The sequence below is a fragment of the Callorhinchus milii genome, unplaced genomic scaffold (assembly GCF_018977255.1).
Source record: "Callorhinchus milii isolate IMCB2004 unplaced genomic scaffold, IMCB_Cmil_1.0 Scaffold24, whole genome shotgun sequence".
In the NCBI taxonomy this organism is placed as follows: domain Eukaryota; kingdom Metazoa; phylum Chordata; class Chondrichthyes; order Chimaeriformes; family Callorhinchidae; genus Callorhinchus; species Callorhinchus milii.
In genome coordinates this window covers 3,478,341-3,766,698 of record NW_024704765.1, presented here as the reverse complement: position 1 = coordinate 3,766,698, position 288,358 = coordinate 3,478,341, and the positions used below count along the sequence as shown (strand labels likewise).

At 45.2% G+C, this 288,358-nt stretch overlaps 6 protein-coding genes across 12 annotated transcripts; 3 read left to right on the top strand and 3 right to left on the bottom strand.

The window, feature by feature from the left end:
• The first annotated feature begins 358 nt into the window (after positions 1–358).
• On the top strand, positions 359–4,334 carry aurkaip1 (aurora kinase A interacting protein 1). Its single transcript, XM_042343666.1, has 4 exons — positions 359–442; positions 1,426–1,521; positions 2,699–3,153; positions 4,148–4,334. The coding sequence occupies exons 2-4, from the start codon at positions 1,470–1,472 to the stop codon at positions 4,262–4,264; spliced, it is 624 nt and encodes a 207-aa protein (XP_042199600.1). The 5' UTR covers positions 359–442; positions 1,426–1,469; the 3' UTR covers positions 4,265–4,334.
• A 5,771-nt stretch (positions 4,335–10,105) lies between these two features.
• LOC103181440 (zinc finger protein 497-like) lies at positions 10,106–11,991 on the bottom strand. The gene is made up of 2 exons (XM_042343776.1): positions 11,925–11,991; positions 10,106–11,497 (listed from the first exon to the last, which is right to left on the bottom strand). Exons 1-2 carry the CDS (start codon positions 11,954–11,956, stop codon positions 10,216–10,218), a joined length of 1,314 nt encoding a protein of 437 aa, XP_042199710.1. The 5' UTR covers positions 11,957–11,991; the 3' UTR covers positions 10,106–10,215.
• Positions 11,992–22,070: 10,079 nt separating this feature from the next.
• Positions 22,071–28,628, top strand: micos10 (mitochondrial contact site and cristae organizing system subunit 10). Its single transcript, XM_007897833.2, has 4 exons — positions 22,071–22,233; positions 26,311–26,358; positions 27,378–27,487; positions 28,411–28,628. The coding sequence occupies exons 1-4, from the start codon at positions 22,116–22,118 to the stop codon at positions 28,423–28,425; spliced, it is 291 nt and encodes a 96-aa protein (XP_007896024.1). The 5' UTR covers positions 22,071–22,115; the 3' UTR covers positions 28,426–28,628.
• Positions 28,629–38,900: 10,272 nt separating this feature from the next.
• nbl1 (NBL1, DAN family BMP antagonist) lies at positions 38,901–56,377 on the top strand. 4 transcript variants are annotated; one of them, XM_042343685.1, is made up of 5 exons: positions 38,901–39,013; positions 39,178–39,292; positions 54,075–54,263; positions 54,906–55,017; positions 55,913–56,377. In XM_042343685.1, the coding sequence occupies exons 3-5, from the start codon at positions 54,076–54,078 to the stop codon at positions 56,144–56,146; spliced, it is 534 nt and encodes a 177-aa protein (XP_042199619.1). In that variant the 5' UTR covers positions 38,901–39,013; positions 39,178–39,292; position 54,075; the 3' UTR covers positions 56,147–56,377. The 4 variants fall into 4 exon arrangements, with proteins under 4 accessions (XP_042199619.1, XP_042199621.1, XP_042199620.1 ...); XM_042343687.1 differs by lacking the exon at positions 39,178–39,292; XM_042343686.1 differs by having other exon boundaries at positions 38,901–39,292.
• Positions 56,378–68,120: 11,743 nt separating this feature from the next.
• On the bottom strand, positions 68,121–190,360 carry LOC103181383 (eukaryotic translation initiation factor 4 gamma 3). 2 transcript variants are annotated; one of them, XM_007897827.2, is made up of 37 exons: positions 190,310–190,360; positions 190,105–190,172; positions 175,098–175,179; positions 158,161–158,286; positions 144,972–145,058; positions 142,360–142,392; positions 135,899–135,919; positions 134,684–134,869; positions 133,642–133,750; positions 126,101–126,198; positions 122,401–122,526; positions 118,398–118,479; positions 116,308–116,346; positions 111,882–112,523; positions 105,284–105,372; positions 99,827–100,082; positions 97,724–97,857; positions 95,791–95,913; positions 95,129–95,305; positions 93,172–93,369; positions 91,285–91,428; positions 89,629–89,865; positions 86,390–86,494; positions 85,112–85,250; positions 83,937–84,031; positions 83,528–83,621; positions 83,290–83,380; positions 82,217–82,401; positions 81,117–81,232; positions 80,323–80,495; positions 77,377–77,502; positions 75,021–75,102; positions 73,762–73,860; positions 72,895–73,041; positions 71,327–71,408; positions 69,483–69,629; positions 68,121–68,980 (listed from the first exon to the last, which is right to left on the bottom strand). In XM_007897827.2, the coding sequence occupies exons 2-37, from the start codon at positions 190,164–190,166 to the stop codon at positions 68,799–68,801; spliced, it is 4,914 nt and encodes a 1,637-aa protein (XP_007896018.1). In that variant the 5' UTR covers positions 190,167–190,172; positions 190,310–190,360; the 3' UTR covers positions 68,121–68,798. The 2 variants fall into 2 exon arrangements, with proteins under 2 accessions (XP_007896018.1, XP_007896021.1); XM_007897830.2 differs by lacking the exon at positions 158,161–158,286 and having other exon boundaries at positions 118,398–118,530.
• Positions 190,361–206,081: 15,721 nt separating this feature from the next.
• Positions 206,082–260,180, bottom strand: ece1 (endothelin converting enzyme 1). 3 transcript variants are annotated; one of them, XM_007897825.2, is made up of 19 exons: positions 260,109–260,180; positions 244,460–244,546; positions 237,645–237,783; positions 234,644–234,856; positions 226,325–226,449; positions 225,539–225,685; positions 224,689–224,754; positions 223,876–224,058; positions 222,433–222,575; positions 220,818–220,932; positions 219,281–219,391; positions 217,650–217,748; positions 217,075–217,152; positions 216,405–216,508; positions 213,743–213,853; positions 212,609–212,676; positions 208,206–208,396; positions 207,429–207,524; positions 206,082–206,412 (listed from the first exon to the last, which is right to left on the bottom strand). In XM_007897825.2, the coding sequence occupies exons 1-19, from the start codon at positions 260,109–260,111 to the stop codon at positions 206,236–206,238; spliced, it is 2,256 nt and encodes a 751-aa protein (XP_007896016.1). In that variant the 5' UTR covers positions 260,112–260,180; the 3' UTR covers positions 206,082–206,235. The 3 variants fall into 3 exon arrangements, with proteins under 3 accessions (XP_007896016.1, XP_007896015.2, XP_007896017.1); XM_007897824.2 differs by lacking the exon at positions 260,109–260,180 and having other exon boundaries at positions 244,460–244,818; XM_007897826.2 differs by lacking the exons at positions 237,645–237,783; positions 244,460–244,546; positions 260,109–260,180 and adding an exon at positions 236,597–236,768.
• Between the last annotated feature and the right edge of the window lie 28,178 nt (positions 260,181–288,358).

The window sequence follows — 288,358 nt, the reverse complement described above, 5'->3', positions numbered from 1 at the left end:
GGGAAACGGATTTGTGCGGCCGACCCAAAAACTTCGGGTCCAGATCGGCGACGTCCGACTGGCGCGTCACGGCACGGACAGCGGCAACGACACCGGTCAGTGCTGCGGGTCAGTCAGGAGGGCAAGTGCGCCTCCCCTCCCCCAACCCTCCCCCCCCCCCTCTCCCCCAACCCTCTCCCCCCCCCTCTCCCCCAAACCTCCCCCCTCTCCCCCAACCCTCCCCCTCTCTCCCCCCTCTCCCCTCTCCCCCCCTCCCCCTCTCTCCCCCAACCCTCCCCCCCCTCTACTCTCTGCCCCCATTTCTCTCCCCCCTCTCCCCCTCTGATCAATAATCGCTTCCAATGTCGGACTTCTCCGGTGTCGGAACCTTTCTCGGCGGCGCTGTGAGAGAGAGGGGACGGTTTGTCGGTGGGACAGGAAGTGCGGAATCGTTCCGGAGGCGGTGAGTTTTATTCCGACTGCGGCCCCTCCGACCCCCGACCCCCGGCACAGCCCCGACCCCCGACCCCCGGCACAGCCCCCCCCCCCCTCCCCCGGCACAGCCCCCGCCCCCCTCCCCCGGCACAGCCCCGACCCCCGGCACAGCCCCGACCCCCCCCCCGGCACAGCCCCGACCCCCCCCCCGGCACAGCCCCGACCCCCCCCCCGCACAGCCCCCCCCCCCCCGCACAGCCCCGACCCCCCCCCCCCGGCACAGCCCCGACCCCCCCCCCACAGCCCCGACCCCCCCCGGCACAGCCCCGACCCCCCGCACAGCCCCCCCCCCCCCGGCACAGCCCCGACCCCCCCCGCACAGCCCCGACCCCCCCCCGGCACAGCCCCGACCCCCCCCCCCCGCACAGCCCCGACCCCCCCCCCGGCACAGCCCCGACCCCCCCCCCCGGCACAGCCCCGACCCCCCCCCGCACAGCCCCCGACCCCCGGCACAGCCCCGACCCCCCCCCCCGCCCCGACCCCCGCCCCCCGGCACAGCCCCGACCCCCCCCCCCCCCCGCTCCAACTTCATGTCGGATGTCAGACACTGAATTACCTTATTTCTGGGGGAGGAGGGGGTGTGTGGGGGGGAGTGAGGAGGGGGTAACAGCGGCATCACCTGGAGCCCTGGAGCCCAGTGGTTAGAGCACTCGCTTTGCAAGCGAGAGACCTGAGTTCAATTCCAGGCAGAGGGCCAAACCTTGGGCAAGTTTCCTTACTCCACACAGAGCCTAATAATAATCCCTCCAAAAACAAAAACAATAATTAAATTGGTCATTTTCAACCTACGACTGTTTGTGGGACATTGCTGTGCGCAATTGGCTGCTGCGTTCGCCCACAAATATACAGTCAATTCACTTTACAGTGTGTTCTGTGAAGCGCTTTGGGACGTCCTCCCGACGTGAAAGGCGCTATACAAATGTCATTTTGTTGTTGTTGTTGTTTCTGCAGAGGTTCGGGGAGTATGACCTTCTATTGCTGAATGAATCCGTAACATGTTTCTTTCACGACTGACGTTGAAACTGGTGAGAATATCCGCACTACCAGGTAAACGGGGCCTTCACATCCGATGTCAAGAAATGGTTCAGATGAGACGGTTGTTGAAATGGTTGAGACGACCATTTCCCCCCAATGCTCGGGTCCCGACCCAACTGTCCAGCGCCTCGGGACGTCCTCCCGACGTGAAAGGCGCTCTATAAATTGAATCTTGTTGTTTTGTTGTTGTTGTTGAGTGACTGTAGTGCTGCGCCGTGTGAGACTGATACGTGTTGTGGTTTGTAAATAAATAAAACATGAAATTCTGCCCTCAATTTGATTTAACAGCTGTTTAATGGGAGGGAAATATCTGCAAACTGGTGCTCCTAATTCTGACAAAATCTATTTTACTTAAAGGCTTAGTTTCTTAATTTCCCAGATACCACAACAATATTATTACTATTATTCATAATTTCATAAAAATGCATCATATTTATTATTCCTAATAATATTTGATTTGGTGTCACATCTTTCACGAGGATGTTTCAAAGTGCTTCACAGGAGTTACTGTGAAGCGATGTGACTGCCTTGCCTCCTCTCTCACCTCTTTCAAGTCCTTTCCTCGCTGTGAGACTCTGCCCCTGGGTGGAGGGCGCTATATAAGTGCAAGTTGTTGTTGTTTATATTTGTGGGTGAATGCAGCACCCCATTTATGCGCAGGCACAAACAACCATGAAACCAATTTTCTTTTAATTATTTTGGGGGGAATTGTCAGCCGGGAGAAACTCCCGGCTCTCATTTCTAGCGCCGTGGTAAATTTAATGTTTCATCCAGTGGACACTTCCAACAATTCAACCCCCCCCCCCCCCCCACCCTCCCACAGCATTGCATTGAAGTGTCGCTAGACTATATGAGCTCAAATCCCAACATGGCACTTTGAACCCGAAACCTTCTGACTGAGGTGAGAGTGCTACTAACTGAGCCATGCTGGCACAATAGAAATTGGTTTGGCCTAACAGATATGATATTGAAGTGCTGCAGCATGGTTTTAAGCATCAGAAGGAGCTTTTAAGCAGTTTAGGAGGGAAATCCTCTTAATCAGTTCCCAGTTTTCCTCTTTATGTGGCTGTCAGCCAAGACTGAGATTTGAAATTATTTCCTCTAAATTGGGTCCAGTGCTGTAGAGATGTTTAAGATTTGTTTTGTAATGGATGCTCGATTTACACGGGCATTGTTATTTTCTTCACAGGAACACAGTTTTCCTTTCTGCCTATTCAGCTTTGTAGGGCATTATCCAGAAATCACTATGTACTGGCCGGTCAAAAGGAGGTGAAACCACAGCGTTGGCATGTATTGAATCACGAACTAGAAGAGTTTCTGGTTCCACGAAAACTGTCCATCAGTCCAATAGAAAGCTGGTTAACAATTAGATACCATGTGCCCAAATTTGAACCAAAGGATGAGCAGAGCCTTGGGATCAAACTGTGGCCCCATTTCCAGCAGTATGACTGCCCTCCCAGAGCAGGATTACAAGAGATTGGAGAGAATGAAGGAGAAATAAATATCAGTGGAGATGAGATACATTGTAAAAACGTACTGAAGATTCGAAGGAGAAAAATGAACCGGCATAAGTACAAAAAGTTCCTAAAGCGGACAAAGTTTTTACGTAGACGGATCAAGGAGGGCCGCAGACAGAGGCGGCAAGTAAGTAAAGCTAAGTAACTTCCATTGAAATGCAATCCATCTCTACTTAACTGCTCTTCTGATCAGGTGAATGAAAAGAGAAGGGAATTTCCTGGTTGAGAATACCCTCAAATAATGTGGTCATTCACTTCACAGTCTTCTTGCGGTTAAGAGTATTTACAAACACATGATAGTTATGGAATATCCCAGGGATAAGCTGGCAGCAGAATCCATACTGCCCTTCGAGAAAGAACTAGATAAATACCTTAAAAAGAGTCAACTACAGGAGTCTGGAGAAAGAGCAGGTAAATGGAACTGAAAGGATTGCTCTTCAGGGAGCTGGCGCAATCACTAAGGACCCAATTGCTGCTTTCTTTGCTGTAATTTTTTATGGGTGCTCATCTAGTTATGAGGCACGCACCTCTACATTTGAATTACTACAAGGAATTTTCTGTATCTTACCTTCAGAAGGACATAGATGCTCTGGAGAACATTCAGTTGTATGGAGACACTGGCAGAATTCATCTTATTTATTGGGTGATGGGGGAATATAGCTTAGTTTTGAAAGTGCTAAAAGTCATAGGTGACACATCGCTAAGCAGATGACTTGAAATGGAACATGAAAGTAGAACTGGAGAAGGTAAGTTTAAAGTTAACTAACCTCAAGACAGATTTGGGGATAGTGACATTGGTGACATCTGGAGTTGAAGCAGCTAAACCTGCAGTTTGTCCAGGTAGAACAACCACGTGTGTTAAGGTAATACCTCATGGGAATAAGAGACCATTTGGAAGGTAATTTACCACGTGCAAGTCGCACTAAAATACTAGAGGTTCCAGGACAATGTTCCATTTAAGAATTGTGTGAAAAGAGGATTTTTTTTTTGTCTTTCATCTCTTTCCAATCAAAGTCCTAATACAGGTTCAATTAATATGTGAAGTGAATGAGAAATTACACTTATGAGTCTTTCCTGGCTCAGGATTTACAATCTAATTGTATGTTTCTTCATTTTTAAAGGCAAAGTTTGAGAGAGATTTGAAGAAAATTTGGAAGAAGGCTGGGCTGAAGAAAGCACCTGATGGATGGCATGCCCCAAAGATATACGTGAAGCGTTACCATGGAAAAGCTGAATAGTGTTCCACTGCGTTGCAGTATTACAGAGCAGCCTGGAATCTAACAAATTAAATAAATTGTTTTAATAGCCTGCAGTGATTTTTTTTATAAAAGATAATCTAATGTTTCGCCCACAATCTATACAGTCAATTCACTTTACAGTGAATCCCGTGAAGCGCTTTGAGATGTCTCAAAGACATGATAAGGCACTGTATCAAATACAAGGATTATTATTATAATGCTTGATGTTGTGTACAGAGACACGAGTGAGCCAGTCTACAAGTTTCTTTTTTGGCCAAGTTTGCAAGTAATTCAACCAGGTCAAACTGCATAGCTTGCAATCAAGAGCATTGTCTCGCAAGCTTCTTGCTGCTTTTCCAGCTACAGTCACCGCCCCTCTCTCCCTGTCTCAAATTTACTGTTAAGTGCTCTGAGACACAACGCTGTGCAAAGGATGCTATCTATCTAAATGCCTGATCTGCAGCGATCCTTTTATTTTGTGTTTCAAATTCTCCTAGCCCAGGGCACAGCCATATTAGAGGCATCATCCCAGCGGTCAATCCATTATCTTACAGACTTGGGACATAAGGTGGGGGGGGGAGGATATGTATTTTTTGTCTTGAGTTAGGGTTAGGTTTGGGGTTCAAATTTAGGGGTTAGGGTTAAGATTAATTAGGGTTAGGCTGCCTGCTGTGTGTGGGCAGAGGCTGTAATGTGGCTCTTGTACAGAGGCACTCTGCAACAATATCTCCATCCCTCCCTAGCTCTCTATCTCTGTATTTCTCTATCACTATCACTCACTCACTCACTCACACTCACTCACTCCACTGCCTGTTTATCAATGTCTCACTCTCAAGTCGTGTCAGTTCACTGTTTGCATGGAGCGTCACTGCCCCTCCGTGGCCATCCTGTGGTGGTAATAACACTTGCATTTGCCTTCTGTCTCCGAGACGTCTCAAAGCGCTTTTCAGAATATACTGTAAAGTTAATTTTTTATATTTTGTGGGTGAAATGCGGCAGCCAATATCCCACAGCAGTGTCCCGCAAACAGTCGTGGATTGAGTAACCAAATTATTATTGTTTTTATTGAGATTATGATAGTATTGCAATCAGATAAAACAATACATTTGCAGGAATAATCGCCGGTGGTGGAAATGGGTACTCAATATAAAGCATGATGATAATAATCCTTGCATTTGATATAGCACCTTATTACGTCTTCGAGATGTTTCAGTGGCTAAATATTACTTTTATAAAGAAATTTCTTTAAATATTAAAGTACTATCCTTTGTGGCTGAATATAATTACTTCAAAATGTAGAGAAACTTCTGTGTTTCTGCGGCTAAACTTCTTGAGGGTAAAATGCAACACTTGAAAGCACACAATCTTATCTTCTGGCCACAGTCATGATTCCTGTAGCTTAGCGCTCAGAGCGCTCGCCTCACAAGCAAGAGAACCTGGGTTTGATTCCTGGGCAAGTTTCGCTACTCCACACGCCTCTGTTTATCCAGCAGTAAGTAGGAACCCGATTATAAAGTTGAGTAAAACGGATCCTTTCATAATCCCTTCAAAAAAAAATTAAAAATACGTGGTCACAAAACCCATGACTGTTTGTGGAACACTGTTGTGCGCTATTGGCTGCCATGTTTCGCCCACAAAATATAGTCAATTCAATTTACAGTACATCCTATATGCTATACAAATTGCAAGAAGATCTCAAATCCCGTGAAGCGCTTTGAGACGTAGCGAAGACACAATAGGGCCTATATCAAATTCAAGCCCCTTTAAGGTCCCCATAAGACTGTTTAACGCCAAACCACTTTATGATAATAATAATCCTTGCATTTGATACCGCGCCTTATCACGTCGTCGAGACATCTCAAAGCGCTTCACCGAATAAGAATAAAAAAATTTTGCCCACAAAATATAGTCAAGTCACTGGACAGCATATTCTGTGAAGTGCTTTGATTCGTCTTGAAGACGTGACAAGGCGCGGTATCAAATACCAGGATTATTAGAGAATAATTCACATTTAATTTGGGACGTCCTTCCGACGTGAAAAGCGCTATATCAAATGCAAGGATTATTATTATTATTATTATTAATCTATTAATGCAATCAGTGTCTTCCCTTCACTCAGTCTCTCTGAGCAACAGGTGAGATAGTCCTCCCAGCAACGCCTCAGCAAATCAGCCCATTCCCGAGACGTCATGAGAGTTGGATAAATTCGCAAACCCAGCCCAGCTGCTTCCCTTGCAGGTGGTTTAGGGATGTGTTCATTACAGAAAGTATTTCAGTAAGTTCCTCTGCTCTTCTATTATAATATTTAGCCACAGTATTTACAAACTTTTTGCATTTTACCCTCATCATCTTTAGCCACACACACACATGCGCACACACAACTGTTTCAATACATTCATTTACACTTGAATGTCATGATGTTTAAATAATGTTCATTTAAGCTTAAACTTCTCATATTCAGCCACAGAGAAAAAAAGATTCATAGACGTTTCTTTGCATTTTAAAGTCATAATATTTAGCAATAGAGACATTTTTGTACATTTTAATGGCTTAATCTTTAGCCGCAGAGAAAACTGTTTAAATAAGTTGCTTTAAGTTTAGACATAATTATAATGTGAGTGTGTCTCTCTCTGTCTGGATCTTGGTGTCGTGGAGTCCTGCAGTGTGTTGGTTAGAACACTCACCTCACAAGCAACGAGGACCTGGGTTCGATTACCGGGAGGGCGAAACATTAAGCAAGTTTCCTTACTCCACATGCCTGTTTATTCAGCGCCTTGGGACTTCCTCCCGACGTGAAAGGCGCTATACAAATGTAATCTTGCTGTTGTTGTTGTTTACCTAGCAGTAAGCAGGACTCTGCTTCTTAGTCGATTGGCGGATTGTTTTCCGAGGGTAATAAGCCCTTCAAAAAAAAAATTGGTCACTCACTTCATGGCTGTTTGTGAGATACCGCTGCGTGCACTATTCGCTGCCGCATTTCACCCCCAAAATACACAAGTCATGTGTGTGGAGAAAGGAAACTTGCCAATGTTTAAGCACGGTGATGGGTTTCCACATGTATCAGACACCCGGCTGACGAAAAAAAAACTCGGAATATTTAGCCACATATTTAAGTAAGTTTCTCTACATTTTAAAGTCATAATACTTAACCTGTAATACAGTTCTACAATTTGCCCAGTTTAGTTGTGTGATAGTCAACTAGTATTTGTCTACATCGGTACGTCTAGTGTTTGATAGGAGCTAATGTTAGATTTATTATGGCTGAGTTTTCTTTTTAGCATCGCTGTGAAGGACAAATATCTTGTGGAGATAGTCCATGACAATCTTGTTTTTTTTCCAGTTTTTGAGGAAGAAAGAAACCAATGAAAACCTGACCTCCTAAGGTAAGCTTTACAGGTACAAGTGGAAACCTTGCGGTGTTAACTGAAGCTTGCACCGCCTTCTCATTCGCACGTTTCACACTCAGCACTGGCATAACAGGGTGCAGACAACATACAGGTTAATCTAAAAAAAAATTGCCTTTGATATAGCACCTCACACTCTCATGCTCTCTCGCACACACTCTCTCACCCTCTCCATCTTTCACTCTCACACTCTCTCTCACACGCACTCTCTCACACGCGGCACTATCTTTCTCACACATTACAGCACAGAATGAGGCCACTCGGCCCATCGTGCCTGTACCATCTCTTTGGAAGAGCTACCGAATCAGTCCCACTCTACCGCTCTTTCCCCATATCCTTTTTTTCCTTTTTTTTTTCTTTTTCAAGTACCTATCCAATTCCCTTTTGAAAGTTGTTATTTGAATGTGTTTCCACCAGCCTTTCAGGCAGTGCATTCCAGACTATAACAACTCTCTGTGTTTAAAAAAAGAAAAAATCTCCTCCTGGTTCTTTTGATAATTATCTTAAGTCTATCTACCCTGGTTACTGAACCATCTGCCAGTGGAAACAATTTCTCCCTACCTACGCTATCAGAACCCCTCAAAATTTGGAACACCTCTATTAAATCTCCCCTTAACCTTCTCTGCTCTAAGGAGAACCATTCCAATCTCTCTAGTCTCTCCACATGACTAAAGTCCCTCATCCCTGGTGCCATTCAGGTAAATCCTGTAGAGTCGTTAATGGATTTACCATTCAGGTAAATTTACCATTCAGGTAAATCCCGTGGAGTCCTGTAGCTCAGTGGTTAGAGCACTTGCTTTGCAAGCGAGAAACCTGGGTTCAATTCCAGGCAGAGGGCGAAACTTTGGACAAGTTTCCTTACTCCACACAGAGCCTAATAATAATCCTCCAAAACCCAAACAATAATAAATTGGTAATTTTCAATCTACAACTGTTTGTGGGACATTGCTGTGCACAATTGGCTGCCGCGTTCGCCCACAAATATACAGTCAATTCACTTTACAGTATATTCTGTGAAGCGCTTTGAGACGTCGAGAGGACATGAAAAGCACTATATCAAATGCAAGGATTATTACTATTATTATAAATCTCCTCTACGCCCTCTCCAAGGCCTTAATATCCTTCCTAAAGTGTGGTGCCCAGATCGGACACAATACACCAGCTGAGGCCTAACCAATGAGTTATAAAGGTTCAGCAGAACTTCCTCGCCTTTGTACTCTATGCCTCTATTTATAAAGCCAAGGATCCCATATGCTTTTTTAACAGCTCTATCAATCTGTCCTGCCAGCTTCAAAGACCTGTGTATGTGAACCCCCAGGTCTCTCTGCTCCTGTGCCCCCTTTAAAACTGTATAATTATTGTATATTGTTTCTCTTCATTTTTCCTCCCAAAATGGATCACCTCCCACTTCTCTGCATTAAACTTCATCCGCCATGTGTCTGCCCCTTTCACTAGTCTGTCTATGCCCTCCTGCAGTCTGCTACCATCTTCCTCACTGTATACCACGTTCCCAAGTTTTGTGTCATCTGCAAACTTTAAAACTTTATAGTGCTCTCTATACCAAGTCCAAGTCCTTCACATATATCCGAAAGATCAGTTGACTTAATACCGACTCACTTTCCTCTCTCCATAGATGCTGCCTGACCTGCTGAATGTTCCCAGCGACTTCTGTTTTTGTGCAGACTTAATACCAACCCCTGGGGACGCCACTGCATACTTCCCTTCACTCTGGAAAACAACCATTCACCACGAACTTCTGCTTTCTGTCTCCCAGCCAATTTCATCTTTGATTGTTCCTTGTCCCTTTCCGTAACTACTCTACTCAAATGATAATGTGATCACGGTTATCCAGGTGATCTCCCACTAAAACCTGTTCCATTTGCCCCACTTCATTCCCCAGGACTAGATCCAGCATCACGTCTTCTTGCAACTAGATCTGCTTCCTTCCACATTGGCTGGAAACATACTGATCAAGAAAGGTTTCCTGTACACATTTTAGTAATTCTTCCCCCTCCGTAACCTTTACACGGTTTCCTTCCCAGTCTATGTTTGGATAATTAAAGTTCCCCATTATCACTACTCTATTGGTTCTACATCTTTCTGAAATCTGCTTGCAGATTTGTTCCTCTATCTCTTTCCCACTATTTGGTGGTCTATAGTAAACACCCAGCAGCGAAACAGTTCCTCTTCTGCTCCTTAACCCTAACTAAATAGATTCCGTCTTTGATCCCTCCAGTACATCATCCCTTTCCAGGACTATAAAAGTATCTTTGATCAATATTGCCATCCACCTCCCTTTTCCTTTCCTTATCCCTCCTGAATACATTCTAGCCAGGAATGTTAAGCTCCCATTCCTGCCCTTGTTTGAGCCAAGTTTTCTCTCTCTCTTGTGGTCTCTCTCGTTCTCTCTCTCTCTCGTAGCCTCTCACACTCTCTCACACACGCTCTTGCACTCTCTCTGTCTCTCACATATAGTCTCACACATCCTTTGAGTCCCCCCCTCTCTCAGCTCTCTCTCGTACGCAGAGAGGGGTTAGGGGTTGGGAGTTAGCGAGTGTGTACTCTCCCATGACCAATAAGGTTCGATTTGCTCTTGAATCCCTTCCCACACTGCGCACAGCGATAGGGTCTGTCCTGGGAGTGAGTGCGTCGGTGAACGAGTACGGCTGCAGACTGACGGAAAGCTTTCCCGCAGTCGGGACAAGCGAAGGGTCTCTCCCCTGTGTGTGTGAGCTGGTGCCTGACCAGTGTGGAGCGTTGGTTAAACCTGCGGCCACACACGGAACACAGGTGTGGTCTCTCGGCTGTGTGCGTGCGCTCGTGGATGGCCAGGTTATGCGGGAAGCGGAAGGTCTTGTGGCAGACGCCACAGAGATAGGGTGGGCGATCTGCGTGCAGGAGCCGGTGTTTGGCCAACGAGGTGTATTGTCGGAATTCCTTCCCGCATTCCCGGCAGCGGTGAGGCCGGAGACCGTCACCGTGGCGGCGGCGATGAGTTTCCAGGAACCTGCGCAGCTTGAATGCTTTCCCGCACGTCTCGCAGCGTAGGACCTCGTCCCCGCTTGGTGCCTCTCCGTGCCCCGTTTCCCGGCAATGTCGTGCCAATTCCTCGTCGCCTGTGAAGCTCTCGGCGCAACCAGGACACGAGCTGAGCCGGGCCTCGGGGTGAGAGCCCCGCAGGTGCTCCTCCAGCTCCGGTAACCGCAGGAAACGCTGCTGGCAGAGAGGGCAGGGGTGCCGAGGGACGTGCGTGCGGGTGTGAGCCGCCAGGTGATGCGAGTGGAGGAAGTCCCGGCCGCATTCGGCACAGACAAAGCGCCGCTCGGCGCCGTGGACCCGCCGGTGTTTGCAGAGGTCGGAGGAGGTCTTGAAGGTTTTACCACAGTGCGGGCAGACGTAAGGGCGGTCGGTGCCGTGCGTGCGACGGTGGACCAGCGCCGAGGAGCTCTGGCTGAACCGGCGCCCGCACACAGCACAGGGAAAGGGCTTCTCCCCGGTGTGCGTCCGCCGGTGCGTGGCCAGGTGGTGAGACTGCACGAACTCGCGGCCGCAATCCTCGCACCGGTACTGCCGGTCGCCCGTGTGCACCAGCCGATGACGGAGCAGGTTGTAGGACGTCCCGAATCCCTTCCCACAATCGGTGCACTCGAAACGTCTCTCGCCGGTGTGGACCCGGCCGTGACGCTTCAGGTCGCACGCTCGTCCGAAACTCCGGTCACACTCGCCGCAAGCAAACCTGCGGACAGGCGCAGGCTCCGTCTGTGCCGAGGGTCCGGCCGGCTCCATCGTCATCATCTCCTCTTCCTCCATCATCTTCCTCCTCCGCTCCCTGCGAGAGAGAGAGAGAGAGAGTATTTACATGATGTGGAGCGCTGCAGCGAGGTGGTTAGCGCGCTCGCCTCGCAAGCGAACTCGGGTTCGATTCCCTGGTGGGGTGAAACCGTAGGCAAAGTTTCTTTGCTCCACACACCTCTGTTTACCCCGCAAAAGTGGGAACCCGGTTTTATTTGTCAATCGGCGGATCGCTTTCCAGGGGTAATAATCCCTCGAAAAAAATAATAATAATACGGTCACTCAATCCATGACTCTTTGTGGGACGTCGCTGGGCGCTATTGGCTGCCGCGTTTCACCCACAAAAATATTATTATTACAGGCCAGTATGTTAATAGTAAATTATTATTATTATTATTACAGGATTCTACTCTCTTCCCCCCCCCCCCACTCTGTGAGGACCCACCTTGCTCTCCCTTACTTACTGGTCAGCGCTCAGCCCCTTTGGGGTCCCCATAAGACTGTTTAACGCCAAACCACTTTATAATAATAATAATCCTGGCATTTGACACAGCGCCTTATCGCGTCGTTGAGACGTCTCAAAGCGCTTCACAGAATAATAATAATAGTTATTATATACTGTAAAGTGAGTTGACTGTCTAATCGCCCCCTTTAAGGCTGTTTAACACCGGACCCCTTTAAGACTATTCAACAACAAACCCCTTTAAGACAGTTTAACAACAAAGCCCCTTTAAGGACCCTTTAAAGGGCGCCTTTAAGCTGTGGCGGCCCCCGGGCCGGGCCTTACCCTCACCTGGTGACAAGAGACGGTGGGATCCCACTGCGCACGCGCGCCAACACCCCGCCCCCCCTCCTCCGTTCCGGAAATAGGGCGCTTTCACCAGCGCGTAGCATCTCGGGTAAAGTGGCCGCCATTGCCTTGCGTCATCGCCACCGCACTTCGCCTGCGCCGGCGCCGCCATCGTTACCCACAGCGGCAGCTATTGCGACTGCGCGTCCCTGCCCTCCCCCCCCCCCCCCGTGTCTGGGAATAGGGCGCTTTCAATCGCCCGGGGCAGCCTGGGTAAATCAGCCGCCATTGATGCAGCATCCATTGGTGATGTGCCAGGATTATTATTATTATTACACACTCACCCTGGATGCTCTTCAGAACCTCCTCCCAACACGACACGCGCTCTGTCAGTGTAAAAAAATTTTGGCGGTGGGGGGTGGGGGGGGGGTAAGGAAAACGGGAATAGGGAAATAGTCGTTGAATGGCGGTGTCTTCAAAGGAGCAGCGGAGCAAAGGGACGTTGGGAGATGCCGGTCCTCACCTGCAAAGCCCTCCGTGGCCTCCCCCCACCCTACCTCTGCCGCCTCCCGCCCGCTCCCTCCGCCCAGCCGGCTCCAGCCTGCCCCACGTGCCCCGACACACCCGCCCCACCATTGGCGGGAGAGCCTTCAACCACTCTGCCCCCAACCTCTGGAACTCCATCCCCCAGTCACTCCGCCTCGCCCCCTCCTGAGCCTCCATCACGTCCCTCCTCAAGACCTTCCTCACCCCCCACCCCTTCCCCTCCCCTCCCTTCTCCCCCGCTGACCCCAACTCGGGTCTGAAATGCTGAACTCTTGTCCAGCGCCTCGGGACGTCCTCCCGACGTGAAAGGCGCTGTGCAAATGTCATCTTGTTGTTGTTGTTGTTGTTGCAGTTGCAGGTGCATTAGAGCCCTTCAAAGCAACAGCACAAGCGGAAAGGCCTGTGAGAAAAGCTAATGGTATTCTGTGTTTAATACGTAGGGTCACAGAACACATGAGCAGTGGCAGAAATGCCGCCGTTGTATAAAGCATTGGCGAGGCCGCAGCTGGAGGACTGCGCTCAGTTTTGGGGCACCTCATTTCGGGAAAGACGGTTGTGGAGGGGGAATGCAGAGGAGATTTATAAGAATCAGGGAATGGTGATCAGCAAAATAGGTTGGAGCCTTCCCTCCCAGGCTTGATCCTGGAAATTCCTCATCCACATGCCCAGGAGCTCAGAACAATACTCACGTCCTTGGAGGATAATCACTTTTGAATGAAGGATTGAGGACATCTCCTCTCACCGGGCATTCCCCCCCCCACCCCCCCAACACACACCCACAAAACTTATTACTGATCAAAGCTGGAACAATGTTGGGCTGAGATTGTGTGCATGCGAGAATTCGCCATATGATCGTAATATAAGTCTTCAAATGGAATCGTAGTACGGAAAACAGTTATTTTTAAAAAGGCACAACTTCTCATAGTAATAGAACTACCGTTTTGTGAATACACAATGAAACATACGGAATGCAGCAGCATTGCACAGATATAGAAAAATCTGTAATTCATTGAACTCTTGCAGGAAACAGCGCACCTTACATATATAATATTCAACAAAATAGCTCTGCCTTGCCAAGTGCCATATTTTGCTGAAAAAAACAATAAAAAAGTTTATTTGAATACCAAAAATTCACCAGAGGCAGAGCAATTTTGTTTTTATTGAACAAAACTTGTTCCTAGTAAAATACAAAAACTGTATATTAAAATACAAAGTGTTCTTAGTTACTTTTCAAACCCTTTTTTGTCACAAATAGATTTAGAGTTGAATAAAATGCAATGGATTGTATCAAGCTAAATTTCAGACTGCCTTGCTAACATCTTTTTCTGTTGTCTGTTTTCTAATAATAAAATAAAATAACCTTGCATTTGATAAAGTGCGTTTCACATTGGAATGACGAGTGAAAGCACTTCATAGAATTCACTATAAAGTCTAGTGACTGCATTTTGTAGATGAATGTGGCAACCAATTTGCATACAGCAATGTAACCACAAAATCAGGTGAGTAAAACACTTTTTCGTACAAGGGTTATTCAAATATGGAATAATTTGCTACAAAGTGACTTTTAAGATTGAGACCATAACATTTAAAAAAGGAAATGGATAAACATTTCAGGAGGAAGAACATGAAAGAGTAGGGAAAAGAGGAATGTTCTCAGTTCCAGTGGAAACAGACCCAATTTTTCAAACCTATCCTGAAAACCACACTTCCCTGATATCACATCTGTTTGAACTTATGTTGTACCCTTTTCGTAGCTTCGGTTTCCTTTCTGTAATGTAGCGCACGGAACTGCACATTCCAACCACGGCTTAGGAGTGAGAAAGGTCCCAGGTTCAATCCTTACTCTGTTCAATCGGATGTGAGTCATTTGATCTCAACTGAAGCAGTGGATGGGGCACTGTAATTGGCCTCAAAAAGTTCGGAGTGAAGAAAGAAAAAATCTGCCCGGGTTCTTGTCCCGGCATTGCTAAGGACACGGTGGATAAGGAGACACGCGCTTGCCTTCCTGACAGACTGGAGTGACGGCCGACATTATTTCCACTATCCGCGCTGCGTCCTCCCAACTGCCGGCTCCTTCTGCTGCCCTGGGAGGACTTTCACCGGGTGGGGGAGGGAGGGAGGGAGCAGAAGGAAGATGGAATGTTGGAAATAGTCCCGGGCCGGATAAAATCACCCACCTGGACGGATGCCACCCACGGGCCCCCTGTTAGACCCCGCTGGTCTACGCTGATACTCCACCGCAGAGCTGGGGGCTGTACTGCATTGTTGGAGCAATCTGTATCTGCATCGTATTTTATTGTGTCCCCGGCCAGAAAACCTCCAGATAAAATTGGTCATTCGCTTCTTGGCTGTTTGTTGGACGATGCTGTGGGCATATTGGCAGTCATGTTCACTTGCTTACAAAGACAGTAAATCCTATGAAATGCTTTGAGACATTTTGGAAACAATATATATATGAAATACTGCATATATAACATATATATTTCTATATGAAATGCGTTATATGGTATGGGAGTATTGTTGCTGTTGCAACAGAAAGAAATTTGTTGCAGGAGTACAACAACAATTTGCACAAATGTATCTCAGAGCACTTACCAGTGGTGGACGTTGATGCCGAGTTGGAGAGAGAGGAAGAGTGCTTTCTGAAAGATGGGCATGGAGGGGCAAGGCAGGAGAGAATCCGAAAGCTCCAGGGAGTAGTGATGATTAATCGGCGGCCATACTACAAGCAAAAATACAAGCAGTGTCGAGTTATCTGTATCTGTGTCTCTCTCTCTGTATCTGTGTGTCTCTGTGTGTCTCTCTCTGTGTGTGTCCCTGTATCTCTGTCTGTGTGTCTCTCTGTATCTCTCTGCCTGTCTCTGTGTCTCCATCTATCTGTGTCTCTCCCTGTGTCTCTCTTTCCTGTTACTAGTTTGAAAGCGATTGACAATTCTGCTGCTATCCACCGCCTCGCGCTGCTGCTTATCCCACTGGGTCAGACCGAGCCTGAGCTCTGAACACACAGTTGTGACTGTGCTCGCGGGCCGGATTAAATCATCCCCTGGGCCGGATGTGGCCCGTGGGCCACCAGTTAGACAACCCTGTAATAGACTATGAGTCTTGAACCCAAAACCTTCTAACTCAGAGGCGAGAGTGCTAGCAACTGAGATGACACACAACAGAACATTTTCCTTGGGAGGTGGGAAGGCAAACAGGTCTCCTTGGAGTTGAACTAGCTCCAAGGCAACATGCCTGGCAACAGAGAGAATTAAAAAAAAAGAAAAGTTTATTAATTTGGTTATGTAGTAGATGTTTAGTTGCAGAAAATGCTTTAATTGCTTTTAGTTTTTATTCTGAGATCTGACTTCTAAAAGTAATCGTTGTTATCATCCAGGCCAATTTATTTGGTTACGCACATTTAAAATATATATATTTTTAAAAAATTGGCTTTGAATCTACTTCTACATTGCTTGAAGCATTTTTTTTTTAAAAGGCATAATCTAAAGAACTTATAAACAAGGACAAAAGAAGAACAAGAGGCACAGATGTTACCAATCATACCAAGCAAAAGGTCCCGGACAGAAACAATCGAATGTTTGACCTGCAGAATGCACCACAAAAAAATGTTTAGATTTCTAAGAGAACATGCTGGGCTGCAGTCACATTGTGCTGCATATTTTAATTTACAAAGTGAATCAAGAGCTCCAATTTTCATGGCAGTAATGGATGCCAAGCATTCCGTGCTTAATAATTGCAGCTAGATCAACGCAGGGGAATAAATGAGCTTGGGTTTGGGTCAGACCACAGTACAGTCTATTCGCCTTGGTCTCAACACAAGCCAGACTATGGGGACAGGGCCGGCCCGATCAGGGTAAACCCAAGTTAAGCTCACCTCATATTACCATATATAAGCGACTCAAGCATTTTTTCATTTTTAGTTTTGTCATTGACTATTTCTATGTGATCACACAATCTGTGGTCGATGTGAATTGCAGCTATTCTTTTCTTCACTCTCCTCCCTGGCACACAAAAGGGGATGGGGATGGGGAAAGGGGGAGAAGGAGGAAATTAAGACTCTAGATAATGTCTTCCAGGAGCTGTTCTCCCGAACCTCAGAGGCGAGGCTTGGGATCCTCCGGATCTGTATGGCCTGTTTGAAAGAATGATGCTCTTTAATTCACATTTACCTTGCCTTGTGTGAACCTGGATTTATTAGTAACCTTTGAATGTTAGAGAAATGGGGATACAGTTCTGCAGAAGAAGCAGGTAGAGATTTGAGTCATTTGTTCTCAACTGAAGCAGTGGATGGGGCACTGTAATTGGCCTCAAAGTTCGAAATAAAGAAAGAAAAAAATCAACCTGGGTTCTTGTCCCGGCGATTGCTAAGGACATGGTGGATAGAGAGACGATTAGCCTTCCTGACAGACTGCAGTAATGGCCATTTTGTCCATTTTGATAAAGTCAGTTGTTCTGGATAATTCTATCTGGATAATTCTAATCCAGATAGATAGATATATCCTGGACTACCTCAGTTTGGCAGTTCTACCTCTAGACTATCAAGACCAATAGTGGTGGCGTAGTCCAGATTGTGTGGTTAGTGTCCTCTTATAGTGCAGGCAAATATTGAGAAAACCGTCCTTTCAAAAGAACTGAGAGGGTTGACAGACCGGACTGTCTTTAGATTAATTGTCTAGAGGTGCATTAATGTGCCAGGCTTCAGATTTTGAAAACATCACAGGGCACTGAGGACTGTTTTGGAATCTCATTAGATTATTGGATCTCATTAGATTACCGTGTTTCACCCACAAAATACACAGTCACTATACTATCCAGTATATTCAGTGAAGCGCTTTGAGATGTCTCAACGACGTGATAAGGTGCTATATCAAATGCAAGGATTATTATTATATTATGAATTTAGAGAAGATTTGGCAAAATCATAATTTCAAATTAAAATGGTTGAGAAGGCAGACACATCCATACATCAAGAGCCTTAAACTTCACACCACTGCTTCATTTCGATCTTAAATGTCCCAAATTAAGCTTATAAATTGAAGTACGCATTACAATATATTTTACATAAAGCCAGATGTACCAAACTACTCAGATGCAAAAAAAAAACTATTATTTCCTGAGAGAATGGATTTTGTTCCAATTTAATGATTTCAAACTGTGTCACTGCTACCAGCTTCCCATAAGGATTTCATTTAAAAAGAGATTTTTGACAAAATGTCTGTGAAACATAGATGAAATATGCACAGAATGTGGTGATTAGATTGGGATCAGGGCTCAAGTAAAATGCACTGTTGTTTTTTGGATTGGAAAAGTCGGTACTTTTAATAAGAGTGAGGTGAGCAAAGCCTGAACGAGGAGAGTTATATATCAGGCTAGGGCTGAGAGGGGGTTAGAAGAAGGGCTGGCAAGAGGCTGGGTTTCTCCCTGTTTTTGTTGAGTCCTGGTGGGGAAGATTAGGAAGAGGAGAGCGAGAGAGACAATGGAGAGCAGTATGGAGGAGGGGGAAGTAAATTGGGAGGGTGCATTGTATAATGGACAGAATGGCCTTCATAAAAGAGGGCATTAAAGAGAAAAGGAGATGCAAGTACCATGAATCTCGTATGAGAAGGCGATGAAGCTGAAAGAGATCGACCTCCTGGAGGAGGCCCCATGTCCCTTTGAGATCAAGGCCCTCTTTCAGGAGCGGATCAGACGGGAGAGAAAAGCCTCACTAAGGAATGAACAATCCCCGAATTCCGCAGTCTGATATCCTCCCCTTTTTGGAGAGACACTGTGAGAAGGTACTAAACGTGAGGGAGATAGCAGGCGAGGTAGGAATCTGGACATCCGAGTGGAAGGTGTGGCTTAAACTTCACAGGATAGATTAGGGGAGTGCAAGATTTAAAAAAAAGTACATTTCTTTGTTCTCCTCGGTGAAAACAAAGCTAAACACTCACTTTGCCTATGCAATGTGTTTTTAGCAAACTCCTTGAAACATTCCCCTGGTTCCCTGGAAAATCCACTAGTCTGTAAAAGCCTTGGTTAATGACAGTAGCAATCTGCTTAAATGTCAGTCATAATGACCCGAATTTTCTTTTTCTGTTTTACTTACTAAATGTGCATTTTAACTTGATTAACTAGTAATTTATCTGGTAAAAGAGGCCACGACCTCAAACAAAACACTTTAAAAAAAATCAAAAATGTTAATATATTTATACACAAAGTAAATATGGAAATCAGAATAGAGATTATTGAATTAAAGCCAAAGGACATGGATGTAGTACAGAATATTTTCAGACTAATGCTTCAATAATTAGAGAGAATTCTCCTGAAGTATGTTCTGCTATAACAAGACTGACAACATTTTTAATGAGCTATAATTGCTTCTTCAGCAGTCAAACAAGAACAGCAACAGATGTCCCAAACTCCACATTGTAAATCAGCTTCTTTAATGAAAATAGTGACCGCTTGTGGCATACACACACACGTATGCACAATAATCTCATTCCTACCCGCAAAGCAATATTTGTGCGTAAAGTGACTACACTAAAGTCTTACAATTACAATTCACTATTGTATTGACGTTTTCGCAATCGCAGTTAAAAAAATCCTGGCCCCTTTGAGTACCATATGGTGTAGATTAAATAGCTTAACCACTGAAAAGCTACAAGCAAGGTTACAATCAAGGGTCACATGGTGATGACTGGGTGGAAGATGAAAACTTACTGATCAGCTCCTGTGGAGAGCATCAGCTTGAACAGAAGAAAACAGCTGAAACGGAATCCAAATCCATTTCATTTGCAACACAACTTTGAATAGAAATCATACCTCATTCCATTTGGAATGTAATCTGCTGAACTACCCAGACAAGCGCAATCCTTGGCCAGCCCACAAGCGATAAGCGATTTTCCCACCAAAATGCAGGAGGATTTGCTGGCAGAAAGTGCAGGAAATCATAAAGGTCATTTTCATTTTAACCTTTAACCTTAAAATACCTTTTATTTTAACTGAACAACAGCAACTCGCGTTTGTGTAGCACCCGACACATGGGGTAGCATCTCGGAGCGCTTAAGCGTGGCAGAGCTTGAGCCAGAGAGAGGGGGGCAGGTAACGGTAGGCACGGTTGAAGAGGAAGGTCTTCAGGTGTGAGCTGAAGACAAGGAAGGAGGAGGCAAGGAGGGGGAATTGAGGCACATTTCGTCTCTACTCGTGGCTTCTTTTACTTCTTTTTCTTGTTTTGTTGCTTTTGCTATCTCCCAGACATTACACTCCATTTTGTTTTCTAGTTTTTTTATCTTCTTCATTCCCTTTTTGACTCACTGTTATCCACAGAGCCTTTTTCACGATGTCAGTGGGTCTCAAAGTGCTTGACACTGCCGGCTGGGCACCCAACCTGGGGTGGGAGCCGAGAGAGGTGGGGGGTCGGTGGGGAAGCGAAAAGATGCCTGAAAGCCCGGTCAAAGAGTTGGGTCTTGATGTGCCTTGAAAGAGGGGAGGGAGGGAGTCATTGGTACTCTGGTAATGGAGCTCCAGAGAGCGTGGGCAAAATGGTGATGGTGGGGCAGATGGGGTGGGGGGACATGAAGCAAGCTGGTGTTTGCTCTGCGAAGGTAACGGCCGGGTTGGGAGGTCACAGAGGTAGGGTAGGAAGGGGGAGGAGGGGGAGCGGGGTGAAGGACGTAGTGTTTCATTGGGGAAACAAGCTTGCTGTGAGGAAGCTGTACGGCATATCGTTCGGCATCTGACCCCGTGGTCGAGGGAAGCTCCGATCGTTTGTCCTGACAGTGAACCACGAAACGCTGCCCTCACGTTTTCTCTCTCTCCCTCCCTCTGTCAATCACTCTTTCTCTCCTCTCTCACGCACACTCTCACACACTCTCTCCTCCCTCTCCCTTTCTCATTCTCAATCACTCTTTCTCCATCAACTTTTCCCCCCACACCCCTCTCCTTCTCAATCACTCTCACGCTCTCTACTCCCCCCTCTCCCCGCACTCAATCACTCTCTCTCAATCAGCCATATGGCTCACTATCTGGCAGTGGGTACAGCTTATCTCCTGGCCGTGCTAATGGACATTGCCAGGGGCTAGGGGTTGGGAGGACATAGATGGGTTAGGCCTCCTTGACTGACTGCAGCAACTGGCAGTTTTATTTCCATTTCTTTCATTCATTGAGCTACTGTCACGATAGCACGCTCGTTGGGAGAGCGAGGGAGCAGTCGGCCCAAAGTTGGCCCTGTTCCAGCTGCTCCCACAACTATTGTGGAGTCCTGTAGCTCAGTGGTTAGAGCACTCGCCTGGGTTCAATTCCCAGGGCAGGCGAAACATTGGGCAAGTTTCCTTACTCCTCCTGCCTGTTTCCCCGAGTCGTAAGTAGGAACCCACTTGTTAGTCGATTGGCGGATCGCTTTTCCAGGGGGTAATAATCCCTTCAAAAGAAATAATAATAATTTGGTCACTCAATCCACGACTGTTTTTGTTTTCCTGCACCCCCACCCCTGCCCTCCACCCTCCCCGACCCCAGCTCGGGTCCGAAACTCTGCCTGTCCAGCACCTTTTGACACCTTTCCGACGTGAAAGGTGCTTTACTAATGTAATTTTGTTTTTGCTGTTGTTTGTGGGGACGTCGCTGGGCGCAATTGGCTGCCCACAAAACACACAGTCACTACACTTTACAGTATATTCTGTGAAGCACTTTGAGACGTCTGGAAGAGCTGATAAGGTGCTATATCAAATGCAAGGATTATATCACATTCAAGGATTATTATTTTTGTTATATTGTTATTGTTACTGTTATTATTACTGTTATTATTATTGTTATTATTATTGTTGTTTTTTATTGTTATTTTTATTATTGTTGTTGCTATTTGTTATTGCTGTTATTGGTATTATTATTGTTATTATTATTATTGCTATTGTTGTTATTTTTTATTATTGTTGTTGTTATTGCTGTTATTATTGGTATTATTATTGTTATTGTCATTATTGTTATTTTTTAATGTTATTTTGTATCATTATTGTTGTTATTATTATTGTTGTTATTATTGTTATTATTGTTGTTGTTATTATTATTGTTATTATTGTTGTTATTATTATTTTTAATTGTTATTTTGTATCATTATTGTTGTTATTTTTATTGCTGTTATTGTTATTATTGTTGTTATTATTATTATTGTTGTTGTTGTTGTTGCTCATGTCCAGGCCAGGGGGGGGGTGGGGGGGGAGGGGCTTCTGGGAAAGGACCGGAACGACACGTGGTCAGGTCACGTGGCCTCCGGCTGGGAAAGGGGCGGGGCTTGGGCCGCTCACGCACCCGGGCTGTGATCTCGCGAGAGCGGCGGCTGGTAATGGCGGCGGTGCAGGTGCCGGGCTCCGAGGGGCCGGGGATGGGGACGGTGACGGGGGCCGAGGCCGAGGCCGGGAGGAAGCTGGATCGGTGCTTGGCGGACACGGTGGTGAAATTAGGTGAGGCTCGGTGTCGCTCCGCTCGCCCCCTCCCCCCGGACCGGCCGCGCGGAGTGACGAGCCGCTGCCTCGGGCCTCGGGCCTCGCGGACGGACAAGGTGCCCGGTGTGACCCCGTGACCCCTGGGCCGCAGTGCGGCCACACGTCATGGCGCGGTGTTGACCCCGCAGCTCAGCCTCTGGGTTTACCCTCCCAGCCCAGCCCAGCCCAGGCTGCGGCCCCAGTGCCGGGAGCCTGACCCCCACAGGCGGGTCTGTCTCTGTCTGTCTGTCGGGCACCGTGGATTGCAGTCTCAGACCCCCCACTCGGGTGGTCTCTGAGAATAATCCTCGGATGGTATTCCTTGCGTTGGACGCGGCGCCGTATCGCGTCTTCGAGCCGCCTCGAAGCGCTCCACAGGATATCTATGAAATATCGCCTCACGGTGCAGCCGGTGAAGCGCTTTGCCACGTCTCGGAAGACGGGAGACGGCGCTGTATCAAACGCGAGGAATATTATCGTGTTAATGTACATTATTATTGTTAATATACAATGAAGAAAGGCTGGCCAAATTGGGGCTTTTCCAATAAAAACACGGTAGTTATTTTTAAGATTTTTAAGATTCTGAAGGGTATTGCAATGTAATTGAGGGACTATTTACTGTAAAGTGAATCGACTGGCCGAAACTCGATGAATTTGAGTTTGAACCCACAATTTTCTGATTTAGAGGCGAGAATGCTACCAACAGTTTTATCATGGTCTTCTTCCAGTATCTACGTCGTATGTAGCACACACTCTTCTGTCATTTATCTCCCGACAATCTCACTGGCTCACATTTGTTTCGCCTATCGTCCCATCCTCTTTCTTATCTTTCTCTCCCTTTTTTTCTCTCTCGCGCTCTCTGCTGCGCTCTCTCTTGTAGCCTCCTCTGTTTCTTGTGTTCTCTCTCTCTCTCCTCTCTCTCGCTCGGTCTGAGATTGGGGTGCAGGAGGGAATGCATTTCAGGCCATAGGACACGAGAGAGGGTGACAGCTGGACGCCGTACTGACCAGCATCCTCAACCTTCCTTAGTCTCACCCCATCTCAAAGGCCTGGTCTCTCCTTTACCTCTTGGAATGGCAATTCCTTGGGACGCAAAAAGTCTGAGATCAGCCTCTTCCTTTCCCAAGAATGTTCTCGCTCTCCAGGAAATGCATGAGATCGTCGCTTGAGTCTCCACGGGTACCGAGTAGTTGAAGGACAAATGGTGCATGTTGTGTGGCTCTGATCCTTGACGAGCACCTGCTGGCTGTGGAAGTTGGAGTGTGCTCTGCTAACCTTGTCTGGGCGAAGAAACACATTTCATCAGAGACTCAAAAGCCTGTAAGCCTGTAAGGAGTTCCTGATACCTGCTGTGAACCAAGTGAGGGCTCCAACCTGTTCATGTTGGGATGTCAAATGACCAGATAGTGATTGTGGTGGGGGGGAAGGTAAATGGGGTCTCCTTGGAGATGATTGGCGACAAAATATTGGAATCAAGACTATTAGGCATAAGTCAGCAAGAGCCAAGTCTTGGGACCCTCAGAGGGTGCTGGAGTTTAACCAGTGTGCCATTCAAAGCCCAGTCTAGCAAGCTTCCACCTTATCCATTGCAGAGTTAACGGGAGCTGACTGGGACGAATCTCTGCCCTCCTCCCCCTTACAGTGTCTGCTCCTCCAAGTCTTGCCGATGAACTGGGCTATCTTCAGCGGAGCCCTGGAGTAGTGCGGACACGCCTTGCTCAGGAACCGGATTACTGAGACCACCACAGAAGATTGACTTGACATTTGGTTTTGTTTAAGTTAAATTAAAATGAGTAACTTTCACCCCACAAAAAGGTAGTTAAGAGTTGATAGTATAATTTACCAAATTTCTTTTTGGACGTGAAATGGAGTTTGTTCCATTTGATCTGATTTTAAAATGCATTACAATTCAAATGCGAAATGTGGTTTGCAATCAACTAATTAGGAAGCTATGGGAATGTCTCTGATTAAATAACCTGGATTTGTTTTTTCTCCTGTGTTTTTGGAAAGCATAACTATTTTTCCATAGCATTCCAGAAAGATTAGCGTCTACCTTCATTCTGTATATTTAAGGAAGAAGAAATTTGTAATTCTGTATTCTTAAAACGGCTGAGTGTGTTTCAGCAAACGTACATTGCAAATTCCCTTCTTGTGGGCCTCAGCCTGAGGGTAAGGGCAACAAAAAAAAGATCTTAATGCCTGTCTGGAGGGACAGGTGGTGTGTACCAGAGACTAAGGTCAACAGGTTTCCTATTTTGTACATTTTCGTTGGCAGTTATCTTGTATTAGTTATCCCGACTGTTTATGGGATACTGCTGTGTGCAATTGGCTGCCCCGTTTCGCCCACAAAACACACAGTTACTACACTTAGTGTATCCTGTGAAGCACTTTGAGACGTCTCGACGACGTGATAAAGCTCTATATCAAATGCAAGGATTATTATTATTATTGCTTGTGTATAACTTCCATCCATGTATTTTAGGATGTTAGTAATCATGCTCCTGGAGCAATGCTGTGGGAAGTGAGTTTTAGAAATGTATAAAACAAAAATTACATGCGTGCAGACAGTGAAAAATGTGTTTGTAATTAGGAAGTTTATCATGCACTTAAAATTGTTGGCGACATTTGTTCACAACTAAGAACATTAATTTTGTTTTGTGCGCTGTCATTAAAAAGTCAAGTGATCTGGTTAATATATCTTGGTTCTAGGATTTTATTGCCTTTTTAATTCCTTCTTCAACACTAACTTTCTGGGAGTTCAGGGTAAAGTGATGGGTGGTTTCAGTTTTGTTGTGTTATATTTTCAAATACACGTCAGTAATATTTTAGCAAAGACGAAAGGGATTTCTCCTGGTATTTGGCCAACAATCCCCATATAAAATTGGTCATTTATTCCATGCCTGTTTGTGGGATATTTCTGTGTGCAGATTGGCTACTGCCTTCGCCTGCAAAATACACAGTAAGACCACTTTACAGTATATCCTGTGAAGCACTTTGAGATGTCTTAACATGATACCGATATATCTACAGTGTATGCAGAAAACCAGGTGGCTTGCTTCAAATCATGTTGGCTCGTGACTGGCAGTGACTCTGACCCAGAAAGGTGGCCATTTTTTAACATGGGAATCTGGCCATTATGCGGCATCTACTTTTAAGAGAGAAGTAGATAACTATTTGGGGAGGACAAGTTTGCAGGGCTATGGGGAGAGAGCGGGGGAGTGGGGTTGAATTGGATAGCTTTTTTCAAAGAGCCGGCATGGACACAACGGGCTGAATGGTCTTCTTCTGTGCTTTAAGATTCTGTGAGGCGGGTGGCTGGCTTTTTGTGCTCATATGCATAGAATGCCAAAGTCCTGACCAGCAGAATAATTCTAATGGTGGTTGCACGTGTGCAAATGTCTTGACACTATTTGACACCTGCACAATAAAATGTCCTCGCAGGTGAAGAATGACTTGCCAACTTTTCATTATTGAACCGTCTTCTGTGCAGAGACGATGGGAGAAATCGGCCGGGTTTGAGAAAAATGTTACACTCTCACCATCACTAATGCCAATCACCTTCTCCACTCACCCACTCGTGCAACCTCAAACCACATCTCTTCAACTGCACTTATGGTCACCTCTTCTCTCCCCAGTTCAGGGTCCAGCTCTGCCACTATTAAGCGTCCTGAGACACTCCCCTGTGTGAAGGGTGAGTTGTTTTGTCCATTTGTGAGTTTTCAGCCATTCTACCTCCACTCTGCAACTCCATCCTTGCCTCCTCCCTTCATACCTTCAAAGCCACCTTGGGATCTATCTTCGATTGCGTTCTCAGCGATCTTTCATTTCCTCCCCAAAAAACAACTCAGGCTTCCAATGGGTTGCGTGAAGCACTTTGAGATGTCCTTCTGACGTGAAAGGCTGTTTATAAATGGAAATTGTTATTGTTGTCCATTTTACGCTACTGGTTGCCTCCAGAGATAGACAAATTGCTAAACTGATCCCAAAGTTTTCATTTGTGGTTTCGATGCTTAATTTAGATCCTTTTAAACATTTGCATTTTTACTTTGTTTGCAGGTGCCGGTCTCGGATTAGGACTCGTGTTCTCAGTGCTCTTTTTTAAACGTAAGTACTGTTGTTTATAATGTACATTTACTATTTGTGAAAATAATCGGGTGGGGCGAAACCTTAGGGACGTTTCCCACGACATACACACAGTCAAACAACTTTACAGTGTATCCCACCTCCATACACCTCTGTTTACCTAGCAGTATATAGGAAACCGGTTGTTACTTGATGAAATGCAAGGATTATTATTATTATTACTACAATCCTCAATTTCTGAGGGTTGTAGTAATAATAATAATCCTTGCATTTGATATAGCGCTTTTCATGTCTTCTAGACGTCACAAAGTGCTTCACAGAATATACTGTAAAGTGAATTGACTATATTTGTGGGCTAAATGCTGCAGCTAATTGCGCACAGCAATGTCCCACAAACAGTCGTGGATTGAAATGACCATTTATTATTGTTTTGTTTCTTGAGGGATTATTATCAGGTGTGTGGAGTAAGGAAACTTGCCCAAGGTTTCACCCTGCCGGGAATCGAACCCAGGTCTCTCGCTTGCAAAGCGAGTGCTCTAACCTCTGAGCTACAGGACTCCACAATCCCTCCCCAATAAATAATAAATGAATAATAAATTGGACACCCAATCGCAAGCTGAGCCTCTTGTGAATGAGTGGAGTGCCCATCCATTTGTAAACTGGGCTGGAGTTGGGCTGTCAATCCACCTCAGCTTCACCGCTAATTGGTCCCTTTCCCGTCCAGTGGTTAAATACTTGGTGTCCTGTTTGGTTAGTTTGCCTCAAGTGAAACTCCCATTATGTAAGGATTATTACTGTTATATTTTTAGCAGGCTGCGGCAGCCCTCCTCTGCTGGGCGGAATGGTATTTTGGCTTTCCTCGGACGCCTCTTCAGTCGGACAAAATGGCTGTGTCCGGCTTAACAGGCATTCGCTGTCTTTAAATTATTCAATTGTTTTTCACCTCATGTATGTGGTGTCATTGTTCGTCGATTTTGAAATTTGGTCTTTGAAACAACATATTGACTTCTAAACCAGGAAATAATGTTTTCTCCCATCAGGGCGTATGTGGCCTGTGACCTTTGGCACGGGACTGGGATTGGGGATGGCTTACGCTAACTGTCAGCACGATTTCCAATCTCCGTATCTCCTACATGGAAAATTTATCAAAGTAAGTAAATTATTTCATTAATTAGGACAGGATATATTCCAGTTCGCAGATGTCTGATGTTTATTCTCAGGCCATGTCAATCTTTTTCTCCTGATTTTCAGTTCCAATTATTTTGAAACTGAACCAGGTGTTTTTTTTTGGGGGGGCAGCTCAATTCTTAAAAAAAAGTAATTACTTTGGTCGTGTTTGTCTGCACTTTGCATTCACGATCGTGTCAGAACCTGAATTAAGTAAAGAATTTTTTTGCCAAACCACAAGTTTTATACCAAATCGATCAACTTGTAAATGATGTCAGACAGAATTCAGGTGATATTCACAGAGCTAGCCTTAAAATATGGACAATGAGGATTCTGTTATGCTTAAATCAGACTATGCACTAGGAATCAATAGAAAGGATTTGATAATCTTGTTCATTTTGAGAGTATTTTTCATTGTGATACACAAGGACTTCTGTACCATTTTACTTCATTGGTGAATTGTGAAATTGTATACTTAAAATATCCTTTTTTTTCTTAGCACAAATATTAAATTATTTTTATAATTCACACAAGCAAGATCATGTTAGGTAAGTGTTCTGCTTTAGTTGAAATTTGAATTGCAAATTCAAGTTGCATTTCAAAAAGGAAGTCAGTTGTGTCCCCAAGAGAATTCAACTTCATTTCCCTTAGTTTGTTTCTTTGGCCTCTGCATTTAAAATAGTTTGTTTTAAAGCCTTTCTTAAAGGTCATCTTCTTGACTAGGACCAATTTCCCTGGTGGGGGAGGTCAGAGGATGAGTATCGTTATTCAGAAGCCAGTGTAGTCAGGGAAATGTTTGAATATTTTTTTTCTGTCCATAAATTGTATTGCATATTGGCACCTTAACCAGTATTATTCTATATTAAAACAATAATAATTCACTAATTTTATTTTTTAACCAAACAGGAACAAGAAATGTAGGTCTCCAGTTTGTGCTAATGTGAGATGACTTTCTTGAACATTGCATTATCTTCTCTACACCAGTGGTTTATGGATCGATTCTGTCTGATATAGTTGTGTGCATGTAATTGAATTGCCATTATTGCACTGTATTTAATTTCACGTTCAATAAATGTGCACGGCCTGCGAGACATTTTTAAGAAATAAAAATATTTGAACTGTTATGCCCTGTCTCAGATTTTTTTTGTGGGGTGAGAGGATATGAATCCAAAGAAATAGCAGCTGAAACCAACCAGGAAATCATGCAACAAAAGACAAATGGACACAAACATTCAGCTGAGTTGGGAACAGGAACTTTTTCCCCCCCCCAATCACTTTTTAAAGCATTCACATTCTTTGGCACATACAAAGAATTTGTGAAAGGAAACAAGAAATTTGGGTACAATTTCTTCATACAGCCCTCGGAAATGCGAATCACAAAATAATTTGATAATAATAGTCCTGGCATTTGATCCAACGCTTTTCACAACAGGAGGAAGTTGCAAAACATTTCACAGGATCTACAGTAGAAGCCACTTAAGCCGACCATATCTGCCATTTTGTCTCGCTTAACCAGTGTTTGACGTTTGCCGAAGTTTCCTTACCCCTCCCCACCCAGCAGAGGAGCGTCGATGACACCTCCCTCCCATTGCTGTTCACATTGGATGGGCAGTGGTGGGCACTACACCTATTCACAAGCGGTTCTAGGCTGTCAATCAATTGCAATTTAACTCCTCATTCTCACCCACATCCCCATTCCTCTGTCCCCCCCCCCACTGATTGACAGCCCGGAGACGCTCGTGAATGGCTGGAGTCCGCAGTCCATCAATCGATCATTCGGGTTCACGGGAATCTGAAAGTAGTGCAGTTGGACAAGGCCATAAAGAATGTAAACGGATTCCTTGGCTTCTATGTTGTTTTAAAAAGCTCAAATCAGATCAACCCTCAACCCGTGAACTCAAGGGATAGAGACCAAGTTTTGCAACCTGTCAAGAATAGCGATGCAGGGAAAGTCCTTTGCTTACCTCGGTTGGTTGCACTCAAGCCCCACGTCAGGTCCTGTACTTGGTTTCACAGCATGACGTTTAATGCCAAATTAACCTGGTGGATCACTGGCCATCAGAAACTGTCTCCTTTTGTCTAACCTTCTCAAGGGATATTTTACTATCCACCGGAGGACAATCCAGTAGGACCTCGGTTTCATATTTTTCCGAATAAAACCATCTCTGATAATGCAGCCCTCCTCCCAATATTGCACTGGAGCGTCCCACAATATTGAACGATAGAAGCTAAACAGCACGTGCCCAAAATAAAAGAAACATTGAGCTGGTTCCCTTGACTTTTTTGGGTAAGTAAGCAGTACGTAGCCTTCCCTCTCCATAGCCAGCATCCCTTGGGGGGCATTTTAAATCACTTTTGCATTGATAGTCAAAACCACAAGCTGACCTGGTTTGGAATGTTCGTTCCATGCTCTCTCTGAAACTGTTCAACGTTGGGGTAGTAATAAATTACAGTGTGATAATATATTGCTGCTAAATTCAGTCCAACATAGATGTAAATCAGTTCAGTTATTGCTTGAATTGAAGGGTGAACTCCCCAACGTTTTAGTCCACAGAATTTACTGCAGTCAAAACTAGCAGTTATCTTATATAGCCGGCTTGGCAGTAAGTCTTGTTGAAGGCCAGCTACAGATGCACTAGAATTAAATCATTAGAATTTTACGGCACAGAAGAAGGCTGTTTAGTGTGTCGACACTGTGCTGGATATGAAAGATTGCCAAAACATTCTATGATTTTTCATTTAGTTAAAGTAACAGTCAAGCACAGTTAAGATTTTTAAAAATCCTCCTGACATGAAAGGCGCTACACCCAAATGTAAGGATTATTATTAAATAGAACTATGTGATCCATCTTTATAGGCAAATGGGACTTCAGGTTAATTTCTCATCTAAAGGACAGCATCTCTACCAATGCATTCCAAGTCCCACTACTGCATTTGACTGAACGACCTAAACCTCTGCTGTGGGGATGGAACCCACCATCCTCTATTGGGTTGGATGCAAGGTCGTTTGCGCAGTAAGTTCCCCATATCTCAGTTACACAGCTTAAGTGCTTTTCTGAGAACAACAACACAACAAGATTTCATATATAGAGCGCCTTTCACGTCGGGAGGACGTCCCAAGGCGCTGGACAACTGTCAGGACCCGAGCAGGGGGGAAATGGTCAGGGTGAGGGGAGGGAGGGAGGGGTCGAGGAGGGGGTAGAGAGTCGAGAGGGGAGCTGAAGGCACGGTCAAAGAGAAAGGTCTTGAGACCGGCCTTGAAGGAGGAAAGGGAGGAAGCGGCGAAGGCACTGGGGGATGGAGTTCCAGAGCCTCGGGGCTGAGAGGCTGAAGGCCACCGATGGTAGGGCGGGGGATGTGGAGCAGACCGGAGCCAGAGGAACGGAGGGCACGGACAGGTAAGTAGGGGGATAGTAGGTCGGAGAGGTAGGAGGGAGCGAGGCTGTGAATGGCCTTGTAGGTGAGGATGAGGATCTTGAATTCGATCCTCTGGGGGATGGGAAACCAGTGGAGGCGGGCGAGGGTGAGGGTGGGAGTGATGTGGTGCGGGACAGTACACGAGCTGCAGAGTTCTGAATGACCTGCAGTGTGGAGGGAGGGCCGGGAAGGCCGACGAGGAGAGAGTTCCCATAGTCCGGCCTTGAGGTGATAAAGGCGTGGACCAGAGTTTCAGCCGCGTGAGGGGTGAGGTAGTGCCGTAGTCTGGCAATGTTTCAGAGGTGGGGGAGGCGGTGCCAGTTGTGGCGCAGATATGAGGGAGAAAGGACAGCTCAGGGTCGAACAGAATGCCAAGGTTCCTGATGGCTTTGAGAGGTGGAGAGTCCAGCCTTGGATGCTTATGCTGTCAGCGCCTGAGGTGCGGAGGCGCTGACGTGAGCCAATCAGGAGGGCCTCAGTTTTGCGCAGTTTTGCGTTTTGAGCTGAAGAAAGTTGTCTCTCGTCCAGGACTCAATGTCGGACAGACAGCTGTCAGGACATCGGGGGTCGTGGATTTGAGGATAGAGGAGAAAAGGTAGAGTTGGGTGTCATCCGCATACATGTGGAAGTTAACCCCATATCTGCGGATGATGTCACCACAGGGGGAGCATATAGAGGGTGAAGAGGAGGGGACTGAGGACAGAGCCCTGAGGGACACCGCACGAGACAGTGCGGGGGGTGGAGGAAAAGTCGTTTGTGGAAACAAAATGAAGACGCTGGGAGAGGCATGACCTAAACCACTCAAGGACAGGGCCTTGAAGGTTGAGGTGGGAGGACAAGCGGTGGAGGAGGATAGCGTGGTCGACCGTATCGAATGCGGCCAATAGGTCGAGGAGGCAGAGGGAGCCCTGGTCGCAGATGGTCAAGATGTCATTGGTGACCTTGACAATTTACAAAAATTGTAATCAGAACATCTACTATTTCCTCCCTGACATTCTCAGATGCTGCTATCAGGCCATGGTGACTTGTCCTCTTTGAGTTCCATCAATTTCTTTTGCACCACTTCCTTTTCGATAGCTCCCACTTCTAATTCGCCCTACATTATCCACTTGAACACTCAGCATCTGACCACCACCTCTTTGGCAGAAAATTATTTAAGAAACTACAGCAAGAATTAAATAACTATTCTTCAAGGTCAAAGAATGTTTTGTTAATTCTCTGGGCAGTGTGTAAAGTCAGAGAGCATTGAGAAGCTGGGAAGGATGCGAAAGATTGGCAATATCAAAGCAACTACAACAACTTGCATTTGTACAGCGTCCCTCACACAGGGTAGCTTCCTAGACCACTTTAGGGTCCCAGCTGAATCTAGTCCACATTCCAATGGTCAGTTGGACTGATCTCAGGCCTCGCATTTCCTCTGGGGCACATTTCCGCTCCTCACAGCTGTTCTAAGCTTAATTATCCATTCTTCCTTTAACAAATCCATTCAAGTCACACACAGTCCTCAGGCTAGTTGTCATGTTATGAGGAGGTTTGTAGGAGGGCATAGATCACGCCCAGAAAACAACACATGCGCAGTCGCAATCAAAAGAAAGGTTTGTTTTGATGAGGAAGATCAATTGAGGGAGAAGCGCTACCTTTTTACACCCATCTTCTCCAAACTCCCCTTCACCTTGCTTGAGCACCCAATTTTATACTAGTGCTCGTTAGCCTGTTTCTTGTGCCCAATTAGCACTTAGGATTCGAACGCCAAACAAGCCTGATGTGGAATCCAGCCCTTGTTAGTTCCCTTTACAACCCCATATCAACCTGTCCGCTCCCTCTTCTCAGCAGGTTCCTGACTTGGTGGTTGGGCCTTCAGCCTCTCAGCCCCCACCCTTTGGAACTCCATTCTACCTCCGCCTCGCTCGCTCACTCCCTCCCTCGCCTCCCTTAAGGTCCATCTCAAGACCCTCCTCTTTGACCTCACCTTCAGCCACCCTCCTAGCCTCTCTGCCTTCCACCCTCTCTGATCCCAACCCCCTGCTTGAATCCAAATCCCTGACTGCCCAACGTCCTCCTGATGTGAAAGGTGCTGTGTAAATGTCATTTTGTATTTTATTGTATTTACACGAAGATTGATCACCAATAACCATAAAAGGCAGTTACAAGGTTTATCTGCTGTCACATTCCTCCCGCCTAAAAAGGTAGCCAGAGGCACCCACAGCGAGAGCCCAACTGTCCATGCCCTCACAAGACAGGAAGTAAGCATGTTCCCACCCAGGCTTGTGGTGCACTGTGAAGGGCTGGAGAGCCAAATACCACCTGGGCAGCCTAGCATTGGTATCCTTCATAACCATTTTATGGCACGATCTATCACCAGGACAACCCTAACCCCTGCTAGGTAGCATCGGAGGCTCTCGATTGCCCATTTCACTGCCAAACACTCCTTTTGAATCACTGAGTCTCTCTAGGGTAAAGTTTCCTACTGAAGTATAATATTGGATGCTCCATTGAATGTTTGGGAGAGCACGGCATCCAGACTGACCTCCGACTCGTCCGTCTGTAAGATTAACTCAGTTTGGAAGTTGGTATGTAAATACAACAACAACATGAACTTATATAGCGCCCTACACACAGGGTAGCATCTCGGAGCACTTAACAGTAGTGGAGCCTGACTCTGAGCTGAGTGGGGGAGTGTGGGAAGATAGCCGTAGACATGGTTGAAGAGGAAGGTTTTCAGGCGGGACTTGAAAAAGGGGAGAGAGGGGGGAAGGCGGAGGGATTGAGGGAGAATGCTCCAGAGTTTTGGGGGCGTAGTGACTGAAAGCGCGGCCTCCGATGGTAGGGCGGAGGGTGCAAGGGACCAGCAGGAGGCCGGCACCAGCCGAGGCGAGGTGAGGCGCTGGGTTGTGGATTGGGGAGTGAGGAGGTCGGAGAGGTAGGGAGGTGCCAGGGAGTGAATGGATTCGAACACGGGTGTGAGGATCTTGAAGTCAAATACCACTGTAATATTTCCGAGGCTACTGCACAACCTTGATTCTAGGGTGAAAGACCTCCTGACACCCCATAGACCATTTCACCCTATTAGAGGCAGATTTCTTTGTCAGATCTGTTAGCGGTGCAGCCAGAATAGAAACATGGGATATAAACCTCTGGTAGTAGCCGGCCAGCCCCATGTATTTGTAGAGGGCAAGGGACATAATAATAATTTGGTCACTTCAATCCATGACTGTTTGTGGGACGCTGCTGTGCAATTGGCCACCGGGTTTCGCCAACAAACTATACACTGGACGTGTAAACCCAGTATCAAGTGGACTGCCTCAGCTCCAGTGAACAAGTTCAAGCCTCTGAAGCCCAATTAATTTTGGTTTTCTATGAAGTTAATAATTAGTCTTGGAGTGTACTTTCAACAACAGAACTTCAACTTTAATCAGCAAGGTTGACTGAATTTCAGAATATAGCCAGCATGAAACACCCCTCATAGCTAAGATTGTGCTTAATATATATTTTTTTAAAAGTTTGAGTATGTATGTCTCAAACAGACAGATTAGAAGTGGGATTATCAATGTAACTCTTTGGTTCACAAAGGCAATGGAAATTTGTGTGTAAAGTCTGTAGACGTTTGAGTTAATGAAATGCTTTAATGAAGAGCTTTCTCACTTTTGTGATGTACTTTTAGTCAGGATACTTGGGGGAGCCCCAGTCTCATCCCTTATTCAATTTCCCAGCATTGCATCCTGAACTTGGATTCATCATCACATCTGTTAATGGCTCCAGCAATAGCAAAGGAGTGACACTTTGTTCTGCACGTGCACACTTTATATTGAAAGCATAATAATAATAATAAAAGTCCTTGCATTTAACATAGGTCATAATCACATTGAACAGTTGAAAGCACTTCACAGTAATTGCTGTTAAGTGTAGTTATTAAGTGATTAGATTTGCAGGCGAATGCAGCTACCAGTTTGCACACGGCAATGTTCCACAACCAGCCATGAATTAAATGATCAATTTATCATTGTTGTACAGGACACCGAGAGAAACTCCCATCTCTTTTTGAAACAGTACGTGGGATCTTTAATGTCCACCTGAACAGGCAGACACGTTTAACTCAGTTTAACATGTTATCCGAAGGATGACACTTTTTCATTCAAAGCAATCTTGTGAGCTTGAGTGGGGGGTAGGGGTGGGGGGGAAGGAGGTGACCGTAAGGGCAGTCAAAGAGATACGTTTGAAAGTAGAATTTGAAGATAGTTAAATAATGGAGAACGATGGATTGAGAGTCAGGGAATTCCAGAGGTTAGGGGAGAAATGATTGAAGGCTCAGCCACTGATGATGGTGTGCAGGGATGAGTATAGGGGGTGAGGAGAGGTATGAGCAGGTCAGGGAGATAGGGAGTTGCTTGGGTGTGAAGGGATTTATATGTAAAGGTGAGGAGCTTTAAATCGATCTGTTTAGAACCAGTGGAGCCTGGCGATGATTGAGATGATAGGTATTTGGTGTGGGTGAGGATGGGAGCAGCAGAGGTTTGGATGAGCTGGAGCTTGTGGATGGTGAAACTGGGGAGACAACAACAAAATGACATTTGAATAGTGTCTATCACATCCGAAGAACGTCCCAAGGCGCTAGACCAACAAAGAGTGAGTTTTGAAAAGCTAGAGATAAGGGTTTGGCGGCGTTTGGTGTGAGATAAGGGCAGAGGTGAGCAATGTGGCAGAGCTAAAAATGGCTTGAACCATCATTTTCTGACTCAGAGGCTAGAATGCTACCTACTGCGATCGCCGGATCACTGGTCTGCATGTGAATGGATGTGCAATATTTGAGTCTCAGGAAATTGAAAGATAATTACATTTATTATTCCAAACATCCATGCTACTTTGGCAAGTTGGGTCCAAGCCCAAACTCTGATAAAAAGACAAATGTTTTACAGGCAGATTGCTTACCCTGGTGCGGGCTTGGGAAGAAATGAGCTGACAAAACATTTCAGTTGCCAGATGAATTTGGCTCAGCCATTTGTAAGCAACACAGCACTGGGATTTGGCACAGACCGAGTGTGTGCTTTGTGTGGGTGGGAATGGTGAGCGGATCTCCCCCACCCCCATCCCCACCACCCAGAGAAATCCCACCGGCCGCTCAGGCTGTTGAGAAAGCGAGCCTGGCGCTGCGGCAGGGACTGAGAGCCCTCAGCCTGTTAACGGGCGCAAGAACTAGCTGGACATTATGAAACTGAGATAAAAACAAGTCGCTGGGAACAGTCAGCAGGTCAGGCAGCATCTATGGAGAGAGGACAATGAGTTCATGTTTCAGGCCAATGACCTTTCTCATCATTAAACTGAGAATTCCCAACAACCTGTATTCACAATTGCGAAATGCTGTTTTCCAAATATAAGCACTAACTCTGTTATTATAGTGCGATGTTCATCTCAATAACAATAACAACAAATTGTATAATAGAGAGATAGGCCAAGCATTAGACTGACTAATATATCAAGATTATTTAACATACTTAAGTTGTCTAAGCAAACATAGCCACTATAAATGAGCTCCAAGACAAACTAGGCAGGATCAAAGCTAACTGTATTCCTGTACAAGTACCTACATTACAAACAGTTCCTCAGATCCAAGTGACTATTCGGCAAAATTACAAAAGACAAATACTCTTCTCAGTTGGAGAAACAGCTGTAAAATGTTTCAATCTGTGATGTATTTAATTATCCTTGCATTTGATATAGCGCTTTTCACGTCGGGAGGACGTCCCAAAGCGCTTCACAGAATAGACTGTAAAGTGAATTGACTGTATTTACCAAACTTTTCCAAATTTACCGCCCACCAAATTGCAACAAACAGCGACTTAACATGAGTTGTGTATAAAATCCGAGTTCACTGTTCAATCCGGTCTAACGGGTTGAAATTTGCAATTCACAACAGTTTGGATGTTATAATTATTAAATGTCATGGTCGTACAATGCAATGCAAATATTTGAAATGTTGTTTCATGTCGAATTTGCTGCATTTATATTGAAATTACCGTTGTAAAATTTTCTGCAGTACATGAGCAGATGTTGTTCAATTTGGCTGGTAACTGACTGAACGTCACTTGAATTTAAACTAAAATGTGCAAGGCAATCATGCGTTTTAAGCTGACAGCTCTATTAATAGATATTTCTGCTAATCACCAAATCAGTATCGCAAAATTGATTTGAATGAAAAAGAGCTCTTTGACCCATCTGATTTCATACTTCTAGTATACCCCGGGGAAGGAAGGTTTCACCCACAAATACACAGTCACTACACTTTACAGTATATTTTGTATTCCAATCACAGGAACAAGTTGCGTTTCAAATGATTCCGGTGCCTTGGGATGTCCTCCCGACGTGAAAGATGCTGTGTAAATGCAATTTGTTGTTGTTGTTATTGTTGTTGAGTCCACTGTCCTGGACAGGCCAGAAAAAATAGTGTCACAGGATCTTTAACATCCGTCTGTGAAGCACTTTGAGACAACAACTTGCATTTATATAGCGCCCTTCACGCTGGGTAGCGTCCTGAAGGCATCTCAACGATGTGATAAACCTAAAGTATTATTATTATCATCCACTGTGAGCAGTGTGTGTGTTTGTGGGTATGTATGTGCGTATGTGTTTGAGTGGGAATGTGTGTGTGTACGTGGGCATGTTAGTTGGTTAGTGTGTGTGCATGTGTTTGTGTATGTGTATATGTGGTGTGTGTGGGTATGTGTGTCTATGTGGGTGTGTATGTATGTGGGTATGTATGTGTGCATGTGTATATGTGGTATGTGTGTGTGTGTGTATGTGAGTGTATATGTATGTGGGTGTGTGTGCATGTGTATGTGGGTATGTGTATATGTGGGTGTGTGTGCATGTGTATGTGTGTGGGTATGTGGTGTGTGTGGGTATGTGTGTTGGTTAGTGTGTGTGTGTGTGGGGGTATATCTATGTAATGTGTGTGTGTGTCTCTCAGCTGAAAGCTCAGCCTTGCGCTCTCCTGCTCCCCCCCTCTGTGCTGTACTGCTGTTTGGCTGCTGCCCTGAGCTGGCACTGGGGTGGAGTGAGAGGGAGAGAGGGAAGGAGGCAGTGAGTGAGAGGGAGGGAGGGGAAGAGAGGGAGGGAGTGAGAGGGAGGGAGTGAGTGAGAGGGAGGGGGGAAGGGAGGGAGGGAGTGAGAGGAAGGGAGGGAGGCAGTGAGTGAGAGGGAGGGAGGGGAAGAGAGGGAGGCAGTGAGAGGGAGGGAGGGAGGCAGTGAGAGGGAGGGGGGAGGGGAAGAGAGGGAGGCAGTGAGAGGGAGGGAGGGAGGCAGTGAGAGGGAGGGGGGGAGTGAGAGGGAGGGAGGGGAAGGGAGGGAGGCAGTGAGTGAGAGGGAGGGAGGGGAAGGGAGGGAGGCAGTGAGTGAGAGGGAGGGGAAGGGAGGGAGGCAGTGAGTGAGAGGGAGGGAGGCGGTGAGAGGGAGGGAGGGAGGCAGTGAGAGGGAGGCGGTGAGAGGGAGGGAGGGGGGGAGTGAGAGGGAGGGGGGGGGGGAGTGAGAGGGAGGGAGGGGGGGGAGTGAGGGGAGGGAGGGGGAGTGAGGGAGGGAGGGAGGCAGTGAGGGGAGGGGAGTGAGAGGGAGGGAGGCAGTGCGAGGGAGGGGGAGGAGGAGTGAGAGGGAGGGAGGGAGCAGTGCGAGGGAGTGAGGGAGTGAGTGAGAGGGAGGGAGGGAGAGAGGGAGGGAGGGAGTGAGTGAGTGAGAGGGAGGGAGGGAGGGAGGCAGTGCGAGGGAGTGAGGGAGTGAGTGAGAGGGAGAGAGTGAGTGAGAGGGAGAGAGTGAGTGAGTGAGTGAGTGAGAGGGAGGGAGGGAGGGAGTGAGTGAGAGGGAGGGAGAGAGGGAGGGAGTAAGTGAGAGGGAGTGAGTGAGTGAGTGAGAGGGAGGGAGAGAGTGAGTGAGTGAGAGGGAGGGAGAGAGGGAGGGAGGGAGGGAGTGAGTGAGTGAGAGGGAGGGAGGGGGGGGGGGGGGGAGGTCTGAGCGAGTGACTGCCTGTCGCTGCTCACAGTGCTGCCCCGTCACGGGCTACAGAGGAGCGCAGAGCAGAGGAGAGGGATCGGGTTTCTGCGGAGTGAGGGTGAGAGGCTCAGAGCTCTGAGGCTTTTGTTGTCGCTTCTTCTTCTTCTTCCTCCTCCTCCTCCTCTTCCTCCTCCTCCTCATCTCAGGTCGGGGCTGTGGCCTCTCCGCCTCCTCACAGATCACAGGGAATAACCGGGAATACCCCCTCCCCTCTCCACACAGATTTCCCGACACGACTCCCCAAAGGATTTACGGTCACTCTCGTGTCCGCGAGGATTGGCGGCTCTCTCACTCTCTCTCTCTCACTGTGTGTGTGAGAGCTGTGCTGTGGCTCAGGGTAAGCTGTGTGTGGGGGGGTGTGGGGGGTGGGGGGGTGTGGGGGTGGGGGGTGTGGGGTGTGTGTGGGGGTGGGGGGGGGTGGGGTGTGTGTGTGGGTGTGGGGGGGTGTGGGGTGTGTGTGGGGTGGGGGGTGTGGGGTGTGTGTGTGGGGTGGGGGGTGTGGGGTGCGTTGGGTGGGGTTGGTGGGAAGTGGGTAAGGCCCGCGGGCCGGGTTCTGCCCTCGCGGGCCGGGTGACTGGATCTGCTTCAACTGCGGAAGGCTCCGCCTCGAACCCGCAATGTCACAGTTCCCTCTCAGCGGACAGTTAGTTAGTTAGTTGGTTGGTTGGTTGAGTAGTTGGTTTGCTAATTGGTTGGTTGGTTAGTTGTGCGCAAAGAACCCTCTCTGGGAGTGAGTGACTGAGTGAGTGAGTGTCTTGAGTGAGTGAGTGAGTGAGTGAGTGAGTGACTGACTGATTGACTGAGTGAGTAAGTGACTGACTGAGTGAGTGAGTGAGTGACTGATTGACTGAGTGAGTGACTGACTGACTGATTGACTGAGTGAGTGAGTGTCTTGAGTGAGTGAGTGAGTGACTGACTGACTGATTGACTGATTGACTGAGTGAGTGAGTGTCTTGAGTGAGTGAGTGTCTTGAGTGAGTGAGTGACTGACTGAGTGAGTGACTGACTGACTGATTGACTGAGTTAGTGACTGACTGATTGACTGAGTGAGTGAGTGACTGACTGACTGAGTGAGTGAGTGACTGAGTGAGTGACTGACTGACTGAGTGAATGAGTGACTGACTGACCGAGTGAGTGAGTGAGTGACTGGATTAAATGCCTTTCCCTGGGGACAAGGGCATCTTTGGCAGTAGTTTGAGGTGAGGCTGACACAGTTCTCTCTCACTCTCTCACTCCTGCCACCCTGAGCTATCACAATCCCCCCCCCCCCCCCCACTCTTCACCAGGCTCCCCTGCAATGCCGGGAAATACCTTGGGGATGTATGTATAAGGCAAATTTCGCCCCCAACCAACCGTTTGGCTAATAAGTGACTGTGCTTCTGAAATGTTCAGGGCGATTTATTCACGGTCCCTCTCCTCCCCACTTGTCAAAAAAAATCACTTTAAAATAGTTACTGGGTTTATGTGGCAGAAGCAGATTATATCCCACTCCCAGGGAGGTTACAGAGGGAGGGTTTACACATTTAAATATGTATTGGGAACGGCTGTACGGTAGATGTGTGTGCACAGTAGGTATATAAGTTAGTATAGATGTGTACAATGTATGTGTGCGTACTGTATATTTGTGTATCCAGGCTGTATGTACATGTGTACATAGTGTTTCTGTACTATACCGTTTGCACACAGTAGATGTGCTTGTATATATATCTATACACAATGTTTGCAGGTACTGTAGTGTATGCATGCAGTAACTGCTTGTACAAGCACATCCGCTACCGAAATGTGTACTGCGTACGTGTGTGTATTGTAGTGGGTGTGCTTGTGTAGATGAGTATGTCCTGTTGTGTGCCTTGGGACGTCCTCCTGACGTGAAAGGCGCTATACAAATATAATTTGTTGTTGTATGTGTAATAATAATAATCCTTGCATCTAATATAGGGCCTTATCTACAGGGCACTGTGTGTGTATACGTGTTCGGGTGTGTGTACTGTAGTGTGGACACTGTGTACATGGTATCTGTGCTGTACATGTGCGTACACAATGGATGGATACTGTTGTGCGTACTTATACATATGTGTGCATAGTGTGTGGGTACTGTTACATGTTTGTGTATTAGGTTATGTACACAGTACATGTACTAATATTTGCATAAGGACCATTAATGTGTTTTGTCCACAAATTGAGAACCCAAACATTTTTTCATGCTTATTGTTTAAAAGACAAGAGAAAATTGTGAAGGTAAAATTCGGCAGAAAACGGGTAAATTTAGTGAAATCAGGATTTATTCTGGAATATTGAAAACTCAAGAAAACGAGCCAGTTACTAACAAAATGGTTGCTTTATTGATGATCACAAATATTGCTACAGTAGAGAGCCAATAATCCTTACTAATTGGGACTATCTCCATAGCACCTTGGGATGTCCTCCCGACGTGACGTCAAATGTAATCTTGTTGTTGTTGTTGTTGTAGCAGTTGTAGATCAGTTGTAGATCAGCACACAACAACAAATGACATTCACACAGCGCCTTTCATGTCAGGAGGACGTCCCAAGGCCCTGGACAGTCAGGGATCCGCACCCGAGCTGGTGGTTGGGATTAGGAGGGATGGAGGGTGGGGAAGGCAGGGGTAGGAGGGCGATTGAAGGCGCGGTCAAAGAGGAGGGTCTTGAGATGGGTCTTGAAGGAGGCGAGGGAGGGGACGAGGCAGAGGGACTGTGGGATGGAGTTCCAGAGGGTGGGGGCAAAGAGGCTGAAGGCTCACCCAGCAATGGTGGGGCGGGTGGGCGGGCGAGGCGGGGGACGTGAAGCAGGCTGAAGCCCGCTGAGCAGAGGGAGCGGACAGGTTGGTAGGGGTTAGGAGGTTGCAGAGTTAGGGAGGAGCAAGGCCATGGAGGGCATTGAAGGCATGATATTGACAATATAGTACACACTGTGCAGTTCTCGTGTCTGCCTCACTGATCTTTACTCTGTACTTTGTATTATTGAAGAGTTACCAGGAAAACATCCAAATGCGAGCGGTTGCCTTGCACTATTAGCAAGTGTGAGCATGCATTTTGATTCACAATGTGTTGCTTTACAATACACGTCCCTGGATGTATATTCAACACGGAGAAAAATAGCTAATTCTTTAATTTAGTCACAAATTTGGACGGAAATTGTTTTTTTTAAACAAATAAATGTTTACTAAAACATCCATGTATTTTTGGTGAAAAAACTTGAACGGTCTCACATTATGTGCATACCTCCAGTGTGTTTGGGTGCTTTTTTGGTCAGCCAAGATATCTGACACAAGCAGAAGCCTATCGTAAGAGTTTCCAACCCAGCCTGAGAGTTCCACATATATATGTGTCATCTACACATGGAAATTTCCCCACGTCTGGAATGGACACTCCCTTCACCGTCCCACCTAAATCTGGAGAGCATTAGGTACTGGTTGGTGAGAGCCAAGGCTTTGGGACTCCAGCGTTGGGATACTTTACTGTTGGAATTTGATTAACTGAAACCACATAACTTTGCATGAGAGCGCTGTCTGGCAAGCTTTCCTGCTGCTTGTCCAGCTTAGGACCACCCTACCCATGTAATGTTGTTGTTGTTGTTGTTCTTGCAGGGTTTAACAGGAGCTGTGGGTGTTGTGTGCACACAGTAAATGGGCTGTGTTCACAGTGGCTGTGGGGAGTTTCGTGTATTTGTGTGCGTGTGTACATTTAAAAAAAACGTTGCTCGCATGTACGTGAACACAGTTGGTGAAGGGGTTGCAATTCCAGGATTTCGGTTGCACCATTACCATACTTCGAATTCCTAGGATCCCATACGGTGAACGGTGCTCCCGAAATAGCGATTGCAACCCGAGTTGTTACTTCGGTAGGTGTGGTTGCTGGTGCGGCAGCTGTCAAATATGAGTGAATACCTATGTGTCACAAGTGATCAACACCATACCGTGTATTGGTAACAAATGTGCATTTACCATGGGTTTAGTCAGGGCTGGTTCCATTTGGAACGAGGTCAGTTTGACTTTCGAGTCCAAAGATTGTGGGTTTAAGCCTCATGTTGAGACTAGTTTCTAGTTTAGGCTGATGCTCCATTGCAGTACCAGGTGAGCGCTGCATTGTAGGAGGTACTTCTGTCTTTTGGATGAGACTTCAAACTGACGCCCGTTTGACTGTTTACTGGATGTTAAATGTCCAGTGGCACATTTGTAAACTGAAGTGAGTTTCTCCGGTGGCCTGGCTGGCAATCCTTGCCATTCACCTTAGGACTGTTTGCGGGACCTTGCTGTGTGCTAAATGATTGTTATGTTTGCCTACAAAGCCAGTGACTACACATGACAGTAATTACTAGTAATGAGTTTTGAGATCTTTTGATGTGATACAGTAAAAATGCTAATTCTTTCTTCCCTCAAACAGGGATCAGCCATCGTGCCATTAATTATACAACAGCCCTCCAGTTCCATTTCCTCACCTTTTCTCAATATCCCTTCTTAATTACGATGACTGTCTCTCAGTCTGTTTTTTTTAAAAAAAGTTTCAATCAACTGCATCCATGTCCTTCAGAACTAACCTTTGATTCAAAGATTTTCAGAACTTCTATTTTACTTGTGTGGCTCCATTTCAAAAGTTTTGCCCTCTTGTCCTGTGTTCAGTTCAAGTGAAGAGTCTTCCCCTGTTTTATTCTGAACCGCTCGAACACCAGAATTCCAACTAATAACTTCAATTCTCGGGCTTTTTATCAGCGATCGAGAATGGAGAGATTTCATCTGACGCTCATTGTAGGAGGGCGTGGGTCACACATACAAAAATCAAAATATGCACAATAGTTTTAACAAAGAAAAGTTTATTTTGACAAGGAAGCTGGAAATCCGTCTTCTCCAGGCTTTCCCCTCACATGCCCAGGCCCCCAGCTTTATACTGGTGATCAATTATCCATTAGGTCTGGGGCCCGATTATCACAAATTCTAATCAAGCCTGATTGGAATCAGCCCTTGTTAGCTCGCTTTACATGTAGGTTGATCGCCAATAACCATAAAAAGCAGTAACAGGTTTTATATCCCCTGTCACACTCATTTAAACTAAATTCTAAATAGTTCTTTAAACCCGGACTTTTAAACTGATCACGTAAAAGAGACAACAGACTCTTATCAAACAACTACAGCAAATTACATTTCAATACTGCCTTTCACGTCGGAAGGGTGTCCCCAGGTGCTGGATAGTTAAGGGTTGACACCCGAGCTGGGGGATATAATCAAGACGGGCGGAGGGTAAAGGTGGGGAGGGGTGGGAGGTTGGCCGAAAGCACAGTCAAATACGAAGGTCTTGAGGGGTTGAGGCGGAGGGGCTCCAGATGGAGTTCCATATGGTGGGGGTGGAAAAGCTAAAGGCCCCAATGCCAATGGTGGAGGGAACAGGGTGGGGGGGCATGGAGTGCCTGTCAAACGGATGGACAAGACAGGTTGGTAAGGTGTTAATAGGTGGCAGAGGTAGAGAGGGACACGACTGGAAAGCTTTAAAAGTGAGAACAAAGATTTTTTGTGCACAAACCACACAGTTAATCCACTTTACAGTGTATCCCGTGAAGTGCTTTGATACGTCTCAACGACGTGATCAAGTGCTATGTCAAATGCAAGGAGTATTTTTATTATTATTTTAAACTCAATCCTCTGAGGGATGGAACTTGGTACAGGAGAGGAGAGGGCACGAGCTGCAGAGTTTTGAAGTAATTTGCAGTTTGTGGAGGCAAGAGTTGGGAAATCGGTGGCCTGAGGGGAGAGGCAGTGGCGGAGATGGGCAATGTTGCAGATGTAGGGGAAGGCAAAATGGGTCATGGCAATGATGTGGGTTTAAAGGCTAAGAAACAAAACAAAAAAGGTTGCGTTAAGATGTCTTTTCGAAGTGGAAATACCACCTCATCTCAACCTTAAGTCATTCAATTTAACATGGTGCAGAATTTGGGAAAATTCATAAATTCAGTCACAATTTCGACATCTCTTAAAAAGAACCAACTTCCACATTAAGATTGAATTTTATGAACATTCCAAACTTTTGACACCATCTTTTAAGGGTAAAACCAGTTGACAATTTAATGCTCTTTAAATTCTCCTCTCGCTCACACTGGGAATTGAAAGCTCCTAGGCATAATAATAATAATAATAATAATCCTTGAATATGATAAAGCGTTTTATCAGGTCTTCGAAACGTATTAAAGCGCTTCACAGAATATACTGCAAAGTAAATTGACGGTATATTTTGTGGACAAAATATTTGTTAAGGTTAGGATGCAGTGAGGAGGCTTCCTCTGTCCCATTGGTAAAGTCCAGGATCAAGCAGTGAGGTACGTCACAAGCTGACTGTGAAGGTCCACCCACCAAGCAGCAGATACCCGCCCGCCACATAGTTGATGAGGAATCTCTGAGGTGTTGGGCGGCAGCTACTGGAAAGCGTTACCTGGAGTCCGAGTTCGTGAACACACAAGCTCGTACATGCAGGCCTGGAATCCTCCTTGATTTGGTCTTGCTCTTGGTTCAGATCGTACCTCTCACACCGCCTGCACTTCATCTCCTCAAACAGCTTCTCCTCCAGCCCCCGCACCGTCTCGTGTTCTTCAGGGCTCTGTCCTTGGTCCCCTCCTCTTCAATATCTATATACTGCCTCTTGTTGACATCATCCACAGACATGGGGTCAACTTCCACATATATGTGGATGACACCCAACTCTACCTCTCTGCTTCCGCCCTCGACTCCAGGATGTCAGACATCCAGTCCTGGATGAGAGCTAACTTTCTTCAGTTGAACGTCAACAAGACCGAGGCTCTCCTGATTGGCTCCCGTGAGCGCCTCCTCACCTCAGGCGCTGACAGTATCACCATCCATGGTTGCACACTCCACCTTGCTAAGCCAGTCCAGAACCTTGGGGTCTTGTTTGACTCTCAACTATCCTTTCCACCCACATTTGTGCCATGACCCGCTCTGCCTTCCCCCATCTCTGCAACGTTGCCCGGCTCTGACACTGTCTCACACCGCAGACCACCGAAACCCTCATACACGCCTTCGCTACTTTGAGGCTCAACTACACAAACTCACTGCTTGTCGGCCTCCCCAACTCCTCCCTCAATAGGCTGCAGATTATCTAGAACTCTGCAGCCCGTGTTCTCTCCCTATCACCCCTGTCCTCGCCCAACTCCACTGGCTTCCCATCACACAGAGGATATAGTTCAAGATCCTGGTCCTCACCTTCAAAGCACTCCATGGTCTTGCTCTCCCCTACCTCTCCGACCTCCTAACCCCCTACCATCCTGTTCGCTCCCTCCACTCACTGGGCTCCGGCCTGCTTCATGTTCCTGCCTTGCTTGCCTCACTATTGCTTTCGCCACTCTGCCCCCACCCTCTGGCACTCTATCCCGCAGTCCCTCCGTCTTGCCCCAACCCCTGGTCACCTTCAAGACCGACCTCAAGACCCTCCTCTTCGACCGTCTTTCGATCTCTCTGCTTCCCCTCCTGCCCTCCCCCCCTCCCCCACCCTGACCCCCTGCTCGGGTGCATAACTCTTGTCTGTCCTCCCAACGTGAAAGGTGCTATACAAATGTAATTTTGTTGTTGTTGTTGTTGCTCCCCTCCCTTGCCTTCTTCAAATCACATCTCAAGACCCTCCTCTTCGACCGCGCATTCGGCCACCCTCCTACCCCTACCGTCCCTGCCCTTCCACCCCCAAGCAGTTACCCCCCCGCACCAACGCACACTCCGTGTGGCAATGGTGCTCCCGAAATCCCGGCTACTCTGCCGTACCCCAGCCCGGGCTCTAGCTGACCTGCACCTAATAGTCTCCGGGTCAGTTGAGCAGGATGCATCCCTCCAGGGAGAGTGTTCGTTCCAAACCAGACGCAGGCACACAGACATTTCTGTGCGTCGGTGGAATATGTACGTGAAACTCTTGGTTTAGTTTGGATCTGTGTGAGTGAGTGTTCCAGCCGGCCAAAAAAGAGTGGATTGCCACTAATTTGTTTCAGGAACAAGCGAGGTAGATTTCTGCTAGAAAATAATATCTCAGGGTACGGTATATAGTTTGGGAAACGACATGTCAAGCGACTGCCAGGATGGTGGAAGGTGAACCAGATGGACCTTGGTATTGCTTTGCTTTGCAAATTCTTATGTTCTTATGTTCTTATGTCAGTGCCTGCAGCTCTGAGATTGAAGCAGTAAACATGTTTTTTTGGCAGCAATCTGTCTGTCTCTGCTGCTCTGGAGTTTGCTCCCCTTTCTCTCCCCTTTTACAATCTACCTTGTGAGTGCGTTAACTACATAGCATTTCATGGGATGAAATCACAACGAATTTAAAATAGCTTAGATTTGCTCTTGGTACTGATTGCCTCGATTTAATCAAACTTAATCAAAAAGGCAACTAAATCAAGTTTAAAATGTAGGCATCGAGGGATTTGCTGATAGGCCTCCAGGAGTAAGTTCTTCCTCAAATCTGCCCCGATCACTTGTTTTGCAGGCTTCAACTTGTTGATTTCACTCCTTTCACTGAAATGACAAGTTCAAGTCTATTGAAGGTGATGATTTAATTGTAAGCATAGGTTGGTTACGTCAGATCCAGAGAGATTCAGACCAGTAATTGCTCAACTTGCTAGAGATTGGGGCACGGTAGTTCTGCTGGTTTTTTTTTCCTGCCTAAAAATACACGCAATACTCTGCAGTGAATGCAGTCAGGCACTTTGAGACATTTCAATGTAATATGGCACTTTATCAAATGCAAGTAATTATTATTATTAGTGGTGGTAGTAATATAAGTTCAAGAGGGAAACAATAATAATCGTTGTATTTGATATAGCGCCTTATCACGTCTTCGAGACGTCTCAAAGCGCTTCACAGAATATACTGTGAACAACAACATCAACAACAACTTGCACTTAGGGTAGCGTCTCAGAGCGCTTAACAGTGGTGGAGCCTGACTCTGAGCTGGGGAGTGGTGGGGTGGGGGGAGGTGACCGTAAGCACGGTTGAAAGGAAGGTTTTCAGACGGGACTTGAAAAAGGGGAGAGAGGGGCAAGGCCTAGGGATCGAGAGAGAGTGTTCCAGAGTTGTGGGGCGCAGTGGCTGAAAGCGCGACCTCCAATGGTGGAGGGGCGGGTGCGAGGGACGAATAGGAGGCCGGTGCCAGTCGAGCGGAGGTGCTGGGTGGTGGATTGGGGAATAAAGTGAATTGACTGTATATTTTGTGGGCGAAACGCGGCAGCCAATTGCATCCAGCAGTGTCCCACAGACAGTCGTGGATTGAGTGACCAAATTAGTATTATTAGTTATTTATTTAGTTTTTTAAGGGATTATTACCTCCGGAAAAGCAATCCGCCAATCGACTATTAACCGGGTTCCTACTTACTGCTGGTAAGCAGAGGCGTGCGGAGCAAGGAAACTTGCCCAACGTTTCGTTCTGCTCGGGAATCGAACCCATGTCCTCTCGCTTGCGAGGTGAGTGCTCGAACCACTAAGCTCAGGACTCCACACCTAAGCTACAGGATAGAGCGGGAGACGTGGAATGTCGGCCAAGCCAAGGGAATGGCCGGGTTAATATGGGTGAAGGAGGTCACAGAGTTAAGGTGGGGTGAGATCATGGCCTTTTGTGTGTACATTTCTATGGTTCTGTTTGTGGGCAATTGCAGTCAAGAAACACAAACAGTCAAGAAGTGCATGAGGGATTTATTTGAATAATTGTTGGCCAAGACTCTACTTGGTCTTTCTGAAACCTGACCACTCTCATGTCAACCTGGACTGTGAGCTCAAAATGGGGCTATTCTAGTCACCGTCGTTCACGATGGATGGTTGTGAAATGTTCCAAGACGTTGGAACACGGGGAATTAAAAGCCACACTTTACAGTTTACAAGTTTCCATCAAATTCAGGTCAAAAACTGAACTTTTTTTTAATCATTTTAAAATTCCAACAAACCGGCCACACCTCCGAGGGAATGATGGCGATCCAAATCCAGGTTGACTGACAGACCCCTCACTCACAATGTCGTGTGGGTCTGTGTCAGTGTTTCACTGATCTGAGGCCCTCTAGTGGTCTTTGGCTTCATTGACTACCCTTGACTTCCAAGAAGAATTCTTCTATATCATAATAGTGTCTTATCACATCAAAACCTCTCAAAGTGCTTCACAGCTTATACTGTAAAGTTGGGTAACTGTGTGACGCAGCGTTGGATAACTAACTAAGACCGCATAGCTTGCCGTTGATAGCACGGACTGGCAAGCTTTCCCGCTGCTTGTCCTGCTAACTCCACCCTACCCATTAGGGCTTTGGCTTGCAGGATTAACAGGAGCTGAATGGGAGGATTCCCTGCCTCCAGTGACTGATCTGCCCTTCCAAGTCCTGCCAATGAGCCAGGCTGGGCTGTGTTGTCATCAGCAATGTCCTGGAATACTACGGACCCGCCTGGCTCAGGAATCCGCTACTACTCAATGAGAATTATCCCCAGTGTAAGAGGAAGGAGTTATTAGAAGCAATGATGAGATAAACTAGGGCTCTTCAGTCCGTCATAAGTCAGTCTGTACCTTATAGATATTGAACATTTTGCATGGGATTGAGAATATAAACATAACAGTGAATCCAGATGCTTCAAGACAACAATTACACAAGTTAGAATTGTTGAGAAGAACCCTAGTTTGTCTCATCATTCCTCAGACATAACTCATTGCTTGTCTTTGCCTCTAGGGCCTTATGTTGTAGTAACAAGAACTGTACACAATAGTGAAGTGCCTCTGGAATCCCGGCATTGGGACCTCTCCATTTCTCTCTAGATATCAATGGTCAATATTAGGACCTCTCTTGGTCAAGGGTTTTATACCTAGAGACTTGGAATTCCACCTGATATTTCCAGTAGTCTCAAGACCATTTGAGACTCTACAGAATTGCAAGCTGCTTTGTCACATGTCTTAAAAAGCAATCAGCTTCCAAATAATGACTGAATTTAAGAACTTTCCAAAATTCTGCTACACTTTAAATTTTAAGATGATGGTTTTAGGTCTGAGACTATTGAGCGCTGCACATTTCAGCCTTTGATCTTGTGGGTAGTTCCATCGCGGGCACAGAATAAAAGAGAATCAGGAATTAAGATGACTTCAATGTGGGATAGAGAAATTTAGGAAATGTTATAATAGGAATATATTAAAAATAACTCATGGTTTAAGAGCAGCTGTGAAGCCAAGTACTTGTTACGACTCCCTCTCCAGCCCCTCAATGCAAACAGCTGACTGTAATTTGACACTTTCAATACTTGAGGGATAAACAATGCGAACTGAACCAAGGTTAAAAGAAAAAAACGTGAGGCCGGAAATCTGAAATAAAAACATAAAATGCTGGAAATGCACTGCAGGACGCAGAGCGGATCGCAGAGTCTTCAAGAGGAAAGGATAGGCAGGTTAATGTTCTGGGCATGACCCCACATCAGAGGAGATTTGAAAGGGATTGGATGAAAAAGTACTTCGTCGAGAGAAAGCACTTGAGTTATTTTAGCACTTTATCGCGTCAAATTGTCACAGAGTGTTCCAAGGACTTTTGAGTTCAGTCTAGGCTGACACTCCAGGGCAGGGCTTGAGAAGTGTTGCTTTTCTTTGGATGAGACAGTAAACCAAGGGAGGGAGTTTGTCCTGATGTTCTAGCCAGCAATGCCCCAAAGATTGATCGTTCACTGCACGCCTCTTTGTGGGAAGTTGTTGTGCACAAGTCGACTGACGTGTTCGCCTACAGAACACAAAGTAAATTCTCGGAAGCCAGTTGAGACATCCTCCCAACACGAACGGCGCTGTACAATACCATTAAAACCCTCTGGACTTTATTCAGCACCTTGTCACGTCGTCGCAACGTCTCAAAGCGCTTCTCACAGGATTTACTGTAAAGTGAGCTGACTGTATATTTTGTGGGCGAATGCGGCAGCCGAGTTGCACACAGCAAAATCCCACAAACAGCCATGGAGTGAGTGACGAAGCACAGTGTTAGGGTTCTGCACGTGTCAGACACTTGGCTGACCAGAACAAAAATATCCTTTTTCAGGTATTTATCTAATTCTATCTTAAAAAACTAATTCCACATCCCAACCACTGTCTGTGTGTCAAAATTCTCCTAACCTGAATATGAATCCAAATCCCGGACTATCCAACGCCTCGGTGAAAGGCGCTGTACAGTTATAATTTTGTATTGTGTTGTAACCTCTCCTAACTCCTTTGTTCTTACCTTAAATCTGTGCCCTTTAGTTAATGACTCGCCAACCAGTGAAAATTATTTCTCCCACTTTAGTTTATTAGATGCCCTCAAACAGGAATTTTAAAAACCTTCGCTCAGGTATCCTCACTGTTCTCAGGGAAACAGCCCCAGTGTTTCCTCGTGAGTCAAATGTTTTTATCCCTGTTACCATTCCCAGTGAATCTGCTCTGCACGTTCTCCATGGCATTGACATCTTTCCTGTACTGCGGTGCCCCAAACTGGATACAAGACTCCACTGCTTTAATTGTGTCCCATTTCTTCAGGGGTAGATTTTGCTTCTAAATAACAGAAGAGAGGAGTTTCCAAATCAGGGAGTCTGTTTACAAGGAAAATTGCCTGGAGCCTGGAATGCTCAAACTTGTACTTGGCAGCACAGCACACAGCCTGCATCATGCCAAGTGATTAAGTGGAGCATGGCTTTAAAGACGCTGTAAACCAGGCCGCAATAATCAACGTCAGTATGTTCTTAAACAGGCAATAATCAGATTAATTGCTGAACTGAAACACTAGGTCTGATGCAGAATGATATTAGAATATGAATCTTTACAGCTTGAATGTGCTGCTCATCTAAACATTAGGTACAGGAGAAAGCCAATCCACCTTTCAATTGTGCCCCACCAGTTGGCCTCCAGGTGACGTGTTTGGCAATGAAATGTCAAAATCGAGTCTACCTCTGTGGTGATCAGGGTTCAGTCCCTAAGCCAGGAGAGCCTGCTTTACTTCAGGCAAGGCTCATGGCAGACTTCATCAGCAGAGCTTGGAGACACTGAATGGCCTCCTTCTGTGCTGTAAGATTCTATGATTCTATAGGTGAACGACCCATTAATGAGAGCCAGGACACTGGGAGAAAACGCTTCTTCTCTTTTCTGATTGTGTGGCCGGATCTTCAATACCTCGTCAGACAAGTCGACTGGATCTTGGTTTAAAGTTTTAACGTCTCATCCAAAAGACAACAGCAGCACTGCAATGTGGGATTTGAGTACCACCTTCCAACACAAAGACAAGAGTGGTAACAATTGAGCCAGGCTGACCTTTGTAGAGAGTATGGGGACAGAGGCTCCATAAGCAGATGCTGAGGTTTAAAATGGGCAGAGCCTTGAGATGTTTATTTTGATAGAATTAAAGCCGAGTTTGCATGACTTGGTTTTGCCTTTTGCCCGTTTTGTGAGCTCTTTGCGTGCTCCGGCTTTGATTGCATCGGCCTGTCACCTCATGTCTGTTTGGATGATGGGGCAAGTGGCTCAAAAGTTTGCAAATTGTGAGCTAAAATCTTTTTTTCAAATAAGATACTGTTTTGCTGCCGGTATAATAGTGAATCTACACTATTAGTAGTGAACCTACAGTGAAATAGTGTAGTAGTATATTCTGTGAGACGCTTTGAGATGTCTCAAAGACGTGATAAGGCGCCGTATCAAATGCAAGGATTATTAGTGAAGTAAAAGTAGTTTGGGATTTCTGAGGATTGCTGATTTTGCACAGTTCTGAGCCTCCCTGGTCTTGTAGACTGCAGGAACTGGCACAAGGCACAAAACATTTCGCCAACGGTTTGATTTATGGGCGTCATACTGTTCGCTTCTTTCCTTTCTTGAGCTCTGTCACTCGCTCCCAAAATCTTCACGTCCTTCCCCCAGCTCCGTAACATTGAGGCTGCCACACATTCGTAACATCCAGGCTCGACTATGCCAACTCCCTGCCTGTCGGCTGTCCCAACTCTTCCCTCCACAAGATGGAGATTATGCAGAACTCTGCAGCTCATGTCCTCTCCCACACCAAACTCTGTGAGCCATTTACCTGACCCTCACCTGGCTTCACAGGCTTCCCCATCACCCAGAGGATCAAGCTTAAAATCCATGTTTTCACCTTGTGTGACCTCCTAGAACCCAACCAACCAGGAATTACTGTCAAGCACTTTGAGCTGTTTTGATATGTAAGTGCTATAAAACTTAAGTTATTTTTACTTCTTCCATGGAAGCTTACAAATGGAGTCCTTAGCTCAGTGGTTAGAGCACTCGCTTTGCAAGTGAGAGACCTGAGTTCAATTCCAGGCAGAGGGCCAAACCTTGGGCAAGTTTCCTTACTCCACACAGAGCCTAATAATAATCCCTCCAAAACCAATAATAAATTGGTCATTTTCAATCCACGACTGTTTGTGGGAAATTGCTGTGCGCAATTGGCTGCCGCGTTCGCCCACAAATATACAGTCAATTCACTTTACAGTGTGTTCTGTGAAGCGCTTTGGGATGTCCTCCCGACGTGAAAAGCGCTATATCAAATGCAAGGATTATTATTATTATTATTATTATTATAAGTGTGTTTCAGCTATAACTGTAAATGTCATTTAAACTGTGAAGAAACCCCCATAAATCTACACCAGAGTCACTTTCTATTGGTCCCAAGAACAGCTGATGAATCCACATTGGTCCCCACTTTGGAAATTAAATTCCTTTCATTCAAGGTTGAGAGTGAAGATGAGGCCATTTGCTTTTGTGTCTCTCGCTCTTAATTTTGAAAAGAACAACTTCTTTTTTGGTGGGGTGAGGAGGGGGGGGGGCGCGGATGTCTGAAACGTGCAGAACCCCATCACCGTTGCCTAAGAGTATCCAAACCAAACTGGGAATTCCATGCATCCCACCTACACATGGAGATTCCAGAGATAGGTTGTTGGAATGGAATGCGCTCTCTCTCCCTGGAGGGATGCATCCTGTTTTCCTAATTCCGGAGAGTGTTAGGCGCGGAAAACCAAACAATTTATATCTCTGGCTGGCTGCCACCTGTAGCCAGAGATACACCTGTAGCGTAAGAAGTTCCTCTGCGTGCTTTGGTTGAGTTATGCAAGTAACCGGTCGATTGTCTCGTGTTACTTTCCTCTCTAGAATGGTGGAGCAATTGACAACCATGTGGTGGGTTCTGATGTGGATCGTGCTCCCAGCATTAGTGGTGGCAGCCCCACCTCCTATCAATAAGCTGGCTCTGTTTCCTGATAAAAGTGCCTGGTGTGAAGCGAAGAACATCACCCAGATAGTGGGGCACAGCAGCTGTGAGTCAAAGTCTATCGAGAACAGGTATGTGGGTGCATTAAAGAACGCAGTAATACGTTGCACTTCTTCCCTTTCCATAAATGCACTGTACCACAGGGACTCCTCCAATTCCACAGTTCCCTCCAGCCCTCCAGCATCTGCACATGTAACTCTCCTACGCTGTGTCTGTGAATACAGATCACTTGCTTCCCCTGAGGCATCCGCTTGATACCGTGCTCCAACCCCCCCCTCCCTCATCCCACACGGTGACCTCGCTCTCCTAACTAAAATCCCTTTGTTCCTTCCCTTCAGCCATTTCGGAATCCACGTCCATGCGTTGCTCTTGATACCCAAAGACATCGGTTTGTGAAAGCGTCTTTCACTCCGTTACTACTAACGACTTTTGGAAGCGTGGAGGCAATGTAATGACCGCGGACAATAAGCCCGCACTTTATTCATTAGCCAAACAATATACGATTAAATGTGTAAGAGCTGCGTGCTGGATTAGTGATAGCAGTACAGTGATAAAAACAGGAGTGCATTACTAAATCGAATGCACCATTTAAACATGAGGTATTTATGGAGTCAGGAGAGCGATATTCTTGTTGAACACTTAAAGTTAGTAAGTGTGTAAAAAAAACCCTGTAAACTTGTATAATAACCTGCCCCATTATCTCTCTGCCTCAGAGCTTGCCTTGGCCAGTGTTTCAGCTACAGTGTTCCCAATACCTTCCCACAATCCACAGATTCCCTTGTTCACTGTGATTCCTGTATGCCGTTACAGTCAATGTGGGAAATTGTAAGTAAATTATTCTCTCTCTTTTAAAAATGTATATTATTACACGTTAGTTTGCAGTCGGTCGGTGGTCAGCTCCGTGAAGCAGAGAAGGCGCTATATGTGCACTGGGTGTCAGCCTGGCACAGTTGGTAGCACTCTCACCTCTGAGTCGGAAAGTTGTGGGTTCAATCCCCATGTCGGCACTGGAACCCTGAGGTCTATGCTGAGCGTGTGCTATTGTTGGAGCACACTTCATCCACACGTCCATTTTTCAGTCGAGACGTTAAACCGAGATCTAAGCGGACATTAAGGATCCCATGGCAGTATTTGAAATCATTTCTCCCAGTGTCCCAGCCAACAATCTCCCAAATACAATTGGGATGTTGCTGTGTGCAAATTGGCAGCCACTTCCACCCACCAAAATACACAAAATATACTTTTATCCTGTGAAGCATTTGAGGAATTACTGCTTTGTGCTCGGAAATAGGATGCTTCTGTTGAGGCAAATTGGTCTGAACTCTATAGAGACTGAGTCATGATTTAGGTGCCGCATTTGTTGTGATATTTAGGAAAGTGGAGAGTTTATCCCAGTTATTCTGGCTTAATCTCTCTGCCTATAAATTCACTCCAAAATTGTAATTAATTTGCTCATTGTTGTTTGCAGGATGTCATTGGCCACATGATCCACCTCATTCCTCTCTATATCATTTACTTCATTGCCAGTTCATCTCGTTTTGAACTGATTTGGGTCAAGTGATTTTAGCAAAGTGATTGGACATGTTGTTGCTTTGTTCATTTGAAAGAATTTGAAAATTCATTTGAAAATTCATTTGCATGATTGCAAGGTCTCGTCAGTTTTAATAAAGTATGAAATGAAATGATACATTTTAATAAATGCTTATTGCTTCCAATGCAGGTCCAACTAGAATGTCCCGGCAACGAGGAGATGCCTCGGGTGGACAAACTCGTGGAGAAAATTGTACAATGCAGCTGTCAGGCCTGCGGAAAGGAGGCCCGCCAAGACTCCCACCTCCTCAATGTCTACGTAAAGGAGGAGGAGAGCGGGCCGGGGCAGGCTGCTGAGCCCCAGGATGTCCACCACAAAGAGGGAATTGTTTCCCAACCCATCCGAGAGGGTGGAGATGACTGAAATTGAGAATTTGGACCAGAAAAGTGAATTTCATTTTTTGGATTAAGGATAAATTGTTGAAATTCAGATAGATTCAAAGTATAAAAAGGATAATGCAGACCTATTTAAGAAAAAAAAACTTTAAAAAAATAATGGCATTCTGGCTTTTGTTGTAGGAAATAAGCCAGCCCAGCCACTGATACATTTTTTTGGTCAGCCGGGTGTCTGACACATTACCATGCTTAAGAGCGTCCAAACCAAACTGAGAATTCCATCCATCTCCACCACATGTGGAAATTCCAGAGGTAGATTGTTGGAATCGAATGCGCTCTCTCTCCCTGGCGGGTTGCAGCCTGCTTAACCAATTCCGGAAAGTATTAGGCAAGAGCCAGGACTTGGGAACCCAGAGTGTGTGTTGGTGTGCTGCTGGAATCGTAACATTGATATCGCTGTCTGGCAAACTTTCCCGCTGTTTTTTTTCCAGCTAGGAACACCCTATCAGTTAGGGCTTTGGCTTGGAGGGTTAACAGGAGCTGAGTGGAATGACTCCCTGCCCCTAGTGACTGGTCTGCCCTTTTCCAGGTCCTGCCGATGAGCCAGGCTGGCTGTGGCGTCATCAGCACAGTAGTGCTGTGGACCTGCCTGTCTCAGGAGCCAGACTACTTAGAGCCAGTTCAGCTCCAATAAGACCCCGTTTTCCTCGCCCCAAGGAGCATTGCCACTAGTTGATCATTTGAAATTCAACAAGCCTGGGTTTGAGGCCTCACTAGGTGGATGGCAGGTACCAGGAGCTTCCCAGTGGGCAATGAATCTCAGTATGAAATGCTTGAGAGCATTGCCACAATCTTCCTGTCTGCAGCTCGGAGCCAGGTCCCTTCCCATTGAGCGATAGTTCTATCAATTGAGGTGCGGAGTTTAAGCAGAAGCTGTTTGTCTCTCTGCAAACCAATCAAGGTGGATTCCAGGCGCTGAATGCCCGAATATGTGTTCATGAACTCAGACTAATGTCCAGGTAATGTCTCCCAGCAGCTGCCACCCCCAAGCCTCAGAGTTTCCTCACGAGCTATCTGACGAACATCTGCCTTCAGTGTGGTGGGAGGACCCACACAGGACAGCTTGTGACCTGCCAGCCATCTTGATGTTCTCGAGGTCCAAGTCCAATGTCGCATATTGCAACAACAACTCACATTTATATAGCGCCCCTCACCCAGGGCAGCGTCTCAGAGCTTTTGAGGCTTCCTTAACATCAGCTGCTCAATCCAGGTCCTCATGTGAGGGAGGGCCCTTGGCAAGTAGACGTGCCTGTTGTGAAGCCGCCTCCACCTCCAGGGTGCTCAGCGACAGGTCAGTGTCGACCGACCCCTCCCTCCTTGTAGCCACTTCCCATGTTTGCCACAAATCCATCTCAAATGGGTCGGAGGAAGCCTCAACCCTGCATCCCCTGAAGCTCGGTTCCATAAAGGAGGACTGTTTGCACTTAGGTTTTGTAAGCCACACGCTTGACTTGTATCGGGACCTTGCTATCCTTGAGAGGGATGAGCGTGTCCAGAGTGCCCTTTGCCCCTTCTCATCTGGTCCTTCAGGCCAGTGTCCAGGCTGAAGTTGGTGTCCAAGGCATTGGTATATACAGCATTAATTCCAAACGATGTCCCCATTATAATCAGGCTTGCATGGTAAGTAACAAATCTGGTGAAAAATCCAGAGCATCACCCAGTTCAAACTTATCCATGTCTGTATATAATCATTCCAAATGTTTTATGTTGTGAAACTTTAAAAAAAATCTTGTTTTTATTTGTAAATGTAAACCTACATCTGAAACCATAGCACTTAAACCTCGTCATACACCAGAGGATGAGAACTATGTACTATTGTGAGAAATATCTAATGACTGTTGAGTTTCACATTTCAAAATACTAACAAAATATGAAGAGGGTCTTGGAAAGTGATTTAATGTGTCTGAGTGTAAATACAGGATGAAGTGTGGTACCAAGCCAGATGGACCAAGGAGGTCCCAGGTTCAGTCCTTTGTCTAGACCGAGCTGGGAAAGCTCGGCAGGTCAGGCAGCATCTTCGGAGAAAGGAAAGTGAGTCAACGTTTCGGGTCTGTTCTGACGAAGGGTCGTGGACCCGAAATGTTGACTCACTTTCCTTTCTCCGTCGATGCTGCCTAACCTGCCGAGCTTTCCCAGCTCTCTCTGGTTTTGTTTCAGATTTCCAGCATCTGCAGTATTTTGTGTTTTGTCCGGTCTTTTGTCTACATTGACTTAGAAATCTTAGCTGGAGCTAATGTGCAACACTCAATCTCTTTGAGCTGGAGGGACGGGGGAGGAGAAAAACATTATTAAGCATTCCTATGGGTGATCACCATCCAAATACTCTGCTGGAAAGTGTGTGTGTGAGTGTGTGAGTGAGGGTAAGTGTGTTTGTGAGTGAGGATAAATGTATTTGTGAGTGTGTGAGTGAGGATAACTGTTTGTGAGTGTGAGTGAGGGTAAGTGTGTGTGAGTGAGTGAGTGTGTGTGTGTTATGTGAGTGGGGCTATGTGCGTGTGTGAGCGTGTGTGGATGTGAGTGAGGATATATGTGAGAGTGTGTGTGTGTGTGTGAGGATATATGTGAGAGTGTGCGTATGTGTGTGTGAAAGTTTTTGTGTGAGGATGTGTGTGTGAGAGAGTGTGTGAGGATGTGTATGAGTGAGAGTGTATGTGTATGTGTGTGGGAGGGAGCACCCACTGCCAACCAGACTGCCACCTGCTGAAGTAGGCATTGCCACGGTTGGTGCCAGGGAGACAGACAATCAGAGTCGCTGTCTTTAGGAGAGGAGAAACCGAGGGGTAAAAGATGAGAATGTGTTACCTGCTTCTGAATGAATGTGCATCTGCTCAATGTCTGTAGTTTGGCTTTTATATAAACTGTTTCTAGATTTGATCCTGATCTGCTAGAAGTTGTTTTCTTGCTCGCCCAGCATCTGTATTCTTGTAAAATGCTGTGTATCTTGTTTATAAAGAGGAACAACGAACAACTAACTACCTTTGAGTGTGTGTGTGTGTGTGTGTGTGGTGACTCTGTTTCCTAAATCAGATCTGCTCCATCTGATTTATGATTTGTTTTCATTTCTAATAATACTGTCCGACACTAGTCCAGAGACTGCCTTCCCGGCCCATGACTGATGTTCGACGACAGTCAGCAGAGGAAAGATTTGGGATTGCTTTTGAATGGATGCACTTCCTTCTGGTGATGTTAGCATTCCTGAGCCTCCTGCACCCCCCCCCCCTCCCACCTTGGCTGTAAGTTGCATGTGCAGTAGTTCCAGTTTGCTCCTAGAAAGCTTCTACTTCCAGTACTGTTTCCACTTTTACACTTCAGGGATGAGGGCCTCCAGCTGTAGCTTCTGTTTCGCTACAAAAGAATTGGTCACTCAATTCACCACTGTTTGGGTGACGCTGCTGTGCGCAATTGACCGCCGTGTTTCGCCCGCAAAATATACAGTCAATTCACTTTACACAGTATATTCCGTGGAGCGCTTTGAGACGTCTGCAAGATGAAGATAACAACAACAACAAGGTTCCATTTATAGAGCGCCTTTCACATCGGGAGGACGTCCCAAGGCACTGGACAGGTGGGTCAGGACCCGGGCAGGGGGGAAATGGTAAGGGTGAGGGGAGGGGAGGGAAGGGAGGGAGCGAGGAAGGGGTAGAGAGTTGTACAGAGAGCTATATCAAATGCAAGGATTATTTATTATTATTGCAACCTCAGCTGCAGAAGCAAGTTCTTGGCTATATTGTCAGTCACTGGGTCTGGGCTGTCAGACCTCACATGGTCCTCGCTTCATGGTCAGGAGCAGCCCTTTTGTGGCAGAAGACCTTGGCACGATCACTCGTAGCAGAAGGCAACACTGACGGCTCCAACCTAACAATCACCCAGTGTCACACTGACAACTCTGATCTGACCATCAGTATCTTGCCTGAGACCATCTTGACATGGAAGGTGACCGACTGGCCAGTGGTCAGAAGTTTCCCAGTTACCCCAAACAATGCACAGAATTTGGATGCTGAGGGATTATAAACCAGGAGAACTGCGAGAAAGACTCCAGGTTTCTTTGAATAATGGTGGAGTCCCTTAAGGTCCCCCAAAACAGATAGATCTAAATTATCATTGTGCAATCCTGTAACGTAATAGTTAGAGCACTCGCCTTGTAAGCGAGAGCCCCTGGGTTCAATTCCCAGGCGGCGAAACTTTTTCCTTCCTCCACATGGCTCTGTTTACCCAGCAGTAGGTAGGAACCCGGTTGATTGTCGATGGATAGCTTTCCAGGGGTAATAATCCCTTAAAAAAACTGGTCACTCAATCCACGACTGTTTGTGGGACGCTGCTGTGTGCAATTGGCTGCCGCGTTTCGCTCACAAAATATACAGAAAATTCACTTTATAGTAGATTCTGTGAAGCGCTTTGAGACATCTCAAAGACGTGATAAAGCGCAATATCAAATGCAAGGATTACTATTGTTATTATTGTGTGAGGCTCTTTGAGACTCTTTGCTCTTTGATGGCCAACACATAGGTTGCGGAGTTTCTCAGTGTCATCATCGTCCTCACCACGTTGGGCAATTCGCTGCTCATCCTGTTGATCTTGACACGACGTTTCCTGTCCACCACCTCCAACTACTTCTTGGTGTCGCTCTTGGTGTCGGACCTGCTGGTGAGCTGGTAGTCATGCCGCCAGCCATGCTCAACCACCTGTAGGGCAGCTGGCTGTTTGGTGGCTAATTTCTGCACCGTCTGGTCCACATGCGATGTGATGTGTCGCAGCTCCTCCATCCTCGACCTGTGCTGATCAGCCTGGACAGGTACCTGCTGATCACATCTCGTCTCCAGCATAAACTCAAGGTGACTTCCTCCAGGGCTGTCTGTGTTCCTGATCCTGGCCACCTGGACCCTAGCGACTCTGGCTTCTTTCCTGCCCATTGAGATGGGTTGCATGAGATGGGTATCAAATCTGATTTTATTCCACATTTGAACCTCTAAACAGTTGGAATTGTGTTTATCATTGGTGAGGATTGAACGCAGAGGCCACCCAGTACCCTGCGAGGGAGAGTGGACCATATTGTGGATGCACATATAAGGGTGATAGAACCATCTCATGTGTGGAGTCCTGTAGCTCAGTGGTTAGAGCACTCGCTTTGCAAGTGAGAGACCTGAGTTCAATTCCAGGCAGAGGGCGAAACCTTGGGCAAGTTTCCTTACTCCACACAGAGCCTAATAATAATCCCTCCAAAAAACCAAAAAAAAACAATAAATTGGTCATTTTCAATCTACGACTGTTTGTGGGACATTGCTGTGCGCAATTGGCTGCCGCGTTCGCCCACAAATATACAGTCAATTCACTTTACAGTACATTCTGTGAAGCGCTTTGGGACGTCCTCCTGACGTGAAAAGCGCTATATCAAATGCAAGGATTATTATTATTATTATTATCTCACTTGGTACCCAAATGTGCGGGGCTCGAGAGCACAAAAGCAGCCCAACAGACCAAGGTTTTATTTTTAGATTAAGTTCAGTAAAAATGGACGCAGTCAGCAACCGGGATAATGGATTAACACATAACGTTTCTCAATCTGCCGTACACGACGGGAAGGAGTGAGGGTTATTAGGCGAAAGAAATTAAATAGTAAATCTGCTGACGATAACGAGCTTTGAATTTCGGGATTCAGGCATTATCCTCATTAAGGAAGGAAATATTTAATGAAATTAAATGTAAACCCAATGGAACCAGTTCGACTGAGATATCCAGCGAGGCTGAGGGCTCTTCAACATCAATCACTCAAACAGTTGAGGAGATAAAAATTTAAATATTTGTTGGTGGCTCACTACAATGGTTGTTTGGGTGATGTCGTTGTGGGCAAAACTAGCCTCCATGTTTGCCCACAACACAGTCACTTCACCCGGGAATCATGTGACGGGTTTGACATGTTTTGACACAGTGATAAGGGCCTGTACCATATGTGAGGGATATTATTATTATTATTATTATTTTATTCCATTGTGTTCTCATCTGGTTTCAGGCTGAAGTTCAAGCCTGGTTTGTTTTCACCCAAAGGGTATTGGAAATCTGGCTGTGGACGCTGCATCCATTCGTGTGAAACCTCTACGTTCAAGGCTGAGGTGGAAAGCTATTTGTGAGGTCAGGATATTATGGGATATGGCGCAAGGGCGGGTAATTGGACTTGAGGTACAGATCAGTCATGATCTGATAAGATGGTGGAACAGGCTCGAGGGGCTGACTGGCTTACTCTATGTTTGTGTTCATTGAAAAGGCAGAGGCACTTTCAGAAGAGATTTCCTTGGGGTGGGGGACTTGCTTGTATGGAGACATGATTGTGGGTTCAAGCCCCAGGTTGGGATTTGGAATCACATCATCTAAGCTGACACCATAGTGCTGCGCTGGGGGTTTGTTGCACTCGCGGAGGTGTTTCCTTTGGATGAGATATTAAACCGAGGTCCTGTCTACCTGTTCAGGTGGATGTTTAAGATCCCATAGTACGACACGAAAAGAGAAGGGAGTTTCTCTCTCCCGGGTGTCTTGGCGAACAATCTCTCACATGAAATTGGTCACTGAAGGCTTCACACCCGAGCTGGGGTTTGGAATCAAGAAGCAGCAGGTACTTGGCTTTGAGGCGTTGAGCACAAAAGCAATAAAGTCAGGTTGAACTTGTACAAGCCCTCAATTGGTCCAGAGCTGCACTTTTGTGGAGAGTTTTGGGAAGAGAGCAATGGTGCAGTGAAGACCAACCGGGATGGAAACAAGGAGAGGGAATTTCAATGAGGGAGAAACTGAGTTAAACTGGTGAAGCAGAGCTTGTGAGCAGCGGAGTTTTGGATGATGTGATAATGAACACATCAGACGTTGCATATTTCACTTATATGACGACCGGGAGACTTGTTTTCCTGTGGCCGCAGCGGGGGCGGGGCACGGACGTCGACAGTGGGCGAGAGGAAGGTTGGTGAGTCGACCTTTCAGACTCACAATGGCTGTTCGAGGGACTCAATGAAGAATTGCCCTCATCAAGTGTGGTGGAGACGCACCCAACACGGTCTCTTCCTCTCCCCAGAATAGTCCTCGGCCGGCGGCACAGGAATCCGACACACACCGAAACCCGTCACTGTGCTACAAACCATCCTAACCAGACTGAGAGTTCCACACATCCCACCTGCACATGGAAATTCCGGTGTATTGCTCTGGAATGTGCAACTCTCCCTTATTGTGGTTACCTTATTCTGGAGAGTATTGGGTGCAAAACACGCACCAAAACAACATTTCATGGAATTTTCGTGAAAGTATCGAGTGAAATAAAATTCCCTGAAACACTACTTCATTTTTATGGAAAAATATGATCGAATGTGATTTTACTCCATATTTTTAACCTTAAAACCTTTCAAATTTTATTTTACACATTGTTACAGAAATTCAATTTTTTTTGCGTATTTCTGTTGCATTTTTTGTTTTTTGTGTAATAATGTTTTTTTAAAACTGTTTTGGGGCGTATTTTCTCTCCACTTTTCGTGTATATTCTATGAAGCGCATTGCAGGTCACGTGACCCAGTCCAAGCCATGTGACCGCAAACCAATGTCAAGTTGGCCAGAACATGTCATGCAACAGGACATGCAGTTCACGTGCACTCAATGAAGGTCGACTGACCTCACCCCGGGTAACGTGACCCACTCCAGGTCACGTGCTCCCGCCCCAGGCCACGTGGCTCAGTCCATATTACGTGACGCTACCAAGGCACTTGACTCCACCCAGGTCATGTAACCGCACTCCAGGCCACGTGGCCCAGTCTATATTACGTGAACCCACTCAGGTGCTAACCCTAAACCCTAACCTTCATGATAACCTTAATCCCAAACCTTTATCCCTGACGCGTGACATATTTAGGGGAAGCATAATATTAGGACAGCCCAATATAGGGGAATCCAATATCAGAGTAGCCCAATTTTGGGCAGCCAAACATAGGGATAGCCCAATATTGTTGTCCAATATATGGTTAGCTCAATTTTGGGGTAACCCAATATCAGGGAAGTCCAATGTCGGTGGAGACCAGTAACGGAGTAGCCCAATATCGAAGAAGTCCAATATCGGGGTAGACACTTATGGTGGTAGCCCAATCTATGGAAGAGCACAATATTGGGGGAGGGCAATATAGGGGGAACATAATATTTGGATAGCCCAATATCAGGGGAACCCAATATATTGTTAGTCCAATTATGGGTGAACCAAATATCGGGATAGCCCAATATCATCAAAGCCCAATATTGGGGGAGCCAATATCAGGGTAGCCCAATTTTGGATAAGTCACATATCGTGGTAGGCCAATATTGTGGTAGTCCAATATCAGGGTAGCCCAATTTTGTGTGTAGCCAAATATTGGGATAGCCTAACATCGGGGGACCCCAATATCCGGGAAGACCAATATCATGGTAGCCAAATATCGGCGTAGGCCAATATAGAGACAGCATAATATCAGGATAGCCCAATATCGGGGGAGCCCAATGTAGTGTTAACCAAATTATGTGCAAGACGAATATAGGGATAGCCCATTATCGGTCGGTGTAGCCCAATGTTCATACGGGTTGGTCACTATGGATTAGTATGGGTTGGTCCATCTGTACGTGTTGGTCAGTACGGGTCGCTCGGCCTGTATGGGTTGGCCCATACGGGTCGGTTGGTTCATACATGTCGGTTGAGATGGGTCTGTTGGTCCATGGAGTCCTGTAGCTCAGTGGTTAAAGCGCTTGTCTCGCAAGTGAGAGCTGGGTTCAATTCCTGGCAGGGAGAAATGTTGGGCAAGTTTCCTTTCTCCACACACCTCTGTTTACCCAGTAATCAATCGGCGGATCGCTTTTCCAGGGGTAATAATTTCTTCAAAAAACAATAATAAATTGGTCATTCAATCCATGACTGTTTGCGGGGACGCTGCTGTGCACAATTGGCTGATGTGTTTCGCCCACAAAATATTCAGTCAATTCACTTTACAGTGTATCCTGTGAAGCGTTTTGAGATGTCTCAAAGATGTGATAAGCAATTGTATCAAATGCAAGGATTATTATTATTAATAATAAACATGTTTCACCTGCTCAGTATTGTGTACGAGTCTCCAGGAAGATCGTAGATAAAACACTAGGGAGTTGCCATACCTTGTGATCTGGTTGTGTGATATGGCACTGGGGACAGTCTCCTGATGGTGGGGGAGTAGCCGATCGGGAATACCTGTCATCGTGTGGCTCCGAAACAGTCAAAATATTCGAGAGTGGGAATTTCACTCACAGAGCTGTGAGTTAATACAGAGGCCATCCAGTTACTGACACCTGGAGGGGCGAGAACCATCAAAGACGTCCTCCTGAATTGACAGGCGCTGTATAGAACATAATAGGAGCAGGAGTAGGCCATTCGGCCCCTCGAGCCTGTGCCCCACTACTTAATAGGCTCATGGCTGATCTTCTAACCTAATTCCATTTACCCGCCTTCTGCCCGTATCCCTTTAGTTTACATATAACTGTTGTTGTTAATCCGGACAGGCTGTCGCGCTGGTCACGTCACTCGTGCCTTCTGTGTCTCGAGCGGCTCTTGGAGGGAGATGGGAGGGGTAAATTGATTATTGATTGAGAGCAGACTCCAGCCATTCACAAGCAGCTCTGGGCTGTCAATCAGTGAGGGGGTGGGGGAGGTGGGGTGGAGTAACGGAGAAGAAACAAGGGTGGAAATGGAGGACAAATCACAATTGACTGACACGTCATTCTGCTTGCCGCCATTTTAATTATAAACACGTGCGCAGCTGCATTCGAAATCCCAATCAACGTCATCCTCTCCCACCGCGCGCAACAAACACCTGGAATGTCCAAGTAAGTGTGTGTCACACTCACTCCCCCAGGAGATGGAAATGTTAGACAGAATCAAGCAGCAGCCGCCCAAGACTCCGCTGTGGACACGGGCTGTGACCTCATCACCAAAGAGCAGAAGCTGCATCACACAAACACCCGTGGACCACCTTAGCTCACGGCCATGAGGGTCTCCTTAAGAAGAGGGGACAAGATGCTGATGTGGAACAGCTCTTCTGATGTCACCTCATGAAAACTAAACCTCACACCTCAACACTCCATCATTATCACACCTCACTTTCAGTATTCTTTTTGAATAAGCTGCATATCAACGCAGATTTTAAAGGGGCAAAAGGGAATTCATTTGGTGGTGGCACTTTAGATAAGTCATAATGACTAATCATATCTCAAGAGACAGAAGGTATATTTTGTTCAGGAAGAAAACACGAATTATGAACTTTCTTGGAAGAAACATTAAAAAGTAGGAAAAATCCACTGGGCCCAGATTCTACTATTTAGAGACTTGCACACATTTCAGATGACATAGAGTAGCAGATCTATTGATTTTGCTATCAAATGTTAATGGTACTGGCAATTGAAATGTTATAATTGTGACTTTAAAATCACAATTTTAACATTTCAATTGCCAGTACCATGAACCTTCACTTGGGATTAATCTGCATGGCATGCAGTGTCTTCCTTCATCAAATCTGGCAGAATAAGATAATATAAAGTTACGGAACAGAAATTGAGGAATCCTTCTCTCCCCCAGAAAAAAATATTTGGGTTTAAGTGTTTCAGCGATGACATTTCTTCCTTAACACCTCAATTTGGAATATATTCTCTTCAGTGTTAATATTGGCAGCTTGGTGCTAACTGTGCAATTTTAAAATCATGGAACAATTTATTTTCGAATCCAATATTTTACATAAATAGAACAAGTAGAGAATGGATAAAGGCCCAGAAAGATAAATAATCTTTAAAAAATAAAGTAGATAAAGCTATCAAACCAAACACCAACCCTACACCTGTACGCTATTGTTAGCCACCCAAGGTAAGCAAAAAAAACAGAACAAAAAGCTCCAAGGCTGATTGAAGGGTGAAAGGAAGAATTCTTTGGACTCCAAAAAGCAGTCAAGGAAGCTTCAGGAGAGACCATCATTGCCACCACCACCAATGCAAAAGCCTATTAACTCCTAGTCAAAAATCTGTCCAGACTTCTCTTGAATGAGAAAATGTTATTTGCAAACAGATTCACTTGGGTACCTGCTCCAGCTGTAAGGATAAGTGCTTCTTTATGTCCAAAGAAGTGAATTTTCTCCAGCTTGAGAACACAAATTGCAATTGACTATGAGGCTCTTGCTGTCTGTCATTGGCGATTCTTTGTAGAAAGCAAGTCTCCTCTACTGCAATATAAATTATGCACAGTTTGTTAAACCTTTCACTGAGGGGGTGCCTGTAATGCACAGATTCAACTTGCGAGCCCTTGTCCGCAATTTCTCCAGTGATTGCATCTTGGGACATCATCCCAATATAACAGACTAAATATAAATACAAGTTGTTGTTGATTTCATAGCCCTTAGCAGATTTAGTTCCCAGAAATGGACATAATGAACACCACAGGGCACCAATTACATATAAGTTAATTGGCGAGATGATACTTTAAAAAAAACTTCTAATATCCATTGGTTTAATAAGAGGCACTTCAGCGATTTAAGTTGATTTCTCAAACTTTTGCATATAACAAATGAGGAAGGATTGTGTGAAAGGAACCCTTTAGTTTCAGTTATGAGATCGTAATTCTTTCAAAGATCCAACAGCCACCTCAAAATTGTCTGTGTGCACAAAGGATATTCTTTTGAGTGCAACACTCTTCTGCTAAAAAAACAACTTGTGCCAACCATCCCTTCAACACTTGTGTTCATTCACAACATGGCATTCCCTGAGTACAATGTGGCATTCACTGTGTACAATGAAATAATTGAGGGGAAATGGCACTGAAACTTTGCACAACGGGTCTCGTCTCATTAAATTTCAGATAAACAGCAGTTTACTTTTATTTTTCAACTTACACGGCTTGTTTTTATTTAGTTTTAAAGTGAAAAGATAATAATGAGTCATTGTTTTAAATATTCTCTTTATGTATTTACAAGCTTTGAGCAGCTGGATAGTTTGTATAGTTTGAAAGTATTACAAGAACTTTCCGTGGATTAAATTGTTGTTTGTACAAGTTCTCCGTGTTCTGCAGTTCATAATGTACGGTTTGGAAGTTTGGGGAAAAACATCCTCTTCTGGTTGAATGTTTATGTACATTTCTAGAGCAAGCTGAAGCAGGTAGGAAGAATTACTGGCACATGTACTACTGTCAGCCATCATTGTTACCCCCACCCAAATACTAAATTCCACTGCCCTACCTTTGTTTGAAATAGCCTTGTGGGCAAGAGTTGGGTCTGTTTCCTCTATGTTACATTCTGTTTACAGTAACTGCAAACTCAAAATTACATCACCTTTGCAGTTCTAAAAATAAATTAAAGTGTTCAATTTTTTTTTATTTTTTTGCACAGAGAATGGAACCATCTGTCCTTTTAAAAATAACAAAAAACGTAAAATTTAAAACAAAAATATTTTCTATAAATAATACATTTTAGTGCTCCCACCCATGGTTCTTTAAACATCGCTGCAGCTTTTTTTTTTTACGTGCGTGTACCATAATTTTCATCATGATCGCTGACTGTATATCCGTGCAGATTTGTTGCGATGATTGGCCCTTTTGCACTTTGATTGGCGAAGACGTTCTTTTTCTAGTTATCTTCTGACTCTTCCTCAGCTTCTCTTAGCCACGTAAAAAATGCCGTGACAGATTTTAGCGCTACTCCTTTGCCGTTCTGCTCCGCGGGGTCTTTGCTACTTTCCCACTTGTAGAATGCATCTTCAGATATCACATCCTCGTCATACAAAGTGTCAAAGAACATCCTTAACAGGTCTGCATTTTGAGGTGGAAACAGAATGTGTTAGATTAAATTCACGTTAAACACCAAACCTTCACAAATAAACTTTATTTTGTCGGGAGATAGAGCAAAAGAAATTTTACTAACCGAGGAAATGTGACCAAACAAGACTTGGCAGAGATCCTAAACATTTACTAAGAATTAGAGTAGTAGTTTATAAAGAACAGGTGGAATCAGCTTGTATGGTCAATGCTTTGGGAATTTTACATTCCAGCGTCAGTAATTTGTGTAAAGCAGTTAAGTTTCTAAATCAGAAATTTACTGTTACTAATTTCAAATGCGACTATTTAACAACAACAAAATTACATTTGTATAGCGCCTTTCACGTCAGTAGGATGTCCCAAAGCGCTGGGAAACACTATAACTAGTCGAGTAACTAACTTAGTAAAGTAAATATTATAGTAAAAAATTATTGTTACAAAACTCACAGGTTTAGTTATCCTTTATGAAAAGCCATTCTGCATATAGAATACTTACTAGGAGGTTGATCAAGTTTTACTATCAATGCCTGTAGTGCATAAAGTGCTTGTAATTCTCTTTCAGTATCAGAGTTAAGGTATTTGAGTAACAATCGCAATCTTTGCTGTATAATGTTTGCATCTACTCGACTTGGAGGCCCTTCTCCTAGAGAAAAAGAAAAAGATTTGAACAAAATAAAGAAAGGAAACATCAACTATCTTTCAAACAATTGCAATTAAGATCAAAAGTAGTCATTATAATAAGATATACTGTAAAGTGAATCGACTATATTTTATGGGCGAAACACGGCAGCCAACCTGGTAAGCTTTAATTTTGATGAGCTGCTCAGGTTTACTTTTTTTGCACAAGTTTAATTTATATTTTAACGAAGGGAATTTCCGAGGAAATCTGAGTAGTATGCTTGGAAGTAACTTTGCAGTTTCAAGCAGCAAATCCACACGCATAAATGACATGTTCCTTTTAAGATTAACGAACCACTTTCCTTGGCATATTCCTCAATTGTCTTATGAAATTTAAAAATGTTTTTGGTACAAATTCTATTTGAATCTGTTCAGCAAAACACAATCCTGCTGAATTTCATTCAAATAAAATTCATAAACTTAACAGAAGTTTTTTTTAACAATAAAATACATTTTTCAGCAATGAAGCAGGAAGGTTGAAATGCAGTCTTGTTTGAAGTGCAGTTGGGGTGGGTAAAGTATAAGAACAAATATTCTGTGAAACTTGAAACTGTGCTGCTCACGATACATCACTTTCTCTGATCTTTATCCCAAGAGCAAACACCAGCCTGTTTCACATCCCCTTCCCACCAATTATTCTCATTTTATCTACGCTCAATTCATAACCCATTCCAACACAATATCTTAGTTTCATGTGATGGTTACTGTATGGAACCAGGGGCAAAAGCTTCATGCTAGTTAGCAGCTATGGCTACTGTAAACCAATTAGTTACACACTAAAATTTTCACATTAGCTGTAATTGTCCATGCTTTCCCACGCGTACAACATTTTGCTGCTCAGTTACAAAGTAGGATTTCTGCTCAACTTCTCAACCGCTTTGGTCTCACCTTCACTCAGCTTAAGATCTGTTTGGTCACTTCATCCCACTACAAAGATGAGATAGATAGCCTATTCACAGGCCAGTGTTCTACCTACAAAGTGCCTCTCCCTTGCCACCCACATGGCTCAATTGGGAAGCAGAGGATTTGATAACTTACCAATTCAGGTTGCCTCCTAGGCTTCACATGTAAGAGCATTACTTTCACCCTATTAACAGTTGTCATTTGCATCCTTTCAGTTAATACTCTGTATCTCTATCAGTTTTATGTTAAACTTTCTGTGATGCAGTTAAAGTTTTGATTCCATATCACAGATCATGCATTTAAAACATTTGAGTAGCTCATTAATCAACAACAACAACTTGCATTTATATAGTACCCTTCACACAGGGTAGCATCTCGGAGAGCTTCAGATCTTACATGATTTGTAAACTCATGGCACCTACGATGAGCAAGTTAAAATACACAAAATCCTTACTTATTGGTACAAATCAGTTATAATTATAAACAATCAATCTGCTTTTATAAACTTGGAACTCTTCTTTCCAGTTCTATGGCCTTACAAAAGACTCATGTATCACATCCAGTATTTTCAAGTCTATTACTATTTTACAACTGTCTTCCATTCAGGAATCTACTTCACACAAATCTCTTACTGAATTCAGTGAATAAATAGCAAGTTTTTTTTAATTAAGTGCAAATATTTGGTAGATTTTTAAAAATATATACAAATAATTTAGAAGAACTTTTGTAATCTTAAGAGGCTGATGACAACTTTGTTACCTGTAATAGCTGACCTACATACTGTTGTCATTAAAGCCCTAAGGAAGGTAGATGAACCAATCTGTGATTCATCCAAGTTAGCCTACAAGGAAAAAAAGAAATAATTTTAGAATTGGTAACACGACTTCTAGATCAAGTTAATCATACTACAGGCACAGTATCACATCCTCAATCCTCAGCTTGAGCATAAGCCTACAGAGTAGAATACAGACACTTCAGAACAAAAGCAGGCAGGTATTTTATCATGGAATTCAGTGTCAAATGCATTTCTAGTCTTGTTAGAATTCAGCTCTCCTGATAGTCAAGTGGGTAAAAGCACTGCCCAAACCACTTAGCCTAGGTCTCAGGTCCAGTTTTCAGCCTTTACTGAAATCTTAGGGGACATAGCATTTGGGGCTACCAATTATTGTTGGTTAATTAGCAAAGGGGAGGGTGGGTGGGGGTGGGAGAGAGGGAATCAAGAACACCCATTTCTGATTGGTAATTAGTAACTCCTGATGGAATCGGCATCGTCAATATGAAGCAAAAATGGGATTGGGCTTAACTATTGAATAGGCTGTGCCAAACATCATAAACTACCTTCACACATAAAATAATTAATATTTAGCCCAGTACAGAGGGAGCCATGGCCATGTGGCTCTACACCAATCAAGCCCTTCAGGGAAGGGAAGAGAACCTTGATGAATAAAAGAACTGAGAGGACTTGAGGTGTGAAGTTACCTTTGTGATGCAAGAAAGTTCTCTCTTTTTTAAACAGCAGAATTCTAAGGTATCAGCTATAGAACAATTCACTCTTTGAATAAAAACTCAACATTGTATTAAAGAACTGAAAATCTAAGGTCCCGTAAAAGCAACTGTGAAAATCATTCAGAGACCAATGCAGCATAATTGTAAGATGTCAATGTTGTTGTAAATTAAACGAGGCCAGACTCCAAAATGGGGTCCCAATTAGTGTTCCAGCTCGTTTGGCAATAATGTTTGAGCTATTTTGTAACGCTGTAATTTAAATAAATCAGCCGTTTCTACTGGTCAGCTGTTTGGGAAAGTTTTGCTACAGAATCATGTATTAAGTGTCACAATCTCATTGGCCAATTTAGATCAATCAAGTGATCGAGGAGAGATTGCTTCTTTCTAAAATCATATTTAAATGCATTGAGATTATAAATCAGCCCTTTATTCAACAGAAATTGAGTTAGTGTAGAAACAGGGGCAACCGTGTCATAGTCCACAACAAGGTGACAAGTTGCAGGAATATGACTTACTCGTTTTCAATAACAAAAAGGATAGCAACCCCATCAATACATTTGAAATATAACATTTTAATAATACATGTGCATACAGTCTTATTAGACCTTATACACATTGGTCACATTAGATCCTGTACTAAAATAATTATTCCCACAAATACACATGAATTCTAGTACAAGTCAAAGGAAACTTTGGCTCTGTGGGAAATGGTGAATGAATTATTTTATTCACGGCCTTGTTTAAATCACATTGCCCTTATTACTATCACCGATAAAAGAAATTAGAGCAATTTAATTTTACAGATTAAAACATTAACCTACTTCTACCCAGTCAAAGATTTGCTCATTGCTAGCCTTGTCTTCGATTATGAGTTTCTCTAGCCATTTGTTCAGTTCTTCAGCGGAGAGCTCCTGTTTTGAAAGTGCTTCAGTAGGACTAGATGCATCTGATACTGTAAACTCCAATTTCTGCAAACGAATTATGATTATAGTGTTAATATTTACAAAGCCATAAATTCATGTAAAGGTTATGTAACACCATCACAAAGAAAAACAATGCCAACCAAGCGTATATATGGTTTTACTACTCCTACCTTACCCGCTGGAGTACTAGTTAGAGTTAATTCAGCACCTGGGAGACCAAGGAGAATTTGAACCTGGATACTTACAGTCCAAAGTATAGGAACCGGGCTACCACAAACGAAGCAAAATAGACATATCAAATTAACAACTTAATTAATTTCTAATGTAATCTGCACCTACTTCCACTATTTGATTGGGAAACTCTGAGAAACTACCAAAGCTATCCTCTTCTTGAGAATTCATTTTTACTCAAATCAACTCTTAAGGATCAGACACAACTTTATTGCTACATCACGACTGCTCCTGCCGGTCCAACAAAGGACAATTTTTTAAAAACAATACAGAACAGAGGATGCGGAGGTTCTAGAAGCCACGTTTGAAACATTACACGATGCTGAGAGCCGGTGTAGCCAAAGCACTGACATCACCAAAGGCAGCCCTTTGGGGGTTAAAGATAAAGGGAACACAACACAATGTAGAATGACATGCAGATATGTTCTGAGTCACGAAAATGCTGGTTAAGAGTGAATGGCTACCAGGTTAGCAGCAACACCACAGTTTTAATCTATTAAACCAGTACCATTGAAAGTAATGACATTTACTCACCTTCTCACTAATGAAATTCTGGACATCCTCTCCTTCAGGTAGGAAATCCTTCCAATTTAACTCAGTCTCTTTCCATAAGGCCCCAACTTTCTTATGGCTCTACAAAGGAAACAGATGACTAAGAAGCTGCTTTACCAAACATTAGTATTAACATTCAACTAATTTGAACATTGTTTTATTTCAAAAAATACATCAGGTTGATTTTTATTTGAATTATAGATTTGAAAATGTGTACTGGATACTGCATCATCTTTTATGAAATGATTCTCCCCTCACTGTTATTTTTGCATTTTGTCTGGTTCTCTCTTCCATGCCACACTTTCAAACCTGGGAACCAGAGAGCTGTCTGCTTTCAATTGGCTGTCCAGTTGGTGAAACACTCTCCCAATTAGCATGTGTCTCCTGGTGCAGCACAGGACTTGTCCAACACTTTCTAGAGAGATTTAGCTCAGAGCAATCACAAATAGCCACAATTCTAAATCGTATAGATGAGCCAGACAAGGAGTCAACTATCAACAGTGCCACAGGTTACTGTGCACATAACCTAGTTTTTGTCAAGCATGTTTCCTTGGAGCAAAAATTACTTTTTCCCCACTCCAATAGATTGTAAGACATTGCACTCATTTTATTCACCTGCAAGGGGTGAATGGTTTACCCCAAAAAATCTTTCCGATCTCAAATCTTCACTCATGGTGTAACAGCAACTGACTCATGAGCTATTCCCTGGTGCCAGTGAAGGGTTATGGAAGCCAATCCGATAACAACTTTCAAGAGAGTAGTAGATAGATATTCGGGGAGAACAAATTTGGGGAGAGTGTGGGGAATTGGATACTGGGAATTGGATAGCTCTTTTAAAGAGCCGGCACAGACAGATGGGCCGAATGGCCTCCTTCTGTGCTGTACAATTGCATAATTCTATGTCCTACTAGCTTTGTGCAGCATGTTGAGGATAGAACAAACCATCGGATAGAACAAAAGAAACCTTCATTAATAACTCCATCACCAGACTCAAGTCATTGTCCTATGAATATATATTGATGCGCTTCACCAATTAGCCAAACCCGTTTTCATAAAGTGGCCTCTGAGTCCGGGTTTGCTGGTGTGCTGACTGGGCCTGAACATTTTTTAAACGTTTGTCCGCAAGTCAAAAAAAAAGTGTGGCCACTGGCAGGTGGTTGCTGAATAGAGATGGTCACTTTAGAACAGTTTGCCTGGAGTTACAGCACTACCAATATACAACATGTGATGTTTCTACCCACCATTTGTTTGCATAGAAGGTGCAAAACTTCTGAAAGCAGAACCCCTGCTCTCTCCACAGGAAGTAAAGGTTTGCTAAACTCTCTGCAAGAAATGGGGAAAAATGAGTTATTTGCAATCTGGAGTTGCCATTAGGACACACTTGTTCAAGAAGCTGAGGTTCATGACATCAATTTCACACAAGACTAAATAGGTAATTAGTAATCAAACATTTATGGTTGAACTATACAGAGCCTTGGTCAGATCCCATCTGGAGACTGCATTCAGTTTTGGCACCGCACCTCAGGAAGGATATATATATATACATTGGGGCTGGAGGGGGTGCAGCACAGATTCACCAGAATACCAGGGCTTAAATTACGAGGACAGTTTGCATAAACTTGGTCTGTATTTCCTTGAGTTTAGAAGGGGTGATCTGATTGAGGTCTTCAAAATGAAGGGATTTGACAGGGTAGATACAGAGAAACTATTTCCACTGGTGGAGGAATCCAGAACAAGGGGCATCATCTTAGGGCTGTGGATGCTGTGATCTATTACAATTTCAAGATGGAGGTAGACAGATATTTGTTAGGTCAGGGTATTAAAGGATGTGGGACAAGGGCAGGTAACTGGATTTGAGTTACAAATCAACCATGATCTTATAAAATATTGGAACAGGCTTGAGGGGCTGAAATAGCCAACTCCTGTTTCTATGAACTCGCTATGTCATGTGAATTTTTTTGGATCCAAACAGAAATGCAATTCTTTTGATCCTGATAAACTGAAGATAAAAATACTCTCATCTATCGTAGCATATGACACACGCTGCCAAAAAATGAGTACTCAGTTGAATGCACATGAAAATCTCTGGATAATAATCTCTGGATTGTTTTGGTGAAACTAAATAAGTAAAACAAATACCTTCCCCGAAAAACACAATTTCTCCAACTTTGTTCGGGGGATTTGGAATGTGTAAGCATTAGGGTCCCACTGATTTGACACAAATTGTGAGCTCACAACCTTAGAAACCTGCAATGGTACAAAGAACCTACATACATTGTTGTTTGAAAGCATGTCCTTTGCAGCAGAATTACTTGGCGCTAGAATTTTTGTTGGCAGTGATATACAAATGTTAACATATCTTTATCACCCCTCCAATTTTCTTTCTTTGACATGAAAAATATCTGTGCTTTTATATTGAAGATAAAGAGACCTTAACGGTCCTTATATGTGTAGAATACAATCCCTGATCTCCTCACCAGAATAGAGGCAGTGCACACAAACTTTTTTTTAAAATCAATGAACTACAAAATAAGCCTATGAATGTGAATCTGATTGAGATTTTTTTAAAAAGGGAATAAAATAATGAAATGAAAATAGGTAATTGTGAAAAAGCATTAGGTACAATTATACACTGAGGAATTCAAGCCCAAATTAACCACAGGTTCTTAACACAGGACAACCCTGTCATAAAGCCCCACCAGCCAACTCTGCTAGGCTTAGTCCTGCACATTCAAGCTTCCCGCATTGATTAGCTGGTTTCCCACACCAACAATGGGATAACTTCCTGCTGCTCCACTTTGTACATGAAGTGCCAGAGGTCCATGCACATAGGACTCAAGAAGTGATGTCCAAGTCTGACATACTGGGAAATACAGCATAGATTTGCAAGGGTGTTACCATGAAGTAGTGGATACCACCATGAAGAAACATTGGCCTATTCCTCTGCCTATTGTTCTGGGTTCTTCACTTACAGTGTAACCTCAGATATTAGACCCAGGCAATAGTATTATAATGGGGTTCTCCTACATATAGCTTTATGCCATAGATGGTTTATGGAACTAGAAGGTACAGTGAACATCAATTGCATTGAGGTATTCTGAAAGGAAATCAATATAATGCTAATTTAGAGACACAAACTTGCAGTAAGAAAAGGGTCTGAGAAGGAGGCTGTGGCTGAATCTCTTGCTGATAAAGTACATTGTCTCTCTCAGTCTTGCACAATGTATTTGATTCCCTCAAGTGGAGTCAATGCTACTTGTTGAAATGATTAGCAAGGCTACAGTCTCCCAACAAATGTTAAAAGCTTCAGCTTCTTTCATCAGCAGAATAAGCATTTCATTTCAGCAGGCGCAAGCTGTCTTTACATTTAGATTTTTTGAAAACTCGCATTTAGGTTATTTTCATAAAAAATGGGTGATTCAACAAACTAAATATAGGGTTTCCAATAATGAAAAACGGAATTAAATAGCTACCAAAATAAAATGGCAATGGTACAAAATAAAATTTTGTATAAAATAAAAGGCTGATTCAGTTTCATATTATTACATTATGCCTTATCAAGCACAAATCAAGCTGAATTACTTAAGGATTCCTTACGTAAATAATTCTCTCATAGAGATTCCGCTTTCTTGTAACATGGGGGTTACAAGCTCACCCAAGTACAACCATATATGTGGTATGTCAATGGCCATATCTTCTGCCAGTTCTAACAGCTCTAAGAACCTGAGAACAAAACAAATTGATATCACGTATTAGCAAGCAAGTACAATTCAGGAACTTCATGGTTTGACAAGTTGCAGAGCAACTATTTTTTAAAAAAAATCTGATATGTGAAATCTTCTCTAATCCTTATCCGAATCCCTCTGAACCTAAACTGATGACAATGGTTCCTGAAACAACAACAACAAAATTACATTTATATAGCGCCTTTCATGTCCCAAGGCGCTGGCCACAGAGTTTCGGACCCGAGCTGGGGGTCAGGATCGGGGAGGGTGGAGGGTAGGTGGGGTTGAAGCAGGGAGATCGAAAGCACGGTCGAAGAGGAGGGTCTTGAAGGGGCAAGGGAGGGGACGAGGTGGAGGGACTGCGGGATAGAGTTCCAGAGGGTGGAGGCAGAGTGGTTGAAAGCTCACCTGCCAATGGTGGGGCGGGCGAGGTAGGGGACTTGAAACAGGCTGGAGCCCGCTGAGAGGAGGGAGCGGGCAGGATGGTAGGGGGTTAGGAGGTCTCAGAGGGAGGAGTTGGGGAGGCCGACAAGCAGGGAGTTTGCATAGCCAAGCCTCGATGTAATGAAAGCGTGTATGAGGGTTTCGGTGGCCTGCGGAATCAGACAGTGGTGGAACTGGGCGATGTTGAGGAGGTGGGGAAGGCAGAGCGGGTCATGGCACACATCTGGGGTTGAAAGGATAGTTGAGGAGCCTCAAGGTTGCGGACTGCCTTAGCAAGGTGGAGTGTGCAATCATGGATAGTGATGCTGTCAGTGCCTGAGGTGTGGAGGTGCCAATCAGGAGAGCCTCGGTCTTGTTGACGTTCAACTGTAGAAAGTTAGCTCTCATCCAGGACTTGATGTCAGACATTCTGTCAGGACAGCAGTGGGTCCTGGAGTCAAGGGTGGAGGCAGAGAGATAGAGTTGGGTGTCATCCGCACACATGTGGAAGTTGACCCCATGTCTGCGGATGATGTCACCAAGAGGGAGCATATAGATGTTGAAGAGAAGGGGACCAAGGACAGAGCCCTGAGGAACACTGCACAAGACAATGCGGGCGCTAGAGAAGCCATTGCTAAGCCATTTGAGGAGATGAAGTGCAGGCAGTGTGATCTGAACCAGTCAAGGACAGTGCTGTGGAGGTTGAGGTGAGAGGAGAGGCGGTGGATGAGGATAGAGTGGTCTACGGTGCCAAAGGCAGCAGAGAGGTCAAGGAGGACGAGGAGGCAGAGGGAGCCCTGGTTGCAGATGGACAGAATGTCATTTGTCGCTTTGACCAGGGCAGTTTCTGTGCTGTGGGCGGCATAGAAACCCGATTGGAGGGATTCGTGAAGGGAGTGGCAGGCGAGGAAGGAGCGAAGCTGGGAAGCAACAACTCGCTCCAGGACCTTGGACAGGGAAGGGAGGTTGGAGATGGGGCGGTAGTTTGAAAGCCAGGTAACAGGAAAACAAACAGGTAAGGTGTACAAGAGGTTCAAACCGCGCACAGGGGACTTCCATTTTAACCTGGATTTGAAGCTAAAAATAAATGCTTGCACCTATAAATGGATGTTATTGCACGTAAATGTGCCTTAAAGGGCTTTTCAGAGTTTGTAAAGGTAATGACTGCTTATATAGGTAAATGGTGTAGCCAATTTGTGCAGAGCAAAGTCTTACAAAATGAAGTGAATGACCAATTTTATCCCGGCATTTATTGTTGGCCAGGATACTGGACAAATTCACTTTTCTCTTTAAATAGTGTCATGGGATTTTTAACATCCAGCTTAACAGGCAGACAGGATCTTGCTTAATATAGAATCACAGTATTATACAGCACAGAAGGAGGCCATTTGGCCATCGTGTCTGTTCCGACTCTTTGAAAAGAGCTGTCCAAATCAATCCCACTCCCCCGCTCTCTCCCCCCACAGCCCTGCAAACCTGTCCTCCCCAAATAATTAGCTACTTCTCTTTTAAAAGGAGAATAATCCTACTTGTCCTCATAAGTCCCTTATTCCTGGTAAATTTCCTTTGCACCCTCTCCAATCCCTTGACATCCTTCCCGAAGTATGGTTCCCAGAAATGAACACAGTCTCGAGCTGAAGCCAAACCAGTGTTTTATAAAAGGTTCATCATAACTTCTTCACTTGTATTTTCTGCTGATATTTATAAAGCCTGGTATCCCACTTTTTTTTAACAGCTTTATCCACTTCAAAGGTTTACTATACAAACTCCCAGGTCTCTCTGTTCCTTCACCCCCTTATAACTGTACCATCAGCTTACATTGCCACTCCTCATTCTTTCTCCCAAAATGCATTACTTCACATTTCTCCACTCAAACTTCGTCTGCCACCTGTCCGCCCATTTTATCATCTGTCTGGGGTTTGAACCCACAACCTTTGGTTCTAGCAGCCGAGCCAATATGAAGATGAGACTTTTTATGAACCAACTACATCAGTGCAGCTTCTTTAATTTAGGTAGCTCTAAATTAATAGTGGATTGGGGATCATGTAATAGGAATGATGAATCTACTCGTATCTGCAGAATATTAGGGGAAAGTAGATAGGTACATAGGTCATTTGGGACATGTATGCAAGCGACCGCCAGGATGGTGAAAGGCGAACTAGATCGACCTTGGTCTTTTGTTCGCCCAGCATTTCTTATGTTCTTATGTAGATAGCCTTCTGCTTCAGATACCAGACATGTACTCAAGTGTGAAAAAAATGGATTGCCACATTAAAGGTAATCAAGCATTTTAGATTTTGTACACTTTCCAATGCTACTTCATTTTCAGAGCTGCTGTGTTCTTAGTATTGGATTTATTTTATTCTGTATGAGAAAAGATTTGCATTGCACACACCCTTTGAAGAATTCCTCTTTGGGTAACTTTCCTGACTGAACAAGCTGGTAGAAAAGCTGACCCATGTGCTCTCTGGTTATCTGACTTCTCTCTAATGTGGACTCCACACCAACTCTTACAAAGACATGGAGCAGGCTTAGTGAATTCAACTCCTCCACGCACTGTACTGCCTCCTGCAAACAGAAAGAGAATCCAATGCTAAGCAAATGGGCTGGATGCGAATATCATTATGGCTTTAAACATTATTCCTAAGGAGCGAGAGGTCAAAGTCCACGTGCATGCTCTTAGCACCCCTCCACCCCCCATGTAAAAGCAGCAATTCTAAATATAAAAGCTTCACCGTGGACTTTCTTCTCTTCTATACTATACATTCTCATGTTTAGTGCATGTAATGTAAATTTAACAGGAATGATGAAGAAGATACCAAATGTTCCTATAAAACTAAAACCAATTATTTAGTGGTTCAGCTGTGATCACAGCAGCAAGACACCTCTTGCTCTGAGGTGCAGCTCACCTCACAGCTCAGTTGAGAATGGAGCAACAACCAATGAGGGCCTTCCCACTGACATCGTAAACATTAACACTGAATGAAATTTGCAAGCAAACAGAAAACACCAATGCTCTTCTTCTGTAACGACCAGTTATTGCAAAGCAGTATGTTATAGAAATTAAATCTGTATGTAAACTATTGCTGAAACCTCACTGTATAAAATATGACTCAAATATTAGATATCTTTAGGCATTACAATCAGCATTGTACATGGGTTATTTAATGATTTAATTCAAATCCACACCTTATAATCAGTAATGTGCAAAAACTCATCAATAATGGATTTAGACTTTTTCTCCATCTCGTCTTCAGAGAAAGCCGATTTCGGGGAGTCACCAGAAGGAGGAAGGTCTGGTTTCACTGTTTGGAGGAAAAAAAACAATCATTAGCAGTGTGTTAGGATTTAGTAGACCCCTCCCTCCCCAGGACTGATGAATAATTTGAAATATGGTAAACTTTCAGCTTCTGTGTTCAACAATTACACCAAACACATCATCTGTGTGAGGTTCACCTCTCACATAAAAACACATAGCGCTGTAATGCCTCGCTTACTTGGTCAGAATTAAGAAAATTCCGAGATGAATATGAAGCGGTTTGAAATTTTTCAAATGGAAACTTCTAAACTGGTTCAAAAATGAAGTCCCATTTTGATATCTTGAGATGTTGGTTAATGGGCTTACAATTGAAAGGAGCCTTCCCAACCTCACCAGTTCCCAACCTCACGAGTTGGCTGATTGCCGTAGGGCGCTTTTCGGAGTGTAAATTTGGTCACTCAATCAATCTACGGCTATTTGTGGGACGCTACTGTGAACAACTGGCTGCCACTTTCGCCCACAAAATATACAGCCAATTCACTTTACACTATATTCTGCTTAGAGACGTCTCAACGACGTGATAAGGCACTATATCAAATGCTTAGGTTATTATATTTATTACAGATAATAACACTCATATCAACAAGTAGAGAGGCCTTGGTTTAACATCACATATTATTATTAACTGCTCCAGTAGCTGTGGACTTTCTTTGGCACTTTTTTTTCAAATAAAAAAAGTTATTTTGCTTATATAATGACAAGGCAAATAAATGTTGGTTAGAAAGTGTTTATAAACTCTGGAAACTAAAGGACAGTAAAGTGGGCGGTTTAAAAATCATTCAACCTCGAAAGATGTGCACACGCAAGCAGGATCTCTGCTCAATTCTCTATGACCAGATTCCATTTGCTAACAGAAAGCCCTCAGAAAAACCGAGCTTGTCTGATGGGTGTGATTGTGGTGTGTGGGTGGAGGGGGGCGTGGGTGAGCACCCACGAAGCATTGCTGATCCCCCTGGAGTGATCGCATTACCCAGTTCCATTGGGCTGCTCTTGTCCACCTCAATGTTCTTCTCCTCACTGGTGCTTTGCTGCACTATCTCCAGGACCTTTGGCCTCTCCTCCTCTCGGTCATCCAGTAGCTCCTTGCTGCTGCTGCCTCTGGAGATCACCGGTTGGGCTGGCTTATCGTTCTTCTCCCGGCCGATGCTGCTCCGACTGCTCAGGGGGAAGACAAAAAATCTATTTAGTTATTTGTGTGTTTACAGTCACCTGCATGGATCCAATCTGCCACTTGTTAAACCTCACGGCACAAATAAACTGCAGATTACCGTTTCTGAGTCGCTAAATTACATCCGGTCTGTCTTAAGTAGCAGAGACCCATTTAAGAAACAGCTTGATGCTGTAATAGTAAGAGAAGAAGTGTTGTATTCCGGAACACTGAGATCAAATGGCCCAAAGGGTTTTTTTTGTAGAAGCGTAGATATTTACAATATGCGATTCAGCCATTAGGCTCATCAAGTTTGCACTGGCTCTCAGAGCAAGCTGTTCATTCAACTTTTCAAACCAAAACGTTTCACGGCTCCTAGACAATGGGAGTCCATCACTGTCAAAAATCAAATGGTTTGTGCCGGGTGTTACCTTTCCCTCATGCTAAATAAGTTTGGAATAAAAGAAGCCCAACGCTTCCTGTGATTACTGGAAAAAAGAAAAATAGTTGTTTGTATTGACTAGTATTAGGGGCCAGCTGGAGTTTAGTCGATTGGCGGATTGTTTTCCGGGGGAGGGCGGGTAATTATCTCTTTAAAAAAAAGCGGCCACTCGATACATGACTGTTTGTGGGACACAGCTGTGTGCAATTGGCTGCCACATTTCGCCCACAAAATATACCATCAATTCACTTTACAATACTGGGAGGCGCTTTGAGATGTCTCAACGATGTGATAAGACACTATATCAAATGCAAGGATTATGAATATAGTTTAAATGGTTAAAGCTGTGCACCTTTCCATTGAGAACAATATCTGGCAAGCTTCCTGTTGCTTGTCCAGCTCAGATACCCCACCATTAGAGTTTGGGATGACAGGAGCCAAGCCCAACACCTACCTTGGGAGTGTCCTGCGAGGCTCGGATTCTACAGCGGGAGAAGCTGCCTGCTGCAGCACAGAGAACCTGTTCACACTCGCTCGTGGGGCATCTGAAATGAAAACATTTTTTTAAAAAAAAATGTCTTCTTCATTCGGCTCACTGCACCTAGAGTCAACTCAACTGGACTTTTAAAAAAAGAAACAACTGCATAAAACAATCATCTTGATAAAAAGAAAAGGCAGTGAGTTTAACTTACCAGATTCAATTGTTTTAACACCTCCACTGCTGCCCTTCACCCAGCTCCCTAGGCCGCTTCCTGGGCCCAGCTGAATTTTGTCATCGGTGGCAGGCTACAGGACAAAGAGAAATCCAGAGAACAAAATATTTATTATATATCCTATACTTCACCCACAAAATATACAGTCAATTCATTTTACAGTATATCCTGTGAAGCGCTTTGAGACGTCTCAAAGATGTGATAAGGCGCTGTATCAAATGCAAGGATTATTATATGCGACAAGATGCTATAAAAAAAATCACTGACATGAGCATTCTTGTCACAAGAAATCAATGCAGACACCCAACATTCACAACGCAGCAAAAAAAAAAGTTCGGTGAATGTGGCTCATTAAGTGTTGCGGTTTTAGCTAAATTGAGGCCAGTACCTTGGTGATTTTGGGGAATTTGCTAGGATCTATTGTTCTGCTACTTTTTCCCACTGGAACGACATTCCACGCTTCTTCTGAGGGTCGTACAGCAGCTGACAATTGTACAGAGCACAAGGGTATGAAGTTATTTACATTCATTGCAACATGAATTCATCTCTACTAACAGTGAGGCTTCTTTCACCATTGCTTTGAAGGTTTAGAGTTAACCTGGTGAAAGTCCCCATCCTCGCCCCGCTTCACTGGCTCCCCACCCCCCTGGGGATCAAGTTCAAGAACCTTGAACTTCTTGAAGGTCAAGAAGTATGACTGTGCCTTCAATCACCCTCCTTTCCCCCATGCCCTCAACCCTCCCTGATCCCAATCCCCAGCTCAGGTCCAAAACACTGATTGTCCAGTGCCTTGGGATGTCCTCCCGACGTGTAAACGCAATTTGTTGTTGTCTTTGAGATTATGAAGGGTTATGCTCTAGGGTAAATAGTAATAGAGCTCCAGTTGTCTGCAAGTCAGTAACAAGAGGGCACGAATTTAAGATCACCAAGAGAAATTAAAGGAAGTGAATCATTTCTTTGCGCAATTGGCTGCCGCGTTCGCCCACAAATATACAGTCAATTCACTTTACAGTGTGTTCTGTGAAGCGCTTTAGGACGTCCTCCCAACGTGGAAAGCGCTATATCAAATGTAAGGATTATTATTATTATTATGCTGATGGGATGTGGAAATCTGATGGAAATACTGCAAATTAAATCCCAATACTGCAAAGTAATCCTCCAGTTCAGTATACAAAGTGAAAATGTTTGCTTATGGTGCAATGAAACAAACATTCTTCTTGGTACCATCTTGATAATATAAAAGCTGCCTCGAGTATCCACCTGCTGCAAGGTAAGTAGAGAACTCAACTTAAGGACAGCCTGGAAAAGAGCAGCAAATAGGGACTGGAGCACTTAACATCAAAGAGGAGCTAATACCAGCAAGACACAGGGGAGTGGGAAAGCAGGGAACAGGATTACCACAACTGCCTCTGCAGGCTCAATGGGCCAAATGGCATCCTCCTGTGGCTGTGACTTTAATGGTAGAAACTCATATTTCTTTTATCCCTCACGGTAGCAAAACAAGAATTGCTGCTTTGTCATGACTTTTAAAATTCAATGTACAACAGCAGGTTCCCCTCCTACCTGGCCTCCTCTTTTCCTGCTTGGACAGGAGCTGCTGATGGACTTTGAGCTGCTGTTGCTGTTCCTCAATCTGAGCATCCTTGTGGATCTGTTCTATGGTCTTCGGCCCTTGCTCAACTCTGCGAGCCACCCAGTTTTTCTGTGTGGACGACAAAGATTTCGAAAACCATCAATAGACTGGCAATATGTTATACAAATAATTATAATCGATCAGGATTGGACAGTGCTGGGGTTAGAACGGACCATTTTCACCCAAGAAATTTCACCTACTCTTAAGACTCTCGGACCAAATTTTCTAAGATTAGAAAAATATGTTCCAATTGCGAAAAATGTTTAAAACATCCACATTAATTATTGTTATCACCATTAATATGGATTGAAGAATTTTCTACCATTCCTCGGACTATTACACATTAGGATAGAATAGATTTGCGGGTTAAGGACTAAGTGAAATCTCAGGGCTGCGGAGTCGGAATTCTGCCCAGACTGATGGGGCGTAGTTTTATGTCACAACCACCAGAGGGCAGGACTGTGAGATGGGTTTGGGCAGTCACAAAATAGGGAAAAACATTGCCTGTCGTTCAGCTGCCGCCTTCACTCAGACACCAAGGGACCGCTGGATAATCAGGGAAACAGAAAGGTTACATTAGTGGGGATGCTCTTCATCTTCTGTGGCCAGGGTTTGAGGCTCAGGCCGAGACAGACAGAAGTAGAGAAAGTGGGAAACTTCTAAAATGAGCGATCCGCACAGCTTGTTTTTTTTTTGTCATTCATTATCATCTATAAAAACAAATTGCACGTCGATACAATTATTATTCCACACCAAACAGGTTGAAGAGAACACAGTGTGAAAGTTGGGACCATAACTCGCTTGTTCCGCAGAACCTCAACGTCCGTCTGTGTGAGTGTGTGCGTAACAACCTAAACCGTTAAAAGCCTCCAACAAACAGCCTCATCTAAATGAAAAGTATAAACTCATTATGTTTTCCTTTCAGGCCTCTGTCTTACCCAAGAAAGTGCCTCATATCTGACAGGCCGGATGGCAAGGCTTCAGGGATTAATGTTTTTAAATCTTAAAATTGTGAAATTGCAAACCAGAAATTGCAGTTAAAAGAAATGCAGTTTGCAAATAAGGTATTTTAGACCCCGCAGTTAATTATAATGTACTATTTGCAGTTATGTTTTAATCATAACTCATCATTTTAGAATACTGGTCCACAATAAAATAGACAGATACCCCAATGCACATCAATCAGATAATCAAAAAGGACAACGTACCTGCCTCAAATCTATCACATCTTGTAACATGAACCGTATTCTGGATGAAGTTTTCCTTTCCTTTACTATTTTTTCCATTTGGTTGAAGTACTGGTCCATGCGAGGCTGAAACAAAGAGCAGACCATTAACATCCAGCTGCTGTGTTCAGTTTTCTCAATTCTAAACCCTTTAAAAATCTCCTTTGAAGGAGATCAGGAACATAAAGGAATCTTTACAGCACCTTACCACATCAAAGTGGCTCAAAGCACTTTAAGGCTTTTCTGCAGTTCACGTTTTCATGGGGCAACTGTGGCAAGCGCTTCTCACAAACAGCCAGGAGATGAATTGTTGCCCAGGACATTGAGTAATTTCCTTCTCCTTCCCAATGCCATCGAGGATCTTTACCGACCATTTGAACTAACACATAGGCCTTGAAGCGGACCTTAGTTTAACATCTTCTGAAGGTCACCACGCCAGACAACACAGGGTCTGCAGATAGAGTCAGCTGAATTGTTAGCCCACGTCCTGAGGTGGGGCTTGAACCCATATTGTGTGACCCAGAGATAAGTGATACTAACTGAGACAAGCTTAAAAACTCTTCACAGGTTGGGATTCAAAATGTTATAGAACATTATAGTGATTACACTCAACATTTGTGATCTTTTACATTTAACTGGATTGAACCATCACAAATGGGGAAAGAGCGAGGGAGTGGGACTACTTGGTAAGCTCTTTCAAAGACAGGCACGATGGGCCGAATGGCCTCCTGTGGTGCAACATTCTATTATTCTTTTAAAGAATCCAATTTGAAATAACCATTTTCAGACCCCATCATTCAATGAATCAGCATATTCTTTTTCTAAACTAAGCTCAGTTGGAAGGCTGCCAATTCTCAACAGCATGACGGTGGCAGCGACCTGATGGCCCAGCCATTTGTTTTGCATCAGTAGCCGGTGGAAATCGGGGTAAATAAATCAGGTGAATAAGGTTCACATCCCAAACTCACTATTAGCAAACCAGCATTATCAATCAGAATTATACAGCACAGAAGGAGGCCGTTCGGCCCATCGTATCCGTGCCGGCTCTTTGAAAAGAGCTTCCAAATCAACCTCAATCCCCACGCTCTGCAAACTTGTCCTCCCCAAATAATTATCTACTTCTCGCTTAAACACTGGTGTCAAATCGGCTTCCCCCAGCCTTTCAGGCAATGCATTCCAGATCCCAACAACTCGCTGTGTGAAAACATTTCTCCTCACCTCCCCTCTGTTTCTTTTAACAACTATTTTAAATCGATGTCCTCGGGTTACCGACCCGCCCGCCAGTGGGAATAGTTTCTCCTTGTTCACTCTATCGAATCCCCTCATCATTTTGAAAACTCTATTAAGTTTCCTCTTAACCTTCTCTGCTCCAAAGGAGAATAATCCGAGCTTCTCTACCTCTCCTGATAACTGAAGGCCCTCCTTCCTGGTACCATCCTGGTCAATCTCCTTTGCTCCCTCTCCAATGCCTTGACATCCTTCCTAAAGTGTGGGGCCCAGAACTGAACACAGTCTCCAGCTGCGGCCTCACCAGTGTTTTATATAAAGGTTCATCATAACTTCCTGACTTCTGTATTCTATGCCCCTATTTATAAAGCCTTGTATCCCGTATGCTTTTTTAACAGCTTATCTACCCGTCTTCCCACCTTCAAAGATTTACTTATATGACCCCCAGGTCTCTCTGTTCCTTCACCCCCTTTAAGATTGTACCATCAGCTTATATTGCCTCTCCTCATTCTTCCTCCCAAAATGCTTCACTTTGCATTTCTCCATATTAAACTTCATCTGCCACGTGTCTGCCCATGTTACCAGTCGGTCGGTCTATGTCCTCTTGCAGTCTGCTGCTATCCTCCTCACTGTTTATTACTCTCCCGAGCTTAGTATCATCTGCAAACTTGGGAATTGTCCTCCCTATACCCAAGTCCTGGTCATTTATACAGATCAAAAACAGCAGTGCCCAATACCGACTCCTGGGGGACTCCACTGTACACTTCCCTCCAGTCAGAAAAACATCCATTCACCATTCTCTGCTTTCTGTCTCCCAGACAGTTCTGTATCCATACTGCCACTGTCCCTTTAATACCGTGGGCCTCTATTCTGCTTACAAGTTCTCTTATGTGGCACTTTATCGAACGCCTTTTGAAAATCCATATAAACTACACTACCTTCATCCACCCTCTCCATTACTTCATCAAAAAACTCTCTGGTTTGTTAGACATGATTTGCCTTTAACAAATCCTTGTTGGCTCTCCTTTATTAATTCATATTTCTCTAAGTGAATATTTCTTTTGTCCCGGTTTATAGTCTCTAGAAGTTTCCCCACTACTGATGTTAGGCCGACTGACCTGTAGTTCCTGGGTTTATCCTTCTGTCCCTTTGTGTACAGGGAAGTAACAATTGCAACCCTCCAGTCCTCGGGCACCACCCCAGTGCCCAAGGAGGATTGAAAGATTGTATCCAGAGCCTTTGTTATTTCCACCCTTATTTCCCTCAGTAACCTAGGATGCATCCTGTCCGGACCAGGTGCCTTATCTACCTTGAGCACCAACAACCTTTTTAGTACCTCCTCTCGGTTTATTCTTATCTTATCCAATTCCTTTACCCCCTCTCCTCCAATACCGTGGCATTGGCTGCATCTTCTTCTTTTGTGAAGACAGATGCAAAGTACTCATTCAGTACGTCAGCCATGCCCTCTGCCTCCAAAAGAAGATTTCCTCTTTGGTCTCTAATTGGACCTACACTTCTTTGACTAACCTTTTATTCTTTATATGCTTATAAAATACCTTAAGACTTCCCTTTTAATGTTACCCCTAATCTTTTCTCATACAATCTCTTTGCCCCTCTTATTTCATTTCTCAGTTCTCTTCTGTACTTTCTATATTCTATTTGATTATCTTGTGTATGTTGGACCTGACATTTACAATACGCCTCCTGTTTCTGTTTTATTTTAATCCCAATTTCCTTATTCATCTAGGGAGGTTTGGATACCCTATCTTTTCCCCTTTGTGGGAATGTATTTGTTCTGTCCCCGAGCTATCTCCTACTTGAAGGCTTCCCATTGCTTGTTAGCTGTTTTACCTGCCAATCTTTCTTTCCAGTCCACCTTGGTTAGGTTCCTTTTTAACTCACTGAAATTAACCCCCTTCCAGTTGAGTATCTTCAACTTGCAATTATAACAGAGTCTTAATGTACATTTATTTGGAAAAAAATAGAAGACTTACTTTTGCCTTTTCAAAGTCGAGGTCCTTGCCGATGGTGGTTAGTAACCGGCATAAACATTCCAGTGACTCCTGGTCGTGGTTTTTCAGCAGTTTGACCACACAGTCATGCATGATGGCCTCCGTTAGCATCTTAAGCTTGAAGAGCTCACCAATAAACTTAATATTTCCAATGGACCTCCTGCGAGCCATGTCCTTGGTTTCCTTCAGTTCCGCTTGCAGACGGCTTTTCTCTTCATTCTGAGCCAAATCAGACCGATTAGAATGATACTAATCCTTGCACTTATCAGGTCATTGAGACGTCTCAAAGCGCTTCACAGAATATACTGTAATGTGTAGTGACTGTATGTTTTGTGGGCGAAAGGCGGAAGCCAATTGCGCACAGTAGTGTCCCACAAACAGCCGCGGATTGAGTGACCAAATGATTATTTATTAGAAATGTCAAGTGGAGACAGACAGATCTCATCTCAAGTGTAGGCGAAAAGACCAAGCGAGCCCAGGGCAGCTCCAGTCAAAGGAGAGGCAAAGTTGCAAAGAATTTAAGAGTTCTGTCTCAATTATATAATGTTTCACATTATGTAATGCTCACTTGAGCAGAGCCCACTACAGCATGCTTTGTAACAGAATGAGGCCTTTACAACAGGAATTATCTTGCTGTTCCTATACAAGAGGTGAGATTGGGAATTTGGAGCAGAGGGGCAAGGAGGTGCTTAAATATATTTTAAAAAATAAGAAAACAATTCAGGGAATATGGCATAACAGCCGAGACCTGTTGCAGCACATTGTGTGCCATGTGGTAACGCCCGGATGCTTTACTTGTACTGGTCAACTACATGAGCAGAAAGTGCTGCTCAAGATCAGGGTTTCTGAGCTTGAGGAGAAGCTGGTGTCACTACAGGGCACACAGGAAGCTGAAGCCTTTATGGACCGGTGAGGGTGACAACACCTTCGAGGAATGCAATCTTGGGCAACCGACTGCACAAGTGGCCACAGGGAAGTGTAGCAATGTTAGTGTCATTGAGAATTCAACAGTTGGGGGAGAGACAGGCAGGCATTTCTGCAACCGCAAACATGAATCTCACATGGTGTGGAGGTTGTCAGTAACCAGGACACATAAATTTAAGATAATTGGCAAAATAACCAGAGGGGAGGTGAGGAGAATACTTTTAACTTAAGAGAGTAAAAACTGGAATGCTGGTGGAAACAGATTCAATAACAACTTTCAAAAGGGAATCAGATAGGTACTTGAAAAGGAAAATTTGCTGGGGTATGGGGAAAGACCGGGGGAATGAGACTAGGTGGTAGCTCTCCCAAAGAGCTCGGACAGGCACAATGGGCCGAATGGCCCCCTTCTGTGCTGTAACATTCTATCTGTGATAATACCTTCTGCACCAAGAATATTTTTTCTAACGTCTTTTCTTTTCTCGCTTTTTAATCCTACTATGTCCTCTCTGTACTGACTCACTGACCAGTGGAAATAATCTGTCATTATTTACCCTGTCGTAACATTTCATAAGCCCTTGGATATCATTAGGTCTTGTTAGAAAAAACACTCAGCTTCTCAAACTACTGTTAAACAGCCACAGTCACAGGTAAGGTCACAGCAGGGAGGTTTCAATAAAAATGGGTAATTTGACTTCAAGGCTCTAAGGTACTCACTGAAGAAGCATCGATCTCCTTCTGTCTCTTCTCATTGAAGATATCCTCTGCCTTGTCCTTTTCAAACTCTTTCTGACAGCGATTGAGCAGCAATTTGCGGAAATTTACCCAGGCTCCTGGTTTGTCTGCCATCGGGACTTTCAGCTGAGGGGGAAGGGGAATAATAATAATCCTTGCACTTGAATGGGGGAAAGAAAGCGATGAATAGGGTCATAGGAATCAGTGTAAGGTTTCACAGCACCAACCACATTGTGTGTATATTGCTCTCATGTATGTAGGGGAGAAGGAAAGACAGTGAATGTGCATCCCACATGAATAACCTCTTCGTCCTCCCCACACCCATCCTACCATCTGCTTTGCCCTAAATCCAAGTTCTAATCTTTTCAGTGGGAGATCTCTTTACACCAGCCCGCTGAAAAGTCAGCCGGTGTCAAAATTCAACCACAAATAAACTGGCCACCCAACTCCGACATCAACAAGGGAGATTCAAATATTTAATAGGATGATTTTCTGGAACTTAAGAAACCGTAGGAGGGGGAAGTTACAACACTTCATTTTTCAGCACATTCAAAGTTTCATAAAGTGGAGGTCTGTTAAGCTGGACACGTCGGGAACTGCCTTTTTGTCCGGCCTAAGAGGTGTCTGAGGTTAGCCCAAGTTCTTTTTCCTCTTCCCGCCCAGCAGAGGAGTGGCTGCTCCTCCTCCCTCCCATTGCCGTTCTCATTCGATGGGAAAGGGATCAATTAGCGGCGACTGAAGTGATTGACAGGCTCCACCCAGTCACAAGCGGCTCCGCGGTCAATCAATCGTGATTTGACTCCTCCCATACCCTCCCTTGTTCTTCCCCGTTCCTCCGTCCTCTCACTGATTGACAGCCCAACTCCAGCCGCTTGTGAATGGCTGGAGTCCGCTGCCAATTAATCTTAACCTCCTCCCATCTCCATCCCGGAGCTGCTTGTAGCTTAATGGAGGCTGGATACACACTGACGGCCTGAGTGAGAACATTCAGCGCAACGTTTTGACTGCATTGTTGTACAAATTAACTGGCATATTTAAAGCAGTTAAGAATACAAATGAATCAGGGCCGGGTGTTTTGTTCAATTAACCAGCGTCCAGGGTTAACTGGCGTCCATCTAAAGCGGATTCCACTGTACCATAAATTCATGGAATCATAGAATTATACAGCACAAAAGGAGGCCATTCGGACCATCATGTCTGTGCCGGTTCTTTGAAAAGAGCTTCCAAATCAACCGCACTCCCCCGCTCTCTCCCCATAGCCCTGATCAACCCCACTCCCCCGCTCTCTCCCCATAGCCCTGATCAACCCCACTCCCTCGCGCTCTCCCCATAGCCCTGATCAACCCCACTCCCCCGCTCTCTCCCCATAGCCCTGATCAACCCCACTCCCCCGCTCTCTCCCCATAGCCCTGATCAACCCCACTCCCCCACTCTCTCCCCATAGCCCTGTATACTTGTCCTCCCCAAATAATTATGTACTTCTCTCTTACAAGTTTTTATCAAATCGGCTTCCACCACTCTTTCAGGCAAAGTAGGCCCCAAATTAGGGAATGGTCCTGGCAAGGCTTCCCAAGATAATCTACAGAAAACATCAAGAGATCTTTTGAAAGAAAAAAAATCTTTACAGTGAGACTTATGTTGAAACCTTTCAAATTATTGTCAAGTGTTGTGACCGTTTTGGAAGCAACCATGACAGCCACCAAAGATCACTATCAGCTATACAATTGCAGGTCAGGACACTGGGAAAAACTGCCTTTCTTTTTATAATTGCGTCACTGGATCTTTAACGTCTACCCAAAAACCAGGCAGACAGAGACCTCAGCAGTGTAGGAAATATGAAACACAGATGGAGTGCTTGGGGAGCCTTACCATGGTGAGGCAGCGGCACATGTTGGCATAGGCGACTGAGAAATTGGGCTCATCAATAGCTTTCTCGAACACCAGGTTGATGACTCCCTTTAGTCGTTCCTCAGTATCAATGGTCAGCTCTTGAACTTGCTTCATCAGCTGCTGGAACATCTGAGGGGTCAGCTTGTTCAGAATGCTGCGCACTCGGCGGAACAGGTCCTGGGTTTTGTGAAAGAAATCGACATAAAATAATAATCCTTACAGTTAGTATAGTGGCTTTCATGTTAGGAAGATGTCCCAAAATACTTCACAGGATATACTGTAAAGCGCAGTGACCAGGTGTTTTGTGGGCGAACATGGCAATCAATTTGCGTACAACAATGTCTCACAAATAGTCATTAAGTAAATGACTAATCATATTTGGGGGATTGTTGGCCAGGAACCCGGGAAAGAAATTTCCTTCTCTTTTTCGAATAGTGCTATGGAATCTTAATATCCACCTGAACAGGCAGATAGGTTTAACATCTCATCCAAAACAGCACATCCCAGCACTGCATTGGAGTGTCAACACAACACACAAGAAAGTAACTGCCCAACTGTAAATTAGTGTAAACTGAAAGAAACTTAGCTAATACTAATTATTAAACAACCCTTCCATTTTTTTAATAACACCTAAAATGTCAAATCGCAATGTGCTTTATATTGTGATCATGTTGATTGACCAGATAGACAAGGCATCTAATTTAATGTCCCTTCTCTTTTCTAACAGGTTCACGGGATCTTTAACATCCATCTTAACAGGACCTCAGTTTGATGTCTCATCTAAAGAATGGCATCTCAGACAATGACAGACACTGTACATGTATCAGCACAGAAAGTGATCTCAGGGGTCGAGCCCAGCCTTCTAATCCAGAGTTCGTATTCCCATCAGATGGGGTTTGCATTGAAGCGCTCGGAGACGCTACCCCACGTGAAGAACCCTACATAAGTGCATATTGTTGTTGAAGATCAAATGCCTCTCGACACATGGCAATTCCTATTCTGCCGTTCGGTACAAAATACTATGGCAACAACCCAAATCCCTCATTAAACAAATGTCAAATTGCCAACAATTAACTGAAAATAATTCATCTTCTGTATGTAAAGAGTAGCCTGGTATCACCTCAGAGTGAGCAACACCTGGGGTCACTGCCCCTTTAAGAAATGCATACCCTGGTCAGGCGATCTCTTATTCTACCACCCCCACTGTTGGCAACACACCCAGTGTGTGCGCAGCGCATGAATGAGACCGTTATACAAGCATTCTGCCGGTCTCAACATTTAAGAGCAGTTTGTTATCTCCCAGCTGCACAACACACAATCCAGTGCAACCAACACACATTTCTCTGGGTGAAGAGGCTGAATATTAAACATGGCTATTTGTGTGCCTAGTGTTGTAAATAAAACTACTACCTGTTTTTTGGAATAGTAAGAGGTTCAGGCCAGCAGCACGACACTGCGTTCCCACAGAGGCTGGACCTATCAGATCAAGTGAGAGGATTTTTAATTCACGAAAACGGGAGGTGTGGAATTGGAAAAATTCTGCAACTGGATCTTCAGAACAAGCAACATGACCTACAGGGTGATTCCTGAACTAGATGGCGTACAGCTAGGATATAGAACGTGCTTCAATTCATTAAGGGAGGGAGGAAAATACAGGGGAGGTCAAACTGCAATGTTTGAATGTGGATTAGAGCAGAAACCTGGTTGTTAGAAGCTGTCGTATCGCTCTGCTTGAGGGAAAGGCATAAGGGGTACTTGGCAACTATGCATAACACATCACAAACAATATATATATGCCTGGATCCATTCACAAAATCCTTGATTATCTAACTCTGAGATGCACTTACTGCACTTGCATTGCCCATGCAGAAGATTTTTCAATGAATACCTCAGCGAGTTAAACTGTAAAACACATGGCATGTGCATTTGGACCAACCTGCGTTTTGTTCAGATCAGGTTCCTCCTGAACTGCTTCCCGTTTCCCGGTGGGTTTCCAGGCATTTTCTGATTTCTTCAGCTTCACATCATCATTGACGGATACGATGGGAATGATTTTCCTGGGCTCTCGTCTTTGCCCGTGTTGAGATCTCCTTGGTCCGACGACACTGAGCACCTACAAGTATGGCCAGTATTAACAAGAAGAACTGACAAGAGCATCTTTCACATCACCTACGATATGGAGCACTAAACATGTTAGGATGTTTCTAAGAGGGTATTCAAGGCAATACAATAAGACATATTGGAGGATATGGGCTGGAGAAAACAGTCCTTCACAATCTTCAACTTACCTTTTTTTTCTTGGCGTTTTCGAAAATATCATTCGAGTTTACTTCCTCAGTGCCATTTAGCCTCAATCCCTCTGTCTGAGCCCCGCCCAACTTTCAATGCCCACTTTAAGAACCATCTCTTTGTGTCTGCGCTTCCAATCATTCCCTCCCCAGGCTCAGGTGTCCAGTCAGTTGTGTGAAGTGCTTTGAGATGTCCCCCGGATGTGAAAGATGTGGTATCAATTATTATTATTGATGTGTTATAGCTCATGCACCCAACACTTAAAGATCATTGAGAAACAGAATCAATTTCTGAGCTGAAATAACTTACCGGTATCACTCGGGTACTCAGGACTGGCCTTCCAAAGTCCGCGTAGGAGGGTGTGAAGTCTGGTCCTCTGGTCAGCATCCGGGAAGGATCCAGTGGCCTTGAAATCGATTTAGTCTGGTTAACCTGAAAAGAAAACCTTGGTTATTGCACCACCACCACCAACAACTTGCACTTACATAGCGCCCTCCACGTAGGGTACCGTTTCAGAGCCTTTTGTACTAGGTGCAGAAGATGGACGGACTCAAACCCAAAAAACAAAAAAGCAAAATATTGGAAATCTGAAATAAAAGCAGAGTGTTCCCTGGGAGCACTCCCTGGAAACACTCAGTAGGTCAGGCAGCACCGATGGAGAGAGGAAAGTGAGTTAATGTTTCATTGTTAACAACACCACCTTGTTGAGATAGATGCTGCCTGACCTGCTGAGTGTTCCCAGAGACTTTGGACTCAAACCCAAACTAGGCCAGTCCAATTTGTGGACTGTACTGGGACTATCTGAAAGATGTGTTGCCAAAGGGTCAGAATAATGCCCCATCCCCCCGGGCTGCTATAGAAAAATATGATTCAATGCACATACAAGGGTATGTGCATCAAAAAAAATGTTGGTCACTTAATCACGACTGTTTGTGGGAATTGGCTGCCATATTTCACCTATAAACATGGTCAATTCATTTTACAGTATATTCTGTGAATTGCTGACACGTCAAGAAGACGTGATAACATACTGTATGAAATACAAGGATTTATTATTATTATCAAATGCACCAGAACATATTAATTTGCACTCTCACAGTACAACAACAACAAAATGACATTTGTATAACGCCTTTCACATTGGGAGGACGTCCCAAGGCACCGGACAGAGTTTTAGACCCGAGCTGGGGGTCAGGAACAGGGAGGGTGGAGGGCAGGAGTGGGGAAGAAGGGTGATCAAAAGCACGGTTGAAGTGGTGGATCTTGAGATGGGACTTGAAAGAGGCAAGGGAGGGGGCGAGGCGGAGGGACTGCGGATGAAGGTCCAGAGGTTGGGGGTAGAGTGCCAGAAGGCCCGCCAGACAATAGTGGGGCGAGCGAGTCAGGGGATGTAAAGTAGGCCTGCGCCCGTTGAGCGGAGGGAGTGAGCAAGATGGTAGGGGCCTAGAGCAAGACCATGGAGGGCTTTGAAGGTGAGGACCAGGATCTTGAACAATATCCTCTGTGTGATGGGAAGCCAGTGGAGTCGAGTGAGGATGGGAGTGATAGGGTCACGGAGCCTGATGTGGGAGAGGACACATTACAAGTACAGATTACTCTGATTATTTTGAAATAGATTATACAACCCTCTGCTTATTTAATATAGCTTTGCAATATCCAAATTAAACAGCTGCTCAATATGTTATTTCACAGAATAATTACAAACAAATTAACTCCTCACAAAATCTTCAAAAATGAATGGCTGTGTTTTCAGAGTCAGGGAGAGAGAGGGCTGGTTACAGAAGGAAAATGGCCCCAGAAAAATAGCGGCACTTTGCTCAATCAACTGTTCCATTCGGAAAGAAAAGATAACAATTGTGATATTCCCCAGCACATGCTGTTCATTGTTTAAGGAACAAGGTCAAAATCTGTTTTGAAATAATGAGAAATTAACCTACCCAAACCACTCACCAATGGTATTGCTCAAAACAGCTGAAAAGCCCCGGGTATTGTCATCTTGGGCTGCATTGCTAGGGTCAATATAGTTAGGGTCCATATAGCTCGGGGCAATGTAACTAGGGGCAATTTTATGCACCTATTTGAGCTTCTTAAGGGCATATTTCCCATGCTCTTCCCATGCTCAAACAATGGAGGTCTCGCTAAAATCTTTGGCTAATCCCATTATGCAGCCATGGAATGTGTTCAGAAATACTGTAATCCTGACCCACAGCCCCACATCACTGGGCCAGGGAACACAACCCACCTTGTCGAGAACCACGTCGGTGATGGCAGGCAAGCCCTCCGGCTTCTGGATGCTGGCCGGTATGAACTGGAAGCCAAGGAGGAACTCACGGTCATATCGCTTCTTACCCTCTGGATTGAGGGGCTTCCACTGCTCTGCAAGGACCCAAAATACATGTTCAAAATAAAACAAGAGGGTAGCAGGTTGCCCGAAGGCTTCACTTGTGTAAATTTAGCCATGGTTTAAAAACTAAAAGCAACTATAATTTTCATAGCATTTTATTGAATCAAATGTCTTGATTTCATCTTAAACTTAATTTAAGAAGCAGTCTGGTGTGAAGGGTGCTATATAAATGCAAGTTGTTGTTGTCTTCAAGGGTTTCATTCTCTCAAGTTTAGTGACTTTTTGTAAGGAAATGTTACAGCCATTTTATATACAAACCACCACAAAGTGAATGATCAAGTTATTTGGAGGGTTGCTGGCCAATCTCTTAACACTATTCTAATAGGCAGATGGGACTTGGCTTTACCAGCTCATTTGAAGGATGGCACCACCGACCATAGACTGTGAGATCAAGTCTCAAAATTTAACCTGAATGCAGAAAGGAGAGGGTGACCATCATCTAAATCTGCTCCCCCAACCTGGAACTTCTCATAGATAATGGTTACTTTCCCAGGACATCCCCATTGCAACCAAATGTACGTTAATGTGCGAACAGAGAATGGTAGAGTTGTGAACAATTTTTTTATACTCTTTAATTCCCAGTGCCTGTAAAAATCCCCAAATTGTCAGCCACTATATTTATAAGTAAATTCTGGTTAACAATTCCTCAGATAAAATTGGTCATTTGTCTTATGGCTGTTGGTGTGCTGTGCGCAAATTAGTTGCTTCATTTGCCTTGAAACACAGTCATTACACTTCACAGTAAATTCTGTGAAGGGCTTTGAGACATTGTGCTTCATGATAAGGTGCTATACCAGAATTATTACAAGACAAGTAAAAGGACAAATGCTTGCAGAGTTTTGAAAGACCACGGCTTCCCGGGCTCTATGAAGTTCCATTAAAACCAAAGTAGGAATGAGACGAATGTGGTTACAGAAATGCCTCTGTAAACCAAATACAATGTTAGTGCGGATGTTCACTAGAGAGAGCTCCCTTCACAAACTGAACGACTCTTTGAAGTTCAGGAACCTAAAATTCAATGAACATAGTGCCGCTGTCTCTCAATATTTTGTTTAAAGAACAAGTGTAGAGTTTACAGGGTGCAAACCGGGCTCTGGAGACACTAATCTGTGAGAGAGAAACCGAGAGGAGAGGAAAAGAGAAACAGGATGACACTGTGACAGCTTGTCTGCAGAGATGTGACACTGACAAGAAAACTACTTGCTTTCGTTAATTAGAATTGGCGTTGATACTATATTTTGAAACCAGTTACTTTTGTATTTAGGTTTTAGTTATTTTATTCCTTCATTCAATCCTTCATATTTTTATATTATACTATTTTATATTCTATTCTGAGCTATCTATATAGGTATAGGGAGTGTGGGGCATGTGATGTGACCACCAGGAAGGTGAAAGACAAATTGAATGGACCTCGGTTTTTTTTCGTCTAGCATTTGTGCTGTTCTTATGCTGTGTTTTATATATCTATATTATGATCCTATTCTTATAGACTAATACAATTATAATTGGGAAACTGATGAAAATGCTGATATTTCACTATATATAAGACTGAGAAACAAAATCCTGGTTTACCGATTGTCCATTGTGGGCAGCCTGATCTGACCTATTGTACCATCAGAGAGCAGCACAACAGGCCCAAGAGAAGCTTGGGTGCAGCTAAGATATGCCACTATTTTGGAAGCACATGAGCTATGGAGGCCATTCGACAATACCTATACATCTTCCAATCCTGCCTCTATGACTGTCAAGGGCAGTGTACTTCACATATACCCAGCCTCGTTTATGAAATTTTTTAAAATTTCACTAACAGGTCAGTTCCTATTTTAATATTACGTTTAATATTATTTTAATATTTTGAACCCTTGAATCGGGGAACCCCTTTTACTCTTCAGAACATAGTCCAAGCCTTGGTGGCCTCAATACCCAAAGACAAAGGCTTACCTTCTCTAACGCTGGAAGCCACTGTGTCCTCTGGGCTTTCTTTGACACCAGTGTCTGCACTTTCGTTTTCGGAGACAGTTTCTGATCCATTGTGTTCAGGTTCTGCTTCCCTCTCTCCATTTTCTTCCACGTATGCAGCCTTCTCGACATCCGTTTCCTCCGGGCTGAGGTCCAGGACTGCGGCCTCTGGTTCGGGCTCGGGCGTAATCTCATCTGGAACCTCCTCTTCTTCCTCTGCCTCCTCCTCAACCTGAGGCTGAAATTAAGTTACATTCCTCTCAAAATGGATTCTCTCTCCCAACAAAAAAACATTGTCAAATAGAAGTTAATGCTAAATATCACTGCAATAAATAAATTAAATTTAATTTTCAGAAAAATGTTGTTACTTATCAAATCTTATCAAACAGTAATTTCAACACTGAATCTACATGTACACTTCGATAGGATCACAAATGATGCGAGAACAGAAGGCACTGGGGATGAGGGAGGGAGGGAGGTCCAACAAAAGCGTTAATTCACTTTCTTCTCTCCGTAGATTTTGTCCACACACAACAAAGTGTTCTTTATTTAAAAAGGGGTTCTGTATCTATTTGAGGGCTCAGGAGTTATTCCAGTGATGAAGCTACCGTGACATTTGAGCATATGAATAAAATATTAGTTGGATTTTCCACTTCACACGACGCACACAAACACAGGCCGACTTGCACAATGTGCTGCATGCCATATATATATATATAAAACTATGTAATATTATTTAAGGGAAATGGTGATGCCTGCTTCTTTAAATGGATTCTGTAAGATTCCACGTTTCAGAAACTGATTGCAGCCGACAGGAGTTGCAACAAAGTGCATGCTTGATGGACAGTCAGGTAACAAACACAAAAAGCAGCCTGAGGAGTAAAATAACACGTGGCTCTAGTGTGGGGAAAAAACCCTCGCGTTCACATTACATGGTGGGCAGAATCACACGCCTATTATAAAGCAACGCTCGGCGCTCCTCGTGGTTGCTTTCTAATGGTCGTCACCTGGTACGTACTGACGTGTACAGAACTACTGTACAGTCAGGGTTGGTTTATATTTCTTTTCTAATGTAGTATTTGCTGCCAGTTGGTGCAGTTATGTGTGATTGTTATGTTTGATCCAATTGTTGTATATCTTCCATTGTTGCGTTCCTTATATGATCCTGGGATACGATTTTCTCAGAGCGGCTGATCGCCACAACGTAGTAGTTTGCAGAAGCTGTACATTCACACGCAATTAGATAGGGACGAGCTTTGTAAAGTTTTGCAGGTTTACAGGTCCAGCATGGCTAATCATAAATTAGACTGTGGTTTAATTCAGTGTGAGGTTAGGATACGGGGAGGGAACGATAAACCCGTTCCCCAATATCCATTACCCAGCGACTCAATCGCTGATCTAAAAAATATTCACATTCGTTAAAAAATATTCACATTCGGTTAGAAACAGATTTGGAGTTAGAAAGCTTACTGCCTAAAAGCTGATCCCCATTGGAAGTGGTTCTTTGGGACCTGGTGGAAGGGTTAATGGTTGTGCATTGTGATGATTCTTCGCAGGAAGTCGAAAGGGTTAAGTTGGCCGGCGCTGGGATTGCTATTGGTAAATGGACGGCAAATGTTGGGACGAGATGGAAAACCGCTCCATTTCCTGCAGAGCCATTTCAGCACAGGCTGCTGAGGAAACTGCTTTGCTGGAGTTGCTGAAGCATTTCCCATCAGACACAAAGGTGGTTATCGTTAGTGATTCAGCCTACGCGTGTCGAGCCTACATGAATGAATAAACTAAGTGGGGTTTTACCTACTTATTTTACCTACACGAGTAAGGGGTTATATAATTACGATGACCTATGAGAGACCTGGTAATCTCCACAATGTGATAAAAGGAACCAGGGAAATTCTAAGGCAATACTGGTGGCTCAATATCAAAGAAGGAGGTTAAAAACTACATGGTGGATTACATGCGGTGCATTCGAATTAATTCAAACTTAGTGCAATGGAATACTCAAACCGAGCAGGTCCAAATGGGACGCCCCTGGGTAAGGGTTTATTTAGATTTTATCGGACCTTGCCGAAAACGACCGAGGCAATCGCCATTCATTCGAGTTTGTTGATTATATGATTGGATTTACCATAGCCTACCCCTCTAAGCGGTGCACGGCTAAAACCGTATTTCAGACAATGGCAGAGCAGTTTATCCCCAGAAACAGGGTTATGAATATTCTCAACTCTGACCGTGGAATTCATTTCACAGTGGACATAATAAATCTGGTGACCCATAATTGGGGCATAATTTACATGAACCTTACCATCCAGAGAGTTCCGGAAAAGTTGAGAGGACTAATGAACTCATTAAAAAATGCCCTCAAAAAGGCATGTATCCAGAAAAGTTGCAGATGGGATAAGCAAATCGCTGGGTCTTGATGGGGCTTAACAACAGACCCCTCAGTGACAGACCAGGGTTGATACCGGTTTACCTCTTCCATGGAAGACAAATAATTACTCGCTTACATAGGAGCCATTGGAAATCTCTACTTCACAGCTGGAGCCGATATTATAACTTTAGCCGATATTATAACTCAGCATAACACATCACCAGTCTGAGAACACTTGTGACTACAAGCAAGGTGATTTGGTTACTTGGAAGACACATTACGCGTCTGGGAATTTACAAGAAAGATTCCACAAATCCAGCAAAGTTGTGGAAGTTCTGAATCCTAAAACCATAAAAATCCTCACTTCCAGAGGTAAACAGATAACAGTTTCGACCGACCAGGTCAAACGAGTAGTACAAGTTTGCCAAACCATTCAGATGTTGGGGAGACGATGGCGTGTGAGCCAACCCCTTTATCTGGGTTCAGGTATTGAAGAATGTGAGAATGCAGGAGCCATTCTAAAACTTAACTGTATAAACACCGGGGAGGCACTCAAATTGACCTGCTGATTATCAAATTTGTGTAATAATAAGCTGTTTTGTAAAACATAAGAATATGTTTTTTAACAGTGCTAAAAGGCACCAGGTCCAGCTGGGTCGGCAGAGGTAGATGAGTCACCGGACGGGATGCATCCTTGGTCACTGAGGGAAATAAGGGTGGAAATAACTGTGGCTCTGGCCACAATCTTTCAATTCCCCTTGGACACCGACCGGGGTGGTGCCAGAAGACTGGAGGGTTGTAAATGTTACTCCCCTGTACAATAAAGCGACAGAAAGATAAACCCGAGAATTGCAGGCCAGTCAGTAGTGGGGAAACTTCTAGAGACCATGATCCGGGACAAAATAAATTTTATTAAAAGACAGTGGTAGCGGATACAGAACTGTTTGGGAGACAGAAAGCAGAGAGTGGTGGTGAACAGTTGCTTTTCTGACTGGAGGGAAGTGTGCAGTGGTGTCCCTCAGGGGTCGGTATTGGGACCACTGCTCTTTTTGATCTATATAAATGACCTGAACTTGGGTCTAAGGAGTACAACTCCCAAGTTTGCAGATGATACTAAGCTCGGGAAAGTAGTAAACAGTGAGGAGGATAGTGGAAAACTGCAAGGGGACATAAACAGACAAAATGGGCAGACACGTGACAGATAAAGTTTAATATAGAGAAATGCAAAATGATGCATTTTGGGAGGAAGAATGAGGAGAGGCGATATAAGCTGATGGTACAACCTTGAAGGGGTTGAAGGAACAGAGAGACCTGAGGGTTCATATAAATAAATCTTTGAAGGTGGCCGGACAGGTAAGTAAAGCTGTTAAAAAATCATACAGGATACAAGGCTTTATAAATAGGGGCATAGAATACAGAAGTCAGGAAGTTATGATGAACCTTTATATAAAACACTGGTGAAGCCTCAGCTCGAGACTGTGTTTAGTTCTGGGCATCGAACTTTAGGAAGGATGTCAAGGCATTGGAGAGGGTGCAAAGGAGATTGACCAGAATGGCACCAGGAATGAGGGCCTTCAGTTATCAGGAGAGGTAGAGAAGTTGGGATTATTCTCCTTTGGAGCAGAGAAGGTTAAGAGGAGACTTAATAGAAGTTTTCAAAATTATGAGGGGATTCGATAGAGTGAACAAGGAGAAACTATTCCCACTGGCGGGTGGGTCGGTAACCCGAGGGCACCGATTTAAAATAGTTGTTAAAAGAAATAAAGGGGAGGGAGGAGAAATGTTTTCAAGCAGCAAGTTGTTGGGATCTGGAATGCATTGCCTGAAAGGCCGGGGGAAGCCGATTCATTAACAACTTTTAAGAGAGTAGATAATTATTTGGGGAGGACAAGTTTGCAGGGCTATGGGGAGAGAGCGGGGGAATGGGGTTGATTTGGAAGTTCTTTTAAAGATCCGGTACAGTCATGGGCAGAATGGCCTCCTTTCGTACTGTATCATTCTATGATGATTCTGTGAAGTCTCTGTGAGCAAAATACCGTATGTAAGTTTCTGTCTTCTAGCTGAACTGCATGAGGTTTACTGAGAAAGAGGGAGAGAAAACAGCAACAGACATCCTGGCAATAGCAATACAACACAACAGAAAGTTTTGTGACAGATTATATAAAAGTATATATTATTGTGTATGTAGTATTGTGTTGCCAGTTGCCAGAACCATCACAAAATCCCCCAAAATCATTGAGAAGCAGTTCAAACTACTGGCAATGCTTGTCCAGGAATTGGGGCTGGGGAATCAAGTAAACCATTTAGGCTGCAGTTTCCCAGCAAGTAGCCAATGGAACGATAATGGCCATCAAGATTCCAGGATAGTTAGTTACAGATAGATAGTTATAGGATAGCGATCATCAATGCACTTTACTCCAGCTGCCCACCATCCCAGGCGCCCCGTTAAGCTATTAATTGCACCAGCGCATTAACATGATTGACACCGAAATCCCTGAGCTATTCTGCTTAAATGTGATCATCGGGTGGGATAATACTTAAGTCAGCATTTTTAAAGCATTAAATTAGCTGAAGTAGTAACAATCACTAGGATTGTTTTTAAAACATCTGTTCTGTATTTAACACTAACAAGATTTTCCTAAAATCCCAATTTCTGTCACCCCTTTCAGCACCACAGCCACTGAGTGGATGCAGTGTTGTTTTATATTTGCCTAACCTCACTGTGCACCTGTCATCTCGAGCCTATTACTTGCCTAGATTGGAAGAGACACACAGAGGGATGGAGACACACAGAGAATGAAAGAGGACAAGAGGCCAGCCAAGAGCAATGATGGTGAACTTTTGAACACGCTTCTGCTTCCACTAGGGCTGAATGTGCTTCCTTCTCAATGTTATTCTTAGGGAAAGTGTAAGGTAATACCCACAATCTTTGGTCATCAAATCCAGAAATGTAAATAATTGCCAACAGGTTTATTACCAACTACCCCCCCTCCCCGGCCGCCCACCCCCACACACATGCACACTCCAAACCTATGCAGCATTGAGTGAATAAAATAACAATCTCTTACCTCTTTATTCACCTCTTGCAAATCCTCCTCTGGTTCGTTGCACTCGTTTGGATTCTTCGGCATCTTTGGTGCAGTAAGAGAAGTCTGGACTGTAATACAGGTTGAGGCCCATTACTCGCTAACACACTTGGCTCAGCAGCAAATGGCTGAAGTCAATGGAATTCACTAGTTTTCTATTCATGAAGCTCAGAGTTAAACACACATCAATCTTTAAAGTTAAAACATAATTCAAAGGCTCTGCACTAAAACATAGAGAACAAGTAGCATTTTAACAAAGCAGAAGTGCAGACGCTTTTTACATGACTGGTTTGTCTCCAGACGATGTGTCTGGATGTAGCAAAGACCCGATTCAGGATCGGTTTTCCAGTTGCTTCCGTGCACCACAGATCAGACCGTGATGTAAATAAAGCCAGTGATACACAGGCAGCCAGTGGACAGAACGTTCCACATGGATGTAATCAATGATCATATATACAAGTTCTGATTTTTTTTTACAATGTTCTCTTGCTGAACAATGGTAGTGGAATCGGGGGAGTGAAAGCGGAGAGAGAATTCAGTAACAGACTTTGGTAAATGGCACATTTCATCTATATACACAAACACACATACATGTTTCCCCCACAAATACAGTCAACTAACTTCACTTTATTCTGTGAAGCGCTTTGAGACGTCTCAACGACGTGATAAGGCGCTATATCAAATGCAAGGATTATTATTAATACTATAAAATACTGACTTTTGATCCTGTGGAGAGCGTGGCAATATAAAAGTGGTACAAGATACAATTCCGTGAGTAAATTTGGCCATTTAAGTGTTATTGGATGCAAAATATTGCAAACTGGATGAACTAAACAGTTGAATTATTGCTGCTTTCTGCCAGTTGCATTCTGAAAAACATCACTGCATTTTACATGGAACATATACATTTTCAACAAATATTAAGCTACTTGGAAATCCAAATTTAAGATAATTGCAAAATATATTTGCTAAAGGAGCACATGTAAAAAGCATATCATTAAAAGCTCGGACTGGAAACTGGAGTCCGTTTTTCATGACTATTCAAACACATATATTCTTGTAATTCAAGACTGCTATTTTAGCAACATTCAGCTTCCACTGAGAAACTTGCATCAAGCTACACGCCACGCAGAAACTATTGCACCTTTAACCTGTACATACAGGGTGAGCAAAAACCTTTCACTTTAAGCAGAGTTTCCAGTTAACCTGTCCCATCAGCACCCAAATGCAAAAGCCATACGTTTATTTTTAAATAATGGGAATGTTAAGTCAACAACAAAATTCCATTTATCCAGTGCCTTTCACTTCAGGAGAAAATCCCATGGTGCTAAAAGACACAAGTAACGCGAGGGTGTGAAATCATCCACTCAGTAAAAACGGTTCCAAAAGCTAATATCTTCTCACTTGCTATGTCATTCCTTAAACTGAGTTCTGCAGATATGTTATCAAATGCAATTAAAAAAGTACTCAATAGTAATAAAAATTGAACAGTAAAAATGGGTAAGGGACAACATCTGAACACACCATCCAGAAACTGAATCTAGATTCACATCGCATATTTTTATTTTGAAAATTCTTAAATTGGGTATTAAGCTCTTTTTAAGAACGGTAGAAAACCAACGTGTAAATCAAGAATTTTACAAAATCTTAGCACAGTCAAATATTCAGACAATGGTCTTAAATGTTAAAACGTTGCAGTCACTGAGCCTCAATCTTCTCAAGTGCAAATGTACTGGGGCCTCACACCCACACAGATAACAAAAAGCATTTTATCGATCACCTTTACCATAGGAATGCTGAATTATAAATAACTCATCCCCTGCAACATATAATATCCATTAGCTCCCCAATACACACTGTATAATCCCTGTTAACTCTAGTATGAGACTCCTTCAACTCCCTGATACCAAGCTCCAAATGCTCGATATAATTCCAGACAACTCAAAACCAGGTTCCAAATAGCCAAATCCATCAGCCGAACAACATGTTGTGCAAACTCCAACTTGAGAATTTCAGAAAACTCATGACAGTGAATTGACAGCACATGTTAATGGTGATAATAATAATCCTTGCAATAGATATAGCGCTTTTCACATCTTCAAGACGTCTCAAAGTGCTTCACAGACTATACTGTAAAGTGAATTGACTGTATATTTGTGGGCGAAAACGCAGCAGCCGATTGCACACAGCAGCGTCCCCACAAACAGTCGTGGATTGAGTGACCAAATTATTTTTTTTTTGAGACATTATTACCCCCGGAAAAGTAATCTGCCAGTTGACTAACGACTGGGTTCCTTCTTGCTGCGAGGTAAATGTGAAGTAAGGAAACTTGCCCAACATTTGCCCACAAATATACAGTCAATTCACTTTACAGTGTGTTCTGTGAAGCGCTTTGGGACGTCCTCCCGACGTGAAAAGCGCTATATCAAATGCTATATCAAATTATTATTATTATTGCTGGGAATCAAACCCAGATCTCTCGCATGCGAGGCGAGTGCCCTAAACACTGAGCTCCAGGACTCCATGATCTGTGTAAAACTGGATTTGCTCGTTTACCTGCTGTCCAATGTGGAACTACCTGCGCGAGGATGTTACGTATTCTGTCTGGCCAAAGCTAATGTTCTGCTTCAATGGTGGCCAATCTTTTTGGTCGGACAACAAAATAAATATTTTTGATTGAATATTTCTGGATTTATACCAGAAATCAAGTGGGGGCGGGAGGGGGGGCCTTACCTCACCCTCACACTACCCATCATCAACCTTACCATCACCTCACCCACCTCCACCCCCTCACCATCCTCAACCCCATGCCACCTCCCAACCTCACCTCATCCCACCTGACCCTCACACTCCACCTCACCTTCATCCTCAACTCACCATCACCTCACTCTCACCCACACCCCCACCGGACTCACCCTCACCTCAGCCTCATCCCACCGCACCCTCATCACCCTTACTTCACTCACACCCTCATTTCCACATCCACCTCATCCCACCTCACCCTTACCCTCACTTCCCTCAAGCTACCTCACCTTCACCCCACCTCACCCTCACTCACCCCACCTCACTTCTCACTCCACCTCCACTCTCACCTAACCCTCAACCACCTACACCCTCACTCAATGCCACCCCACCCCCTAATCCCACCTCACCCTAAGCCCACCACAATTCACCCTCACCTCAACCCCACTCTCACCGTCACGCTCAACCCCACCCTCGTCACACCCTCACCTCACCCTTAACCTCAACTCATCATCACCTCACCCTTATCTATCCTCCATCTCACCATCACCTCATCCTCACTCCACCTCACCCCCATCTCAAGATCATCCTCATCCCAACTAACCCTACCCTCAACTCACCATTACCCCCACGTCACCATCACCCTCACCCCATCCTCAACTTCACCGCATCCTACCTCACCCTCAACTCACCTTCACCTCACCCTCACTCCAACTCACCTCATCCAACCCACACCTTCACCTCCAACCACATCCTCACATCCCCCTCACCTCAACTTCACCCCACCTAACCCTCACACTCTCGTGCTTCATCACATCTTCGAGACATCTCAAAGCGCTTCACAGAATATAATATAAAGTGAATTGACTGTATTTTGTTGGCAAAAAGCACAAAACATGCAGCTGTATAAGCACCTGATTTTTAAAAAAAAATCACACACAAGGAACCTGGGAAATGAAAAGGACAATTTTTAAAACAATAAAAAGCAACAACAAGAAGAAGATTACATTTGTATAGCGCTTTGCACGTCGGGAGGACGACCCAAGACGCTGGACAGAGTATAGCATTTCAGACCCAAGCTGGGGTTGAGGGGGTAAGGGAGGGGAGGGGAAGGGGGATGGGCGATGGCATGGTCGAAGAGGAGGGTCTTGAGGCGGGACTTGAAGGAGGTAGCGAGGCGGAGTGACTGGGGGATGGAATTCCAGAGGTTGGGGGTAGAGCGGCTAAAGGCTCTCCCGCCAATGGTGGGGCGGGTGGGTCGGGGGACGTGGAGCAGGCTGGAGCCGGCTGAGCGGGCGGGTTGGTAGGGGGTTAGGAGGTTGCAGAGGTAGGGTGGGGCGAGGCCATGGAGGGCTTTGTATGTGAGGACCAGGATATTGAACTGGATCTTCTGAAGGTTAGGGAGCCAGTGGAGTCGGGTGAGAGTGGCTAAGATCTGTTAAAGTAGGGAAGCAGAATCCCTGTGTGTTTTAAGAAGCGAAGATAATTTGATGCAGAAAGTAACAAACGTGGAGCGACCACTGGCTCAATGTGGCACCAGCAATAATCTGAGAACAATGTCTTCTTGTTATTCTCCCTCCTGCTCAGGACACAAACAACATGAGAACCAAGCGGTTACAATTCCACAAAGCATTGTACGGAGCCTTGCACAATACCCTACTTAGCGATAGAAAGAACTCGCCTTTTTATTGTGATTTATTATATTGAAAAATCTCAGGAGTTTTACACTGTTTGACTTTTCCCAGCAAACAGGGTAGCCATTGTTTTGCACATCTCAAATTCCCATCTTTGACCCCCCCCATCAGCTGTTGATCCAGCACACGTTAAGACCAATTTTCATATTAGAATACACATGCACTTGAGAAAACAAGTCTCATTTTTCTATTGTATTTTATTATATCCATGATTTTTGTATCGTGTGGCGAAAAGAAACTTGCCCCACATTTCTCCCTGCACGGGAATCAAACCCAGGTCTTGTCGCCTGAGAGGCGAGTGTTGTGATCACTAAGCTACAGGACTCCACATATATAGCATCCTGATTGAGCGTTTCACAATATTAGGGTTGAAAGCCGAGTAAAGGAAAAGACGGAGGAAAATGACCATATGTGTTGTCGAGGAGGTAGGATTTAAGGCAGGATTGATTTAGAGAAGGTGAGACAGAGTGATAGAGGGAGGGCGATCCTGAGGTTAGGATCACAGTGGTTTCTTCCCTTTGAGGAATCAGTGGCAAGGGGATATGGTCTCAGGATTATTAGCAGAGCGATTAGAAGCAATTTGGAGTCCTGTAGCTCACTGGTTAAGAGCGCTTGCCTCGCAAGCGAAAGACCTGGGTTTCAATCCCGGCAGGGAGAAATGTTGGGCAAGTTTCCTTACTCCACGTGCCTCTGTTTTCCTAGCAGTAAGTAGGAACCCGATTATTAATAGATTGGCAGATTGCTTTTCTTGGGGTAATAATTCCTTAAAAAAAAGATGACTTCAATCCTCCATTGTTTGTGGGACGCTGCTGGGTGCAATTGGCTGCTGCGTTTCACCCACAAAATATACAGTCAATTCACTTTACAGTTATATTCTGTAAAGCGCTATGAGGGGCGCTATATAAATGCAAGTTGTTGTTGAGACCATGTAAAGCCGTATAAGTGACCTTATGATGCAAATATGATGAACAGTGTACAACAGTGTGCAAGATGCTCTAGTTCAGTCTGATAAAGGCAAGATTTTAACAGCAGAATTAATTAAAAAGTCAAAACAAAAGGATAATTTAGAACAAAACGTTAGTATTGGCACAGATCATTTTGTGTGCTGAATTGTTTTGTTTTTATGGTTGGGCAGAAGTTTCATTCATTTATTCAATAAAATAACCCGCTTTCGCTGGACTAACTGTTCAACAACTTGCATTTAGACAACTCCTTTCACACAAAACAAACGTTTTGAACTGATTCACAAAATATTATGAGAAATAAAGTGAATAGTTTTACAGAGGTAAATGCAGCAATGAATCTTCCCCCAGCAATGTTCCACAAACAATGAGGTGAGTAGCCAATTCATTAGAATTTGGGGATAACATTTGGATCAGGAAGAAAATATAAATCAGAATGAACCAGGTTAAAAAAAACAACAGTCCACGTTTGGGTGAGGTTGCAAGAACAATTATCTTAATCACAGACAAAATGAACCTAAATCGAAGCCAAATTCAGAAGGATTGAACTGGAAATCTATGTAATAAAGCGGATTACTATATTAGCGGTAGTATTTAATCTAGAAGTCACATTATGTTGTGGAGTTCTACCAGGATCTAGTTCCTCCACTGACATAAAACGCAAACCTGAAACATGCAAGCACTCAGTCAATCAAAGTCGACCAGCAGCTCTTCATTGAATCTGGAGTCGAATGTAGAAGATTTGGGAATCTCCATTCCCACCGGAATACAGGTGTGTCTCAGGCCAATCCTTGAGCACTCTAATCCATCTTTAACTAAAGGGTGGCTTCTGCTATCTCCCTACCCTGGCTATTCAGCAGTTTTGCCCAACCACAGGCCCCAGTCTGGCCTCTCAGGAGGCTCAAATAACACCTCTCACTCTCTCCGTACAATTGCAAATTAGATGCAATTTAGATCTCAAAATACTCACCTTGTTTCTAAAATAATAATCAAAGAATCCTCTTCACAGCTACAAAAACATTCCCTCCTACATTACTTTCAGGAAATTTACAACATGCAAAGAGCACATAGATAACATTTACACGATGCTTTGCCCTCAAACGACTGCAAGAGAAAAAAAACGCCATGATCAAAGTTGTGACATTTGACAAAAAGCTCTCTTCCTATTCATGGTGAACCTACCAGGTACAGGCTCGGGGCTTTTTCTGGAGTTCAAGTGTTGAGATTCATTTTCATCTACCTCTTTCTCCTCCACTTCAGCAGACTCTTTGTCCTGCACCTCTTCTTCCTGGGCATCGCTGACAGAAGTGCTCTTACCATCATCCGCCTCCATGGCCTCTTGTGGAGATAAGTCTGTATCGGCAAGGGAAGGTGGCGACTCTACCCCAGCCTCTGTCCGGTGCTCGGCAACCTCCCCCTCAGTGGGTGATGGAGGCAGTTCCTGGGCTATACTTTCCAAGGGGCTAACCGACACCTCCCTCTCCTCAATGCCATTCACATCCGTATTGGTGACAGCCTCTGGGGAGACAAGTACTTCCTCAGGCAGATCTGTGTCCACTTGCTCTTTTTCACTGCTATCGTCAATTTCTGGATGCAAAACTAAGTTGGGGGCAGATTCCTCCTCCTCTTTGGGAAGAGATGGGGCTGTCTCATCAGTGGAATCGGAGGCTGGGAACACAGAGTCACTGGGAGCAGAAGTCTCCTCGGTCTCCAAGGGGGCAAAGTCAGGAGGTTCCTCTTCTGTCTCTTTCTTTTCTATGACTTCTTCCTCCCGGATGCCTGGTGACGTGCTTTTCACCACTGCTTCCTGCTTTGGTTTCTCATCTGTCAAAAAGCAACACCCATTAGTAGCTGTAGCCATGGGAAATGCATACATGTCTGCAACAATGGTAATTTGTATTCAGCACCATAAGGAAATGCAAAATACAAAGGTGCAATTACAGAAATGCAGTCAGGCCAACTTGCCTACAAATGAAGCAGTACACTCTTACCCCTGGAGTTAATTACTTTAATTCTAATTCTAATTCATTGCTCTTTCTCCACTGTATTTCACTGATGATAATAGCCTCTCTGCTGCCTTCGACACTGTTGATCACTCAATCCTCCTCCACCACCTCTCCTCTCACCTTCATGGTTCTGTTGTTGCGTAGTTCAGATCCTATCTCTCACACAGTCTCCACTTCATCTGCACAAACAGCTTCCCCTCTAGCCCCCGCACCGTCTCATGCAATGTTCCTCAGGGCTCTGTGCTTGGTCCCCTCCTCTTCAAAATGTATATGCTCCCTTTTGGTGACATCATCTGCAGACACGAGGTCAACTTCCACATGTATGCAGATGAGACCCAACTCTATCTCTCTGCCTCCACCCTTGACTCCAGGACCCACTGCTGTCCTGACAGAATGTCTGTCAGACATCAAGTCCTGGATGAGTGCTAACTTTCTTGTTTAACGACAAGACCGAGGCTCTCCTGATTGGCACCAGTCAGCGGCTCTTCACCTCAGGCGCTGACAGCATCACCATCCATGGTTGGACCCTCCACCTTTCTAAGCCAGTCCAGAACCTAAAGCCGATGAAACCCTCATGTACGCATTCATCACATCTAGACTCGACTACGCCAACTCCCTGCTTGTTGGCCTCCCCAACTCTTCCCTCCACAAGCTGCGGATCATCCAGACCTCTGCAGCTTGTGTCCTCTCCCGTACCAGGCTCCTTGACCCCAATCATCCCCATCCTCACCTGGCTCCACTGGCTCCACATCGCCCCCAGAGGATAGTGTACAAAATCCTTGTCCTCACCTTCAAGGCCCTCGATGGCCTCACCCCTCTCTACCTCTACGATCTGCTAACCCCATATCGATCTGTCCGCTCCCTTTGATCAGCATGCTGTGGCCTGCTCCATGTTCCCCGCCTGGACCCCCCACCTACCAACCCCAATCGGCGGTCAGGCCTTCAGCCTTTCTGTCGCCACCCTATGGAATGCCATCCCACATTCCCTTCGCCTTGCTCCCTTGCCTCCTTCAAGGCGTGTCTCAAAACCCTCCTCTTCGACTGCGCCTTCAGCCACCCTCCCCGATCCTGACCCCCAGCTCAGGTTCAAATCCCTGACTAACCAGCGCCTTGGTACGTCCTCCCGATGTGGAAGGTGCAGTACAAATTTAATTTTGTATTGTGTTGTAATAGCTCCTCCACTGGAGCTAACCACAAGGATTCCAATTCCCTGCTTTGTTTGCACCTTTTTATATTCTCCCTCTTCAAATACTGAACCAATTTCCTTTGTAACGTTTGTAATGTTTACTGCCTCACTTACAGCAAGACACGTTATAATAACCCTCTACCTGAAAAAGAAACTTACTTCCTTTCCTACTCTGTCCCCAACTTCTGGAACTCCATCCAGGAGTCCCTCCACCTCACCCCCTCCCTTGCCTCCTTTAAAACCCATCTCAAGACCTTCCTCTTCGACCTTGCTTTTGATCAACCTACACCCCCTCCCGCCCCCACTCTCTTGAATCCTGACTCCCAGCTTGGGTCCCAAACTCTGACTGTTCAACGCCTTGGGACATCCTCCCAACGTGAAAGGTGCTATAACAACATCAACAACAACTTGGATTTATATAGAGCCCTCCACGCCGGACGGCATCTCAGAGCGCTTTACAGTAACGGATCCCAGGACCAAGCCAGGGGGAGGGGGAGGAGCCAGGGGGAGGCGGAGGAAGGTGACCAAAGGCGCGGTCGAAAAGAAAGGTCTTCAGCAGAGACCTGAAAATGGGAAGGGAGGGAGCGAGACAGGGGGAGTGAGGAAGGGAGTTCCAGAGCCTCGGGGCATAGTGGCCGAGGGTGGAGGTCAGACCCGGAGGAACGAAGGCAACGGGTACTGTTGTGAGGAGAGAGGTCAGAGGTAGGGGGGTGCAGAGGAGTGCAGGGACTTGAATACAAGGGTGAGGATCTTGAAGTCGATCCTCTCTGGGATACAGTCTGACAAGGATTGGGGTGATTGGGGAACGGAGTTTCATGGGGGCGAGAATGTGGATGGCAGAGTTTTGAATGATTTGGATTTTATGGATGATAGTGGATGGGAGACCGGCGAGGGGGGCATTATAGTCCAGCTGAGAGGTGACAAAGGCAGGGTTTCAGCAGCTGTTGGGGAGAGGTATTGGCGGAGACGGGCATATAGACATGTCATTTTGTTGTTGTTGTTTTCTAACTGGATGAAGGTAGTGCAGTTGATGTAGTTTATATGGATTTTCAAAAGGCATTTGATAAAGAGATTTGTAACAAAATAGAAGCCCATGGTATTAAAGGGACAGTAGCAGCATGGATAAGAACTGGCTGTGAGACAGAAAGCAGAGAGTGGTAGTGAACGGTTGTTTTTCTGAGTGGAGGGAAGTGTGCAGTGGTGTCCCCAGGGACCACATTGGGACCACTGCTGTTTCTGATCTATATAAATGACCTGGACTTGGGTATAGGAAGTACAATTCCCAAGTTTGCAGATGATATTAAGTTAGAAAAAGTATCAAACAGTGGAGGATAGTAGCAGACTGCAAGAGGACATAGACAGACTGGTAAAACGGGCAGACATGCAGCAGATGAAGTTTAATGTGGAGAAATGCAAAGTGATTCATTTTGTGAGGAAGAATGAGTGGCAATATAAGCTGATGGTACAATCTTAAAGGGGGTGAAGGAACAGAGAGCCCTGGGGTTCATATAAGTAAATCTTTGAAGGTGGCCGGACAGGGAGATAAAGCTGTTAAAAAAGCATACGGGATATGAGGCTTTATAAATAGGGGCATAGAATACAAAAGTCAGGAAGTTATGATGAACCTTTATAAAACATTGTGAAGGCCTCAGCTGGAGACCATGTTCAGTTCTGGGCCCCACACTTTAGGAAGATTGTCAAGGCACTGGAGCAAAGGAGATTGACCAGGATGGGACCAAGAATGAGGGCCTTCAGTTATCAGGAGAGGTAGAGAAGCTAGGGTTATTCTCCTTGGAGCAGAGAAGATTAAGAGGAGACTTAATAGAAGTTTTCAAAATTATGAGGGGATTCGAGAAGAGTGAACAAGGAGAAATTATTTCCACTGGTGGGTGGGTCGGTAACTCGAGGACACAGATTTAAAATAGTTGTTAAAAGGAAGAGGGGAAGTGAGGAGAATTTTTTTCACACAGCGAGTTGTTGAGATCTGGAATGCATTGCCTGAAAGGCTGGGGGAAGCCGATTCGATAACAACTGTTAAGACAGAAGTAGATAATTATGTGGGGAGAACAAGTTTGCAGGGCTATGGGGAGAGCGCGGGGAAGTGAGTTTGATTTAGAAGCTCTTTTCAAAGAGCCGGCACAGACACGATGGGCCGAGGCCTCTTTGTGTCCTGTATAATTCTATGATTCTGCGAATGCCTTCAGTGCCGAACATCAATAATAAAACTCCGGGTTCCTCATTCCTATTATGTCTGATTTCCTTCCTGAATGGAGTTCCCCCACTCAGCGTGTTATACCATTAGTGGATGGAGCCTCATTTGTGGCTGAAAGTGCTTATGAAATGAGAAATTTCTGACTTTTAAACAGTATCACACATTTAATCTTTACTATTTCTTTAAGCTAGGAGTGCCCCATACCTGCTTTCAGCTTTATAAAATCAGCTTCAGTCCGTCCCACTGAAACAAAACAGAAACAAGTCATGCACCAACAAACTTTGCTTGAACGTTATGCAATCACATCTGCTATTTGACCGTTTTCTGTATTGAAAAATCCATTTTACATTTGCCCAGAATACTTAAAAATATCTAAAATGTCTCCAATTTAATCAGTGGGATTTCTCACTAAGCTGGGCATCATTCTGCTCAGCTTATCTTTATAGTTCCACAGCTACATCAATCTCACCAGTAGAACGAGCTTTTAAGACAAGCTGTTCATTTTATATACATGACACTGTGCACAGAACACTGCAGAGAAAATAATAATAATAATCCTTGCATTTGATTATAGGGCCTTATCACATCTTCAAGACGTCTCAAAGCGCTTCACAGAATATACTGTAAAGTGAACTGACTCTTTATTTTGTGGGTGAGACGTGGCAGCCAATTGCGCACAGCAGTGTCCCACTGGATTGAGTGACCATATTTTTTTCTTTGAAGGGATAACTCCACTGAGTATATTAATTTCCCAGAATTTGTGAAGCTGCAGCAATTGTGGTATAAACTAATCAAGTCCAGTGGATAATAATAACAATAAATAATAACAATAATAATGATTAACAATATAGTAACAATAACAAAAACAACGCCAGTAACAATAAATAATAAGGAGAAAGTCCATATGGAGTTAAGACCAAAAATAAGCCACACCTCTGGGGAAAGAAAATCACCCATGTCTCTGGGGGTGAATAATGTTGAATAGCACACAATCTAATCTGCAGTGTTAATAACTGAACAAAACCAATGTCATGCCTTACCTGTTGTCATCAGGTGAAGTTCATTTCACTTTTTAATCACCATTAATGGATACATTCTATTTACAGAAGATTATATGGTTATACGTGGCTGTCAGGTAACCTTGTGAAGGTTCTGCCTGATATTGCAGAAAACTGAACAGACCAGAAGGTTTCAGATTGGATTCTGCTCTGGGCCCTATTAACTAGGCAATAGAATTAGCTTTCAAGCTTCTGGAAGTAACCTCAAGAAAGGAAATTGTGAGTACTTTGTAGATCAAATAGAAATCTGTACCTTTACTGTACACAACAATACAGGCTATTACCTGCCGGTTAATGAGATGTAGAATGATGAGAGTAACGAAGGCATTTGTGTATTATTATAGCACTTTCATATCAAAAATCCTCGAAAGGACCTAGCAAATGATTACCATCAAAAGTAGTGACTGTGTTTGTACATACATGCCACAGCTCTTAACCACAGCAAAGTCCAACACCTAAAAGTGATTATTTNAAAAAACACCTGGTCCATCCGCGTTCCCAAGGGTTCAGTAGGTTTATTCCCCCCCAGCTCGGATTTGTGCTCTGTACTGTCAAACACTTTGGGACAGTACATTGCGTGACGGGCGCTATATAAATATAGAAGTCCTTTGAGTAGCTGGAACAAAAAAAGCAGAAAGTTGCAGCTTCAAATTCAGTTAAGTGAACTCAGCTGACGCATAAGTGAGAGGCTTAACTGAACCCAGGTGAGGGAATGGGGAACAGAAAAGTTTTCTAGGGGTCTTGATCACTATCCAGTATCCATTGGGGTCAAATAGCTGGCTGACTCCTTGGTACAGGAGGGCAACAGGAGGTGCCTGCAAAACTGCACCTCCAGAAGGCAGGAGAAGGGAAGGGAAGAGAAAGAAAAACATTCTTCAGTTCAAGACTCAATCTAAAAAATGAATACATTTCACCCTTTGTGACCCATATTGTACAATGTGATAAACGGCTTGTTTGCTTTATCAAGTCGAAAAAGTGTTGACTCTCCAGGGGAGTATTTTGGATGTACTGAATTCTTCAAACACATCACATGCGATCCTGTAGTTTCTTCCATTGTCCACTGATAAATTGGGCAGGAGAGTTGGGAGCTTGCAGGGTGTGTTGGCTGATGTTTACGCCTACAAATACTTAGTCACTACACTGGACAGTGGGTGCTTCGAAATGTTTCAACATTCTCCGCACTATATCAAACGAAAAGATTATTTTTCCAACAACATACCAAAGAGCCCAACGAACCTGGCTTGAAGTCCACACTGGGCTGCAGGTTCTCCCCGGCTCCAAATGCTGGAGTGTGATCTGCCATCTGACTGGGCAGCTGCTGGGATTTGAGGTACAACAGGTGAGGATAATGAGGGTGCGGACATAGAAACTAGCACATGGAACACGCAACAGAGAGGGTGAGGGAGCGGCCCAGATGTTCCCCGTGAAATCCCACGGGCGGCCAACAAGTTCAAGAGAAAAAATAAAAAGCAAAACCAAGAAGATGGAGTAAGCAGGATTGAGAAGGAAAAGAAAACAGGATTACTATTAACAGCAAGAAAGGACAACTGACAGACCTGTATTGCTGTGTGCTCAGTGTTCCCTTTAAGAATCAATTTTAGTTACTCAAGATGGGGAGATTCTAGATAAAATTTATGATTCCATTATTCAATAACCTCTAGAAATTCTGAATCAGGTGGCTATTTATTGACTGTTTGCTATTGATCTAAGACCTAATTAGGAAGTTATAGTGCAAAGCACTAGAACTGAGAGCTTAAAATATAATAATCCTTGCATTTGATATAGCACTGCTCACATCTTCTAGACGTCTCAAAGAGTTTCACAGAATATATTATAAAATAAATTGACTGTATATTTGTGGACGAAACATGGCAGCCAATTCCGCACAGCAATGTCCCACAAACAGACGTGAATTGAAGTGACCAATTTATTATTTCTTGAGGAATTATTATCAGTGGGTGGAATAAGGAAACTTGCCCAGGGTTTTGGCTTGCCAGGAATCAACCCCAGGTCTCTCGCTTGCGAGATGAGTTCTCTAACCACTGAGATACAGGACACAAACAGACAATCAAGCAAAGCTCTCAGCTTAAGAGCTTTGAGCTGGCTGTAGATTGTTGAGCTTTACAGTGTTGGAAATCATGGAATCGGTCTATTTTGGATTGATTACGTGGACCTAAACCTGCACATGAAGAATTACTACAGCTCAGTTTGCGTTAAGTGCAATAGCTCTTCCCACTGAGCATTAATTGTCTGTCGGACATAAAGTCCTGGATGAAAGCTAACTTCCTGCAGTTGAATGTCAACAAGACCGAAGCCCTCCTGCTTGGCTCCCGCCAGCGCCTCCGTACCTCGGGCACTCATCCTCATGGATGAGGGTACCTCATCCTCCATAGATGCACTCTACACCTCATGGAGCCAATAAGGAACTTCGGCGTCCTGTTCGACCCTTAACTGTCCTTCATCCCGCACATCCGTGCAGCATCTCCCGGGTCCGCCACTGCCTCACACCACAGGCCGCCGAGATCCTCATATATTCAGGCTCATTAATAATATCCAGGCTTGGCTACGCAAACTCCCTGCTTGTCGGCCTCCCCGATTCCTCCATTCATAGGCTGCAAATCATCCAGAACTCTGCAGCCCATGATCTCTCCTGAATCAGGCTCCGCGACCCTATCACCCCCATCCTCGCCCAACTCCACTGGCTTTCCATCACACAGAGGATACAGTTCAAGATCCTGGTCCTCACTTTCAAAGCGGTCCATGGCCTCACTCCCCCCTAACTCTGCAACCTCCTAACCCCCTACCATCCTGCCCGCTCCCTCCGCTTAGCGGCCTCCGGCCTGCTTCACACTCACCACCTCACCCACCATTGGCGGGCGTCCTTCTGCCACTCTGCCTCCACTGTCTGGAACTCCATCCAGCAGTCCCTCTGCCTCGCCCCTCCCTCGCCACTTTCAAGACCCTCCTCTTTGACCGTGCTTTCGATCACCCTCCTTCCCCCCCGCCCCTAAACCCTCCCCGACCCCGGGTCCGAAATACTGATTGTTCAGCGCATTGAGACATCCCCCCGACGTGAAAGGAGCTATACAAATACAATGTCTGTTGTAACAGACATGATACAATCAGGTTTAGAGTTCTTGTTGATCGGGAAAGGAGGCTGATGGGCACGGAGATAAGCAACAATGTTTTTTTAAATAGAAAACAGTAACTCTGCGCTTCCCACTACGGGGAAATGAGAATATTTTAGAATTTAAAACTAAATGAAGCAAATTATTCCTTAAGGAGGAGATATGAAAATTAGCCAAGAACAGGAATGGATACAGAGCGGGGGTTGGGGTGGGGAATCTCAGAGCTGGCTTTAGCTGCACAGTACAGTACAGAACTGAACACATAACTAAGGCAGTCGTTGCACAGTGCAACTGATATTGACTTCATTCAGTCAAGGGCTTTGCTTCTGTACCAGACTGCAGGTGGAGCACTTCAACAAAAGGTTAGAGCCAGCTTTGCATACAAGTGCATTCACTCCCCTTATTGTTATGGAGCAACACTAAAAACATCTGAGGCCCAAATTCCTGCTGAAGGAATGTGTTAGGGAGGAAACGCCAAACTGAGGAGGTATAAATGCAGGCGAGCCGACCACGATGAGGTGTTAACACCCCACAGGCTAAATTAAACGGAAGTTTTCTATCTATAATTTACATCTACCAAAATGGCAAGAAGTGTTTTGTGGGTTTGAAGTTCAATAGAAAGCCCTCCAAATACTCTTCAATCCTGACATGGAAGGTGATCTTTTCAAAGTCACTTATACCAAATGTTTAAAATGTTTTGAAAAAAAACAGGTCCACTTCTGACGAGCAGATCAGGTGGTCTGGGTTTAAGCCTAAATTGGTATAGTTTGGGCTCTCGCTGGCAGATGTGGAGCGTTTACAGGCTTACTCTCAAACTTCAAGGGCATTTCTCACCTTCCCTCTTGATGTGTTAAGCACCTTACGACTTCCTTGCTTGGACCCCATTATAGGTACTGTCAATGTGTTGCTTTCAACTTTAGCCGTGTGGTCTGGACATTCCACTCCTGAGCATCTCTCTTTCTCATTAAAATAACTCTCTGTGTGCGTATATATATATATATTATGTTTTGAGATTCTTCTTCAGAATTTAGGGTGTTTTTATTATTGTGTTGTATATGGAAAATTATACAACTTTTTATATGAAGAAAAACTGATTCCTATAACTTAGAGGGAACACAATCCAGTGCACACAACGTTAGAAGACAGACGAGCGGTTACAGTTCAATACAACACGACACACAGACAACACTTGAAACGAGATGTGTAAGCACACAGTTCAGAAAGCTTTGCTCCTGCAAAATTTCAAATCCATTGCGGCTTGGAACAGAATCAAAAAACTACGGGGCTTTCTAAAGAAAACACACCCAACCAATGTGGGAGCTCTGATTAGCACTAAAACTCAACAAGTGTTTGCATTGAGAACTTATATCCCATTTGGGATGACATTTGTAATTTGATGATTTGATGTCTTGTAACCAGATTTATTCTATAAAGGCCACGTTTGGCATGGAACCGACTGGAAGGATACAAACAGCTGTTACAAGCTTTAATATGACAAAATTGCACATAACCTGGACAATATCCGCAAACACAAAGTACAACACTCCAAAGAACCTCAAGGTAATTAATCAAGGTTGAAATAAAACCTCTTTAAAAAAGTTAGCTGCTAATTTACACACTGATCTGGCTTTACATTATCGCTAAATTTATGGACACAGTAAACCTGTAGACAAACCTCTATGAAATTTGTGCAATCAAACATTTCAATTTATTATAAAGATATTTGCCTTGGACTCAATCATCTCAATCGCTTGAAAGCATTATTTAGTTTAGCGCCAGGCAATTAGATTGTGATGGGCACAGTTTTGAATCAAGTGAGTGCTGAGTTTCTACTCTCAGGCCAACAGTTGGGGCTGAAATTGGGCTCAGTATCCCTGGAAAAGTTTTTTTTGGGGGGAAGGAGTGAAGAAAAATCAGCCACGGCTCCTCAACGCTATCTGAATGTGTCCTGCCCAAGCAATCATGACAATAGAAGGTCGCAAATAATTTAGAAAAAGCACTTTGGAGTGAATTAAAATGCACGTAAGAAAATATGGTTGACAACTTTTAGTTAAAACTGAGTCTCACACACTGTGACTTTGTGAAAGGAAAATGTCCGGCATGCAAGGTACCTGAGGAGGGGTTGGGGTGGAACTGGGCCGTACCACTGGAGGGGTGGGGTTTCTGCTTCCCCCACCTCCTGACATAATTTCTTCTGTGATATCCTTTCCTCCCTGGTTTGGGTCTCGGATTCGAATCTGCACCAACAGAACAGAAGGACATGCTTAAAGGAATAGCCAACGGGCAACGAGTGCTGTACTGCTGCTCCTCATAACACATACATGCAATGTCACAAGAGTAAACCTTTCCCAGTGAGAAGGGAGAGTCACCAAATACATTGAAGAAACTTTCACTGCTGCGCAGTCTTTTGGGTAGGAACCAGCTCTGAAACCAATTACAAATATTTGGCAATTCTTTCGACTATGTATATCCCAATCCCCTCCAGCATTACGATAGTGTGGAGGCAAAGGAATAGACCAAAAACACATGTCCCAGCACTGTGTGCAGAGATTAAGCACACAAATTGTACGCACAGTTTGAACAAGGGAGAAAAATAACTTATTAGTTACATTATAGAGGCTTCACAATGACTTGGATTTACCAATTGAGCTGGGGATCAGTCCTAGTAGATTTAAAGTCAATGATATGGCTTCCCGTGTGCCAACAATCAGGAGTCCTGTACCTTAGTGGTTAGAGCACTCGCCTCGCAAGCGAGAGGGCATGGATTCGATTCCCAGGCAGCGTGAAACATCGGGCAAGTTTCCTTATTCCACATGCCTGTTTACCTAGCAGTAAATTGGAACCGAGTTATTAAGTCGACTGGTGGATCGCTTTTTTGGGGGTTATAATGTCTTTTGGAAAAAAATTAAGTTGGTCACTCAATCCATGACTGTTTGTGGGATGCGGCTGTCCACAATTAACTGCTTAGTCAATCCACAAACGTTAAGTCAATTCACTTTATGGTATATTCTGTGAAGTGCTTTTGAGATGTCTCGAAGACATAAGGAGCTATATCAAATGAAAGATTATTATTATAGCTGGGCTCCTACTGCCATCCATCATTCTCATGAACTGAACTTTAATTTCCAGGAAAGCCAGTACAAGTGTAATATTTATCCAGGAATGTGCTTGATTGCTTAAATTACCTGGATGTGGAGACTCCATAATGCTGACCAAATAATTAAGAGTGCGCCATGAATGGATAGAACTGCGTCATCATTCGTTCATTCAACTGTATAGCTAATCTGGTTTATCTAAGATTACATGTAGTTATCTTTCAGCTCATAATAAACCCCATTCATGCAGCATCAACTGGGATGAATGTGTAAAAAACACATCTACTTGGAAAGTAAAGGTGTTGAACGGTATGGAGAAAAGCCGGAGAAATGGGATTAAAAGAATAAATTGGCGGAAGAAGCTTTGCAGGATTAACATTCTCCTTCAGTTCCTGGGGAATTTGGTATTAACTTTATAACAGGAACAACTGCTCTGAGCTATTGCTTGCACTTCTGCATTTCTGTGAGTACCAGCGTAGAATGGAGGAGTATCCACTCCTAAACTCCCTTCTCCTTCACTCAAATCACTGCACAAGCTGCCCTCATGGAGAGCCCTTGAGGTTTTCACAAAGAGGGCTGAAAGAAGAACAGTTTAGTGAAATTCCAAATTGGAACTCTGTTACTATAGTTCTCTCTTTATGCCCAATTACTAACCAAGGGATGGGGGTGGGGAGCAACCATAGGCACGGTCGGAGATGGGTCTTTAGGTGAGATATAAAGGTAAAGAGGAGGAGAGCTGGAGGGATTGAAGCAGCAAATTCCAAAGATGAGCAGAGTGGCTGAAAGAACAGCTTCTGATGGCTCACAGGGTGGGGGAGGTCAGCAGACGGCATCCCTCAGTTAGCTGAGTGAAAGTAAGGGTGGGGAAGAGAGGGGTGGAGGACCATCAGGTCACAGAGGACGGGAGCTCCTAGGGAGTGAATGGATTTGTATGTGGGGGCGAGGACTTTGAAATTGATCCTTTCGGACAGAGGGAGCCAATGGGGGTGTGGGGTGGGGTACCAGTGAGAATTTTGTATTAGTTGGATCTTTTGGATGGTGGAACTGGGAAGACCAGCAAGGAGTGGGTTTGGGGACTCAAGGCGGGAGGTGACAAAGGTAATGGTGGGAGGGGGAGGAGGAAAGAAGGAGGTGAGCTCCTTCCCAGCAAATCATTATCATCTATCGTTCAACAGGCTATTAAGTTCACGTAGCCAGGTATAGTTCTAGGTTCCAAACCAGTTTATATTTTAAATCTTGGCCATCAAGCTACTTGTGTGACCACGTAGCATAGGACTGGGTCTGTGCCAATCTGATGGGAGGGACTCAAAGGCAGTAGCCTAGGCTGGTGCATCCCTCCTGTTCTACGACAGACCCATGAGATAAATTCAACTTATGGCCATTTGCAGGACAATACCCTTGAGTATTGCTGTGTGAAAAATTGTATACAAATGCTCACCTCAGAGTCACAACAATTACCTGTGAATCACTGTGTGCCATTTTGATTTTGTATTAAAGGCAAAAGTGTTATTATTATCTGGAGAGAGATTTACGCTGAGTTGGCGTCTGACCCCATGGGCCATAGTATGGATAAAATTTGGAAAAGCTAGTCAAGGGTATTGAACAATCTGTTGGAAGCAAGTGGACTCTGCACTACATTGTCTTGTTAATGGCAGGACAGTAGAGGTGGGCGATATTAATGCCAAGTTCCTAAAAGCTGTTCTGGGTGAAGAAGTGGGTTATGTGAAGGGTCTTATATCAATATACTACTCCTCTTGCGGCTGCCTAAACCCTGGTGAATAGAATCATGTCTGAGGCGTTGTGCTAATTATGGTATCTGTCTACAAGAAGGCCGTAATACAACTGCTGAGAATGAGAGGAATCTCACCGATTTCAGTGGCTTTTAAAAGAGTGCTTTGAGTAGTTACAACACTTATATTTTGTTAGAGGCAATACATGGTCAAATCTTGGAATTTGTCCAGGATGTGTATTCCATGTTCAAAATTTGTTTAAGGGTCCAAACAGGGCAAACTCTCGAGCAAGTCAAGATTGTCACCATCACCCACTGCCAGTCAATGTATTCATCAATGTACTGGATTGCACCGAGCAAGGGTTTGGAGTGTTCTTGATAGACTTGCTCACCTAAGGCACTACAACAACATTTTGAACACTGGACCATTTGGTGGGTGTCCTCAAATGCACTGGTATGTTTACATGGCGGGAAATGGGACCTCGAGAACTATCAATTATCTGATACAAGAGGCGCTATCCCTACTATTAATTCACATCAGCATCAGGAATGCTCGATAATAACTTTTGCTTGGAAACTGTGCTTTGGACCTGCACTGAGTACGAATAAAGGGCATGCTGGCTGTTCTCATATATGCCTTTTTAAACAGCTCTCCAGATTTTGGAGGAGGGGGGAAACTGGTAGTAAAAGGAGAACAGCTGTAGGCTGTAGCTAACACTTTCAGAACAGAACTTCAGGCCCCAAAACAAGGCAGTTTGTATTGCACCATCAAACTTTCACACTTTCTGCACAAGACTTAATGAAGCAGCTAAATGGAGGAATGCGGTCACCAAAGAATGGAACTTTTCAACAAGACAATTTGCAAGCTAAGAATAAGGCTAATCCTGTGCTCCTGTCCCGGCCCCGCGCGCCTGTCCCGGCCCCGTGCGCCTGTCCCGGCCCTGTAGAAAGAATAGAGAGAGGAAGCAGCATGTTGACTTGCCGTACCGTTTTCTTTTCCCTCTTGGTTGGAGGCGGAGGTTGTTGTGTAGGCACTATCAAAGGTGCAGATGGGGAATACACAGGTTGGCTATAATAGGATGGTGCTGGTAAGAGAAAGAAGACTTGCATTGAATTTTGCCGTCAAATCAACAACCAACGTCAAATTTCACATGCTCACATTTTTGCGTATATATAACAGGACGCTGAGGCAAAGAAGGCAATGTCTCCTAGTAGAACATCATCAAATAAGCTATTGAATCAGTTACAAAACATCCATATATTCCTAAAGTGCGGAAACACAATGGTTAAAAGCCACTGAAAAGCTTCAATGCCATCAGCTTGAATTTCCCCCAAGCGACTCCCAATTCCAAACATACAGCTTTCCATGTTGTAACCGTCTTAGAATTCCCAAAACACACCCAAAGTGCAGCAAGTTAACAAACGCTTCATTTCATCAAATATCCTCACTAAGCAGCAACACGTTAGGTCTAAATACCCACGAGCAACAGAAGTAAGCAAGATTTTTTTTTGAAAGATTGAATTTTAACCGCTGATAAGGAGTTAATCAGGAAACGTGTACACCAAGCTCAGCCTGAGCTGAGACTCCTGTGCAGTATTGTGCAGAGCTGCATTGTCACCTCTGATGTTCTTCAGGTGAGATGTTAAAACCGAGTTTTCCATGTTCTTGAGGAGGACACGAAAGATATCATGACACTAGTAGGGAAAAAGAATGGGGTTTTGTCCGGTATTACGAGCAACAATTCTCCACATTAATCAGTTACCTTATGGCTGTGTGCAAGATGACTGCTGTATTTGTCTAAATCTATGCAGTCACTACACTTGGCAGCAATAATCTGAGAAGCGCTTTGACAGAGATTCATTTCTATCAAATGCAAGGATTATTAAATTGCCAGTACCCCATACTGGACACAGGGTAATAACATCCAGACATTTACCTAGAATGATGCAACCCAGGAATTTGCAACACACACGCAAATCAACTTGTTCTTCAAGTAAATGACCTTCAAACCTTGCCGACATAGGACTGGCTGATGCTCAACACCATGTTCCCACAAAGTCAGACACAGGCATTAGGCCAAACAGGGCAGCACTAGACGATCTCCTCCCTGCTCGCTCAGCAACCCCCCAACTCCGACAGGACCTTTGTCCAGGATCTTATTGCACAATGAGCCAACAATGTAACAGCTTGAAAAAGCATTCAGGAAACAAGTGTGAATTAGTCTTATTCATCCCTTTATTTTCACAGAAAACGTTTTATTAGTATTCCAAATTCAACTGAATTTCAAGCACTGTGCCAACTGCACAGAGAACAGATGTGGTTGTTGTATCAGCTTGGCTCAATCAGTACCACTCTCATCACTGGGTCAAATTGACAAAAATAAAAGCCAATCTATAGAGAATTTACATCACAAAATAATAATAATCCTTGCATTTGATACAGCGACTTATCAAGTCTTCGAGACGTCTCAAAGCGCTTCACAGAACATACTGCAAAGTGAATTGATGGTATATTTTGTCGGTGAAAGTTGGCAGCCAATTGCCCACAGCAGTGTCCCACAAACAGTTGCGGATTGAATGAACCAAATTATAATTTTTTTGAAGGCATTATTACCTCCGGAAAAGCGATTTGCCAATCGACTAACACTCGGGTTGCTACTTACCCGGGTTAGTGAGAGGACCCGGGTTTCATTACCGGGCAGGCTGAAACGTTGGGCAAGTTTCCTTACTCCACACGCCTCGGTTTACCTAGCAATAAGTAGGAAGCCGGTTGTTAGTCATTTGGTGGATTGCTTTTCTAGGGGTAATAGTCCCTTCAGAAAAATAAATGAAACAATAATAATTTGGTCACTCAATCCATGACTGTTTGTGGGACACTGCTGTGCGCAATTGGCTGCCACGTGGAAGCCCTCGGGCGTTCTCACTGAGCACCAAACTTGGTAGGGGGGTGGGAGAGAAATGAGGATATGACCAACGTATATAACAGAGAGGTACCCACATCCAACATAATCACAGTATATAACTGTGCGCAATTGGCTGCTGCGTTTCGCCCACAAAATATAGTCAATTCACTTTACAGTATGTTCTGTGAAGCGCTTTGAGGCGTCTCGAAGACCTGATAACCGCCCTATCAAATGCAAGGATTATCATTATTACGAAGTTAAGAAAGGAAAACGAAACAAAGCAGTTAGAAATTAATCCACAAACGAGGAAGAGTGGAGAAGTCAGGAGGGAAACCAGGGTTGCTTCTCCCAAACATTATTTCCTGATACAATGTGTGTGTAGATGTTAGGAGAGGATCAGGGACTGGCTGTGATGACGCAGCCCGTGGGTGTCCTGCCAATCATCACACAAGAATAGCTGTTTGATGAGCAAGCAGAAAAAAATGGAGCTTAAAGTCTCACCCAAACGCCAGTATTGCCAACATTACAGTCTCCCTAATACTGTGCTGCAGTGCTCAATCTAGACTGAGTTCAACATCCAAAGCTGGTCTAGAAGTCCACCAATTTGGTTTGCTGACTTTTTAAAAAAATAATTGCATACCTGTAGTATTAACATCGCTCTCCCCACCCCCACCCATCATCCATCCAATGCACAGACTTGATGGACCAAGCGACTTCCTGTGCTGAAAATTTCTGTTTGATCCTTGCTCTCAATGGAGCACTGTTCACCTACTCTCACGAAGAACATTCAGATGTCCTGCCAATACACATCCTCAGCTCCTGAAATCCCAATGCTAACAGGAATTTAGTCAACAATAGCTTCCCAGTTCCAATCTCTCCTTCCCCTCACCCCTCATAACCCTTCTTGCTGACACTTAGTCATTCATTTTCTATTAATTGGCCAACTGACTTGCAGCTTTCACATTAAAAGACTACATCAAATTGAGAGCTTTACAAAGTCCTCTGCAACACCAGTTCCAAAAAAGGTTTAACTTCACAATAAAAACTAAGTAGCCATAGCTCCAAAACATAAAAAAAATCTGAACTGTATTGAAAGATTTCAATTCCTTATTTAAAAATATATTTGGAATTAGGATGTGGTTCACTAAACCAAAGAGTACAGAACAAAGTAAAACTTACTCCATTACTGACTGCAGTGACTTTCTCACAGATGCTTCATTTGTTAGGATCAGGAGAGTCAGCTAATTTCTGTTGCCGATTTAAATTAGTGAAATAACTTTCGCTCCACAGAGTTGCAACATGCAATTGCAATATTCTGTGCTGCATTCCTGAATGTCACACACAAGGAACTACAAAGATCACGACATACACAAGGACAGGAAGTGCGATGCCCGAATGCAGACCCAGAGCATGGCAACTTTCTGCATTTCAGGGAGATTTCCTCTTTGGCATATAACCAACATTTAAAAAAAAAGTGAATTCAAATATTACTGGCTTTTAGCCTATCTGCCCCCGCTCTTTGGAACTCCATCCCATAGGCCCCCCCAACTCCCTCCCCTCGTTCAAGGTCCATCTCAAGATCTACTTTATTGATAGCACAGTTGGTCCTTCGATCGTATCTCTCCCTCCTCCCTCACCGCCATCGTTCGCAAACTCAAACCCAACACCTGCTCCCTCGATCCCATCCCCACCTTTCTCCTCATCTTCCAGCTCCACTTTCTGGCCCCTCTCCTGTCCGACATCATCAATCTCTCCTCGTCCACCGGTTCAGTTCCCATTCCCCTAAAAACAGCCGTCATCACCCCCTTCCTGAAAAAATCTTCCCGGGATCCATCCCTCCTCTCCAGCTACTGCCTCATCTCTAACCTCCCATTCCTCTCCAAGGTCTTGAAACGTGTCGTCGAGTCCCAGCTCCGCTCCTTTCTTTCTAGCCATTCCCTCTTTGAACCCCTCCAATTCGGCTTCCGCATTGCCCATAGCACAGAAACAGTCCTGGTCAAAGTCACTAGTGACTTTCTGAACGTCAGTGATCAGGGCTCCGTCTGCCTCCTTGCCGCCTTCGACACTGTCGACCACTCCATCCTCATACACCGCCTCTCCTCTTTACTTAATCTTCGCGGACCTGCCCTTGCCTGGATCGAATCCTATCTCTCACTGTCTCCACTTTGTTGTCTCTAATGGTTTCTCCTCCAGCCCCCGCACTGTCATATCTGACGTCCCCCATCGCTCTGTCCTTGTCTCCTCTTTAATATCTATATGCTCCCCCTTAGTGACATCATCCGCAGACATGGGGTCAACTTCCATATGTATGCGGATGACACCCAACTCTATCTTTCTGCCTCCACTCTCATCCCCCAAACTCTTGTTCATGCTTTCATCACCTCCAGGCTCGACAATGCAAACATCCTGCTTGTCGGCCTTCCCAACTCCTCCCTCCACAGGCTGGAGATAATCCAGAACTCTGCAGCCCATGTCCTCTCCCGCACCAAACTCTGTGACCCCATCTCCTCCATCCTTCCATTCTCGCCCGACTCCATTGGCTCCCTATCCTTCAGAGAATCCAGTTCAAGATCCTGGTCCTCATCTACAAAGCCCTCCATAGCCTCGTCCCACCCTATCTATGCGACCTCCTAAACCTCTACCAACCCGTCCGCTCCCTCTGCTCAGCCAGCTCTGGCCTGCTCCACGTCCCCTGACCCACCCGCCCTACCACTGGCGGGTGAGCTTTCAGCCAATCTGCCACCATCCTCTGGAATTCCATCCCCCAATCACTCCGCCTCGCCCCCTCATTAGCCTTCTTCGAGTCCCGCTCCAAAACCCTCCTCTTCGACCATGCCATCAGTCACCCCCTTTCCCTCCCTCTCCCTGACCCCAGCTCGGGTCTGAAATACTGTACGCTGTCCAGCACCTTGGGACATCTTCCCGACGTGAAAGGCGCTATGCAAATGTAATCTTGTTGTTGTCATCTCCCCTACCCCCCCCCACCCCCACAGCTCAGAGGTCCAACCAGAATTAAGTGCCTGAAGTGAAAGGCGCTATATAAATGTAAGTTGTATTTGTGCAAAACAACATCACGGTGTTTTAAATATCAATCCTCAACTTAAAAATTTACTACAAACATAAACAATAAATGCTACGTTGCGTTAGGCAGTTCAAGTTACGTGGTAGAAGTAGCACATGTGATAAGGCGTTATATCAAATGCAATTATTACTCTAGTCAGATACAAACACCAAAGTAATTATGGCACAACAGAATAAAACTTCACATGGACTATACAATGATGTGCACCACTGCAAAGCCGGGCTTCACTTCAGATGGCGGGATCTGCTCTTGTTGGTTATGTCACTGACGCTCTGACATTACTGCTGAAAATCTGTTCCAGGGTGTCAGTTCCCTCCTCCCTCCTTGTGTCCATAGAACAAAACAGTGAACATGCTTTCTGTCAGTCAACAACGTTCTAATAGAATTACCGGGTTCCTGCAGTGTGCACAGCATGTAACACAGGTTGCTGTCAGTATCTACCTAGAAATGCACTGCCAGCAAATGACAAGCCCAGTAAAACCTCCCTGTGAAATTTGTACATATTCTCCAACAGCTCACTAAAATTTTAAATGTTGACAAATAATGTTTTGATATGCTGTAAACTGTTTAGTAGGAATAAATCTATCAAATATTCTGTATTATATGTTAGCAAGGGAACTACTCCCTGTTCACGGAAAGCCTGCTGTAGATGTGAATGTAGTCTACAAACCTTTCCACCCTGACCTGTTTTTTCCCCACTCTACTAAGCGCTGCATCCGCTCGGCTGGCTCTGGCCTCCTGCTTGTCCCCGTTCCCTCCACCATCGGTTTGGAAGCTTTGGAACTCTCTCCCCCAATCCCTCTGACTTGGCTCCTCCTTTCCCTCTTTTACAACATGACTGAAGACCTTCCTCTTCGGTCACTTCCTCTACCCCCCCACCCAGCCCCCACCACTGTCAAGTACTCCGAGATACCACGTGAAGGGCGCTACATAAATGCAAATTGTTGTGAAAGAGACATTGCATAGGACATTACCTGTAGTATTAACAGCTCTCTCCTCACCCCTATCCATTGCACAGTTGGTATGAAAGATCCGAGCCATAATCAACCAATCCTATCCAGGACTCTGTGTGGTACTTCCTTATCGTTATGTCTCACCTGACAGCGCTGCGGCAGAAATCACTCCAATTACATTACTCTTGACAAATGTTGAAACAGATTTCAAAATATATTAAGAAAATTGGACAAGTCCTCTTGAAACTGCTGCAGAATACATCCCGTAGACTACACAAAGTCCCAGCGTAAAAGAACCCTTTAAACCAGCGAACCAAGAATACACTTGATGAATGGAATTTAATTAGCAGCTTTGAAATATAGCCCATTGAAAGACGAGGTTTAAATGAATATCAATGGCAAAAAAATGAAGTGCCTAATACAGTTTCTAGGCTGCAGATGTACATTACTAGTGGATGGGAAGGGGAAAAAGACAAAAAAAAACGCTCTCCGATCTCCATTGTGTTTAAAAAAAAGTTAAAGGAAATCAAAGGAGTTAGAAAATCTAAACAAAATGAAGGAAAAGAGTAGGGAAGCCAAGAAGAAAATAGCCAAGGTTCCTGCTCCCAACTACTATTCTCTGATGCAACTTGTGTGTGGATCTTGGGAAAGAATGATGTAATGGCTGTAATAATCCAATGGTTCAACAACCTGCCAACCTTCACACATGAATAACAGCTGAACAGACAGGCAAGACCACTTTGAAGTCTCATCCAAAGGACAGTACTACCAATATTACAATGCATTCCCTCGTTTTGTGTTGGAATGTTAACTGAGTTACAAACGTGAGTCCCTGAGTGGGGGTTGGTTTGGACCTATGACCCGCTGACCCACAGCAACAAGTCCTACCAGCAAAGCCAAGCTGACACACAAGCATTGAAAAGAGACGTCCAAAGAAATCTCCTACGTACAATACTAAAGGGAAGAGAAAAAGTTAACCCAGAACAATAAATTCAGAAATACTAAAGAAGTGGGCCAAAAGAGCAGAAGTTTAAGTCCCAGCAGCTACTTGTGAGAACTAATGATAGTGGAGGAGTTTTGATATGCAAAAGAACTGCATCAAATTTCAATTAATTGAAAAGACAGATGTTGCAGGATTACACAATGGAAATCCCTGAGTCAAAGATCATTCAGTCAGATTTAGTTTAAAAGACACCAAGCGCAGTCACTGTAGTGTAGTGGTTAGAGGACATCCCATGCAAGCGAGAGGACCTGGATTCGATTCCTGGGCAGGACAAATCATTAGGCAAGTTTCTGTACTCCGGACACCTGTTTACCTAGCAGTAAATAGGAACCCGAGAGTTAGAAGATTGGTGGATCCCTTTCACGGGGGTAATAATCATTCAAAATTTAAAAAAATTGTTCTCTTCAATCCACGACTGTTTGTGGGACGCTGCTGTGCACAATTGGCTGCCGTGTTTCGCCAACAAAATATACAGTCAATTCACTTTACAGTGTATTCTGTGAAGCGCTTTGAGACTTCGCCATGATGTGATGAGGAGCTATATTAATTGCGAGGGTTATTATTATTAGTACTGATTTCAGACTCACCGTATGCAGGGAAGTCACCGGGACCCGGTCCTGAGTAAAATGGCCCCGGAGGTGGTTGCACCGAATACTGCTGTGGGGGACCCACGTAAGGAGCTGCACTGGGGCGGAACTGTCAGTAACAGAGGTAAAGAATTTTTTTTTTATTACATTTATGTTATTCATTTCAAAGACCATTGACCATTAGCTGCACAATCACTTTTTTTTAATAAAAATTCTGAAAAGTACAAGGAGCAGAGAAGGTTAAAGGAGACTTAATAGAAGTTTTCAAAATTATGAGGGATTCGATAGGGTGAACAAGGAGAAACTATTCCCACTGGCGGGTGGGTCGGTAACCCGAGGACACCGGTTTAAAATAGTTGTTAAAAGAAACAGAGGGGAGGTGAGGAGAAATGTTTTCACACAGCGAGTTGTTGGGATCTGGAATGCATTGCCTGAAAGGGTTGTGGAAGCCGATTCGATAATTACTTTTAAGAGAGAAGTAGATAATTATTTAGGGAGGACAAGTTTGCAGGGCTATGGGAGAGAGTGGGGTTGAATTGGATAGCTCTTTTCAAAAGGCCGGCACAGACACGATGGGCTGAATGGCCTCTTTCTGTGCTGCATAATTCTATGATATTGAAGGAGGATTGAAAGATTGTGGACAGAGCTTCCGCTATTTCCACCCTAACTTCCCTCAGCAATCTAGGATGCATCCCATTCAGACCAGGTGACTTTTCTACTTTGAGCGCTGCTAACCCTTTAAGAACCTCCTTTCTATTTATTTTTATCCTATCCAATTTCTCTACCTCCTTTACTGTGACATTGTCAGCATCCTCTTACTAAAGATAGAAGGAAAGTACTCATTCAGTACTTCAGGCACGCCCTCTGCCTTTAGCCATGCCCGCTGAAGTTTTCCTTTTTGGTCCCTAATCGGCCCCACCCTTGCTTTGATCATCTTTTACTTTTTATGTGTTTATAGAAGACTTTAGTGTTCCCTTTTAATGGCCTCCTTTTCGCTATAAAATCTAACGTTTCTAACAGCTACCCCTGGAGGGTCTCTTACCGGGTTAGCGATGTAATACTGAGCCTGAGGGGCTTGGGGGTATGGCACAGGTGGGTTCATCATGATGATGGGCCCTTGGCTGGGCTGGTAGACTGCCGCCGTTGCTGTCTGTGCCCCAGGACGCATGGAAGGACTGTTGTTGGGGATGCTGGGCCGAGCTGCTTGCATCTGTGGCCTTGGGAAAAACTGGAAAACAGAATGAGAACGGATGTAAAACAAGGCAAACACTAACAGTCAACCACTGCTTACTACATAGCGACACAATAGCAATCACTCACTAAATAAAATCAGGTATATCACAACGGGTCTATCTATTTATTTAAGTGTTTAACTCCCCATAAAAGCCAAGATTCTCTTCTATACTTTGGTGCTTAAAACTCAACTGGTAAATCCTAGCACTAATTGGGTCATTAGTCCCAGATACGTGGAGTGTTACAGATACGACAACCTGCTCATTATGAAGCTTAAAGCCTTATATCTGGATGCTGGGTGGGGGGGAAGAAACAGTCTTATGCCTGCCTTCCCCATTAGAGTCACAGAACCCTTTAGTCATGCAAATAAGCAGCAATGCCAGAGATGTGCACTGGTGTTCATCGCCACATTCAAGTGATCCAAAAGGGACACCTGCCTCATCCCATGTACCCTGACCACCTCATCACATGTACTCTATACCCACCTCATCCCACGTACTCTATGCCCATCTCATCCCATGTACTCTATACCCACCTCATCCCATGTATGTACCCTACCTACCTCATTCCATGTATTCTATACCCATCTCATCCCATGTACCCTACCCATCTCATCCCATGTACCCTACCCACCTCATCCCATATATTCATACCCATCTCATTCCATGTACCTTACCCACCTCATCCCATGTATCCTACCCACCTCATCCCATGTACTCTATACCCACCTCTCATAAAACAGCTTCAATTAACATCTGAGTAGCTTGGTTGTAAAATAGGTTTTAAACAAATTGTCCACCCAAACTACTTTGTTATGAACTTCATTGAAGACAAATGGGTAGCACTCCTGTCCAAAGCACTGCTTGCCTCAATCTGCTACACCGGTCAGTGCAATCTTTAGCCTATACGCTTTACACCATTCAGTGCATTGCAATATTTAGCTATTGAATCCCTGCTCTTTGAAGATTATATAAACAAGTAGGTTGAGAAACAAAAGATTGAATTTGCGGTCAATTGGTATTACCTGAATCGGTCTGAATCCTCCCTTCAACAATGAAGCCATCAAAGTAGCAGAAAAGAGAGAAACCAATGGAACACCTTATAGATCAAGTCGGGAGGGAGACAGCAGCACATGCATTCAGTGTATAGATAGCCAATGAGTTGCCACCTATAAAATGCAACTTAAGTTTCCCCTCCTATATTATAAACCCAATTAATATCCACCCACTGCAGCTTTAGCTTAGGTAGACAAGCCATCCCCATGCATTGTGCAAATTGTTCACAAAGATCACCATCCTCAGCAGTGTGGCAAAGTTTGGAAGTTATTAAAGTTGAGGGTGGGAAATCATTGGCTGTGAATATAGCTTGAGTACACACCAGAGAACACATTTAGATTCCTTACACCGACCGCACTACAGAAAGCTTTCTCCCAAAAAATAACCAGAGGCCCAAAATGTCAGATTGGCGAAGCCTGAAGACAACTAAGTGCCTGAAAATGTAAGATACATACAGTTTTAGAACATTTTGCACGCTCTTAGATCTTTAGACAATGGCTTTAAAACAAAGGAATTTCAGGTTCCTGGAGCGCAAATCCAGTGAGTGGCTAATATGGTGGGATCCAAGATCTCGATCTGCCTGAGGGCAATCACAAGGAGTGTTCAAGGACAGATTTAATTTAAAATTCAGGCTTTTACCAATTCTTGTCTGAATAGGAAACTATCTTTGTAGAGCCTTTCTGAAGGTGAAACAGTCTGTGCAGGAGGGAAATGAAGCTTTTCCATTCATAAAGTGGTGCGAGTTATCCTCCCTTCCTCCGGTCAAAAGAAAAACAGTGCGGCTGCTTTAAAGTGCAGCCAATGCAAAACTAACCAACTCATTTCAATCAAAAACTGGATTCAATTTAGTGGTTCATCAAGTAATCTTGGACACACATCTCCCCTTGAAGTTCATATGTTATGGTGGACATCTGGCTCGTGGGACACTGGCTCTTTGACAAGCTGAAGACAAAAGCTGGAATCCGACAGGTCAGCAGTCAAAGGCCACGAGCCACAAGCCCAATGTTCCAGGTCCATCTTCTCTATTGAACTGGTGTAGGGTCGGGGTCTGGGACACTTATATGTAAGTCCATTAGATGCACTGAATATTGAATGGAATGCTAAACTGACTCCCATTGTGGACTTTCTGGTTAATATCTTTAACACATTTCCAATAAGCTGTTCAGAGATTACAGTCCTACCCACTTATGTTGACATATCAGGGACCATTTGAGTTTTGTAACGGCAGAGGTGGTTTGTCGACGTAGGCAGTCACAAGCGGACAATAAATATTTTGTGATTAAAATTTAGTAACAAATATTTACATGTATTTTCATAGATTTATTTTCAAAAGAAGACATTTAATTAAAATTCCTGAACCATTTATTTCTATGCATGTTCGTCACTTTATTTATAAAAAAATTGTTAACTTATTTACAAAAATAGTGATTTTAAGAGTATACGGACGACATGAGTAGTAATAAAACAAGACCTTTAGTATTGTTAGGGACCTAAGCAATTTGTTGACATAAAAATAAACTGTTTCCTCTGGCGGGTGGGTCGGTAACTAGAGAACACAGATTTAAGATAACTGGCAAAAGAACCAGGAGAATTTTTTTTACCCAGAGAGTTGTTACAATCTGGAATGCACTGCCTGAAAGGGTGGTGGAAGCAGATTTAATAATAGCTTTCAAAAGAGAATTAGATAGGAGTTTTAAAAGGAAAAATGTGCAGGGCTATGGGGTAAGAGTGGGGGAGTGAGACTAGTTGGTAACTCTATCAAAGAGCTGGTACAGACACGATGGGCCAAATGGCCTCCTTCTACGATTCTAAGTGTGCTAGAGTTTATGTCAACGTTACGATTTTAGTATTAATGTGCAGAGAAGGGACCTGGACTTTACATTTCTGCTATTATAAGCAGAATTTTGACATAAACAGGTTCAAGATAAGTGGGTAGGACAGTAGGAGCCATGTGGAGTAGACCCCTGAGCTAATGAAGTTGAGGCAAAAAGAACCAGGAGACAATGGGACAGACGCTTGGTTGAAATGTGATGGCATTAGGAATGGAGACTTAAGATGACCAAACCCTGTATAAAATGAAATGCATCCAGTGTTGCTAGGGTTTGGGGAAAGAGGAGGGAACAGCACCCATAAGGGTCACCAGTTGAATAAGAGACACATTTTACTAGAGGGGTTCGGGGAGGATCTGTGCAAGAAACTAAATTGCTGGGATAGAGTGGACAGTCTCTGTTAAAGGGCATTTCATTATGTAAATTGTATGTGCAGTACAGTAGACTACAAACAGGCCGAGTAGGGCTGTGGCCCCTTCAGGATTGGGAAAGAAAACAAGGCTGCATATGTAACACATTACTGCTGCGTTATATCCAACAAGTACCGCCCGTGAATAGCTCTAGGAAAGTAGTGAGAATCAGCATGCTTTACAAAGTGCCAGAACCATAGATCTCACACAATAGACAACTGAAAGAGACACACTCCTTTTTCCTCTATATCTTGCATACCCTTTTTTAAAAAAAAATCAATCTTCTAGTTTGCTTTTTGAATTGTGGTTATTCCTAATTGTTTAAGGCAAACAATAGAATAAGTATTTCAAAAGTAGTTGACTATTTCACAGCCACCTGTGCAGTTGCTGCTAGCCATGATTTAGGGTTTTGGATACCTCCACACACTTACTTACCAGTAACAGTGTATGAGTAAAAATAGAACGATGCACAACAAGGCAAGATTTTTTTAATTAAAAAAAAGTGAATTTATTGGAGATTTAAAAAAATTAGAAATAAGAATCAAGAATCAAACTTATAGTAAGGTGGAGTACTAGTAAGAGTATCTTTACTTGTGGAACAAATGGCTTACTCATTAAACGAGCTGGAAAGGGGAATGTATCTCTTCATATTAGTTACATTAAAGGTCTTGCCAGAAAAAACATTTTTAATCAAAGAAGAAAATGCAGAATAACTGAGTAACTCTGTTCTATTGGCAAGAGTCTTTGGATAAAGGCAAAACTGACCTTCTAACTTATTTTTCAACTGCTCTGTATTAGATATGGCTCCTATCCCTGTGGCTCGGCTTCAGGGCTTAAGACAATTGGTTTGAAAACTGAATGTACCGTTGAAAAATGAAAATCTGATAGCTACAGGAGCACTGCTATGAAAACATTAAGATCTGAAACACAAAATGGTTTTGCTTGCGGTTGCAAACCAGAGTTTGTGCTTTTTACACTGTATCCAGATTGCCCATCGTAAATAGTGTTACATGCACGCACACACAGTACAGGTGCCATTAGAGGAGTTATCTTTGGGGGGGGTGGGGAGCAGACCCTAAAAATCAGACAATTCTGCTGGTATTATTTGGCCAGCGCAGATCACAAACATGGTAGATTGCACAGGAGAGAATCCCTTTGGCCGAGACATCATTCTCACAGGTGCCTACATGCTCGAAAGCTTTTCGTTATAAGAGTCAAATCTCAACAAATTAAAAGTCAGGAAAACCAGCCACTTTATAACACTTGTTGCCTCTAGAGATAAATTGAGAGTGTAAAAGTAGTATTCACTGAGAAAGAGAAGAGAGCATAGGGCAGCATTTCAGATGTGGGTGCCGTTTCAACTCACCAACAGCAGAGTCATTGGTGCATCCCCCCAACTCCAAAAACAAACTGCTATTTGTAATCCTGCTCATTAGATGTCAAACATTCCCCCTTCTCCCAAATATTACTGTGGTGAACTAGAACTGGTAGATTGTGAATATATAAACAGAAGTCAATTTATTGATATTGATATTAATATTCAAGGAATTAATGCTTTAAGTGCATTTTTTGTAATTTAAAAATAAACTTACATTGTCCTAACTTATTGCTGAAATCTAAAAATGTTGAAAGAAAAAAAATCTTGTCTAAAAAATCTTCCTATCCTGAGGAAACAATGAATAACTTGGCCCTTGTTTAACTGTTGTCACTACACTTGACTAATTACCTGAGATGCAACGTTATAAAGCAACTGAAAATTGCAAGTTCTTTCCTTATTGCAAATGCAAAACAAAAATCTACCTTTTTTGAAAAAATACTCGGCCAAAATTGTACTATTAAGTTTTCATAGCGTGTGTTTCAGAAGCAAGATTTACAATTTACAATTCCTTAATGAAAAATACTCTCCTATCCCAATCTCCTCAGCCAAACCACAGCTCATTGAGAATGTATCACAGACAGAGGGAGTCGTCATGAATTATTAGCAGTAGAAAGGATTTACCTCACGGAGCGAGATGTCTGTCAGAGAGAGCTCACTGCTACCTTTTACCCCACATCTTTTAAAGCAAGGTTTGTGTTTAAAAAGCAAAATTATGCTAAAAAATGGCTTTGGAAAAATCAGTCTCAAATCCAAGCTCCCACACATTGTGCTAATGTACAGCTCGAAGTGGAATCAGGTGCAAACTTAGAAGTGATTCCTCGTGGTTGAAAAATAAATGTAGAAGATCACCATTACCTCCATTTTAGCCTTAATAAGTAGTTCCAGAAACACTGATCAAACAAATCCTTTGACTGAACGCCAATTGACCCTGCAATTAACAGCAAGGACTTCATTACCAACCTGCACATGGCTTTATTGTTTACATCCAATTGCAAAGCTATTTATGGCACCATAATAAATAAATTGCAGAAATATGCCTGTGGTGCTTTACATTGGTTAGATCAGACTGCAGCATTTCTCAAGACTCAGATAGCAGAAATAATGATACCTCGCAAGCTATTCCTCCACTAGCTTGAGCTCAGGTCTAAATTAAAATGAAGTGGGAAGAGATAGCAATTGAAAAAAAATCAGTCCATTAACAGGCACCTCAATTTAAATTAAACAGTAATGGAGAAGGGGGATAAGGGCTGATGGAAGCAAACAACACTGTTTATGAAATTTAAATACGTTTTTTTAAAAAACAAGTCACAGAAAGCCTAAACTTCTCAAATTTGTAAGAATTCTTCAATCCACTCTGAAGTCGGGCTGAAAGGCGGCTTCAAAATCAAGACTGAATTAAAGAATCTTCCAAAATTCTAAAGGATGTTAACATTTTAATATGTTGGAACGAAATCTGTGGTTTTCCTTTCGATTAACAGGTGTTAATGATCACATTAATTAGTGCTCAGGATGAATTTTCGCCTACAAAAACACAATCGCTACACCTTACAGTGAATCCCGTGAAGTACTCGAGACATTATGAAGTGAAAGGTGGTACATCAAAATGCAAGGATGACTACTTGGACAAACATTCTAAGCTCCACACTGAACCCGCTGAAACGCACTAAATGGCCAATAGGTCGGGTGAGGCACAGTGGAATGTCACACAGAATGAAGCAGGTGCAGCAAGCATTTTGGAGCTTCAGTTACTGAAGTGGATGGACAGCCAGATGATGAAATATCAGAGGCAAACGCCTCCAGTGCACATCAGGATTGGAGCAAAAGAATAATTACAAAAGGAACCTGAAATTCAAAGGGGTATTTCTTTGGCTGTGTATGCTATAATTTGGGGAGGTAAATCCTAACCTTCTTAAAACTCTTCAAAGTTCATACATTTTAATTGGCTGTTCCCCTCATTACCGTCTAACTCAAATTGACCATCAACAAACCTTTTTTAAAAAAAATAAGATTAATTTTTACAAGGGAAGGGTAAGATATAATTTTGGGAGAATTCAAATGCCCATATTATTACGATAGTACATTTACTCCTGGAGAGCTGAAAGCTTCTACAGATCATTTAGGATTACAGGGGCATGCTTTATATGCAATATTGGTGGGAGTAATAATCATAAAATAATAATAATTTAGTCACTCAATCCATGACTATTTGTGGGTTTCTGCTATGCCGTGTTTCTCCCACAAAATGTACAGTCAGTTCACTTTAAAGTATATTCTGTGAAGCGCTTTGAGACGTTTCAACGAAGTGATAAGGCGCTATATCAAATGCAAGGATTAATATTGTTATTACAGAATCCTACAAAATTAAGTCACAAAAGGGCAAAATGACAGAAAGCTTTATTTTGGAACATTTTACAAAGGAATATAATTGAACAATTTCTATCCTGCTCGGGGGGAGAAATTAATAAAAGTGCTGCAGTCTTCAGATGGATCAAATAATCCAATATGTGGACAGGGAATGAGTCATTGCCATCAAATCACAGCTTCCAGTCTCAAACAAGAAATATAGTCTACCCTAATTAAAATTCTCTAATGTCTGTTTTTGAAGGAGGGCAAGTGGACAGGAAATCATGGGTGCCACCCAGAGACAACTGACTGCCTATCTGGTCAGTCAGGATACCACCTTAGACTGTTGGCAAGGGTGAAGCTCCATTTTGTGAAACTGTTTTATCAAAGTGATTGGAACTACTGCTTAAGGCTTATTAAAATTGGCACAAAAAAACCTTGAAGTGTACAAAGTGAATTGGGCCAAATACCTGGTGGTGGGCTGTCCGAGGCCCTGCTGCAAACTGAAGAGAAGTGAGAAACACACAAGGGAAAGGCACACAGAGTCAGCAAGAACGCTATGACAGACTAGAAAACTCAAAGCACAAGCATTAAACCACAATTCTAATGTACTGCTACGTCAGGTAAATATCAATGCTTTCCACAATCAGAACCACAAGACAGGGTCGCCTTCAGCGCACCACCGATCTAGGTTGATTTTCTTACGCGCAGTTTAATTTGTTCAGTGAACTGTGACTTTTCAAACCTTTGATGCACATTTTTTCTCTCAATCAGAGGTTTAGGATTTGCATCAATATTCAGTGCACTAAGAAAAATAAGCGATTTACAGTGAGGAAGACACAGCCACACACAATGCAGTGAATAATGAGAAAATCAAAACCTTTCACATTTTGGTTTATTTTAGGAGGAAAGGATAGATAACAATTGGAAAATCTACATTTACAAAAAGCAAAATCCTGACAGGAAACGAAAATTGCAAATACAATGTAATTGCATGCAATGCAAGCCACTACAATAACTGAGTCCCGTGCCCACCTGTCACTAGTCTGAATTCCTGGCATCTAGCTTTATCCCCAGGAACATTCAGCCAATTCATGTCTGGCCTACTGATTTCAGCAGGGAGTAAAATGGGCTGAATGCTTCTGCCACAAGACTACACACTGACCCTCAGCTAGGAACAGCCAGCCACATTTAACACAAATAGGCAGATGTAGAAACACAGGCACGTCTCCCGCCCGACCCGCCCTACCATCGGTGGCCGGGCTTTCAGCCTCTATGCCCCCTCTGGAACTCCCATCCCACAGTCCATTCGCCTCGCTTCCTCCTTTGCCTCCTTCAAGGCTGGTCTCAAGACCCTCCTTTTTGATTGTGCCTTCAGTCGCCCTCCCACTAATCTGCCTTCCCTCACCCCTACCCCACCCCTCCCTCATGCTCAGGTCCTCTCCCGTGACTGTCCAGCGCCTTGGGACGACCTCCTGAAGTGTGCTCCATAAGCGTAATTTTGTTGTTGTTAATATTGTAGAGAAAGAGCTCCAGGGATGGAGGGAGTGAGGGAAAGGGCAGAGAGAGGAAAGAAGGGAAGGAGGGAAGAAAGAAGGAGGGAGGGAAGATGTTACAGCACAGAAGGAGGTCATTCGGCCCATCGTGCCTGTCCGGCCCTTTGAACGAGCCACCAATTAGTCCGACTCCCACCCCATGCAATTCTCATTTCAAAGCTACTATCGAAACTGCTTCCAAAATCCTTTCATGCAGTGTATTCCAGACCGTAACAACTCTCTGGGTAAAAAGAAAGCTTTCTTGCTTAAAATTAATTCAGTATTTTTTTTAAACAAATGGTTAAACATCTAGGGAGAATTTTCTTTCTGCTCCCTTGGCCCAGCAATGAAGTAGGTTCTAGGGGAACATTTGAGGAGAAAAACTTAAAACTAACTTTTAAGGAGATGGTACAAAGAAATATCTTTACAGATATAGAGGAAATGCTTGCCATAAAGCATTTATGCTTTGTTTTAAGCACTATTAAATTCTTTTAAAAGGGAATTAGACAAATGCTTGAAGAATAAAGTTAGCTGGCTCATGGAGAAAAACACGAGTGCAGACTTGATGAGTCAGTGGTTAGTTTCTGTGCTGTAACATTCTATCACTGTGTTGGTCACTGCACTGCACTCCATGCTTGACTCTTCACTACTGGGAAAAAAACACACTCCCTCCTCAACATGTAAGGAAGGTACTTTGAATGGAACGTATTTTGTCTGAACTTCTCCGTTCAATTGAAACAAAGACATTCAGCCCATCAAGCCTGTTAGCCAGTTTATCCCATTGTGGCAGATTATTTAAACCCATTCCACACTCATCTTCAAATCACTTAATACCCCAGCTTCCCAAGTACCCACCCCTATTACAATCCCGATTGAAATTGCATCTACAATTTTGCATCTACAGCATAAGAATATAAGAAATTCTAGAAGAAAAAAGATCAAGGTCCATCTAGTCCATAATCTGCATGTTGTCCCAAACTCACTGTCTATATTCTACAATGTTATTTCCTAAAAGAAAACTATCTAATCGATGATTGAAAGAATCAACACTTTCTGCTTCGACCGTCTCCCTAGGGAGCCTGTTCCACAGATTCAATATTCGCTCACTGAAATAGTGTTTGCATAGATTTGTTCTGAATATACCCCCCAAGTGTGGTGGGGCGCGTGTGTTCTACAGTCTTGCCTGTGTGAAGGTGATGTTGATGTATAATATAATAGTTAATCCAACACAGAACTTCCAACAATAAAACAAAAAGCGTGACAGTCTGCAATTTTAAAAAAAAGATTTAAAACATGGTTGATAAACGCACATTTCTAATTTGCCCAGTTTCTTGTCTGTGACCCAATTTCTCTGCACAGTCAGTGCATGCAACTGGCCCCAGCGGGCTCACGGACTGCCCAGCAATCATTCTATGGTGGAAAGCAGTGAAAGGAAAATGCATTACACCAAAAAGCAAGCCTTTAGCACCACAGTCATTAAATATAAAATGAACCGGGTGCTGTTGTGGCCACTCCCCCTCCCCCCACCCCCCTCAGGAGTAACATACCTGTCTAGTCTGCTGTTGCGGCGTCATTGTCTGTGGATTTTGAGAGTACACGAGCGGAGCTGCATTCTGGCCAGTGGGGAAAGCAGCCTGTGTGAGAGAGGGGGGCACATTTTATTAACTAAAAAGGAAGATGCCTGTTTTGGTTGGTGTAAAGTATTGATATTCACGTATATGGTATAGGTCAACAACACTTTTGAATAAATGCACTTTCATAACATTTACATATCTAACAATCGTTGAAATCAGACCTCGATTACCCACATCTAAACAGTCCGATTTACAGCTCACACACCCGCTGCATCGCAAGCGACTCCATGGCATAACCTCTGGTTTCTCCATGGAATTCCTTGACTGACCGGCAAACAGTCATAACACCTCAGATCCAAGCTAAGAATTCACAACTCTTCAACACAATAGAGGAGAGAGAGTGTCTTGTGAACAAAAAGAACTTATGCCACGAGTGGTTTTGCTGGCAACCAAACCACAAGAATTCTCATGCACCAAAGGCAATCGAGCTAATTTGCAGCAACTGTACGCAGATGTCCAGCCCTGCTGAGTAAACCACACAACAACTTCTTCCCCGTACAAAGCTGTACAACTCATGACATGCCTCTACAGGCATATTACATATGTTACTCAAAGAAAGATAAATATCGATTCCACTAAGCCACTTATTTTCAAAAGTACTTTCTGGTCTGTGCAAACATCAGCAGTTACTATGTATAAAGAAGCTGGCACAGTCACAGACACACAAACTGCACAGATAATTCAAACATTGTTAAACTTATTCCTGGGTGACTGAAAGAAAAGGCCGACACAGGCCACCTGAAGAAGAACGATAACTCCTGAAGAAAACGCCAGCAGGGAATCGGTATATCCTGAGAGCACAAACCCCTCGGGATCCAGGGTACTTGCTTACCAACGACTGATGCACCATTGTTGATCACTGAACTCAGCACCGGGGGTACAAGTTTGCAGCGCTCGTGGGAAGCAGATGGAATCCTTTTCCCTGGTCTGCTTAAAAAAAACGTTCCTGATATACCAGCAGAAAACACTCAGTAACCAGAAGAAAGTTTGTAAGCTCAAACCAGCTGAAACGCAGCACGACAGGGCAGCTTATTGAGAATACAAGAGATGTACAACAGCAATGCGTTGCTGTGGTAAAAGCTGATCCTGACTAAACCTGCGCTGCTCGATCCTTTCAGAGAAATCACATTAAAAATAGGTACTGTGGGCAGGATGATTCAGTGAAATTAAATATTGACAGAATGTACACAGTATTTACAGGATGTCACCAGCCTGTTTCCAGCACATGCTGTTACCATCCAAAACACTGTCCGCTATCACAACAGCCTTGCTGACGGACACGCTGTGATCATTAATATGCTGGCAGCTCGAATGGTCACATTGCTGTTCGTCATTCAGAAAGTTACACAAGAACATTTCGAGTCAACATATTACTCTCCCCAATAATCTTGGATGGACAAGGACTGGTCACAAGACACGAATGGGAACAAACTCTGACAACTCAAGCAACTCAATCTTATAAACACAGAATAAAGAAAATCAACTGACTGTTCAAAAACCTGCAAGACAACTACGGTCTGCAGGAGTAAAGCTAAGTAACTACTTTGTGGTTCGGGATGAGATATTACAAATCTGCTTCTGACTGCCTCTTTGGGAGGGCATTCAATCCACTTTGACACAAGTGTTTTTCCCACTGTCCTGGCCAACAATCCTCCAGATTAGTTGGTCATTCACCTCATAGTTGTCTGTAAGACTTTGCTGTGCTCAAAATAGCTACCACGGTTATCAATAACAATCACTGTAAAGATTTTTTAGATACAACACAAAATTACATTGCTATAGCGCCTTTCACTTGGGAAGGACGTCCTAAGGTGCTGGACATTCAGGGATTTGGACCCGAGTTGGGGGTTGGGATCAGGGAGGGCAGGAGGGTGGCGAAAGGCCCGGTCAAAGAGGAGGGTTTTGAGATATGCCTTGAAAGAGACAAGGAAGCGAGGCAAAGGGAACGTGGAATGCAGTTCCAAAGGATGGGGGCAGAAAGGCTGACCATCGATGGTGAGTTGGGCCGGGCGGGTGACTGCTGAGTGGAGGGAGCGGACAGGTTAATATGGGGTTAGCAGGTTGCAGAGGCCGGGAGGGGCAAGGCCATGAAGGCCCTTGAATATGAGGATTTTGAACTCTATTCTCTGGGGGATGGGGAGCCAATGGAGCCGGGCAAGGACGCGAGCTGCAGAGTTCTGGATGATCTGCAACTTGTGTTGGGAAGGCTGACAAGCAGGGAGTTGGCATAGTCGAGCATAGATGTGATAAACGCGTGGATAAGGGTTTTAGGCAGCCTGAGGGGTGAGGCAGTGGCGGAGTGATGTTGTGGAAGTGGGGAAAGGCAGAGCGGGTTATGGCACAGATTTGGGGTAATTGAGGTAATTGAGGGTCAAACAAGGTGCCAAGGTTCCGGACTGGCTGGGTGAGGTGGAGTGTGCATCCCACCTGAAAACCTTCCTCTTCAACCGTTCAACCGTTGCCACCTCTCCCCCTGCCAGTGTTAAACGCTCTGAGATGCTACCCGGCGTGGAGGGCGCTGTATAAGTGCAAGTTGTTGTTGTTCTTGCCTGAGGTGAGGAGACGCTGACGCTGACAAGCCTCGGTCTTGTTGACGTTCAACTGTAGAAAGTTAGGTCTCATCCAGGACTTGATGTTTGACAGACATTCTGTCAACACAGCAGTGGTCCTGGAGTCAAGGGTGGAGGCAGAGAGGTAGGAGTTGGGTGTCATCTACATACATGGAAGTTGATCCCATGTCTGCAGATGATGTCACCAAGAGGGAGCATATAGATATTGAAGAGAGGGGACCAAGGACTGAGCCCTGAGGAACGAGCACAAGATGGTGCGGGGGCTAGAGGAGAAACTGTTTCTGGAGATGAAGTGAAGACGTTGTGAGAGGTAGGATCTAAACCATTCAAGGACAGAACCATAAAGTTTGAGGTGAGAGGACAGGCGGTGGAGGAAGATAAGAGTGGTCAATGGTATCGAAGGCAGCAGAGTTCAAGGAGGGCAAGGAGGCAGAGGGAGCCCTAGTCACAGATGGACAAAATGTCATTTGTCACTTTGCTGAAAGCTGTTCCTGTGCTATGGGCAGCACGGAAACACGATAATAATAATAATCCTTGCATTTGATATAGCGCTTTTCACATCTTCTAGATGTCTCAAAGCCCTTCACAGGATATGGTGTAAAGCGAATTGACTGTATTTGTGGGCGAAATGCGGCAGCCATTTGCACACAGCAGTGTCCCATAAACAGTCGTGGATTGAAAATGACCAATTTATTATTGTTTTGTTTTTTGGAGGGATTATTATTAGGCGTGTGGAGTAAGGAAACTTGCCCAAGGTTTCGCCCTGCCCGGGAATTGAACCCAGGTGTCTCGCTTGCAAGGTGGGTGCTCTAACCACTGAGCTACAGGACTCCACGATTGGAGGGGTTTGTGAAGGGAGTGGCAAGAAAGAGCGAAGCTGGAAAGCAACAACTCGTTTCAGGATTTTGGAAAGGGAGGTTGGAGATGGGGCGGTACTTTGAGATATAGTAAGTACTTTTATAAGGAGTAGTTAGTCTGGTAAATGACCTATGGTTAAACTCGAACGAGTGGCCCACATTGCAGTCCCACGACGCAGTGAGATGTTCTCAGCAAGAGGGCACAGAGGATGCCAGCAAAACCATGGCATAAGTTACTAATTTCAAAAGATAATCTCCCATATTGGAGTTGTAGCGGTTGTTGATTGATTGGCGAATCGCTTTTCCAGGGATAATAATCCTTCAAAACATAATAATGATTTGATCACTCAGTCCATGACTGTTTGTGGTATCAGAGCTTTGGGACGTCCTCCCAACGTGAAAGGCGCTCTATAAATGTAATTTTGTTGTTGTATCCTGCTGTGCTTAATTGGCTGCTGCGTTTCACCCACAAAATATAGTTAATTCACTTTACAATATATTCTGTGAAGCGCTTTGAGACGTCTCAAAGACGTGATAAGGCACTATATCAAATGCACGGATTATTATAATTAGAGGAAAGAATAAAATAAAGTCCAGGACGACACAGACAACAGGGCGTTCTAACATATGGTGTAAATTTATTCATGATATATGTATTAGCAATACATACAGACGTGCAAGAGGCAGACCCTCTCCCTCAACCACCCCATTCTCAATGCTGACACCAGGAAGTCAGGTCATGCAGGAGTCCTGTAGCGTAATGGTTAGAGCACTCGCCTCGCAAGCGATAAGATCTGGGTTTGATTCCCGGCAGGGCAAAACGTTGGGCAAGTTTCCTTACTTCACATGCCTCCGTTTACCTAGCAATAAATAGGAACCCAGTTATTAGCCCTCTGAGTGCTCCCGGTTTAAAGCGCTTAGAGACGCCGTCCGCCATGGAGGGCGCTATGTAAATCCAAGTTGTTGCTGTTGTTATTAGTCGATTAGCGGATCACTTTACCAGTATTAATCCCTTAAAAAAAAGGGGGGGGGGGAAAGAAGAGAAGAGAAAGAAAACCCATGAAAACGTCACATCCAGGAAACTGACGTCAGCTGAGGAATGAATGATGTCTGATGCCAAGGTCCAAAGGAATGGAGGAAATGGTGACCAATCATAGGAGGTTAGGTTAAGAGAGAGTGAGAGAGTGAGCAAGAGAAGGACAAAGCTGTATTTCCTGCCAACTGGCAGTTAGATGGATTCTACTGCAACCCAGACAAGTGTGATGCTGTCATCAATTACGTTTCGGAAGACTGTTTTCTGAGGGAAGAAAGATTACAATTATCACTAAAAACTTCTGGCAGCAGGCAAGCATTCGGGCACAGAATACAGTAACTCATTCATCTGTAGCCAGCCATTCACCTACAAATAGTCACTCTGCTTCACAGTAAATCCTATGAATCGGGGCGTCCTCCCGACGTGGAAGACACTTTACCAATGCAGGGATGTGGTTCTTGAATTAATGAATGTGTTTTTTTCAGAGGTTCTGACAATCGTACCCACACAATCTCTCATTTTAGAGGTTAACGTGGAAAGGGGGGGGGGGGCAAAAGTTACTGTGGGTTGAGAGAGGCTTCAGGTATGTCCTGTTGATGGGAGAAAATTGCCTGGTCTATGGCTGGCATTATAATAATAATCTTTGCATTTGATATATAGTGACTTATCATGTCTTCGAGACGTCTCAAAACGCTTCACAGAACATACTGTGTATTTTGTGGGCAGGACATGACAGCCAATTAATTGCACACTGCAGTGTCCCACAAACAGTCGTGGAGGGAATTTTACCCCTGGAAAGCGATCCGCTATTGAATGTTAAGACAGATTTTGAAGAATTAGGTGGAATTGTTGATGCCAAATGCTTTTGCAAGGCATGTTCTACAGAATGCCACCCAACCAACCGCTTAAAAATAGTGCAAGAGAGAGGGAGAGAGAGAGAGAGAGGCCACACATCAAGAGAAAAGGAGCAAAAACAGCCATACACCGCAAGTCACTGAGCCAAGTGCCAGCCAGGCAAGCAAACAAGAAGGTTTGCCCAAGTGCACCTGATTCACCACCATGTAAATCAGCAAACAAAACATTTTAAAATTCCATTATTACATTAAAACCAACCTGACTGCAGGTATAACCTTTTATCTGTTTTGCAGTGCATAACCTCAAAAGTAAAATGAACACAATCCCTTTTCCTTTTCTCCAAGCAGCACATTTCTGGTTGCAGAACAACCAGCTTCATTTGCATCAAGGTAAGAGGAATGTGTGCTTTGCATGAATTCAGCGATCTTAACAATTAAACCTTCCAGCAGTTTAACCCAGGCAAGGCCTGCAGATTAAAGAGAGACAACATTAAACATAAACTCAGACACAATGCAGCACGTTCTATGTTAGCTCTCTCCCTGGTTTCCATTCCGACCCTCACACACACGAACCCCCCTGAAAAGCAGACATCAGATCTCAAGTCAAGTGATCGACTGAAACATCAAGGAGATGTGCAGAAGGTCACACAGGTAATATAATGTAGTCAGCTCACGGTATCACTATCAAGCAGTGCTGCTGCTGCGGATTTGCACCAATGCTCCTGCGGAGAGAACTGCATCATCCGACACACAGCCAGCACTCCCCCCACCACCAGCCACAGCCAGGAGCCCCCCCCACCCCACCACTCACAGCCAGCAACACCGACCACCACCCACAGCCAGCAACACCCCCCATGACCCATCCAACACACAGCCCCCCCACAGCCAGCACACACACCCCCCCACAGCCAGCACATCCCCACAGCCAGCACACACCCCCACTACCACCCACAGCCAGCACCCCCCCCCCACAGCCAGCACACTCCCCCCCACACAGCCAGCACACTCCCCCCACACAGCCAGCACACTCCCCCCACACAGCCAGCACACCCCCCATCCACCCACAGCCAGCACACTCCCCCCCACACAGCCAGCACACTCCCCCCCACACAGCCAGCACACTCCCCCCCACACAGCCAGCACACCCCCCATCCACCCACAGCCAGCACACCCCCCCCACCCCCAGCCAGCACCCCCCCACCCACCGCCAGTACACATCCCCCCACCACCCACAGCCAGCAACACCCGCACCCACCACCACCCTCAACACCCCCACAGCCAGCACCAACACCCCTCCACATCAAACAACTCCCCACCCTCCCACAGCCAGCACCCCTTGGCCAACCTCACCACCCACAGCCAGCACCCCCTGGCTAGCAGCCCCCTGCCAGTGACCCCTGGCCCCAGCCAGTGAACCCCCCCCCAGCCCCACCCACAGACCCACCATTCAGTCCATTAATGCTGTGCTGATGCTCCCTCCCCATTGGAGCAATCTACTCTACTCTTCATCCTATTCCCCACTTAACCAACCACCTGCTCCCTTGACCCCATCCCCACTCCACTCCTTATCTCCCAGCTCCACTTTCTTGCCCCACATATCACTGACATCATCAACCTGTCCCTCTCCTCTGGCTCTGTCCCCATTCCATTAAAAACTGCCATCATCACGCCCACCCTGAAAAAACCCTCCCTTGATGCGTCGCAGCTATCAAGTTACCGGCCCATCTCCAACCTCCCCTTTCTCTCCAAGGTCTTGGAAAGAGTTGTCGCCTCCCAACTGCGCTCTTTCCTCTCCACCCATTCTCTTTTCGAACCCCTTCAGTCAGGTTTCCGTGCTGCCCATAGCACAGAAACTGCCCTGGTCAAGGTCACCAATGATATCCTGACCATCTGTGACCAGGGCTCCCTCTGTCTCCTCGTCCTCCTCGACCTATCGGCAGCATTCGATACGGTCGACCACGCTATCCTACTCCACCGCTTGTCCTCCCACCTCAACCTTCAAGGCACTGTCCTTGAATGGTTTAGGTCGTACCTTTCTCACCGTCTTCATTTTGTCTGGACGAATGGCTTCTCCTCCACCCCCCGCACTGTCTCATGTGGTGTCCCTCAGGGCTCTGTCCTTGGTCCCCTCCTCTTCACCCTCTATATGCTCCCCCTCGGTGACATCATCCGCAGACATGGAGTTAACTTCCACATGTATGCGGATGACACCCAACTCTACCTTTCCTCCTCTACTCTCAACTCCACGACCCCCGATGTCCTGACAGCTGCCTGTCCGACATCGAGTCCTGGACGAGAGACAACTTTCTTCAGCTCAACGTGCGAAAAACCGAGGCCCTCCTGATTGGCTCACGTCAGCGCCTCCGCACCTCAGGCGCTGACACCATCAGCATCCAAGGCTGCACTCTCCACCTCTCAAAGCCAGTCAGGAACCTCGGCGTTTTGTTCGACCCTGAGCTGTCCTTTCTCCCTCACATCCGCACCACAACTGGCACCGCCTTCCATCACCTCCGGAACATCGCCAGACTACGGCACTACCTCACCCCTCACGCTGCTGAAACCCTGGTCCACGCCTTTGTCACCTCAAGGCTGGACTATGGGAACTCTCTCCTCGCCGGCCTTCCCGCCCCTCCCTCCACACTGCAGGTCATTCAGAACTCTGCAGCTCGTGTACTGTCCCGCACCAGACACCGGGACCACATCACTCCCACCCTCGCTCGCCTCCACTGGCTCCCCATCCCCCAGAGGATTGATTTCAAGATCCTCATCCTCACCTACAAGGCCATTCACGGCCTCGCTCCCTCCTACCTCTCCAACCTACTATCCCCCTACCTACCTGCCCGTACCCTCCGTTCCTCTGGCTCCGGTCTGCTCCACGTCCCCGCCCCAACCGCCCTACCATCGGTGGTCGGGCCTTCAGCCTCTCAGCCCCCAGGCTCTGGAACTCCATCCCCCAGTGCCTTCGCCTTGCTTCCTCCCTTTCCTCCTTCAAGGCCGGTCTCAAAACCTTTCTCTTTGACCGAGCCTTCAGCTCCCCTCTCGACTCTCTTCCCCTCCTCGCTCCCTCCCTTCCCTCCCCTCACCCTGACCATTTCCCCCTCCTCGCTCCCTCCCTTCCCTCCCCTCACCCTGACCATTTCCCCCCTCCTCGCTCCCTCCCTTCCCTCCCCTCACCCTGACCATTTCCCCCCTGCTCGGGTCATGACCCAACTGTGCAGCGCCTTGGGACGTCCTCCTGACGTGAAAGGCGCTTTATAAATGGAATCTTGTTGTTGTTGTTGTTGTTAAGTCTTGTATCAGGGCTGGTGATGGCTTCCCACTGGAACTGTCTATACACTCCCCATTCATAGAAATGACAGCATAGCCCTAACAGGTAGGATGGCACAAGCAGTGTGAACGTTTGCCCAACAGTGATATCAATGGCAAGTTATGTGGTTTTAGCTGGTTAGACTCCAGACGTTAATTACTCCAGCAGTTACCCCAACGCACACTCTGGGGTCCCCCAAGCCTTGGCCTTGCCAACTTGTGCCTAATACTTTCCTGAATTGAGAAAGCAGGATGCATCCATCCAGGGAGAGAGTGTGTACTCCATTCCAACAATCCATCTCTGGGATTTCCATGTGTAGCTGGGAAATCTCAGCTTGGTTTGGATACTCTTAAGCATGGTGATGGGTTTCCCCAAGTGTCAGACACATGGCTGACCAAAAACAATAGGGCGAATTTGGACGTTAATTACTAATAGACAACCAGGAGGCAGGTTGTTTAATTGAGTCAGTCAGACACAACCAGTCTAAATACAAGTCAATTAGAGCCAGCAAACTTCAGCATCAAGCTTGGTACTATTACAGCAAGCACAAGGCGGGGGAAGCAGCAATTCAGATCACGTATTGTGCTGAGTTTAACTGGTGAAGCAAGTTGCAGCATCAGCTATTTGCACCTTTCTATCGCTATCATGACATTTCTCAGATCCAAGTGTGCTGTTTGAAGAGCCTTCACGCCTGACAGCTGTGTGACGTGGAAAAGAAAAGCAAATTGTGGGTGTCTGAGCTTTGCCTGAAAACACTGACACACATTAATCATTCCACGGACAGTCATATGCCTGAAACAGCTGAGTCATTCTGGCACTTGATGTTCCTTGCAACAAATCATAACAAACAACTAGTGCAGGTCAAATTCACACAGGCTCCACCTACCTCTTCTGTTCCTTTCCACAAGATAAATTTAAAGCCAGGCTTCCCAGTCCATTGCAGCATTGAAGCAAGTCTACGTTTGAATATGAGCAATGGAACCCAAACTACCAGGTACTTATTCAATAAGGTGCTAGTGCAAAATACATTCAAACAATAAAGCGAGGTTAGATTTACACTGTACGACATTGCAATCTTCAATCTTTTAATCCATGTTTAAAAATCCAAATAACTGGTTCCCCACACTACAGGTACATCCTTGAAGACAGCAAACAATCTTCTTCCCCTCTAAAAGCACAAGATGTGCAATGCCAAGATACACAAGAAATACACAGAAGTGTCAATAAGGATTGTTCACAATGGTGTTTGCTTGTTACACTCATAAGAAATGTATTATATTAAAATGCTTCCAAATATATTAAAATAGTTCCAAATGCTTGAGCTTCCCAGTCAAGGCATCTCTAACAATTCATCGCTCCTTTCAGCATGCCAGGGCATCCTGGATTATTTGCTCAAGTTCCGACTTGGAACTCGAATCTTTGAACCAAAAGGCGACAATGCTGCTAATTGAGCCAAGATTACCACTACTCGTTAAATATCATCACCTCCCACTGCCCATTAGCAACAATACCAACGAACACAAACTACGAAAAACACAAAGGCAACAATGCACATGCACATTTGACAACTTGCCGTCTTGTGAACAGAATTTATGTTTACCTTTCTGAAACCTCAGGCTGCTGGAGATTGCCTGAACTTTGCACTTAAGATTGCATTTAAAGCTCAATCGCAAAGACATCCCCAGTGGGCAGAATGCTAACCAAGGCAGTTACTATAGGAAGCCAGAAATATAATGTGTTCCAAGCCATACTGACATTTTTTTTGTAAACTGGAGGCAAGGAGAAACTCAATACACTTTGGTATTCTTCCAAGTTTTGGGTTGAAAATAAGTTTGGAAGCTTGGGAGGGTGAGAAGGGGAATTTCTTTCAAAATACTTCCTTTTCAAAACATTTGGCCGGGCATCTAACACATGTGGAAACCCATCACCATGCTTAACAGTATCCAAACCAAGCTGAGAACTCCATGCATCCCACCTACAGATGGAAATCCCAAATATTATTGGAATGGAATGCGCGCGCTCTATCTCCCTGGAGGGATACATACTGCTTGCCTAATTACATAAAGTATTAGGTGCAGTTTGGGAAAGCCAAGGCTTGGGGGAGCCCAGAGTGTGTATTGGGGTAACTGGAATCTAACCAGCTAAAACCACATAACTTGCCATTGATATTGTTGTCTGGTAAGCCAAAAGCATAACTCTAAAACCAAATCAAACAGGAGAGGTTAGCACTCAATGCGCTGGGCCAAACACAAACCGATATGATCCGTCATTGCTTCTAAACATCCTGCAAATTCTAAAATAACTGTATCAATATGGAGTCTTGTAGCTCAGTGTGGTTAGAGCACTTGCCTCGCAAGTGAGAGACCTGGGTTTGATTCCTGGCTAGGGCGAAACGTTTCCGTACTCCACACGCCTCTATTTACTTAGCAGTAAGTAGGAATCCTGCTTAGGTAGTTAGTCGATTGGTGGATCGCTTTAAATGGAGGTAATAATTCCTTAAAAAAATAACAATAAATTGGTCACTCAATCCACGACTGTTTGTGGGACACTACTATGCGCAATGACTGCTATGTTTTGCCCACAAAGTATACAACCAATTCACTTTATAGTATATTCTGTGAAGCGCTTTGAGACATCTCGAAGATGTGATAATACAAGGATTATTATTTTAAAAGAATAAGGAAATTGGGATTAAAATAAAACAGAAAAAGGAGGCTTATGATAAATGTCAGGTCCAAAATACACAAGATGATCAAATAGAATATAGAAAGTACAGAGGAGAACTGAAAAAGGAACTAAGAGGGGCAAAGAGATTGTATGAGAAAAGATTAGCGGGTAACATAAAAGGGAACCTTAAGGTATTTTGTAAGCATATAAAGAATAAAAGGTTAGTCAAAGATAGGGTGGGGCTGATTAGGGACCAAAGAGGAAATCTTCTTGTGGAGGCTGAGGGCTTGGCTGACGTACTGAGTGAGTACTTTGTATCTGTCTTCACAAAAGAAGATATGCCACAGTATCGGACGAGAGGGTAGAGAAATTGGATAAGATATGAATAAACCAAGAGGAGGTATTAAAAAGATTGATGGTGCTCAAGGTAGATAAATCACCCGGTCCGGATGGGATGCATCCTAAGTTACTGGGGAGGACAAGTTTGCAGGGCTATGGGGAGAGAATGGGGGAGTGGGATTGAATAGCTCTTTTCAAAGAGCCGCCACAGACATGATGGGCCAAATGGCCTCCTTCTGTGCTGTATAATTTTATGATTCTCTCCTGTTTCTGGAGGATAAATTTAGTTACCAACAACTGTTTCCTAACAATTACATCTGTTCAGTTATAGTCCAATTAAAGCAAGGGTGGTGGAAACAGGTTCAATAACAACTTTCAAAAGAGAATCAGATAGTTACTTGAAAAGGTAAAATTTGCAGGGTTACGTGGAGAGGGGGAGTGGGACTGATTGGGTAGCTCTTCCAAAGAGCTGGTAGAGGCACGGTGGGCCGAATGGCCTCCTTCTGTGCTGTAATATTCTATGATTCTATGAAGTGGCCCAGCACAGTGAAGTTGGAGTCTCTACATATCCACATGTTTATATACATATGAAGCTCCACAGAGGGAACGGTGTGATAATGTGTCCTAAATTGTAGTATTTTCAAAGTGACCCACTGGGAGGACTAGGAGCTTTTAGGATTGCAGACATTTTGTAATCAAGTCAAGAGGTGGGTTTTGAACAATCTTAGCATCTTCCACTTTTTTCACTTGTCAACAACAACTTATCACGTTAATTGTACACTGGGCCTCAGGTCATCCCATTCAATCTCTTCCACACCTAGTTATCCCCAGTGCCCATTTTTTACTATGGTTCAAAATCACTCCAGTTAATGCACCAAATATAAAAACAATTGAAAGGTGCACTGCATATTCACTGGGATGGCGACGTGTATGAAGGATTTCAGTTAAGAGAGACTTTAACAGGTAGAGCTTTTTCCCAAGAGCTGAGATAGTTAAGGTGCACTAAGAGATCTTCAATTATGAAGAATTAGCACAAGTAAACAGTAATAGATGTCCCCTGGTTGGATAGGCAGTAATAAGGTACAAAGTTAGATTTGCAAATTAAAGGGGAGGTTAGAAAAATTGTCTTTCCACAGAGGGATTGGTGGGACTGTCTGCCACAAACCAGAGTATCGTTCAGTCAGAGTCTACAGATTGTTTTAAAGGGGAATTAGATAGATGTTTGAAGAGAAGAATATTAAAGGATGTGTGGAGAGCAAGCAGAAGAATTAGATCAGAGCAAGTCGCCCACGTGGAGAACACTGGCATAGTGTTCACCTTCAGTTTTTGTACCGAACTGTAGTACATTTGTACTGAAATCGTCAACTGCTGATTCTGGGTGGACACCACTATGGTGCAGCACACTTGCCTGCCTAGGCTACCTCCTACAACCCAGCCTCTCCCTGTAGAAAAATCCTGTTTTGGCTCTTCTTTACCTGCGAGAGGCCTGGTGAAGTGGCATGATGGTCTGGTGGCGTTCTGAGAAGATTTGGATGGCCTCTGTTTATATCATAGGCTGTGTAAGGAGCAGGTGGTCCTGCCTGCTCGGGCACCTGTGGGACCTGATAGAGATACTGAAGGTTAGAATGTGAAACTCTCAGAATTATTAACAGATTTTGCCTCGTGGGAGGGAAGACGCCATTGACTGCTAAGGATCACTGGCCTAAGGGTAACTGGGGACTGGAGCTACCATGAAGTCTTAAGGGGCGAACAAATCGTTTCCTATACACAGTGTGAAGCTGTTGGTTTGAGGAGGAAAAAGGTACGCTCTCCTGCGCAAGCACTTGAAGCCCAAAGGCCATCGTCCAGGACACTTAAGGGTCTTGTACCAGCATTAATATCTTTATAAAGTTATAAGTTTAAGAAAGAGCATCAATGTTTCAGTATGACGCCAGAAAGCAATGGGAGCAGATTCAATATGACTAAAAATCACATGAATCATCAGCCTCATGAATAGCAGAACCATACATAGCACACATGGAACCAGAGAAAGAATGTGCATCTTATAGTCCTTATATCAAAATGTCGGAATACATCCAAGAGTAATTGTCAAGTATAGAGATGTCGATGCAGGAAACAGCCATTTGCCCTTAGTAAGGTCTAACAAACAGCTATGCCGTTAATGATATATTAATCTGGAGGATTGCTGCCAGGAGAACGCTTGAATAGTGTCGTAGGATCTTTAACTATCACTTGAAGCAAACAGGACCTCAGTTTAATGTCTCGTTCATAGCCTAGACTGTGAGCTCAAGTCCCAAAGTGGGGCTTAAACTCAATTTCTACCAAATGATATGAAATCAAAGATCACACAAAAACATACTTGGTATATGGAGAGGCCAGGAGGGAGAGAAAAAAAGAACAAAAGATGAAAGCAGCAAAACACAGCCTGGGCACGTGCCAAGATAATGACATCTCTACCACACCATAAAACTGTAGAAATTTATAGCACAGATGGCAGCCATTAAGCCCATTGTATGGCTCTTTTAAGAGCAATTCTTTCAGTCTTACCTTTACCCAAACCCCTTTAGTTTTCTCCTTTAGATATTTATCTAGCGCCCTTTTAAAAGCCAACAAGATTCTGCCTCAACCACCATTCCCAGCAGAGCCTATCCTAATTACTCTGTGGTGTGGAAATATTTTTCCCAATCTCCCCATTTCCTAAAATTGATGCCCTCTTGTCACCGACTCACCGACCAGTCATTTCTCCCAACTGTCACTGACATCAAAACCCCTCATAATGTTAAAGACATTGATCAGGTCACCTCTCAACCTTTGTTCCAGCAGAAAAAAACGCCAGCATCTCCAGTCTCTGTTCATAATAATAATAATCCTTGCATTTGATATAGCGCTTTTCATATCTTCTAGATGTCTCAAAGGGCTTCACAGAATATACTGTAAAGCAAATTGACTGTATATTTGTGGGCGAAACGTGGCAGCCAATTGCGCACAGAAGCATCCTACAAACAGTTGTGGATTGAAATAACCAATTTATTATTGTTTTTTTTCTTGAGGGATTATTATCAGGCGTAAGGAAACTTGCCCAAGGTTTCACCCTGACCTGCCGGGAATCGAACCCAGGCCTCTCGCTCGCAAAGCGAGTGCTCTAACCACTGAGCTCCAGGACTCCACATCTGTGTGTGTATATAATAGTTAATTTTTTTATATTTTTCATTTTTTTAAAAAACAAAATGCAATTTTTTAAAATTGTTGTTGTCGGGATTTATGTGGAAAAAATAATCCTTGCATTTGATATAGCGCCTTATCATAGAGCAAACCAGTCATCTCCTCTGTTCCCCCACTATTATCTTGATATCCTTCCTACATTTCAGTGACCAAAAGTGAACTAACTTAAGTCTAACTAACGAATTATACAAGTTTAGCATTACCTCTTTGATTTTATATTCTATAAACCCTATTCATAAAACCGAGATTCCATTTGCACATCCACATAGAGCAAAACAGAATGGTAGGTAGGAGGCTCTGGGAGCAGCCACTTGCATTGCCATTTCATTAATGAAGCTGTAAGCCAAGCATGTAGAGCTGCCAGCATGTCCTATGTGCAGCATGAGTAAAGCAAATAGCAGCCAGGCTAGGCCAAAGCCAGAACATTTCTGAATTATCGCCTATTGCTATTCGACATTCACCATATTGAGCCAGCTGAGGAGGGATAATTAACCTGTTTGGTTAACACTAATTCAGAAAATGAGTGAAGCGACAAAGCCTAAAGTGCAGCACGCACTAATAGTTGAAAAGGTTTTCAGAGAAAACAATATGATGAATAATAATCCTTGTGTTTGATACAGCGCCTTAACACGTTGTCAAGACGTTCAAACTACTTCACAAGTTTTTACTGAAATGTAATACCTGTATGACAGATAACCAGACAACGCAGTAGCTAATTTTGCGCACAGCAATGGGCTGCGAGCAGCCAAAGGAAGTAGTAAAGTGACTTCAGGCTCAGGATTCTAAAGCCTAGTGGTTGAGGGAGGGAGGGAGGGAAGGAGAAGTGTGCACAAAGGAGTGAGAGGAAAGAACAAGCATGTATACAGCACATAAAATAATGTCTTGGGTCTTACAGACTGCAACCATAGGCATTGTTGAAGAAGTAGGTCTTCAGGTAGGTCTTCAATAAACTTCAGGAAGTTATGGGATTTCAGTTTCAAAGCAGTGAGTAATCCAGAGACTGACTTCAGTGAGTTCAATTGTAGAGGTTAGACACAAGGAAAAGAAAGCTTATGTCTATAATTTCTCTCAATGATATGCCACCCATGAGAATCAACAAGAGTTTTGCGAGAACACAAGATGGTAAACCACTTTATCCTTGTGCCCTCAAGTTAACCTAGCGTCAAGAATTAGACCTAGAATTGAAAGTGGATAGCTGTCAACAAGTACTGGGCAGAGTGAAATCACCACACTCGACAGGACTCGAGTCCAGGGAGATGCTCCAGCACAGTTGCGCAATATTTTTAAAAAAATTTGTGCATAGGAAAAACAGTCTCAAATTCTGGAACAGCAAGACTTGCCGACAAGCCAGCTTACATCTAAAAGCAAAAGTTAACATGATCAAGGCTTTTCGCCAGATCCCATAAATGTATATAGTAAAAATATCAAGTACAAAAACATCCAAAGTTTTATAGGAAGCCTTCAATGGATGACTTAACTGCCAAAATTTTCCAATATTACTTCCGTTTCACATGCGTGGTGGGGTGGGATGGGACGGGAATCATCCTTCGTTTACTCAGGTAGTTTAAAGTTTGATTTTAAAACCTTGCTTAGTACACGTGTACACAGACTCCTGTGTGCCAGGAGTTCATGGCAGGACACACAACCTATCTGAGGGGTAATCAAATAGTTGTTCCACTTCAACTCTCCCTCCCTCTTGCACTCTGACCTCTCCATCCATGGTCTCCTACAACTGTTCTAATGAACCAAAGAGCAAGTTTGATGAACAGCATCTCACCTATCTGCAAGGGACCTTACAGCCCTCCGGCTTCAATATTGATTTCAATAATTTCAGACCATAACAGCTCACCTTCCCCCTCCTCCGTGGCCATTATTACAACATCTGGTTCCCAGACACACCTTTTCTCTCTCTGGTCTGCCCATTTTATTGGAATTTCCCCATGTTCCCCCTCTATTATCTTGACATCTTTGTAAGCAAAATAGAAGCCCACGGTATTAAAGGGACAGTGACAGCATAGATATAGAATGTCTGGGAGACAGAAAGCAGAGAGTGGTGGTGAACAGTTGCTTTTCTGACTGGAGGGAAGTGTACAGTGGTGTCCCCCAGGGGTCGGTATTGGGAGCACTGCTGTTTATGATCCATATAAATGACCTGGACTTGGGTATAGGGAGGACAATTCCCAAGTTTACAGATGATACTAAGCTAGGAAAAGTTGTAAACAGCGAGGAGGATAGCAGCAGATTGCAAGGGGACATAGACTAGACCAACTGGTAAAATGGGCAGACGCGTGGTAGATAAAGTTTAATGTGGAGAATTGCAAAGTGATGCATTTTGTGATGAAGAATGAGAGGTAATATAAGCTGATGGTACAATCTTAAAGGGGGTGAAAGAACAGAGAGACCTGGGGGGGTCATATAAGTAAATGTTTAAAGGTGGCAGGACAGGTAGGTAAAGCTGTTAAAAAAGCATATGGGATACGAGGCTTTATAAATAGAGGCATAGAATACAAATGTCAGGAAGTTATGATGAACCTTTATAAAACACTGGGTAGGCCTCAGCTCGAGACTGGGTTCAGTTCTGGGCCCCACACTTTAGGAAGGATGTCAAGGAATTGGAGAGGGCGCAAAGAAGATTTACCAGGATGGAATGAAGGTCTTCAGTTATCAGGAGAGGCGAGAGAAGCTCGGATTGTTCTCCGTGGAGCAGATAAGGTTAAGAGGAGACTTAATAGAAGTTTTTAAAATTATGGGGGGATTCGATAGGGTGAACAAGGAGAAACTATTCCCACTGGCGGGTGGGTTGGTAACCTGAGGACACCAATTTAAAATAGTTGTTAAAAGAAACAGAGGGGAGGTGAGGAGACNTTTTTTTAAAACACAGCGAGTTGTTGGGATCTGGAATGCACTGCCTGAAAGGCTGGTGCAAGCCAATTCGATACAGCTCTTAGGAGAGAAGTAGATAATTATTTGGGGAGGATAAGTTTGCGGGGCTATGGGGAGAGCGCGGGGGAGTGGGATCGAATTGAATAGTTCTTTTCAAAGAGCCGGCGCAAATGACCACCTTCTGTGCTGTATGANTTTTTTCCCTGGTTCTGGAAGATAAATTTAGTTACCAACAACTGTTTCCTAACAATTACAACTGTTCAATTATAGTCCAATTAAAGCAAGGGTGGTGGAAACAGATTCAATAACAACTTTCAAAAATGGATCAGATAGGTACTTGAAAAGGGAAAATTTGCAGAGGTATGTGGAGAGGGGGAGTGGGACTGATTGGGTAGCTCTTCCAAAGGCACGATGGCCTCCTTCTGTGCTGTATTATTCTATGATTCTATGAAGTGGACCAGCACAGTGAAGCTGGAGTCTCTGCATATCCACACGATTACCACAAGAGGGAACAGTGTGGTAATCTGTCCTAAATTGTAGTATTTTCAAAGTGATCCACTGGGGAGGACTAGGAGCTTTTAGGATTGCAGACATTTTGTAATAAAGTCCAAATATTGGAGATTTAGGGTAGTAGAAGCCGATTAGATAACAGCTTTTAAGAGAGAAGTAGATAATTGTTTAGGGAGGACAAGTTTGCAGGGCTATGGGGAGAGGGATTGAATTGGATAGCTCTTTTCAAAGAGCAAGCACAGACACGATAGGCCGAATGGCCTCCTTCTGTGCTGTATAATCACGAACCAATTGCGCCCAGTCCTCTACCCCATTTTCTCCTTTATCTTCCTTGCCCCTCTCGTTAGTCCTTAAAAGCCTCTCCCTCCCAACATTCCCTAGTTCTGACAAAGGGTTGTAGGCCCAAAACCTTGACTCACTTTCCTTTACCAATAGATGCTGCCTGACCTGCTGAGTGTTCCCAGCGATTTGTTTTTGTTTCAGATTTACAGCATCTGCAGTATTTTGCGTTTAGCTTTACAAATGTTTAACATGCCGTCTTGTATCCAGACTTATACTATTGCTTAAGCAAAGTCAAAGATATAGGTAATTGAAATAAAAGAAATTCTTAAAAGTCACACAATTTGAGCTTGAGCACATTGTTTTCTACTGCTCGTGTTCAATACACACAACCAGAAATTTCACAGTATCGAAGGAGGCCATTTAGCCCATTATGCTTGCTCCTTGAAAAAACATCCATTTAATCCTACGCTGAGTCTTTCCCATACCATTGAATATTTTCCATTTAATAATTACTTTTAAAAGCTAGTGCAGAGTACTGTATAGATTCTGTTTCAACCACTGTTTTCGGTAGGGTTTCGATATCCTAAAATACAAGGCAACCCTGTTGAAAACCAGTGTTCTGTCTAGGTCCATAAACTCCGACTGCCTTTGACTTACCAGGCCACTGCAAAGGTCACTTCCTTTTCAAAGAGACGTTAGCAACTCTTGCTGTGTAGAACCGACATAAGCAGGAAATTACATCAGCAGAACCCCACTGCCAGGAAGCCAGTGGGTGCACAGCAGAAGACGCAGTGCTAAATCAGGCATGTTAAATAGGTTCACCCTGTAGCTTCTTCTGACATATTTGCCAACAGAGAAAACATTCACATTTCAATCACCCATAAAAGCTCTCATTTGCAGCTTTGATTTTCTGACATATTTCAATCAAAAAAGCCGACTGCAAAACCACCACAATTTAAATTTACAAAAATGTAATTGAAGTGTTTCACAGAACAAAATTACAGCATTTAGAAATGAAAAAATGTTATGGGAACAAAAGCAGCAACTCATATGCGTTAGCAATATCCCACAAACAATGGGGTGAGTAGACAACTACATTTGAATAAGGAGGGAATGTAAGACAGGGGAACGGTAGGATAACTTAAGCCTCAGAAAGATATTCTCACATTCAAGGGCACCCATTAATCTATAGATAGCTGCTGAGTTGACTCCCCAATTCTCTTTTAGAAGGCAGTAGAAGATTGCAATCAAACATTACAACTCCTCAATCCCACTCCCACCCAACCACCTGCATCTCCTACCATGCCTGGAAAAGAATCTCCCCACACTCCCTCTCCGCTGCCTTGGAGTCGTCTGAACTCCTGCCCCTCAGGCCTACCTCTCGCACCGACTTATCCTCCGCAGTCACTTTCCTCCACTCCCTCCACCATTCTCGATGGCCTTGTCCCCCTCACCTCACGAACCATCTCCTACTTACACAACTCACCCTGGTACACCAGCCACTTCTGTTCATTCAAGGGTCAAGTGCGGGCTGCCAAACGCACTTGACTCAAATCTGGTTTAACAGTCCACTGGCAGATCTGGCTTGACCACATAAAAACGTACTGCTCCGACCTCGCCTCCCCTAAATTGGCCTGCTTTTCCAAGATAACCTTGAAGGCCAAGGACAACCCCAGGCTTCTCTTCTCCACTACTAACCGGCTTCTCCGAGCACCTTCTCCCGCCTCGCCCATCCTCTCCTCTAACTTTAACTGCGAGGAGATGCTGGATTTCTGTGAGACCAAAATCAAGGGGATCCATTCAGCCGCCTCCACCCTCCCAACCGCCAGCCCCTCCCCATCTCTCCCTCACAGTCCGGCCTCTATCCATCCCTCCCTCCACATCTTCAAATTTGTCTCCCCCTCCTCTCTCACCGCCACCTTCACCCACATGGAAGCTCACCACCTGCTCCCTCAATCCCATCCCTCTCCTTATCTCCTAGCTCTGCCCTTTATTGTCAGACCTTGTCAACCTCTCCCTGTCAACTAGCATTGTTCCCACACACCTAAGAACAGCTGACATCACCCCTACCCTAAAAAAAAACCTTCCCTAGACCCATCCCTGCTCACTAACTACACCCCCCCCACCCCACCCATCTCAAACCTCCCTTTCCTTTCCAAGGTCCCTAAAAAAGTTGTTGCTTCCCAGCTTCACTCCTTCCTCTCCTGCCCACAGCACAGAAACAGCCCGGTCAAGGTGACAAATGACATTCTATCCATCTGTTACTAAAACTGCCCCTGTCTCCTCATCCTCTCTGCTGCCTTTGACACTGTGGACCACTCTATCCTCCTCCACTGCCTCTCCTCTCACCTCAACCTTCAAAGGTTCTGTCCATGAATGGTTTGTCTCTACAAATGGCTTCTCCTCCAGTCCCCGCACTGTCTGGTGAGGTGTTCTTCAGGGCTCTGTCCTCGGCCCTCTCTTCAACCTGTACATGTTCCCTCACGGTGACATCATCATCAGCATCCACGGATGCACACTCCACCTCACCAAGTCAATCAGGAACCTGAGCATCTTGTTCAACCCTCAACTGTCCTTTCTCCCCCACATTCATACAGCTTGTGTTCTTTCCCGCACCAGGCTCCCCATACCCCAGAGGATCGAGTTCAAAATTCTCATCCTCACCTTCAAGGCCCTCCATGGCCTTGCCCCCTCCAACTTGCTAACCCCTTATCAAACTATCCGCTCCCTCTGCTGAGCCGGTTCCAGCCTGGTCCATGACTCCCTACCCCATCGGCGGTCGGGCCTTCAGCCTCCCTGCCCCCACCCTCTGGAAGTCCATCTCACAATCCCTTCACCTCACTCTCCCCCTTGCCTCCTTCAAGGCACGCCTCAAAACCTTCATCTTCAACCATGCCTTCGGGCACCCTCATACCCTCTCTGCCCTCCCTGTTCCCGACACCCTTCCCCACCGCTTGGGTCCTAATCCTACTTTTCAGTGCCTTGGGACGTTGTCCTGATGTAAAAGGCACTTTACAAATATAATTTTGTGTTATATTACCCTGTGCTTCCCACATTTACAGGAAAGCCAACTAGTGTTTCAGTTGTCACAGCTACTTCTACTCCAGGGAAGATGAACCACATGTCACCCAGAAGAGCCAGAAGCAAGCTTTCTGCACCAGACAGCACTGGAGACTCTTCAACCCACACCTGAAGCAGATTTAACACCACTGCAATATACTGAAGGATTTAACACAAGTTTCAAATGAATCCAAGCACAAGTGCAGATAATCCTTTGCGTTTGCAATTTACAAGTGGAACTTTGGAAAGCACCAATTTATAATACATTTACTATGCAGAATGTCAAGGTACCAGCCCAGATACAGAAGCATTCCATTGTTCTGATGTTATGAACCCAAGATAACAAACATTTAAATTATACACATTAATCATATTGGCAAACCAGACACTGAGAAAATTAATCTAATTACAGGAAAGGGATTCCATGCTTTAATTATACGGAAATACTACTGGATAAAAGGTGCCTTTATACGTGAGTCAGAATGAGCACTGTATGGAGCGGCTGCAGCATTGCAGTTGAACAATGACTTGTGCAGGAGATGTGAGCAGCTTCTCGGGCGGAGCCTCACGCCTGCTCTCCACCGATTACTCAGCAAGAACAACCTCACAATCTGGAGCGAACATTTCACCTATACCTTTTGGACCCGATAACACTTCAACACAGTGGGAAAAAGTGGTGTGTTGTAGGTTAGAGTTGGACCATGTACACACACACAGGATCATTATAAACTCATGAAACAGCGTTAAGAGTCAAACCTTCAGTTGCTGCCTGTCTTATTAATGCTTTAGTCTGCAACCAGACAGACAGCAACACAGCTGCCATGGCGACAGAAAAGGATGAAAGTCTGATGGTAAAACGCAAACAGGAAACGACAAACAATTTGACAAACCTATAGATTACAAAGACATTCTGCCAAAATGCTCAAAAGGTGTAACTCTGTAGATTCCAATTAATAAACACCTTTCAGCTTGCTCTTGCAGTTTATGGTATTTGTCTGACCCCAAGTATACCACAGTCTGCAATATACTGTTCAGTCAAACAATCCAATTATTTCCACACAATATACTACAGTAATGAATATGCTTCTTTCAACCAAAGAAAAATTGACAACCACTCGTCATATTAATCACAGCCATTCCTCATATTAATTGTAAGTAATTTGCATTTTTACTGTGATTTATCAGATCAAAATGCCTCATTTTTTACTCTAACCTCTGTCAAGTGTAGCAACTATATTTGTCAGCAAATGAGGCAGATGTGACAAACGTAAACAGCCAGGAGGTGAACTACCGATACTGGAAGGTATGGGACGCTACGCCGCATGAGGGGCACTTTATAAATGCTAGTTGTTGTATTTTGGCCAAGACAGAGAGAAACACCTCCTCTTTTCCAATGGTATCTTATAGTAATCCACCTTAACAGAAAAATGGAACCTCAGTTCCACTGTTCTTTCCATTGGAATTGGAATAACTGAAAAAAAACTCAGGTTCTATTGTAAAAAAATAATCATCAAATAATTATTTCACCCAAAACTCTAGGGGCCAAAAATATCTAGTGTTACAAAGTCACCTCTTAGCTAATTTACTTTCCTAAACAAAACAATGCTAAGCATTCGTTTTGCAAGATATTTGGGGGGGAAATCATTACAATGCTGACTAGAGTGAGGCCTATTGTACAGAAACTCCACCTATGAAAGTACACAAGCATTGTACCTCATTAATCTTGGCTATTAAAAAGCTTGAAAAGTCTTCCATCTAATTCATAATCCTGTTAGGGAAGTGATTGAGGGCCCAGCTAAAGCACTGAACCCAGCTACAGAAAAACGCAATTACCGAACACTCCAGCTTTATATCCCAATCATGGTGGATATTTGCTTACTGCTGTCAAATAAACCAAATCTTATTTCTGAGGGACTGCATTCATAGAGGCTTTAAAATGCGACTTTTAAAAAGAGGTTAACAAATAAATTATAAACAGTCCATAACAATTATTCTCAGAGAATTACAATCACTATTTTGCACTAATCTCCCAAGGCCACATATTTAGCTGGGCACCATGCAAAGATTTGAGGCCACATTGATAATGGTGGACTAGAAGTAGGTTTATAATAATAGTCCTTGCATTTAATACAGCGCCTTATCACGTCTTTGAGACACCTCAATGAATATACTGTAAAATGAATTGACTATTTTGTGGACGAAATACGGCAGCCAATTGCACTTAACAGTGTCCCACAAATAGTTGTGGACTAGGTGATCAAATTGTTATTTTTATTATTATTTTTTTGAAGAGATTATTATCCCCGGAAAGGCGATTCGCCAATCGACTAACAACCGGGTTCCTACTTATTGCTAGGAAAACAGACGTGTGGAGTAAGGAAGCTAGCCTAAGGTATCGCCTCACTGACGAACTAAAGCCAGGTCCTCTCGCTTGCGAGGCAAGTGCTCTAACCAATATGATACAGGACTCCGAATAAACTCCCATTGAGAAGCTTTGAAAAGATGTTCCAGTCTACTCTCTTTCTCTCTGATCTATCCCTGATCTATAATTCTATTAAATGATTGTGAATGGCAGATGGAGGCGTCACCCAATTGTATTTTTCATCATCCTAGTTGGGAAGTTTTGAAACTGTCAGGCTACACGTGAGCGGGAGCACATTGCTGCAGTCTGCTAAACCCATACACTCTAAGCAGGGTGGGCACTCAGGCATCAAATCTTAGCATGTTACTGATTGTTACAATCCCAATATTATCCCACAAAAATATAACTGAGGAAACACAGCACTCTCCCTCAATCCCTCCGCCTTGCCACCCTCCCCTTTTTCAAGTACCGCCTTAAAACCTTCTTTTTCGACCATGCTTACGGTTAGCCCCCCGACCCCGGCTCGGAGTCAGGCCCCAGCATGGTTAAGCGCTCTGAGGTGCTGCCCTGTGTGGAGGGCGCAATATCAGTGCAAGTTGTTGTTGAAGTGCATTTCCTCATTACAAGAACGTATGGCCGTACACGATTACTTGTAAAAGTGGAAAGCCAAAGTAAAAATGTATGAATGCACCTCAGATCGGAACCCGGCAACACTACCCTGGTAGTGTGCAGTGAATACCTTCAGAACGGTTTGAATCCCGGTCCGCACCAAGCTTACTGGTCTCATTGGATCTTCCGAGGGTTCAGGAATGGACAACAAGTCAGGGTTCCTGCTCCTGGTTCCTCTACAGCACAATCTACTGGTTGTACACATATGGCAGCTGGGAGAGACGAGGTTAGGCTTGGTACAAAATAGGAAGACAACGTTCGCTCCATTATATTCTCCTTATTCCTCCTCTCCCTTCAAAAGCCTTATAAAATGCAAACTCGATTTCTCTTATAATCCTCTTATAATCCTTGCATTTGCCACCACCGTTCCTCTCACCTCAATCTTCACAGACCTGTCCTTGAGTGGCTCAGATCCTACCTCTCACACGGTCTCCATTTTGTCACCACAAACGGCTTCTCCTCCAACCCCCACACAGTCTCGTGCAGCGCTCCTCAGGGCTGTGTCCTTGGTCCTCTCCTCTTCAAAGTACATGCTCCTTCTTGGTGGTATCATCTGCAGATATGGGGTCAACTTCCACATGTGTGCGGATGACAGCAATCTATCTCTCTGCCTCCAACTCCAGGACTACTGCTGTCCTGACAGAATGTCAGACATCAAGGCCTGGATGAGAGCCAACTTTCTACAGTTGAGCGCTATCAAGACCGAGCCCTTTCTGATTGGCTCATCACCATCCATGGATGCACTCCACCAGTCCGGAACCTTGGCGTCCTGTTTGACCCTCAACTGTCCTTTCTAAATTGGTCATTTTCAATCTCCGACTGTTTGTGGGACATTGCTGTGCGCAATTGGCTGCCGCCTTCGCCCACAAATATACAGTCAATTCACTTTACAGTGTGTTCTGTGAAGCTTTGGGACGTCCTCCCGACGTGAAAAGCGCTATATCGAATGCAAGGATTATTATTATTATTATTCTACCCCCACATCAGTGCCATGACCCGCTCTGCCTTCCCCCACCTCCGCAAAATCACCCGGCTCTGCCACTGCTTTACCCGTTGGGCCACCAAAACCCTCATTCATCACATCTAGGCTCGACTACAACAACTCCCTGCTCGTCGGCCCCTCCAACTTTTCTCTCCACAAGCTGCAGATAATCCAAAACTCTGCAGCTCATGTCTTCTCCCGCACCAGACTCCATGACCCCATCACCCCACCCCCAGCTTCACTGACTCCCCGTTCCCCAGAGGATAAAGTTAAAAATCCTCGTCCTCGCTCCTCTATCGTTTTGCTGCTTTCAACCTCTACAATGTGCTAACTCCAAAAACCTGTCCGTTTCCTCCACTGAGCAGGCTCCTGCCTGCTCCACATCCCCTGACCGGCCCCACCATTGGCAGTCAGGCCTTCAGCCTCTCTGCCCTCATCCTTTGGAACTCTATCCCACATTCCCTTTACCTCCCTGGCCTCCTTCAAAGCACGTCTCAAGACCCTCCTCTTCCTGACTGTCCGGCGCTTTGGGATGTCCTCCCAACTTGAAAGGCGCTATAACAATGTAATACTGTATTGTATCATCAATTTGCAGATTGTCCTGACCGGGGTGGGGGTGGGGGCTCCCTGATGCAGACAAAGTAATAATAATAATAAGGTAATGTATTATCTGCAGATTTGGTAAGAGAAAAAAATGGTCATGGGTAAACTTCCATACCATAATTTTTTAGACAAATTAAGCTATCCTAGCCAAAGTAATTAAAGAGAATCGATCAGTTAAACAAAGTTTAGAGCAATAACTTGTGAAGTAAGCACCTTCATGTAAATAATAATAATAATCTTTGCATTTAATATAGCGCCTTATCGTGTATTTGAGACGTCTCAAAGCGCTTCACAGAATATACTCTAAAGTGAATTGACTGTATATTTTGTGGGCGAAATGCGGCAGCCAATTGTTCACAAACAATCGCGAATTGAAGTGGCAAATTTATTATTATTATTTTTTTGAAGGAATTATTCCCTGGAAAAGTGATCTGCCAATCGACTAACAACCGGGCTCTTACTTACTGCTAGATAAACAGAGGTGTATGGAGTAAGGAGACTTGCCCAACATTCTGACCTGCTAGGAATTGAACCTAGGTCTCTCAGTTGCAAGGCGAACAATCTAACTACTGAGCTACAGGACTCCTGTAAACAGCACTGGGATCCCAAAAAAGCAAATCAAAGGCTTAAATGCTCCTAGGACCTCATAAAGATAGATGCTAGAGATTTCCTCCAAGGGACGAAGGCAAGTACCAAAGGTTGCTAATGACACCAAAATCCTTATTGAATTGATAAAGTTCCAAATAGCCAAGTTGCCAAACAATAGACGAGTGGAACATCAATCAAAACAAGAGAAAATTGGCAAACTACTTGAGCATGTGAAAGAGATGTGTAAAAACAATCAAGCTACTAAACTGACATGGATTACGGGCAGTTAAGTGAATGCGTTTGTCTTACATTAAGCATTAGAGGATTTACAGACATAATCAAACCCACAATAAAGCAGCCACTTTGTTCAATCACTTTATTAAATCACAAGACAGGCAAAGAGACAAAGCCTTTTTTGAGGTTGCAGCTAGGTGTATGACACATGCGGAAAGCCATCACATGCTTAAGAATATCCAAGCTAAGGTGAGATAAATAATATAATAATAATCCTTGCATTTGATATAGCGCTTTTCACGTCTTCGAGACGTTTCAAAGCGCTTCACAGAATATACTGTAAACTGAACTGACTGTATATTTGTGGGCGAAACGCGGCAGACAATTGCGTGCACAGCAGCGTCCCATAAACAGTCGTGGATTGAGTGACCAAATCTTTTTTTAAAAAAAAGCATTATTATCCCCGGAAAAGCGATCCGCCAATCGACTAACAACCAGTTTCCTACTTACTGCTAGGTAAACAAAGGCATGTGGAGTGAGGAAACTTGGCCAACATTTCACCAGGTCGGGAATAGAACCCACTTGGAGGCGAGTGTCTTTAACCACTGAGCTACAGGACTAAATATCTGGAATGTTAACAGCATCAGGTCTTTCAGTTGGATAAGAGAGGTACGGAGATACTCACTTTTGATTTTAATGCTTTGTACCGTGACAAGTATTATGAAGGATAATTGGAAACACTGATATTAAATAATCTCTGAAAGTGTGCCACATCACTTTTGTTTTCAACCGACTGGCACCAAATCTCCATTCTGGCAAATCAGATTTCTGTGTGGTCTGCCTGGCGCACAGCGAGGATAAACAGTCAACCTTTAAATTCCCCTATTCAATTTCCTCCATGCTTTTCTGTGGTACTGTCCATATAAGCCATAATTTACAATTTAAAATACAATTTTTCCATAATGATCTATACATACACATAGTCACACACATACACACATGCAGACTTCATTTTGTGAACTTGGGAGCTTGTCTCTCCTAGTTTCTTCAGGGTATTTGATGCTTGTTCAAGTGTGCAGGTTGCTGGTTGTGGAGTTCAGGAGTCATGACTAACAGCTGGATTTGGAAAGTTCTTGTGCAAACTCAGAGTAAGGAGATTTCCAAGCATCCCATTTACACTTGGAAGCCCCAGAAATAGATTTTTGGAATGAAATGCGCACTCCTTCCCTGGAGGAACACATCCTGCTTATCTAATTCCGAAGAGTATTAGGAGTAAATTGGCAAGAGCCCTGGCTTGGGTACCCCAGAGTGTGCATTGGGTTAACTGCTGGAGTCTAACCAACTAAAACCACATAGTTTGCCATTGATATTGCTGTCTGGCAAACTTCCCCTGCTGCTTGTCCAGCTAGGATCACCCTACTCTTTAAGGCTTTGGTTTGCAGGGTTAACAGGAGCTGAGTTGGAGCCTCCCTGCCCCCAGTGACTGGTCTGCCCTTTCAGATCCTGCCGACGAGCCAGGCTGGGCTGTGCCATTGACCACTCTATTCTTCTCCACCGCCTCTCCTCTCACCTCCACGGTTCTGTCCTCGCCTGGATCCAATCCTACTTTCCCACCGTCTATGCTTCGTGACAACCAACAGTTTCTAGCCCCCGCGCTGTCACATGTGACCTCTCTCTGTCCTCGGTCTCCTCTGTCTTCGATCCCCTCCTCTTCAAACTATACATACTCCCGCACAGTAATGTCATCCGTGGGCATGGGGTCATTTTCCACATGTATGTGGATGACAACCACCTATCTCGTCACCTCCACCCTCGACTCCAGGACCGTTGATGTCCTGGCTAATTGTTTGTCTGACATCAAGTCCTGGACCAGAGCCAACTTCTTCCAACTCAACGTTGGTAAGATAGGTCCTCCTGCTTGGTGCTGGCAGTGCCTCCTTACCTCAGCCGCTGACATTATCGATTCCGACATTCCATTACCAAGCATGTCACCTTGGAGCCAGCTCAGTTCCAAGGAGGCCCTACTTACTCCTCCCTACCCCCACCCCTCCCTCCCCAAAAGGAAGATAGATGAGCCTCAAGGGACAGGAAGCACTGATTTTTGCAGTTTCCAATAGTTCTTTGGTGGTTGATTGAATGATGACAGACATGACAGAACACCATTATTTGGAATTCCTTTTTTTTAAAAAAAAGAGGGTTAGGAGCATTATAATTGGAAGGAGAAAGTAAGGAAGGTGGGCATTAATGTATCTCGTCTGACATATTTAGCATCCTCGGAAGAGATCTTGTTCACAACACCGGCCACACTGAGCTGCCCGATAACATTTGATGTGTGTGACACTTTCCATTTTGCTCTTGGTCATGTCATTTGCTCTTGACCATGTCATGGCCACAGGGGAACCCAACCAAAAATTACACATGTCTTATTTCACCACTTTTAAGTGCTAGAAAAAGCAGAAAATCACAAACCACCAAAAATACAAAACACCATCTTTAACAATTCCCTTTCAGAGTACAGCACAGCCTCCGGCACATAAAGTTACACAAATCTGCTTCCATGAACAGTGCCTTTGCTAAGAAACATTTGACAAACAAAACAATTCCTGCTAACATTTCCACATTCTATTTCTGTCAATCAATCAGAAACGGGAAGAATCTTATAAATTGCACGGAGCTTCAAGGAGTTAAACAACAAAGCAACGGAACACAATTCATAAATAGAGGATTGAAACTCAAAGCAGATATTTACAACAGTGAGTCTGAATTACAGTCCTGGAAATCCTGACCTTGCTTATTAAAAAGCACAGAGCTGACTGGCAGCAGGACACTGGTGAAAGGGAATGACAGATTTGTGGGGTAGGCGGGCAGAAGATACAGCAAATCTAACAGAACAGCTCATTTCCAGAGACCATGCAGTCAGCTCACAATAAATTAATTTAAGACAGGAAATCCAACAGGATATGCTTTAGACATTTCACAAAGTACGCAGAATTGTTAATAAAGGAAAGGCTACTCACTGTATACTGGACGGCGGCTACAGCTGCCTGTGGAGGGTAGATGCGCTCGTCAAGTTGCTGCTGTACAGGTCCTCGGGCAATTCTGTGATAAAACAAGCTGTTAAGGAAAACCGCCAACCGATTGGAGCTCTAGGATTACGCCATCATGACATACCAGAGGGCTGAAAACAAAATTGACGATGTTTAGAATTCTAGAGAGGATTTTTCCTTCCAAGGCCCCTATGTGTAGCATTGCTGCTGAGACAGTCTATATAGATTCTTGTCTATGCACCTGGCTCAAATCCAACTTAACTGTCCAACAGCAGATCTGGCTAGACCTTATCAAATCTTATCACTCCGCCCTTGCCACGGCTAAATCGTCCCTCTACAAGACAATATTGGAGGTCAAGGACAACCTCAAGTTCCTATTCTCCATCACCAACCGGCTCCCCCACCCACCCCATCCTTTCCTCCAACGCCAAAGTCGAGGGGATCCGCTCAGCTGCCTCTGGCCTTCCGACTACTACCTCCTCCCCATCTTCCCCTCACATCCTAGCTCCCACCATCCCTCACTCCACTCCTTCGAACCTGTCTCCCCTTCCTCTTTCATCACCACCAGAACCCACATGAAACTGACCACCCGCTCCCTTGACCTCATCCCTACCCCTCTTCTTACTGCCCAGCTCCACCTCCTTGCCCCCCCTACTCACAGACCTCATAAACATCTCTCTGTCCACTGGTACCATTCCCACCCCTCTAAAAATGACTGTCATCTATCTTTAAAAAACCCTCTCTGGACCCATCCCTGCTCTCACATCACCGCTCCATTTCCAACTTCTCTTTCCAAGGTGCTGGAACAGGTAGTTGCTTCCTAGCTTCGCTCCTTCCTTTCCTTCCGTCCACAGCACAGAAACAGCTTTGGTGAAAGTGACAAATGACATTTTGTCCAGGGCTCCCTCTGCATCCTCGTCCTCCTTAATCTCTCTGCTGTCTTCAAAACCGTTGACCACTCTGTGCGCCGCTCCTCTCACCTCAACCTTCATGGTTCTATTCTGAATGGTTCAGATCCTATCGCTCATACCGTCTGCACTTCATCTCCACAAATGGCTTCTCCTATAGCCCCCGCACTGGCTTGTGTGGAATTGCTCAGGGCTCTATCCTTGGTCCCTTCCTTTTCAATATCTATATGCTTCATCTTGGTGACATCATTTGCCGACATGGGGTCAATTTCCACATATTGGATGACACCCAACTCTATCTCTCACCCTCGACCCCAGGACCCTCTGCTGTCCTGACAGAATGTTTGTCAGACATCAAGTCCTGGATGAGAGCTAACTTTCTACAGTTGGACGTCAACAAGACCGAGGCTCTCCTGATTGGCTCCCGTCAGTGCCTCCACATCTCAGGCATCGACAGCATCGCCATCCAAGAATGCACACTCCACCTTACTGAGCCTGCCTGGAAACTTGGCGTCTTGTTTGACCCTAAACTATCCTTCCTACCCCACATCTGTGCCACTTCTTCCTCCATGGTCTTCCTCTGCGACCTTCTAACCCCCTACCAACCTGCCCGCGCCCTCCTCTCAGTGGTCTTCGGCTTGCTTCACATCCCTCTGCCTCGTCCTTTCCCTTGCCCCCATCAAGACTCAAGACCCTCCTCTTTGACCTTGCCATTCCCCAGCTCCGCAACATTGCCAGACTCTGCCACTGTCTCACACTGCAGGCAGCCAGGATCCTCATACATGCATTCAAAACATCCAGGCTCGACTACACAAACTCCCTGCTTGCCAGCCTCCCCAACTCCTCCCTCCAAAGGCCTTAGATCACCTAGAACTCTGCAGCCCGTGTCCTCTCCCACACCAGGCTCCATGACCCTATCACCCCCGACTTCACTGGCTTCCCATCACACAGAGGATACAGTTCAAGATCCTGGTCCTCACCTTCAAAGACCCCATGGTCTTGCTCTGCGACCTTCTAACCCCCTGCCAACCTGCCCGGTCCCTCCACTCAGCGGTCTCCAGCCTGCTTCACATCCCTCCGCCTCAACCCATCCCTTGCCTCTATCAAGACCCGTCTCAAGACCCTCCTCTTTTAACTTGCCTTCGGTCACGTCCTTCTCCCCCAACCCTTCACCCTCCCTGATCCTGACCCCCAGCTCGGGTCAGAAACACTGACTGTGAAAGGAGCTACAAATGTAATTTTGTTGTTATCAAAATGAATTACGCACATGCTTCAAAAAGAGGCGATATTAAAGGGCGAGAAGAATGGGATTAGACGAAGTGATCCACATAGAGCAAAACATCAGTGACTAAACACTGGGTTGTATTGCCCGTTTCTGGGCTTCTGTGACACGATGATTCGCTACTCACTGACATTCCTACGATGAATGAAGGTTTACACACAGAATAATGTAAGCATGTTGCAACTCAAAGTACACACGAATAATAGTTTTTCTACCTCGAAGATCAGGTGATAAGATCAATGCAAGTTCCAAGTGCTGTCGTGGCTGAGATTAACTCAATGCCAACAGGGTGGGGGGAAAGGGGTGGGGGCCAGTAATTGTGTGGATCAGGAACTACACTGAACGTTAATAGTGTAGATGTCATCCAGCCAACAGTCATTATAACATTATATTGAAAATATAATAAATAATCCTTGCATTCGATAAGAGCTTCACAACTAATTGCCATTAATGTGCATTTGTAGGCAGAAGTTCCTCCAAACAGCCAATTGAAATGCTAATGTGCTGGAAGGCTACACAGGGACTGCAACTTGAAAAAAAACAGCAAATAAAAGGCAAACCTTACTTCAGCAACAGAATCCACACCTATTTCTTACTGTGTTTGAGCGCTGCGTACTTCACTACTCGAGCAGAGAGCCCAGCATATTGAGGAGTGAACTGAGTGAGGTGGAGCAGAGTGCGAATTCTGTTAAGGAATTTGGCGAGAGTAGGAATTCTTGAACAAGAGAGAACTGGAGACCAAGAGAAAACTCTTTCTTTTAGTAAAAGAATGAGAATTGTTTTTTTGAACAAGAGAGGACTTTTCAAGCAAAACAGGTAAACAAGCCAAATTGGTATTTAGTGACAGGCTAGGTGTTAGGGATTAGCTAATTAGTTAATCATTTGCTGACCAGTTGAATCAGGTTATATCAGAGGCCTATATAAAGGGGAGAACTGTGAAAGCCTCACTTGAGTAGAGTGAGGTGGGAACGGAGTGAAAATTCTATCAAGGAATTCGGTGCAGAGGGGGAAGGTGATGTGGGTGAGATTTTTTTTTCTTATGTAACAATGGAATTGCAGAAGTTGTGAGATGTTTGCCTTCCAGTCCCAGGTCTTGAATGGATTCATCTGCATTAACTGAGTTACTGGTAGATTCACTCAAGTCTGAAGTTGTCAGCCTTATGAGTGCTAAAGTATTAGAGAGGGCAAAGTGTTTATAAATTATGTATTAGAGACCTTGCTAGGGGGCACAGAGGAGCCCCTGGTACCTAGAGGAGGGGATTGGGTGTCTGCCAGGGACAACATGACAAATAATGCTGCACAAGTTGCAAAGTGCTAAATAAGTTTTTTGCATCAGTCGTTACCAAGGAGGAGACAGGTAACCTATCTGATCTGGATGTCGCAGAGAAAAGTTGCTATTTATATCACTACCAGTATGGTTGCCAAACAGCTGTGTAAACTTAAGATAAATTGTCTAGAATGAACCAGAAAAAGGAGGCGTGTGACAAATGTCAAACCCAAGATACAGAAGACAACCAAATAAAATAAAGGAAGTACAAAAGAGAACTGAAAAAGGAAATAAGAGGGGCAAAAAGATTATATGAAAAAAGGTTAGTGGGCAACATTAAAGGGAATCCTAAAATATTTTGCAAACGTGTTCATGAAAAAGAGGTTAGTCAAAGATAGGATGGGGCAATTAAGGACCAAGGTGGAAATCTTATTGTGGAGGCAGAGGGCATAGCTGATGTACTGAATGAGTACTTTGCATCTGTCTTCACAAAATAAGTGGATGCACCAAATGCCGCAGTATCGGAGGAGAGGATAGAGGAAATGGATAGGATAAGTATAAACAGAGAGGAAGTACTGAAAAGGTTGACTGGGCTCAAGGTAGATAAGTTGTCTGGACGGGATGCAGCCAAGGTTACTATGGGAGGCACAGGTACAAATAACGGAGGCTTTGGCAACAATTTTTCAATCTTCGTTGGACACAGGAGTGGTACCAGAGGACTGGAGAGTGGCCAATGTTACTCCCCTGTACAAAAGGGACAGAAGGACAAACCTGGGAACTACAGGCCAGTCAGCCTAACATCAGTAGTGGGGAAACTCCTGGAGACTATAATCTGGGACAGAATAAATCTTCACTGGAAGAATATGGGTTAATTAGGGACAGCCAGCAAGGATTTGAAGGTCTTCCAACAATGCTGTGTCAGTGAGTAAAGCAAACCAGATGTTGGGATGTATCAAAACATCAATAGCAGCTGAAGTATGGGGTAATCCTGCCACTTGGTGAGACCATACTTGGGAGTACGGTGTACAGTTCTGGTTGCTGCAGTACAAAAAGGATATGGGAGAAATTGAGGAGATACAGAGGAGGGCAATCAAAATAATTGATGGAATGGAAGGACTGGACTATGAGGAGCCACTAAGTAAATTGGGTATGTTCACTCTGGAAAAGAGAAGATTGAGAGGTGCCATGATTGCTGTCTAAGATTTTAAAGGGGCAAAACAATATAGATCATGACAGGCTGTTTCAACTATTCCAGAATAGTAGAACCAGAGGACATGGCCTGTGAATGAAGGGGTGAAAATTCGGAACGAAATTACTCAAACACTATTTCAATGAATGAATAATGAACCTGTGGAACAGGCTCCCTTGGCAGATGTTTGAAGCAGGAAGTGTTGATTCTTTCAAACACAGATTAGATAGTGTTCTTTTAGGAAATCACATTACGGGATATAGTATATAGGTAGTTTGTGCATGTGACTGCCATGAAGGTGGAAGGGGAACTAGGTCTTTTTTCGTCTACCAGTTCTTATGTACTCAATCTGAAGCTGTACTGAAAAGGTAAATTACACAACTTTTCTTGAGAATAAATAATTGCCTGAGCTCATGCATATATTCAATCTAAAAAAAAGTGTACTGGCTATTGAGGTCAATAATAAACACAAACACCAGGTTCTAGATATTCCATAACACTAACAAATATCATATAAACAAACGGACCACATTGATAAGCCAATGCAGTTTCAGGCAAATTAAGAGACACAGGGAGTGTTAGTGTCGGAAGTCTTGTATTTCAGATGAAACATTAAACCAAGATCCCATTTGCCTGTTCAACTGCACATTAATAGATTCTACAGCAATACTAGAAAGAGATTCTCCCACTATCCTGGCCAACAATCCTGTGAATGAATTGGTCATTCACCATATGGTTGTTTGTGGGAATGGGATCTCACTGCTGTGTTTGTTCAAAGTCACTAGACATAACAGTAATAACCTACAAAGTGTTTTGAGATGCTTCAAAATAAGGTCATAAATGCAAGTCCATTCCGCCTTTCTAATTGTCATCAATTGTCCAAAGAAAGCTTCATCTCATTTCACCCCATTGTGAAAAGAGCTTTCAGGAGTTGTATATCTGGATGATTGGTGGAAGCAGTTAAGAACACACTTGATCTTTCCACAGAACTAGAATGGATCTCTGTTGGACAGAACACTTTTAATTACTTTTACATTCTAAGTTTGCATCAAGGGTCCAACCATTTACCCCATGTGGGAGCTGCTCCTTCCACTTAATGTGGCTTCTTCACATATCACTTCACCAAAGCAACAGTTTCAGAAAGCTGCGACTTGCATTAATACTGCATTGCAATAAAGGATGTACACTTGATCCTTTATACATCAAGTGTTCACAAAATTGGGGATTATAAGGAACTTTCTTTCCAAAATACAGAAGCAGGATATTCCACCTGTTATATAATCCAGTAGCTATTAATCAGACAGAAAAATGTGGTTTATGGTATCAACACAACTAAATCTCCACTTTACTTAATTTCCACATTGAAATTTAAGGCCAATTGATAATTTGAGATCTGTAATGCAAACACTTCTGCTGTACTATATTTACTGCATCAGCTGGAAGTACACCTGCATCATGAGCTGGTTTTGCCAGCAGTAAGGCTGAATAAGAAATTTAATGGGTGACTGAACACTGTAGCTGATATTAGACGTCACTTCTGTTCCAGCTTGTTCAATCACTTGATACTTGGATTTTAGTCTCCCTCACATCTAGTTTATGCTCCATCTCCTTAAGGCAGCCCACATCTCCCCTGTGCACCCAGGAATGTTACAATGCAGAAACCGGCCATTCAGCACTGATTTTTGTAACTTGAGCCACCTGGTTCAATGTCGCTCTACTGCTCTAGGTGGAAATAATCAATTATGCTTTTCCTTATTGTAACCGTTCAAGACCTCCATCATTAGCAATTAATTTTCTCAACTCCAGTGGACAAATCTATATATTATACATACATGTTATATATATACACACATGTGTGTATATATTATATGCATCAGAGGAAAGCCCAAGCAATACAAACAATGCAGTGCAACTCTGTGCCATCCTCCACAATACTCTATAACAAGCAGTGCAATAACAGCACTATTCACCCAAGCAACACTGCATAGTTGGAGCAAAAGACACAAAAAACATCAATCTCACCATCACAATTACTGACAACCCAGGAAACTGTAAACTACCAGATACTGCATGCAATCGCCTGCTGTGATTTTCCCGTAAAATTTACAGTCACTAGACTTTATACTACAGTATATCCTGTGAAGCTCTTTGAGATGTCTCAAAGATGTGCTAAGGCGTTATATCAAATGCAAGGATTGTTATTTTACTGATCAAGTTGCGTATGGTAAAATCGGCAGGCAAGCAAGCAGAAATCATCAAGCGCAACTAGACTAAAATGCCTTGTTCCAGCTAGATTCCTCAACACCACAGCTGCACTCAGTTCACAACACTGCCCTGGAGACTATTGAAATCAATCCTCAAATCAAAACAATGACACTTGCATATCATTCAGCAGCAACAAAGTCAAGTTCTTCCTGTTAATGCCAGAATATTCAATCACTTATTCACCAGGACACTTCATAGTTGGTGACCCAATTATATCTGCTAATTTGTGTGTAGCTTTACCAGCACCCATCCCACTCAGCATCTTTCCCCAAGTCCTGAACGTTATTGGTGTCCGAACTCCAAAAACAATCTTCACAAGGACCCTAATTTATAGTACACATACATTTGCGTCACCATGCCCTAGTATGAGAGGTTTTATAGAGAAAAGAAACAACTTATTTTTACAGAACCTTACCCCATTAAAATATCTCAAAACACTTCACATTCAAGTGTAGCAGCTAATTTTGCAGATAAAATGATAGCTTTCACTAAATGTCCTCAATCTCGTCTGAAGCACAGCATCTCCGACATTACAATGCTCCACCAGTACTGTAATGTGATAGATAGCAGCCTACAATGTGAGCTCAAGTCATGATTTGGGTGTGAACATGACCTGGAGTGCTACCAACTGAGCTAGGCCAGCACACAAATCATACAACAGTTATGCTGATTAATGACTAGTTACCAATTAGCCATTAGTTGAATTGATCCCTTGACTGGATTGAGTATCACTTACAAGGAGGCTCAAGCATAGACAAAACAGCAGCTCGGTTTCATATAAATAAATGGAAATGTTTAGCTTTTGAATAATCCACAGCCTTAAACTGAGTGGTTAAGAAAAACAAATCTCACTTTATTCAACTAAATCAGGTGGAATCCTGCAACCAAAATTAAACTCTCCCCAGGTTACAAGGTTAAACTCAGGATAGTGCACTTCAGGGTAGATGCTGATGACGTGAGATTCCACACTACAGTGCAGGAAGGTCCCAAGAACAATTGCTGGTTTGGATGGAGGGATATCAGATGGACAGCAGTGTGGCAGGAGGCGGGCATACTTACATAAATGGGTTTTAGCATTCACTGGCTTTTTTCAAGGGTGGGGCAGAAGAGGTAAACAGCAGGTAGGTAAAGGCCTAAGAAAAGGTGGAAATAATGGGCAATAAGAAACTTGGGATTGAAGAAATGGCCAGAGCCTAGTCGAGACAGGCTTTTGAACTTCTACATTTTACAGATTCAATTAATGAAAGGATTAGGGTCGACACTGAAACACAGCAAAAACTCCAGAGGAGGCAGAGCAATCCAAAGGGTTAGCTTCAGGGTCTCCTTAATTAAGGAAAAGGGCAATCAACCAGGATCCCATTCCTGATGCTACCCAATGATGCTCTTCTTGCAAAGGGTCCAAGTGGATTTTCACACGAGAACAGAAACAGGCTCGGCTGTGACATATTCTATGGTTGAATGGTTTGCAGCTCGTGCTTTCTAGACTCAAGCATGAATAATGGCCAGGTAGGCCAAGCACACACATGACAGTTTCCTTACAGAAAGTCAGAGCGAGCCCTGAGAGAATGAGGAGGAGGGGAGAGAAAAAAAAGAATATTGGCACAACAAATAGCGCCATAGCATTAGCTTTAAGTGTTGACTGACAAACAAAAAAAGGCATGAAGTATTGTCAAAAGCTTGGAGACCAAATATTAATCCACAATTGTGAGCAGATATAGCTTGGTTTTAACATGGTTTTACTCAGCTCTCACTCATACACTGGGGGATGCAGTGAAAAAGTAGAGGAGCCCAGGCAGGACACAGTGAAAGGGCAGAGAGGCCTCTCTCTCTCACCCAAACACTTGGATGGAAAGCAAGCACAAAAAGGCAAAAGGCTCTTTCACACACAGAAATGGCTCTACAAGAACAGGCCAGACTTCCAAAATTACCATATTAATACCCTTGCTACCTAGTTGCTTTGTTGCCTTGAATTCCAATCTCATGATTATGCTAAAGAGAACCAATACAAAATTCCATCTTTTTGCTTCCATTACAATGCAGTACTCCGACAAGTACTGTGTTAGTGTGTCAGCCTCGACTGTGAAGACATCAAGAAACTGATAAGTCGGGAGCACACAAAGTTCAGTAGCTAAATAGTCAGTTTGCCAGTGAAAAACTAATATTAATAATGTGTCCATTAACGCATAAGACTTTTTTGTAATCTATTGATGTTTTTTCCCCTGCTCCTAACTCTGTTATTTCAACCTGGTATCAGTTTTGCCTGCAGTTACTAAGATGAAACATCAGTTTAAGGCATAACCATTTTAGTTTTTCGTAAAACCAGAATTAATGAATATGTCCAACACAAAAGAATGGATTAAAATAAAATTTTACTCTACTGGAGATTTATGCTGAAGGTCAGTGTTAAGAAATGTTTTCTGATCTCACATCTAACTGGTTTAATTCTAAGATAACATCGCCTTATTTGAATCCCTCTACTTGTCCACTAATCTTTAATCTTAAGGTGTTAGCAGGGTATTCGTCCATGCGAGGCATCAAAGATGAAATCTAATTTTATATCAACATCCGATACATATATGCTATCTTTCAGACAGACCTCTGGATAGTTATCAGAAGCACAAACCCCCCCCCACTCCACACATAAACTGAGACCAAATGCTCATAATAATAATCCTTGCATTTGATATCGCTCCTTATCACATCTTCGAGACATCATCTCAAAGCACTTCATAGAATATTCTGTAGTTAATTGACTGTATATTTTGTGGCTGAAATGCGACGAACAGCAGTGTTTCATAAACAGTGATGGAATGAAGTGACCATTTTTTTTGGAAGAAATTATTAGCCGCGGAAAACCGATCTGCCAATCAACTAACAACCAGGTTCCTACTTACTGCTAGCTAAACAGAGACGTATGAAGCAAACATACTTTCCCAACATTTCGCCTTGCCGGGAATCCAACCCAGGTCTATCGTTTGCGAGGCGAGTGTTCTAACCACTGAGCTACAGGACTCCATGGCTTGGTATCAATACTAAGGCTCATATCCATGGACTTAGTATCATCCTGATTGGTATGCAGAGGTAAGCAGCTGCAGCTCAAACTCCACCCCTCCGACGGGTGGAGCAATTGCTCAATGGGTAGGGCTGAGGTTCTTGAGCTGTGGGCAGGAGTATGGCAACGCTCTCACACATTTAATAATGAGCTGTGCTGACCACAGTTGCCTGTTATTCACTTTGTGATATCAAATGCAAGGGTTATTATTATCATCAGTGAGGGCACTTGATAGATGTCAAATCATTAACAACTACTGACTATCCGGAGGGGAAGGGAAGAGAAGGTAAGCACGGTCTCCTTGGATATGAGCTCGCTATAAAGGTAACATGCCTGACAAGCGAATGTCAGAATCCAGTCAAAGCTTTGTGGTTGTCTTGTTCATTCAGTTCCATAGCAAGGTATGCATATAACTCCGGCACTGCTGATGACAGACCAACAGCAGCAGGACTTGGAAGGATAGACCAATCACTGGGGCAGGAATTCTACCTGCTCAGCACCCATTAACCCTGCTAAATCATAAGCGTCTAGGATGGACAAGTTGTGGGAAGCTTGTCAGACAATCCTGGATGGCAAGCTATGCGGTTAAACTTCAGAACTATCCCAACGCACACTCTAGGATTCCCCAAAGCCACTCCAGAATTAGGTAAGCACGGCGCACCCATCCAAACGATTCCATTTGTAGATGGAACTCGGTGGTCTGGATACTCAGCACAGTGATGGGTTACTGCATGCATCAGACACCCACCTGCCTGAGTTTAAAAAAAAGTTAATTATAGTCTCAATTGTTGCCCTGGCTAGGATCAGCTAACTCAGCACAGGCTGCGATCGAATGTGCGATCTCTGGTCCGCATTGCCCAATGCTGTGGCGTCATGACCTAACGATGATAATAATAATAATCCTTGCATTTGATATAGCGCTTTTCATGTCGGGAGGACGTCTCAAAGCGCTTCACAGAACACACTGTAAAGTGAATTGACTGTATATTTGTGGGCGAATGCGGCAGCCAATTGCGCACAGCAATGTCCCACAAACAGTCGTAGATTGAAAATGACCAATTTTTTAAAAAAAATTTATTATTGTTTTTGGTTTTGGAGGGATTATTATTAGGTGTGTGGAGTAAGGAAACTTGCCCAAGGTTTGGCCCTCTGCCTGGAATTGAACTCAGGTCTCTCACTTGCAAAGCGAGTGTTCTAACCACTGAGCTACAGGAATCCAATGATGGCGTCATCTGGTTGAGTTCAATTTAAAGTTGTAGTTTAACAAAAAAAAACTAAATTAAAACATGGTGGCTCAAACAACTCCCTGCCTCAGGATCGAAGGCAGAACTCAATTAGCTTCCGAACTACCAGACCAATGACCAAAGACACATTTTGTGAAGGCCCGAGTCAAAACACCTTGCCCCCACAGTAAAAATGTATTGACTACACGACACACACAAAAGATTTTTAAACAAGTATCCTAAATCACTTTAAATTAGGACAGACAGCACTGACAAAACAAAATGAATTCTGTACATTTGAGGTGAAAGATTTAATTATTTTCAACCAGAATCATTCCAATATCTGGGGTGTTTAACGGTATCTACATACTCACTTAGAACATCTACTGTACCAGGTGGCACTTACTGCTTTAATAAGGCTGTTCATAACGTGATTCAACCCAGGTTCAAACAGTACCTCTGTGATGCATCTGACAATCTGTAACAAGTACATTATTTAGCAGCAAGGCTACATGGTATTAATCCTCTGCATACTTCAGGGCTGTCAAAAGCCAGTGCACTATTGAGCAAGTCTGCAGTGCCTCATTGCTTTTTGCTATTTGGCACAAAGCTTGTGCCTCAGCATTGAGCATGTCCAAGTGCATCTTATGGGAATCTGTCACCAGAACTGCTGTCTGGTGAAGCGACCGCATTCCCACAACATGGCCTCGAACTGGAGTCAGCAACAGCAGACCAACATCCCAAATGTTAAAAATTCAATATCTAACTGCCAATACTAAATCATGGTTCCCATATAGAATCTTGCAACTTTATAGCATCTTATCACGTTCAAATAAAGAGTGCTCATCAATTACAGATAGCTGTAGTGATGTTTTGTAGGCAAATACAACAACAACTTGCATTTACATAGCGATCTTCACATGGGGTAGCGTCCCGGAGCGCTTGACAATGGCACAGTCTGACCCCGAGCCTGGGAGAGAGGGGGTGATGACCGTAAGCACAATCAAAAAGGAAGGTCTTTTGGTGGGATTTGAAAGTGGGGAGTTCAAGGCAGAGGAACTGAGGGAGAGAGTTCCAGAGTTTTGGGCATAGTGACTGAAGTCACGGCCACCAATGATGGATCTGAGGGGACGAAGGAAAAACAGGAGGCCGGAGCCAGCCGAGCGGAGGGAGCGGATGATAAGCAAATCGGATCGGTAGTGAGGTACGAGGGCAAGAAGGAATTTGAAAATGAGTGAGCGGATCTTTCAAACGATCTGTTCGTTAAATGCAGCCATTATTTGGCACCAGTTGGGTCCCTCAAGCAGCCATAAGTCAAACAACCAATTAATTTGGAGTACTTTGAGAACTCCAGGAGAAACGCCCCTCTTTTCCAATCGTGTTGTGTAATCTTGAAATGTCCACCTGAACCTAGCAAGCAGATCCTCGGTTTAAAATCTCACTCAAATTAGCACCTCCTGGGCCCTCCCATACTGTATGGGTGTGCTGTTTGGGACTGTGGCCTTAAGTCTCAATTTGGGGCTTGAACCCACAAACAGCTAATAATAATCCTTGCATGCGAGACGTCTCAAAGCGCTTCACAGAATATACTGTGAAGTGAACTGACTGTATATTTTATGGACAAAACGTGGCATCCAATTGTGCACAGCAGCGTCCCACAAACAGTCATGAATTGTGCTGAGTGCTCCCAACTCAGTCAAGCCGGCATCCAACTTAAACCATTCCCCCAACTGCAATATCAGAACGAGAATAGACTGACATTTCATTTTGTTTTTATTTTTACAAGCCATCTAGAACAATACCAAATTAACTAATATCCATTGAGCATTTTAAAAGGATGCAGTTAAATATTGAAAAGAGCAGTTTTGTAGAAACTCAAAACCATTAAGTCACAAACATACACAGTAACCATACTCTTGTGCATCACAACAACCTAGTATTGACATCCTAGCTACTGTACATCACTGTTATTCCATCAGAGCAATGCTTTCCCCCCCCCACACCCATCATCAACCTCACCACAATATTACACTGCTTTTTATTCAACAAACACTGATGAGGCTTCTGATATTCAAATCCTTGGGTACACATTAACCTTCCCTCCCTTGCCAATCCCATTTTTTTTTTAAAAACACAAAAAAATGCACTGGGGCCACCCTACTACCGCAGCGATGCACAATATCTCATTAAAAAAGGGGATTTGCAATCTACAAACTGAGCATGCAGCATTTACCCCCACCCAAGCCCATCCACCACATTCTCAGCTCATACTGTACATTCCTCTGCAGGATATAGAATACATATTTGGAAGAGAAAATTCTGAATACACAGCAAGCAATTTTTTACCTTCACAAGGTTAACCACCATACCAGCTCATTTGCAACTACACATAGAAAATAATGAGATTTCACCAATGAACGAATCAAACGCAACCCTTTTAAAATATGTCACACACACATATATATATATCTCCCCACTGGTAATGGCATTCTCTCCATTTTGTAATTCTTGTCGCTTTTTTTTTCACAAAAAAAATGAACGCGCTCTTTTGAAAGGGTCAAAGAAAAAGAAAGCGCTCCAAAACAGTACGTACGAAACAAAAAAAAAGGATCAGCACATTTCTGCTGAGGGTTTCCAAGACAGGCCTGAAAAATTACTAGAGCATGGAATACACTCCCATGAATCAGAATCTGGTTGCACACAGGCTAATCCTACATTTCTGCCTCTATCATGATGAATCTGTTGTCTCTCTCTCTCTCTCTCTCTCTGTGAGTGTATATATCTATACCTATGTAATATATATAAAAAACACAAAGAGAGTTTAAATGAAGGCTCCTGTTTGCCCAGAGCAGGAGCTGGCGTTAGCTGCAGCCTGACTGCAGTGAGGCTTTGGGTGGTTCTTGTCTCTCTCTCTCTCTCTAACCGGCATTTTCTGAGGACGTGTCACGCAGTGGAGCTTCTCAACTATTTCCTACTTCCCCTCCCCTTTAAAAAACAATCCGTAAACACCGTCTCGCAAATAAAACTTACAAACCCTCCCAGACATCTATCCGACTTGCACAGTATCCAGTACACACAAAGCAAATAAACTTGCAGAAATATATATATATATACATATATAGGTTAATAAATAGCCCCCAGCTGGGCTTTTAGATTCTTTTAACTATCTCCTCGTGATTTATGAACGACCCCCCCCCTCCCTCCCCCACAAAAAAAATATAACCGGACTTGGAAGAGAATTAAATAAAAAGCGACACCCACATTGAGCATTTTGGGGGGTATTTTCCCCCTCGAGTCAGTCAGTCTCAGTCGAGCCTCCCTGAGACCATCCCAACACCCGTTCAGACAGACACAGACACAGACACAAAAGGTATTTCTTTCACAAATGTACCTCAGGCTCACAGACTGAACATAACATGACATGACATGACACACATTTAAAAAGATAATAACGCGCCCCACCACAGTCGCAACAAGTGCCCAGAGAGGGACAATCACAGGTCGCTTTCTCTCGAGTCAAACCCCCCCCCAACCCCCCCACACCAACCCCTCACCTCACCCCCACATTGTGCTCAACTCAAGACCATCGCCTTCCCCCTGAAAACACCGATGCACCAACATTTCAACAGAGACCGCCCCCACACAAAAAAAAACCCCTGTTAAGTTTCAGCCCCTCTCCCCAACACGATTATATTATTATCTGCAATGATATTATTATTATTATCAAAGCGATAAACTCCCCCCCACACACACAAGCCCCCCCCCCCCTCCTCAAAAAAAGTGAAGGATACGAAGGAGGCTGTTGTAGTCCTCGTATCACAGGCTGTGGTTTGGCTTTCTGTGGTAAGCTCATCTCAGGCTGAGGGAGACAAGAGAGAGAGAGGGAGAGAGGGAGAGGGAGAAGCGGGGGGTGTGTTGGACACACAGAGAGAGAGACAGAGAGTTACCTCAGGGGTGGTGCTCCCCACCGGGGACGGTTCCCGCCGGACCCCTTACCTGTAAATCACACCAATAATACCATTGACGGACGGCCCGGAGTGAGAGCTGGCGGCGGGGCGTGTCCCGAGAGGCAGGGAGTCGGGGCTGCGGGGCGGATGCGGGCGATTTTCACACAACAACCAACATGGCGAAGCGAGCGCCGCTTTTCCAGTCCCGAGAAGACGGCGCCCGGCGGCCCTCGGCAACTTCCGGAAAACTTCGGCGGGGCCTCGGCTTGTGGGGCAACTTCCGGAGCGGCTCGGGACCCCGCCCCCTCTCTCTCGGCTATTTCCGGAGCCTCCCCCCCCCCCCCCTCGTGCTCGGCTATTCCCGAGCCTCCAGTTCGGTAAGTTCCGGAAAGTTTCGCCAAGGCAGCGGTGCCAGAGTGAGACCACCCCAGATAATAATAATAATAATAATAATAATAATAATCCTCGCATTTGATATAGCGCTTTTCACGTCGGGAGGACGTCCCAAAGCGCTTCACAGAACACACTGTAAAGTGAATTGACTGTATATTTGTGGGCAAACGCGGCAGCCAATTGCGCACAGCAATGTCCCACAAACAGTCGTAGATTGAAAATGACCAATTTATTATTGTTTTTGGTTTTGGAGGGATTATTATTAGGCTCTGTGTGGAGTAAGGAAACTTGCCCGAGGTTTCGCCCTCTGCCTGGAATTGAACTCAGGTCTCTCACTTGCAAAGCGAGTGCTCTAACCACTGAGCTACAGGACTCTACAATTTCATCCATTCCTCACCCCCACCCACCGCACCCCCCCATCCCCAAACCTAACCCATCTCAACCCTCAAACTTATTGCACCTTTCACAGAGGGAGAACATCACAAGGCGCTGAAATAAACCCCATCTCAATCCCTAAACCTGTCCAAACAACAAATTCCAAAACCCAACCTAATTCCCAAACTTATCCCAATACCCAACTAAACCAAACACCAAAAACCCAGCTGCTATTCAACATCACCAAGAACAAAATGACATTTGTATAGCACCTTTCACGTTGGGAGGACGTCCCAAGGCGTTGGACAGACAGAGTTACGGACCCGAGCTGGGGGTCGGGGTCGGGGAGAGTGGAGGGCAAGGGGCGAAGCAGGGTCGAAGCATGGTCGAAGAGGAGGGTCTTGCAATGGGCCTTGAAGGTGGCAAGGGAGGGGCGAGGCGAATGGACTGCAGGATGGAGTTCCAGAGGGTGGGGGCAGAGTGGCAGAACGGTGAGCGGTGGGGGACATGAAGCAGGCCAGAGCCCACTGAGTGGAGGGAGCGAGCAGGATGGTAGGAGGTCGCAGAGGTAGAGGGGAGCAAGACCATGGAGGGCTTTGAAGGTGAGGACCAGGACCTTATATCCTCTGTGTGATGGGAAGCCAGTGGAGTTGGGCGAGGATGGGGGTGATAGGATCCGCGAAGCCTAGTGTGGGACAGGACATGGGCTGCAGAGTTTTGGATGATCTGCAGCCTGTGGAGGGAGGAGATGGGGAGGCCGACAATAAATGAGTTTGCATGGTCAAGCCTCGCTGTAATGAAAACATGTATAAAAGCCTCTCCCCACTGTCTCCAAACCTACCACTATCTTCTACTGCCCGTGGAAGAAGATCTCCCCGCAGTCCCTCTCTGCTGCCCTGGAGTCCTCTGAACTCCTCCCCCTCTGGCCTACCTCTCGCACCAACCCACTCGCTGTGCTTACTCTTCTCCACAGCACCCTCTCCACCACACTCGACGCCCTTGTGCCCCCCTCACCTCCCGAACTACCTCCTGTTCACCAGCCACATCCGCTCACTTAAAGGCCAGGTGCGGGCTGCTGAATGTACCTGGTTTAGATCCGGCCTAATGGTCTACCGCCGCATCTGGCTGGACCTCATCAAAACCTACCGCTCCGCTCTTGCTTTGGCCAAATCGTCTTTCTATTCGAGGTTAATCCTGGAGGCGAAGGGCAACCCCAGGCTCCTGTTCTCCACCACCAACCAGCTACTCCGCCCTCCCCGCCACGCCTTGCAGATTCTTTCCTCTGACTCTCACTCGGAGAAAATGCTGGACTTCTTCGAGTCCAAAATCAAGGGAATCTGCTCAGCTGCCTCTACCCTCCCAACTTCCAACCCCTCCCTAACCCCACCTCACACTCTGACAATTACCCATCCCTCCTTCCACACCTTTGAAACTGTCAACCCCTCCTCTGTCTTCACCACCATATCCGCATGAAGTCCACCACCTGCTCCCTGGACCCCATTCCTACCCCTCTCCTTAAATCCCAGCTCCACCTCCTTGCCCCACTACTCGCTGACATCATCAACCTCTCCCTGTCATCTGGCACTGTTCCTACCCCCCTCAAAACAGCCACTATCACCCCCATCTTGAAGAAACCTTCCCTTGACCCATTACAGCTATCCATTTACCGGCCCATCTCAAATCTTCCTTTCCTATCCAAGGTCCTTGTGAGAGCCGTTGCCTCCCAACTTCGCTCTTTCCTCTTCTCCCATTCCCTCCATAAATCCCTCCTGCTCTGGTCAAGATCACAAACGACATCCTGACCACTTGCGACCAGGGCTCCCTCTGCCTCCTTATCCTCCTCGACCTCTTCCACTGCCTTTGACACCTTGGACCATTCAATCCTCCTCCACCGCCTCTCCTCCCACCTCAACCTTCAGAGTTCTGTCCTTGACTGGTTCAGGTCCTAACTTTCACGTCGCCTCCACTTTGTCAGGTTCCGTGACCCCATCACTTCCACCCTCACCCGACTCCACTGGTTCCCCATCCCCCAGAGGACTGACCCAGAGTTCAAGATCCTCGTCCTCACCTTTAAGACCATCCATGGCCTTGCCCCCTCCTACCTCTCTGACCTGCCAATCTGCCTGCTCTCTCCATTCAGCGGGTTCCGGTCTGCTCCATGTCTCCCGCCCGACCTGCCCTACCATCGGTGGCCGCGCTTTCAGCCTCTCTGCCCCCACACTCTGGAACTCCATCCCACGGTCCCTTCGCCTCCCTTCCTCCCTTGCCTCCTTCAAGTTTGGTCTCAAGACCCTTCTCTTCGACCGTGCCTTTGGTTGCCCTCCCACCTCTCTGCCTTCACTTCCCCCTTCACTTCACTTCCTTCACCATGCCTCCCCTATGCTTGGGCCCCGACACCTGACTATTCAGCGCTTTGGGACGTCCTCCCGACGTGAATTTATAGGCACTCTATAAATGTAATTTTGTTGTTGTTGTTGGGTGAAGAACATCTCTTCAGGACTTCTTCACTCAAAGGGTGGTAAATATATGGAGCTCACTACCCCAAAGGGCTGTTGACACTCAGTCCTTGAACATATTCAAGACTGAGATAGATAGATTTCTTATTGCAAAAAGGATTAAGGGATATGGGGATAAGGCAGCGTCAGGTTATTAGCTGGGGTTAGATTAGAAGATCAGCCATGATTGAATGGCGGGGAAGGCTCGAAGGACCGAATGGCCTACTCCTGCTGCTACATATTATGTTGTGACTGGAGAAGAATTTGAGGCAGGAGGGGAAGGATCCAATCATGATAATCCATATAGGTAGGACTAGCAGGGACAACTTGAGGAGTGAGTTCAAGGAATTGGGAATTAAATTAAAAAGAACTTCCAAGGTAATAATATAGGAATTACTGCCTGAGCCATGTGCAAATTGGTACAGGCACAAACAAATTAAAGAATTAAATACGTGGCTGAAAGAGTGGTGTGGAGGGCAGGGGTTTCATTTTATGGGCTACTGGCACCATTATTGGGGGAAGGGGGATATTCCATAGAGGTGGGCTCCACCTAAACCGGGCTGGGACCAATGTCCTGGAAAAACGAGTAAATAGGGAGGTAGGCAGAGCTTTAAACCACTAAGGGGGATGGGGGGGAGGGGGGGATGGGGTGGAGGGAAGGCTACAGTTACAGTTAGAAGTAAACCAGCAAAACTAAGAACGATGAAGGTGGTAGAGCAGATTAACGAGGGAGATAAACAGAGTGTGTCAAGGAGGGACAAGAAGCTCAGCAAAGAAAATAGGGCATTAGCGAGTAGGGGAGATAGCAAGAAGTCAAAATTAAAGGCGCTATATCTGAATGCATGAAGCATTCGTAATAAGAATTAATCGCACAAACAGAAACAAACAGGTATGATCTAGTAGACGTGGTTACAGGGAGATTGAGGGTGGGAGCTAAATATTCCAGGATATTTGGCATATAGGAAAGATAGGCAATGTGGAAAATGAGGTGGGAGTAGCCCTGCTAATAAAGGATGGGGTAACAACAGTAGAGAGGAAGGATTTTAAATCAGAAAATCAGGATGTAGAGTCAGTATGGGTGGAATTACAAAATAATAAAGGGCAGAAAACGCTAGTGGGAGTAGTTTATAGACCCCGAACAGCAGTCACAGTATTGCGCAGAGTATTAACCAGGAAAGTAGAGGAGCATGTAGCAGAGGAAATACACTAATAGTGGGTGATTTTAATCTTCATATAGAGTGGGAAAACCAAATTGGCAAAAGTAAGTTAGAGGAGGAGTTTATAGAATGCATTAAAGATAGTATCCTAGATCAGTTTGCTGAGGAACCAACCAGGGAACAGGCTATCCTAGATCTTGTTTTGTGTAATGAAATAGGGCTAATCAGCAATCTGGAAGTTAAGGCTCCTCGAGGGCAGAGTGACCATAACATGATGGAATTTAGCATTAAGTTAGAGAGTGATGTAGTTAAGTCCGAAGCAAGGCTCTTAAATTTAAATAGAGCCAACTTTGCAGGTATGAGGGAGGATTTAGCTAAAATAGTCTGGGGAATTAGATTAAAGGATATGACAGTAGACCAGCAATGGCAAATCTTTAAAGATATAGTACACAATTCCCAGCGATCACATATTCCCTTGAGGAATAAAAATACTATGGGAAAAGTGGTTCAACCAGCTAACTAGAGCAGTTAGGGAAAGTATAAAATTAAGAGAAGAGACCTATAATGCTGCCAAAAAGAGCAGTAAACCCGAGGATTGGGAGGGCTTCAGAAAAACTAAGAAACTGATTAGGAGGGAGAAAAGGGATTATGAGGGCAAACTAGCGAGGAACATAAAGACAGACTGCAAGAGTTTTTAAAATACATAAAGAGGAAGAAACTATCAAAAGTGTATGTGAGTCCATTACAGGCAGAGACAGGAGGAACTATGATGGGGGATAAAGATATGGCAGAGACATTAAACAAATACTTTGCTTCTGTCTTCACTTTAGAAGACTCTGAAAACGTACTAAAAATAGAGGGGAACCAAGAAGCTAATGTTAGTGAGCAACTTAGGGAAATTAACATCAGTAAAGAATTGGTACGAGGGAAACTGTTTGAAAAATGACAAATCCCCTGGACCTGATGGCCTGCATCCTCGGGTTTTAAAGAGGTGGCTGCTGAGATAGTGGATGATTTGTTTTTGATCTTCCAAAATTCTCTGGATTCTGGAACGGTTCCCATTGATTGGAAGATTGCAAACGTAACACCCTATTTAAGAAGGGTGGGAGAGAGAAGATGGGGAACTATAGGCCGGTCAGTCTGACGTCACTGTTAGGGAAAATTCTAGAATCCTTAATTAGGGATGTCGTAGAGGGTTACTTAGAAAATCATAACATGATTAGGCAAAGTCAACATGGCTTTACAAAAGGGAAGTCGCTTAACAAATATTTTAGAGTTTTTTGGAGATGTAACCAGCAGGTTAGATAGGGGGGATCCAATAGATGTAGTATATTTAGATTTTCAGAAGGCATTCGACAAGGTGACACATAAAACGTTGCTACACAAGATTAGGGCCCATGGAATTAAAGGCAATATATTAGCATGGATCGAAGAGTGGCTAACGGGAAGAAAACAAAGAGGAGGGATAAATGGGTCCTTCTCAGATTGGCAAGATGTTGACTAGTGGAGTGCCACAAGGATCAGTGCTTGGGCCTCAACTATTTACAATCTATATCAATGATCTAGACGAGGACATAGAACTTAAAATATCTAAATTTGCGTATGGTACTAAGCTCGGTGCGAGAGTAAGCTCTGAGGAGGACACAAAAAAGATTGCAAAGGGATATAGATAGGCTAGGTGAGTGAGCAAGAAGGTGGCAGATGGAATATAATGTGGGGAAGTTTGAAGTTATTCATCTAGGTAGCAGATGAAAACAGATTATTTTCTAGAGGGGGAGAGACTAGATGATGTTAGTGTTCAGAGGGATTTGGGTGTCCCTGTACACCAGTCACAAAAAGGTAATATGCAGGTACAGCAACTAGGAAGGCTAATGCCATGTTGGCGTTTATTGCAAAAGGGTTAGAATACAAGAATAGGGAAGTCTTGCTGCAACTGTATAAGGCCTTGGTGAGACCGCACCTAGAGTATTGTGTGCAGTTTTGATCTCCTTATTTAAGAAAGGACACACTTGCTTAGAGGGAGTTCAGCGTAGACTCTCTAGGTTAGTTCCTGGAATGATGGGATTGACCTATGAGGATAGGTTGAGTAAACTAGGCCTATATTCTCTAGAATATAGAAGAATTAGAGGTGATCTTATAGAAACCTATAAGATTCTGATGGGGCTTGACAGAGTAGACATTGTGAGACTGTTTCCCTGGTTGGAGAATCTATAACTAGGGGTCGAAGAGGAAGGTCTTCAGGCACAATCTGAATCTGAAGGAGGGGTCACGGTGAAGGAATAGAGGAAGAGTGTTCCAGAGTTTAGTGGCTGAATGTGCGGCCATCGATGGTAGAACGGATATACTCTGCACTCAACAGCAATTATCGTGAAGCACTCCATGCTGAGTTATTTCAACAGTATACATGCTGTCATCAAAATGTGTTATTCCTACTTTAATTTTTTAATAAAGTAACATGGAGGGAATGTTATTCCCCGCTGCTGACTGGGGCAGTGTGTGATACTGCAGCGTGGGAAGTGGAGTTTGGTTACAGTGCCCCCTGATGGTAACTAGCAAACAGCTTCATGAAATTACTACAAGGTGAACTAACAGCTGATATAAAAGAAACACGGCAGAGGTTTGTTTGGCCGAAGAAGACCCTTTGATCTCATAATCGCTACAACAACAACAACCTATAGCACTTTTCACATCGGGAGGACATCCCAAGGCACAGGACAATCAGTGTTTCGGACGCGATCAGGTGGGGTGTTAGGGTCATGGGGCCGGGTGTGGGAGAGGACACGGGCTGCAGAGTTCTGGATGATCTGCGACTTGTGGAGGGAGGAATTGAGGATGCCGACAAGCAGTGAGTTTGTAGAGTCGAGCTGGATTTTATGAAGGCGTGTATGAGTTTTTTGACGGTCTGCAGCGTGAGACAGTGTCAGAGCCGGGCGATGTTGCAGAGTGGGGGAAGGCAGAGTGGGTCATGTTGCGAATGTGGGGTAGAAAGGATAGTTGAGGGTCAAACAAGACGCCAAGTTGCCGGACTGGCTTAGCAAGGTGGAGTGTGCAACCATGGATGGTGATGCTGTCAGCGCCTGAGGTGAGGAGGCGCTGACGGAAGCCAATTAGGAGAACCTCGGTCTTGTAGAACTGTAGAAAGTTCGCTCTCATCCAGGACTTGATGTCTGACAGACATTCTGTCAGCACAGCAGTGGTCCTGGAGTCAAGGGTGGAGGCAGAGAGGTAGAATTGCGTGTCATCCGCGTTGACCCCATGTCTGCAGATTATGTCACCAAGAAAGAGCATATAGATATTGAAGAGGAGGCGCCAAGGACAGAGCCCTGAAGAACACCGCTCAAGACGGTGCGGGGGCTAGTCCAAAATCAAGGGAATCTGCTCAACTGCCACTTCCCTCCCAACTTCCAACCCCTCCCTAACCCCACCCCACACAATTACCCATCCAACAATTATCCATCCCTCCTTTCACACCTTTGAACCTGTCACCCCCTCCTCTGTCTTCAACACGGTAACCTCCATGAAGTCCACCACCTGTTCCCTCGACCCCATCCCTACCCCTTTCCTTAAATCTCAGCTCCACCTCCTTGCCCCTCTACTCGCGGACATCATTAACCTCTCCTTGTCATCTGGCACTGTTCCTTCCCCACTTAATACAGCCACCATCACCACCACCCTGAAGAAACCTTCCCTTGACCCGTCACAGCAATTAGCTACCGGCCCATCTCAAATCTACCCTTTTCTATCCAAGGTCTTTGAGAGCGCCGTTACCTCCCAGCTTCGCTATTTCCTCTCCTCTCACTCCCTCTATGAACTCCTCCAATTGGGTTTCCGTGCTGCCCACAGCACAGAAACTGCTCTGGTCAAGGTCACAAACGACATCCTGACAATGTGTGACCAGGACTCCCTCTGCCTCCTCGTCCTCCTCGACCTCTCCGCCGCCTTTGACACTGTGGACCACTCAATCCTCCTCCACCGCCTCTTCTCCCACCTCAACCTTCAAGGCTCTGTCCTTGACTGGTTCAGGTCCTAGCTTTCACACCGCCTCCACTTCGTCGCGGCAAACGACTTCTCCTCCAGCCCCTGCACCGTTTCGTGCGATGTTCCTCAGGGCTCTGTCCTCGGTCCCCTCCTCTTCATGCTCTACATGCTCCCCCTTGGTGACATCATCCACAAACATGGGGTAAATTTCCACATGTATGCGGATGACATCCAACTTACCTCTCTACCTCCACCCTGAACTCCAGGACTACTGGCATCCTGACTGCCTATCCGACATCAAGTCCTGGACGAGGGCCAACTTTCTCAGCAACACTGAGGCCCTCCTGATTGGCTCGCGCCAATGCCTCCGCACTTCAGGCGCTGGCAGCATCAGCATCCACGGGTGCACACTCAACCTCACTAAGCCAGTTAGGAACCTGGGTATCTTGTTTGACCCTGAACTGTCCTTTCTCCCCCACATCTGCGCCATGAATGGCACTGCCTACCACCACCTCTGCAATATTGCCAGACTCCGCCATTGCCTCACCCCTCACCCACGCATTCATCACCTCAAGACTTGATTACGGAAACTCCCTCCTCATCGGCCTTCCCAACTCTTCCCTTCACAAGCTGCAGATCGTCCAAACCTCTGCAGCTCGTTTACTCTCACACACCAGGCTCCGTGACCCCACACTCCCACCCTCGCCCGACTCCACTGGCTCCCCATCCCCCAGAGGATCGAGTTCAAGATCCTCGTCCTCACCTTTAAGGCCATCCATGGCCTTGCCCCCTCCTACCTCTCTGACCTGGTGACTCCTGAAAAGGGTATATAAATAAAAATACTTTTGATAATTGGGTGAATGTTATTAGATGGATTCGACCTCACCTGACACTGTTGTAAGTCTCAATACACGGGACAGTGTGACTCGCTGTGAACCTACATTGCTCAGGGGTGCGGAGGGCTCCCTGTAATCAGTTTTACAGACAAGGTGCTTATTAATAGCCAATCAAACACTGACTCGTGTTTCAAATCACAGCACAAGAAAACTCCTCGCCCCCACAATTGTGAAATCACAAGAATAACAACAATGCTGTGCATTAAGCTGCTCTAAGTTGAGGTAACTCGGTTCAAGAGTCTACATTTAAATAAAAAACATCTAAGCCGGATGTTAAAGATCGTATGGCACTCTGGAAAGAGAACCTCCTTTCTCTCCTGGCTCCTGACCAACAACCTCCCAGTTTGTAAAATCGGTCAACTCACTTCACAGCTATTTGTGGGACTTAGTTGCGTTCGTCTACAAAATATACTGTGAGTCATTATCCTTTACAGGAACTCTGGAAAAAGCTCTGAGATGTTCTCAGTGTTACAAGCGCTGTATCAAATGAAAGGATTATATTACATTATATTATTAAAGAAAATGAAAACAAACATGCTGTTCTGTAAGGTGTGGTGGGGGGGGGGGCTGTGTTGTTCGAGATACCTTCCTTCAGTTGAGACCTTACACTTGTCTTGTCTGCATGTTCTTCGGTTTCCAGCGCCTTGGGATATCCTCCCGACGTGAAAGGCACGATGCAAATGTAACTTCTTCTTGTTTTCCCTCTCCTCTGCTGAAGGCATGGACTCGGGCTGGGAGGGGGAAATGGTGACAAACACACCTTGCCACCTTGATTATTGTCCGAGATCGATCGGTATGTTGGAGGAATGTTTCATTTATATTTCAAAATCCAATCCATTTTTTTCTACAATTTTCCATCTGTGGGGCCCATTTCATCTCACGGTCCCAGAATATCATCTGCTGTGAATTGCCGAGTGCCTTGTTAAGAGTCCAGTGTCCTGGATGTCAGCGCACTCTTGATAACCATCTGGGTAAAGAAATACTTTGTGGTGTCTTGCCTTCAGCCTGCCCTCTTTTGTCTTTGAACTCACAGGCGATGCCCTCACTTGACTACAATAATAATAATACTAATAATAATAATTAGGGCTGCAGATTTGGCATGTCTTTTTTTTGTCAGAAAGCCCAGAGCAGTCACAGTAAATTTAGTGAATATCACAAGTTTACTGGGAAGAGTTGGGAGAAGTCATTGGTATGGAAATTCAACTATAACTCTTAATAATAATCCTTGTATTTGATATAACGCCTTATCATGTCTTTGCGACGTCTCAAAACGCTTCACAGAATATACTGTAAAGTGAATTGACTGTATATTTGTGGGTGAAACATGGCAGACAATTGTGCACAGCAGCGTCCAACAAACAGCCGTGGATTGACCAATTGGATTGAGTGACCAATTTATTATTATTATTTTATTTTTTGAAGGGTTCCTACTTACTGTTCGGTAAGAGGCTTATGTCTTCGTAATTTCCAACATATTCAATGTCTAAACCAGGATGTAATGAAACAAATGGTTCCCAGGGAGTGCGGGTAGCGGCTGGGCTGTGTGAGCCTCACGAGAACAGTTTGAATTTCCCGCATTATCCAGAACTCTGCAGCCCGTGTCCTCTTCTGCCCCAGGCTCCGCGACTGTATCACCCCCATCCTCGCCCGGCTCCTCATCACCTAGGAGGATACAGTTCAAGTTCCTGGTCCTCACCTTCAAAGCCCTCCGCAGCCTTGCTCCCCACTATCTCTGTGACCTGCTAATCCCCTACAATTTGCCGCTTCCTCCACTCCGCGGTCTCAGGCCTGCCTCACTTGCCCCACCTTCCACACCCCACCCTTTGGAACTCCATCCCACAGTCCCTTGCTCACTCCCTCGCCTCCTTCAAGACCCATCTCAAGACCCTCCTCTTCGACCGTGCTTTCGGTCACCCTCCTAGCCATACCCTCCCCGCCCTCCACCCCTCCTGATCACAACCAGCAATTCGGGTGCGGATGCCTGACTGTCCAATGTGTTGCGACATCCTCCTGACTGGACAGGCGCTACGTAAATGTAAGTTGTTGTTCAGCGAGTCCGATCTTGTGTCAGCCTATCTCATATGTTGCCCGCAGTTCATGCGGGAAGCATATTGGAGGACGGGCTTTGTTACGGACAAATAGGAAAAGATCACGGTTTGTATGACAGTTTTCTGCCTGACAAACCTGCATCCCTGATAATATTCCTTGCATTTGATCACGTCTCTTAAATGCTTCACAAGATTTATACTGCAAAGTGTAATAACTGTGTATTTGAAGGCAAATGCAGCAGACAATTTGGGGACAATAGTGTCTCACAAACAGCAATGAAGTGAGTGACCATTCTTTTCTACTTGGGGTGAAACTCCTATCTCTTTTGAAATAGTGCCATTGGATCTTTAACATCCACCCAAACTGGCAGAAGGGTTTAACGTCTCACCCAACAATGCAGCACACCCCCAGCTTTGCATTGGAGTGTCAACTTAGAGTGTAAATTCAAAGTCCCGATGTGGGGATTGAACCCACAAGTTTCTGACACAGAGGCAAGAGCAATTCCCAACTGAGCAAAGTTGACATCTAATATTGTGCTGCGGGAGGGCTGAGCAGTACAGGGAGTACAGCAGCACTGGGGATAATTGGAGGTTCCGTACTTCAATGCGATGTTACACCAAGGTCCTGACACCTTGTTCAGGAGGGTGATAGCTGTCACATTCACCTATAAAATACACTACACAGTCACTACACTTTAGAGTATTTCCTGTGAAGAGCATTGAAGAGACATCCTCCCGATGTGCTATAGGAAATGTAAGAAATATTAATTATTATTAATAATGCGCACAACAAATAATTACTCCATAATGCTTGTTTTTGTAGGCAGACACGGTCCTGGCACACAGCTTGAGACCGGGAGCTCAGCAGACCTGGGGCTTTACTTTGCAGCACACTGTCAAACCCTATTCATCAAGTAATAAAAGCCAACACACCAATGCCCTAGACTCATCTCTCAACTATAATTAAAATACTTCTCTGTCTGTACACACAAAGCTTACATAGCAGCATCAGCATTGTATTGATCAGCAGATACCTATTCCACACACATGACTCTGTACAAAAAAAAATGCCAGTACAATATTCACCCGAAATAAAAATGTGTCAACACCGCAAGAAAATATGTCTCGGATATGAAATATAATTATATAAATCACACAAATATTTTCTCTTTACAGCAAGTAAGACAATACCAAGGAGAAAACCGAAGTACAGGCGAGAGCGAGCGAATGGCTTCTATTCAGGAGGCACTGATTCAGAGGAATGAGGATATATCACATACTGTACATTACGAGCACTGTCTCACAAGTGACATGATTTCAGTAGCAAAACTGCATCATTTCCATGGAGGTCACTTTGAGAACTGAACGTGTGAAGCCGGCAGAGAGGCAGAGAAATCTGAAATGATCTTTCACCCTTTTCCAAGCCAAGTGATCCTTTCAATAATAATAATAATAATCCTTACATTTAATACAGCGCCTTATCATGTCTTTGAGACTTCTCAAAGCCCTTCACAGAATATACTGTAAAGTGAATTGACTGTGTATCTTGTGGGTAAAAATTCCAAGATGGCCAACCACAGTCAATGGTGAGCAGAATTCACTGTGGTCGTAGCACTGCCAACTTTAAAAAAAAAAGCCCAGACATTTCTGAGCTGGATGGTGCAAAGATTGATTGTGCCGTGATAGAGGCTAAGGCCACGTTGTTATTGTAGTGAAAACTTTCTTAAGAGGCTATCGACAGCTGGGTTACAGTAGCGCCCAACTGCCAGGAAGAGCAAACTAGACAGATTCAGTTTTATACTTCAGCATAAAATACCCACACACTTGGCTGTTCGGCCTACAATCACTCATCGTAAAGAACGCAGGGTCTCATTTTAAAAAAAAATCTTCGGATAAATTGTTCCGATTATATTTCAAATGTTAGTCGTTCACGAACCAGACGTTTATCACAAGCAAACGTTTTAAAAGGTTAAAAAGGGAATTGCATAAACACACAGGCTGTTTGCAGCAGGCCAGAGACAGAGGAGCCAAATTTGCGACATTACGTAGTGTGCCTCTTGTGATAGTTATAATAATCATTGCATTTGATATAGCGCCCTATCACGTCACCGAGAATATCTTGTAAAGTGAATTGAGTGTACATTTTGTGGACAAAAAGCAGCAGCCAATCGCGGACAGTGTCCCACAAACAGTCGTGAATTGAGTGGCCAATTTTTTTTTAGTTATGAGATGTTGCAAATTGGCACCTCTGTCGTGGTTTTAAAAATCGTTTCACATCTTCGTAGATTCGTTAATATAATCTGTTATTTCTCTGCCTTCCCCAACTACCTACCAATTGTCTGTCGTTCCTAAAGTACTGACTCACTTTCGGGGATGGTCCCTTTCTACTACCCTGGTACCTCGGCTGAAGTGTCCACTCTTCACTTACGAGGCTTAATAGTGAGAGTTATCACAGTATTTAACTTTGTGGTTGCAGATGGGTTCTGATGTCTGTGACTACAACTGAGATCAGCAACTGATCTAGGTTTGAACCCGTGATCGTCCAGCCTAGACGGGGCTTTTATCCACCAAGCCATTGAGGGAATTAAAAAGACAACACACATGTTCTGATCAGACTGAGCCTGGTCAGCAATGGGATTGGGCTTTCTCATAGTCAGGAGTGAAGAGCAACATTGGGTTTGAGTCAGGCTGTCACTTGACACAATGCAATTTGAGGATGGGATTAAAATCTATTTTAGGATTTAGTCTGATGTCTGGATTGGGTTGGGGGGGACGGGACGGGGGGACACACGTGTCAAGGGATGCTCTGGGAGTTGGAGAACAAAGAGAATTTCTAACAATCATCATCTCTCATGAAGAATGAAGAGCAGAGCAGTGAAGGGACAGGCAGTTTGAGGAGCAGATCCACCGGATAGGATTGTAGGTGGACTCTGAAGGTAGGGAGGCAGGGTGCGAGGCAAGGGGAATCTGGGAGTTCCAGAGAAAGTGGTCACTGAAACCTTGGGAAGCAATGGGAGTGAGGGCCAACATGGAGGAGCAATGGGAGACAGAGCCAACATGGGGGAGCAATGGGAGTCAGAGCCAACATGGGGGAGCAATGGGAGTGAGGGCCAACATGGGGGAGCAATGGGAGTGAGGGTCAACATGGGGGGGCAATGGGAGTGAGGGTCAACACGGGGGGGCAATGGGAGTGAGGGACAAGCAGTAGATGTGAATCTGAGGCAGGAGAGTGGAGTAATTGAAGACTGCAGAGGCTGGGAGAGGCAAGTGCCAAAGGGGATTAGAAGATCAGGATGAGGATCTTATTTTGATTTGTTGGGGAACAGGAGAGAGTGGAGCACGGCGGAGATGGGAATGATTGTGTGAGTGGGGCTTGGGTAAGACTAGTCCCTCTGCCTTCTCAAATGCATTCCAAACCTATGGAACTGAGGAAGGTCAGTAGCGAGACACAGAGCAATACGTTATGGAACACCTGCCCCAGCTGAGAGACATTAGAGGCCACAGAGTTAAAAGCTTTTAAGAAACAAAAGGCACAAGTTGACATTCTGTACAGGTACAAATATCCATCCTTTCAATTTTTGGATTAAATAATATTTCAGTGTAATCTGACTAAGGAGGTCTCTATCTCTTCACATCACTGCTGAACCGCAACCAGTAATTCATTAATTAAACCGTTTGTTTAAAAATAATTTAAATATTCAGTTTTACTGTGAAACCAAGTGGAGAGAGAGCATCAATCCCTCCCCTCATCCCACCCCATGACCAATTACCAACAATTCTCTCTCATTTTAACCTTTGCTTCAGATTATCTTTGGGGAGGTGAGCCCTCGGAGGTCAAATCTGAGGCTGATCACCAAGGACACAGGTGCTGCTTTCATTAGTCCTTACAGCCACTGTTGGATAATAATAATAACTTGCATTTGATATGGCGCCTTCTCACGTCTTCTAGACGTCTCAAAGCACTTCACAGGATATACTGTAAAATGTAGTGACTGTATATTTTGTGGGTGAAACATGGCAGCCAATTGCGCACAGCAGTGTCCCACAGGCAGCCATGGATCGAGTGATCAAATTCTTAAATATTTTTTGAAGGAATTATTACCCCCGGAAGAGATCTACTGAGGGAACACTTGGTCCGAGTTTGGACAGCTTGCTTGAGCACATGGTCACGAGGCTCTGGTTGGGCTTGTCCTGGCGGAGAGGCCATCCGGTCATCTGATCTGCTCGGACCGTCGTGAAGACTGGCATCAGGACGGCACACAATGTCCTTTACGACAATTTGGGGCCGAGAGAGTTTCTGGTGGGAAGGGTTATCTCGGAGACAACCCTCGTTTCCCTGTGGAACATGTTTTGGTCTAATTCAGTTTAGTGGGGAGCAGGTGAGGTGAGATCTTTCCTAATGGATTTGTTTTCTCCACAGATTTGAGAACTGACCGAATAGTCTTCCTAATTGGCTCCGGGTGCCATCCAACATGTGAACCGTTCCCTTTGTCATGAGACCACACCAGGGTCCTGGGCTGAGCAGTATCTCCCTCCCTCCCTCGATGAGATACCACACAGCCCAGGACTCTAAAACACAGGATAACCAAAGTGCCCAGACGGGGTGGGGGGAAGGGGGGGGGGGTCTCACTGATCACCAAACATGACACTTCTTCAGAGGGTTCATGGGGCTGCCGGGAGGGCAGTTAAAGCTCCGGGCGAAGTCGGCGGAGTTTGCGACGGTGCCGATGACTCGGTACATGGACGGGCTGTGGGGGTCTGTGATCAGCCCCTCATGGGAGCCCTCGGGCGTTCTCACTGAGCACCAAACCTGGAGGAGGAGGAGGGGAGAAAAATGAGGATATGATCAACATATATAACAGAGAAGTTCCCATATCCAACATACTCACATTATACGATGATGCGCAATTCGCTGCCATGTTTCACCGACAAAACAGTCAATTCACTTTACAGTATATTCTGTGAAGCGCTTTGAGATGTTTGAAGACGAGATAATAATCTATATCAAATGTAAGTATTATTATTATTTCTAGTCCATTTCCATCTCCAACAACCTCACACAGCTGTTTTCTCCCACCCCCTCACCCCTCCACCCGCGCAAACAACGGCTCTCTATATCTGTCTAGGAATGTTTGTGTTCATGGTTCTCTCCCTCGGTCTCTCTTTCCTTTCCCACTTTCTGTCTCTCCTCTTCGAGCCTCCTTCCCCACACTCACATCCACAGCTCAAAGGTGAATGGCTCTATTCTGTTCACTACCTGGCTGCAAATTTGCTATTAATTTGGAGGGAAGCAGAGACAGAAAGACAGATAGAGACAGACACCCAGAATGCTTACAAATGCATAGTCACTATGCTTGAAAATAATTCATTATAATCCTTACATTTGATACAGCGCCTTATCATATCTTCGAGATGTCTCAAAGTGCTTCACAGAATATACTGTAAAGTGAATTGACTGTATATTTAGTGGGTAAAACACGGCAGCTAATTTCGCACAGCAGCGTCCCACAGTCACAAACAGTCACACCATTGAGTGACCAAATTATTACTATTTTTGTTTGAAGGGATTATTACCCTGGAAAAGCGATCCACCAATCAAAGAACAACCGGGTTCCTGCTTACTGTTAGGTAAACAGTGGTGTGGGGAGTAAAGAAACTTGCCCAAAATTTCACCCGGTCGGGAATCGAACCCAGGTCTCTCACTTGCGAGGCGAGGGCTCTAACAACTAAGCTTCAGGACTTCACAACTACCCTGAAGAGCTCAGCTACCCGTTCAGAGATGACGGACTCTATAAAGTGCGAGTTCTCGGTCTCTTCCTTCCTTACCTGGGCGAATCCGATGAAGAAGAGTTGTCTATTGGTCAGATTGACAGTCGGCAATGTGGGCTCCTCTCCATTCTTGCTCACCCAGCTCTCGTACGCCTGAAAACCAACACACTCTCCGTCATTCTCAGCGCTATAGTTATTTTACCTCTGGCCTCAATTTTTAAACCGGCTCCATTTTTAGGAACTTCCTAATTAAGAAATCTGGATAACCACGCCCTTTGGATCTCCATCTCACAGTCCCTTCTCCCGCTCCCTCCCTTAGCTCCTTCAAGCACATCTCAAGACCCTCCTCTTTGACCGATCCTTCGACCACTCTTCTACTCCTACCCTCCCCACCATACACCCTCCCCGATCCCAACCCTCACTCCTGTCCAAATCCCCTGACTGTCCAGCACCTTGGGATGTCCTCCTGATGTGAAAGGCCCGTACAAATGCAATTTGTTGTTGTTGTTGCCTAATGGTGAGGCGAGTGCACTAACCACAAGTCTACAGAACTCCATTAAATCTCTGACCTTTAATCTGACTCCTCAGTCTCTCCCATCTTAGAAGCTTTTGGTGTCTCTGATCCACCTGGTGATGCCAGCTTTGGAAGTGAGTTGGAGTCAGTGTGAGAAATGCAGGGGTTTCCTCGGAGGGAGGGAAGGGAGAGGACAGGAAGAGGCGAGGGAGGGGGCATTCAGGGAGAGGGGAGGGAGGGGGCGGGGAGAGGTGGGAAGGGAGACCCTTTTCCCAGGGAGCGATCCTCCATTTGATGAGATGAGGGGGTGAATGACGTACGTGGTAGGCGGCTTTGAGGCCCCCGTTGTCGGCGATGTTCTCCCCCAGTGTCTGCCGGCCATTCACAGGTTCGCTGTTGATGCTGTAGTTGCTGTACTGCTCGACCATGCACTCCGCCTGCCGCTTGAACGCTTCAACCGACGAGTTCTTCCACCAGGACCTCAGGTTCCCGTCCTTGTCGTACTCTCTCCCTGTAAGAAAGCCAGCGTTGGGTGAGGTGCGTCTCTCTAGAACAATAATAAGCATCCTCACATTTGAGCAGAGCTTTGAGATTGAGACGTCCTCCCGGTGTGAAAGGCGCCGCATGAATCTAAACTGTATTGTACTGAGCACCTTATCACATCGTCGAAATGTCTCTCAAAACACTTTGCGGGATTTTACTGAGAAGTTACTGTATTTTGTGGGCGAACGCAACAGCCAATTTGCCCGCTTTAATGTCCCACAAGCAGCCATGAAGTGAGTGACCAATTTTATCTGGGGAAATTGTTGACCAGGACATCGGGAGAGAGACACCAACTTCTCTTTTCAATTGTGGGATTGAACAGGCAGACGGGACCTCGGTTTAACATCTCACTTGAAAGCCGGGCACTGGAACGTCAGGACACTTATTCCTTCTCTCCAACCTCTGTGGCTCATTAAATCTCTGATCTGCAATCTGACTGCTCAGTCTATCGGATTTTATATTCTTTTTCGAGATGAGATCCCAATGTGTTAACTGTGTGAATCAGATACTCAAATATTCAAAGCTGTTTGCCTCCCCTCCCCCCTTCATCACCACCCCACATCAGCTTCCCCCACCCCACAGCACCTGATGTGGGGGGTCGGAGGGGCTAGTGTGGGGAGGGGCTGGAGGGGAGGTGATGTGGGGGGGAGGGGCTGTGTGGGGAGGGGCTGAAGGGGAGCTGATATAGGGGCGCGGTGAGCTGATGTTGGGGGGGTCGAACTGATGTGGGGGGGCTGCGGGAGGTGGAGATTTGGAGGGGTGGGGCTGTAGGGGGACAGGCTGTGGAGGGGTGGGGCTGGAATCTTTTGTTCTCCTCTCCTCATGCCACAATCCCAGACCCTGACCCCCTCCCGCCACCCATCGCTCACTACGCCCTGGGGGCACTGGAGATGCTGCCATCCCATCCTCAGCTCCCCAGGCCGCCTCCTGGCTGTTTGTGGGAGCTGATTGTGTGGGGAGACGCCGTGGGGAGGGGCTATTGAGAGCTTACTGTGAGCTATGGTAGTCCTCGACAGTATACTGTCACTGCATTTGATGATATTTACTATAAAGTTACTTTTTTTTAGTAACTGATTTATCCAGTTACCCCATTATTTTGGTATGATATTGATCTTTTGATACATCTCAACATCTGGTTTGCTTTCCTCACTGCCACAGAGCATTGCTGTGAAAGCTTCAACGTATTGTCTATCAGGACCCTCAGGTCCTTTTCATTTTCCATACATATTATTTTCCTTCGTACAAATATTAGTCTCTTCCTGGATATTTTGTCCCCATGTGAAGTACTTTACATTTCTCTACATTGAATTTCATCTGCCACCGATCTGCCCAATTCCCAAGGATGTTCAAATCCTCCTGTAATCCATGTTGTTCAGCTTCGCAATCTACCATCTTCATCAGCTCGGTGTCATCTGCAAACTTAACCACTGTGCTTTTGACCCCTACAATCATAGAATTATACAGCACAGAAGGAGGCCATTCGGCCCCATCGTCTGTGCTGGCTCTTTGAAAGGAGCTATCTAATTCAATCCCTCTCCCCATAGCCCTGCAAACTTGTTCTCCCTAAATAGTTATCTACTCTCTTAAAAGTTATTATCGAATCGGCTTCCACAACCCTTTCAGGCAATACATTCCAGATCCCAACGACTCGCTGTGTGAAAACATTTCTCATCACCTCCCCTCTGTTTTTTAACAACTATTTTAAATCGGTGTCCTCGGGTTACCGACCCACCCACCCGATAGTTTCTCCTTGTTTACCCTATCGAATCCCCTCATAATTTTGAAAGCGTCTATTAAATCTCCCCTTAACCTTCTCTGCTCTAAGGAGAATAATCCGAGCTTCTCTCGCCTCTCCTCATAACTGAAATTTAAGCGCTCTGAGACGCCGTCCGGCGTGGAGGGCGCTATATAAATCCAAGTTGTTGTTGTTGAAGTCCCTCATTCCTGGTACCATCCTGGCAAATCTCCTTTGCACCCTTTCCAATGCTTTGACATCCTTCCTTAAGTGTGGGGCCCAGAACTGAACACAGTACTAGTTCCAGATTGTTTATAAAAATATCAAACAAAAGAGGACCCAACATAAACCCTTGTGGGACTCCACTGTTGAAGGATTTTGTAATTAATGTGGTCAATAATACGTTGCAAAGAAAGCGCAGCATGAACTGGTCAAGTGTTTCACTGGTGTCACCAGGATGAGGGGGTGACCAGAGCAGCAGTAGGCACTCGGGGGCCACAGGTGAAAGGTGTGTGGTGTGAAGGAGAGAGACAGCTGCCATTGTTATACAGGGACAGAGAGAGACAGAAACTCCTCCTACGCTGTCTGCTTAAGAGATTCAGAGAGACCGAGGCTGAGGCTGAGAAGAAAGAAAGGAGCGAGGCGAAGGGAGTGAGGAAGGCAGTTCCAGAGCCTCGGGGCATAGTGGCTAAAGGCACGGCCGCCGAGGGTGGAGCGGAGGACTTGGGGGACGAGGAGGAGGCCAGACTCAGAGGAACGAAGGCAATGGGTACTGTTTTGAGGAGAGAGGAGGTCAGAGAGGTCGGGGTGTGCAGAGGAGTGGAGGGATTTGAAGACACGGGTGAGGATCTTGAAGTCGATCCTCTCTGGGACAGGCAACCAGTGCAGTCTGGCCAGGACTGGGGGGAATCGGGGAGCGGAGTTTGGTGCGGGTGAGAATGCGGGCGGCAGAGTTTTGAATAATCTGGATTTTGTGGATGGTAGTGGATGGGAGGCCGGCGAGGAGGGCGTTAGAGTAGTCCAGCTGAGACTACTTCCACATACTTCCTCTGACTCCTGCTTTCTTTACTTTCAAGAGGAACTGTATCAAAGGCCTTATTGAAATCCAGATAATAATAATAATCCTTGCATTTGACATAGCGTTTTCACGTCTTTGAGACATCGCAAAGCGATTCACAGAATATACTGTAAAGTGAATTGACTGGATATTTTTGGGCAAAACATAGATATACAACATCCACAGCCTTATCAAACTCTCTTGTCACACCATCAAAGAAAACCAGTAACTTAGATTGGCAAGACCTTCACTTCATGAACATAGAAAGGGGAGGCGGCCATTCAGCCCCTCGAGCCTATTCCGCCATTCTATAAAATCATAGCTGATCTGCAGGATTTGGTTAACCCGGAACATTGACTCTTTAACCTGTGCACCCGGTAAACAACTTATCATTCTATTTTCTGAGTCTGGTTTGAACAGAATGTAATCTGTGAACCGAATAGTCGAATCGCCTAATATCACAACTTGTCTGCTACTCTTTCTCTTCTTCCCTCTTCTCACTACCTTGCCTAACTCCGCCATCGCTTGGGTTTCCATATCATCTCTCTCCAGAGGAGAAAAACTGTTGGAGAGCACCAGGGATGCCCGCTCCTGCTCTGTTAGCCGACCACTACTTCTGGCCCCTTTTCTAACAGAGACCCAATCCTCTCCTCTAGGTACTGGGGACTTCTCTCCGACTCTGCCCCCTAGCACGGTCTCCTCTAATACATAATTTATCAAATCGTCTCCCTCCCTAATACATTGGTGTGTGGTAGTTGCTCACTACAACAACAACAACAAAATTACACATGTAAAGCGCCTTTCATGTCGGGAGGACATCCCAAAGTGCTGAACAGTCAGTGATTCGGACCCAAGCTAGTGGTTGGGGTCAGGGAGGGTAGAGGGCAGGGGGGGAAGCAGGGTGATCCAAAGCACGGTCGAAGAGAAGGGTCTTGACACGGGTTTTGAAGGAGACAAGGGAGGAGGCGAGGAGGGACTGCGGGATGGAGTTCCAGAGGGTGGAGGCAGAGTGGCACAAGGCCCACCTGCCAATAGTGAGGCAGGCGAGGCGGGGACGTGAAGCAGGCCAGAGTCCGCTGGGCGGAGGGAGTGGGCAAGTTATTATATTGTTATATACAGTCTGTAAGAAAAAAAACTTTGGCACAAGTTAGGCTTTCTTGCCTGCATCTCATTCCCCCTCTGCACCGAATTCCCACTCTCTCCAAATTCCTGTTGTGGAGGCCTCACTCTGTTCCCAGCTTGCTCTAGTGGGCCCTCTGGTCGAGTGAGGCTCTCGCTTTTAACTGGATTTAACTGGTCAACCTAACGATTTTCACTCGGTCTGTGACCTACTTCCTGTTGACTAGAAAAACAAGGAGGTAATTCATTTGTAAAAGCGAAAAACTTACCTTGATCGTCAAAGGCGTGAGTCAGCTCATGACCCATCACAACACCGATACCACCGAAGTTTAAGGCTCTGTGTAATAATAATAATAATAATAATCCTTGCATTTGATATAGCGCCTGACCTCGTCTTCGAGAGGCTGAAGGCTCGCCTGCCGAGGGGGGTGGGACAGAGGGAATGAGCAACCGGCAATGAAGCAGAATCAAAAACTTTGCGTGCACAAAGCCCTTCACATCCACGTGAACAGGAACATTCAGGAACACTCCTAGCATTAGCTGTTGAGGAATAAGATTACCACACTAATAATACTTGCATTTCAAATAGCACCTTATCAATTCTTTGAGATGTCTTAAAGCGCTTCACAGAATATTCTATAAAGTGGATTGACCGTATATTATGTGGGCAAAAGGTGGCAGCGAATTGCACAAAGCAGTCCCACAAACAGATGTGGATTGAGTGAAGTTGGATGGAGAAAAGAAATCTTTCACCATTAGTGTCTCATCGCATCCAAAAGTCTCAAAGCATTTCACAGGTGAATTTCCCCATCCCAGGGTGCTAAGGGTGCCCCTAGCTCCAGATATAGCCGCTCCCCTTGCCCCAGATGTAGACCTTCCCCTAGCTCCAGACATAGCCCTGTCTCCAGTTCTGATCAGAATCCCTCACCTGGCTGATGCTACCGTCACAAGCTCCAACTCATCAAAAGCTCAGCACTAGACACCTCATGACTATTACCCCCCCATCCTTGCCAGGCTCCGCTGGCTCCCAGTAACCCAAAGGATCAACTTACAAATCTGTGCCTTGGTTCTTCAAATTCCTTCATGCTTTTGCCCCTCCCTATCTCCGCATTCGCCTCCAGCTCCTTTCCCTTGTCGACACCTTCCACTCTTCAATCTACCACTTGTTCCTCACATCTTCTGTCCCACCATCAGCAGCCAAACCTTCAGCTACCATGCCTCCGCTCTCTGAAACTCTCTTTCTGCCCTCTAAAAATAAATGTCCGTGATGTGCACATGGGTCGACTCCCTTAACTTCCCCCTTCTCTCCTCGCTCAGTGATCCCAATCCATTTTATGAAATGCTACAAATGTAATTTTGTTGTTGTCCCAAAGCAAAAGGCAAGTCTCATGGCGCAGGCTTACTGTGGGTGGTCTCGACCGTAGAATGGAGTTTGCAGAATGCCAGCGGGGAAGACTATCTCGTTCTTGGTCGGTGAGTAGTAGGCATTGACTGACGGAGGGGTCATACTCCACCTGTGGGAAGCAGAGACTCTGTTACAGCTGAGCTACAGAGACACCACTGGGTGGACCTGCACTTCTCTGATCGACCACCAGAAGGCGATGCTAACTTACAGAATTAAACCCTGTGACAACACCAACTCCACATCATCTACAATAATAATAAACATGATACTTCAACTGACGTAGCACTTATGATATTGAAATATGTTAAAGCACTTCACAGAGACTTAAGGTCAAGACTGTTAGACTGTTTTTGATTATTTTTCTTGACAAACGAGGCAACCAATTTGCACACAGCAAAGTCCCACACAGCCATGAAGTGAATGACAACAAGCACAAATTACATTTATACAGAGCCATTCACATCAGGAGGACATCCCAAGGTGCTGGACAGTCAGAGATCCACACCCGAGAAAGTTAGCTCTCATCCAGAACTTGATGTCTGACAGGCATTCTGTGAGGATAGCACGTATGTGGATGATACCCAACTCTATCTCTCCACCTCCACCCTTGACTCCAGAACCACTGCTATCCTCACAGACTGCCTGTTGACATCAAGTCCTGGATGAGAATAAACTTATTCCAGTTGAATGTCAACAAGACTGAGACCCTCCTGCTCGGCCACCGTCAGTGCCTCCATACCTCAGGTGCTGATAGCATCACCCTATATGGATGCACTCTACATCCTACGGAGCCAATACGGAACTTCAGCCTCCTGTTCAACCTCAAATGTCACGTTACCATGATCCGCTCCACCTTTACCCACCTCCGCAACATTGCCTCTTCCTTCAGGCCTCCGAAACCCTCATCCACACATTCATCGCATCCACGCTCGATTACGCAAACTCCCTGCTTGTTGGCCTCCCCGAGTCCTCCCTCCAAAGGCTACAGATCATCCAGAACTCTGCAGCCCATGTTCTCTCCCTATCACCCCTGTCCTCGCCCGACTCCACTGGCTTCCCATCACACAGTTCAAGATCCTGGTCCTCACCTTCAAAGCCCTCTATGGCCTTGCTTTTCCCTACGTCTGTGACATTTTAACACCCTGCCAAGCTATCCATTCCCTCTGCTCAGCAGGTTCCGGCCTGCTTCAGGTCCTGCCTTGTTGCCCACCATTGGCAGGCGGACCTTCAGCCACTCTGCCCCCACCTTCTGGAACTCCATCCACAGTCCCTCCTCCTCGCCACCTCCCTTGGCTCCTTCAAGACTCGACTCAAGACCGTGCCTTTGATCCCCTCCTAGCCCTACCCTCCCTACCCTCCACTCCTCCTGATCCCAACCACCAGCATGAGTTCGCATCCCTGACTGTTCAGCGCCTTGGGACATCCTCCTCGTGTGAAAGGCACTATACAACTGTAATTTGTCGTTGTCCTGGAGCCATGGGTGGAGGCAGAGAGGAAGTTGACCCCATGTTTCCGGATGATCTCATCAAGAGGAAGCATGTAGATGTTGAAAAGGAGGGGACCAAGGACAGAGCCCTGAGGGACACACATGTGATGGTGCAGGGGCTGGAGGAGAAGCCATTAGTGGAGACAAAGTGGAGATGGTGGGAGAGGTAGGATTTGAACCAGGCAAGGGCACGTCCGTGAAGGTTGAGCTGAGAGGCGGTGGAGGAGCATAGAATGATCGACAGTATTTAAGGCAGCAGAGAGGTTGAAGAGAACACGACGGCAGAGTGAGCCCTGACACAATGTTGTTAGTGATTTTGACCAGAGCTGTTTCCGTGCTGTGGGCAAATAACCAACTAGTCTAGCAGTCTGACTTCCCTTACAAGTCAAAGCCCTAACAGGTAGGGTAGTCCTCGCTGGACAAGGAGCGGAAAAGCTGGCTAGACAGTGCTCTCAGTGGCAAGCTATGTAGTTTTAACTGGCTGCATTCCAGCAGTTACCTCAACAGACACTTGGGATCAAGCCTTGGCTCACATTAACTTAGAAACACTGGGAAATTTCCATGGCATGCATATTTGGTACTCTCAGTCTGGTTTGGATACTCTTAAGCATGGTGATGTGTTCTGTATGTGTTAAGACGTATAAGTTGTGAATAAGAGCTGAGTACTTTTGGCCTTCTGTTTTGTGGGAACAGAAGTAATAATAATAATAATAATAATCCTTGCATTTCATATTGCATTTTCGAGACTTCTCAAAGCTCTTCACAGTACACTGTAAAGTGAATTGACTGTATATTTTGTGGACAAAACTTTGCAACTAATTGTGCACAGCAGCGTCCCACAAACAGTCATGGATTGAGTGACAAAATAATTTATATATTTTTTAAGGGATTATTACCCCAGGAAAAGCGATCCACCAATCGACTAACAACTGGGTTCCTACTTACTGCTGGTAAACAGAGTTGTGTGGAGTAAGGAAACTTACCCAATGTTTCGCCCGGCCCTGCCCGGGAATCAAACCCAGGTCATCCTGCTTGCGAGGTGAGTGCTCTAACTATTAAGCTACAGAATTCCACATGAAGGATGTGGGTGCAAATGGAGACTGAAGAGAGATCCAGGGCACAGGATGTCACTGGGGGGATGAATCCTGTGGACAGACAGGCCCTGGTTACTCACTGGTCTCTGTTGGGAGTCTTCCTCAGTTGGTCAGCAATCACTCGCGCAGAGAAGTTGTAGAACTCGAGTACGTTCTGGAAGTAGAGGTCTGGAACCACCTGGTACTGTAGGAACATACAGTCATCAGTGTAAAGACCAGAACCTGCAGCGAATAACCCAGACCCGGATATGGCCTCATACGATCGTCCAATCCACAGACACACCAGACACGGTAATTAGCTGTCAGACCTTGTCTGCATGACAAGTGTGTTGTAGTGTGTTAGTGCACACACGCATGTGGGCTCGTAAGAATGTGCGTGTTTGTATAGGCGTGTATATTTGTATTTGTATATATTACTGTGTGTGCATGTGTATGTATGAGTGTGTTAGGGTGCATGCATGTATATTAGTGTACATGGGCATAAGTGTGTATGTGTTTTAGTGTGTGTACGCGTATGTTGTGCGTGTATTTGTGTGGATACACTGAGAGCTGGTGCAGTGATGGTGATGTTGACGGACTGTGGCACCAATCACTGGGCCTGAGGAACCTTACAGCAACTACCAGACAGAAATACCATGTTACAACCCGTTACCAAGCGTTGCATCCATGACACACGGTGTCACACACAGGGTTGAGTGTAAACTCGGTGCCGTTCACAGTAACACAGCCTGGGATCAGACTCGTACTTACATCACGAAAGCTCTTGTCCAGTTCCTCAGGATCCATGATGAATTTTGGATAACCAATCATGTCGTAGATGGCATCCGCCTGTGCAAGGACAGCAGAAGGGAGGTCACAAGTGGGGAGGGGAGTGGGGGGGTTGGGGTGCTACATTAAGTGAATATTTAGGTGTCAGCCTGGCTCAGTTGCTCGCTCTCTCTCACCTCTGAGTTAAAAGATTGTGAGTTGAAAGCCCCACATTTGGACTTGAGCTGAGCTCTATCCTGACAGTCCAGGGCAGTGTCAGAGGTGCTGTCCTTTGGGTGAGACGTTAAACCCGTCTGACTGTTCAGGTGAATGTTAAAGATCCTGCAGCACTGCTCAAAAAGAGAAGGGAGATTCTCTCTCCTCGTGTCCTGGCCAACAATCCCCCGAGATAAAACTGCTCACTTACTCCATGGCTGTTTGTGGGACATTGTCCAAATTGGCTGCTGTTTCCACCTACAAAATACAGTCACTGCACTTTACAGACCCCTTTGTAAAGGTGGATCAAGTGCAAGAATTATTGCGATGATAATTTGGAAGTCTCTGCGTTTCACTGTTACCTTTTCCTTAGCTGCTTTTTTAGTCTCTTCATCCATCCACTTGGTGTGTTTCAGATTCGCCTCGAAGGAGGCCTTGATCTCGGAGATCATCGCGTCAGCCTGTGGGGTAACAGCGACACGTGATGGTGACACTTAAACACGGATTTATTACAACCTTGTCTCATTATAGACATCAAACAGCAGACGTGTGTGTGTGTCATTGTAAATAACATCCCGCTAGAATCCCCGCTGATCCCACAAAGGAAATTACAGTTGCTTTTAATCACAAATTTCATAGACCTTAATCTGCCTTCCACTTTCCTGGCGGTCGCTTACACATATGTCCCAAACTCCCTGAGTCTATATCCCATAATGTGATTTCCTAAAAGAAAACTATCTAATCTGTGTTTGAAAGAATCAACATTTCCTGCTTCAACCGTCTCCCTCGGGAGCCTGTTCCACAGGTTCACTATTCGCTCACTGACGTAGTGTTTGCATAGATTCATTCTGAATTTCCCCCTTCAATCGCAGGCCGTGGCCTCTGGTTTTACTATTCTGGACAAGTTGAAACAGCCGGTCATGATCTATACTGTTTTGCCCCTTTAGAAACTCAAAGACAGCAATCATGTCGCCTCTCAATCTTCTCTTTTTCAGCGTGAATATGCCCGATTTACTTAGAGGCTCCTCATAGTCCAGTCCTTCTATTCCCTCAATCATTTTGGTTGCTCTCCTCTGTATCTTCTCGATTTCTTCAATATCCTTTTTGTACTGCAGTGACCAGAACTGTACACAGTCTCTGTGTATGGTCTCACCAATGATATATACAGTGGCAGGGTTATCCCACTCTTTTGGCTGCTATTGATCTTTTGATATATCCCAACATCTGGTTTGCTTTACTCACTGACAGAGAGCATTGTTGAGAGAGCTTCAATTTATTGTCAATCAGGATCCTCAGGTCCTTTTCATTTCATACATATTATTTTCCTTCCGTTCATATAATAGTCCCTTCTAGGATATGTTGTCCCCTTGTGAAGTACTTTACATTTTTCCACATTGCCACTGATCTGCCCAATTCCCAAGCATGTTCAAATCCTCCTGTAATCTATCTTCTTCACCTTGAAAAGGATTAGTTGTTCATCGTATAATTAAGCATAAGTGAAATTCCCAGAGGTTTACACAGGGAGCAAAATACATGTGGTGTAAAATAGCATTCACTGTCAGCAAACCCTACAAACCAATAGACCAATTATCATTGAGTTTCATTAATGTTTCATTAATCAATAGGGGAACAACAACAACAACAAATGACATTTGTAAAGTGCCTTTCACATCAAGAGAACATCCCAGGGCGTTGGACAGTCAGGGTTTTGGATCCGAACTGAGGGTTGGGATCAGGAGGGGTGGAGGGCAGAGAAAGTGGGAGTAGGAGGGTGGCCAAAGGCGCGGTCAAAGAGGAGGATCTTGAAACGGGCATTGAAGGAGGCAAGGGAGAGCGCGAGGCGAAGGGAATGTGGAATGGAATTCCAAATGGTGGGGGAAGAGAGGCTGAAGGCCCGACTGCCGATGGGCAAAGTGCAGACGATGGCTGGATAGATGTTGGCTGAGCTTTCCCAGGGCTGGAAAGAAGCCACCAATCACCGGCCGAGACTCACAATCTTTTTGCTGTCCTCGGCGTAGGTGGCTCTGACGAACAAGGCGCCGAGGGAGAAGCCCAGCATGATATCGGTGTCGGTCACGCACGTCTTCCACCGGTTACTGCAGGTCTGCGGGGAGAGAACATCACACGTTCTAGTCTCAGGCTTTAGAAGGGCTCATAATAATAATACTAATAATAAAAATAATGATAATCCTTGCATTTAATATTGTGCCTCATCATGTCTTTGGCAGGACTTGTAGAAGCAGACGTGTTACTGCAGGCCAAGATTCTTCTCACTCAGCTCATGTTATTCCAGCAAGTTTAAGCTCTTATAGAGAAGATGGTATTCAGCTAACATCTATACAGCAGGAAGCTTGACAATGGTAGTTTTACAACAGTAGTTGTAGAATAATAATCCTTGCATTTGATATAGCGCCTTATCACGTCTTTGAGACGTCTCAAAGTGCTTCACAGAATAAACTGTAAAGTGAATTGATTGTTTATTTTGTGGGTGAAATGCCGCAGCCAGTTGCGCACAGCAGTGTTCCACAAACAGTCGTGGATTGAGTGACCACATTATCGCTTTTACTCCCGGGAAAAGCAATCTGCCGATCGACTAACAACTGGGTTCCTACTTACTGCTAGGTAAACAGAAGCGTGTGGAGTAAGGAAACCTGCCCAATGTTTCACCCTGCCTGAAAATTGAACCCAGGTCCCTCGCTTGTGAGATGAGTGCTCTAACCACTGAGCTATAGGACTCCACATAAAGGAACATCTTGAAGTACTTACAAAAGAAGATTAATTACAAACTGAATGTTATAGAGACAAACACGGCAGAGAATTTGTGCCCAGAAACAACAGTTGCAGACATAATGTTCCAGCCAATTAATTCACTGTACCCTACACCATACGGGACACAATACTGGCTGGCGTCAGTTTGGATCAGCTATCCATGGCCAGAGAAGAGAGGAGAGGGAGGTAAGCAGGGTCTCTGGGGTGAGGTGGGGTGGGAGTGGGGGGTGGTCAGCCAATTCTAAATTGACAATAACAATAGGATGTCAGAATCCTTTGTGGCTCTTTGGTCAGTCCAATACTTCAGACAGGCAAGTCTGCAGTCTTCCAAAGCATTGCAGATAACAGACCAAGCAATCTGGCTTGTTAGCATGAGTTGGAAGACAGACCATCACTCGGGACAGGATTCAGTCTCATTCAACTCCACATAAAGCTGCCAAAGCTCTAACCCATCGGGAGGTCCAAGCTGGACAAGCAATGGGAACATTGAGTTTGTGAACAATGAAGGGGGCAGGAAAGGTTCAGAGCTGCAAGCACTGTGTGTAGGAAAGAAGCATTGAGGCTGACTTTACTCTGCAAACAAACAAACTAACCCAAAAAGGGACAATGTGTTGGCTTGATTACCCAGAGCTTCCCCCACACCCCCCAACACACACACCAGCATTGAGTGAGAGAAGGGAAGGGTGGGCTTTCTTGTTGACAGAGGCTTGTAATGACACTCAATGATAACCAGCAATGATGGCAGCTCAGCTCGGGCTCACCTTTGTGGTCCCCAACATGACTGTGACAAACTTCTCTTCTGCATCTCGGAATCGCTTATCCAGATTGTAAGATGTTTTCCTCACTACTTTCCAGATCATGTAGTTTTTGAGGACACTGTGGGGGAGGGGGGGGAAGAGAAGCAACATTCACTAAAACAATCTGAGAGCAACAATACCAGAAATCCCAACAGGGAAAGACAGGCCAAGGTTTGCTTTCTGGTTTGCACTGGACCGTGCTGTGAATTAGCAAGAATTGCTCCCACTTGATAGTACCTCTAAACAGTTCAAAGAGCCTTCCAACGTGTATGTGGAGTGCAGTGACTGTGCATTTGGGCATATTAAAAAAAAACAATATTTAGCTACAAAGTCAAATTCCATCTGGGTCCAGATTTAAAACTGGTCATTTAGCGAGACATTCATCCACAAAATATACAGTCATTTCACTTTACAATATATCCTGTGTAGCGCTTTGAGATATCAAGAGCTATATCAAATTGATATATATCAAAAGTGTTATTATTATTATTATTCACTTCAGGGCTGCTTGTAGAACATCGTTGTGTGCAAATTAGCTGCCATGTTCACTTACAAAATACAGTCACTCCATTTTACAGTAAAACTAGTGAAATGCTTTGAGATGTCCTCCCAATGCGAAAGCCAATGCATCAAATGCAAGGATTATTATTATTACTCTATTTATGTAGCATTTTAGAGCATCCAAAATTTGGCAAATTCTCAAAAAATTAACACTGATTTTGAAACAATCCTTGCATTTGAAATAATACAGGGATTACATTTGTATTGCGCCTTTCACGTCGGGACGACATCCCAAGGCACTGATAAGAACCACCTCTTCAAAGCCCCTCACAAGAGTTAGTGTAATGTGTAGTGATGGTGTGTTTTGTAGGTGAATGCAGCAGTCAATTTGCGCACAGCAATGTCTCACAAACTGCCGTGAACAATTTTATTTTGGGGATTGTTGGCCAGACACCAGGAGAGAGAAGCTCCCTTCAATTTTCAATTAGTGAGATCCTGAATGTCTACCTGAACAGGCAGACAGGAGCTCGGTTTAACATCTCACCTGAAAGCCAGGCACTGGAGCATCAGACTCCCTTCTCTTTTGAATCGTGCCATGGGATCCTTAGCAGCCAAATTTTTTATTTTTTTTTATTTGAAAAAAAGAAGGGAGTTTCTCTCTCCCGGTGTCCTGACCAACAATTCCCCAAATAACACTGATCATTCACTCCATGGCTGTTTGTGGGACGCTGCTGTGTTTCACCCACGAAAAAAACAGTCGATCCACTTTACAGTCTATGCCTGAAAGGGTTGTAGAAGCCGATTCGATAACAACTTTTAAGAGAGAAGTAGATAATTATTTGGGGAGGACAAGTTTGCAGGGCTGTGGGGAGAGTGGGGGTTGATTTGGATAGCTCTTTTCAAAAAGCTGACACAGACTCGATGGGTCGAATGGCCTCCTTTTGCGCTGTATAACTGTATAATTCTATGATTCTATATCCTGTGAAGTGCTTTGAGATGTCTCGATGACATGATATGGTGCTATATTTTGTACGCAATGATTATTGTTGTAAACACGAGCAAGGGTTTGGGTTCTGACCTTTTCTGAGTTGAGTTAATGAGCTGGGAGACCTTCTGCAAATACTCCTTTGCATAAACAACAACTGGCTCAGAGTCGTTGAGTTCCACAGGATAGAAGATGGAGGAGAGGAGCGGTAACCAGTCTATAACAGGAGCCAGTGTCTGTAAACAAACAACAACAACAAATTACATTTGTAAAGCATCTTTCACGTCATGAGGACGTCCCAAGACGCTGGAGAATCAGGAATTTGGACCCGAGCTGGGGGTTGGGATCAGGAGAGGTGGAGGGGAGGAGGGCAGTGGTAGCTGTAATATCACTTGATCCAACTCAAGGGTGTGTTAGTTGCTTCTTTATTCATCAATCCAAACTCTCAATCATTATTGTTTGGATTATTGAGATGGAGAATCCAGTTTAATAATCCACCTCAATAATCTCCTCTAAATCACACAGTGTGTCCCAATCCCAGTGCCTTCTGTACTTCCTGCCTTCTTCTCATTGACCCTTTTGTTAATTGTCAATTTACTCTTGAAGTAGTATCCAACAGCAGAGGGCGACCGAACGCACAGTTGAAGAGGAGGGTCTTGAGATGGACCTTGAAGGAGGCCAAGGAGGGAGTGAGGTAAAGCGACTGGGATGGAGTTCCAAAGAGTGGGGGCAAAGAGGCTGAAGGCCAGACTGCTGGCGTGTGGTGGGCAGGGAATGTAGAGCAGCCCTGAGCCTGGTGATCAGAAAGAGCAGATAGGTTGATATGGCAATAGTGTTGACATCCAAATAGAGGCATTACTGGACAAGAACCAGCAGAAAGTTATTCAGTGATTGGGGGTGGGGGGGTGGGGAGGAAGTCGTGTGCGATTCCAGCTGAGCGTGTGAGCAGTGAGGGATCCCTCGAGTTGGCTACTTCCTGGTGGGATTCCCTGAGAGTAGCTATCGTGGCTGAGATTCTCTCCCTCTAGAGCAGAGAAGGCTGGGAGGAGATTTAGTAGAATTGTTAAAAATTCTGAGGGGTTTGGATAATAATAATAATAATGATGATAATAATAATAATCGTTGCATTTAATAGAGTAAACAGGAAGGAACTGTTTCCTCTGGTGGGTGAGTCGCTAACCAGATGACACAGATTTAAGGTAATTGGCAAAAGAATCAGAGGGGAGATGAGGAGATTTTTTTTTACCCGGAGAGTTGTTACGGTCTGGAATGCACTGCCTGAAAAGGGTGGAAACAGATTCAATAACAACTTTCAAAAGGGAATTAGAAAAGTACTTGAAAAGGGAAAATTTGCAGGGATATGGGGAAAGAGCAGGGGAGTGGGACTAGTTGGCAGTTCTTTGAAAGAGCTGGCACAGGCATGATGGGCCGAATGGCCTCCTTCCGTGCTGTAAGATTCTATGAGGAGCTGAGTTGCTGTAAGCAGGAGCTTTGCCACAGAGCCCTCAGTGCTGGGGAGCAGCAGGAAGCTGGTACCTGCAGTTCCTGCACGGACATCTTTTTATAGATCAGTTCCTCGTCCCGGCGTTCCTCCTGTGGGACCGTGATGTTGGCCAGAGACACTTCGAAGTCCAGCACCTGCTGCATCAGTGACTGGGGGTCCTTCACCTCCAGCAACAGCCCCAGCTCCACCATGTAATCCAGATACGCCGTCAAAATCTACAGCAACACAGCACATCCTCATCAATACAGCATCAACACCAAGTGCATTAACAACAACAACCATAAGGCTTGAATTTGGTATAGTGTCTCATCACGTCTTATAGCGCCATTGAGATGTCTCAAAGTGCTACACAGGATATATTGTGTATCTTGTCGACGATTGAATGACTACGTTTTTTTAGGGGATTATTATTACCCCCGGAAAATGACCCGCCAATTGACTAACTCCCGGGTTCACAGGTAAACAGAGATGGGTGGAGTAAGGAAACTTGCCCAAGGTTTCACCCTGCCCGGGAATCAAACCCGTTTCCTCTCGCCTGCAATCCTATAGGACTCCTCAAGAATAATTACATTTTATATATGCATCGGTTGGCTACTGAGGCAGGGCGGATGGTTGCTTAAAAGGGAAGTTTCCCGAAATAAACACAGGAGCAAATTTTATTCCCAATGTGCGTCTGGTTTCCGGCAGGAGTTGGGGGTTTTGTTCGGAGTTGCTCTTTACCCATTTATGTAGAGAAAGGTATAATACCTTATACCTGCTGCGACTGTGCTCGTAACAGCCAGGTGCAGTGCCCACCTAAACAGCTTGTGATGTGAAGACCCACCCAATGCTCTGCACCCACCCACCTTCCCATGTGTCGTCTGGTTCAGGTAAAAGTCCCTCGACGGCATCCCCAGGCCTGACTGGTCCACCTGGAAGAGAAACAGGTACCGACCGGAGCTCAGTGGAAAATCAATTGTTCAACTCCTTCATGTAATAATAATAATAATAATAAATGCATTTGACACAGCACCTTATACTTTATATACCTTCATATACTTCATATACTTTAAAGTGCTGTGTATTTTGTGGGCGAAACGCGCACAGCAGTTTCCCACAGTCGTCGATTGAGCGCAATAATTTTTTTTGAGGAAAATCGACTAACAAGTGGGTTCCTTGACTGCTGGTAAACAGAGGCGTGTGGAGTAAAGAGACTTAGCCAACATTTGGCCCTGCCCGGGAATCAAACCCAGGTCCTCTCGCTTGTGAGGTGAGTACTCTAACCACTGAGCTATGGGATGCGATGTGTTTATTAACACCTACAGTGACTGAGACACTCGGGAGAGAGTACGACTGGCTTGGGATATACTTTGTCTATGGAGTAGTTCAGCTACAAATATCAGCCTGGCTCAGCGAGGAGCATTCTCGCTTTTTTGATTTTGGGGGATTGTCGGCCAGGACAACAGCCCCGCGGGATCTTTTACATTCATCTGAACAGGCAGACAGGACCTCGGGTTAACGTCTCATCCAAAGGACGACACCTCCCACAATGTAGGAACCACCCCCCCCACCCCCTCCCCTCGACACCGCACTGGAGCATCAGCCTGGACTGTCAGCTCGAACTCCCGAAGTGGTGCCTGAGCCCACAAACTTCTGCCCCGGAGCGAAGTAATGCCACCCAATGGCTGGGCCACACACTGGCAGCTCAGACGGTACCTGAATGATGTTGCTGTTGGAGTTTTTGGAGTCGGTGCTGATGTAGACGGAGAAGAACGGTGACGCGAGGTAATCAGCCGCCACTGAGCGGAGCGTTTCCTGAAAGTTTTCCTGGTTCCCGGCCTGGCCCAGGCTCCAGCCCCCCAGCTGTGGGAAGGATTAACAACTCACAGGTTTACACCCCAGTATGCGGCCCATCCTGTACCTGCTGCTTAAATCCAACATTACAACAACAACTTGCGTTTACAAGCGCCCCTCACGCACAGGGCGGAGTCCCAGAGCGATTGACAGTGGGCGGAGGACGACACACCGAGCCGGGGACAGTAGGCACGGTCAAACAAGAAGGTCTTCAGGCGCGACCCGAAGACGGGGCGGGAGGGGGCGAGGCGGAGGGATAGAGCGAGTGTTTCAGAGTTTCGGGGGTGTAGCCTAAAAATCAACCTCTTTGACCAGGGACCAAGGTCCCCTTCCCCACTCCCTTTGCTCAGCGTCTGTCGCTACAGTTCTGAATATGCTATTCGGTATCTTGAGATGTCCTCCTGAAGTGAAAGGTGTTGTATAAAGCAAGTTGCTGTTGTTGTTGCTGCTGTTGTTGTTGATGTGAAGTCGTTGTCTAAATGCAAATTGCTGTTGTGTCTTTAAAGACACGTCTTTTCGCTATCAATGGCAGTGAAACTCCAAGAGTTGGTGCAGCTGATTTCTTAATGATAAAACCCCACAGATTAATTGTCCCCAACGTCCCTGTTGATAACAGCTTCTGAGGCGAGGCCCGTCGCTGACACTCACCTTTGTGATGATGTCCAGCAGGGGCTGAGCCTGAAGTTCCTCGATTTTCTTCTCGTTCATACAGGCCTGATAATACCACTGTGCCTTATGCTCTGCTTGGCTTGTGCTGTTTAATGTGCTGTTCTCTGTGATCAGATCAAAAGCTCATCTTAATAATAATAATCACAATCCTTGCATTTGATATATTTGATATATTACTCACGTTGAGACGTCTCAAAGCGCTTCACAGAATATACTGTGAAGTTAGTGTTAGGTTTAGGTGAATTGACTGTATATTTTGTGGGCGAAATGTGGCAGCCAATTGCACACAGCAGGGACCCACAAATAGTCGTGGATTGAGTGACCAAATTATTTATATATTTGTATTTATTTTATTTGACGGGATTGTTACCCCTGGAAAAGCGATCCGCCAATGGATAAACAACCGAGTTCCTACTTTCTGCTGGTAAACAAAGGCATGTGGAGTGAGGAAATCTGCCCAACATTTCACCCTGCCCGCAAATCAAACGTGAGGTGAGGACTCTAACCACTGAGCTACAGGACTCCAGGAATTAAGGAGGAACTGAAACAAATTTCTTTGCGCAGAGGGTGGTGGGACTGTGGAATTTTCTGCCATAAACCATAGTAGATCTTTGAGACAGGAATACCAGTCACACCTGCTCACAATGGCTGCCTTGTGAACCATTTCCACATGTCTTTACGACGGCGATTCAGCAAGAGACAGAGTGAAAGAGGAAAAGAGAGAGAGAGTGAAGTCAGAGATATAGAGAGTGACAGACAGAGTGAGAGGGAGATGGATAGAGAGATAGAGACAGAGAGTGAGAGTGCGACAGAGTGCGAGAGGGAGACACACACACAAATACAGTGTGAGAGATAGAATGAGAGAGAGGCATAGAGAGAGAGACAGGTAGACAGACAGAATGAGAGAACGAGAGAGAGAGAGAGAGAGAGAGAATGAGTGAGTGAGAGACAGAGAGACACACACACAGAGAAAGAAAAAGAGGGAACGTGCCTGAAAGAAAGAGAGAGGGGCAGAGAGATACAGAGCGAGTGTGAGGAAAGGAGAGAAACAGAGAGTATGAGAAAGATAAAGAGAAGAGACAGTCATATAAAGAAAGAGAGAGAAAAAATATAAAAAGGGGGAAGGGTAGTGAGCAGAGAATGTGATTAAAGCTTTAGTTGAGGAACGAGCAACAAAGCAGTTTCACTGGGAGAAATGGCCTCCTCCTGAGCTAAACAATAACTAGTCTCTAATCCTCTAACCACTAACCCATCCTCCAGTCTGGATCATCTCTCAATTTTATGGGTGTTTCAATATCCTTCACGGGGAAAGCTGCCAGACCAACCCTGCCAAGTGTTTATTTTCTTTCTACGTAAATCTAAGTAAACATGTTCCGTCTCAATGACCCTGACAGTGAGCATACGCACACCATTATCGCTGGTTTGTTGTTACAGCTTTTGCCGTATGTGTTTGAACAACTGTGTCTGACAAACCCTTACTCTGGGTTTCTGCAGCGAACTCTCAGTATAACACACTGAGTAAGGAACAAGCAGAGGGTTGTGAGCTGGACTGGCTCAGAAGAAGCCAAAGAGGTTGCTAAGTGCAAGTGTTTCCTCTGAGGTGGCGGTCGGTAACCAGAGAACATAGATTTAAGATAATTGGCAAAAGAACCAGAGAGGAGACAAAGTGAGTTGTTTTTACACAGAGACTTGTTATGATCTCAAATGCGCTTTCGAAAGGAAATTGGATAGGTACTTGCAAATTTGCAAGGCTTATGGGGTAACAGCGGGGGAGTAGGACTAGTCGGTAGCTCTTTCAAAGAGAAGAGCTGGCACAGGCATGATGGGCCAAATGGCCTCCTTCTGTGCTGTAATATTATTATAATAATAATCCTTGCATTTGATAACCATCATAAAACACTGGTTAGGCCTCAGCTCGAGACTGTGTTCAGTTCTGGGCCCCACACTTTAGGAAGGATGTCAAGGCATTGGAGAGGGTGTAAAGGAGATTTACCAGAATGGTAACAGGAATGAGGGCCTTCAGTTATCAGGAGAGGTAGAGAAGTTGGGATTATTCTCCTTGGAGCAGAGAAGGTTAAGAGGAGACTTAATAGAAGTTTTCAAAATTATGAGGGGATTCGATAGAGTGAACAAGGAGAAATATTTCCACTTCCTTCTGTGCTGTATAATTCTATGATTCTATGATATAGCACTTTTCACATCTTTGAGATGTCTTAAAGCGCTTCACAGAATATACTGTAAAGTGAATTGTCTGTATATTTGGGGATGAAACTCCACAGCCAATTGCACACAACAGCGTCCAACAAACAGTCATGGATTGAGTGACCAAATTATTACTTTTTTTTAGGGAATATTAGCCATGGAAAAGCGATTCGCCAATCAACTAACAACCGGGGTCTTAGTCAATGCAAGGTAAACAGAGGCGTATGGAGTAAGGAAACTTGGCCAAAATTTTGTCCTGCCCGGAAAAAGAACCCAGGTCTCTCACTTGCGAGACGAGTGCTGTAACCACTGACCTACAGGACTCCACATATCATATTCTATGGTAAGTGGGAGGCTGGGGGTTTACGGGAAGCCTGGCTCAGTCAGTATCCCGTCTCACCCCTCCCATTAGATGACTGGTATAAAGTCCCACATGAAGGGACTGCGATTTACAGTCCAGTACTGGGGGGAGGTTGTGGAGTGGAGCGATTGCTCCATTGTTATGAGAAGAGAGTTTCTCTGCCTTCTCCCCACTGGTGTCCTGTCCAAATTGCGCTGCCATGTTTGCCCACGATAAACAGTCACTCCATTTCACAGTCACATCCTGTGAAGCGCTTTAAGACATCCTTCCGATGTGATAAGGTGCTGTACCAAGTGTAAAATCCTTTTGGATGGGACACAAAACAAGATCCTGCCTTCCTGTTCAGATACCGAGATGGTACTGTAAGTACGCTACTCCCTGGGTCCTGGCCAACAATCTGTAGGTCAATTCTCTGTCATCTCAAGGCTGTGCTGGGACATTCCTGCTGCAAAATGGTTGCCTTATTTGCCTACAAATAGTGTTGCCACCTAGGAGAGTTATCAATATAAAGTGTGATGAGATGTTGATGTGGTTAGAGCGCTCGCCTCACAAGCGAGAGACCTGGGTTCGATTTCTGCAGGACAAAACCTTGGGCAAGTTTCCTTACTCCACACGCCTGATAATAACCCCTCAAGAAAAAAAAACAATGGTAATTTGGTCATTCAATCCGCGACTGTTTGTGGGACGCTGCTGTGCGCAATTGGCTGCCGCGTTTCGCCCACAAATATATGTAGTCAATTCACTTTACAGCATATTCTGGGAAGCGCGTTGAGACGTCTAAAAGATGTGAAAAGCACTATATCAAATCCAAGTGTTATTATTTCGAAAAACAAGCTCTTTCCTACGTATTTCAGGCTGCAAACTCAACAAGGTCAACAAACCCTGATTACCCAAAACACGTTCAGGAGCATTGGTGCACATCGGCTTAGACAATAATTGATAAATGACCTGATAAATGACACCTAACACGGGTTCAGCAAGGGTAGATCTTGTTTGACCAATTTGATAGACTTTTTGTTTGAGGAGATGACAGCACAAATTGCTTTGGGAAGCCATATGTACCTCGACTTCCAAAAGGCACTGGACAAAATTACCACAGGAGAGATTACATAGAATATACGGCACACAAACAGGCCATTCGGCCCAACTGGTCTATGCCGGTGTTTATGCTCCACATGAGCCTTCTCCTGCCCTTCCTCAACTAAGCCTTCAAGCATAACCTTCTATTCCTTTCTCCCTCATGTACTTATTTAGCTTTCCCTCAAATGCATCGATGCTATTTGCCTCAACGACTCCTTGTGGTAGCACGTTCCACATTCCCACCACTCTCTGGGTAAAGAAGTTTCTTCTAACTTCTCTGTTTAATTTATTGGTGACTATTTTATATTGATGGGCCCTGGTTTCGGTTTCCCCCACAAGAGGAAACATCTTCTCTATGTCATAATTTTAAAGACCTCTATTAGGTCACCCCTCACCCTTCTCCTTCAAATTCCTTCAAGATTCCTAAAAATATCTGCTGTCTCTGGCTTTCAAGGTTAAGGCATGAACATGGATTCAGAATTGGCTGAAGGCAAGAAAGCAGAGGGTTGTTGATGAATATAGAAGGGTATAGGAGAGAATAATAATAATAATCCTTGCAGTTAATATAACGTCTTATCACGTCTTTGAGACGTTTCAAAGTGCTTCACACAATATAATGTATATGTAAGTGTATATGTAGATTGTATATTTTGTGGGTGAAATCAGTAGCCAATTGCGCACAGCTGTGTCCCACAAACACTCGCAAATTGAGTGACCAAATTATTATTTTTTTTAAAAAGGATTATCAACCCCAGAAAAGCGATCCGCCAATTGACTAACAACCGGGTTCCTAAACAGAGGAGTGTGGAGTAACTGTAAATAGTTGGGATTATAGTAAAAGAATCATTAGTATTGATCATGTAGTGAATAGATGAATTAAGTAGAATGAATTAAAGAAATAAAAACTGCCCTTTGAAACACACACACACAGTCCTAGTAAAGAGGCTCCGAGCTCGGAGGAGTACACTGGAATGTGATAAGGATAGCTAATCCAGAGGATAGATGGTAGGACATCTGTGCTTACAAAGGCATGTGACCTACGGGCAGGAGATAGGAACCTGGGATAATTGGACCAGGAGAATGGATGGGATACAAACTAGTCATTAAAACTGAGAAAAAAAAACTTAAAATGAGCAGGTCACATGGACAGAGTTAGAAAGAAGGACTGAAACTTCAGGGACATGGAGTCAGGGTTTGGTCGGGCTGGATAAGATGGAATAGGAGGAGTATTATTCTTTTGCAGAAGATACTGCTGGTACAAGAGAAACAACTTGAAGATAGGGAAAGAACGCCTGGGAAAAGTGCAGAGAGCGGGAAAGAAGTCATGAAAAAAAGAGTTAGAACATAGAACGCTGGCGAAGAAGGGTATAAAAATCGATAGCCAAAACTAGTTTTTTAGGAGAGCCTCTGAGGAGAGAAAAGGGATAAACCTCTACGGAGAGGGAGAAGAGTGTCTTTGAGGGAAAGAGGACAAGTCCAGCTCTTGCCGGAGTGGACCACCAAGAGACGTTTGCAGCAGAAGCAAACCAGAGACGGTGTTTAATTTTTCTGTCAGCCTTAGAACTTTGTCATGATTTCCTGCCTACTTGGTAGTAATCTCTCCTCCTGATTAAAACACACGGCCAACATACATACAAAACAGTTAGAGGTGATTCAGGCACATTTCATATGACACATCATTTTTTTAAATGTATATTTAGAATTTTAGTATTGAGTGCATCTTGTTAAAATAATTGCTATAGTAGTTACTTAAGCGCGACAAGTAATGATAATGCGTCAGGTGTAATGCGATGCTTAGGCTTGTGTTGCTTTTATAATTGCTAATAATATGTTTTAATAATATCCTCGGTGTGGTTTCTTACGAACGCTTGAACCCAATTTCACATCAGGAAACTTGCCTATACTTCACCCTGTCCAGGAATTGAATCTGCGTTTCGCCCAAAGTACACAGTCACTACACTTTACAGTATGTCCTGTGCAGCTCTTTTGAGACATCTCAACAGCGTGATAAGGTGCTGTATCAAATGCAAGGATTATTGTTATTATGATCGACAGCAGGAGGCAGATACCCCCTTGAGAGACCCCAGATATACCAGCAGCCGAGGTGTGTCGCTGCTGAGCTCAGCGCTATCCACAAAATCACCTTCCTTATCTTGCTCGCTCCGTGCACAAGTCGTCCGCACATTTTTTCCAATATTTCTTTAATGGGATCCAGATCTCAGTGGCGCTCACAGGCAAAGCTCATCTGCTTCCAATTAGCCGCCTGCTCACTTAAAGGGCCTCATTAAAGGGCTGAGCAATACCAACTCATTTTCTCTCTCTCTCTCTCCAACAAACACTGTTGGTTGGACTGCAGCGTTCTATGCTGAAACCTTCCAGGGTTCTTTCCTTAAAAAGGCATTATTCACTTCAAACACGTCCCCAGATTTACTTTCACACCGTCTTTTGCTCTGAGAATAGCAGACAGTCCACACTGCACTGATGGACAGGAATATATAATGACGTTTTTCAGGAATTGTCTGGTTTCAGCTCTGTTGACTGCACTCCGAAGGCATCTTACTGAAGGCTTTAACTCTGGAACGCTCTTCCTCTAGCCCTCCGCCTTGCCCCCCCACCTTCCCCATTTTCAGGTCACGCCTAAGGTTGGTGTTCTGCTCCTCCACCTTCAAGCGCTCTGGGACGCTACCCTGTGTAAAAGCAAGTTGTTGCTGTACTGTCAAAAGAGAGATGGAGAGGAGAGGAGAGCGAGATAGGGATAGAGGGAAAGGGGGGAAAAGGGAAAGAGAGGGGAGAAGGTTTGCTCCTCTAGAGCTGTGTGGCTCGTGGTGAAAGCCCCTTCTCTGTTTGATTGCGATGCTGGATCTTTAACATCATAAGAACATAAGAATTTGCTGACGGAAGACCAAGGTCCATCTCGTTCTCCTTCCACCATTCTGGCAGTCACATGACACGTCGCGTCCTAACCTATGCTGTGTCCCCGGATGTTATTTTCCAGCAGAATTTATCTAATTTTGTTCTTGAAACAAATGACACTTTCTGCTTTCACCGTCTCCCTCGGGAGTCTGTTTCATACGTTTACTACTCGCTGAAGAAGCGTTTCCGCAGATTTGTTCTGAAATAGCCCCCAGACCTCGCTTTAACGTCTCAGCCAAAGGACATCACCTCTGACACACAGTGCACCCCTGGCACAGTACTGGGATGTGTGCCTAGACTGAGATCAAAGTCTTGATGAAGGGATTTGTTCTGATCACAACCTTTTGCTGCCAAACCATGGTAGTTGGTTGAGCTTTACTGTAATCAGAACATCTCTCCACAAGTCCAGGTTGATAGAAGAAAACAGCATATAAGAGCATTTCAAAGTTGCGACAGACGCGAATGTTGTTGTTTGGGGAGGTACACGTGCAGCCACGAGATGGGATTCGTGCAGTGAGGGAGGAATACTAGTCAGGACACCAGAAGAAAAGGCTTTTGCTATCATAGCAAACGTTACGAATTTGTGCAGAGAAGATTAAGAATAGACTAAATAGAAGTTTTGAAAATTATGAGGGGATTCGATAGGGTGAACAAGGAGAAACTATTCCCACCGGCGGGTGGGTCGGTAACCCGAGGACACCGATTTGAAATAGTTGTTAAAAGAAACAGAGGGGAGGGGAGGAGAAATGTTTTCACACAGCGAGTTATATACAAATGTAATCTTGTTGTTGTTGGGATCTGGAATGCATTGCCTGAAAGTCGAAGTCGATTCGATAACAGCTTTTAAGAGAAAAGTAGATAACTATTTGGGGAGGACAGGGGAGTTTGGGGGCTTTTTTGGGAGCTTGCAGGGCTATGGGGAGAGCGCGGGGGAATGGGATTGATTTGGAAGCTCTTTTAAAGAGCTATTAAAGAGCCGGTACAGACACGATGGGCCAAATGGCCTCTTTCTCTGCTGTATAATTCGATGATTCTATGATATAGCGATAGCTCCATAAGGCAAGAGACCTGTGCCTGTGGGACTGTGTGTGTGTGTGTCTGTGTGTCATCTCCACATACATCTTCCACACCTCCAACTCCCACCGCACACCCTCTCCCACATATAACCCCCCAACACCCCCACCCCCTCCCACACACAGAGAAACACACAAATTAGAAGAGAACCTACCAGGCAAAAGTGAAAAAAATTTCCTTAAAAGACAAATCACTGAACGTTCTGTCCATGTGTTACAAACAGTCCAGCAGCCCCCAACCCCCACTCCCCAGCCCCCTCCCCTCAGACCCCACTCCCCAGCCCTCAACCCCCAGCCTCCACCCCCCACCCCCCACTCCCAGCCCTCAACCCCCAGCCCCTCCCCTCAGACCCCACTCCCAGCCCTCAACCCCAGCCTCCACCCCCCAGCCTCCACTCCCCAGCCCTCACCCCCTAGCCCCCTCCCCTCAGCCCCCCAGCACCAGCGGACGTGGCACATGTGAATGAGTGTGTGAATAGTGAGTGTGTGAGTGAGGGAGTGTGTGAGTGAGTCTGTGAGTGAGTGTGTGTGAGTTAGTGAGTGTGTGAATGTTTGAGTGTGAGCAAGTGTGTGTGAGTGTGTGAGCTAGTGAGTGAATGAGTGTGTGAGTGAGTGAGTTAGTGAGTGAGTGAGTGTGCCCAGTGTGCACGCACACACGCGCGCACGTACCTAGAAGGTGTTTCATGATGGCTTGGTTGTGTTCCCACAGGCTGTTGAACGTCCCCCACCTGGACTTGCCATCGGGGAGGGGGTTGGACTTCATCCAGCCGCCGCAGGCGTAATTGTAGAAATTGTCACAGGGACTGACAGAGCGATCCAGGGATTTGAGAACACGGCTGGCCACGGTCACACAGGCCTCCGTCAGGCAAACCTCAGGGGGATCTACAATACACACACACACACCAGCACCAGGTTAGTGTAACAACAACAGCACAGTGCCCCTCACCCAGGGCAGCGTCCCAGAGCGCTTGATAATGGCGGAGAATGGGATGGGGGGGGTGGGGGGAGGGTGTGCATGACTGTAGGCACAGTCGAAGAGGAAAGTCTCCAGGTGGGATCTGAAGATGGGGAAGGATGGGCGAGGCGGAGGGATAGAGGGAGAGGGTTCCAGAGTTTTGGGGCTTAGTGACTGAAAGTGCGGCCACTGATGGAGGAACGGAGGGTTCGAGGGACAAGCAGAAGCTGCAGCCAGTCGCGAAGAGGCAGTGGGTAGTGGGTTGGGGTGTAAGCAGGTCGGAGTGGTCGGGAGGTGTCAGGGTATAGAGGGAGTTGAAGACGCGTAAGCGTTAACTAGCACCAATCAGAGCTTGCGTTTCTCAATTTCTCCAAAAACCCTTCCCCTCCCTCCTTCACATTCCCACCTCCTGAATCCTGTTTACAAAATCTCCATTGAAACAACTCTTTTTGGCCGTGTCCCAGTGCCCCCTCCTCTCCGCTCCCCCAATGCCTCGCTTCCAACAGGGGAAAGACACAGGATACATTGGGGCGAGTGGAAGTACAACAGCAATTTATAATAATAATCGTTGCATTTGACATAGCGCCTTATCATGTCGTTGAGACGTCTCAAAGTGCTTCACAGAATATACTGTAAAGTGGAGTCCCACAAAGAGTTATGGATTGAGTGACCGAATTATTATTATTTTTTCTGGGGTGGGATTATTACCCTCAGAAAGCAATCCTTACTTGCACTTACCACAAGATCAGTTTGGATGAAGAAGGACCTGATCTTATCTTATCCCTCCTAGACACCCACCTTACTGTCCTCCCATCGCAGCATTGAGCTGTTTTATTTTAAAATGAGTCCCTGTGTCCCGGCCTCAACAACTCTTCTGTCATTACCCTCTGGGTAAAAGAAAGCCTTTCTGGTGTCTCCTGTAATTACTCCTTTGTTCCCTCTTGTTTTACTGTCTGAGTGCATCTGACAGTATTATTGTTACTTTTTTTAATCCCATTTAAATAGGATTAAAAAAAACCTTGTGGATGAACATCTCAAAACATCTGGCCTTGATAGAGCGATGACTGAGGAAGGGCGAGAGTTTGAGAGGGGAGCAGCAGAGAAGCTGAAGACTAGCCTGCGATGGTGGGACAAGGAGAGTGAGCGACTGACAGTGAAGCAGAGTCAAAAATTAGCATTTACAAAGCCCTTTCACGCCCACAATTCACAAACACTCAGGAACACTCCCAGCGTTAGCTGTGAGGTTGAGGAATAAGATTACCACACCCAATCACAATAACATAATCCTTGCATTTGATAGAGCACTTTATCAGGTCTTCGAGACGTCTCAAAGCGCTTCACAGAATATACTGTAAAATGAATTGACTGTATATTTTATGGGCGAAACGCAGCAGCCAATTGCGCACAGCAGCGTCCCACAAACAGCCGCAGATTGAGTGACCACATTATTATTTTTCATATATATATTTTTAACCACCTGCTCTGCCCCCTCCATCCCCGCAGAGCCTCAGATATTCCCAATATCTATCTCGTTCAGACACGCAATTTATTCAACCTGTGATGTGGACCTCAGTGTACGTCACTTTACAAATAATAATAAAAATGATGATAAACCTTGCATTTGATGTAGTATCTCATTATGTCAAAACAGTCTGTAAGACACTCACCCGGAATGTCCAGGAGCTCAAACATGGCCATGAAGGGCAGCAGCAGGAGCCTCGGTAACAAGCTCCAGTCCATACCAAGTGTCAGAGTGGCCGTCAAGTCAGAATCGAGAGGAAATGAATGGTGTGAACTGCAGGACAACACGGAACAGAGACCTCGCCGAGGGAAGCCACTGCCTGGCCTTTATATGGGAAATGGACCTAACTGTGGGTGGTTATTGGGAACGGCTGCTGTTGACTCAATGTTGCTGACCTGGTTATTTGGGCAGTGAAGGTCAGGACACCGGCTCCTCTTAGGCAACAGCCACCTCCCTGCCAGGTCTTTCCCAGTCCAGGATACAACTGGATTATCTTTGTTGATCAGCAGGTTTTTTTGGGGAGGGGGCAGGGTTTGGGGTGGGGGGGCTGGGTGGGTGTAGGGTCCAGGGTGGGAGGGGAGAGGAGAGGCCAGGGCAGGAGTGGGAGGGTCCAGGGTGCGACGGGTAGGGGGCAGGAGGGAGGTAAATCAGCAAGAAACTCTCTGAAGAATACCGAATAACCCATCACTCTGTAACCCAGAGAGCGAGAGGGACAGAAACCATCACAAAACGTGCGTTAGTCAGTCGGTTGGTGAGGATGGGGTGAGGGTGAGGGTGGTGGTGAGTGTGCACCCCGACCCGAGGCCAAGCTCAGGTTGAACCCTATCCCGGCTCTGACCGGTTACACAGGTAACCAGACGGTTTAGACCTTTCCTGGATGGATCAGGAAGCTGTAAAGAATGTGTGAAGAACCCGCCCTCCTGTCACGGGACCAGCCCAGGACCGTCGCCTCCTCTTCTTTAGGCCAACGTGAAACACAAAGAAAAAGAAACGCGAGTTTCCGTCAATCTCGGATACATTTCATTTCGCCCACAAAACACACAGTCACTAGACTTTACAGTGTCTCCCGTGAATGGCTTTGGGACGTCTCGAAGACGCGATGAGGCACTGGGTCAAATGCAAGGATTACTGTTGTTGTCGTCGTCGTTGTTGTTGTCTTGCGGACTCGAATTCTCATTATTGGTCACTGTTACCTCTGTATCTGAGAAGCAGCACAACTACACAGGAAAGCAGCGAGAGGAGCAAGACGAGCAGCATGAGGAGGAGCCGTTTCTCTATGTGGGTCCTGTCCTCCCAGCAGCTCCTCAGCCCTTTCGACCTCCTGAAGTTTATCTGCGAGGAACGAAAACAAAGGTTTGTCAAAGGAGAGGGGCCGGGAGGGCTCAGGCCCTCGTCTGTGTGTTTTTTTTTTAAGATAACTCTTTCCGCTGTCGGTAACCAGATTGGAGTTTACTCGTATCACAAAAGAGAAACAAAGGAGATGTCGGGAGAATCCAGCTCCAAATGCCGGACAACTCCACCAAAGCACCTTCACCGTTCGCTGTTTGTGTGAATATCGCTCTGCACAAATCAGCTGCCCCGTTTGCCCACAAAATAATAGTCCTGTTCTGGGATTAGGTAAACAGGAGAAGTCCCTCCAGGGAGAGAGAGCGCATTCCATTCCATTCCAGTTCAACCATCCATCTCTGGGATTTCCAGGTGTAGGTGGGATGCATAGAAATCTCAGCTTGGTTTGGAGACTCTTAAGCAACGGTGATGGGTTTCCGCACACGTTGGGCAAAAAAAACAAAAACAAAATCGGAACACAGAAAATCTTTAACCCCACATCCCCCCCTAATAATAATCCCTCCAAAAAAACAAAACAATAATAAATTGGTCATTTTCAATCCACGACTGTTTGTGGGGCATTGCTGTGCGCAATTGGCTGCCGCGTTCGCCCACAAATATACAGTCAATTCACTTTACAGTGTGTTCTGTGAAGCGCTTTGGGACGTCCTCCCGACGTGAAAAGCGCTATATCAAATGCGAGGATTATTATTATTATTATTATTATAATCCCCGGCGAAGGCAGAAGCCGTAAATGGAACCAGAAAGCCGCGAAAAACAGCAACACAGGAAAAAGAGAAAAAGGAAAGAAAAAGAAAGCGTGAGAGAAGTTCAGCGTACAAGAGTTCCCGAGTTTATGAATGGGTTGAGAGTGTCTATCTGCTCTGATCAAGGCCACTGGGTTAGAGTGACCTGTCACAACTGACATGGAACCACTTCAGGAAACTGTCCCTTCCTTTTGTTTGCTCGGTGTCGAGGCCGTACGGGGAGGTTTGGTGAGGGTGGGGGTGAGGGTTGATGTGCGGGTGAGTTTGGGGGTGGGGGTGAGGATAGATGTGGGGGTGGATGGGGTGGAGTTTTAAGGCAATGGTTGAGAACTCCTGGGCCCTCGATACCCTCATTTATAACCAGAGAAAGACATACACACGCTCAGAGAGAGAGACACATACACACGTGGAGAGAGAGACATATACACACGCGGAGAGAGAGAGACATACACACACACACACACACACGAGAGAGAGACACATGCACACAGAGACACATACACGTACAAGAGAGAGAGACATACACACACGCAGAGAGAGAGAGAGACCTACACACACAGACATACACACACGTAGAGAGAGACACACACACAGACCTACACACACGCAGAGAGGGGGAGAGACATACACACACGCAGACATACACACACGCAGAGAGACATACACACATGCAGAGAGAGAGAGAGAGAACAACACACAAGTAGAGACTCGTGTACATTTAAAGACCCAGAGAAAAATGCAAAGACACATAAAGACACACACACAAAGACATACGTTTAGAGAACATATGAAATGCTAAACGAATAAAGACCAAAGTCCATCCAGTTCACCTTCCCACGCATAAAGAAATACACAGTTGCTCACAGAGAAACACCGACCCACACAGACACCCACCCACACAGACACCCACCCACACAGACACCCACCCACACAGACACCCACCCACACAGACACCCACCCACACAGACACCCACACATACACCCACCCACACATACACCCACCCACACCCATCCACGCATATACCCACCCACACATACACCCACCCACACCCATCCACGCATATACCCACCCACACATACACCCACCACACAGACATATACCCACCCTCACACACATACACCCACCCTCTCACACATACACCCACCCTCACACACATACACCCACCCTCACACACATATACCCACCCTCACACACATACACCCACCCACACGCAGATACACACACATCCAGGACTATTTTGTTAGGGAGGAATGAATGTTGACCACAGCATCAATACAATCCCGAGCGCTCAGACAGGACCTCAGTTTAATGTCTCATCTGAAGGACATCAGCTCCGCCAACACAGAGCTTTACCCAGGACTTGGTCTCCAAACACAACCATGTTTAACATCAGTCGGTTACAGATTAACGACAGGGAGAAAAATCAGCAGCCTCAGAGCCAAGAGATCGTCGACTATACCAACTCCCTGCTTGTCGGCCTCTCCAACTCCCTCCTCCATAGGCTGCAGATCATCCAGAACTCTGCAGCTCGTGTCCTCTCCCGCACCAGGCTCCGTGACCCTATCACCCCCATCCTCGCCCGACTCCACTGCCTCTCCATCCCTCAGAGGATAGAATTCAAAATCCTCGTCCTCACCTTCAAGGCCCTCCATGGCCTGGTTCCCTCCTACCTCTAGGACCTGCTAATGCCTTATCAACCTGTCCGCTCCCTCCACTCAGCGGGTTCCTGCTCCATGGTACCCGCCCGGCCCATCCCACCATTGGAGTTCAGGCTAACCTCCCACATTCCCTCACGTCGCTCCCTCCCTCGGCTCCTTCAAGGCACGACTCAAGACCCTCCTCTTTGACCGTGGCTTCAGCCACCCCCCTACCCCCTCTGCCCTCCACCCTCCCCGATTCCCCCCCACATTCAGGTCCTAATCGCTTGGGACCTCCTCCTGATGTGAAAGGCGCTTTACAAATGTAATTGTGTATAGTATTGTGTCATTATCTTTTGTGGCCGACAGGTCCCAGTGACACAGGGACGGACTGCTTCACTTGCAAGGGTATGAACCAGATGTATGTTCAAAGCCAGAGAGAGTTTGTTCTGGCTCCATGTTGCTGGGATTAGAACCTTGTTTGTACCTTTGATAGTACAGCAGGGGGGGGAGGAGGCGGGGGTGGGGAGTGCTCGGGAAGGGACAAGAAAGAGCCACAGACCATATTGTTAACAGGAACGCCATCTTGATATCCCAATAAACACTGTGGATTGACTGAAATTAATTGCAATTTACACCAGATTTAGCGCCTGTTCCGTTTCGTCCTGTGTTTCTCACCCAGTAAAATGCATAAACCTTCCTTTGACTTATTCCAGTGACTTATTGATCCGACATGTTTCAAAGCATTTCACAATAATTACTGCCATGTGGCCGACTGTGTTTGTAGCCACATGTGGTAACCATTTTGCCACATTAAGCCCTCAGATGTACAAACAATTTATTTGGCTGACTGTTGGCCAAGACAACGGGAGAAAAATCACAGTAACACAAATCTTTAACATGCACCTGGATGGGCTTCAGTGGTAGTGCACGTACAGTACAAGCTCCCGAGGGAGACAGACAGACAGACAGAGAAAGCAGAAAGTGTTGATTCTTTCAAGAACAAATGAGATAGAGATTTCTTTTAAGACATAATATCATGGGCCACCGTGTAGAATTTGGGGTATGAAATGTGTCATTCATTGCCAGGATGGTGAAAGGCAAACTGGATGACAAACTTCTTTCGTCAGCAAATTCTTATGTTCTTAAGAGCAGAAAGGGGCTCAGTTTAACACACCATCTGAAGGACTGCACTGGAGCCTCAGCCTGGGACTGCAAGCTCAAGTTTGCCTGCAAACCACACAGTCACTACACTTTACAGTACATCCTGTGAGGCACTTTGAGACAAAGAACCATAGGACCATAGAATTCTCCAGCACAGATGGAGGCCGTGGGCCATCGAGTCTGTGCCAGCTCTTTGAAAAGAGCTTCCAAATCAATTCCACTTTCCCGCACTCTCCTGATAGCCCTGATCAACCCCACTCCCCCGCGCTCTCCCCATAGCCCTGCAAACTTGTCCTCCCCAAATAATTATCTACTTCACGCTTAAACATTAGTATCAAATGGATCCTGTAGCTCAGTGGTTAGAGCACTCGCCTTGCAAGTGAGACACTTGGGTTCAATTCCAGGCAGAGGGCGAAACCTTGGGCAAGTTTCCTTACTCCACACAGAGCCTAATAATAATCCCTCTAAAACAACGCAATAATAAATTGTTCATTTTCATTTCACGACTGTTTCGCCCACAAATATATACAGTCAATTCACTTTACAGCATATCCTGTGAAGCGCTTTGAGTCGTCGAGAAGACGTGAAAAGCGCTATATCAAATGCAAGGATTATTATTATTATTATTATAATAAATTGGCTTCCCCCGGCCTTTCAGGCAATGAATTCCAGATCCCAACAACTCGCTGTGTGAAAACATTTCTCCTCACCTCCCCTCTGTTTCTTTTAACAACTATTTTAAATCGGTGCCCTCGGGTTACCGACCCACCCGCCAGTGGGAATAGTTTCTCCTTGTTCACTCTATAAAATCCCCTCATAATTTTGAAAACTTCTATTAAGTCTCCTCTTAACCTTCTCTGCTCCAAGGAGAATAATCCCAACTTCTCTACCTCTCCTGATAACTGAAGGCCCTCATTCCTGGTACCATCCTGGTAAACCTCCTGATGAGAGGCGTTACAACAAACGTGAGGGTTATTATTACTATTATAACAGTCCCTGTCCGTGTGGCTTGACAACTTTCTGACCAGGAAACAGGGACATGACCTCCTGAGCCAGGCTGACACAAGTTCGAAAAACAATAGTTCATTCATTATTTTCCAATAGGAAATGGGACAAAAGAACATTGCAAATCGTGGACTAAGTCTCCTTGGGGGGTTAATCCTACCAACACAGATTAGCTCAAAGAGATTGCTGCCGACATGATTAGTATTGAGATATCTTTATGGGGCAGGAAATTGCTCTGAATCCAGGAGCTGAAAGGAATCTTCAAATAACAACCAGCGCGACCTGAACGATGGTCCAGAGCAACATGTTAATGGGACCAAAAACGCTATGTTTCATAACCATTTCAAAGTGACATCTAGCACTTCAAACCCCCCAAATACCACCTAGTCGCAGGTTGTGGGACCATCTGCATGTTCAAATGGACATTAAAAGATCCCACGGCGTTATTGAAAAAGAGAACTGAGTTTCTCTCTCCTGGTGTCCTGGCCGACAATCTCTCAGATAAAATTGGTTGTTCACTTTATGGCTGTTTGTTGCCGCATTTGCTTGTCACACCATACAGTACTGTACATCCTGAAGGGTTTTAAAACATCTTCCGAGCGTGAAAGGCGCTGTGTCAAATGTATGGATTATTATTTACTATCTCGTCTCCAAATTTAAGAGAGCAGATTTGGATAAAAATCTTAAATTCACTCTTAATTTGGACATGACCTGGTACCTGTGTTTGTCCCGGAGAGTTCCGGCATCGGTTGGCGGGTCCCAAAGCTTGGAGCAACAACCGGCTAAACCTGATGTTAATAGAGTCTGGCAAACCTCCAACTCGTCCTGTTAACCTGTCAGAGCTGCGGGTGAATTAACACATCGCACTGGTTGGGAAACGTGGCAATTTTACACCAACAGGAAACCATTACTCCAGGTAGCAAAACTGGTCAAACTTTCCAAAGCGATCCCAGTGAGTTTCCTCTGTACAGGTCCCTGCCGCTGCTCACGGTTTGACAGCCACTCCACACACATCTGGGATATGGCTGGTGAACCGCATTCAGTTGGGGAGGGGAAGAACTCAGAATAGACCCAAGAAACGTGGCTCACAGTAACGTTGGGGCTGACTAGAATCTATTAGATTTGCTGGGAAGTGTGAAGGAAGGGTCTTATCTAATTACAGAGGTAAACAGAGGTGTGTGGAGTAAGGAAACTTGCCTAAGGTTTCGCCCCGCTCGGGAATCAAACCCAGATTCTCTTGCCTGTGAGGCGGCTGCTCCAACCACTGAGTTACAGGCCTCCAAACGGGGGTGAGGAGGGAGAGCTCGACATAGATCTTGGAGAGGAAACCAGGAGACATGACTCTCAACAACATTGGGGCTGACTAGAATATATATAATAAGCCTTGCATTTGATTTAACACTTTTCACGTCTTCAAGGCGTCTCAAAGCGCTTCACAGGATAGACTGTAAAGTGAATTGACTGTATATTTGTGGGCGAAACGCGGCAGCTAATTGCGCACAGCAGCGTCCCACAAACAGTCGTGGATTGAAGTGACCAATTTTTTTTTTCTTGAGGGATTATTATTAGGTGTGTGTGTGGAGTAAGGAAACTTGCCCAAGGTTTCTCCCTGCCGGGAATCGAACCCAGGTTTCTCGCTTGCGAGGTGAGTGTTCGAACCACTGAGTAGCTACAGAATCTATTAGGTTTGCTGGAAAGTGTGAAGGAAGGGTCCATGGGCAAGGAAACTGCAGTCAAGAGAGGGCGGGGGCTTTTATAAGTCACTATACACACACACACACTCATACACTCACCACACACACACAATGCACAGTGATTAATCATTCAGGAGGAAGCTCAGGGAAACAATTAGTTAGAAAGGGGAAGGAGCTAAAATGCGGCTTTTTTAAAATAGGATTTCCTCAGTAGGGAAGCCCGACAGAATTCCCAGATGCTGGGATAGTTTTGAAGCGGCATTCCCGCGGGGATGGAGTTTGGGGGACCGGAAGGGATTTCCCCTGTTGGTCGGGTAGGCTCCTTAATAAGAAAAAAGAGAGTATCTGGTATTTTAGCTGCCAGGAGAAACGTCAGGACTGAAAGAAAATGGGGACAGGTGTTGTGTGACGTACCTGTGAGCTGTCCGGATAAACCTCGCCATCACCAACCGAGTCAATCAGATCATCTTCTTCGATGGTGGCTCTCTTGTAAGTAGACATCTGAAAAGCCAAGTGAATGACAGACTCTCTGAGTGTTTCCATGGTTCGGTCGCCCCCCCCAACCCGGCTCTGCACTCTCCCCCAACCTACACACATACACCCTTCCTCTTCCTCTTCCCGCTGTGCCGGAGACAATGTGAAAATCCAGCAAGGAGTCGCTAGGGAAAACCAAAGCTCCGCCACTCCTGCCGTACTCCAGAGCAAGCCATCCCGTGGGCAGCCCAACTCAGCCCAGCACAACCCAGCCCGACACTGCACAGCTCAGGCCAGCACAGCTCAGCTCAGCCCGACACTGCACAGCTCAGCCCAGCACAGCTCAGCTCAGCCCGACACTGCACAGCTCAGCCCAGCACAGCTCAGCCCGACACTGAACAGCTCAGCCCAGCACAGCTCAGCCCAGCACAGCTCAGCCCAACACTGCACAGCTCAGCCCAGCACAGCTCAGCCCACCACAGCTCAGCCCAGCCCAGCACAGCTCAGCCCGACACTGCACAGCTCAGCCCAGGCAGCTCAGCCCAGCACAGCACAGCTCAGCTCAGCCCAGCCCAACTCAGCCCGACACTGCACAGCTCAGCCCAGGCAGCTCAGCCCAGCACAGCACAGCTCAGCTCAGCCCAGCCCAACTCAACCCGACACTGCACAGCACAGCTCAGCCCAGCCCAGCACAGCTCAGCCCAGCCCAGCACAGCTCAGCTCAGCCCAGCACAGCTCAGCCCGACACTGGACAGCTCAGCCCAGGACAGCTCAGCCCAGCACAGCCCAGCCCAACTCAACCCGACACTGCACAGCACAGCTCAGCCCAGCACAGCTCAGCTCAGCCCAGCCCAGCACAGCTCAGCTCAGCCCAGCACAGCTCAGCCCGACACTGCACAGCTCAGCCCAGGACAGCTCAGCCCAGCACAGCCCAGCCCAACTCAACCCGACACTGCACAGCACAGCTCAGCCCAGCACAGTACAGCTCAGCTCAGCACAGCTCAGCCCAGCACAGCTCAGCTCAGCCCGACACTGCACAGCTCAGCTCAGGACAGCTCAGCCCAGCACAGCCCAGCTCAACTCAACCCGACACTGCACAGCACAGCTCAGCCCGACACTGCACAGCCCAGCACAGTACAGCTCAGCCCAGCAGAGCTCAGCCCAGCACAGCATAGCCCAGCACAGCACCCTCACTCCTGTCCTGTCTGTTCTGTTGTGCTCGGTCGCTCAATACATGGCTGGCATTAGCCCTGCGATGGGAAGGGAGGGGGAGTAACTCAGGCTCTCGCAGACACAAAGAGAAAAAAAGGTCTTCAAGGGAGTGATCTCAGAGCCGGCTCAGCGTTCTCAGAGCGAGCTCTCAGATGCAATACAGCCACGGACGGACACCTCCGTAAGTGGGCGGCTGCTTACTTTGAGATGGTTTAAGGGGTAATCCTAACCAACAAGGTTCCTTGCTCACAAACACACACCTACTTCCTGGTTCTGTTCTTTCACTCTCACGGCTCAGGAATTCACCAGCATATTAATACCCGGCTCCAGATGCCGGGCATCAAGACCTGCGCTCAACATGCTCCCAGAGAGAGTGTTGGCTGTGTTGTGTTATTTTGAGCTCGAGACAAATTTCTCCCCTCAGGGATTTGTGGGAGGGACCGCTATTAAAGTTTCTTTGCTCATTTCTCCAATTTGTTCTCTCTCTCCCCCCTCCTCTTTTCTTTCCCCCTTACCTTCCTCTTCTGTCTCGCTCCCCCCCCCCACACCCCTCTTCCCTCTCCACCCACAACTCTTCTCTCGCCCCCCAATCCTCTTCTCTCTCTCCCCCACCCTCCTCTTTCCTCTCCCCCCACTCCTCTTCTCTCTCTCCCCACCTTCCTCTTCTATCTCCCCCACCCCCATACCACCGCTCCCTCTGTGAAAGGTTCTGCTGGTTAGATCACAGGTTTCTTAGTAATTGCTCAGGTGCTGTGTAAATACTTAACCCCTTCTCCAGAGCTTTGCTGCTTCAAACCCTGGAACCACAGTCACACAAAAGCCCGGCTGTAATAACAACCCTCACACTTGATACGGCGCCTTTCACGTCCAGAGGTCGGCTCAAAGGGCGTCACAGGATTTACTGTAAAATTTCACTGTAAAGTGTAGTGACTTATGTATTTTGTAGGCGAGAGCAAAAGCCAAAGTTCCCTCAAACAGCCCATTTGTGACTGTATTACCATATTAAACATTTGTGGAGACTGCAGATTAGCAGTTAGCGCGCTCCCTAACTAGCGAGAAGACCCAGGTTTGATTCCCGGGGAGGATGAAATCTTAGGCAAGTTTCCTCACTCCACACTCACGCCTCTGTTTACCCAACAGTAAGAAGAAACCCGGTTGTTAGTTGCTTGGCGGATCGCTTTCCACTTATATTCTCCTCAAAACAATGGTAATAATAATTTTGTCAATCAATCCACGGCTGTTTGTGGGTCGCTGCACGCACAAAATATATAGCAGCTGCACTTTACAGTATATTCTGTGAAGTGCTTTGAGACGTCTCAAAGATGTGATAAGGGGCTGTATCAAATGCAAGGATTATAATTATTTTTATTATATCACTGCAGCAGATTACTGGACCATATCACTTTATGTGTCGCCTACAAATACACACGGTCACTACACTTTTTGCGACGTCTCAATGTGGTAAGAGGCTAGTATATCAAATGCAAGGAATATTATTAAATGTTCTCTATGGTGGATTTAGCCGATTTTCCTCTATTCCTCTCTTACGCTTTATTTCTTCCCTCCTGCCCTTCACTCGCCCGTTTCCAATGTAAGGAACTCCAATGATCCCTGGCACCGGGGTCTAAGGGAAACTGTAAATTACCAAAGAAATGTTTTGAAGTTTTTTTACAGCTCAGATTAATCGGAAATGAAGAGAATATTGGCAAAACACAGCAGTCAATCTGCACAGCCCCCCCCCCCCCCCCCCCCCGACACTCGTCAAACGATTAACGAGACAGTATAAATGTGGTGATCAGGTAACCCCATTATAAGCAACAAAACACTTACATTTATATAGCACCACTCACGTCCCAGAGCCCTTGACAGTGGCAAAGCATGACGCCAAGCTGGGGGAGTGGGGAGGTGACTGTGGGCACGGTTGAAACGGAAAGTCAGAAGATGGGGAAGGAAGGGGCAAGTCAGAGGAATAGAGGAAGAGTGTTCCAGAGTTTTGGAGTGTAGTGGCCTGAAAGTGCGGCCACAGATGGTGGAACGGAGGGCACGAGGGACAAGCAAGAGGCAGCGGGTAGTAAGACAAAAATAAAGCGCTCTGTTGTAACATCTATAATAATAATAATAATAATCCTCGCATTTGATATAGCGCTTTTCACGTCGGGAGGACGTCCCAAAGCGCTTCACAGAACACACTGTAAAGTGAATTGACTGTATATTTGTGGGCGAACGCGGCGGCCAATTGCGCACAGCAATGTCCCACAAACAGTCGTAGATTGAAAACGACCAATTTATTATTGTTTTGTTTTGGAGGATTATTATTAGGCTCTGTGTGAAGTAAGGAAACTTGCCCAAGGTTTGGCCCTCTGCCTGGAATTGAACTCAGGTCTCTCGCTTGCAAAGCGAGTGGTCTAACCACTGAGCTACAGGACTCCAAACTCCATCTAACACTTACAACGCATCCCAGTCCTGTACACACACTTGGCTTCCTGTGCCAAGGGGTCGGCTTCCTGCGTGTTGGCTCAGAGCGCGATCCACTGCAGCGACACTGTGCACGTGAGCAGCGCGCAGGAGGTGAGGTCAGCCACGATCTGACAAACTGAAAGTGCTGACCGGTGGCCATGTTTATAGCACAACCTGTTACAAACCCAGAGTCTTGAGGTTATGGACCTAAACCGCTACTCTCTAAGAGTAAAGCATAATAATAATAATCCTTTCATCTGATACAGCGCCTTATCACGTCTTCGAGACATCTCAAAGCGCTTCACAGGACACACTGTAAAGGAATTGGCCGCGTATTTTGTGGGCGAAACACGGCAGCCAATTGCGCACAGCAGCGTCCCCGCAAACAATCATGGATTGAGTGACCAAATTATTATTATTTCTTTTTGAAAGGATTATTACCCCTGAAAAAGCGATCCGCCAATCGGCTAACGATCGGGTTCCTACTTATTGCTGGTAAACAGAGTGTGTGTGGAGTAACGAAACTTGCCCAATGTTTCGCCCAGCCAAGGAATCAAACCCAGGTTCTCTCGCTCGCAGGACGAGCGCTCTAATCACTGAGCTACAGGACTCCACATAGTAGCATATAGTGATACTGCTATACTGGTATGTGGAGGACTTCAAATTAATACTACATTCTGTGACCATCTAGATATAAAACCGTGTTTAATGTGAAGTGCTGTGGTGGTACTCCTGCAGAGTAAGAGACGGTCGGATGTGATCACTGGGGAGAGTGATTGAGTGGTGTGTAAATCAGTGATGGAGCCCTGGGCAGGGCGTTCGAACTCATGGGCACCCCCCCACCCCTGCTGACGGGAGAGCGAGCCAGACCCCATCACTTGCTCCTGTGTTGAGCCACTCAGTCCCACTGAGATCCCATTAGCCCCACTCGGATCAGAGGTTATGCTGAGCTGGCTGTTCAGGTGGATGTTAAAGATCCCGCGGAGCTATTGGAAAAGAGAAGGGAGTTTCTGTCTCTCTCCCGGTGTTCTGGCCGACAATTCCACAGGTAAAATCGGCCATTCGCTCCATTGTTGTCTGTGGGCCACCGCTGTGTGCAATTGTGTTGTTGCATTTGCCCACAATACACAGTCACTACGCTTTACAGTATATACAGAAAATATCAGAAGGCGCTATATCAAATGCAAGGATTATTATTATTATTAATAATAACAAATAGCCAGGGACCAGGGAGGTAAAAAGAAGCTACTTCCCAACGGCCATCTGGTGAGGGCTCGGCTGTGGTGCCCCCTCCTGGTGAGACAGCATCAATACATGGTCAGCACGTGAGGGGCAAACACGCAGTGGCCCCACAAACAACTGCGTCGTCAGTGAATCGTTTTATCCGGGGGGGGGGGGATTGCTGGCCAGGACACCGGGAAACAGAGGGAGAAGCTCCTTGCTCTTTTCGAGGAGGTCCTTGGGAGTCCTTAACATCCACCTGAGCAGGAAGACGGGACCTGGGTTTAAACGTCTCATCCAAAGGACGGCACCTTCAACAGTGCAGCCCTCCCCCAGCACTGCGACCTGGACTGTAATTCCCAACGTGGCGAGACGAGAGAGAGGGAATGGCCGTCCAACTCAGGCTGTTACGTTTAGCAAAACGCCAGGTTGCAAGTGGTTTGAAACGAGAATCAGGAGGGTAGGAGGGTGGCTCAAGGCGCAGTCGGGGTGGAAGGTCTCGAGACATGCCTTGAAGGAATCCTGGCACAGCTCATGTGGAGATGTCACTTTAGTGCTTAAAACTACAAGCCCAACCCTTCTCAGCCACTCATGTACAGACACCGGGCCAAGTATGTCTAGAATGTGTGAGGTAAGGGAGATGCTGGGGGTGTTGTGGGGGTGTTGGGGGTAGGTGGATGTGTCACGTCCTGATTCTGCTCACAATCTTTTACTGAGAACGTGTGGAGGCCTGTGGATTATATATTTCAGCCTTTATATAATCGCTGCTGCACAGCACTTCACAGTGAGGTTCTGCGGTTCCCTCTCCCCCTGGTTTTAATCATTTTAGACAATGTTATTAAACAAGCGTGAATACTCCAATCTTACAATTAGAGAGATGGTTAGAAGGGAGATTAGTCACACACACACACACACACAGACACACACCCACAGACATGAGCACACACATACACACACGCACACAGACGTGAGCACACCCACACCCACAGACGTCAGCACACACATACACACACATACACCTACAGACGTGAGCACACACACATACACACACACAGAGATGTGAGGACACACACACACACACCTTCAGACGTCAGCACACACATACACACACATACACCTACAGACGTGAGCACACACATACACACACACTCACACAGACGTGAGCACACACACAAACACACACACAGATGTGAGGACACACACACACAGACAAGGTGACATTTGCTGATATCCCGATGACAACAGTAAACTAATGGGAGATCCACACCTGAGCTGAGACTTCAGAACATTTTATCTTCAATTACAGAAACTGGTTTCTTGAAGAACTTTGGCAAACCAGTTTCTGTACAGAACGCCCGGTTATCCGGTGTCATGTTAAACCTTCAGGACAGGTTGGTCTGGCTGTGTGAGGAGATGAGGAATTTCAGGGCTCAGAGGCAGGGGAGGTGCGGGGCAAGGAAGTCCTGTAGCTCAGTGGTTAGAGCACTCGCCTCGCAAGCGAGAGGACCTAGGTTCAATTCCCGGGCAGGGCGAAACGTTGGGTAAGTTTCCTTACTCCGCACAATACAATACAAAATTACATTTGTAAAACGCCTTTCACTTTGGGAGGACGTCCCAAGGCGCTGGACAGTCAGGGATTAGGACCTGAGTGGGGGTGGGGGTGGGGTGTTAGGATCAGAGAGATGGAGGGGAGAGAGGGTAGGAGGGTGGCCAAAGCCAAGGTCGAAGAGGAGCGTCTTGAGCCGTGCCTTGAAGGAGGCAAGGGAGGGAGCGAGCCGTAGGGAACACACAGCTCTGTTTACCTAGCAGTAAATAGGATTGTTGGTCGATTGGCAGACCACTTTTCCGGGGGAAATGATCCCTTCAAAATAAATAATAAAAAATAAGAATTGGTCACTCAATCTGCGACTGTTTGTGGGACGCTGCTGGGCGCTATTGGCTGCCCGGTTCGCCCACAAAACAACCAGTCAATTCATTTTGCAGTATATCCTGTGAAGCGCTTTGAGACGTCTTGAAGACGTGATAAGGCGCTGTATCAAATGCAAGGATTATTATTATGACCAGAGGCTCCCAGCAGACCGTGTCCCTTGTGTATCGTTGGTGCTGCACAGCTCCACAAAGCCCGTTGGCCACACTGCTGCACTGGCCTCCACTTTCACTCAATATTAATAACAATAATAATCCTTGCATTTGGAATAGCACCTTATCACGTCATCCAAACATCTCAAAGCACTTCCCAGGATTTTACTGTACAGTCAATCCACTTTACAGTATATCCTGTGAAGCGCTTTGAGACGTCTCGAAGACAAAAAAAATACTATATCAAATGCAAGGATTATCATTATTATTATTATTATTATATGGGGCTTGAACCCTCATCCTCCTGCCCCAGAGGCCAGTGACTGAGCCATGCACCACACATCAGCTTACACAGGAGGGACCCATTTGTCTCTCTCTGTGATGAACCATTGAGCACCAAGTGCTCCTGTCATCCGGAGATGTTTCAATTAGTTGCTGTGGTGATACGTGCCTCAAAGGAAATCAATTCTCCAGAGTGGTGCTCGTCACTATGCCAACACCAACAGAGGCCACGGGGTGGGGGGGGAGGCTGGCCCGCAACTCACAAGGTGATTGAAATCAATCCAAAACCTGCTTCATCACAGACGTTAAGCCAGTGGATCCAATGGAGGCGTAAGGACAGATGCAATACAATGCAAAATTACATTTCACTTCAGGGGATGTCCCAAGGTGCTGAGCAGTCAGGGATCAGGACCCGAGCATGGGGGGAGGGGGTTTCGATCAGGGAGAGTGGAGGGCAGAGGGGGTAGGAGGGTGGCTGAAGCCACGGTCAAAGAGGAGGGTCTTGAGACGTGCCTCGAAGGAGCCGAGGGAGGGAGCGACGTGAGGGAATGTGGGATGGAGTTCCAGAGGGTGGGGGCAGAGAGCCGATGGTGCGGTGGGCGGGGAGGGGGACATGGAGCAGGCAGGAACCCGCTGAGTGGTACGAGCGGACAGGTTGATAAGGGACTAACAGGTTGGAGTGATAGGTGGGGGCCAGGCCTTGGAGAGCCTTGAAGGTGAGGATGAGAATATGGAGACAATTCCTAACCTGGGAGTGTCTTCGTTCTGTAGTGTATTGGTTAGAACACTCGCCTCACAAGTGAGAGGACCTGGGTTTGATTATAAATTAAAAATATGTGGTCACTAAATCCATGACTGTTTGTGGGACACTGCGGTGCGCAATTGGCTGCCGCGTTTTGTCCACAAAATACACATGTTGTACTTTACCGTATATCCTGTGAAGCCCTTTGAGACATCTCAAAGACATGATAAGGCACTATATCAAATGCAAAGATTATTATTATTTCTCTGCTCCCTTCTCCCTAATTCATGCAAATGCAATGAGAAATTCCATTGATGGTCACAGATACACACAGACAACAGCAACAACAACAAGATTACATGTGTATAGCGCCTTTCACGTCAGGAGGACGTCCCAAGGCGCTGGACAGTGTACAGCATTTCAGACCCGAGCTGGGGTCGGGGGGGGGGGAAAAGGGAGGGGAGGGGAAGGGGGGTGGCCGATGGCATGGTCGAAGGAGTTTCTAAGTGTAAAATGTGTCATAGCCGTGTGAAGTTGACACATCAAGAACAATCCTAAATCTTCTCGTAATTCAGAACGCTATGTGTGTGAACCCACCCAGACATAATCCAAAGGGGCTCAGACAATTGTGAGGGAACGGGGATCGAGAGGTTGGGGAAGGGTTGGGTGGGTGGTGCCTGAACTGTCGTAATTCCTAAACCAGTTTCATTCCTTAATAATAATCCTTGCATTTGATATCACCTCGTCTCAAAGCGCTTCACAGAATATACTGTAAAGCAAAGTGACTGCTTATTTCGTGGGTGAAACACGTCAGCCAATTGCGCACAGCAGTTCCTTATATAAGGAACAAATAATAATAGGAACGAAAGGTCCTGCCGGGATGTGGACAGTTCCACGGCACGATTGTAAATGAGAAGGGAGCACAGAGCCGCACAGGGAGGTGTGCATGTGGGGGGGTGGTGGATGTAGGTGGGGGGTGTAGTGACAGCCATGTGCTGGTATGAAATGGGGGCTCGATAAACAGTGCAAATCACAGAAAAGCGCATTCTGGTCACCATCACCAGATGGAGTCCTGTAGCTCAGTGGTTAGAGCACTCGCTTTGCAAGCGAGAGACCTGAGTTCAATTCCAGGCAGAGGGCGAAACCTTGGGCAAGTTTCCTTACTCCACACAGAGCCTAATAATAATCCCTCCAAAACCAAAAACAATAATAAATTGGTCATTTTCAATCCACGACTGTTTGTGGGACATTGCTGTGCGCAATTGGCTGCCGCGTTCGCCCACAAATATACAGTCAATTCACTTTACAGTGTGTTCTGTGAAGCACTTTGAGACGTTGAGAAGATGTGAAAAACACTATATCAAATGCAAGGATTATTATTATTATACAATAGGAGTTTCTAATCTAAATGCTGCTGAGAAGGTTTCCGCAGGCCTCCACTAATCAAAAGCAAAAGTGGCTCAAAGCGGGAGGGAGATAAGGCCAGTTTCCTCAGCTGAGCACACGCTCAGTGTAGTGACCTGAGATGGAGAGAGAATACTTAAGATAAAGAGAAACCATTTCCTCCGGTGGGGAATCCAGAATAAGGGGCATCGTTTTAAAATTAGAGCCAGGCCATTTCATGGTGAAATCAGGGGCAGTTTTTTCCCCACAAACGGTAGTAAAAATCTGCAACTCACTCCCCCAAAAGGCTGTGGATGTTGGATCCATTCACATTGTCGAGACCAATGTGGATAGGTAATAATAAGCATTCGTTCTGCTGTCACTCGCTTTAATTTCCTGTCGTCAATACGTTAATTGTCAAGAACTGAATCAAACCATCGAGCCTCATGTTTAAAACTTGGAGGCCATTGACTAGACGGAACTGTTTGACCCCTGATCCCCTCCCCCACACACAAGGAGACCTGGCTATACCGTCTCAATTACCTCGTTGTCTCCCTTTTGTTGCTTTAGTTCAGTATTGGGTCCACTGCTCTTTTTGATATATGCCAATGACTTGGACTTGAGTATAAAGAGCAAACTTTTAAAGTTTGCAGATGGCACAAAACTTGGGAAAGTGGTAAACAGTGAGGAGGATGGTAACAGACGGCAGGAGGGCATAGACAAGACTGGTGAAATGGGCAGACACATGGCAGATGAAGTTTAATGCAGAGAAGTGCGAGTTGATGCATTTTGGGAGGAAGAATGAGGAGAGGCAATATATAATAAATGGTATAGATTTAAAGGGGGTAAAGGATTTAAGAAGCAGAGAGACCTGGGGGTTCCCATACTCAGCTCTTTGAAACTGGCAGAACAGGTTGATAAAGCTGTTAATAAAAAGTATATGGGATCCTTGGCTTTATAAATAGAATAGAGTACAAAAGCAAGGAAGTTCTGCTAAATCTTTATAAGTCACTGGTTAAGCCTCAGCTGGTGTATTGTGTCCAATTCTGGGCACCAAACGTTAGGAAGGATATCAATGCTTTGCAGAGGAGATTTACCAGAATGCTACCAGGGATGAGGGACTTTAGTTATGTGGAGAGACTGGGCTTGTTCTCCTTGGAGGAGAGAAGGTTATGGGGAGATTTAATAGCGATGTTCACAAAGATGAGGGGTTTTGATAGAGTAGATAGGGAGAAACTGTTTTCACTGGCCGGGGGTCAGTAACCAGGGCGCATAGAGTTAAGATAATTGGCAAAAGAAACAGAGGGGAGATGAGAATTTTGTTCATTTTTTTTAAAAACACAGAGAGTTGCTATGGTTTGGAATGCACTGCCTGAAAGGGTGGAAACAGATTCAAGAGAATTAGATAGATACTTGGAAAGAAAAAACTTGCAAGGATATGGGGAAAGAGCGTGGTAATGGGACTGATTGAGTAGCTCTTCCAAAGAACAGCACAGGCACGAATGTTCTCTGATTCTAGTTACTTACTGAAGTGACCCTGTAAATGTGATCGCTCACACAACACCTCCCTATGCGTCCGCTCACTCCGCTCAGTGGGCTCTGGCCTGCTCCATGTCCCCCCACCTGGCCCGCTCAACCATCAGCAGTTGGACCTTCAGCCTCCCTGCTGCCATCCTTTGGAACTCCATCCCAGAGCTCCTCCACCTCGGTCCCCTCCCTCGCCTCCTTCAAGGCCCATCTCAAGACCCTCCTTTTCAATTGCGCCTTCAGTACCCTCCTACCTTCACTCTCCTGCCCTCCACCCCACCTGATCCCAACCCCCAGTTCAGGGCCAAATCCCTGACTGTCCAGTGCCTTGGGACATCCTCTCGACATGAAAGGCGCTGTGTAAATGTCATTTGTTGTTGTTGTCTTGCTGGCAATGTGATGGACAATCAGCCCCACATTGTCAGATATGGGGTGGGGGGGTTGGTAATCTCATGCCAGTCAGAATTGTGGGTGTGCTGTGCTGTGGGGAGGGATCCGGTGGGACAGGATGGTCAAATGTTTGGTGCGCTCATGCAAAGTGAAGTTAAACTGCCTCCCATTGGTGAACGTGTCAGCCTGGCTCAGTCGGTGGCACTCTCCTCTGAGTTAGAAAGTTGTGGGATCAAGCCCTATGGCAGGACTTTGAACTCACAATCTTAAATAACAATACTTACATTTGGTATAGGACTGGGCCTCTGTGGGTGAGGTGTGGGAGACAATTGTGCACAGCAGTGTCCCACAAACAGTCGTGGATTGTGACTATATCCCCCACGGAAAGTGATCTCAATCGACTAACAACCAGGTTCCTACTTACTGCAAAGGTAAACAGAGGTGTGTGGAGTAAGGAAACTTGCCTAAGGTTCTGCCCCACCCGGGAATTGAACCCAGATGTCTCAAAGCTCTTCAAAGGATATACAGTAAATGGTGACTGCATGTTTTGCGGGTAAAATAGACTGATGGGAAAGTGATGCTGGAAGCCATTGGATGAAGCATTAAACCGAGGTCTTGACTGTTTGTTCAGAAGGATGATAAAGATATCACAGAACTATTAGAAAAGGGAAGGAAGTGATTTCCGGTGTTCTGGCTAACAACCCCACCCGATGAAATTGTTCTTTCACTGCATGGCTGTTTGTGGAGCATTGCTGTGTGCAAATTGGCTGCCGCAAACACCGACAAAATAATAAAAATGATCCTTGCATTTGATATAGCACCTTATACACAGTAACTATACTTTACAATGAATCATGTGAAGCGTTTTGAGGGGGTTCTTCTGATGTGGAAGGTGCTGTATAAAGTGCAAGGATTAATTATTATTTATTACCATCACTATTAATAATATAAAAATATTTTTTTTTCCAACATTATAGAAGCAATGAAGATTAAAGAAGAATATGACATAATAGTAATAATAATAATGCATTTAAAACAGGGCCTTATCATGTCTTTCAGACGTCTCAAAGCTCTTCCCAGAATATACTGTAAAGTGAATTGACTGTGTATTTTGTTTTCGTACAAAGATGTCCATCAAAAAAAATAGAAAGTGGCTCATCTGAACCAACAAAAATGGCAGATATAATAATTAAAAATCCTTGCATTTGATATAGTGCCTTATCACACCATTGAGGCTTCTCATGTGACTATGTATTTTGGGGGCGAGTCTGTATTTTGGGGGCAGCCAATTGAACGAAAACTATAACTGCTTGAGCAACGGGGAACTGAAATCCGAACCAGAATCTCTCATAATATCAACACAAGAACAGTCTATTACTAGCCAATATTATAAAAATAAGAGCTTAAAGAGAAACATTCGTAGAGATTTGTACGCAAAATGTAAGCCCACAGTATTAAAGGAACACTGGCAGCGGATACAGAACTGTCTGGGAGCCAGAAAGCAGAGAGTGGTGGTAAACAGTTGTTTTTCTGACTGGAGGGAAGTGTACAGTGGTGTCCCCCAGGGGTCGGTATTATAAATGATCTGGACTTGGGTATAGGGAGTACAATTCCCAAGTTTGCAGATGATATTAAGCTTGGAAAAGTCGTAAACAGTGAGGAGAATGGTAGCAGGTGCAAACGGACATAGACAGACTGGTAACACGGGCAGACAGTGGCAGATGAAGTTTAATGTGGAGAAATGCAAAGTGATGCATTTTGAGAGGAAGAATGAGGAGAGGCGATATAAGCTGATGGTACAATCTTAAAGGGGTGAAGGAACAGAGAGACCTGAGGGGTCATATAAGTAAATCTTTGAAGGTGGCCGGACAGGGAGATAGAGCTGTTAAAAAAGAATATGGGATACGAGGCTTTATAAATAGGGGCATAGAATACAAAAGTCAGGAAGTTATGATGAACTTTTATAAAACACTGGTGATGCCGCAGCTCGAGACTGCGTTCAGTTCTGGGCCCCACACTTTAGGAAGGATGTCAAGGAATTGGAGAGGGTGTAAAGGAGATTGACCAGAATGGCACCAGGAATGAGGGCCTTCAGTTATCAGGAGAGGTAGAGAAGTTGGGATTATTCTCCTTTGGAGCAGAGAAAGTTAAGAGGAGACTTAATAGAAGTTTTCAAAATTATGAGGGGATTCGATAGGGTGAACAGGAGAAACTATTCCCACTGGCGGGTGGGTCGGTAACCGAAGGACACCGATTTAAAATAGTTGTTAAAAGAAACAGAGGGGAGGAGGAGGATTTTTTTCACACAGCGAGTTTGGGATCTGGAATGCATTGCCTGAAAGGCCGGGGGAAGCCGATTCAATAACAGCTTTTAAGAGAGAAGTAGATAATTATTTGGGGAGGACAAGTTTGCAGAGCTATGGGGAGAGAGCGGGGGAGTGGGGTTGAATTGGAAGCTCTCTCCAAAAAGAACTGGCACAGAGACGATGGGCCGAATGGCCTCCTTCTGTGATCTATGATTCTATGAACCCATCATTCCGTGGACCTGAAACGTTGACTCACTTTCCTTTCCCCATAGGTTCTGACTGACCTGTTGAGTATTCCCAGCGACTTCTGTTTTTTGTTCAAGAAATAAGGAACTAGAGAAGATCAGGAAATATATTGATCTACAATTGAATGCGGACATACGTGGGAATGTGAAACAAATATAGTTTAATCATCGGTTTCAATTCGAACGATTCATGAGACTATTCAGAAGTGGCTGACAACACACTTGGAGAACAAAATATCAGCCTCCTGCAGAAGTAACTATTTTAAGAAGCTCAGATATACTAAGAGAAGTAACATGCATTCATATGTAACATGGCAGTGTTATTGGTCTGGCTGACCATCACTGGAAACCACTTAGCAATTAACTCTGCAGAGTGACTGAAATTGGATAATAATAATACTAATACTACTCATAACATTAATAATACTTACAATAATATCAATAACAATAATAATAAGAATCATAGAATTATACAGCACAGAAGGAGGCCATTCGGACCATCGTGTCTGTGGCGGCTCTTTGAAGAGCTTTCAAATCAATCCCTCTACCCCGCTCTCTCCCCATAGCCCTGCAAACTTGTCCTCCCCAAATAATTATCTACTTCTCTCTCAAAAGTTGCTATTGAATCTATTCCAGTGAGTGAATAGTGAACTTGTGGAACAGGGCTTCTGAGGTTACACTTGAAACAGGAAATGTTGATTCTTTCAAACTCAGATTAGATGGTTTTCTTTTAGGAAATCACATTATGGGATAGAGACATAGGGAGTTTGGGACATATGTGCAGGTGACTGCCAGGAAGGTGAACTAGATGGACCTTGATCTTTTCTCATCTGGAATTTCTTATGTTCTCATGAAACGGCTTCACCGCCCTTTCCAACAATGCATTCCAGATCCGAACAAATCTCTGTCTGAAAACATAGTTTATAGTCACAGAGAGATTCCCGTCAGCCACAGCCACCAGCTCTCTTCACACTGGCATGGTTACTGATACACACAGTCACACACACACACACACACAGTCACGCGCACACAGTCACATACACCCAGTCACACACACCCGGTCACTCACACACACACACACACACACACACACAGTCACGCACACACAGTTGCAGTCACACACACACACACCCGGTCACACAAACACACACAGTCACACAAACACACACAGTCACCCACACACAGTCACACATACACACAGTCATGCACACCCAATCTCACACACACCCAGTCTCACACACACACACACACAGTCACGCATACCCAGTCACACACACGCACGGTCACACACATGCACGGTCACACACACGCACGGTCTCGCACACACACACACAGTCACACACAAGCACAGTTACTCAGTCACACACACACAGTGATAGACAACCACCCACACACAGACAACCACCCACACACACAGATACACAGACACAGACACACACACACACACAGACACCGTGCTGCAGTGCCCTGGGCTGACGCACTCCGATCTATTTCCTTGTTGCCCTTCACACACGCGCTTATTAATGCAGGAAAGAATCAAACTACAAGCAATACCACTTCCTCTGGTTTCTCCTCTACCAAAACAAGGGAAGATGCCTCACAGCTACGGGAGAGGCCAGAAGAGACAGACAGATAGAGACACATGGGGAGGGCAGTTTCCCAAAGCGCCCCCCGCCCCACCGCCCCAGACACGCTTCACTCCACATAACAAGCCAGAGCAAAAGGCGCAAAACACTGTAGCTTACCATCGCAGGCGATGCTGGGGGCTGTTTAGCTGAGCCTCTCTCACTGCTCTATGCGGCTTCCACCCCCTGAGGCGCACAACAAATTTAGGGCAATGGGCTGGACTTCCTCCCAATACTCTCCGTTAACCATTTGTTTCCAGCCACAACCTCACAGCCAATCAGTTAACCTAACAATAAGTAGGGGGTTAGTCGCCGGTGGATTGCCTTCTGTGGGTGATATTCCCTCCAAAGTGAATAAATAATAATAATGACTTGGTCACTCAATCCACGACTGTTTGTGGGACACTGTTGTGCACAACTGGCTGCAGCATTTCACTCACAAAATATACAGTGAATATACACTGTAAAATACTCTTTACAGTATAATCTGTGAAGCGCTTTGAGACATCTCAACAATGTGATAAGGGGCTTTATCAAATGCAAGGATTATTATTCCTATTTACTCTTGGTGAGACCTGACCAGAGAACTATGTTGCTTGAGTATCATGTCCGGGATTCAGAGTTCAACTGATTTACTAACCAGCCCTGTTTGCTGTGTGTATCGCTGCCTCAGACACTGTTGCACAGGATGTGCGATGAGTCAAACAATAACCCTGAGGTCTCTGTCAGCTTCCCTTTCAGCCATTCTATTCCATCCACAGAGCAAATACAACAACAGCAACAAACGACATTCACACAGTGCCTTTCACGTCAGGACGATGTCCGAAAGCGTTGGACAGTCAGGGATTAGGACTCGAGCTGGGGTTGGGATCAGGAGGGGTGGAGGGCAGGGAAGGTAGGGGGTAGGAGGAGGGTCTTGAAGGAGGCAAGGGAGGGAGCGACGCGAAGGGTGATCCATTCCCTATTCTATGCACAGTTACCTTGGCACGTCAGCCATGATAAGGCGTTATTGGAGGTAAAAATCCCACTGGACCGAGATTTACTCCTTTAATGTCAAAAAAAAATGTGGTCACTCAATCCACGACTGTTTATGGGACACTGCTGTTTGCACAAAATACAGTCACTACACTTTACTGTATACACTTTACTGTGAAGCGCATTGAGACGTCTCAACAATGTGATAAGGTGCTATATAAAATGCAAGGATTAGTATAATAACAACATAATAATCCTTGGATTACTATTTTAGATCATCCAGAATTTGGTAGATTATTGAGCGAGTGGGAGGAAGTAAGGAACCCACTGGTCAAAGCCTGACTCACCCACTGACTCAAATTTATTATTATCGTTTAATAATAATAATAACAATAATCCTTGCATTTGATATAGCGCTTTTCACGTCTTCTCGACGTCTCAAAGCGCTTCACAGAACACACTGTAAAGTGAATTGACTGTATATTTGTGGGCGAACGCGGCGGCCAATTGCGCACAGCAATGTCCCACAGAGAGTCGTGGATTGAAAATGACCAATTTATTATTGGTTTGTTTTTTGGAGGGATTAAAAAGCAGGTGGATGCAGTGATGGGGAAACAGTAGGTGTTCTGGAGGGATGAGATCGGATCGGTCGAAGGGACTCCTTCATCTAAAACAATCCTGTGTTTTTATGAATTTGGTCTTGTCCCAACCTTCAGGTTGTGCCTGAAGACGTTCCTCTTCGACCGTGCTTACGGTCAACTGCCCCCCTCCGCCTGGCTTGGGGTCGTGCTCCGCCACTGTAAAGCGGTCCGAGGTGCTGCCCCCTGTGAAGGGTGAGGCGTAAATGCAACTTGTTGTTGTTGTCGAAGAATTTATTTCAAGAACTTCCTCGAAACCAAAGTTGAGGGGATCAGCTCAGCTACCTCTGCCCTTCCGTCTACTACACTCTCCCCATCTCCCCCTCACACCCATCCCTCTTTCCACACCTTCAAACCTGTCTCCCCCTTCTCTCTCATCACCACCATAACCCACATGAAACCGACCACCTGCTCCCTCGTCTCCATCCCTACCCCTCTCCTTACCTCCCAGCTTCACCTCCTTGCCCCCCTACTCACAGACATAATAAACCTCTCACTGGTACCGTTCCCACCACTTTAAAAACAGCCATCATTACTCCTATCCTTAAAAAACCCTCCCTGGACCCATCCCCGCTCTCAAACCACCGCCCCATCTCCAACCTCCCTTTCCTCTCCAATGTCCTGGAACAAGTCGTTGGTTCCCAGCTTTGCTCCTTCCTCTCCCACCACTCCCTTCACAAACCCCTCCAATTGGGTTTCCGTGGCATCCACAGCACAGAAACAGCCCTGGTCAAAGTGACAATTGACATTTTGTCCATCTGTGACCAGGGCTCCCACTGCCTGCTAGTCCTCCTTGATCACTCTGCTGCCTTTGATACCATTGACCACTCTATCCTCCTCCACCGTATCTCCTCTCACCTCAACCTTCACGGTGCTGTCCTTGACTGGTTCAGATCGTACATCTCACACCACCTCCACTTTATCTCCACAAACGGCTTCTCCTCTAGCCCCTGCACTGTCTCGTGTGGTGTTCTTCAGGGCTCTGTCCTTGGTCCCCTCTTCTTCAACACCTATATGCTCCCTCTTGGTGACATCATCCGCAGACATGGGGTCAACTTCCACATATATGCGGATGACACCCAACTCTACCTCTCTGCCTCCACCCTCGACTCCAGGACCCACTGCTGTACTGACAGAATGTATGTCAGGCATCAAATCATGGATGAGAGCTAATTTTCTTCAGTTGAACGTCAACAACCCGAGGCTCTCCTGATTGGCTCCGGTCAGCACTTCCACACCTCAGCCGCTGACAGCATCACCATCCATGATTGCACACTTCACTTTGCTAAGCCAGTCCGGAACCTTGGGGTCTTGTTCAACCCTGAACTATCCTTTCTACTCCACATCTGCGCCATGACCCGCTCTGCCTTCCCCCACCTCCATAACGTTGCCCGGTTCCGACACTGTCTCACACCGCAGGCCACCGAGAGCCTCATACACACATTCATAACATCGAGGCTTGGCTATGCAAACTCCCTGCTTGTCGGCCTCCCCAACTCCTCCCTCCACAGGCTACAGATCATCCAGAACTCTGCAGCCTGTATCCTCTCCTGCACCAGGCTCCGCGACCCTATCACCCCCATCTTCGCCAACTCCACTGGCTTCCCATCACACAGAGGATACAGTTCAAGATCCTGGTCCTCACCTTCAAAGCCCTCCATGGCCTTGCTCCCTCCTACCTCTGTGAGCTCCTAACCCCCTACCAACCTGCCCGCTCTCTCTGATCAGCAAGCTACGGTCTGCTGCACATCCCCCGCCTTGCTCGCCCCACTGTTCTGCCACTCTGCCCCCACCCTGTAGAACTTAATCCCACAGCCCCTCCGTCTCGCCCCCTCCCTCGCCACCTTCAAGACCCATCTCAAGACCCTCCTCTTCGACCGTGCTTTCGATCTCCCTGCTTCCCCCCCTTCCCTCCAACCTGTTGGGATTTCCAATCGCTGAGTTCGAAATATGACCCAACAATCCAAATTGGTGTAACAGAATTTATTATTAAACAATAGGTAAATCACAAACAATTACAGAATTAAAGGCCTGCTACCAGATGATCCTGTGATACTTGTGGGCAGTTCCTTGCAACAACTTAATTTAGTTATCTCTCTATGACTCCTTTGGCAACTGCCCAGAATACTAGCAAACCTCTGTCTTATATCTAAATCTGATCACAGTTTGTTCTGTATGTGTAAAACATGGATTCAATGCCCCTCTAGTCTGATTATTAACTTTTTTACCCTAATCCTGATTTATCTTGTGTACTCCCATTCCACAGTCCCTCAGCTATCCTGTACCAGACACTTCCAGACGGTTTGAGCTAGTCCTACTGCCCTCTAATGTCCGCTAGTTTGAGACTACACTTTCAGCTATGCAATCAGTTGTCTTTTATTTTGTGCGCAATCTCAGTTCCTTTAACTAAGCAGATTCTAACAACCCTCCCCCCCCCGACCCCCAGCTCGGGTCTGAAACTCTGATTGTCCAGCACCTTGGGATGTCCTCCTGACGTGAAAGGCGCTTTACAAATGTAATTTTGTTGTTCTTGTTGTTGCTGTTGTCATTATTCTTAACTTTGAAGCTAGCTTTCAGATCAAAAGTGAGTTTTTTTTAGAAGAAAAAGACCCTTCGGCCCATCTGATCTGATCCCTCCAGAACACCCACCCTATTGTCCCCCCATCACAACACCAAATAGTTTTAAATGAGTCCCGGTGTCCTGGCCTCAACCACCCTGACGACCTGCTCCAGTCGTTAATTACACTCTGAGCAAAAAATAATAATATTTGGTCACTCAATCCACGACAGTTTGTGGACGCTGCTGTGCGCAATTGGCTGCTGCGTTTCACCCCCAAAAATACAGTCAATTTATTTTAAAGTATATGCTGTGAAGCGCTTTGAGACGTCTCGAAGATGTAATGAAGCGCTATATCATATGCAAGGATTATATACATATATATTATAAAATCTTCCTAGATTGTCCCACAATCACCCCATTGCAAATCAGGACTTGTGCCCTCTCGTTCTACTGTCATGGTGCATCCTAAACTATTGTTCTGGGTTTACTTTCTCCAAACCATTTACAATTGTGTACACCTTCATAATGTCCCCTCTGAGCCATCTTCTGGAGTTTCTTTTAAAAATAAACTACAGAAAAACGTCTTGAAAATTAAAGCCACATTTAAGAATTTGCCAAATTCTGTGGACTCTGAAATGCCACGTTAGCAGAGTAAATCAAGACCCAGGTGGAATTTCTATCCCTCTGTCTTTAATTTGGGCTTCAAGGCTGTCTCAGGACACGGCTCATGGTCTGGCTGTGTCAATAATAATAATCCTTGCATTTGATATAGCGCTTTATCACATCTTCGAGGCGTCTCAAAGTGCTTCACAGAATACACTGCAAAGTATTTCTTGACGTCTCGAAGACGTAATGAGGCGCTATATCATATGCAAGGATTATATACATAATATATCCCACAAACAACCGTGGATTGAGTGACTAAATTATTATTATGCAAAGTCAGATTGCCTTAGCTGTGCGTGGTGTGTAACATTATCCACACGCGCACATGTGACACCAATGCTGTTGTGCGTGTGCAGTTACACACCCGGTGTGACAGGTGTGGGGTTACACACACACGCACGCACGCACGGGGGAAGCACATGAGCTCTTTAATAATTAAACCCCAGAGCGAAGGACAACAAAGCCGAGGCTCGTTGCTTGGCAACACATGTTAGATCAAACACGGTTAATTCTGCCGGAGACTGGAGCGAGATAGGCGTGGAGTGAGCGAGCGATGGAGTAAAGTCTAACCTGGGAGTCAGGAGAGCTCCACTACTTTGTGGGAGAAACACGGAAGCCAATTGCGTACAGCAGCGTCCCACAAACAGCCGTGGACGGAGTGACCGACTTATTATTATTATTATTATTTAATTTTGGAAGGGATTATTACCCCTAGAAAAGCGATCCTCCAATCGACCAACAACCGGGTTCCTATTTATGGCTTGGTAAACAGAGGGGTGTGAAGTAAGGAAACTTGCCCAACGTTGCGTCCTGCCCGAGAATCGAACCCAGGTCATATCAGTTGGGACCATACATTTCATATGACTTATGCAAAGTATGTGTCATGTGAAACTTATAAATAATAGGAAATTCAACAGGACTTGGGCAGATTTATGACTTAGGTGGTTATATGATGCACACATATAATACTTATGCAAGTTTTAGTGTGATGCAAACTAGCTCCTAATAATAATAATAGTAATCCTTGCATTTGATATAGCGCTTTTCACGTCTTCTCGATGTCTCAAAGCGCTTCACAGAATATGCTGTAAAGTGAATTGACTGTATATTTGTGGGCGAACGCGGCAGCCAATGGCGCACAGCAATGTCCCACAAACAGTCATGGATTGAAAGTGACCAATTTATTATTGTTTTGGTTTTGGAGGGATTATTATTAGGCTCTGTGTGGAGTAAGGAAACTTGCCCAAGGTTTCGCCCTCTGCCGGGGATTGAACTCAGGTCTTCAAATAGCAAAACAGAGAGGAACAATCCCCCCATTTGAACACATGGCGTGTGTAAATACATTGAATTTTACAGTGAGTTTGTAACCAGTTAATAATAATAATAATAATAATAATCCTTGCATTTGATCTCGCGCCTCATCACATCGTTGAGAGATTTTAAAGCCCTTCACAGGATATACTCTAAAGTGGATCGACTGTATAATGTGTGGGCAACATAAAAATGAATCCAGGAAGTTGCAGATAAATTATGGAACCCAAACCAATCTTAAACCAAACTCACTACTTATAATGCAACATTAGCCTCTCCAGCACCTTCAGTCTATCTAAAACACAATAAATATTCCTTCACTCAGGTTTAGTCTGATCATAAAGTCCTTAAAGACTCTGTGAAGCTATAAAAACCTATATATATATAGGTTTATATTTATATATATAGATAAAAAATAATTTGTGTAGCTGGGATGCGTGGAAATCTTTGGTTTGGATACTCTTAAGTATGGTGATGGGTTTCTGCATGTGTCAGACATCCGGCTTCTCATTCCACAAACACTCACCTGGCTGTGAGTAAGCAAAGGTAGCATTTCTCACAACTAGGAGCTAATTTAATTGTAAGTGCTTAATTTAAACTCCCCCCGCAGTAAACCATCAAAGTGCAAAATGCCTTTTTTTTCCTATTTTATCTTATTACTTTTGGGAATAATCCATTAATAAAAAATAATCTGGTCACTTCAATCCACGGCTGTTTGTGGGGACGCTGCTGTGTGCGATTGGCTGCCGCGTTTCGCCCACAAAGTATACAGTCAATTCACTTTACAGTATATTCTGTGAAGCGCTTTGAGACGTCTCAACGAAGTGATAAGGTGCTGTATCAAATGCAATGCAAGGATTATTATTATGCAATCCCTCCTGCTGTCAAACAAATCCAATTCTATCTGAAAATCAATCCTTTACTGCCACTTGCTGAAACCATTGGTTTTTAACTCTGATCAGAAACCCAGAGCCTCCGCCTCTCCACTGCCGTCGGAAATTAAGCTTTGTAATAATATTTATGTATGAGGAGACAAACCAACGAGAATTTGCTCACTGAATTCTGCAGCAGAAAACTGGACATACTTTTGTGTGTTCCCACCTTTCCCTCTCCCTTGTATGCTGTTCGTTTAGTTAATTTAATAGGTGTGTGTGTGTTGTATGTGTGTGTGTTGTATAATAATAATAATCCTTGCATTATATATAGCGCTTTTCACGTCTTCTCGACGTCTCAAAGCGCTTCAAGAATAGACTGTAAAGTGAATTGACTGTATATTTGTGGGCGAAATGTGTGTGTGTTGTAAGTGCACGCGTGTGACTGACTTTTAAATCCCAAATAATAAAATGGCCCATTTATTTTTTTTAGAGAAAAAAAAGCACTTTGATGAATTCGCTTACCTTCCCTCCCAGATCATGTAACGCCACATTCATGTTAGGAAACCGGTTCTGTTCCATTGCATTTAAGAGTGGCTGCTGGGTCACCTCTTTGGGTGCACACACACACTCTCACTCACTCTCACACTCACTCACACACTCTCACTCACACACTCTCACTCTCTCTCACACTCACTCACACTCACTCACACACTCTCACTCTCACTCACACACACTCTCACTCACACACTCACTCACACACTCTCACTCACACACACACTCGCTCTCACACACTCTCGCTCTCACTCAATCTCACACTCACTCTCTCTCTCTCTCACTCACTCTCTCTCACACACGCACACACACACTCTCACTCACACACTCATCCTCTGCCACTCACATCAGCAAAACACCCTGGAGTATTGGATTGGATTGGTTTGCAAAGGCCGGCATTGCTAAAGGCGGTGTATTTGCTGCCGAAGCCTCTGTGATGCTCTGGGATCAGACAGTATTTGCAGAGGCTGATTGATGTGAAACGGGTTCTGAAGTGGACCCTGACTGTGTGATGGGCACAGGTTGCCGGTCGCTGCGGCCAATGTTGGCGGTGCATCAGGTGTGAAAGAGGCGGCGCTCGCCACCTGGTGGGGAAAAGCAGTATTGCCAGCACCACCGGGCAGGTTACATAATAATCATCCTCCCTTGTGATACAGCCCCCCCCAATCCCCCCCACCCCCCCCTTTGATATTAGCGCCTTATCACATCGTCGAGACGTCTCAAAGCGCTTCACAGAAGATATGTATTGACTGTATATTTGTGGGCGAAACGCGGCAGCCAATTTCGCACAGCAGCGTCCCACAAACAGTGGTGGATTGAGTGACCAAATTATTATTATTATTATTTAGTTTTTTTGGAAGGGATTATTACCCCCGGAAAGCGATCCGCCAATTGACTAACAACTGGGTTCCCGCTTACTGTTGGTAAACAGAGGCGTCTGGGGGTAAGGAAACTTGCCCAACACTGCACCCTGCCTGGGAAAATCACACTGGTCAACTGTGCCTTGAGTTTTCACCTCGTTTCAAGACCTTTTTGTCCCCAAATTTAAGCGGATCGTGCAAAATTCTTACAAACTAAATTGCAAAAAAAAACATTGTTTCAAATAATTTGATTTAATGCCTATAACACACCAATACACCCACCAACAAGAATAATAATAACAACCTTTGTATTTAATATATTGCGCCTTATCACGTTTTCCAGATGTCTCAAAGTTGTTGGGATTTCTCGATCCCTGAGTTTGAAATATGACCCAACAATCTAAAGTGGTGTAACAAAGTTTTATTGACCAATTAAGTCAAATATAAATATATACAGAATCAAAGCATATTTACCTATTCCGATGACTCCTGGCAACGATCGTCTGACTTCTATCCTTGTCTTTCCTCTGACTGCTGCCGACCACTCCTCCTCTTTCAATTTTATTAGTCATTTTCTTACTGGAAGTAAATTCCCTCATCCTTTTCATATACAAAGATACAGGAGAATCAATATCGATTCCACTGGGAAGTGCACTGACCCTCGACACAACTCCAACAGTTCCAGAGTTACTTCTTTCTTTTATGAGTTTCTGACTCCATCTTCCCTGGTCACGGAGAGAGCCCCCACCTTCGCAGATTGCGTTGCACAGAGAGAGATGTGGACAACTTCTGGGCTCCCTTCCACAGTCTGCCTGTTTCTCAGCCTTGAGATCAGCAGAGGTCTAAGACTGCGGCCTTTTCTTGGTGGTCAATTGTTCTTAATCAGTGCTCAAGGATCCGTTGACTCATTATCTAAGAGGAGGAAACATCTTCCCAGGAAAATATAAATGTAATCAGACGCTATCCTCAGCCCATCCAGCAAAGATACTTTAGCCATTTAATTATCAAACCTTCTGGAACATCCGGTTACTGTTTGAAATATACCAATGTATCCCGAGGTGATATTTCAACAAAGTGCTTCATACGATTTCACTGTGAAGTGTGGTCACTGTGTATTTCCAGGTGAATGCGACGGCAATTTGTGATCAGTAATGTCCCACAAACAGCCAATGAAGAGAATGCCCAGTTGTATCTGGGTGGGGGGATGATTGTCAGCCACAACACCAGGGGACACTCGCTTCTCTTATCAATTGGTGTCAGAAGATCTTTACACCTGAACAGGACCTCGGTTTTAAACCTTTTGTCTGAAGAACAGTAATGGCAATACAATCCTCTTCCCAGCACTTGTTGGCCATTTAATTATCAAACCTTCTGGACATCGGGAAAACCTCCCTTCATTTTTCTAATAATAACATAATTTTTCCAATAATAAAATAATAACGCTTGGCCTTCCCTCACCTCCATAACAGCCCCCGACTCCGCCACTACCTCACCCCTCAGGCCGCTGAAACTCCTCTTCATGCCTTCATCACCTCCAGGCTCGACTATGCAAACTCCCTGCTTGTCAGCCTTCCCAACTCCTCCCTCCACAGACTGTAGATAATCCAGAACTCTGCAGCCCGTGTCCTCTCCCGCACCAAACTCTTTGACCCCATCTCCCCCATTCTCGCCCGACTCCATTGGCTCCCTATCCTTCAGAGGATCCAGTTCGAGATCCTGGTCCTTACCTACAAAGCCCTCCATGGCCTCGCCCCACCCTACCTCTGCGACCTCCTAACCCCCTACCAACCCGCCCGCTCCCTCCGCCCAGCCAGCTCCGGCCTGCTCCACGTCCCCTGACCCACCCGCCCCACCATTGGCGGGAGAGCCTTCAGCCACTCTGCCCCCAACCTCTGGAATTCCATCCCCAATCACTCCGCCTCACCCCCTCCTTAGCCTCCTTCAAGTCCTGCCTCAAGACCCTCCCCTTCAGCCATGCCATCGGTCACTCCCCTTCCCCTCCCCTCCCCTCCCTTCTCCACCCCCCGACCACAGCTCAGGTCTGAAACGCTGTACACTGTCCAGCAACTTGGGACGTCCTCCAGACGTGAAAGGCGCTATACACATGTAATCTTGTTGTTGTTGTTGTGTTGTTGTAAGAATTTGCGAGACAAAAGAAGACCAAGGTCCTTACCATCCTGGCAGTCACGTGACATGTCGTGTCCCACACTATATACGGTATCCCCAGATATTATTTTTTAGCAGAAATCTCTCTAATTTGTTCTTGAAACAAACAACACTTTCTGCTTCCACCGTCTCCCCCGGGAGTCTGTTCCATATGTTTACTATTCGCTCACTGATTATTAACATCCACCTGAACAGGCAGACGAGGCTTCGACTTAACCTCTCATCTGAAGGAAGGTCCCTCAAACCACTGAAGCAACTTTACTTGGTTGATGAATATTTGCACAGAAACTACTGTTAAATATTGAACTTGGGAACAGTGACCTTCTGTTTTATAGTCCTTATCTCAGCTGTGTACCTGCCACAGTATTGAAGCTCTTACTTTTGACTCTGGTTTACATTGTGACGCATTTATTGAGTCACGCTGGGTCTGTGGAAGGAGCGAGCTTGAGAGGCTGAATGTCACATCGTGTTCGTGGGACGTGACTCTGCACAAATTTGCTGCCCCATTCACCTGCAAATAATAATAATCCTTGCATTTGATATGGCAAATGTCGTTGAGATGTCTCAAAGCTCTTAATATACTAGAAAATGTAGTGACTGTGTGTTTTGAGAGCGAAATATACAGGTGGCAGGTGATATTTGCTTCTCCCTTGCGAGGCATCCAATCCCATCGCTGTGCAGATACTGTCCTGGGTGAAAGGTGTGATATCAATGCAAGTTGTTGTTATTTTAGTCGAGGTCAGTACTTTGGCTCAACTGGTCTCTCTCTTGCCTCTGAGTCAGGAGGCTATGGATTCAAGCCCCAGATACGGTCTGGGTGGCACAGTGGAGTCGGCAATAACAGGAGGATGTCACACTGCTGGGATATACAAGGAAGTTTATTATCATTATTATTTGAGGAGTTCTGTAGCTCATTGGTTAGAGCGCTCCCTCGCAAGTGAGAGGATCTGGTTTGATTGCCGGGCAGGGCGAAAGCTTTAGGCAAGTTTCCTTACTCCTCTGTTTACCTGGCAGTGAGTGGGAACCCGGTTGTTTGTCGATTGGTGGATGCAACAACACACACACATACACACTCACATACGCGCACACACATACAAACACACACATACGCACGTACAAACACACACATACACGCACACATACATACAAACACACACATACGCACATACAAACACACACATACATACAAACACACATATACACGTACACACACGTACGCACACACAAACACACATACAAACACACACAAACACCACACATACACACACATACAAGCACACACATACATACAAACACACATGTACACACACACATACACACACGTACGCAAACACACAAACAAACACACACATACACGCATATACACACATATATACACACACATACAAACACACACACACATGGGATGAGGGGTAGGAGAATGCGAGCCCTAAAACATTGCCATTTCTTTAACACACATGATGTGGATTAACTGTCACATTGACCTGGTTACGGTGATGGAATGTCCTGTTATTTGCCCGTTATCCAGGGAGGGGCCAGTGATAGAGGCAACGGAGCTGGGGGAGAGCCAGGGGCCAGAGAACGGTGTTTATGTGGCTTGCGATAAGGAGCGGAACAGGAAACTGGTATGTTTGCACTTTACTGTCGGAAACTACAGGTTGCACATCCTGCAGTGAGGATGTGTGTTAACTTCCCCACACACACAGCTGCCAGTGGGCTTTGAAACCAAACGTTTAAACACCAGGAACTGATTCCCCTTCAAACAATGCCCAGTCAGAGCCACTGGTCTCTGGAGCCAGGGTGCAAAGTCATCACTGCACACAGATGAGGATGGGGGTGATGGGATCACGGAGCCTGGTATCGGAGAGGAAACAAGCTGCAGAGTTCTGGATGATTTGCAGCTTGTGGAGGGAAGAGTTGGGGAGTTGGTGTATTGAGCCTAAATGTGATGAATGCGTGGATGAGGGTTTCAGTGACTGAGGGGTGAAGCAGTGGCAAAGCCGGGCGATGTTGCAGAGATGGGGGAAGGCAGAGCAGGTGATGGCGCTGATGTTGGGAGAAAGGATAGTTGAGGGTCAAACAAGACCCCAAGGTTGTGGACTGGCTTAGCAAGGTGGAGTGTGCAACCATGGATGCTGTCAGCGCCTGAGGTGAGGAGGCGCTAACGGGAGCCAATCAGGAGAGCCTCGGTCTTGTTGACGGTCAACTGAAGAGAGTTAGCTCTCATCCAGGACTGGATGTCTGACAGAGATAACCAAAACACATGACACCTGTATAGCTCCCTTCAGGTTGGAAAGACGTCCCAGTGTGCTGGGCAATCAGGGGTTTTGGACCCGAGCTGGGAGTTGAGGTCAGAAGGGGAGGAGAGTGAGGGTGAGGTGGCTGTGGGGGTGGCCGAAGGCACGATTGAAGAGGGAGATCTTCACACGGGACTTACATGGCAAGATGCCCAACGTTTCGCCCTGCCTGGGAATCAAACCCATCTGTTATTTGCGAGGTGAGTGCTCTAAACACTGAGCTACAGGACTCCACATAGTAGTATATAGTGATACAACTATACTGCTGTGGAGGATTGTGACGATGTGGACCCAGAAGCTGTGGAGACAAAATCAATACAGATGATTGAAAGGAAAGGAAGACAGATAGAAACTTGCGGAATCAGAACTTATAAAAGGGTGTGGGACAATGCCTGGGCATTGGGATTAAAAGATCTAATGGAACAGACTGGATGGGCTGAATAGCTTCCTCCTGTTACTATGTTCCTAGATTTTTAACCCAGAAAAGCCACCATTATAAATGTATGGACATTGTATACTTTCAGGCTCACAATGCCATGTGTTTTTTTTCTTGCCTTTAGTATAGTACCTTATACGACTATATTTTGCGTGAGAAATGCGGCAGCCAATTGTGCACGGCTGTGTCCCACAGTCAGTTGACTTTATATTTTAGTCTGTGAAGCGCATTGAGACGTCTAGAAGACATGATAAGGTCCTATATCAAATCCAAGGATTATTATTATTATGTTGTAATGTGGATTGACTGTGTATTTTGTGGGCGAAATGGTGTAGCTATGCAGTAACAGCCCGTGGCCTGCAGGTAGCAGTGGCAGAAGCAAATCTGCACAAAGCTATTTTGGAGTCCTGTAGCTCAGTGGTTAGAGCACTCGCTTTGTAAGCGAGAGACCTGGTTCAATCCAGGCAGAGGGCGAAACCTTGGGCAAGTTTCCTTACTCCACACAGAGCCTAATAATAATCCCTCCAAAACCAAACAATAATAAATTGGTCATTTTCAATCTACGACTGTTTGTGGGACATTGCTGTGCGCAATTGGCTGCCGCGTTCGCCCACAAATATACAGTCAATTCACTTTACAGTATATCCTGTGAAGCGCTTTGAGATGTCGTGAAGGCGTGAAAAGCGCTATATCAAGTGCAAGGATTATTGTTATTATTATTATAGTTACTGATCTCAGACATACTCTGCCTATGTACTGATCTCATACACCATGTACCTAGTTATTGATCTCAGACTCAGTACCTAGTTACTGATCTCAGACCCTCAGTACCTAGTTACTGATCTCAGACCTTCTGAACGTAGTTACTGATTTCAGACACCCTGTACCTAATTACTGCACACAGACCCTCAGTACCTAGTTACTGATCTCAGACAACTGTACCTAGTTAGTGATCTCAGACACTTATATATAGTTACTGATCTCAGACACTGTACCTAGTTACTGATAACAGATACTCTGTACCTAGTTATTGATCTCAGACACTTTGATTCTAGTTACTGATGTCACACACTGTACCTATTTACTGATCTCAGACACGCTGTATCTAGTTACTGATTTCAGACACTCTGAACCCAGTTACTAATCTCTGTTCCAGTTGCTGATCTCATACACTCTACACCTGGAGGGAAAATCATCCCGGATTGTCCCTGCCATTTCTCTCCAGAGTCTCTCTGGTGTAACGAGCGTGCGTATGGAGATTGGGTGAGAACAAGATGCTTCTGTGGTTCAATATTCTGTTGACTGACAGTTATCATCTGACCTGGGTGAGGGTGTCCATGGAATGATTATTTGTTGATTGGCTGGGTGTCTGAAATAAACTGAACAATGATAATCCCTTGCATTTGATATTGCGCCTCATTGCCTCATCATAGACGCCTCTAAACTCTTCACAGGATTCACTGTAAAGTGCAGTGACTCCATATTTATAGGAGAATGTCACTCCATATTGCAGTGTAAATCTATTGTTTTGAATCTTTGATTCTTTGTGGTTTAAAATCTGAGACGTTTGTAGGATTCTGTAATTAATGTATTAAATAATATCTCAAATTATAATTGCGATGTTTATATATTTGAAACGTGATCAATCTCATATAAGTTGTGAGTAGCTTCGAAGAAGATCCTTTCTCAAGGAGGAGAAACAAAAGACTATTTATAAACAACAAACTGTTTTCATTCCTTATCAGTCAGTTTCTCATGGAAAAATGGTCGGCAGCTGCATTTGTTTTTACAAAGGAACCATCTCACAAAGACAATAGGTGAAAGGTCACCCAATGAACAATATAATTGATTCGGAAGAAGGAGAAAGAGAAGGAAGAAATTGGAACTTGGAGTCACAAACCATATTCCAGCTTCTAAAGAAAGAAGATCAAGACTACGATTTAAGCAACTCTGAATGTACAATAATACCGGGACACTTTTGGATGATAACGAGTTGGGAACCGTACAACAATACTTACTTGGATACCTTTTGATGGACTTATGCTTGGATTGAAATGGGACATTAAATTAGACATTGCTCCTCTCTCTCTCGCGCAGCAGTTGGTTTGATCGACTTAAATCGTTGTGAACACAGTATATGTGGATACGTAAGCATAATTGGATGTATTATGTTAATTATTAATTTATTAATTATTTATTAATCTGAATTGATGAACTTTGATTAACATTTGTGTCAGTCCTCACTTCACTGGAGGGTTACAAATCAAATTAAATTAACCCTTACATGTTGTTGTCCGCAAATTGGCTGCTGTGTTTGTCTACAACCACACCTCCACCCCCCCCCCCCCCACCCATCACCCCCACAGTCACTACGCTTTACAATGCTAGGAAGTGAATTGAGACGGCCTCACAAAATTAAAAGCACTGTATCAAATGCTCATTTATTCCAATGGAAACCATTGTGACATTAAGTGACACGAGGAGAGAGCAGAGAAGTGAGATTAATAATAAAAGGGCGATTTAGAAAACAGCAGTGTGGCCAATTGGCCCATAGCATCTGTGCACCTCGTAAATCATCTTCATTGTATTAATCCCACTTTCCAGCTCTCTCCCACATCCCTAATGTAATAGGAGTTTGATAGCTTGATAGCTTGACAGCACTGAATAGCAATTGGGGGGAGTTTTTATTTTCTGATAGATTCATCGGCGTATGTTGAGTTCATAAGCAAACGCTTTGAGCTTCAAGCATCTAAACATGTAACCACTGGGTCTAAACACCGACAGGTCTCCAAATAAACCCAGGCTCAGTGTGGCGAGAGCTGATCATAGAGGAGACACAGTGCCGTGCTAAGTGTCTACAACACTGGAAAGAACATTCCAACGTAACCACATGGGAACAGCCTGGGCTTTCACGTGTAGCAGACATCTTGTGTAGTCCCTTCATAAATGAGCTTCTCCCACAAATATCTTTGTGTTCGCTACTGTTTTGGGCAAAATCAAGGTCCTGTCTGTGCCTGTTCAGGTGGACATTAAAGATTCTGCAGCACTAATCGAAAAGAGAAGGGAATTTCTCCCGGTGTCCTGGCCGACAATCCCCTACAGATAAAATTGGTCACTTGCTCCACGACTAGACATTGCTATGGGCAAGTTAGCTACCGTGTTCACATCACAAAATACAGTCTCTGCGCTTTTCCAGGCAACCTGGTGGAGAACACACTGATCGCTCTCCCCACTCTGCGCCACCTCTATCCCCCACAGTCCTCATGCCTGTGGGCTGACTGTGCCCCACTAATCGCCTGCCTCAAGTTTCGGTGTGTGTGCATCTTGGCTGCAACCCCCGACCTAAGCTGCTTTTCCCGCAAAATGCTCCCTGCCCTGCAACTCTCCCACTCTGTCCTCTCTTTCAATCCTCCTCACCTCCTGGCCCCACGGCCCCACGGCCTCCCTCTGCTCCAGCCTGAGAATCCTCCGTTGGGCTCACGATGGCACTTGCCATTGGCTGTCCAGCTGCAGCCTCACTGACTGCCCCATTCCCCACTATCACTGCAACCCTTGCCGGACCCAGATACCAAGGGCTAACATCTCCTCCCTCATCCACATTCCCACCTTCCCTGTCAAGCCTCCCACCAGCCCCTCCTGTCTCACACATTCCTCTGCTAACACCGGCCTACAAAATGTCTCTTCGCTTTCTAACAAGGCTCTCACCATCAACAACATCATTGTTGATGAAAACATCAATATCCTGGTCCTCACTGAATCCTGGATCACCCCAGATGACACCAGATTGAGGCCACACCACCGGGCTATGCTTTCCAACATACTCTGTGGCGGTGGTGTGGCTCTCATCTCCAGGTGCTCACTTGCTCTATCTCCCTACTCCTCTGGCTCATTTCCCCTCTTCGAATACCTTACCCTCTACCATCTCTCCAATCTTTCCCTCACAATTCTCCTGATTTATTGTTCCCCAAACCCTCCCCCACCTTCATCTCTGACATCTTCCCCCTCCTAGCTTCCCTATGCCTCTGTTCTGAACGGCTCCTTATCCTTGGCGACTTCAACCTGGACTTTACCCCCACTTTTTGCTCTATTTCCACTGACGTCTCCTCTCTCCTCTCCTCTCACAACCTCTCCCTCCACTTCCACTCTGCTACTCACGTTCATGGCCACCCACTCGACCTGATGATTAACCAGGGGCTTAGTGTTTCGGCTATCACAATCACCGATAAAGCCATCTCAGACCACCATTTCATCTCCTTTAACTCTTCAATTCCTTTCCCCACCACCACCCAACCCACCTCCATCTCCTACTGCCCCTGGAAAAGAATCTCCCTGCATTCCCTCTCCACTGCCTTGGAGTTGTCTGAACTCTTCCTCCTCTGGCCTACCTCTCACACCAATTTATCCTCCTTGATTACTCTCCTCCACAACTTCCTCTCCACCACTTTTAATGCCCTTGCCTTCTCACCTCCCAAACCACCTCCCACTCACATAACTCACCCTGGTACACCAGCCACCTCCACCCTGGCAGATCTGGCTAGACCACATAGAAACTTACCACCCTGCCCTCGCCTCCGCTAAATCGTCCTTCTACTCTAAGATAATCTTAGAGACGAAGGACAACCCCAAGCTTGTCTTCCCCACTACCAACCGGCTCTCACACCTCGCTCATCCTCTCCTCCAACTCCAACTGCGGGAGATGCTGTATTTGTTTGAGACGAAAATCAAGGGGATCCATTCAGCTGCGTCCGCTCTCTAAACCACCAGCCCCAACCCATCCCTCCCTCCACACCTTTGAACCTGCCTCCCGCTCCTCTCTCACCACCACTATAACCTACATGAAGCCCACCACCAGCTCCCTTGATCCCATCCATACCCCTCTCCTTACCTCCCAGCTCCATCTCCTCGCCCCTATACTCTCAGAACTCAACAACCCCTCCCTGTCAACTGGCACTGTTCCCCCGCCCTAAAAACAGCTGTCATTACCCTAAAAATCCCCATCCCTGCTCACTAACTACCACCCAGAAAGACTCTCTCTGGCGATCCTTACAGGATCTTGAAATAGGTCCGATGGCGACAGGGAGCCAGTGGAAACGGCCAGAACTGATCTGATGGGATTTTGAAGTTTCCTACGGCTAAGTATGTGGACAGCAGAGTTTGGGATTAGCTGGATTCTGTGTATGGTGGAGCTGGTGAGACAGGAGGTGTCAAACTTGCTCACATATACATGTCCCAAAGCGCACCATAATCCAATCCAATTTATGTTTATACAGTAGCCTTCCCTTCAGGAGGACAACTCAAAGTGTTTTACACAGCCGACTGGGGCTGGCGTGAGGAGAGAGGGAGCTGAAGAGGATATTGATGGGTGGGGGAATGGGAAAGATGACCAAACGATATGTCTGACGTGGGCTTTGAAATGGGGAGGGAGGGGACAAGTGGGATGGAGTAATTTCTCTCTCCAGCCCCGACCCAAACCCCAGCCTCAAAGCGAATCCCAGACCCAAATCGAACCCCAGCACTAGCCCCCAATCCAACACCAGCCCCAACCCCAAACCCAACCCCAAACCCAACCACAACCCCAAACCAACCACAACCCCAAACCCAAACCCCAACCCCAGCCCCAAACGCAGCTCCAAACACAGCCCCAACACCAACCCCAAACTCAACGCCAACATCAAACCCGACCCCAGCCCCAACTCAAACACAACGGCAGCAGCAACTCCAAGCCCCAAACCCAACTCCAACACCAGCTCCAAACCCAGCCCCAAACCCAACCCAGCCCCAACCCCAGCCCCAATCGAATCCCAACCCCAATGCTAAACCCAACCACAGTCCCAACACCAGCCCCAACCCCAACCCCAACTCCATCCAAAACTCCAGATCCAAACCCAGCCCGAACCCTAACTCCAAACCCAGCTTCAACCCCAGCCCCAACACCAGCACCAACCCCAGCCCCACTCCCACTCTCAACCCCAGCACCAACCCCAATTTCAACTCCAGCCCAACCTCAAACCCAGACTCAAACCCAACCCCCCAAAACAGCCCCAAATTCAGCGCCAACCCCAGCCACAACCCCAGCCTCAGCTCCAGCAAAAACTCTCGCCCCAAACTCAGCCCTAACCCCAAACCCAACACGAACACCAGCCCCCCAACCCCACCCTCAACACCAGCCCCAAATCCAGGCGCAAACCCAACACCAACCACAGCAAAATCCCCAGTCACAAACCCAAGCCCAACCCCAGCCCCACCCCTAACCATAGTCCCAGCCCCAGCCGCAACCTCAGCCCCAACCCAAGAACGAACTCCAACACTAGCCCCAGCCCAACGCCAGACCCAACTCCATCTCCAAACCCAGCCACAACCCCAAACCCAACCCCAGCCTCAGGTCCAAACTGAATCCCAACCCCAGCCCCAGGCGCAAACTGAATCCCAGCCCCAACCCTAGCCCCAGGCCCAAACCAAATCCCAGCCCAACCCCAGCCCCAGGCCCAAACTGAATCCCAGCCCCAACCCCTACTTCAGCACCAAATGCAGCCACAACACCAAACCCATTCCCAAGCACGGTCTCAGACCCAATGCAAACCCCAACCCCAACACCAAACCAACCCCAGGCACAGCCCGAAACCCAGGCCCAACCCCAACCCCAGCCTCAACCCCAATCCTAAACCCAACCCCAATCCCAGCTCTAACCCCAACCCTAGGACCAAACCCAACACCAATCCTAACCCCATCCCCAACCACAGCCTCAGCTCCAACGCCAACCTCAATCCCAGCCCCAACCCCAGCCCCTGCGCCAGCCCCAGTTCCAACCCAAACCCATCCCCATCCCAACCCCAGCCACAGCTCCAACTCCAACCCCAACCTCAACCCCAGCCATGGCCCCAGGCCCAGCCCCAGCCCCAACCCACACCCCAATCTCAGCCCAGGGTGATTGTGTATTTTGAAGACTAAAAACAACATAAGGACACAATGTAGATGGCCTGGTCAGAGAGGCCTCGGGAAACCGCAGCATTGAGTAGCTGCACAGCTGGGATGCCAGTCCTGACGGCCATTCCAATTACCATCCTGTTGTTGAAAGTCAAATTGATAATTGTGGTTTTGCTAAAGGCTTTTGGGATAGTGTTATCTGCTGTGATATGAATATGCTGCCTGCAGACTTGGCACACAGCAGTGTGCTTCTAACCAGTGTAGCTGTCCTTTTAAGATCTTTGTTTTGGATCCACATACTAGAGACATCCATAATTAACTAGTCAATTCCTCTCATTATTATTAAACATCACAATCAGATCACTGCTTAACTGCCTCTACTCTAAGGAATGTACCCCATCTACCCAGCTTTTCCTTACAGGTAATCCCATTTACTTCATGCAATAAGATGGTTTGTTACTGGATGACTTCCAAGGCTAGAAGATCCTTCCCAAAATTATCTCCTCTGGTAGTGAGGGGAGGGATAATAATAAAAAATAATTATAAGAGTGGGAGAGTGGAACTTATTTGATAGCTCTTTCAAAGAGCCAGGCACGATGGGCTGAATGGCCTCCTTCTGTGGTGTAGGATTCTATGATTCTATGAATAAATATGTGAAACCAATAATCCTTCATTTTATTACCTTTCACATCAGGAGAATGTCTCTGAGTGTTTTACTGGATATATAATAATAGTCCTTGCATTTAATATATACAGATACAGATGATACAGATTGTGTATTTTGTGAGTGAAATATACTATAAAATAATGCAGTTTTGTACATTTTGTGGGTCAACTGTGCAGCATCACAGCAATGTCCTACATGATGTGAATGACTAGTTTTATTTGGGGGATTGTCAGCCAGTACATGGGGATAAACTCCCCTCTCTTTTCGAATAGTGACATGAGATCCTTAAGATCCACCTGAACAGGCTGACGAAATCTTGGTTAACATCCCATTCAAAGGATGGTGTCTCAAAGATGTAGCACTGCTTTAGAATATCAGCCTGGGGCATATCAGCTGAAACTTCTGGCGCGTGGCTTGAACCTACAACTTTCCGACTCAGAGCTGAGAGTGCTACCAACTGAGATATATGTTCCGGGCACCAGGAACACACAGAAACACAAATTATGCCAACAATTGGGATGGGGCGGAGGGGTGGGGTTTGGGGGATTTGACATCCTGGAGAGCATTTTGCCAGAAGTCATTAGAGATCTCACTGCACAGGTTACCTGCATTTGTGGAGTCTTGTAGTTCAGTAGCGAGAGGACTTGGGTTTGATTCCCGGGCAGGGTGAAATGTTGGGGATATTTCCTTACTCTGTTTACCCAGCAGTAAGTAGGAACCAGGTTATTAATTGATTGGCGGATCGCTTTCCCGGAGGTAATAATTTCTTTAAAATGTTTTTAAAATAATTTTGATCATTCAATTTATGACTGTTTGTGGGACGCTGCTGTATGCAATTGGCTGCCACATTTCGCCCACAAAACTGTACAGTCAATTCACTCTACAGTATATTCTGTGAAGCGCTTTGAGATGTCTAAAAGACGTGATAAGTCGCTATATCAAATACAAAGTATTATATTATATATTATTATATTGCATTGGTGAGCTTCCTGCTGTTTGTCCAACTAAGACTACCTTACGCTTTTTACCATTGGCTCACTGGCTTGTAGGGAGCCAAGGGGGAAGACTCCAGTATCTCAGTGACTCTTCCAAGTGTCAGTGCAGAGCCAGTCCAGCTGGACAATCATCATGAGTGTACCTGGAGTACTTGGAGCTGCCTGGCTCAGGTATTGGATCACAGAGAGTTGATTTAGCTCAGTTATCCCTTCTTTAGTCTGATGCAGTCTGATACAAAAGCCTGCAATATAACAGCAGGAATGAATATATTGCCCACCCCATAACCTGACAGGAGGCCCCACATGCCTTACAGTTGAAATAATTGAATATTCTTGTTCAGAGGAGCTCATGTTCATTAAGAACATAAGAACATAAGAATTTGCTAGGCGAAAGAAGACCATGTTAGTTAATTAGCCTGCCACCATCCTGGCAGTCACTTGACATGTTGTATCCCAAACTATATACTGTATTCATTGATGCCTAAAATTACCCTGAACAAGAAAGACTTTTATTTCACTGGTCCTTCTCACAGTGAAATGTCCACAATGATTGTTGTCAAAGGTAATGACTTCTTTCGTAAGTAAACACGACAGGCATTTTGGACACAGAAAGGAGCTCCAAGATTGGCTGCAAGATTGGTTTATCCAGAGAATTGTCGGCTAGGACACCTAGAGAAACTCCCTCATGTTTTCTAATAGCACTGCAGGATGTTTAATGTCCAACTGAACAAGCAGACAACCCGTTGCTGAGCTGTTTCAAAGTGCTTCGCAGGATACACTGGTAAAATGGATTGATTGTATTTTGTGGGTGAAACTCCCTATAATATTTATAGAACGGACCAAAATCCCCAAAAGGTGGCTCAAAATATCACGTATAAAATAAAACTTTCGATCACGCTACAGTCAACATACAAAGAGACTCCTCACCCTACATTTATATAAATATGTCAAGGCATGAATACATAAATACAGATTCAGGGAAATGTTCCTCTAATTACTCATTCGTTGGATTCCTGGTGGACAGAGGGCTGAGTTGGTCACGTCACCTCGATGGAGCCAACTCTGATTTTCAGTTGCTATTTTTCTTGGCTTCCGGACTCCATGGGAGGATTGCCGTGAATGGCCAAGTGCAACAGAACTCTGCCGGCCCCGACAAGCTCCACTTCACATCACCGTCCAAACCACTCACCGGGGCTTGTACCAATATCCTTGTGAGTCGAGCACCCTGAATCAGCCATGATCTGACTCTCAGAGGAAATAAACATTTATACACAGTGTTGATGTCTTGTTCGGATTCTGCTGACCAGTCCAACCAAAGGTCACCTTGTTTCAAAATAAAATGTTTCAGGGCTGGAAACGGCAGCTGCTCAGTCACCTGTAACCTGGGCAGTTAATTATAGACCTGAAATTGGTGGTAACTCACTATTGGCCTTCTGCCACTCTGCCCCCACCCTCTGGAACTCCATCCCACAGTCCCTCCATCTCGCCCACACCCTCGCCACTTTCAAGACCCATCTCAAGACCCTCCTCTTCGACCGTGCTTTCCATCTCCCTGCTTCCCCCACTGCCCTCCCCCACCCCAACCCTCAGCTCGGGTCTGTAGTCCATAACTCTGTCTATCCTTTTCCTTATTGTTGTTGTTGTTGTTTATAAAGGTTAATCATAATTTCCTGACTTTTGTATTCTATACCCCTATTTATAAAGCCTAGTATCCCATATGCTTTTTTTTAACAGCTTTATCTACCTGGCCTGCCACCTTCAAAGATATTCTTATATTAACCCTCAGGTCTCTCCTCATTCTTCCTCACAAAGTGCATCACTTCGCATTATCCACATTAAACTTCATTTTCCACATGTCTGCCATGTTACCAGTCTGTCTATGTCTATTTGCAGTCTGCTACTATCCTCCTCACTGTTTATTATTTTCCTTAGCTTAGTATCATCTGCAAACTTAGAAATTGTCCTCCCTATACCCAAGTCCAGGCCATTTATACAGATCAATAACAGCAGTGGTCACAATACTGACCCCTGGGGGACACCACTGTACACTTCCCTCCAGTCAGAAAAACATCCGGTCACCATCACTCTGCTTTCTGTCTCCCAGACAGTTCTATATCCATACTGCCACTGTCCCTTTAATGCCGTGGGCTTTTATTTTGATAACAAGTCTCTTATGTGGCACTTTATCGAACGCCTTTTGAAAATCCATATAAATTATATGAACTGCACTACCTTCATCCACCCTCTCCATTACTTCATCAAAAAACTCTATCAGGGTTGTGAAACATGATTTATCTTTAACAAATCCATGTTGGCTGTCCTTTATTAACATATATTTTTCTAAGTGAAAATTTATTTTGGCCCAAGTTATAGTCTCTAGAAGTTTCCCCACTATTGACGTTAGGCTGACTGGCCTATAGTTCCTGGGTTTATCCTTCTGCCCCTTTTGTACAGGGGAGTAACATTTACAACCCTCCAGTCCTCGGGCACCACCCCAGTGCCCAAGGAGGATTGAAAGATTGTGTCCAGAGCCTCCGTTATTTCCACCCTTACTTGGACCGGGTGCCTTATCTGCCTTGAGCACCGACAACATTTTTAGTACCTCCTCTCAGTTTATTCTTATCTTATCCAATTCCTCTACGCCCTCTCCTCCAATACTGTGGCATTGGCTGCATCTTCTTCTTTTGTGAAGACAGATGGAAAGTACTCATTCAGTACATCAGACATATCCTCTGCCTCCACAAGAAGATTTCGTCTTTGGTCCCTAATTGGACCCATCCTCCTTTGACTAACCTTTTATTCTTTATATGCTTATAAAATACCTTAGGGTTGCCTTTTATGTTCCCCGCTAATCTTTTCTCATACAATCTATTGTGGAATACAATTTTCTATTTGTTTATCTTGTGATAATTGGTTTTCTGATAATTATTATTGGGACCACTGTTCTTTTAGATCTATATAAATGACCTGGACTTATAATATTAAATAATAATAATCCTTGCATTTGATATAGCGCCTTATCACATCTTTAAGATGTCTCAAAGCGCTTCACAGAATATACTGTAATGTGAATTGACTGTATATTTTGTGGGCGAAAATCGGCAGCCAATTTTGCGCAGCAGCGTCCCACAAACAATCATAGATTGAGAGACCAATTTATAATTTTTTTTGAAGGAATTATTACCCCCGGAAAAGCGATCCTCCAATCGACTAACAAACGGGTTCCTACTTACTGCCAGGTAAACACAGGAGTGTGGATTAGGAAACTTGCCCAACATTTCCTCCTACTGGAAATCGAACCCAGGTCTCTCGCTTGTGAGGTGAGTGCTCTAACCACTGAACTAGAGGATTCCACAGGACTTGGGTATAGGGAGTACAATTTCCAAGTTTGCAGATGATGCTAAGGTAGAAAAATTAATAAACAGCGGATAGTAGCAGTCTGCAAGAGGACATAGACAGACTGGTAACATGGGCAGACACGTGGCAGATGAAGTTTAATGTGGAGAGATGTGAAATGATGCATTTTGGGAGGAACAATAAGGAGAGGCGATATAAGCTGATGGTACAATCTTAAAAGGGGTGAAAGAACAGGGAGACCTGGGGGTTCATATCAGTAAAATCTTTGAAGGTGGCAGGACAGGTAGGTAAAGCTGTTAAAAAACCTTACGGGTTACTTGGCTTTACAAATAGGGGCACAGATTACAAGTCATGAAGTTATGATGAACCTTTACCATCGACGGCCGGGCTTTCAGCCTCTCTGCCCCCACCCGTTGGAACTCCATCCCACCGTCCCTTCGCCTTGCTCCCTGTCTTGCCTCCTTCAAAGCATGACTCAAGACCCTCCTTTTTGACTGTGCCTTCAGCTGCCATCATACCTCCTCTGCCCTGCCTCATCCCAACCCTGAGCCCCCCCAGCCCCCACCACCGTGCTCAGTTCCTGATCCCTGACTGTTCAGCGTCTTTGGAAATCCTCCTGATGTGAAAGGCACTTCACAAATGCAATTTTGTTATTGTTGCGGTTTATAAAACACTGGTTAGGCCTCAGATAGAGACTGTTCAGTTCTAGGCTCCACACTTTAGGAAGGATGTCAAAGTATTTGAGAGGGTGCAAAGGAGATTTAGCAGCATGGTACCAGGAATGAGGGACTTCAGTTATGAGAAGAGGCTCGAGAAACTGGGATTATTTTCTTTGGAGCAGAGAAGGTTAAGGGGAGATTTAATAGACGCTTTTAAAATTATGAGAGGATTCGAAAGGGTGAAGAAGGAGAAACTATTTCCACTGGTGGGTGGGTTGGTTACCATAAGACACCGATTTAAAATAGGGTATAGGGAGTACAATATCCAACGCATTCCAGATCTGAACAACTCACTGCGTGAAAAAATTTCGCCAAAAGAACCAGAGGGGATGGTGAGGAGAAACTTTTTCACGCAGAGAGTTGTTCAGAACTGGAATGCATTGCCTGAAAGGCCGGTGGAAGCCGATTCAATAACAACTTTTAAGAGAGATGTCGATGGATATTTGGGGAGGACAAGTTTGCAGAGCTATGGGGAGAGAGCGCGGGAATGGAATTCTTTAGCTTTAGCGTCTTTTCAAAGAGCTGGCACAGATATGATGGGTCAAACGGTCTCATTCTGTGCTGTATAATTCTATGATTCTATGGTTTTATGATTTCAGACACTGTCCAATGCTGGAATGGGGAGATGGTCGAGTTGGCTGGCAGAAGAAATCTATCTGATTGTAATTGTGAAGGTGAATACATCGGATGGGGTTGAGGCAAGAAGTGGCTAAGCAAGCGTGCTGGATGAATGATGATAATAATAATCCTTGGGCTTGATCTGGCGCCTATAACAAAAAAACATCTCTTAACACCTCACAGGAAATTGCTGTCTTATGCACAGACTGTGAGTTCGGAGGCATCGTTAACCAGTTTCCAGGCTGGCGTGACGTCCTTTCAGTTTGTTTTCTTGTTCCTGACCTGAGGAATACTTAACCTCACCCGTTCTGATCATGTGATTAGATTTATTATCAGAGGAGCTGCCGAGCCAGAAAACTCACACCCACCTCAACAATAATCCTTACATTAATCCTTACAAGTGGGGTCCTGGTGATGAGATCACTCGCCTCACAAACAGCCAAGTGATTTTATCTGGGATATTATCAGCCAAGGCACTGGGAGAAACTCTCTTCTCTTTTCGAAGGGAGCCATTCGAACATCAACCAGAACAAGCAGATGGGACCAAGATGAATGTCTCATCCGCAGGTCAGCAGCTCCAACAGCTCCCAGCACAGCACTGGTGGGTCAGCCTAGACTCTGCGACTTCAAAACTAGCTTCCGAATTGAGAACAATTTTAACAATTTTCCACAGTTTCCTACGATCTTGAATTTTAAAAACAGGCTATGACCGGATGGAATTTGGGGACTCCGATTTATTAGAGTCCTTGAGGAAAATCACCCACGACTTAATGCAAGCGCGACTTAAACATGGAACAAGAGAGTTGTGTGAGAGTTTGCCACATTCTTTCTCGTGGGTAATCTGATCCCTTCTCAAGTGCCTACGTTCAGTAGCACTCTCTTCCTCTGGGTTAGAAGGATCTGGATTGAAGCATCCTATTCAGATATGAGCTCACAGTGTAGGGTTCATTACTGGCGGAGGAAGAGCTATAATAATAATAATAATCCTCGCATTTGATATAGCGCTTTTCACGTCGGGAGGACGTCCCAAAGCGCTTCACAGAACACACTGTAAAGTGAATTGACTGTATATTTGTGGGCGAACGCAGCAGCCAATTGCGCACAGCAATGTCCCACAAACAGTCGTAGATTGAAAATGACCAATTTATTATTGTTTTTGGTTTTGGAGGGAATATTATTAGGCTCTGTGTGGAGTAAGGAAACTTGCCCAAGGTTTCACCCTCTGCCTGGGATTGAACTCAGGTCTCTCACTTGCAAAGCGAGTGCTCTAACCGCTGAGCTACAGGACTCCACGGTAATGTTAGATGTGCTGCCCTTTGAGGTCCCATCTGCCTATGCTGTCCGGGCCTTTTCACTGAAAGGGAAGGGATTCTTTCCGGCTGTCCTGGTTAACAATCCTCATTCGCACTGACAGCTGGGGAACATTGCTGATGCAAATGGCTGCTGTGTTTCCCTACACCCGAAGGCAACTTGAGGCAAATCTGCATTTGATACAACGTCTCTAACATCAAAACATCTCAAAGGGAATTGCCCTCAATGGTAGCGATTGTATATTTTGTAGGAAAGCACTGCAGCCAATTTGTGCATTGTTAGATTCCATAAACAGCCGTGAAGTGAACGAAGAATTTTATGTGGAGGACCGTTGGCTGAGACTCGGAGAGAGAAACTCTCTTCTCTTTTCGAATAGTGGCTCTGGCGTTGGCTGGCTCCGGCCTCCCCATCGGCAGCTGCACTCTCAGCCACTGCGCCGTGAA

Excerpts from the sequence above, each read along its gene's own strand:
- micos10 (XM_007897833.2), top strand. The coding sequence starts at position 22,116 with ATGGCGGCGGTGCAGGTGCCGGGCTCCGAGGGGCCGGGGATGGGGACG. Across the intron at positions 22,234-26,310 it reads GGACACGGTGGTGAAATTAG|GTGCCGGTCTCGGATTAGGA; the intron begins GTGAGGCTCGGT and ends CTTTGTTTGCAG. Across the intron at positions 26,359-27,377 it reads CTCAGTGCTCTTTTTTAAAC|GGCGTATGTGGCCTGTGACC; the intron begins GTAAGTACTGTT and ends TTCTCCCATCAG.
- nbl1 (XM_042343687.1), top strand. The coding sequence starts at position 54,076 with ATGGTGGAGCAATTGACAACCATGTGGTGGGTTCTGATGTGGATCGTG. Across the intron at positions 54,264-54,905 it reads TCAAAGTCTATCGAGAACAG|AGCTTGCCTTGGCCAGTGTT; the intron begins GTATGTGGGTGC and ends TCTCTGCCTCAG. Across the intron at positions 55,018-55,912 it reads TACAGTCAATGTGGGAAATT|GTCCAACTAGAATGTCCCGG; the intron begins GTAAGTAAATTA and ends CTTCCAATGCAG.
- ece1 (XM_007897824.2), bottom strand. The coding sequence starts at position 244,642 with ATGTGTGTAGGTTGGGGGAGAGTGCAGAGCCGGGTTGGGGGGGGCGAC. Across the intron at positions 226,450-234,643 it reads CATCATGAAACACCTTCTAG|AGAACAGCACATTAAACAGC; the intron begins GTACGTGCGCGC and ends ATCTGATCACAG. Across the intron at positions 216,509-217,074 it reads TGGACAAGAGCTTTCGTGAT|TACCAGGTGGTTCCAGACCT; the intron begins GTAAGTACGAGT and ends ATGTTCCTACAG.
- LOC103181440 (XM_042343776.1), bottom strand. The coding sequence starts at position 11,956 with ATGGGGACCCCAAAGGGGCTGAGCGCTGACCA. Across the intron at positions 11,498-11,924 it reads AAGGGGCTGAGCGCTGACCA|GGAGCGGAGGAGGAAGATGA; the intron begins GTAAGTAAGGGA and ends TCTCTCTCGCAG.
- LOC103181383 (XM_007897827.2), bottom strand. The coding sequence starts at position 190,166 with ATGAGCTTACCACAGAAAGCCAAACCACAGCCTGTGATACGAGGACTA. Across the intron at positions 116,347-118,397 it reads CAGTGTGGACTTCAAGCCAG|TGGGACGGACTGAAGCTGAT; the intron begins GTTCGTTGGGCT and ends GTTTTGTTTCAG. Across the intron at positions 83,622-83,936 it reads AATTCCCCAAAATCACCAAG|CCTGCCACCGATGACAAAAT; the intron begins GTACTGGCCTCA and ends TTTGTCCTGTAG.
- aurkaip1 (XM_042343666.1), top strand. The coding sequence starts at position 1,470 with ATGTTTCTTTCACGACTGACGTTGAAACTGGTGAGAATATCCGCACTA. Across the intron at positions 1,522-2,698 it reads GAGAATATCCGCACTACCAG|GAACACAGTTTTCCTTTCTG; the intron begins GTAAACGGGGCC and ends TTTTCTTCACAG. Across the intron at positions 3,154-4,147 it reads GCCGCAGACAGAGGCGGCAA|GCAAAGTTTGAGAGAGATTT; the intron begins GTAAGTAAAGCT and ends TCATTTTTAAAG.